This window comes from Balaenoptera ricei, chromosome 13 (assembly GCF_028023285.1).
Source record: "Balaenoptera ricei isolate mBalRic1 chromosome 13, mBalRic1.hap2, whole genome shotgun sequence".
In the NCBI taxonomy this organism is placed as follows: domain Eukaryota; kingdom Metazoa; phylum Chordata; class Mammalia; order Artiodactyla; family Balaenopteridae; genus Balaenoptera; species Balaenoptera ricei.
The window spans coordinates 29891341-30177574 of NC_082651.1; positions in this window are offsets into that span (position 1 = coordinate 29891341).

Below are 286234 nucleotides of genomic sequence, written 5' to 3' on the forward strand. Positions count from 1 at the left end.
TGGGAATGGAACGAGTGTTCTCTACATCAACAGGGTGCTTTCATAGCCTGGGTGGTAGCTCCTCCTGAGACGCTCTAGAGCTAAAAGGAAACTTGACGTGAGTCCTTACCTCAGGGTAAAGCCTTGAATAGCCTGCCGAAGCGGAAGCATGGAGCAGAGTCCTTGAAGCATTAGCTTTAGGTCTGTTTTCTTTTAAGGTTGGTAAGCTTTCAGAACACCGAGGACCTCGCGTGAGCACCCTATTCCCTGCAAGAACACCTAGTATCGGCAGGCTCCACTAGGCTGCTAGGAAACATCCATGCCCGGAAACCTTTCCCAGTCACTCTGTGTATGCTGAGTGTAGGGCAACACACTGCACTCTTCCTTGGGAGACCTAGGTTTCTTCAGCACTCCAAGAGCTCCAGGAAATCTTTTCTCTTACATCCTACATGTCATGCAAATCTGCCTCATTGCCCCAGGCTGAACGGCACTGAGAAACCAAAACTGCTTCGCATTCCTTCTACAGAGTCATACCTTAAGACCCCATACTTAGAGGAGGAAGTAGGCTTGCGTTCTTGCTGTAACCAAAGCACAGATTTTCCTCTTACACTGCAGGGTGTTAGAAGAAGCTAAGCCCCGATAGCGTACCTAGAGCGTTCCTTGGGAGAGGCAGTTGGCTACACGGAGAACTCCGTGCCAACGTAACGTTATTCAGGGAAGGGACCAGTGTGTAGCTAGAGTGTATATTTACTTCGTAGAAATCACAAGAGGTAGGCTGCGTGTTCGCTGGAAACAGGGACCTGATGGCACAGGCCTTGCCTTCCCATTTTGAATGCTCAATTCATGCTGCCTTGAAACTACCTAAATAACAGTTTTAGGACGGGTCTCTAGTCACTGTAGGCAGGGCTCTGGGAAGGGCACGAGTGTTCTCTACATCAACAGGGTGCTTTCATAGCCTGGGAAGGAGCTCCTCCTGAGATGCTCTAGGGCTAAAAGGAAACTTGACGTGAGTCCTTTCCTCAAGGTAAAGCCTTGAATAGCCTGCCGAAGTGGAAGCTTGGAGCAGAGTCCTTGAAGCATTAGCTTTAGGTCTGTGTTCCTTTTAAGGTTAGTAAGGTTTCAAGACACCGAGGACCTCGCGTGGGCACCCTATTCCCTGCAAGAACACCTAGTATCGGCAGGCTCCACTAGGCTGCTAGGAAACATCCAGGCCCGGAAACCTTTCCCAGTCACTCTGTGTATGCTGAGTGTAGGGCAACACACTGCACTCTTCCTTGGGAGACCTAGTTTCTTCAGCACTCCAAGAGCTCCAGGAAATCTGTTCTCTCACGTCCTACATGTCTTGCAAATCTGCCTCATAGCCCTAGGCTGAGCGGCACTGAGAAACCAAAACTGCTTTGCATTCCTCGTACAGAGTCATACCTTAAGACCCCATACTTACAGGAGAAAGCCGGCTTGCGTTCCTGCCTTAACCACAGCACAGTTCTTCCTCTTACACTGCAGGGTTTTAGAAGAAGCTAAGCCCCGATAGCGTACCTAGAGCGTTCCTTGGGAGAGGCAGTTGGCTACACGGAGAACTCCGTGCCAAGAAAACGTTATTCAGGGAAGGGACCAGTGTGTAGCTAGAGTGTATATTTACTTGGAGAAATCACAAGGAGGTAGGCTGCGTGTTCGCTGGAAACGGGGACCTGATGGCACAGGCCTTGCTTTCCCATTTTGAATGCTCCATTCATGCTGCCTTGAAACTACCTAAAAAACAGTTTTAGGAAGGGTCTCTAGTCACTGTAGGCAGGGCTCTGGGAATGGAACGAGTGTTCTCTACATCAACAGGGTGCTTTCATAGCCTGGGTGGTAGCTCCTCCTGAGACGCTCTAGAGCTAAAAGGAAACTTGACGTGAGTCCTTACCTCAGGGTAAAGCCTTGAATAGCCTGCCGAAGCGGAAGCATGGAGCAGAGTCCTTGAAGCATTAGCTTTAGGTCTGTTTTCTTTTAAGGTTGGTAAGCTTTCAGAACACCGAGGACCTCGCGTGAGCACCCTATTCCCTGCAAGAACACCTAGTATCGGCAGGCTCCACTAGGCTGCTAGGAAACATCCATGCCCGGAAACCTTTCCCAGTCACTCTGTGTATGCTGAGTGTAGGGCAACACACTGCACTCTTCCTTGGGAGACCTAGGTTTCTTCAGCACTCCAAGAGCTCCAGGAAATCTTTTCTCTTACATCCTACATGTCATGCAAATCTGCCTCATTGCCCCAGGCTGAACGGCACTGAGAAACCAAAACTGCTTCGCATTCCTTCTACAGAGTCATACCTTAAGACCCCATACTTAGAGGAGGAAGTAGGCTTGCGTTCTTGCTGTAACCAAAGCACAGATTTTCCTCTTACACTGCAGGGTGTTAGAAGAAGCTAAGCCCCGATAGCGTACCTAGAGCGTTCCTTGGGAGAGGCAGTTGGCTACACGGAGAACTCCGTGCCAACGTAACGTTATTCAGGGAAGGGACCAGTGTGTAGCTAGAGTGTATATTTACTTCGTAGAAATCACAAGAGGTAGGCTGCGTGTTCGCTGGAAACAGGGACCTGATGGCACAGGCCTTGCCTTCCCATTTTGAATGCTCAATTCATGCTGCCTTGAAACTACCTAAATAACAGTTTTAGGACGGGTCTCTAGTCACTGTAGGCAGGGCTCTGGGAAGGGCACGAGTGTTCTCTACATCAACAGGGTGCTTTCATAGCCTGGGAAGGAGCTCCTCCTGAGATGCTCTAGAGCTAAAAGGAAACTTGACGTGAGTCCTTTCCTCAAGGTAAAGCCTTGAATAGCCTGCCGAAGTGGAAGCTTGGAGCAGAGTCCTTGAAGCATTAGCTTTAGGTCTGTGTTCCTTTTAAGGTTAGTAAGGTTTCAAGACACCGAGGACCTCGCGTGGGCACCCTATTCCCTGCAAGAACACCTAGTATCGGCAGGCTCCACTAGGCTGCTAGGAAACATCCAGGCCCGGAAACCTTTCCCAGTCACTCTGTGTATGCTGAGTGTACGGCAACACACTGCACTCTTCCTTGGGAGACCTAGGTTTCTTCAGCACTCCAAGAGCTCCAGGAAATCTGTTCTCTCACGTCCTACATGTCTTGCAAATCTGCCTCATAGCCCTAGGCTGAGCGGCACTGAGAAACCACAACTGCTTCGCATTCCTTCTACAGAGTGATACCTTAAGGCCCCATACTTACAGGAGAAAGTCGGCTTGCATTCCTGCTGAAACCAAAGCACAGTTCTTCCTCTTACACTGCAGGGTTTTAGAAGAAGCTAAGCCCCGATAGCGTACCTAGAGCGTTCCTTGGGAGAGGCAGTTGGCTACACGGAGAACTCCGTGCCAAGAAAACGTTATTCAGGGAAGGGACCAGTGTGTAGCTAGAGTGTATATTTACTTGGAGAAATCACAAGGAGGTAGGCTGCGTGTTCGCTGGAAACGGGGACCTGATGGCACAGGCCTTGCTTTCCCATTTTGAATGCTCCATTCATGCTGCCTTGAAACTACCTAAAAAACAGTTTTAGGAAGGGTCTCTAGTCACTGTAGGCAGGGCTCTGGGAATGGAACGAGTGTTCTCTACATCAACAGGGTGCTTTCATAGCCTGGGTGGTAGCTCCTCCTGAGACGCTCTAGAGCTAAAAGGAAACTTGACGTGAGTCCTTACCTCAGGGTAAAGCCTTGAATAGCCTGCCGAAGCGGAAGCATGGAGCAGAGTCCTTGAAGCATTAGCTTTAGGTCTGTTTTCTTTTAAGGTTGGTAAGCTTTCAGAACACCGAGGACCTCGCGTGAGCACCCTATTCCCTGCAAGAACACCTAGTATCGGCAGGCTCCACTAGGCTGCTAGGAAACATCCATGCCCGGAAACCTTTCCCAGTCACTCTGTGTATGCTGAGTGTAGGGCAACACACTGCACTCTTCCTTGGGAGACCTAGGTTTCTTCAGCACTCCAAGAGCTCCAGGAAATCTTTTCTCTTACATCCTACATGTCATGCAAATCTGCCTCATTGCCCCAGGCTGAACGGCACTGAGAAACCAAAACTGCTTCGCATTCCTTCTACAGAGTCATACCTTAAGACCCCATACTTAGAGGAGGAAGTAGGCTTGCGTTCTTGCTGTAACCAAAGCACAGATTTTCCTCTTACACTGCAGGGTGTTAGAAGAAGCTAAGCCCCGATAGCGTACCTAGAGCGTTCCTTGGGAGAGGCAGTTGGCTACACGGAGAACTCCGTGCCAACGTAACGTTATTCAGGGAAGGGACCAGTGTGTAGCTAGAGTGTATATTTACTTCGTAGAAATCACAAGAGGTAGGCTGCGTGTTCGCTGGAAACAGGGACCTGATGGCACAGGCCTTGCCTTCCCATTTTGAATGCTCAATTCATGCTGCCTTGAAACTACCTAAATAACAGTTTTAGGACGGGTCTCTAGTCACTGTAGGCAGGGCTCTGGGAAGGGCACGAGTGTTCTCTACATCAACAGGGTGCTTTCATAGCCTGGGAAGGAGCTCCTCCTGAGATGCTCTAGGGCTAAAAGGAAAGTTGACGTGAGTCCTTTCCTCAAGGTAAAGCCTTGAATAGCCTGCCGAAGTGGAAGCTTGGAGCAGAGTCCTTGAAGCATTAGCTTTAGGTCTGTGTTCCTTTTAAGGTTAGTAAGGTTTCAAGACACCGAGGACCTCGCGTGGGCACCCTATTCCCTGCAAGAACACCTAGTATCGGCAGGCTCCACTAGGCTGCTAGGAAACATCCAGGCCCGGAAACCTTTCCCAGTCACTCTGTGTATGCTGAGTGTAGGGCAACACACTGCACTCTTCCTTGGGAGACCTAGTTTCTTCAGCACTCCAAGAGCTCCAGGAAATCTGTTCTCTCACGTCCTACATGTCTTGCAAATCTGCCTCATAGCCCTAGGCTGAGCGGCACTGAGAAACCAAAACTGCTTTGCATTCCTCGTACAGAGTCATACCTTAAGACCCCATACTTACAGGAGAAAGCCGGCTTGCGTTCCTGCCTTAACCACAGCACAGTTCTTCCTCTTACACTGCAGGGTTTTAGAAGAAGCTAAGCCCCGATAGCGTACCTAGAGCGTTCCTTGGGAGAGGCAGTTGGCTACACGGAGAACTCCGTGCCAAGAAAACGTTATTCAGGGAAGGGACCAGTGTGTAGCTAGAGTGTATATTTACTTGGAGAAATCACAAGGAGGTAGGCTGCGTGTTCGCTGGAAACGGGGACCTGATGGCACAGGCCTTGCTTTCCCATTTTGAATGCTCCATTCATGCTGCCTTGAAACTACCTAAAAAACAGTTTTAGGAAGGGTCTCTAGTCACTGTAGGCAGGGCTCTGGGAATGGAACGAGTGTTCTCTACATCAACAGGGTGCTTTCATAGCCTGGGTGGTAGCTCCTCCTGAGACGCTCTAGAGCTAAAAGGAAACTTGACGTGAGTCCTTACCTCAGGGTAAAGCCTTGAATAGCCTGCCGAAGCGGAAGCATGGAGCAGAGTCCTTGAAGCATTAGCTTTAGGTCTGTTTTCTTTTAAGGTTGGTAAGCTTTCAGAACACCGAGGACCTCGCGTGAGCACCCTATTCCCTGCAAGAACACCTAGTATCGGCAGGCTCCACTAGGCTGCTAGGAAACATCCATGCCCGGAAACCTTTCCCAGTCACTCTGTGTATGCTGAGTGTAGGGCAACACACTGCACTCTTCCTTGGGAGACCTAGGTTTCTTCAGCACTCCAAGAGCTCCAGGAAATCTTTTCTCTTACATCCTACATGTCATGCAAATCTGCCTCATTGCCCCAGGCTGAACGGCACTGAGAAACCAAAACTGCTTCGCATTCCTTCTACAGAGTCATACCTTAAGACCCCATACTTAGAGGAGGAAGTAGGCTTGCGTTCTTGCTGTAACCAAAGCACAGATTTTCCTCTTACACTGCAGGGTGTTAGAAGAAGCTAAGCCCCGATAGCGTACCTAGAGCGTTCCTTGGGAGAGGCAGTTGGCTACACGGAGAACTCCGTGCCAACGTAACGTTATTCAGGGAAGGGACCAGTGTGTAGCTAGAGTGTATATTTACTTCGTAGAAATCACAAGAGGTAGGCTGCGTGTTCGCTGGAAACAGGGACCTGATGGCACAGGCCTTGCCTTCCCATTTTGAATGCTCAATTCATGCTGCCTTGAAACTACCTAAATAACAGTTTTAGGACGGGTCTCTAGTCACTGTAGGCAGGGCTCTGGGAAGGGCACGACTGTTCTCTACATCAACAGGGAGCTTTCATAGCCTGGGAAGGAGGTACTCCTGAGATGCTCTAGAGCTAAAAGGAAACTTGACGTGAGTCCTTACCTCAGGGGAAAGCCTTGAATAGCCTGCCGAAGTGGAAGCTTGGAGCAGAGTCCTTGAAGCATTAGCTTTAGGTCTGTTTTCTTTTAAGGTTGGTAAGCTTTCAGAACACCGAGGACCTCGCGTGAGCACCCTATTCCCTGCAAAAACACCTAGTATCGGCAGGCTCCACTAGGCTGCTAAGAAACATCCATGCCCGGAAACCTTTCCCAGTCACTCTGTGTATGCTGAGTGTAGGGCAACACACTGTACTCTTCCTTGGGAGACCTAGGTTTCTTCAGCACTCCAAGAGTTCCAGGAAATCTTTTCTCTTAAATCCTACATATCATGCAAATCTGCCTCATTGCCCCAGGCTGAACGGCACTGAAAAACCAAAACTGCTTCGCATTCCTTCTACAGAGTCATACCTTAAGGCCCCATACTTAAAGGAGAAAGTCGGCTTGTGTTCCTGCTGTAACCAAAGCACAGATTTTCCTCTTACACTGCAGGGTGTTAGAAGAAGCTAAGCCCCGATAGCGTACCTAGAGCGTTCCTTGGGAGAGGCAGTTGGCTACACGGAGAACTCCGTGCCAACGTAACGTTATTCAGGGAAGGGACCAGTGTGTAGCTAGAGTGTATATTCACTTCGTAGAAATCACAAGAGGTAGGCTGCGTGTTCGCTGGAAACAGGGACCTGATGGCACAGGCCTTGCCTTCCCATTTTGAATGCTCAATTCATGCTGCCTTGAAACTACCTAAATAACAGTTTTAGGACGGGTCTCTAGTCACTGTAGGCAGGGCTCTGGGAAGGGCACGAGTGTTCTCTACATCAACAGGGTGCTTTCATAGCCTGGGAAGGAGCTCCTCCTGAGATGCTCTAGAGCTAAAAGGAAACTTGACGTGAGTCCTTTCCTCAAGGTAAAGCCTTGAATAGCCTGCCGAAGTGAAAGGCTGGAGCAGAGTCCTTGAAGCATTAGCTTTAGGTCTGTGTTCCTTTTAAGGTTAGTAAGGTTTCAAGACACCGAGGACCTCGCGTGGGCACCCTATTCCCTGCAAGAACACCTAGTATCGGCAGGCTCCACTAGGCTGCTAGGAAACATCCAGGCCCGGAAACCTTTCCCAGTCACTCTGTGTATGCTGAGTGTAGGGCAACACACTGCACTCTTCCTTGGGAGACCTAGGTTTCTTCAGCACTCCAAGAGCTCCAGGAAATCTGTTCTCTCACGTCCTACATGTCTTGCAAATGTGCCTCATAGCCCTAGGCTGAGCGGCACTGAGAAACCAAAACTGCTTTGCATTCCTCGTACAGAGTCATACCTTAAGACCCCATACTTACAGGAGAAAGTCGGCTTGCGTTCCTGCCTTAACCACAGCACAGTTCTTCCTCTTACACTGCAGGGTTTTAGAAGAAGCTAAGCCCCGATAGCGTACCTAGAGCGTTCCTTGGGAGAGGCAGTTGGCTACACGGAGAACTCCGTGCCAAGAAAACGTTATTCAGGGAAGGGACCAGTGTGTAGCTAGAGTGTATATTTACTTGGAGAAATCACAAGGAGGTAGGCTGCGTGTTCGCTGGAAACGGGGGCCTGATGGCACAGGCCTTGCTTTCCCATTTTGAATGCTCCATTCATGCTGCCTTGAAACTACCTAAAAAACAGTTTTAGGAAGGGTCTCTAGTCACTGTAGGCAGGGCTCTGGGAATGGAACGAGTGTTCTCTACATCAACAGGGTGCTTTCATAGCCTGGGTGGTAGCTCCTCCTGAGACGCTCTAGAGCTAAAAGGAAACTTGACGTGAGTCCTTACCTCAGGGTAAAGCCTTGAATAGCCTGCCGAAGCGGAAGCTTGGAGCAGAGTCCTTGAAGCATTAGCTTTAGGTCTGTGTTCCTTTTAAGGTTAGTAAGGTTTCAAGACACCGAGGACCTCGCGTGGGCACCCTATTCCCTGCAAGAACACCTAGTATCGGCAGGCTCCACTAGGCTGCTAAGAAACATCCATGCCCGGAAACCTTTCCCAGTCACTCTGTGTATGCTGAGTGTAGGGCAACACACTGTACTCTTCCTTGGGAGACCTAGGTTTCTTCAACAGGGACCTGATGGCAGAAGACTTGCCTTTCCATTTTGAACGCTCAATTCATGCTGCCTTGAAACTACCTAAATAACAGTTTTAGGACGGGTCTCTAGTCACTGTAGGCAGGGCTCTGGGAAGGGCACGAATGTTCTCTACATCAACAGGGTGCTTTCATAGCCTGGGAAGGAGCTCCTCCTGAGATGCTCTAGAGCTAAAAGGAAAGTTGACGTGAGTCCTTTCCTCAAGGTAAAGCCTTGAATAGCCTGCCGAAGTGGAAGCTTGGAGCAGAGTCCTTGAAGCATTAGCTTTAGGTCTGTGTTCCTTTTAAGGTTAGTAAGGTTTCAAGACACCGAGGACCTCGCGTGGGCACCCTATTCCCTGCAAGAACACCTAGTATCAGCAGGCTCCACTAGGCTGCTAGGAAACATCCAGGCCCGGAAACCTTTCCCAGGCACTCTGTGTATGCTGAGTGTAGGGCAACACACTGCACTCTTCCTTGGGAGACCTAGGTTTCTTCAGCACTCCAAGAGCTCCAGGAAATCTGTTCTCTCACGTCCTACATGTCTTGCAAATCTGCCTCATAGCCCTAGGCTGAGCGGCACTGAGAAACCAAAACTGCTTTGCATTCCTCGTACAGAGTCATACCTTAAGACCCCATACTTACAGGAGAAAGCCGGCTTTCGTTCCTGCCTTAACCACAGCACAGTTCTTCCTCTTACACTGCAGGGTTTTAGAAGAAGCTAAGCCCCGATAGCGTACCTAGAGCATTCCTTGGGAGAGGCAGTTGGCTACACGGAGAACTCCGTGCCAAGAAAACGTTATTCAGGGAAGGGACCAGTGTGTAGCTAGAGTGTATATTTACTTGGAGAAATCACAAGGAGGTAGGCTGCGTGTTCGCTGGAAACGGGGACCTGATGGCACAGGCCTTGCTTTCCCATTTTAAATGCTCCATTCATGCTGCCTTGAAACTACCTAAAAAACAGTTTTAGGAAGGGTCTCTAGTCACTGTAGGCAGGGCTCTCGGAATGGAACGAGTGTTCTCTACATCAACAGGGTGCTTTCATAGCCTGGGTGGTAGCTCCTCCTGAGACGCTCTAGAGCTAAAAGGAAACTTGACGTGAGTCCTTACCTCAGGGTAAAGCCTTGAATAGCCTGCCGAAGCGGAAGCATGGAGCAGAGTCCTTGAAGCATTAGCTTTAGGTCTGTTTTCTTTGAAGGTTGGTAAGCTTTCAGAACACCGAGGAACTCGCGTGAGCACCCTATTTCCTGCAAGAACACCTAGTATCGGCAGGCTCCACTAGGCTGCTAAGAAACATCCATGCCCGGAAACCTTTCCCAGTCACTCTGTGTATGCTGAGTGTAGGGCAACACACTGTACTCTTCCTTGGGAGACCTAGGTTTCTTCAGCACTCCAAGAGCTCCAGGAAATCTTTTCTCTTACATCCTACATGTCATGCAAATCTGCCTCATTGCCCCAGGCTGAACGGCACTGAGAAACCAAAACTGCTTCGCATTCCTTCTACAGAGTCATACCTTAAGGCCCCATACTTACAGGAGAAAGTCGGCTTGCGTTCCTGCTGTAACCAAAGCACAGATTTTCCTCTTACACTGCAGGGTGTTAGAAGAAGCTAAGCCCCGATAGCGTACCTAGAGCGTTCCTTGGGAGAGGCAGTTGGCTACACGGAGAACTCCGTGCCAACGTAACGTTATTCAGGGAAGGGACCAGTGTGTAGCTAGAGTGTATATTTACTTCGTAGAAATCACAAGAGGTAGGCTGCGTGTTCGCTGGAAACAGGGACCTGATGGCACAGGCCTTGCCTTCCCATTTTGAATGCTCAATTCATGCTGCCTTGAAACTACCTAAATAACAGTTTTAGGACGGGTCTCTAGTCACTGTAGGCAGGGCTCTGGGAAGGGCACGAGTGTTCTCTACATCAACAGGGAGCTTTCATAGCCTGGGAAGGAGCTCCTCCTGAGATGCTCTAGAGCTAAAAGGAAAGTTGACGTGAGTCCTTTCCTCAAGGTAAAGCCTTGAATAGCCTGCCGAAGTGGAAGCTTGGAGCAGAGTCCTTGAAGCATTAGCTTTAGGTCTGTGTTCCTTTTAAGGTTAGTAAGGTTTCAAGACACCGAGGACCTCGCGTGGGCACCCTATTCCCTGCAATAACACCTAGTATCGGCAGGCTCCAGTAGGCTGCTAGGAAACATCCAGGCCCAGAAACCTTTCTCAGTCACTCTGTGTATGCTGAGTGTAGGGCAACACACTGCACTCTTCCTTGGGAGACCTAGGTTTCTTCAGCACTCCAAGAGCTCCAGGAAATCTGTTCTCTCACGTCCTACATGTCTTGCAAATCTGCCTCATAGCCCTAGGCTGAGCGGCACTGAGAAACCAAAACTGCTTTGCATTCCTCGTACAGAGTCATACCTTAAGACCCCATACTTACAGAAGAAAGCCGGCTTGCGTTCCTGCCTTAACCACAGCACAGTTCTTCCTCTTACACTGCAGGGTTTTAGAAGAAGCTAAGCCCCGATAGCGTACCTAGAGCGTTCCTTGGGAGAGGCAGTTGGCTACACGGAGAACTCCGTGCCAAGAAAACGTTATTCAGGGAAGGGACCAGTGTGTAGCTAGAGTGTATATTTACTTCGTAGAAATCACAAGAGGTAGGCTGCGTGTTCGCTGGAAACAGGGACCTGATGGCACAGGCCTTGCCTTCCCATTTTGAATGCTCAATTCATGCTGCCTTGAAACTACCTAAATAACAGTTTTAGGACGGGTCTCTAGTCACTGTAGGCAGGGCTCTGGGAAGGGCACGAGTGTTCTCTACATCAACAGGGTGCTTTCATAGCCTGGGAAGTAGCTCCTCCTGAGATGCTCTAGAGCTAAAAGGAAACTTGACGTGAGTCCTTACCTCAGGGTAAAGCCTTGAATAGCCTGCCGAAGCGGAAGCTTGGAGCAGAGTCCTTGAAGCATTAGCTTTAGGTCTGTTTTCTTTTAAGGTTGGTAAGCTTTCAGAACACCGAGGACCTCGCGTGAGCACCCTATTCCCTGCAAAAACACCTAGTATCGGCAGGCTCCACTAGGCTGCTAGGAAACATCCAGGCCCGGAAACCTTTCCCAGTCACTCTGTGTATGCTGAGTGTACGGCAACACACTGCACTCTTCCTTGGGAGACCTAGGTTTCTTCAGCACTCCAAGAGCTCCAGGAAATCTGTTCTCTCACGTCCTACATGTCTTGCAAATCTGCCTCATAGCCCTAGGCTGAGCGGCACTGAGAAACCACAACTGCTTCGCATTCCTTCTACAGAGTGATACCTTAAGGCCCCATACTTACAGGAGAAAGTCGGCTTGCATTCCTGCTGAAACCAAAGCACAGTTCTTCCTCTTACACTGCAGGGTTTTAGAAGAAGCTAAGCCCCGATAGCGTACCTAGAGCGTTCCTTGGGAGAGGCAGTTGGCTACACGGAGAACTCCGTGCCAAGAAAACGTTATTCAGGGAAGGGACCAGTGTGTAGCTAGAGTGTATATTTACTTGGAGAAATCACAAGGAGGTAGGCTGCGTGTTCGCTGGAAACGGGGACCTGATGGCACAGGCCTTGCTTTCCCATTTTGAATGCTCCATTCATGCTGCCTTGAAACTACCTAAAAAACAGTTTTAGGAAGGGTCTCTAGTCACTGTAGGCAGGGCTCTGGGAATGGAACGAGTGTTCTCTACATCAACAGGGTGCTTTCATAGCCTGGGTGGTAGCTCCTCCTGAGACGCTCTAGAGCTAAAAGGAAACTTGACGTGAGTCCTTACCTCAGGGTAAAGCCTTGAATAGCCTGCCGAAGCGGAAGCATGGAGCAGAGTCCTTGAAGCATTAGCTTTAGGTCTGTTTTCTTTTAAGGTTGGTAAGCTTTCAGAACACCGAGGACCTCGCGTGAGCACCCTATTCCCTGCAAGAACACCTAGTATCGGCAGGCTCCACTAGGCTGCTAGGAAACATCCATGCCCGGAAACCTTTCCCAGTCACTCTGTGTATGCTGAGTGTAGGGCAACACACTGCACTCTTCCTTGGGAGACCTAGGTTTCTTCAGCACTCCAAGAGCTCCAGGAAATCTTTTCTCTTACATCCTACATGTCATGCAAATCTGCCTCATTGCCCCAGGCTGAACGGCACTGAGAAACCAAAACTGCTTCGCATTCCTTCTACAGAGTCATACCTTAAGACCCCATACTTAGAGGAGGAAGTAGGCTTGCGTTCTTGCTGTAACCAAAGCACAGATTTTCCTCTTACACTGCAGGGTGTTAGAAGAAGCTAAGCCCCGATAGCGTACCTAGAGCGTTCCTTGGGAGAGGCAGTTGGCTACACGGAGAACTCCGTGCCAACGTAACGTTATTCAGGGAAGGGACCAGTGTGTAGCTAGAGTGTATATTTACTTCGTAGAAATCACAAGAGGTAGGCTGCGTGTTCGCTGGAAACAGGGACCTGATGGCACAGGCCTTGCCTTCCCATTTTGAATGCTCAATTCATGCTGCCTTGAAACTACCTAAATAACAGTTTTAGGACGGGTCTCTAGTCACTGTAGGCAGGGCTCTGGGAAGGGCACGAGTGTTCTCTACATCAACAGGGTGCTTTCATAGCCTGGGAAGGAGCTCCTCCTGAGATGCTCTAGGGCTAAAAGGAAACTTGACGTGAGTCCTTTCCTCAAGGTAAAGCCTTGAATAGCCTGCCGAAGTGGAAGCTTGGAGTAGAGTCCTTGAAGCTTTAGCTTTAGGTCTGTGTTCCTTTTAAGGTTAGTAAGGTTTCAAGACACCGAGGACCTCGCGTGGGCACCCTATTCCCTGCAAGAACACCTAGTATCGGCAGGCTCCACTAGGCTGCTAGGAAACATCCAGGCCCGGAAACCTTTCCCAGTCACTCTGTGTATGCTGAGTGTAGGGCAACACACTGCACTCTTCCTTGGGAGACCTAGTTTCTTCAGCACTCCAAGAGCTCCAGGAAATCTGTTCTCTCACGTCCTACATGTCTTGCAAATCTGCCTCATAGCCCTAGGCTGAGCGGCACTGAGAAACCAAAACTGCTTTGCATTCCTCGTACAGAGTCATACCTTAAGACCCCATACTTACAGGAGAAAGCCGGCTTGCGTTCCTGCCTTAACCACAGCACAGTTCTTCCTCTTACACTGCAGGGTTTTAGAAGAAGCTAAGCCCCGATAGCGTACCTAGAGCGTTCCTTGGGAGAGGCAGTTGGCTACACGGAGAACTCCGTGCCAAGAAAACGTTATTCAGGGAAGGGACCAGTGTGTAGCTAGAGTGTATATTTACTTGGAGAAATCACAAGGAGGTAGGCTGCGTGTTCGCTGGAAACGGGGACCTGATGGCACAGGCCTTGCTTTCCCATTTTGAATGCTCCATTCATGCTGCCTTGAAACTACCTAAAAAACAGTTTTAGGAAGGGTCTCTAGTCACTGTAGGCAGGGCTCTGGGAATGGAACGAGTGTTCTCTACATCAACAGGGTGCTTTCATAGCCTGGGTGGTAGCTCCTCCTGAGACGCTCTAGAGCTAAAAGGAAACTTGACGTGAGTCCTTACCTCAGGGTAAAGCCTTGAATAGCCTGCCGAAGCGGAAGCATGGAGCAGAGTCCTTGAAGCATTAGCTTTAGGTCTGTTTTCTTTTAAGGTTGGTAAGCTTTCAGAACACCGAGGACCTCGCGTGAGCACCCTATTCCCTGCAAGAACACCTAGTATCGGCAGGCTCCACTAGGCTGCTAGGAAACATCCATGCCCGGAAACCTTTCCCAGTCACTCTGTGTATGCTGAGTGTAGGGCAACACACTGCACTCTTCCTTGGGAGACCTAGGTTTCTTCAGCACTCCAAGAGCTCCAGGAAATCTTTTCTCTTACATCCTACATGTCATGCAAATCTGCCTCATTGCCCCAGGCTGAACGGCACTGAGAAACCAAAACTGCTTCGCATTCCTTCTACAGAGTCATACCTTAAGACCCCATACTTAGAGGAGGAAGTAGGCTTGCGTTCTTGCTGTAACCAAAGCACAGATTTTCCTCTTACACTGCAGGGTGTTAGAAGAAGCTAAGCCCCGATAGCGTACCTAGAGCGTTCCTTGGGAGAGGCAGTTGGCTACACGGAGAACTCCGTGCCAACGTAACGTTATTCAGGGAAGGGACCAGTGTGTAGCTAGAGTGTATATTTACTTCGTAGAAATCACAAGAGGTAGGCTGCGTGTTCGCTGGAAACAGGGACCTGATGGCACAGGCCTTGCCTTCCCATTTTGAATGCTCAATTCATGCTGCCTTGAAACTACCTAAATAACAGTTTTAGGACGGGTCTCTAGTCACTGTAGGCAGGGCTCTGGGAAGGGCACGACTGTTCTCTACATCAACAGGGAGCTTTCATAGCCTGGGAAGGAGGTACTCCTGAGATGCTCTAGAGCTAAAAGGAAACTTGACGTGAGTCCTTACCTCAGGGGAAAGCCTTGAATAGCCTGCCGAAGTGGAAGCTTGGAGCAGAGTCCTTGAAGCATTAGCTTTAGGTCTGTTTTCTTTTAAGGTTGGTAAGCTTTCAGAACACCGAGGACCTCGCGTGAGCACCCTATTCCCTGCAAAAACACCTAGTATCGGCAGGCTCCACTAGGCTGCTAAGAAACATCCATGCCCGGAAACCTTTCCCAGTCACTCTGTGTATGCTGAGTGTAGGGCAACACACTGTACTCTTCCTTGGGAGACCTAGGTTTCTTCAGCACTCCAAGAGTTCCAGGAAATCTTTTCTCTTAAATCCTACATATCATGCAAATCTGCCTCATTGCCCCAGGCTGAACGGCACTGAAAAACCAAAACTGCTTCGCATTCCTTCTACAGAGTCATACCTTAAGGCCCCATACTTAAAGGAGAAAGTCGGCTTGTGTTCCTGCTGTAACCAAAGCACAGATTTTCCTCTTACACTGCAGGGTGTTAGAAGAAGCTAAGCCCCGATAGCGTACCTAGAGCGTTCCTTGGGAGAGGCAGTTGGCTACACGGAGAACTCCGTGCCAACGTAACGTTATTCAGGGAAGGGACCAGTGTGTAGCTAGAGTGTATATTCACTTCGTAGAAATCACAAGAGGTAGGCTGCGTGTTCGCTGGAAACAGGGACCTGATGGCACAGGCCTTGCCTTCCCATTTTGAATGCTCAATTCATGCTGCCTTGAAACTACCTAAATAACAGTTTTAGGACGGGTCTCTAGTCACTGTAGGCAGGGCTCTGGGAAGGGCACGAGTGTTCTCTACATCAACAGGGTGCTTTCATAGCCTGGGAAGGAGCTCCTCCTGAGATGCTCTAGAGCTAAAAGGAAACTTGACGTGAGTCCTTTCCTCAAGGTAAAGCCTTGAATAGCCTGCCGAAGTGAAAGGCTGGAGCAGAGTCCTTGAAGCATTAGCTTTAGGTCTGTGTTCCTTTTAAGGTTAGTAAGGTTTCAAGACACCGAGGACCTCGCGTGGGCACCCTATTCCCTGCAAGAACACCTAGTATCGGCAGGCTCCACTAGGCTGCTAGGAAACATCCAGGCCCGGAAACCTTTCCCAGTCACTCTGTGTATGCTGAGTGTAGGGCAACACACTGCACTCTTCCTTGGGAGACCTAGGTTTCTTCAGCACTCCAAGAGCTCCAGGAAATCTGTTCTCTCACGTCCTACATGTCTTGCAAATGTGCCTCATAGCCCTAGGCTGAGCGGCACTGAGAAACCAAAACTGCTTTGCATTCCTCGTACAGAGTCATACCTTAAGACCCCATACTTACAGGAGAAAGTCGGCTTGCGTTCCTGCCTTAACCACAGCACAGTTCTTCCTCTTACACTGCAGGGTTTTAGAAGAAGCTAAGCCCCGATAGCGTACCTAGAGCGTTCCTTGGGAGAGGCAGTTGGCTACACGGAGAACTCCGTGCCAAGAAAACGTTATTCAGGGAAGGGACCAGTGTGTAGCTAGAGTGTATATTTACTTGGAGAAATCACAAGGAGGTAGGCTGCGTGTTCGCTGGAAACGGGGGCCTGATGGCACAGGCCTTGCTTTCCCATTTTGAATGCTCCATTCATGCTGCCTTGAAACTACCTAAAAAACAGTTTTAGGAAGGGTCTCTAGTCACTGTAGGCAGGGCTCTGGGAATGGAACGAGTGTTCTCTACATCAACAGGGTGCTTTCATAGCCTGGGTGGTAGCTCCTCCTGAGACGCTCTAGAGCTAAAAGGAAACTTGACGTGAGTCCTTACCTCAGGGTAAAGCCTTGAATAGCCTGCCGAAGCGGAAGCTTGGAGCAGAGTCCTTGAAGCATTAGCTTTAGGTCTGTGTTCCTTTTAAGGTTAGTAAGGTTTCAAGACACCGAGGACCTCGCGTGGGCACCCTATTCCCTGCAAGAACACCTAGTATCGGCAGGCTCCACTAGGCTGCTAAGAAACATCCATGCCCGGAAACCTTTCCCAGTCACTCTGTGTATGCTGAGTGTAGGGCAACACACTGTACTCTTCCTTGGGAGACCTAGGTTTCTTCAACAGGGACCTGATGGCAGAAGACTTGCCTTTCCATTTTGAACGCTCAATTCATGCTGCCTTGAAACTACCTAAATAACAGTTTTAGGACGGGTCTCTAGTCACTGTAGGCAGGGCTCTGGGAAGGGCACGAATGTTCTCTACATCAACAGGGTGCTTTCATAGCCTGGGAAGGAGCTCCTCCTGAGATGCTCTAGAGCTAAAAGGAAAGTTGACGTGAGTCCTTTCCTCAAGGTAAAGCCTTGAATAGCCTGCCGAAGTGGAAGCTTGGAGCAGAGTCCTTGAAGCATTAGCTTTAGGTCTGTGTTCCTTTTAAGGTTAGTAAGGTTTCAAGACACCGAGGACCTCGCGTGGGCACCCTATTCCCTGCAAGAACACCTAGTATCAGCAGGCTCCACTAGGCTGCTAGGAAACATCCAGGCCCGGAAACCTTTCCCAGGCACTCTGTGTATGCTGAGTGTAGGGCAACACACTGCACTCTTCCTTGGGAGACCTAGGTTTCTTCAGCACTCCAAGAGCTCCAGGAAATCTGTTCTCTCACGTCCTACATGTCTTGCAAATCTGCCTCATTGCCCCAGGCTGAACGGCACTGAAAAACCAAAACTGCTTCGCATTCCTTCTACAGAGTCATACCTTAAGGCCCCATACTTAAAGGAGAAAGTCGGCTTGTGTTCCTGCTGTAACCAAAGCACAGATTTTCCTCTTACACTGCAGGGTGTTAGAAGAAGCTAAGCCCCGATAGCGTACCTAGAGCGTTCCTTGGGAGAGGCAGTTGGCTACACGGAGAACTCCGTGCCAACGTAACGTTATTCAGGGAAGGGACCAGTGTGTAGCTAGAGTGTATATTCACTTCGTAGAAATCACAAGAGGTAGGCTGCGTGTTCGCTGGAAACAGGGACCTGATGGCACAGGCCTTGCCTTCCCATTTTGAATGCTCAATTCATGCTGCCTTGAAACTACCTAAATAACAGTTTTAGGACGGGTCTCTAGTCACTGTAGGCAGGGCTCTGGGAAGGGCACGAGTGTTCTCTACATCAACAGGGTGCTTTCATAGCCTGGGAAGGAGCTCCTCCTGAGATGCTCTAGAGCTAAAAGGAAACTTGACGTGAGTCCTTTCCTCAAGGTAAAGCCTTGAATAGCCTGCCGAAGTGAAAGGCTGGAGCAGAGTCCTTGAAGCATTAGCTTTAGGTCTGTGTTCCTTTTAAGGTTAGTAAGGTTTCAAGACACCGAGGACCTCGCGTGGGCACCCTATTCCCTGCAAGAACACCTAGTATCGGCAGGCTCCACTAGGCTGCTAGGAAACATCCAGGCCCGGAAACCTTTCCCAGTCACTCTGTGTATGCTGAGTGTAGGGCAACACACTGCACTCTTCCTTGGGAGACCTAGGTTTCTTCAGCACTCCAAGAGCTCCAGGAAATCTGTTCTCTCACGTCCTACATGTCTTGCAAATGTGCCTCATAGCCCTAGGCTGAGCGGCACTGAGAAACCAAAACTGCTTTGCATTCCTCGTACAGAGTCATACCTTAAGACCCCATACTTACAGGAGAAAGTCGGCTTGCGTTCCTGCCTTAACCACAGCACAGTTCTTCCTCTTACACTGCAGGGTTTTAGAAGAAGCTAAGCCCCGATAGCGTACCTAGAGCGTTCCTTGGGAGAGGCAGTTGGCTACACGGAGAACTCCGTGCCAAGAAAACGTTATTCAGGGAAGGGACCAGTGTGTAGCTAGAGTGTATATTTACTTGGAGAAATCACAAGGAGGTAGGCTGCGTGTTCGCTGGAAACGGGGGCCTGATGGCACAGGCCTTGCTTTCCCATTTTGAATGCTCCATTCATGCTGCCTTGAAACTACCTAAAAAACAGTTTTAGGAAGGGTCTCTAGTCACTGTAGGCAGGGCTCTGGGAATGGAACGAGTGTTCTCTACATCAACAGGGTGCTTTCATAGCCTGGGTGGTAGCTCCTCCTGAGACGCTCTAGAGCTAAAAGGAAACTTGACGTGAGTCCTTACCTCAGGGTAAAGCCTTGAATAGCCTGCCGAAGCGGAAGCTTGGAGCAGAGTCCTTGAAGCATTAGCTTTAGGTCTGTGTTCCTTTTAAGGTTAGTAAGGTTTCAAGACACCGAGGACCTCGCGTGGGCACCCTATTCCCTGCAAGAACACCTAGTATCGGCAGGCTCCACTAGGCTGCTAAGAAACATCCATGCCCGGAAACCTTTCCCAGTCACTCTGTGTATGCTGAGTGTAGGGCAACACACTGTACTCTTCCTTGGGAGACCTAGGTTTCTTCAACAGGGACCTGATGGCAGAAGACTTGCCTTTCCATTTTGAACGCTCAATTCATGCTGCCTTGAAACTACCTAAATAACAGTTTTAGGACGGGTCTCTAGTCACTGTAGGCAGGGCTCTGGGAAGGGCACGAATGTTCTCTACATCAACAGGGTGCTTTCATAGCCTGGGAAGGAGCTCCTCCTGAGATGCTCTAGAGCTAAAAGGAAAGTTGACGTGAGTCCTTTCCTCAAGGTAAAGCCTTGAATAGCCTGCCGAAGTGGAAGCTTGGAGCAGAGTCCTTGAAGCATTAGCTTTAGGTCTGTGTTCCTTTTAAGGTTAGTAAGGTTTCAAGACACCGAGGACCTCGCGTGGGCACCCTATTCCCTGCAAGAACACCTAGTATCAGCAGGCTCCACTAGGCTGCTAGGAAACATCCAGGCCCGGAAACCTTTCCCAGGCACTCTGTGTATGCTGAGTGTAGGGCAACACACTGCACTCTTCCTTGGGAGACCTAGGTTTCTTCAGCACTCCAAGAGCTCCAGGAAATCTGTTCTCTCACGTCCTACATGTCTTGCAAATCTGCCTCATAGCCCTAGGCTGAGCGGCACTGAGAAACCAAAACTGCTTTGCATTCCTCGTACAGAGTCATACCTTAAGACCCCATACTTACAGGAGAAAGCCGGCTTTCGTTCCTGCCTTAACCACAGCACAGTTCTTCCTCTTACACTGCAGGGTTTTAGAAGAAGCTAAGCCCCGATAGCGTACCTAGAGCATTCCTTGGGAGAGGCAGTTGGCTACACGGAGAACTCCGTGCCAAGAAAACGTTATTCAGGGAAGGGACCAGTGTGTAGCTAGAGTGTATATTTACTTGGAGAAATCACAAGGAGGTAGGCTGCGTGTTCGCTGGAAACGGGGACCTGATGGCACAGGCCTTGCTTTCCCATTTTAAATGCTCCATTCATGCTGCCTTGAAACTACCTAAAAAACAGTTTTAGGAAGGGTCTCTAGTCACTGTAGGCAGGGCTCTCGGAATGGAACGAGTGTTCTCTACATCAACAGGGTGCTTTCATAGCCTGGGTGGTAGCTCCTCCTGAGACGCTCTAGAGCTAAAAGGAAACTTGACGTGAGTCCTTACCTCAGGGTAAAGCCTTGAATAGCCTGCCGAAGCGGAAGCATGGAGCAGAGTCCTTGAAGCATTAGCTTTAGGTCTGTTTTCTTTGAAGGTTGGTAAGCTTTCAGAACACCGAGGAACTCGCGTGAGCACCCTATTTCCTGCAAGAACACCTAGTATCGGCAGGCTCCACTAGGCTGCTAAGAAACATCCATGCCCGGAAACCTTTCCCAGTCACTCTGTGTATGCTGAGTGTAGGGCAACACACTGTACTCTTCCTTGGGAGACCTAGGTTTCTTCAGCACTCCAAGAGCTCCAGGAAATCTTTTCTCTTACATCCTACATGTCATGCAAATCTGCCTCATTGCCCCAGGCTGAACGGCACTGAGAAACCAAAACTGCTTCGCATTCCTTCTACAGAGTCATACCTTAAGACCCCATACTTAGAGGAGGAAGTAGGCTTGCGTTCTTGCTGTAACCAAAGCACAGATTTTCCTCTTACACTGCAGGGTGTTAGAAGAAGCTAAGCCCCGATAGCGTACCTAGAGCGTTCCTTGGGAGAGGCAGTTGGCTACACGGAGAACTCCGTGCCAACGTAACGTTATTCAGGGAAGGGACCAGTGTGTAGCTAGAGTGTATATTAACTTCGTAGAAATCACAAGAGGTAGGCTGCGTGTTCGCTGGAAACAGGGACCTGATGGCACAGGCCTTGCCTTCCCATTTTGAATGCTCAATTCATGCTGCCTTGAAACTACCTAAATAACAGTTTTAGGACGGGTCTCTAGTCACTGTAGGCAGGGCTCTGGGAAGGGCACGAGTGTTCTCTACATCAACAGGGAGCTTTCATAGCCTGGGAAGGAGCTCCTCCTGAGATGCTCTAGAGCTAAAAGGAAACTTGACGTGAGTCCTTACCTCAGGGGAAAGCCTTGAATAGCCTGCCGAAGTGGAAGCTTGGAGCAGAGTCCTTGAAGCATTAGCTTTAGGTCTGTTTTCTTTTAAGGTTGGTAAGCTTTCAGAACACCGAGGACCTCGCGTGAGCACCCTATTCCCTGCAAAAACACCTAGTATCGGCAGGCTCCACTAGGCTGCTAAGAAACATCCATGCCCGGAAACCTTTCCCAGTCACTCTGTGTATGCTGAGTGTAGGGCAACACACTGTACTCTTCCTTGGGAGACCTAGGTTTCTTCAGCACTCCAAGAGTTCCAGGAAATCTTTTCTCTTAAATCCTACATATCATGCAAATCTGCCTCATTGCCCCAGGCTGAACGGCACTGAAAAACCAAAACTGCTTCGCATTCCTTCTACAGAGTCATACCTTAAGGCCCCATACTTAAAGGAGAAAGTCGGCTTGTGTTCCTGCTGTAACCAAAGCACAGATTTTCCTCTTACACTGCAGGGTGTTAGAAGAAGCTAAGCCCCGATAGCGTACCTAGAGCGTTCCTTGGGAGAGGCAGTTGGCTACACGGAGAACTCCGTGCCAACGTAACGTTATTCAGGGAAGGGACCAGTGTGTAGCTAGAGTGTATATTCACTTCGTAGAAATCACAAGAGGTAGGCTGCGTGTTCGCTGGAAACAGGGACCTGATGGCACAGGCCTTGCCTTCCCATTTTGAATGCTCAATTCATGCTGCCTTGAAACTACCTAAATAACAGTTTTAGGACGGGTCTCTAGTCACTGTAGGCAGGGCTCTGGGAAGGGCACGAGTGTTCTCTACATCAACAGGGTGCTTTCATAGCCTGGGAAGGAGCTCCTCCTGAGATGCTCTAGAGCTAAAAGGAAACTTGACGTGAGTCCTTTCCTCAAGGTAAAGCCTTGAATAGCCTGCCGAAGTGAAAGGCTGGAGCAGAGTCCTTGAAGCATTAGCTTTAGGTCTGTGTTCCTTTTAAGGTTAGTAAGGTTTCAAGACACCGAGGACCTCGCGTGGGCACCCTATTCCCTGCAAGAACACCTAGTATCGGCAGGCTCCACTAGGCTGCTAGGAAACATCCAGGCCCGGAAACCTTTCCCAGTCACTCTGTGTATGCTGAGTGTAGGGCAACACACTGCACTCTTCCTTGGGAGACCTAGTTTCTTCAGCACTCCAAGAGCTCCAGGAAATCTGTTCTCTCACGTCCTACATGTCTTGCAAATCTGCCTCATAGCCCTAGGCTGAGCGGCACTGAGAAACCAAAACTGCTTTGCATTCCTCGTACAGAGTCATACCTTAAGACCCCATACTTACAGGAGAAAGCCGGCTTGCGTTCCTGCCTTAACCACAGCACAGTTCTTCCTCTTACACTGCAGGGTTTTAGAAGAAGCTAAGCCCCGATAGCGTACCTAGAGCGTTCCTTGGGAGAGGCAGTTGGCTACACGGAGAACTCCGTGCCAAGAAAACGTTATTCAGGGAAGGGACCAGTGTGTAGCTAGAGTGTATATTTACTTGGAGAAATCACAAGGAGGTAGGCTGCGTGTTCGCTGGAAACGGGGACCTGATGGCACAGGCCTTGCTTTCCCATTTTGAATGCTCCATTCATGCTGCCTTGAAACTACCTAAAAAACAGTTTTAGGAAGGGTCTCTAGTCACTGTAGGCAGGGCTCTGGGAATGGAACGAGTGTTCTCTACATCAACAGGGTGCTTTCATAGCCTGGGTGGTAGCTCCTCCTGAGACGCTCTAGAGCTAAAAGGAAACTTGACGTGAGTCCTTACCTCAGGGTAAAGCCTTGAATAGCCTGCCGAAGCGGAAGCATGGAGCAGAGTCCTTGAAGCATTAGCTTTAGGTCTGTTTTCTTTTAAGGTTGGTAAGCTTTCAGAACACCGAGGACCTCGCGTGAGCACCCTATTCCCTGCAAGAACACCTAGTATCGGCAGGCTCCACTAGGCTGCTAGGAAACATCCATGCCCGGAAACCTTTCCCAGTCACTCTGTGTATGCTGAGTGTAGGGCAACACACTGCACTCTTCCTTGGGAGACCTAGGTTTCTTCAGCACTCCAAGAGCTCCAGGAAATCTTTTCTCTTACATCCTACATGTCATGCAAATCTGCCTCATTGCCCCAGGCTGAACGGCACTGAGAAACCAAAACTGCTTCGCATTCCTTCTACAGAGTCATACCTTAAGACCCCATACTTAGAGGAGGAAGTAGGCTTGCGTTCTTGCTGTAACCAAAGCACAGATTTTCCTCTTACACTGCAGGGTGTTAGAAGAAGCTAAGCCCCGATAGCGTACCTAGAGCGTTCCTTGGGAGAGGCAGTTGGCTACACGGAGAACTCCGTGCCAACGTAACGTTATTCAGGGAAGGGACCAGTGTGTAGCTAGAGTGTATATTTACTTCGTAGAAATCACAAGAGGTAGGCTGCGTGTTCGCTGGAAACAGGGACCTGATGGCACAGGCCTTGCCTTCCCATTTTGAATGCTCAATTCATGCTGCCTTGAAACTACCTAAATAACAGTTTTAGGACGGGTCTCTAGTCACTGTAGGCAGGGCTCTGGGAAGGGCACGACTGTTCTCTACATCAACAGGGAGCTTTCATAGCCTGGGAAGGAGGTACTCCTGAGATGCTCTAGAGCTAAAAGGAAACTTGACGTGAGTCCTTACCTCAGGGGAAAGCCTTGAATAGCCTGCCGAAGTGGAAGCTTGGAGCAGAGTCCTTGAAGCATTAGCTTTAGGTCTGTTTTCTTTTAAGGTTGGTAAGCTTTCAGAACACCGAGGACCTCGCGTGAGCACCCTATTCCCTGCAAAAACACCTAGTATCGGCAGGCTCCACTAGGCTGCTAAGAAACATCCATGCCCGGAAACCTTTCCCAGTCACTCTGTGTATGCTGAGTGTAGGGCAACACACTGTACTCTTCCTTGGGAGACCTAGGTTTCTTCAGCACTCCAAGAGTTCCAGGAAATCTTTTCTCTTAAATCCTACATATCATGCAAATCTGCCTCATTGCCCCAGGCTGAACGGCACTGAAAAACCAAAACTGCTTCGCATTCCTTCTACAGAGTCATACCTTAAGGCCCCATACTTAAAGGAGAAAGTCGGCTTGTGTTCCTGCTGTAACCAAAGCACAGATTTTCCTCTTACACTGCAGGGTGTTAGAAGAAGCTAAGCCCCGATAGCGTACCTAGAGCGTTCCTTGGGAGAGGCAGTTGGCTACACGGAGAACTCCGTGCCAACGTAACGTTATTCAGGGAAGGGACCAGTGTGTAGCTAGAGTGTATATTCACTTCGTAGAAATCACAAGAGGTAGGCTGCGTGTTCGCTGGAAACAGGGACCTGATGGCACAGGCCTTGCCTTCCCATTTTGAATGCTCAATTCATGCTGCCTTGAAACTACCTAAATAACAGTTTTAGGACGGGTCTCTAGTCACTGTAGGCAGGGCTCTGGGAAGGGCACGAGTGTTCTCTACATCAACAGGGTGCTTTCATAGCCTGGGAAGGAGCTCCTCCTGAGATGCTCTAGAGCTAAAAGGAAACTTGACGTGAGTCCTTTCCTCAAGGTAAAGCCTTGAATAGCCTGCCGAAGTGAAAGGCTGGAGCAGAGTCCTTGAAGCATTAGCTTTAGGTCTGTGTTCCTTTTAAGGTTAGTAAGGTTTCAAGACACCGAGGACCTCGCGTGGGCACCCTATTCCCTGCAAGAACACCTAGTATCGGCAGGCTCCACTAGGCTGCTAGGAAACATCCAGGCCCGGAAACCTTTCCCAGTCACTCTGTGTATGCTGAGTGTAGGGCAACACACTGCACTCTTCCTTGGGAGACCTAGGTTTCTTCAGCACTCCAAGAGCTCCAGGAAATCTGTTCTCTCACGTCCTACATGTCTTGCAAATGTGCCTCATAGCCCTAGGCTGAGCGGCACTGAGAAACCAAAACTGCTTTGCATTCCTCGTACAGAGTCATACCTTAAGACCCCATACTTACAGGAGAAAGTCGGCTTGCGTTCCTGCCTTAACCACAGCACAGTTCTTCCTCTTACACTGCAGGGTTTTAGAAGAAGCTAAGCCCCGATAGCGTACCTAGAGCGTTCCTTGGGAGAGGCAGTTGGCTACACGGAGAACTCCGTGCCAAGAAAACGTTATTCAGGGAAGGGACCAGTGTGTAGCTAGAGTGTATATTTACTTGGAGAAATCACAAGGAGGTAGGCTGCGTGTTCGCTGGAAACGGGGGCCTGATGGCACAGGCCTTGCTTTCCCATTTTGAATGCTCCATTCATGCTGCCTTGAAACTACCTAAAAAACAGTTTTAGGAAGGGTCTCTAGTCACTGTAGGCAGGGCTCTGGGAATGGAACGAGTGTTCTCTACATCAACAGGGTGCTTTCATAGCCTGGGTGGTAGCTCCTCCTGAGACGCTCTAGAGCTAAAAGGAAACTTGACGTGAGTCCTTACCTCAGGGTAAAGCCTTGAATAGCCTGCCGAAGCGGAAGCATGGAGCAGAGTCCTTGAAGCATTAGCTTTAGGTCTGTTTTCTTTGAAGGTTGGTAAGCTTTCAGAACACCGAGGAACTCGCGTGAGCACCCTATTTCCTGCAAGAACACCTAGTATCGGCAGGCTCCACTAGGCTGCTAAGAAACATCCATGCCCGGAAACCTTTCCCAGTCACTCTGTGTATGCTGAGTGTAGGGCAACACACTGTACTCTTCCTTGGGAGACCTAGGTTTCTTCAGCACTCCAAGAGCTCCAGGAAATCTTTTCTCTTACATCCTACATGTCATGCAAATCTGCCTCATTGCCCCAGGCTGAACGGCACTGAGAAACCAAAACTGCTTCGCATTCCTTCTACAGAGTCATACCTTAAGACCCCATACTTAGAGGAGGAAGTAGGCTTGCGTTCTTGCTGTAACCAAAGCACAGATTTTCCTCTTACACTGCAGGGTGTTAGAAGAAGCTAAGCCCCGATAGCGTACCTAGAGCGTTCCTTGGGAGAGGCAGTTGGCTACACGGAGAACTCCGTGCCAACGTAACGTTATTCAGGGAAGGGACCAGTGTGTAGCTAGAGTGTATATTAACTTCGTAGAAATCACAAGAGGTAGGCTGCGTGTTCGCTGGAAACAGGGACCTGATGGCACAGGCCTTGCCTTCCCATTTTGAATGCTCAATTCATGCTGCCTTGAAACTACCTAAATAACAGTTTTAGGACGGGTCTCTAGTCACTGTAGGCAGGGCTCTGGGAAGGGCACGAGTGTTCTCTACATCAACAGGGAGCTTTCATAGCCTGGGAAGGAGCTCCTCCTGAGATGCTCTAGAGCTAAAAGGAAACTTGACGTGAGTCCTTACCTCAGGGGAAAGCCTTGAATAGCCTGCCGAAGTGGAAGCTTGGAGCAGAGTCCTTGAAGCATTAGCTTTAGGTCTGTTTTCTTTTAAGGTTGGTAAGCTTTCAGAACACCGAGGACCTCGCGTGAGCACCCTATTCCCTGCAAAAACACCTAGTATCGGCAGGCTCCACTAGGCTGCTAAGAAACATCCATGCCCGGAAACCTTTCCCAGTCACTCTGTGTATGCTGAGTGTAGGGCAACACACTGTACTCTTCCTTGGGAGACCTAGGTTTCTTCAGCACTCCAAGAGTTCCAGGAAATCTTTTCTCTTAAATCCTACATATCATGCAAATCTGCCTCATTGCCCCAGGCTGAACGGCACTGAAAAACCAAAACTGCTTCGCATTCCTTCTACAGAGTCATACCTTAAGGCCCCATACTTAAAGGAGAAAGTCGGCTTGTGTTCCTGCTGTAACCAAAGCACAGATTTTCCTCTTACACTGCAGGGTGTTAGAAGAAGCTAAGCCCCGATAGCGTACCTAGAGCGTTCCTTGGGAGAGGCAGTTGGCTACACGGAGAACTCCGTGCCAACGTAACGTTATTCAGGGAAGGGACCAGTGTGTAGCTAGAGTGTATATTCACTTCGTAGAAATCACAAGAGGTAGGCTGCGTGTTCGCTGGAAACAGGGACCTGATGGCACAGGCCTTGCCTTCCCATTTTGAATGCTCAATTCATGCTGCCTTGAAACTACCTAAATAACAGTTTTAGGACGGGTCTCTAGTCACTGTAGGCAGGGCTCTGGGAAGGGCACGAGTGTTCTCTACATCAACAGGGTGCTTTCATAGCCTGGGAAGGAGCTCCTCCTGAGATGCTCTAGAGCTAAAAGGAAACTTGACGTGAGTCCTTTCCTCAAGGTAAAGCCTTGAATAGCCTGCCGAAGTGAAAGGCTGGAGCAGAGTCCTTGAAGCATTAGCTTTAGGTCTGTGTTCCTTTTAAGGTTAGTAAGGTTTCAAGACACCGAGGACCTCGCGTGGGCACCCTATTCCCTGCAAGAACACCTAGTATCGGCAGGCTCCACTAGGCTGCTAGGAAACATCCAGGCCCGGAAACCTTTCCCAGTCACTCTGTGTATGCTGAGTGTAGGGCAACACACTGCACTCTTCCTTGGGAGACCTAGTTTCTTCAGCACTCCAAGAGCTCCAGGAAATCTGTTCTCTCACGTCCTACATGTCTTGCAAATCTGCCTCATAGCCCTAGGCTGAGCGGCACTGAGAAACCAAAACTGCTTTGCATTCCTCGTACAGAGTCATACCTTAAGACCCCATACTTACAGGAGAAAGCCGGCTTGCGTTCCTGCCTTAACCACAGCACAGTTCTTCCTCTTACACTGCAGGGTTTTAGAAGAAGCTAAGCCCCGATAGCGTACCTAGAGCGTTCCTTGGGAGAGGCAGTTGGCTACACGGAGAACTCCGTGCCAAGAAAACGTTATTCAGGGAAGGGACCAGTGTGTAGCTAGAGTGTATATTTACTTGGAGAAATCACAAGGAGGTAGGCTGCGTGTTCGCTGGAAACGGGGACCTGATGGCACAGGCCTTGCTTTCCCATTTTGAATGCTCCATTCATGCTGCCTTGAAACTACCTAAAAAACAGTTTTAGGAAGGGTCTCTAGTCACTGTAGGCAGGGCTCTGGGAATGGAACGAGTGTTCTCTACATCAACAGGGTGCTTTCATAGCCTGGGTGGTAGCTCCTCCTGAGACGCTCTAGAGCTAAAAGGAAACTTGACGTGAGTCCTTACCTCAGGGTAAAGCCTTGAATAGCCTGCCGAAGCGGAAGCATGGAGCAGAGTCCTTGAAGCATTAGCTTTAGGTCTGTTTTCTTTTAAGGTTGGTAAGCTTTCAGAACACCGAGGACCTCGCGTGAGCACCCTATTCCCTGCAAGAACACCTAGTATCGGCAGGCTCCACTAGGCTGCTAGGAAACATCCATGCCCGGAAACCTTTCCCAGTCACTCTGTGTATGCTGAGTGTAGGGCAACACACTGCACTCTTCCTTGGGAGACCTAGGTTTCTTCAGCACTCCAAGAGCTCCAGGAAATCTTTTCTCTTACATCCTACATGTCATGCAAATCTGCCTCATTGCCCCAGGCTGAACGGCACTGAGAAACCAAAACTGCTTCGCATTCCTTCTACAGAGTCATACCTTAAGACCCCATACTTAGAGGAGGAAGTAGGCTTGCGTTCTTGCTGTAACCAAAGCACAGATTTTCCTCTTACACTGCAGGGTGTTAGAAGAAGCTAAGCCCCGATAGCGTACCTAGAGCGTTCCTTGGGAGAGGCAGTTGGCTACACGGAGAACTCCGTGCCAACGTAACGTTATTCAGGGAAGGGACCAGTGTGTAGCTAGAGTGTATATTTACTTCGTAGAAATCACAAGAGGTAGGCTGCGTGTTCGCTGGAAACAGGGACCTGATGGCACAGGCCTTGCCTTCCCATTTTGAATGCTCAATTCATGCTGCCTTGAAACTACCTAAATAACAGTTTTAGGACGGGTCTCTAGTCACTGTAGGCAGGGCTCTGGGAAGGGCACGACTGTTCTCTACATCAACAGGGAGCTTTCATAGCCTGGGAAGGAGGTACTCCTGAGATGCTCTAGAGCTAAAAGGAAACTTGACGTGAGTCCTTACCTCAGGGGAAAGCCTTGAATAGCCTGCCGAAGTGGAAGCTTGGAGCAGAGTCCTTGAAGCATTAGCTTTAGGTCTGTTTTCTTTTAAGGTTGGTAAGCTTTCAGAACACCGAGGACCTCGCGTGAGCACCCTATTCCCTGCAAAAACACCTAGTATCGGCAGGCTCCACTAGGCTGCTAAGAAACATCCATGCCCGGAAACCTTTCCCAGTCACTCTGTGTATGCTGAGTGTAGGGCAACACACTGTACTCTTCCTTGGGAGACCTAGGTTTCTTCAGCACTCCAAGAGTTCCAGGAAATCTTTTCTCTTAAATCCTACATATCATGCAAATCTGCCTCATTGCCCCAGGCTGAACGGCACTGAAAAACCAAAACTGCTTCGCATTCCTTCTACAGAGTCATACCTTAAGGCCCCATACTTAAAGGAGAAAGTCGGCTTGTGTTCCTGCTGTAACCAAAGCACAGATTTTCCTCTTACACTGCAGGGTGTTAGAAGAAGCTAAGCCCCGATAGCGTACCTAGAGCGTTCCTTGGGAGAGGCAGTTGGCTACACGGAGAACTCCGTGCCAACGTAACGTTATTCAGGGAAGGGACCAGTGTGTAGCTAGAGTGTATATTCACTTCGTAGAAATCACAAGAGGTAGGCTGCGTGTTCGCTGGAAACAGGGACCTGATGGCACAGGCCTTGCCTTCCCATTTTGAATGCTCAATTCATGCTGCCTTGAAACTACCTAAATAACAGTTTTAGGACGGGTCTCTAGTCACTGTAGGCAGGGCTCTGGGAAGGGCACGAGTGTTCTCTACATCAACAGGGTGCTTTCATAGCCTGGGAAGGAGCTCCTCCTGAGATGCTCTAGAGCTAAAAGGAAACTTGACGTGAGTCCTTTCCTCAAGGTAAAGCCTTGAATAGCCTGCCGAAGTGAAAGGCTGGAGCAGAGTCCTTGAAGCATTAGCTTTAGGTCTGTGTTCCTTTTAAGGTTAGTAAGGTTTCAAGACACCGAGGACCTCGCGTGGGCACCCTATTCCCTGCAAGAACACCTAGTATCGGCAGGCTCCACTAGGCTGCTAGGAAACATCCAGGCCCGGAAACCTTTCCCAGTCACTCTGTGTATGCTGAGTGTAGGGCAACACACTGCACTCTTCCTTGGGAGACCTAGGTTTCTTCAGCACTCCAAGAGCTCCAGGAAATCTGTTCTCTCACGTCCTACATGTCTTGCAAATGTGCCTCATAGCCCTAGGCTGAGCGGCACTGAGAAACCAAAACTGCTTTGCATTCCTCGTACAGAGTCATACCTTAAGACCCCATACTTACAGGAGAAAGTCGGCTTGCGTTCCTGCCTTAACCACAGCACAGTTCTTCCTCTTACACTGCAGGGTTTTAGAAGAAGCTAAGCCCCGATAGCGTACCTAGAGCGTTCCTTGGGAGAGGCAGTTGGCTACACGGAGAACTCCGTGCCAAGAAAACGTTATTCAGGGAAGGGACCAGTGTGTAGCTAGAGTGTATATTTACTTGGAGAAATCACAAGGAGGTAGGCTGCGTGTTCGCTGGAAACGGGGGCCTGATGGCACAGGCCTTGCTTTCCCATTTTGAATGCTCCATTCATGCTGCCTTGAAACTACCTAAAAAACAGTTTTAGGAAGGGTCTCTAGTCACTGTAGGCAGGGCTCTGGGAATGGAACGAGTGTTCTCTACATCAACAGGGTGCTTTCATAGCCTGGGTGGTAGCTCCTCCTGAGACGCTCTAGAGCTAAAAGGAAACTTGACGTGAGTCCTTACCTCAGGGTAAAGCCTTGAATAGCCTGCCGAAGCGGAAGCATGGAGCAGAGTCCTTGAAGCATTAGCTTTAGGTCTGTTTTCTTTGAAGGTTGGTAAGCTTTCAGAACACCGAGGAACTCGCGTGAGCACCCTATTTCCTGCAAGAACACCTAGTATCGGCAGGCTCCACTAGGCTGCTAAGAAACATCCATGCCCGGAAACCTTTCCCAGTCACTCTGTGTATGCTGAGTGTAGGGCAACACACTGTACTCTTCCTTGGGAGACCTAGGTTTCTTCAGCACTCCAAGAGCTCCAGGAAATCTTTTCTCTTACATCCTACATGTCATGCAAATCTGCCTCATTGCCCCAGGCTGAACGGCACTGAGAAACCAAAACTGCTTCGCATTCCTTCTACAGAGTCATACCTTAAGACCCCATACTTAGAGGAGGAAGTAGGCTTGCGTTCTTGCTGTAACCAAAGCACAGATTTTCCTCTTACACTGCAGGGTGTTAGAAGAAGCTAAGCCCCGATAGCGTACCTAGAGCGTTCCTTGGGAGAGGCAGTTGGCTACACGGAGAACTCCGTGCCAACGTAACGTTATTCAGGGAAGGGACCAGTGTGTAGCTAGAGTGTATATTAACTTCGTAGAAATCACAGAGGTAGGCTGCGTGTTCGCTGGAAACAGGGACCTGATGGCACAGGCCTTGCCTTCCCATTTTGAATGCTCAATTCATGCTGCCTTGAAACTACCTAAATAACAGTTTTAGGACGGGTCTCTAGTCACTGTAGGCAGGGCTCTGGGAAGGGCACGAGTGTTCTCTACATCAACAGGGAGCTTTCATAGCCTGGGAAGGAGCTCCTCCTGAGATGCTCTAGAGCTAAAAGGAAACTTGACGTGAGTCCTTACCTCAGGGGAAAGCCTTGAATAGCCTGCCGAAGTGGAAGCTTGGAGCAGAGTCCTTGAAGCATTAGCTTTAGGTCTGTTTTCTTTTAAGGTTGGTAAGCTTTCAGAACACCGAGGACCTCGCGTGAGCACCCTATTCCCTGCAAAAACACCTAGTATCGGCAGGCTCCACTAGGCTGCTAAGAAACATCCATGCCCGGAAACCTTTCCCAGTCACTCTGTGTATGCTGAGTGTAGGGCAACACACTGTACTCTTCCTTGGGAGACCTAGGTTTCTTCAGCACTCCAAGAGTTCCAGGAAATCTTTTCTCTTAAATCCTACATATCATGCAAATCTGCCTCATTGCCCCAGGCTGAACGGCACTGAAAAACCAAAACTGCTTCGCATTCCTTCTACAGAGTCATACCTTAAGGCCCCATACTTAAAGGAGAAAGTCGGCTTGTGTTCCTGCTGTAACCAAAGCACAGATTTTCCTCTTACACTGCAGGGTGTTAGAAGAAGCTAAGCCCCGATAGCGTACCTAGAGCGTTCCTTGGGAGAGGCAGTTGGCTACACGGAGAACTCCGTGCCAACGTAACGTTATTCAGGGAAGGGACCAGTGTGTAGCTAGAGTGTATATTCACTTCGTAGAAATCACAAGAGGTAGGCTGCGTGTTCGCTGGAAACAGGGACCTGATGGCACAGGCCTTGCCTTCCCATTTTGAATGCTCAATTCATGCTGCCTTGAAACTACCTAAATAACAGTTTTAGGACGGGTCTCTAGTCACTGTAGGCAGGGCTCTGGGAAGGGCACGAGTGTTCTCTACATCAACAGGGTGCTTTCATAGCCTGGGAAGGAGCTCCTCCTGAGATGCTCTAGAGCTAAAAGGAAACTTGACGTGAGTCCTTTCCTCAAGGTAAAGCCTTGAATAGCCTGCCGAAGTGAAAGGCTGGAGCAGAGTCCTTGAAGCATTAGCTTTAGGTCTGTGTTCCTTTTAAGGTTAGTAAGGTTTCAAGACACCGAGGACCTCGCGTGGGCACCCTATTCCCTGCAAGAACACCTAGTATCGGCAGGCTCCACTAGGCTGCTAGGAAACATCCAGGCCCGGAAACCTTTCCCAGTCACTCTGTGTATGCTGAGTGTAGGGCAACACACTGCACTCTTCCTTGGGAGACCTAGTTTCTTCAGCACTCCAAGAGCTCCAGGAAATCTGTTCTCTCACGTCCTACATGTCTTGCAAATCTGCCTCATAGCCCTAGGCTGAGCGGCACTGAGAAACCAAAACTGCTTTGCATTCCTCGTACAGAGTCATACCTTAAGACCCCATACTTACAGGAGAAAGCCGGCTTGCGTTCCTGCCTTAACCACAGCACAGTTCTTCCTCTTACACTGCAGGGTTTTAGAAGAAGCTAAGCCCCGATAGCGTACCTAGAGCGTTCCTTGGGAGAGGCAGTTGGCTACACGGAGAACTCCGTGCCAAGAAAACGTTATTCAGGGAAGGGACCAGTGTGTAGCTAGAGTGTATATTTACTTGGAGAAATCACAAGGAGGTAGGCTGCGTGTTCGCTGGAAACGGGGACCTGATGGCACAGGCCTTGCTTTCCCATTTTGAATGCTCCATTCATGCTGCCTTGAAACTACCTAAAAAACAGTTTTAGGAAGGGTCTCTAGTCACTGTAGGCAGGGCTCTGGGAATGGAACGAGTGTTCTCTACATCAACAGGGTGCTTTCATAGCCTGGGTGGTAGCTCCTCCTGAGACGCTCTAGAGCTAAAAGGAAACTTGACGTGAGTCCTTACCTCAGGGTAAAGCCTTGAATAGCCTGCCGAAGCGGAAGCATGGAGCAGAGTCCTTGAAGCATTAGCTTTAGGTCTGTTTTCTTTTAAGGTTGGTAAGCTTTCAGAACACCGAGGACCTCGCGTGAGCACCCTATTCCCTGCAAGAACACCTAGTATCGGCAGGCTCCACTAGGCTGCTAGGAAACATCCATGCCCGGAAACCTTTCCCAGTCACTCTGTGTATGCTGAGTGTAGGGCAACACACTGCACTCTTCCTTGGGAGACCTAGGTTTCTTCAGCACTCCAAGAGCTCCAGGAAATCTTTTCTCTTACATCCTACATGTCATGCAAATCTGCCTCATTGCCCCAGGCTGAACGGCACTGAGAAACCAAAACTGCTTCGCATTCCTTCTACAGAGTCATACCTTAAGACCCCATACTTAGAGGAGGAAGTAGGCTTGCGTTCTTGCTGTAACCAAAGCACAGATTTTCCTCTTACACTGCAGGGTGTTAGAAGAAGCTAAGCCCCGATAGCGTACCTAGAGCGTTCCTTGGGAGAGGCAGTTGGCTACACGGAGAACTCCGTGCCAACGTAACGTTATTCAGGGAAGGGACCAGTGTGTAGCTAGAGTGTATATTTACTTCGTAGAAATCACAAGAGGTAGGCTGCGTGTTCGCTGGAAACAGGGACCTGATGGCACAGGCCTTGCCTTCCCATTTTGAATGCTCAATTCATGCTGCCTTGAAACTACCTAAATAACAGTTTTAGGACGGGTCTCTAGTCACTGTAGGCAGGGCTCTGGGAAGGGCACGACTGTTCTCTACATCAACAGGGAGCTTTCATAGCCTGGGAAGGAGGTACTCCTGAGATGCTCTAGAGCTAAAAGGAAACTTGACGTGAGTCCTTACCTCAGGGGAAAGCCTTGAATAGCCTGCCGAAGTGGAAGCTTGGAGCAGAGTCCTTGAAGCATTAGCTTTAGGTCTGTTTTCTTTTAAGGTTGGTAAGCTTTCAGAACACCGAGGACCTCGCGTGAGCACCCTATTCCCTGCAAAAACACCTAGTATCGGCAGGCTCCACTAGGCTGCTAAGAAACATCCATGCCCGGAAACCTTTCCCAGTCACTCTGTGTATGCTGAGTGTAGGGCAACACACTGTACTCTTCCTTGGGAGACCTAGGTTTCTTCAGCACTCCAAGAGTTCCAGGAAATCTTTTCTCTTAAATCCTACATATCATGCAAATCTGCCTCATTGCCCCAGGCTGAACGGCACTGAAAAACCAAAACTGCTTCGCATTCCTTCTACAGAGTCATACCTTAAGGCCCCATACTTAAAGGAGAAAGTCGGCTTGTGTTCCTGCTGTAACCAAAGCACAGATTTTCCTCTTACACTGCAGGGTGTTAGAAGAAGCTAAGCCCCGATAGCGTACCTAGAGCGTTCCTTGGGAGAGGCAGTTGGCTACACGGAGAACTCCGTGCCAACGTAACGTTATTCAGGGAAGGGACCAGTGTGTAGCTAGAGTGTATATTCACTTCGTAGAAATCACAAGAGGTAGGCTGCGTGTTCGCTGGAAACAGGGACCTGATGGCACAGGCCTTGCCTTCCCATTTTGAATGCTCAATTCATGCTGCCTTGAAACTACCTAAATAACAGTTTTAGGACGGGTCTCTAGTCACTGTAGGCAGGGCTCTGGGAAGGGCACGAGTGTTCTCTACATCAACAGGGTGCTTTCATAGCCTGGGAAGGAGCTCCTCCTGAGATGCTCTAGAGCTAAAAGGAAACTTGACGTGAGTCCTTTCCTCAAGGTAAAGCCTTGAATAGCCTGCCGAAGTGAAAGGCTGGAGCAGAGTCCTTGAAGCATTAGCTTTAGGTCTGTGTTCCTTTTAAGGTTAGTAAGGTTTCAAGACACCGAGGACCTCGCGTGGGCACCCTATTCCCTGCAAGAACACCTAGTATCGGCAGGCTCCACTAGGCTGCTAGGAAACATCCAGGCCCGGAAACCTTTCCCAGTCACTCTGTGTATGCTGAGTGTAGGGCAACACACTGCACTCTTCCTTGGGAGACCTAGGTTTCTTCAGCACTCCAAGAGCTCCAGGAAATCTGTTCTCTCACGTCCTACATGTCTTGCAAATGTGCCTCATAGCCCTAGGCTGAGCGGCACTGAGAAACCAAAACTGCTTTGCATTCCTCGTACAGAGTCATACCTTAAGACCCCATACTTACAGGAGAAAGTCGGCTTGCGTTCCTGCCTTAACCACAGCACAGTTCTTCCTCTTACACTGCAGGGTTTTAGAAGAAGCTAAGCCCCGATAGCGTACCTAGAGCGTTCCTTGGGAGAGGCAGTTGGCTACACGGAGAACTCCGTGCCAAGAAAACGTTATTCAGGGAAGGGACCAGTGTGTAGCTAGAGTGTATATTTACTTGGAGAAATCACAAGGAGGTAGGCTGCGTGTTCGCTGGAAACGGGGGCCTGATGGCACAGGCCTTGCTTTCCCATTTTGAATGCTCCATTCATGCTGCCTTGAAACTACCTAAAAAACAGTTTTAGGAAGGGTCTCTAGTCACTGTAGGCAGGGCTCTGGGAATGGAACGAGTGTTCTCTACATCAACAGGGTGCTTTCATAGCCTGGGTGGTAGCTCCTCCTGAGACGCTCTAGAGCTAAAAGGAAACTTGACGTGAGTCCTTACCTCAGGGTAAAGCCTTGAATAGCCTGCCGAAGCGGAAGCTTGGAGCAGAGTCCTTGAAGCATTAGCTTTAGGTCTGTGTTCCTTTTAAGGTTAGTAAGGTTTCAAGACACCGAGGACCTCGCGTGGGCACCCTATTCCCTGCAAGAACACCTAGTATCGGCAGGCTCCACTAGGCTGCTAAGAAACATCCATGCCCGGAAACCTTTCCCAGTCACTCTGTGTATGCTGAGTGTAGGGCAACACACTGTACTCTTCCTTGGGAGACCTAGGTTTCTTCAACAGGGACCTGATGGCAGAAGACTTGCCTTTCCATTTTGAACGCTCAATTCATGCTGCCTTGAAACTACCTAAATAACAGTTTTAGGACGGGTCTCTAGTCACTGTAGGCAGGGCTCTGGGAAGGGCACGAATGTTCTCTACATCAACAGGGTGCTTTCATAGCCTGGGAAGGAGCTCCTCCTGAGATGCTCTAGAGCTAAAAGGAAAGTTGACGTGAGTCCTTTCCTCAAGGTAAAGCCTTGAATAGCCTGCCGAAGTGGAAGCTTGGAGCAGAGTCCTTGAAGCATTAGCTTTAGGTCTGTGTTCCTTTTAAGGTTAGTAAGGTTTCAAGACACCGAGGACCTCGCGTGGGCACCCTATTCCCTGCAAGAACACCTAGTATCAGCAGGCTCCACTAGGCTGCTAGGAAACATCCAGGCCCGGAAACCTTTCCCAGGCACTCTGTGTATGCTGAGTGTAGGGCAACACACTGCACTCTTCCTTGGGAGACCTAGGTTTCTTCAGCACTCCAAGAGCTCCAGGAAATCTGTTCTCTCACGTCCTACATGTCTTGCAAATCTGCCTCATAGCCCTAGGCTGAGCGGCACTGAGAAACCAAAACTGCTTTGCATTCCTCGTACAGAGTCATACCTTAAGACCCCATACTTACAGGAGAAAGCCGGCTTTCGTTCCTGCCTTAACCACAGCACAGTTCTTCCTCTTACACTGCAGGGTTTTAGAAGAAGCTAAGCCCCGATAGCGTACCTAGAGCATTCCTTGGGAGAGGCAGTTGGCTACACGGAGAACTCCGTGCCAAGAAAACGTTATTCAGGGAAGGGACCAGTGTGTAGCTAGAGTGTATATTTACTTGGAGAAATCACAAGGAGGTAGGCTGCGTGTTCGCTGGAAACGGGGACCTGATGGCACAGGCCTTGCTTTCCCATTTTAAATGCTCCATTCATGCTGCCTTGAAACTACCTAAAAAACAGTTTTAGGAAGGGTCTCTAGTCACTGTAGGCAGGGCTCTCGGAATGGAACGAGTGTTCTCTACATCAACAGGGTGCTTTCATAGCCTGGGTGGTAGCTCCTCCTGAGACGCTCTAGAGCTAAAAGGAAACTTGACGTGAGTCCTTACCTCAGGGTAAAGCCTTGAATAGCCTGCCGAAGCGGAAGCATGGAGCAGAGTCCTTGAAGCATTAGCTTTAGGTCTGTTTTCTTTGAAGGTTGGTAAGCTTTCAGAACACCGAGGAACTCGCGTGAGCACCCTATTTCCTGCAAGAACACCTAGTATCGGCAGGCTCCACTAGGCTGCTAAGAAACATCCATGCCCGGAAACCTTTCCCAGTCACTCTGTGTATGCTGAGTGTAGGGCAACACACTGTACTCTTCCTTGGGAGACCTAGGTTTCTTCAGCACTCCAAGAGCTCCAGGAAATCTTTTCTCTTACATCCTACATGTCATGCAAATCTGCCTCATTGCCCCAGGCTGAACGGCACTGAGAAACCAAAACTGCTTCGCATTCCTTCTACAGAGTCATACCTTAAGGCCCCATACTTACAGGAGAAAGTCGGCTTGCGTTCCTGCTGTAACCAAAGCACAGATTTTCCTCTTACACTGCAGGGTGTTAGAAGAAGCTAAGCCCCGATAGCGTACCTAGAGCGTTCCTTGGGAGAGGCAGTTGGCTACACGGAGAACTCCGTGCCAACGTAACGTTATTCAGGGAAGGGACCAGTGTGTAGCTAGAGTGTATATTTACTTCGTAGAAATCACAAGAGGTAGGCTGCGTGTTCGCTGGAAACAGGGACCTGATGGCACAGGCCTTGCCTTCCCATTTTGAATGCTCAATTCATGCTGCCTTGAAACTACCTAAATAACAGTTTTAGGACGGGTCTCTAGTCACTGTAGGCAGGGCTCTGGGAAGGGCACGAGTGTTCTCTACATCAACAGGGAGCTTTCATAGCCTGGGAAGGAGCTCCTCCTGAGATGCTCTAGAGCTAAAAGGAAAGTTGACGTGAGTCCTTTCCTCAAGGTAAAGCCTTGAATAGCCTGCCGAAGTGGAAGCTTGGAGCAGAGTCCTTGAAGCATTAGCTTTAGGTCTGTGTTCCTTTTAAGGTTAGTAAGGTTTCAAGACACCGAGGACCTCGCGTGGGCACCCTATTCCCTGCAATAACACCTAGTATCGGCAGGCTCCAGTAGGCTGCTAGGAAACATCCAGGCCCAGAAACCTTTCTCAGTCACTCTGTGTATGCTGAGTGTAGGGCAACACACTGCACTCTTCCTTGGGAGACCTAGGTTTCTTCAGCACTCCAAGAGCTCCAGGAAATCTGTTCTCTCACGTCCTACATGTCTTGCAAATCTGCCTCATAGCCCTAGGCTGAGCGGCACTGAGAAACCAAAACTGCTTTGCATTCCTCGTACAGAGTCATACCTTAAGACCCCATACTTACAGAAGAAAGCCGGCTTGCGTTCCTGCCTTAACCACAGCACAGTTCTTCCTCTTACACTGCAGGGTTTTAGAAGAAGCTAAGCCCCGATAGCGTACCTAGAGCGTTCCTTGGGAGAGGCAGTTGGCTACACGGAGAACTCCGTGCCAAGAAAACGTTATTCAGGGAAGGGACCAGTGTGTAGCTAGAGTGTATATTTACTTCGTAGAAATCACAAGAGGTAGGCTGCGTGTTCGCTGGAAACAGGGACCTGATGGCACAGGCCTTGCCTTCCCATTTTGAATGCTCAATTCATGCTGCCTTGAAACTACCTAAATAACAGTTTTAGGACGGGTCTCTAGTCACTGTAGGCAGGGCTCTGGGAAGGGCACGAGTGTTCTCTACATCAACAGGGTGCTTTCATAGCCTGGGAAGTAGCTCCTCCTGAGATGCTCTAGAGCTAAAAGGAAACTTGACGTGAGTCCTTACCTCAGGGTAAAGCCTTGAATAGCCTGCCGAAGCGGAAGCTTGGAGCAGAGTCCTTGAAGCATTAGCTTTAGGTCTGTTTTCTTTTAAGGTTGGTAAGCTTTCAGAACACCGAGGACCTCGCGTGAGCACCCTATTCCCTGCAAAAACACCTAGTATCGGCAGGCTCCACTAGGCTGCTAAGAAACATCCATGCCCGGAAACCTTTCCCAGTCACTCTGTGTATGCTGAGTGTAGGGCAACACACTGTACTCTTCCTTGGGAGACCTAGGTTTCTTCAGCACTCCAAGAGCTCCAGGAAATCTTTTCTCTTACATCCTACATGTCATGCAAATCTGCCTCATTGCCCCAGGCTGAACGGCACTGAGAAACCAAAACTGCTTCGCATTCCTTCTACAGAGTCATACCTTAAGGCCCCATACTTAAAGGAGAAAGTCGGCTTGTGTTCCTGCTGTAACCAAAGCACAGATTTTCCTCTTACACTGCAGGGTGTTAGAAGAAGCTAAGCCCCGATAGCGTACCTAGAGCGTTCCTTGGGAGAGGCAGTTGGCTACACGGAGAACTCCGTGCCAACGTAACGTTATTCAGGGAAGGGACCAGTGTGTAGCTAGAGTGTATATTTACTTCGTAGAAATCACAAGAGGTAGGCTGCGTGTTCGCTGGAAACAGGGACCTGATGGCACAGGCCTTGCCTTCCCATTTTGAATGCTCAATTCATGCTGCCTTGAAACTACCTAAATAACAGTTTTAGGACGGGTCTCTAGTCACTGTAGGCAGGGCTCTGGGAAGGGCACGAGTGTTCTCTACATCAACAGGGTGCTTTCATAGCCTGGGAAGGAGCTCCTCCTGAGATGCTCTAGGGTTAAAAGGAAACTTGACGTGAGTCCTTTCCTCAAGGTAAAGCCTTGAATAGCCTGCCGAAGCGGAAGCTTGGAGCAGAGTCCTTGAAGCATTAGCTTTAGGTCTGTGTTCCTTTTAAGGTTAGTAAGGTTTCAAGACACCGAGGACCTCGCGTGGGCACCCTATTCCCTGCAAGAACACCTAGTATCGGCAGGCTCCACTAGGCTGCTAGGAAACATCCAGGCCCGGAAACCTTTCCCAGTCACTCTGTGTATGCTGAGTGTAGGGCAACACACTGCACTCTTCCTTGGGAGACCTAGGTTTCTTCAGCACTCCAAGAGCTCCAGGAAATCTTTTCTCTTACATCCTACATGTCATGCAAATCTGCCTCATTGCCCCAGGCTGAACGGCACTGAGAAACCAAAACTGCTTCGCATTCCTTCTACAGAGTCATACCTTAAGACCCCATACTTAGAGGAGGAAGTAGGCTTGCGTTCTTGCTGTAACCAAAGCACAGATTTTCCTCTTACACTGCAGGGTGTTAGAAGAAGCTAAGCCCCGATAGCGTACCTAGAGCGTTCCTTGGGAGAGGCAGTTGGCTACACGGAGAACTCCGTGCCAACGTAACGTTATTCAGGGAAGGGACCAGTGTGTAGCTAGAGTGTATATTTACTTCGTAGAAATCACAAGAGGTAGGCTGCGTGTTCGCTGGAAACAGGGACCTGATGGCACAGGCCTTGCCTTCCCATTTTGAATGCTCAATTCATGCTGCCTTGAAACTACCTAAATAACAGTTTTAGGACGGGTCTCTAGTCACTGTAGGCAGGGCTCTGGGAAGGGCACGAGTGTTCTCTACATCAACAGGGTGCTTTCATAGCCTGGGAAGGAGCTCCTCCTGAGATGCTCTAGAGCTAAAAGGAAAGTTGACGTGAGTCCTTTCCTCAAGGTAAAGCCTTGAATAGCCTGCCGAAGTGGAAGCTTGGAGCAGAGTCCTTGAAGCATTAGCTTTAGGTCTGTGTTCCTTTTAAGGTTAGTAAGGTTTCAAGACACCGAGGACCTCGCGTGGGCACCCTATTCCCTGCAAGAACACCTAGTATCGGCAGGCTCCACTAGGCTGCTAGGAAACATCCAGGCCCGGAAACCTTTCCCAGTCACTCTGTGTATGCTGAGTGTAGGGCAACACACTGCACTCTTCCTTGGGAGACCTAGGTTTCTTCAGCACTCCAAGAGCTCCAGGAAATCTGTTCTCTCACGTCCTACATGTCTTGCAAATCTGCCTCATAGCCCTAGGCTGAGCAGCACTGAGAAACCCAAACTGCTTTGCATTCCTCGTACAGTGTCAAACCTTAAGACCCCATACTTACAGGAGAAAGCCGGCTTGCGTTCCTGCCTTAACCACAGCACAGTTCTTCCTCTTACACTGCAGGGTTTTAGAAGAAGCTAAGCCCCGATAGCGTACCTAGAGCGTTCCTTGGGAGAGGCAGTTGGCTACACGGAGAACTCCGTGCCAAGAAAACGTTATTCAGGGAAGGGACCAGTGTGTAGCTAGAGTGTATATTTACTTGGGGAAATCACAAGGAGGTAGCCTGCGTGTTCGCTGGAAACGGGGATCTGATGGCACAGGCCTTGCTTTCCCATTTTGAATGCTCCATTCATGCTGCCTTGAAACTACCTAAAAAACAGTTTTAGGAAGGGTCTCTAATCACTGTAGGCAGGGCTCTGGGAATGGAATGAGTGTTTTCTACATCAACAGGGTGCTTTCATAGCCTGGGAGGGAGCTCCTCCTGAGATGCTCTAGCGCTAAAAGGAAACTTGACGTGAGTCCTTTCCTCAAGGTAAAGCCTTGAATAGCCTGCCGAAGCGGAAGCTTGGAGCAGAGTCCTTGAAGCATTAGCCTTAGGTCTGTGTTCCTTTTAAGGTTAGTAAGGTTTCAAGACACCGAGGACCTCGCGTGGGCACCCTATTCCCTGCAAGAACACCGAGTACGGGCAGGCTCCCCTGGGCTGCTAAGAAACATCCAGGCCCGGAAAACTTTCCCAGTCACTCTGTGTATGCTGAGTGTAGGGCAACACACTGCACTCTTCCTTGGGACAGCTGGGTGTCCTCAGCACTCCAAGAGCTCCAGGAAATCTTTTCTCTTACATCCTACATATCATGCCAATCTGCCTCATTGCCCTAGGCTGAGCGGCACTGAGGAACCAAAACTGCTTCGCATTCCTTCTACGGAATCAAACCTTAAGAGGTCATACTTACAGGAGAAAGTCGGCTTGCATTCCTGCTGTAACCAAAGCACAGTTCTTCCTCTTACACTGCAGGGTTTTAGAAGAGGCTAAGCCCCTGTAGCGTACCTAGAGCGCTCCTTGGGGGACGCGGTTGGCTATATGCATAACTCCGTTCCAAAGAAAAGAAGGAAAGTTGGAGATTGCAATTCTTTGGTACGTGCTCGTCCTTCAGTAATCTTCAGTGAATTGGCTAACCCGTTTGACCCCTAGCATCAAGTTAACGTTGTTTTGTATCATGCCACTGGTTGGCATGCAGCAGAATCCATGTAGCCTTATTCAGTGTGCTTCCTGAGTTCTAGGAAACATTCCAGGTCTCTTACTACTGGCGGATCTGCACTATGATGAGAAAAGTACAAGAAGGACGGCCTGTGTGTGTGGGGAGTTGTGAGCAATGTAGCTTTGGGAACAGCTAGAAGACGAGTCATGAGAGGGGAAGGGTATTTTTATTAAACCTGTATAATGTGCTAACTTGAAACAACTCAAATGTCTCCCTTCTAAAGCACCTTGGTGGTACAAAATAGAGAATGAAATAGCACGGTCAAGGCTCTGCGGCCCTTTTGTAAATAAGGCTTAAAGGGAAACTTTATTTTCTTCATTGGTCTTTAGAGAGTTGAGGGCTCAATTTTCCCTGACATATCCTGTATATGCACATGTTCTCTTCATAGCACAATTGCCTTTGTGATGACAAGTCAGTTCCTAGGAAAGAAACTTGGAAGTTGCCATTCTTTGGTAGGGGCTCGTCCTTCGGTACTCTTCAGTGAATTGGCGACACCTTTTGAACAGTAGCTTCAAGCTAACGTTCCTCTTATATCATGTCACAGGTTGGCATGCAGCAGAATCCTTGTAACATTATTGAGGTTAGTTCCTGAGCTCCAGGAAGCATTCCAGGACTCTTAATACTGGCGGGTCTGCTCTAGGATGAGAAACGTACAAGAAAGACTGCCTGTGTGTTTTGGATGTTATGAGCAGTGCAGTGTTGGGAACAGCTAGTTGCCGAGTCATGGGAGGTGAAGGGCTTCTTTTGTTAAACATCTAGAATGTGGTAACTTGAAACAACTCAAGGATCTCCCTTCTAAAGCACCTTGGAGGCACGAAATAGAGAAAGAAAAAGCAGGGTCAATGCTCTGTGGGCCCTTTTGTAAATAAGGCTTGAAGGGAAACTTTATTTTCTTCATTGGGATATAGAGAGTTGAGGGCTGGATCCTTCCTGAGAAACACTTTAGCAGCACATGTTCTGTTCTTAGCACAATTGCCTTTGTGATGACAAGTGAGTTTCTAGGAAAGAAACTTGGAGGTTGAAAATCTTTGGTAGGTGCTCACCCTTCAGTAAACTTCAGTGAATTGGCGACCCCATTTAACTCTAGCCTCAAGCTAACGTGCCTCTTGTATCATGCCACCGGTTGGCATGCAGCAGAATCCATGTAGCCTTATTCAGTGTGCTTCCTGAGCTCTAGGAAGCATTCCAGGTCTCTTAGTACTCTCGGATCTGCACTAGGATGAGAAATGTACAAGGAGGACGGCCTGTGTGTTTGGGGAGGTGTGAACAGTGCAGCTTTGGGAACAGCTAGATAGTGAGTCATGGGAGATGAAGGGCTTCTTTTGTTAAACCGCTAGAATGTGGTAAGTTGAAACAACTCAAGGATCTCCCTTCTAAATCACCTTGGAAATACAAAATAGCGAAAGAAACAGCAGGGTCAGTGCTCTGCAGGCACTGTTGAAAATAAGGCTTGAAGGGAAACTGTGTTTTCCTCATTGGGATGTAGAGAGATGCGGGCTCAATTCTCCCTGAGAAACACTGTAGTTGCACATGTTCTCTTCATAGCACAATTGCCTTTCCGATGTCATGTGTGTTACTAGCAAAGAAAGTTGGAGGTTGCAATTCTTTGGTACGTGCTCGTCCTTCAGTAATCTTCAGTGAATTGGCTAACCCGTTTGACCACTAGCATCAAGCTAATGTTGTTTTCAATCATGCCACAGGTTGGCAGGCAGCAGAATCCATGTAGGTTTATTCAAGTTGGTTCCTGAGCTCCAGGAACCATTCCAGGACTCTTAATACTGGCGGGTCTGCACTGGGATGAGACACATACAAGAAGGACTGCCTGTGTGTTTTGGATGTTATGAGACGTGCAGTGTTGAGAAAAGGTAGTTGCCGAGTCATGGGAGGTGAAGGGCTTCTTTTGTTAAACCTCTAGAATGTGGTAACTTGAAACAACTCAGGTATCTCCCTTCTAAAGCACCTTGGTAGTACGAAATAGAGAAAGAAACAGCAGGGTTAATTCTATGTGGGCTCTTTTGTAAATAAGGCTTGAAGGGAAACTTTATTTTCTTCATGGTTTTTAGAGAGTTGCGGGCTCAATTTCCCTGACATACCCTGTAGTTGCACATGTTCTCTTCATAGCACAATTGCCTTTGTGATGACAAGTGAGTTTCTAAGCAAGGAAATTGGAAGGTGTCATTGTTTGGTAGGTGCTCGTCCTTCAGTAATCTTCAGTGTATTGGTGAACGCATTTGACGACTAGCCTCAAGCTAACGTTGTTTTGTATCATACCACAGGTTGGCATGCAGCAGAATCCATGTAGCGTTATTCAGTGTGGATCTTGAGCTCTAGGAAGCATTCCAGGTCTCTTAGAAGTGCCGGGTCTGCACTAGGATGAGAAAATTGGAAGAAAGATGGCCTGGGTGTTTGGGTCTTTGTGAGCAATGCAGAGTTGGGAACAGCTAGATGCCGATTCAGGGGTAGTGAAGGGGTTCTTTGGGTAAACCTCTAGATTGTGGCAAGTTGAAACAACTGAAGTATCTCCCTTCTAAAGCACCCTTGAGTTACAAAGTACAGAAAGCAATAGCAGGGTCCAGTCTCTGCGGACTCTTTTGAAAATAAGGCGTGAAGGGAAACTTTATTTTCCTCATTGGGATTTAGAGAGTTGCATGCTCAATTCTCCCTCAGAAACACTGTAGCTGCACATGTTCTCTTCACGGCACAATGGCCTTTGTGATGACAAGTGAGTTTCTAGGGAAGAAACTTGGAGGTTGCCATTCTTTGCTGGTGCTCATCCTTCGGTAATCTTCAGTGAATAGGCGAACCCGTTTGACCACTAGCCTCAAGCTAATGTTCCTCTTGTATCATGCCACAGGTTGGCATGCAGCAGAATCCATGTAGGCTTATTGAGTGTGGTTATAAACTCTAGGAATCATTCCAGGTCTCTTAGTACTGGCGAATCTGCACTATGATGAGCAAAGTAAAAGAAGGACGGCCTGTGTGTCTTGGGAGTTGAGAGCAGTGTAGCGTTGGGAACAGCTAGATGCCGAGTCATGGGAAGTGAAGGGCTATTTGTATTAAACCACTAGAATGTGGTAACTTGAAACAACTCAAGGATCTCCCTTCTAAAGCACCTTGGAGGTACGAAAGAGAGAAAGAAAAAGCAGGGTCAATGCTCTGTGGGCCCTTTTGTAAATAAGGCTTGAAGGGAAACTTTATTTTCTTCATTGGGATATAGAGAGTTGAGGGCTGAATCCTCCCTGAGAAACACTTTAGCGGCACATGTTCTGTTCTTAGCACAATTGCCTTTGTGATGACAAGTGAGTTTCTAGGAAAGAAACTTGGAGGTTGAAAATCTTTGGTAGGTGCTCACCCTTCAGTAAACTTCAGTGAATTGGCGACCCCATTTAACTCTAGCCTCAAGCTAACGTGCCTCTTGTATCATGCCACCGGTTGGCATGCAGCAGAATCCATGTAGCCTTATTCAGTGTGCTTCCTGAGCTCTCGGAAGCATTCCAGGTCTCTTAGTACTGGCGGATCTGCACTAGGATGAGAAATGTACAAGGAGGACGGCCTGTGTGTTTGGGGAGGTGTGAACAGTGCAGCTTTGGGAACAGCTAGATAGTGAGTCATGGGAGATGAAGGGCTTCTTTTCTGAAACCTCTAGAATGTGGTAAGCTGAAACAACTCAAGGATCTCCCTTCTAAATCACCTTGGAAATACAAAATAGCGAAAGAAACAGCAGGGTCAGTGCTCTGCAGGCCCTGTTGAAAATAAGGCTTGAAGGGAAACTTTGTTTTCCTCATTGGGATGTAGAGAGATGCGGGCTCAATTCTCCCTGAGAAACACTGTAGTTGCACATGTTCTCTTCATAGCACAATTGCCTTTTCGATGTCATGTGTGTTACTAGCAAAGAAAGTTGGAGGGTGCAATTCTTTGGTACGTGCTCGTCCTTCAGTAATCTTCAGTGAATTGGCTAACCCGTTTGACCCATAGCATCAAGCTACCATTGTTTTGTATCATGCCACAGGTTGGCATGCAGAAGAATCCATGTAGCTTTATTCAAGTCGGTTCCTGAGCTCCAGGAACCATTCCAGGACTCTTAATACTGTCGGATCTGCACTAGGATGAGAAAAGTACAAGAAGGACGGCCTGTGTGTCTGGGGAGTTGTGAGCAATGTAGCGTTGGGAACAGCTAGATGCCGAGTCATAGGAGTTGAAGGGCTTCTTTTGTTAAACCTCTAGAATGTGGTAACTTGAAACAACTCAGGTATCTCCCTTCTAAAGCACCTTGCTGGTACGAAATAGAGAAAGAAACAGCAGGGTTAATTCTCTGCGGGCTCTTTTGTAAATAAGGCTTGAAGGGAAACTTTATTTTCTTCATGGTTTTTAGAGAGTTGCGGGCTCAATTTCCCTGACATACCCTGTAGTTGCACATGTTCTCTTCATAGCACAATTGCCTTTGTGATGACAAGTGAGTTTCTAAGCAAGGAAATTGGAAGGTGTCATTGTTTGGTAGGTGCTCGTCCTTCAGTAATCTTCAGTGAATTAGTGAACGCATTTGACGACTAGCCTCAAGCTAACGTTGTTTTGTATCATACCACAGGTTGGCATGCAGCAGAATCCATGTCGCACTATTCAGTGTGGTTCTTGAGCTCTAGGAAGCATTCAAGGTCTCTTAGAAGGGCCGGGACTGCACTAGGATGAGAAATTAAAAGAAAGATGGCCTGGGTGTTTGGGCCATTGTGAGCAATGCAGAGTTGGGAAAAGCTAGATGACGAATCAGGGGTAGTGAAGGGTTTCTTTGGGTAAACCTCTAGATTGTGGCAAGTTGAAACAACTGAAGTATCTCCCTTCTAAAGCACCCTTGAGTTACAAAGTACAGAAAGCAATAGCAGGGTCCAGTCTCTGCGGACCCTTTTGAAAATAAGGCGTGAAGGGAAACTTTATTTTCCTCATTGGGATTTAGAGATTTGCATGCTCAATTCTCCCTGAGAAACACTGTACCTGCACATGTTCCCTTCACGGCACAATTGCCTTTGTGATGACAAGTGAGTTTCTAGGAAAGAAACTTGGCGGTTGCCATTCTTTGCTGGTGCTCATCCTTCGGTAATCTTCAGTGAATAGGCGAACCCGTTTGACCACTAGCCTCAAGCTAATGTTCCTCTTGTATCATTCCACAGGTTGGCATGCAGCAGAATCCATGTAGGCTTATTCAGTGTGGTTATTAACTCTAGGAAGCATTCCAGGTCTCTGAGTACTGGCGGATCTGCACTATGACGAGCAAAGTAAAAGAAGGACGGCCTGTGTGTCTGGGGAGTTGAGAGCAGTGTAGCGTTGGGAACAGCTAGATGCCGAGTCATGGGAGGTGAAGGGCTATTTGTATTAAACCTGTAGAATGTGGTAACTTGAAACAACTCAAGTATCTCCCTTCTAAAGCACCTTGGTGGAACAAAATAGAGAATGAAACAGCAGGGTCAATGCTCTGCGGGCCCTTTTGTAAATAAGGCTTGAAGGGAAACTTTATTTTCTTCATTGGTCTTTAGAGAGTTGCGGGCTCAATTTTCCCTGACATACCCCGTAGTTGCACATGTTCTCTTCATAGCACAATTGCCTTTGTGATGACAAGTCAGTTCCTAGGAAAGAAACTTGGAAGTTGCCATTCTTTGGTAGGGGCCCGTCCTTCGGTACTCTTCAGTGAATTGGCGACCCCATTTGAACAGTAGCCTCAAGCTAACGTTCCTCTTGTATCATGCCACAGCTTGGCATGCAGAAGAATCCATGTAAACTTATTCAGGTTGGTTCCTGAGCTCCAGGAACCATTCCAGGACTCTTAATACTGGCGGAACTGCTCTAGGATGAGACACGTACAAGAAGGACTGCTTGTGTGTTTTGGATGTTATGAGCAGTGCAGTGCTGGGAACAGCTAGTTGCCGAGTCATGGGAGGTGAAGGGCTTCTTTTGTTAAACCTCTAGAATGTGGTAACTTGAAACAACTCAGGTATCTCCCTTCTAAAGCACCTTGGTAGTACGAAATAGAGAAAGAAACAGCAGGGTTAAATCTATGTGGGCTCTTTTGTAAATAAGGCTTGAAGGGAAACTTTATTTTCTTCATGGTTTTTAGAGAGTTGCGGGCTCAATTTCCCTGACATACCCTGTAGTTGCACATGTTCTCTTCATAGCACAATTGCCTTTGTGATGACAAGTGAGTTTCTAAGCAAGGAAATTGGAAGGTGTCATTGTTTGGTAGGTGCTCGTCCTTCAGTAATCTTCAGTGTATTGGTGAACGCATTTGACGACTAGCCTCAAGCTAACGTTGTTTTGTATCATACCACAGGTTGGCATGCAGCAGAATCCATGTAGCGTTATTCAGTGTGGATCTTGAGCTCTAGGAAGCATTCCAGGTCTCTTAGAAGTGCTGGGTCTGCACTAGGATGAGAAAATTGGAAGAAAGATGGCCTGGGTGTTTGGGTCTTTGTGAGCAATGCAGAGTTGGGAACAGCTAGATGCCGATTCAGGGGTAGTGAAGGGGTTCTTTGGGTAAACCTCTAGATTGTGGCAAGTTGAAACAACTGAAGTATCTCCCTTCTAAAGCACCCTTGATTTACAAAGTACAGAAAGCAATAGCAGGGTCCAGTCTCTGCGGACTCTTTTGAAAATAAGGCGTGAAGGGAAACTTTATTTTCCTCATTGGGATTTAGAGAGTTGCATGCTCAATTCTCCCTCAGAAACACTGTAGCTGAACATGTTCTCTTCACGGCACAATGGCCTTTGTGATGACAAGTGAGTTTCTAGGGAAGAAACTTGGAGGTTGCCATTCTTTGCTGGTGCTCATCCTTCGGTAATCTTCAGTGAATAGGCGAACCCGTTTGACCACTAGCCTCAAGCTAATGTTCCTCTTGTATCATGCCACAGGTTGGCATGCAGCAGAATCCATGTAGGCTTATTCAGTGTGGTTATAAACTCTAGGAATCATTCCAGGTCTCTTAGTACTGGCGAATCTGCACTATGATGAGCAAAGTAAAAGAAGGACGGCCTGTGTGTCTTGGGAGTTGAGAGCAGTGTAGCGTTGGGAACAGCTAGATGCCGAGTCATGGGAAGTGAAGGGCTATTTGTATTAAACCACTAGAATGTGGTAACTTGAAACAACTCAAGGATCTCCCTTCTAAAGCACCTTGGAGGTACGAAAGAGAGAAAGAAAAAGCAGGGTCAATGCTCTGTGGAACGTTTTGTAAATAAGGCTTGAAGGGAAACTTTATTTTCTTCATTGGGATATAGAGAGTTGAGGGCTGAATCCTCCCTGAGAAACACTTTAGCGGCACATGTTCTGTTCTTAGCACAATTGCCTTTGTGATGACAAGTGAGTTTCTAGGAAAGAAACTTGGAGGTTGAAAATCTTTGGTAGGTGCTCACCCTTCAGTAAACTTCAGTGAATTGGCGACCCCATTTAACTCTAGCCTCAAGCTAACGTGCCTCTTGTATCATGCCACCGGTTGGCATGCAGCAGAATCCATGTAGCCTTATTCAGTGTGCTTCCTGAGCTCTCGGAAGCATTCCAGGTCTCTTAGTACTGGCGGATCTGCACTAGGATGAGAAATGTACAAGGAGGACGGCCTGTGTGTTTGGGGAGGTGTGAACAGTGCAGCTTTGGGAACAGCTAGATAGTGAGTCATGGGAGATGAAGGGCTTCTTTTCTGAAACCTCTAGAATGTGGTAAGCTGAAACAACTCAAGGATCTCCCTTCTAAATCACCTTGGAAATACAAAATAGCGAAAGAAACAGCAGGGTCAGTGCTCTGCAGGCCCTGTTGAAAATAAGGCTTGAAGGGAAACTTTGTTTTCCTCATTGGGATGTAGAGAGATGCGGGCTCAATTCTCCCTGAGAAACACTGTAGTTGCACATGTTCTCTTCATAGCACAATTGCCTTTTCGATGTCATGTGTGTTACTAGCAAAGAAAGTTGGAGGGTGCAATTCTTTGGTACGTGCTCGTCCTTCAGTAATCTTCAGTGAATTGGCTAACCCGTTTGACCCATAGCATCAAGCTACCATTGTTTTGTATCATGCCACAGGTTGGCATGCAGAAGAATCCATGTAGCTTTATTCAAGTCGGTTCCTGAGCTCCAGGAACCATTCCAGGACTCTTAATACTGTCGGATCTGCACTAGGATGAGAAAAGTACAAGAAGGACGGCCTGTGTGTCTGGGGAGTTGTGAGCAATGTAGCGTTGGGAACAGCTAGATGCCGAGTCATAGGAGTTGAAGGGCTTCTTTTGTTAAACCTCTAGAATGTGGTAACTTGAAACAACTCAGGTATCTCCCTTCTAAAGCACCTTGCTGGTACGAAATAGAGAAAGAAACAGCAGGGTTAATTCTCTGCGGGCTCTTTTGTAAATAAGGCTTGAAGGGAAACTTTATTTTCTTCATGGTTTTTAGAGAGTTGCGGGCTCAATTTCCCTGACATACCCTGTAGTTGCACATGTTCTCTTCATAGCACAATTGCCTTTGGAATGACAAGTGAGTTTCTAAGCAAGGAAATTGGAAGGTGTCATTGTTTGGTAGGTGCTCGTCCTTCAGTAATCTTCAGTGAATTAGTGAACGCATTTGACGACTAGCCTCAAGCTAACGTTGTTTTGTATCATACCACAGGTTGGCATGCAGCAGAATCCATGTCGCACTATTCAGTGTGGTTCTTGAGCTCTAGGAAGCATTCAAGGTCTCTTAGAAGGGCCGGGACTGCACTAGGATGAGAAATTAAAAGAAAGATGGCCTGGGTGTTTGGGCCATTGTGAGCAATGCAGAGTTGGGAACAGCTAGATGACGAATCAGGGGTAGTGAAGGGTTTCTTTGGGTAAACCTCTAGATTGTGGCAAGTTGAAACAACTGAAGTATCTCCCTTCTAAAGCACCCTTGAGTTACAAAGTACAGAAAGCAATAGCAGGGTCCAGTCTCTGCGGACCCTTTTGAAAATAAGGCGTGAAGGGAAACTTTATTTTCCTCATTGGGATTTAGAGATTTGCATGCTCAATTCTCCCTGAGAAACACTGTACCTGCACATGTTCCCTTCACGGCACAATTGCCTTTGTGATGACAAGTGAGTTTCTAGGAAAGAAACTTGGCGGTTGCCATTCTTTGCTGGTGCTCATCCTTCGGTAATCTTCAGTGAATAGGCGAACCCGTTTGACCACTAGCCTCAAGCTAATGTTCCTCTTGTATCATTCCACAGGTTGGCATGCAGCAGAATCCATGTAGGCTTATTCAGTGTGGTTATTAACTCTAGGAAGCATTCCAGGTCTCTGAGTACTGGCGGATCTGCACTATGACGAGCAAAGTAAAAGAAGGACGGCCTGTGTGTCTGGGGAGTTGAGAGCAGTGTAGCGTTGGGAACAGCTAGATGCCGAGTCATGGGAGGTGAAGGGCTATTTGTATTAAACCTGTAGAATGTGGTAAGTTGAAACAACTCAAGTATCTCCCTTCTATAGCACCTTGGTGGAACAAAATAGAGAATGAAACAGCAGGGTCAATGCTCTGCGGGCCCTTTTGTAAATAAGGCTTGAAGGGAAACTTTATTTTCTTCATTGGTCTTTAGAGAGTTGCGGGCTCAATTTTCCCTGACATACCCCGTAGTTGCACATGTTCTCTTCATAGCACAATTGCCTTTGTGATGACAAGTCAGTTCCTAGGAAAGAAACTTGGAAGTTGCCATTCTTTGGTAGGGGCCCGTCCTTCGGTACTCTTCAGTGAATTGGCGACCCCATTTGAACAGTAGCCTCAAGCTAACGTTCCTCTTGTATCATGCCACAGCTTGGCATGCAGAAGAATCCATGTAAACTTATTCAGGTTGGTTCCTGAGCTCCAGGAACCATTCCAGGACTCTTAATACTGGCGGAACTGCTCTAGGATGAGACACGTACAAGAAGGACTGCTTGTGTGTTTTGGATGTTATGAGCAGTGCAGTGCTGGGAACAGCTAGTTGCCGAGTCATGGGAGGTGAAGGGCTTCTTTTGTTAAACCTCTAGAATGTGGTAACTTGAAACAACTCAGGTATCTCCCTTCTAAAGCACCTTGGTAGTACGAAATAGAGAAAGAAACAGCAGGGTTAATTCTATGTGGGCTCTTTTGTAAATAAGGCTTGAAGGGAAACTTTATTTTCTTCATGGTTTTTAGAGAGTTGCGGGCTCAATTTCCCTGACATACCCTGTAGTTGCACATGTTCTCTTCATAGCACAATTGCCTTTGTGATGACAAGTGAGTTTCTAAGCAAGGAAATTGGAAGGTGTCATTGTTTGGTAGGTGCTCGTCCTTCAGTAATCTTCAGTGTATTGGTGAACGCATTTGACGACTAGCCTCAAGCTAACGTTGTTTTGTATCATACCACAGGTTGGCATGCAGCAGAATCCATGTAGCGTTATTCAGTGTGGATCTTGAGCTCTAGGAAGCATTCCAGGTCTCTTAGAAGTGCCGGGTCTGCACTAGGATGAGAAAATTGGAAGAAAGATGGCCTGGGTGTTTGGGTCTTTGTGAGCAATGCAGAGTTGGGAACAGCTAGATGCCGATTCAGGGGTAGTGAAGGGGTTCTTTGGGTAAACCTCTAGATTGTGGCAAGTTGAAACAACTGAAGTATCTCCCTTCTAAAGCACCCTTGAGTTACAAAGTACAGAAAGCAATAGCAGGGTCCAGTCTCTGCGGACTCTTTTGAAAATAAGGCGTGAAGGGAAACTTTATTTTCCTCATTGGGATTTAGAGAGTTGCATGCTCAATTCTCCCTCAGAAACACTGTAGCTGCACATGTTCTCTTCACGGCACAATGGCCTTTGTGATGACAAGTGAGTTTCTAGGGAAGAAACTTGGAGGTTGCCATTCTTTGCTGGTGCTCATCCTTCGGTAATCTTCAGTGAATAGGCGAACCCGTTTGACCACTAGCCTCAAGCTAATGTTCCTCTTGTATCATGCCACAGGTTGGCATGCAGCAGAATCCATGTAGGCTTATTGAGTGTGGTTATAAACTCTAGGAATCATTCCAGGTCTCTTAGTACTGGCGAATCTGCACTATGATGAGCAAAGTAAAAGAAGGACGGCCTGTGTGTCTTGGGAGTTGAGAGCAGTGTAGCGTTGGGAACAGCTAGATGCCGAGTCATGGGAAGTGAAGGGCTATTTGTATTAAACCACTAGAATGTGGTAACTTGAAACAACTCAAGGATCTCCCTTCTAAAGCACCTTGGAGGTACGAAAGAGAGAAAGAAAAAGCAGGGTCAATGCTCTGTGGGCCCTTTTGTAAATAAGGCTTGAAGGGAAACTTTATTTTCTTCATTGGGATATAGAGAGTTGAGGGCTGAATCCTCCCTGAGAAACACTTTAGCGGCACATGTTCTGTTCTTAGCACAATTGCCTTTGTGATGACAAGTGAGTTTCTAGGAAAGAAACTTGGAGGTTGAAAATCTTTGGTAGGTGCTCACCCTTCAGTAAACTTCAGTGAATTGGCGACCCCATTTAACTCTAGCCTCAAGCTAACGTGCCTCTTGTATCATGCCACCGGTTGGCATGCAGCAGAATCCATGTAGCCTTATTCAGTGTGCTTCCTGAGCTCTCGGAAGCATTCCAGGTCTCTTAGTACTGGCGGATCTGCACTAGGATGAGAAATGTACAAGGAGGACGGCCTGTGTGTTTGGGGAGGTGTGAACAGTGCAGCTTTGGGAACAGCTAGATAGTGAGTCATGGGAGATGAAGGGCTTCTTTTCTGAAACCTCTAGAATGTGGTAAGCTGAAACAACTCAAGGATCTCCCTTCTAAATCACCTTGGAAATACAAAATAGCGAAAGAAACAGCAGGGTCAGTGCTCTGCAGGCCCTGTTGAAAATAAGGCTTGAAGGGAAACTTTGTTTTCCTCATTGGGATGTAGAGAGATGCGGGCTCAATTCTCCCTGAGAAACACTGTAGTTGCACATGTTCTCTTCATAGCACAATTGCCTTTTCGATGTCATGTGTGTTACTAGCAAAGAAAGTTGGAGGGTGCAATTCTTTGGTACGTGCTCGTCCTTCAGTAATCTTCAGTGAATTGGCTAACCCGTTTGACCCATAGCATCAAGCTACCATTGTTTTGTATCATGCCACAGGTTGGCATGCAGAAGAATCCATGTAGCTTTATTCAAGTCGGTTCCTGAGCTCCAGGAACCATTCCAGGACTCTTAATACTGTCGGATCTGCACTAGGATGAGAAAAGTACAAGAAGGACGGCCTGTGTGTCTGGGGAGTTGTGAGCAATGTAGCGTTGGGAACAGCTAGATGCCGAGTCATAGGAGTTGAAGGGCTTCTTTTGTTAAACCTCTAGAATGTGGTAACTTGAAACAACTCAGGTATCTCCCTTCTAAAGCACCTTGCTGGTACGAAATAGAGAAAGAAACAGCAGGGTTAATTCTCTGCGGGCTCTTTTGTAAATAAGGCTTGAAGGGAAACTTTATTTTCTTCATGGTTTTTAGAGAGTTGCGGGCTCAATTTCCCTGACATACCCTGTAGTTGCACATGTTCTCTTCATAGCACAATTGCCTTTGTGATGACAAGTGAGTTTCTAAGCAAGGAAATTGGAAGGTGTCATTGTTTGGTAGGTGCTCGTCCTTCAGTAATCTTCAGTGAATTAGTGAACGCATTTGACGACTAGCCTCAAGCTAACGTTGTTTTGTATCATACCACAGGTTGGCATGCAGCAGAATCCATGTCGCACTATTCAGTGTGGTTCTTGAGCTCTAGGAAGCATTCAAGGTCTCTTAGAAGGGCCGGGACTGCACTAGGATGAGAAATTAAAAGAAAGATGGCCTGGGTGTTTGGGCCATTGTGAGCAATGCAGAGTTGGGAAAAGCTAGATGACGAATCAGGGGTAGTGAAGGGTTTCTTTGGGTAAACCTCTAGATTGTGGCAAGTTGAAACAACTGAAGTATCTCCCTTCTAAAGCACCCTTGAGTTACAAAGTACAGAAAGCAATAGCAGGGTCCAGTCTCTGCGGACCCTTTTGAAAATAAGGCGTGAAGGGAAACTTTATTTTCCTCATTGGGATTTAGAGATTTGCATGCTCAATTCTCCCTGAGAAACACTGTACCTGCACATGTTCCCTTCACGGCACAATTGCCTTTGTGATGACAAGTGAGTTTCTAGGAAAGAAACTTGGCGGTTGCCATTCTTTGCTGGTGCTCATCCTTCGGTAATCTTCAGTGAATAGGCGAACCCGTTTGACCACTAGCCTCAAGCTAATGTTCCTCTTGTATCATTCCACAGGTTGGCATGCAGCAGAATCCATGTAGGCTTATTCAGTGTGGTTATTAACTCTAGGAAGCATTCCAGGTCTCTGAGTACTGGCGGATCTGCACTATGACGAGCAAAGTAAAAGAAGGACGGCCTGTGTGTCTGGGGAGTTGAGAGCAGTGTAGCGTTGGGAACAGCTAGATGCCGAGTCATGGGAGGTGAAGGGCTATTTGTATTAAACCTGTAGAATGTGGTAACTTGAAACAACTCAAGTATCTCCCTTCTAAAGCACCTTGGTGGAACAAAATAGAGAATGAAACAGCAGGGTCAATGCTCTGCGGGCCCTTTTGTAAATAAGGCTTGAAGGGAAACTTTATTTTCTTCATTGGTCTTTAGAGAGTTGCGGGCTCAATTTTCCCTGACATACCCCGTAGTTGCACATGTTCTCTTCATAGCACAATTGCCTTTGTGATGACAAGTCAGTTCCTAGGAAAGAAACTTGGAAGTTGCCATTCTTTGGTAGGGGCCCGTCCTTCGGTACTCTTCAGTGAATTGGCGACCCCATTTGAACAGTAGCCTCAAGCTAACGTTCCTCTTGTATCATGCCACAGCTTGGCATGCAGAAGAATCCATGTAAACTTATTCAGGTTGGTTCCTGAGCTCCAGGAACCATTCCAGGACTCTTAATACTGGCGGAACTGCTCTAGGATGAGACACGTACAAGAAGGACTGCTTGTGTGTTTTGGATGTTATGAGCAGTGCAGTGCTGGGAACAGCTAGTTGCCGAGTCATGGGAGGTGAAGGGCTTCTTTTGTTAAACCTCTAGAATGTGGTAACTTGAAACAACTCAGGTATCTCCCTTCTAAAGCACCTTGGTAGTACGAAATAGAGAAAGAAACAGCAGGGTTAATTCTATGTGGGCTCTTTTGTAAATAAGGCTTGAAGGGAAACTTTATTTTCTTCATGGTTTTTAGAGAGTTGCGGGCTCAATTTCCCTGACATACCCTGTAGTTGCACATGTTCTCTTCATAGCACAATTGCCTTTGTGATGACAAGTGAGTTTCTAAGCAAGGAAATTGGAAGGTGTCATTGTTTGGTAGGTGCTCGTCCTTCAGTAATCTTCAGTGTATTGGTGAACGCATTTGACGACTAGCCTCAAGCTAACGTTGTTTTGTATCATACCACAGGTTGGCATGCAGCAGAATCCATGTAGCGTTATTCAGTGTGGATCTTGAGCTCTAGGAAGCATTCCAGGTCTCTTAGAAGTGCCGGGTCTGCACTAGGATGAGAAAATTGGAAGAAAGATGGCCTGGGTGTTTGGGTCTTTGTGAGCAATGCAGAGTTGGGAACAGCTAGATGCCGATTCAGGGGTAGTGAAGGGGTTCTTTGGGTAAACCTGTAGATTGTGGCAAGTTGAAACAACTGAAGTATCTCCCTTCTAAAGCACCCTTGAGTTACAAAGTACAGAAAGCAATAGCAGGGTCCAGTCTCTGCGGACTCTTTTGAAAATAAGGCGTGAAGGGAAACTTTATTTTCCTCATTGGGATTTAGAGAGTTGCATGCTCAATTCTCCCTCAGAAACACTGTAGCTGCACATGTTCTCTTCACGGCACAATGGCCTTTGTGATGACAAGTGAGTTTCTAGGGAAGAAACTTGGAGGTTGCCATTCTTTGCTGGTGCTCATCCTTCGGTAATCTTCAGTGAATAGGCGAACCCGTTTGACCACTAGCCTCAAGCTAATGTTCCTCTTGTATCATGCCACAGGTTGGCATGCAGCAGAATCCATGTAGGCTTATTCAGTGTGGTTATAAACTCTAGGAATCATTCCAGGTCTCTTAGTACTGGCGAATCTGCACTATGATGAGCAAAGTAAAAGAAGGACGGCCTGTGTGTCTTGGGAGTTGAGAGCAGTGTAGCGTTGGGAACAGCTAGATGCCGAGTCATGGGAAGTGAAGGGCTATTTGTATTAAACCACTAGAATGTGGTAACTTGAAACAACTCAAGGATCTCCCTTCTAAAGCACCTTGGAGGTACGAAAGAGAGAAAGAAAAAGCAGGGTCAATGCTCTGTGGGCCCTTTTGTAAATAAGGCTTGAAGGGAAACTTTATTTTCTTCATTGGGATATAGAGAGTTGAGGGCTGAATCCTCCCTGAGAAACACTTTAGCGGCACATGTTCTGTTCTTAGCACAATTGCCTTTGTGATGACAAGTGAGTTTCTAGGAAAGAAACTTGGAGGTTGAAAATCTTTGGTAGGTGCTCACCCTTCAGTAAACTTCAGTGAATTGGCGACCCCATTTAACTCTAGCCTCAAGCTAACGTGCCTCTTGTATCATGCCACCGGTTGGCATGCAGCAGAATCCATGTAGCCTTATTCAGTGTGCTTCCTGAGCTCTCGGAAGCATTCCAGGTCTCTTAGTACTGGCGGATCTGCACTAGGATGAGAAATGTACAAGGAGGACGGCCTGTGTGTTTGGGGAGGTGTGAACAGTGCAGCTTTGGGAACAGCTAGATAGTGAGTCATGGGAGATGAAGGGCTTCTTTTCTGAAACCTCTAGAATGTGGTAAGCTGAAACAACTCAAGGATCTCCCTTCTAAATCACCTTGGAAATACAAAATAGCGAAAGAAACAGCAGGGTCAGTGCTCTGCAGGCCCTGTTGAAAATAAGGCTTGAAGGGAAACTTTGTTTTCCTCATTGGGATGTAGAGAGATGCGGGCTCAATTCTCCCTGAGAAACACTGTAGTTGCACATGTTCTCTTCATAGCACAATTGCCTTTTCGATGTCATGTGTGTTACTAGCAAAGAAAGTTGGAGGGTGCAATTCTTTGGTACGTGCTCGTCCTTCAGTAATCTTCAGTGAATTGGCTAACCCGTTTGACCCATAGCATCAAGCTACCATTGTTTTGTATCATGCCACAGGTTGGCATGCAGAAGAATCCATGTAGCTTTATTCAAGTCGGTTCCTGAGCTCCAGGAACCATTCCAGGACTCTTAATACTGTCGGATCTGCACTAGGATGAGAAAAGTACAAGAAGGACGGCCTGTGTGTCTGGGGAGTTGTGAGCAATGTAGCGTTGGGAACAGCTAGATGCCGAGTCATAGGAGTTGAAGGGCTTCTTTTGTTAAACCTCTAGAATGTGGTAACTTGAAACAACTCAGGTATCTCCCTTCTAAAGCACCTTGCTGGTACGAAATAGAGAAAGAAACAGCAGGGTTAATTCTCTGCGGGCTCTTTTGTAAATAAGGCTTGAAGGGAAACTTTATTTTCTTCATGGTTTTTAGAGAGTTGCGGGCTCAATTTCCCTAACATACCCTGTAGTTGCACATGTTCTCTTCATAGCACAATTGCCTTTGTGATGACAAGTGAGTTTCTAAGCAAGGAAATTGGAAGGTGTCATTGTTTGGTAGGTGCTCGTCCTTCAGTAATCTTCAGTGAATTAGTGAACGCATTTGACGACTAGCCTCAAGCTAACGTTGTTTTGTATCATACCACAGGTTGGCATGCAGCAGAATCCATGTCGCACTATTCAGTGTGGTTCTTGAGCTCTAGGAAGCATTCAAGGTCTCTTAGAAGGGCCGGGACTGCACTAGGATGAGAAATTAAAAGAAAGATGGCCTGGGTGTTTGGGCCATTGTGAGCAATGCAGAGTTGGGAACAGCTAGATGACGAATCAGGGGTAGTGAAGGGTTTCTTTGGGTAAACCTCTAGATTGTGGCAAGTTGAAACAACTGAAGTATCTCCCTTCTAAAGCACCCTTGAGTTACAAAGTACAGAAAGCAATAGCAGGGTCCAGTCTCTGCGGACCCTTTTGAAAATAAGGCGTGAAGGGAAACTTTATTTTCCTCATTGGGATTTAGAGATTTGCATGCTCAATTCTCCCTGAGAAACACTGTACCTGCACATGTTCCCTTTACGGCACAATTGCCTTTGTGATGACAAGTGAGTTTCTAGGAAAGAAACTTGGCGGTTGCCATTCTTTGCTGGTGCTCATCCTTCGGTAATCTTCAGTGAATAGGCGAACCCGTTTGACCACTAGCCTCAAGCTAATGTTCCTCTTGTATCATTCCACAGGTTGGCATGCAGCAGAATCCATGTAGGCTTATTCAGTGTGGTTATTAACTCTAGGAAGCATTCCAGGTCTCTGAGTACTGGCGGATCTGCACTATGACGAGCAAAGTAAAAGAAGGACGGCCTGTGTGTCTGGGGAGTTGAGAGCAGTGTAGCGTTGGGAACAGCTAGATGCCGAGTCATGGGAGGTGAAGGGCTATTTGTATTAAACCTGTAGAATGTGGTAACTTGAAACAACTCAAGTATCTCCCTTCTAAAGCACCTTGGTGGAACAAAATAGAGAATGAAACAGCAGGGTCAATGCTCTGCGGGCCCTTTTGTAAATAAGGCTTGAAGGGAAACTTTATTTTCTTCATTGGTCTTTAGAGAGTTGCGGGCTCAATTTTCCCTGACATACCCCGTAGTTGCACATGTTCTCTTCATAGCACAATTGCCTTTGTGATGACAAGTCAGTTCCTAGGAAAGAAACTTGGAAGTTGCCATTCTTTGGTAGGGGCCCGTCCTTCGGTACTCTTCAGTGAATTGGCGACCCCATTTGAACAGTAGCCTCAAGCTAACGTTCCTCTTGTATCATGCCACAGCTTGGCATGCAGAAGAATCCATGTAAACTTATTCAGGTTGGTTCCTGAGCTCCAGGAACCATTCCAGGACTCTTAATACTGGCGGAACTGCTCTAGGATGAGACACGTACAAGAAGGACTGCTTGTGTGTTTTGGATGTTATGAGCAGTGCAGTGCTGGGAACAGCTAGTTGCCGAGTCATGGGAGGTGAAGGGCTTCTTTTGTTAAACCTCTAGAATGTGGTAACTTGAAACAACTCAGGTATCTCCCTTCTAAAGCACCTTGGTAGTACGAAATAGAGAAAGAAACAGCAGGGTTAATTCTATGTGGGCTCTTTTGTAAATAAGGCTTGAAGGGAAACTTTATTTTCTTCATGGTTTTTAGAGAGTTGCGGGCTCAATTTCCCTGACATACCCTGTAGTTGCACATGTTCTCTTCATAGCACAATTGCCTTTGTGATGACAAGTGAGTTTCTAAGCAAGGAAATTGGAAGGTGTCATTGTTTGGTAGGTGCTCGTCCTTCAGTAATCTTCAGTGTATTGGTGAACGCATTTGACGACTAGCCTCAAGCTAACGTTGTTTTGTATCATACCACAGGTTGGCATGCAGCAGAATCCATGTAGCGTTATTCAGTGTGGATCTTGAGCTCTAGGAAGCATTCCAGGTCTCTTAGAAGTGCCGGGTCTGCACTAGGATGAGAAAATTGGAAGAAAGATGGCCTGGGTGTTTGGGTCTTTGTGAGCAATGCAGAGTTGGGAACAGCTAGATGCCGAGTCATGGGAAGTGAAGGGCTATTTGTATTAAACCACTAGAATGTGGTAACTTGAAACAACTCAAGGATCTCCCTTCTAAATCACCTTGGAGGTACGAAAGAGAGAAAGAAAAAGCAGGGTCAATGCTCTGTGGAACGTTTTGTAAATAAGGCTTGAAGGGAAACTTTATTTTCTTCATTGGGATATAGAGAGTTGAGGGCTGAATCCTCCCTGAGAAACACTTTAGCGGCACATGTTCTGTTCTTAGCACAATTGCCTTTGTGATGACAAGTGAGTTTCTAGGAAAGAAACTTGGAGGTTGAAAATCTTTGGTAGGTGCTCACCCTTCAGTAAACTTCAGTGAATTGGCGACCCCATTTAACTCTAGCCTCAAGCTAACGTGCCTCTTGTATCATGCCACCGGTTGGCATGCAGCAGAATCCATGTAGCCTTATTCAGTGTGCTTCCTGAGCTCTCGGAAGCATTCCAGGTCTCTTAGTACTGGCGGATCTGCACTAGGATGAGAAATGTACAAGGAGGACGGCCTGTGTGTTTGGGGAGGTGTGAACAGTGCAGCTTTGGGAACAGCTAGATAGTGAGTCATGGGAGATGAAGGGCTTCTTTTCTGAAACCTCTAGAATGTGGTAAGCTGAAACAACTCAAGGATCTCCCTTCTAAATCACCTTGGAAATACAAAATAGCGAAAGAAACAGCAGGGTCAGTGCTCTGCAGGCCCTGTTGAAAATAAGGCTTGAAGGGAAACTTTGTTTTCCTCATTGGGATGTAGAGAGATGCGGGCTCAATTCTCCCTGAGAAACACTGTAGTTGCACATGTTCTCTTCATAGCACAATTGCCTTTTCGATGTCATGTGTGTTACTAGCAAAGAAAGTTGGAGGGTGCAATTCTTTGGTACGTGCTCGTCCTTCAGTAATCTTCAGTGAATTGGCTAACCCGTTTGACCCATAGCATCAAGCTACCATTGTTTTGTATCATGCCACAGGTTGGCATGCAGAAGAATCCATGTAGCTTTATTCAAGTCGGTTCCTGAGCTCCAGGAACCATTCCAGGACTCTTAATACTGTCGGATCTGCACTAGGATGAGAAAAGTACAAGAAGGACGGCCTGTGTGTCTGGGGAGTTGTGAGCAATGTAGCGTTGGGAACAGCTAGATGCCGAGTCATAGGAGTTGAAGGGCTTCTTTTGTTAAACCTCTAGAATGTGGTAACTTGAAACAACTCAGGTATCTCCCTTCTAAAGCACCTTGCTGGTACGAAATAGAGAAAGAAACAGCAGGGTTAATTCTCTGCGGGCTCTTTTGTAAATAAGGCTTGAAGGGAAACTTTATTTTCTTCATGGTTTTTAGAGAGTTGCGGGCTCAATTTCCCTAACATACCCTGTAGTTGCACATGTTCTCTTCATAGCACAATTGCCTTTGTGATGACAAGTGAGTTTCTAAGCAAGGAAATTGGAAGGTGTCATTGTTTGGTAGGTGCTCGTCCTTCAGTAATCTTCAGTGAATTAGTGAACGCATTTGACGACTAGCCTCAAGCTAACGTTGTTTTGTATCATACCACAGGTTGGCATGCAGCAGAATCCATGTCGCACTATTCAGTGTGGTTCTTGAGCTCTAGGAAGCATTCCAGGTCTCTTAGAAGGGCCGGGACTGCACTAGGATGAGAAATTAAAAGAAAGATGGCCTGGGTGTTTGGGCCATTGTGAGCAATGCAGAGTTGGGAACAGCTAGATGCCGATTCAGGGGTAGTGAAGGGGTTCTTTGGGTAAACCTCTAGATTGTGGCAAGTTGAAACAACTGAAGTATCTCCCTTCTAAAGCACCCTTGAGTTACAAAGTACAGAAAGCAATAGCAGGGTCCAGTCTCTGCGGACCCTTTTGAAAATAAGGCGTGAAGGGAAACTTTATTTTCCTCATTGGGATTTAGAGATTTGCATGCTCAATTCTCCCTGAGAAACACTGTACCTGCACATGTTCCCTTTACGGCACAATTGCCTTTGTGATGACAAGTGAGTTTCTAGGAAAGAAACTTGGCGGTTGCCATTCTTTGCTGGTGCTCATCCTTCGGTAATCTTCAGTGAATAGGCGAACCCGTTTGACCACTAGCCTCAAGCTAATGTTCCTCTTGTATCATTCCACAGGTTGGCATGCAGCAGAATCCATGTAGGCTTATTCAGTGTGGTTATTAACTCTAGGAAGCATTCCAGGTCTCTGAGTACTGGCGGATCTGCACTATGACGAGCAAAGTAAAAGAAGGACGGCCTGTGTGTCTGGGGAGTTGAGAGCAGTGTAGCGTTGGGAACAGCTAGATGCCGAGTCATGGGAGGTGAAGGGCTATTTGTATTAAACCTGTAGAATGTGGTAACTTGAAACAACTCAAGTATCTCCCTTCTAAAGCACCTTGGTGGAACAAAATAGAGAATGAAACAGCAGGGTCAATGCTCTGCGGGCCCTTTTGTAAATAAGGCTTGAAGGGAAACTTTATTTTCTTCATTGGTCTTTAGAGAGTTGCGGGCTCAATTTTCCCTGACATACCCCGTAGTTGCACATGTTCTCTTCATAGCACAATTGCCTTTGTGATGACAAGTCAGTTCCTAGGAAAGAAACTTGGAAGTTGCCATTCTTTGGTAGGGGCCCGTCCTTCGGTACTCTTCAGTGAATTGGCGACCCCATTTGAACAGTAGCCTCAAGCTAACGTTCCTCTTGTATCATGCCACAGCTTGGCATGCAGAAGAATCCATGTAAACTTATTCAGGTTGGTTCCTGAGCTCCAGGAACCATTCCAGGACTCTTAATACTGGCGGAACTGCTCTAGGATGAGACACGTACAAGAAGGACTGCTTGTGTGTTTTGGATGTTATGAGCAGTGCAGTGCTGGGAACAGCTAGTTGCCGAGTCATGGGAGGTGAAGGGCTTCTTTTGTTAAACCTCTAGAATGTGGTAACTTGAAACAACTCAGGTATCTCCCTTCTAAAGCACCTTGGTAGTACGAAATAGAGAAAGAAACAGCAGGGTTAATTCTATGTGGGCTCTTTTGTAAATAAGGCTTGAAGGGAAACTTTATTTTCTTCATGGTTTTTAGAGAGTTGCGGGCTCAATTTCCCTGACATACCCTGTAGTTGCACATGTTCTCTTCATAGCACAATTGCCTTTGTGATGACAAGTGAGTTTCTAAGCAAGGAAATTGGAAGGTGTCATTGTTTGGTAGGTGCTCGTCCTTCAGTAATCTTCAGTGTATTGGTGAACGCATTTGACGACTAGCCTCAAGCTAACGTTGTTTTGTATCATACCACAGGTTGGCATGCAGCAGAATCCATGTAGCGTTATTCAGTGTGGATCTTGAGCTCTAGGAAGCATTCCAGGTCTCTTAGAAGTGCCGGGTCTGCACTAGGATGAGAAAATTGGAAGAAAGATGGCCTGGGTGTTTGGGTCTTTGTGAGCAATGCAGAGTTGGGAACAGCTAGATGCCGATTCAGGGGTAGTGAAGGGGTTCTTTGGGTAAACCTCTAGATTGTGGCAAGTTGAAACAACTGAAGTATCTCCCTTCTAAAGCACCCTTGAGTTACAAAGTACAGAAAGCAATAGCAGGGTCCAGTCTCTGCGGACTCTTTTGAAAATAAGGCGTGAAGGGAAACTTTATTTTCCTCATTGGGATTTAGAGAGTTGCATGCTCAATTCTCCCTCAGAAACACTGTAGCTGAACATGTTCTCTTCACGGCACAATGGCCTTTGTGATGACAAGTGAGTTTCTAGGGAAGAAACTTGGAGGTTGCCATTCTTTGCTGGTGCTCATCCTTCGGTAATCTTCAGTGAATAGGCGAACCCGTTTGACCACTAGCCTCAAGCTAATGTTCCTCTTGTATCATGCCACAGGTTGGCATGCAGCAGAATCCATGTAGGCTTATTCAGTGTGGTTATAAACTCTAGGAATCATTCCAGGTCTCTTAGTACTGGCGAATCTGCACTATGATGAGCAAAGTAAAAGAAGGACGGCCTGTGTGTCTTGGGAGTTGAGAGCAGTGTAGCGTTGGGAACAGCTAGATGCCGAGTCATGGGAAGTGAAGGGCTATTTGTATTAAACCACTAGAATGTGGTAACTTGAAACAACTCAAGGATCTCCCTTCTAAAGCACCTTGGAGGTACGAAAGAGAGAAAGAAAAAGCAGGGTCAATGCTCTGTGGAACGTTTTGTAAATAAGGCTTGAAGGGAAACTTTATTTTCTTCATTGGGATATAGAGAGTTGAGGGCTGAATCCTCCCTGAGAAACACTTTAGCGGCACATGTTCTGTTCTTAGCACAATTGCCTTTGTGATGACAAGTGAGTTTCTAGGAAAGAAACTTGGAGGTTGAAAATCTTTGGTAGGTGCTCACCCTTCAGTAAACTTCAGTGAATTGGCGACCCCATTTAACTCTAGCCTCAAGCTAACGTGCCTCTTGTATCATGCCACCGGTTGGCATGCAGCAGAATCCATGTAGCCTTATTCAGTGTGCTTCCTGAGCTCTCGGAAGCATTCCAGGTCTCTTAGTACTGGCGGATCTGCACTAGGATGAGAAATGTACAAGGAGGACGGCCTGTGTGTTTGGGGAGGTGTGAACAGTGCAGCTTTGGGAACAGCTAGATAGTGAGTCATGGGAGATGAAGGGCTTCTTTTCTGAAACCTCTAGAATGTGGTAAGCTGAAACAACTCAAGGATCTCCCTTCTAAATCACCTTGGAAATACAAAATAGCGAAAGAAACAGCAGGGTCAGTGCTCTGCAGGCCCTGTTGAAAATAAGGCTTGAAGGGAAACTTTGTTTTCCTCATTGGGATGTAGAGAGATGCGGGCTCAATTCTCCCTGAGAAACACTGTAGTTGCACATGTTCTCTTCATAGCACAATTGCCTTTTCGATGTCATGTGTGTTACTAGCAAAGAAAGTTGGAGGGTGCAATTCTTTGGTACGTGCTCGTCCTTCAGTAATCTTCAGTGAATTGGCTAACCCGTTTGACCCATAGCATCAAGCTACCATTGTTTTGTATCATGCCACAGGTTGGCATGCAGAAGAATCCATGTAGCTTTATTCAAGTCGGTTCCTGAGCTCCAGGAACCATTCCAGGACTCTTAATACTGTCGGATCTGCACTAGGATGAGAAAAGTACAAGAAGGACGGCCTGTGTGTCTGGGGAGTTGTGAGCAATGTAGCGTTGGGAACAGCTAGATGCCGAGTCATAGGAGGTGAAGGGCTTCTTTTGTTAAACCTCTAGAATGTGGTAACTTGAAACAACTCAGGTATCTCCCTTCTAAAGCACCTTGCTGGTACGAAATAGAGAAAGAAACAGCAGGGTTAATTCTCTGCGGGCTCTTTTGTAAATAAGGCTTGAAGGGAAACTTTATTTTCTTCATGGTTTTTAGAGAGTTGCGGGCTCAATTTCCCTGACATACCCTGTAGTTGCACATGTTCTCTTCATAGCACAATTGCCTTTGGAATGACAAGTGAGTTTCTAAGCAAGGAAATTGGAAGGTGCCATTCTTTGGTAGGTGCTCGTCCTTCAGTAATCTTCAGTGAATTAGTGAACGCATTTGACGACTAGCCTCAAGCTAACGTTGTTTTGTATCATACCACAGGTTGGCATGCAGCAGAATCCATGTAGCGTTTTTCAGTGTGGTTCTTGAGCTCTAGGAAGCATTCCAGGTCTCTTAGAAGTGCCGGGTCTGCACTAGGATGAGAAAATTAGAAGAAAGACGGCCTGGATGTGTGGGCCTTTGTGAGCAATGCCGAGTTGGGAACAGCTAGATGCCGAGTCAGGGGTAGTGAAGGGCTTCTTTGGGTAAACCTCTAGATTGTGGCAAGTTGAAACAACTGAAGTATCTCCCTTCTAAAGCACCCTTGAGTTACAAAGTACAGAAAGCAATAGCAGGGTCCAGTCTCTGCGGACCCTTTTGAAAATAAGGCGTGAAGGGAAACTTTATTTTCCTCATTGGGATTTAGAGATTTGCATGCTCAATTCTCCCTGAGAAACACTGTACCTGCACATGTTCCCTTCACGGCACAACTGCCTTTGTGATGACAAGTGAGTTTCTAGGAAAGAAACTTGGAGGTTGCCATTCTTTGCTGGTGCTCATCCTTCGGTAATCTTCAGTGAATAGGCGAACCCGTTTGACCACTAGCCTCAAGCTAATGTTCCTCTTGTATCATTCCACAGGTTGGAATGCAGCAGAATCCATGTAGGCTTATTCAGTGTGGTTATTAACTCTAGGAAGCATTCCAGGTCTCTGAGTACTGGCGGATCTGCACTATGACGAGCAAAGTAAAAGAAGGACGGCCTGTGTGTCTGGGGAGTTGAGAGCAGTGTAGCGTTGGGAACAGCTAGATGCTGAGTCATGGGAGGTGAAGGGCTATTTGTATTAAACCTGTAGAATGTGGTAACTTGAAACAACTCAAGTATCTCCCTTCTAAAGCACCTTGGTGGAATAAAATAGAGAATGAAACAGCAGGGTCAATGCTCTGCGGGCCCTTTTGTAAATAAGGCTTGAAGGGAAACTTTATTTTCTTCATTGGTCTTTAGAGAGTTGCGGGCTCAATTTTCCCTGACATACCCCGTAGTTGCACATGTTCTCTTCATAGCACAATTGCCTTTGTGATGACAAGTCAGTTCCTAGGAAAGAAACTTGGAAGTTGCCATTCTTTGGTAGGGGCCCGTCCTTCGGTACTCTTCAGTGAATTGGCGACCCCATTTGAACAGTAGCCTCAAGCTAACGTTCCTCTTGTATCATGCCACAGCTTGGCATGCAGAAGAATCCATGTAAACTTATTCAGGTTGGTTCCTGAGCTCCAGGAACCAGTCCAGGACTCTTAATACTGGCGGAACTGCTCTAGGATGAGACACGTACAAGAAGGACTGCTTGTGTGTTTTGGATGTTATGAGCAGTGCAGTGCTGGGAACAGCTAGTTGCCGAGTCATGGGAGGTGAAGGGCTTCTTTTGTTAAACCTCTAGAATGTGGTAACTTGAAACAACTCAGGTATCTCCCTTCTAAAGCACCTTGGTAGTACGAAATAGAGAAAGAAACAGCAGGGTTAATTCTATGTGGGCTCTTTTGTAAATAAGGCTTGAAGGGAAACTTTATTTTCTTCATGGTTTTTAGAGAGTTGTGGGCTCAATTTCCCTGACATACCCTGTAGTTGCACATGTTCTCTTCATAGCACAATTGCCTTTGTGATGACAAGTGAGTTTCTAAGCAAGGAAATTGGAAGGTGTCATTGTTTGGTAGGTGCTCGTCCTTCAGTAATCTTCAGTGTATTGGTGAACGCATTTGACGACTAGCCTCAAGCTAACGTTGTTTTGTATCATACCACAGGTTGGCATGCAGCAGAATCCATGTAGCGTTATTCAGTGTGGATCTTGAGCTCTAGGAAGCATTCCAGGTCTCTTAGAAGTGCCGGGTCTGCACTAGGATGAGAAAATTGGAAGAAAGATGGCCTGGGTGTTTGGGTCTTTGTGAGCAATGCAGAGTTGGGAACAGCTAGATGCCGATTCAGGGGTAGTGAAGGGGTTCTTTGGGTAAACCTCTAGATTGTGGCAAGTTGAAACAACTGAAGTATCTCCCTTCTAAAGCACCCTTGAGTTACAAAGTACAGAAAGCAATAGCAGGGTCCAGTCTCTGCGGACTCTTTTGAAAATAAGGCGTGAAGGGAAACTTTATTTTCCTCATTGGGATTTAGAGAGTTGCATGCTCAATTCTCCCTCAGAAACACTGTAGCTGAACATGTTCTCTTCACGGCACAATGGCCTTTGTGATGACAAGTGAGTTTCTAGGGAAGAAACTTGGAGGTTGCCATTCTTTGCTGGTGCTCATCCTTCGGTAATCTTCAGTGAATAGGCGAACCCGTTTGACCACTAGCCTCAAGCTAATGTTCCTCTTGTATCATGCCACAGGTTGGCATGCAGCAGAATCCATGTAGGCTTATTGAGTGTGGTTATAAACTCTAGGAATCATTCCAGGTCTCTTAGTACTGGCGAATCTGCACTATGATGAGCAAAGTAAAAGAAGGACGGCCTGTGTGTCTTGGGAGTTGAGAGCAGTGTAGCGTTGGGAACAGCTAGATGCCGAGTCATGGGAAGTGAAGGGCTATTTGTATTAAACCACTAGAATGTGGTAACTTGAAACAACTCAAGGATCTCCCTTCTAAAGCACCTTGGAGGTACGAAAGAGAGAAAGAAAAAGCAGGGTCAATGCTCTGTGGAACGTTTTGTAAATAAGGCTTGAAGGGAAACTTTATTTTCTTCATTGGGATATAGAGAGTTGAGGGCTGAATCCTCCCTGAGAAACACTTTAGCGGCACATGTTCTGTTCTTAGCACAATTGCCTTTGTGATGACAAGTGAGTTTCTAGGAAAGAAACTTGGAGGTTGAAAATCTTTGGTAGGTGCTCACCCTTCAGTAAACTTCAGTGAATTGGCGACCCCATTTAACTCTAGCCTCAAGCTAACGTGCCTCTTGTATCATGCCACCGGTTGGCATGCAGCAGAATCCATGTAGCCTTATTCAGTGTGCTTCCTGAGCTCTCGGAAGCATTCCAGGTCTCTTAGTACTGGCGGATCTGCACTAGGATGAGAAATGTACAAGGAGGACGGCCTGTGTGTTTGGGGAGGTGTGAACAGTGCAGCTTTGGGAACAGCTAGATAGTGAGTCATGGGAGATGAAGGGCTTCTTTTCTGAAACCTCTAGAATGTGGTAAGCTGAAACAACTCAAGGATCTCCCTTCTAAATCACCTTGGAAATACAAAATAGCGAAAGAAACAGCAGGGTCAGTGCTCTGCAGGCCCTGTTGAAAATAAGGCTTGAAGGGAAACTTTGTTTTCCTCATTGGGATGTAGAGAGATGCGGGCTCAATTCTCCCTGAGAAACACTGTAGTTGCACATGTTCTCTTCATAGCACAATTGCCTTTTCGATGTCATGTGTGTTACTAGCAAAGAAAGTTGGAGGGTGCAATTCTTTGGTACGTGCTCGTCCTTCAGTAATCTTCAGTGAATTGGCTAACCCGTTTGACCCATAGCATCAAGCTACCATTGTTTTGTATCATGCCACAGGTTGGCATGCAGAAGAATCCATGTAGCTTTATTCAAGTCGGTTCCTGAGCTCCAGGAACCATTCCAGGACTCTTAATACTGTCGGATCTGCACTAGGATGAGAAAAGTACAAGAAGGACGGCCTGTGTGTCTGGGGAGTTGTGAGCAATGTAGCGTTGGGAACAGCTAGATGCCGAGTCATAGGAGGTGAAGGGCTTCTTTTGTTAAACCTCTAGAATGTGGTAACTTGAAACAACTCAGGTATCTCCCTTCTAAAGCACCTTGCTGGTACGAAATAGAGAAAGAAACAGCAGGGTTAATTCTCTGTGGGCTCTTTTGTAAATAAGGCTTGAAGGGAAACTTTATTTTCTTCATGGTTTTTAGAGAGTTGCGGGCTCAATTTCCCTGACATACCCTGTAGTTGCACATGTTCTCTTCATAGCACAATTGCCTTTGGAATGACAAGTGAGTTTCTAAGCAAGGAAATTGGAAGGTGCCATTCTTTGGTAGGTGCTCGTCCTTCAGTAATCTTCAGTGAATTAGTGAACGCATTTGACGACTAGCCTCAAGCTAACGTTGTTTTGTATCATACCACAGGTTGGCATGCAGCAGAATCCATGTCGCATTATTCAGTGTGGTTCTTGAGCTCTAGGAAGCATTCCAGGTCTCTTAGAAGGGCCGGGACTGCACTAGGATGAGAAATTAAAAGAAAGATGGCCTGGGTGTTTGGGCCATTGTGAGCAATGCAGAGTTGGGAACAGCTAGATGACGAATCAGGGGTAGTGAAGGGTTTCTTTGGGTAAACCTCTAGATTGTGGCAAGTTGAAACAACTGAAGTATCTCCCTTCTAAAGCACCCTTGAGTTACAAAGTACAGAAAGCAATAGCAGGGTCCAGTCTCTGCGGACCCTTTTGAAAATAAGGCGTGAAGGGAAACTTTATTTTCCTCATTGGGATTTAGAGATTTGCATGCTCAATTCTCCCTGAGAAACACTGTACCTGCACATGTTCCCTTCACGGCACAACTGCCTTTGTGATGACAAGTGAGTTTCTAGGAAAGAAACTTGGAGGTTGCTATTCTTTGCTGGTGCTCATCCTTCGGTAATCTTCAGTGAATAGGCGAACCCGTTTGACCACTAGCCTCAAGCTAATGTTCCTCTTGTATCATTCCACAGGTTGGCATGCAGCAGAATCCATGTAGGCTTATTCAGTGTGGTTATTAACTCTAGGAAGCATTCCAGGTCTCTGAGTACTGGCGGATCTGCACTATGACGAGCAAAGTAAAAGAAGGACGGCCTGTGTGTCTGGGGAGTTGAGAGCAGTGTAGCGTTGGGAACAGCTAGATGCCGAGTCATGGGAGGTGAAGGGCTATTTGTATTAAACCTGTAGAATGTGGTAACTTGAAACAACTCAAGTATCTCCCTTCTAAAGCACCTTGGTGGAACAAAATAGAGAATGAAACAGCAGGGTCAATGCTCTGCGGGCCCTTTTGTAAATAAGGCTTGAAGGGAAACTTTATTTTCTTCATTGGTCTTTAGAGAGTTGCGGGCTCAATTTTCCCTGACATACCCCGTAGTTGCACATGTTCTCTTCATAGCACAATTGCCTTTGTGATGACAAGTCAGTTCCTAGGAAAGAAACTTGGAAGTTGCCATTCTTTGGTAGGGGCCCGTCCTTCGGTACTCTTCAGTGAATTGGCGACCCCATTTGAACAGTAGCCTCAAGCTAACGTTCCTCTTGTATCATGCCACAGCTTGGCATGCAGAAGAATCCATGTAAACTTATTCAGGTTGGTTCCTGAGCTCCAGGAACCATTCCAGGACTCTTAATACTGGCGGAACTGCTCTAGGATGAGACACGTACAAGAAGGACTGCTTGTGTGTTTTGGATGTTATGAGCAGTGCAGTGCTGGGAACAGCTAGTTGCCGAGTCATGGGAGGTGAAGGGCTTCTTTTGTTAAACCTCTAGAATGTGGTAACTTGAAACAACTCAGGTATCTCCCTTCTAAAGCACCTTGGTAGTACGAAATAGAGAAAGAAACAGCAGGGTTAATTCTATGTGGGCTCTTTTGTAAATAAGGCTTGAAGGGAAACTTTATTTTCTTCATGGTTTTTAGAGAGTTGCGGGCTCAATTTCCCTGACATACCCTGTAGTTGCACATGTTCTCTTCATAGCACAATTGCCTTTGTGATGACAAGTGAGTTTCTAAGCAAGGAAATTGGAAGGTGTCATTGTTTGGTAGGTGCTCGTCCTTCAGTAATCTTCAGTGTATTGGTGAACGCATTTGACGACTAGCCTCAAGCTAACGTTGTTTTGTATCATACCACAGGTTGGCATGCAGCAGAATCCATGTAGCGTTATTCAGTGTGGATCTTGAGCTCTAGGAAGCATTCCAGGTCTCTTAGAAGTGCCGGGTCTGCACTAGGATGAGAAAATTGGAAGAAAGATGGCCTGGGTGTTTGGGTCTTTGTGAGCAATGCAGAGTTGGGAACAGCTAGATGCCGATTCAGGGGTAGTGAAGGGGTTCTTTGGGTAAACCTCTAGATTGTGGCAAGTTGAAACAACTGAAGTATCTCCCTTCTAAAGCACCCTTGAGTTACAAAGTACAGAAAGCAATAGCAGGGTCCAGTCTCTGCGGACTCTTTTGAAAATAAGGCGTGAAGGGAAACTTTATTTTCCTCATTGGGATTTAGAGAGTTGCATGCTCAATTCTCCCTCAGAAACACTGTAGCTGAACATGTTCTCTTCACGGCACAATGGCCTTTGTGATGACAAGTGAGTTTCTAGGGAAGAAACTTGGAGGTTGCCATTCTTTGCTGGTGCTCATCCTTCGGTAATCTTCAGTGAATAGGCGAACCCGTTTGACCACTAGCCTCAAGCTAATGTTCCTCTTGTATCATGCCACAGGTTGGCATGCAGCAGAATCCATGTAGGCTTATTGAGTGTGGTTATAAACTCTAGGAATCATTCCAGGTCTCTTAGTACTGGCGAATCTGCACTATGATGAGCAAAGTAAAAGAAGGACGGCCTGTGTGTCTTGGGAGTTGAGAGCAGTGTAGCGTTGGGAACAGCTAGATGCCGAGTCATGGGAAGTGAAGGGCTATTTGTATTAAACCACTAGAATGTGGTAACTTGAAACAACTCAAGGATCTCCCTTCTAAAGCACCTTGGAGGTACGAAAGAGAGAAAGAAAAAGCAGGGTCAATGCTCTGTGGAACGTTTTGTAAATAAGGCTTGAAGGGAAACTTTATTTTCTTCATTGGGATATAGAGAGTTGAGGGCTGAATCCTCCCTGAGAAACACTTTAGCGGCACATGTTCTGTTCTTAGCACAATTGCCTTTGTGATGACAAGTGAGTTTCTAGGAAAGAAACTTGGAGGTTGAAAATCTTTGGTAGGTGCTCACCCTTCAGTAAACTTCAGTGAATTGGCGACCCCATTTAACTCTAGCCTCAAGCTAACGTGCCTCTTGTATCATGCCACCGGTTGGCATGCAGCAGAATCCATGTAGCCTTATTCAGTGTGCTTCCTGAGCTCTCGGAAGCATTCCAGGTCTCTTAGTACTGACGGATCTGCACTAGGATAAGAAATGTACAAGGAGGACGGCCTGTGTGTTTGGGGAGGTGTGAACAGTGCAGCTTTGGGAACAGCTAGATAGTGAGTCATGGGAGATGAAGGGCTTCTTTTCTGAAACCTCTAGAATGTGGTAAGCTGAAACAACTCAAGGATCTCCCTTCTAAATCACCTTGGAAATACAAAATAGCGAAAGAAACAGCAGGGTCAGTGCTCTGCAGGCCCTGTTGAAAATAAGGCTTGAAGGGAAACTTTGTTTTCCTCATTGGGATGTAGAGAGATGCGGGCTCAATTCTCCCTGAGAAACACTGTAGTTGCACATGTTCTCTTCATAGCACAATTGCCTTTTCGATGTCATGTGTGTTACTAGCAAAGAAAGTTGGAGGGTGCAATTCTTTGGTACGTGCTCGTCCTTCAGTAATCTTCAGTGAATTGGCTAACCCGTTTGACCCATAGCATCAAGCTACCATTGTTTTGTATCATGCCACAGGTTGGCATGCAGAAGAATCCATGTAGCTTTATTCAAGTCGGTTACTGAGCTCCAGGAACCATTCCAGGACTCTTAATACTGTCGGATCTGCACTAGGATGAGAAAAGTACAAGAAGGACGGCCTGTGTGTCTGGGGAGTTGTGAGCAATGTAGCGTTGGGAACAGCTAGATGCCGAGTCATAGGAGGTGAAGGGCTTCTTTTGTTAAACCTCTAGAATGTGGTAACTTGAAACAACTCAGGTATCTCCCTTCTAAAGCACCTTGCTGGTACGAAATAGAGAAAGAAACAGCAGGGTTAATTCTCTGCGGGCTCTTTTGTAAATAAGGCTTGAAGGGAAACTTTATTTTCTTCATGGTTTTTAGAGAGTTGCGGGCTCAATTTCCCTGACATACCCTGTAGTTGCACATGTTCTCTTCATAGCACAATTGCCTTTGGAATGACAAGTGAGTTTCTAAGCAAGGAAATTGGAAGGTGCCATTCTTTGGTAGGTGCTCGTCCTTCAGTAATCTTCAGTGAATTAGTGAACGCATTTGACGACTAGCCTCAAGCTAACGTTGTTTTGTATCATACCACAGGTTGGCATGCAGCAGAATCCATGTAGCGTTTTTCAGTGTGGTTCTTGAGCTCTAGGAAGCATTCCAGGTCTCTTAGAAGTGCCGGGTCTGCACTAGGATGAGAAAATTAGAAGAAAGACGGCCTGGATGTGTGGGCCTTTGTGAGCAATGCCGAGTTGGGAACAGCTAGATGCCGAGTCAGGGGTAGTGAAGGGCTTCTTTGGGTAAACCTCTAGATTGTGGCAAGTTGAAACAACTGAAGTATCTCCCTTCTAAAGCACCCTTGAGTTACAAAGTACAGAAAGCAATAGCAGGGTCCAGTCTCTGCGGACCCTTTTGAAAATAAGGCGTGAAGGGAAACTTTATTTTCCTCATTGGGATTTAGAGATTTGCATGCTCAATTCTCCCTGAGAAACACTGTACCTGCACATGTTCCCTTCACGGCACAACTGCCTTTGTGATGACAAGTGAGTTTCTAGGAAAGAAACTTGGAGGTTGCCATTCTTTGCTGGTGCTCATCCTTCGGTAATCTTCAGTGAATAGGCGAACCCGTTTGACCACTAGCCTCAAGCTAATGTTCCTCTTGTATCATTCCACAGGTTGGAATGCAGCAGAATCCATGTAGGCTTATTCAGTGTGGTTATTAACTCTAGGAAGCATTCCAGGTCTCTGAGTACTGGCGGATCTGCACTATGACGAGCAAAGTAAAAGAAGGACGGCCTGTGTGTCTGGGGAGTTGAGAGCAGTGTAGCGTTGGGAACAGCTAGATGCTGAGTCATGGGAGGTGAAGGGCTATTTGTATTAAACCTGTAGAATGTGGTAACTTGAAACAACTCAAGTATCTCCCTTCTAAAGCACCTTGGTGGAATAAAATAGAGAATGAAACAGCAGGGTCAATGCTCTGCGGGCCCTTTTGTAAATAAGGCTTGAAGGGAAACTTTATTTTCTTCATTGGTCTTTAGAGAGTTGCGGGCTCAATTTTCCCTGACATACCCCGTAGTTGCACATGTTCTCTTCATAGCACAATTGCCTTTGTGATGACAAGTCAGTTCCTAGGAAAGAAACTTGGAAGTTGCCAATCTTTGGTAGGGGCCCGTCCTTCGGTACTCTTCAGTGAATTGGCGACCCCATTTGAACAGTAGCCTCAAGCTAACGTTCCTCTTGTATCATGCCACAGCTTGGCATGCAGAAGAATCCATGTAAACTTATTCAGGTTGGTTCCTGAGCTCCAGGAACCAGTCCAGGACTCTTAATACTGGCGGAACTGCTCTAGGATGAGACACGTACAAGAAGGACTGCTTGTGTGTTTTGGATGTTATGAGCAGTGCAGTGCTGGGAACAGCTAGTTGCCGAGTCATGGGAGGTGAAGGGCTTCTTTTGTTAAACCTCTAGAATGTGGTAACTTGAAACAACTCAGGTATCTCCCTTCTAAAGCACCTTGGTAGTACGAAATAGAGAAAGAAACAGCAGGGTTAATTCTATGTGGGCTCTTTTGTAAATAAGGCTTGAAGGGAAACTTTATTTTCTTCATGGTTTTTAGAGAGTTGTGGGCTCAATTTCCCTGACATACCCTGTAGTTGCACATGTTCTCTTCATAGCACAATTGCCTTTGTGATGACAAGTGAGTTTCTAAGCAAGGAAATTGGAAGGTGTCATTGTTTGGTAGGTGCTCGTCCTTCAGTAATCTTCAGTGTATTGGTGAACGCATTTGACGACTAGCCTCAAGCTAACGTTGTTTTGTATCATACCACAGGTTGGCATGCAGCAGAATCCATGTAGCGTTATTCAGTGTGGATCTTGAGCTCTAGGAAGCATTCCAGGTCTCTTAGAAGTGCCGGGTCTGCACTAGGATGAGAAAATTGGAAGAAAGATGGCCTGGGTGTTTGGGTCTTTGTGAGCAATGCAGAGTTGGGAACAGCTAGATGCCGATTCAGGGGTAGTGAAGGGGTTCTTTGGGTAAACCTCTAGATTGTGGCAAGTTGAAACAACTGAAGTATCTCCCTTCTAAAGCACCCTTGAGTTACAAAGTACAGAAAGCAATAGCAGGGTCCAGTCTCTGCGGACTCTTTTGAAAATAAGGCGTGAAGGGAAACTTTATTTTCCTCATTGGGATTTAGAGAGTTGCATGCTCAATTCTCCCTCAGAAACACTGTAGCTGCACATGTTCTCTTCACGGCACAATGGCCTTTGTGATGACAAGTGAGTTTCTAGGGAAGAAACTTGGAGGTTGCCATTCTTTGCTGGTGCTCATCCTTCGGTAATCTTCAGTGAATAGGCGAACCCGTTTGACCACTAGCCTCAAGCTAATGTTCCTCTTGTATCATGCCACAGGTTGGCATGCAGCAGAATCCATGTAGGCTTATTGAGTGTGGTTATAAACTCTAGGAATCATTCCAGGTCTCTTAGTACTGGCGAATCTGCACTATGATGAGCAAAGTAAAAGAAGGACGGCCTGTGTGTCTTGGGAGTTGAGAGCAGTGTAGCGTTGGGAACAGCTAGATGCCGAGTCATGGGAAGTGAAGGGCTATTTGTATTAAACCACTAGAATGTGGTAACTTGAAACAACTCAAGGATCTCCCTTCTAAAGCACCTTGGAGGTACGAAAGAGAGAAAGAAAAAGCAGGGTCAATGCTCTGTGGAACGTTTTGTAAATAAGGCTTGAAGGGAAACTTTATTTTCTTCATTGGGATATAGAGAGTTGAGGGCTGAATCCTCCCTGAGAAACACTTTAGCGGCACATGTTCTGTTCTTAGCACAATTGCCTTTGTGATGACAAGTGAGTTTCTAGGAAAGAAACTTGGAGGTTGAAAATCTTTGGTAGGTGCTCACCCTTCAGTAAACTTCAGTGAATTGGCGACCCCATTTAACTCTAGCCTCAAGCTAACGTGCCTCTTGTATCATGCCACCGGTTGGCATGCAGCAGAATCCATGTAGCCTTATTCAGTGTGCTTCCTGAGCTCTCGGAAGCATTCCAGGTCTCTTAGTACTGGCGGATCTGCACTAGGATGAGAAATGTACAAGGAGGACGGCCTGTGTGTTTGGGGAGGTGTGAACAGTGCAGCTTTGGGAACAGCTAGATAGTGAGTCATGGGAGATGAAGGGCTTCTTTTCTGAAACCTCTAGAATGTGGTAAGCTGAAACAACTCAAGGATCTCCCTTCTAAATCACCTTGGAAATACAAAATAGCGAAAGAAACAGCAGGGTCAGTGCTCTGCAGGCCCTGTTGAAAATAAGGCTTGAAGGGAAACTTTGTTTTCCTCATTGGGATGTAGAGAGATGCGGGCTCAATTCTCCCTGAGAAACACTGTAGTTGCACATGTTCTCTTCATAGCACAATTGCCTTTTCGATGTCATGTGTGTTACTAGCAAAGAAAGTTGGAGGGTGCAATTCTTTGGTACGTGCTCGTCCTTCAGTAATCTTCAGTGAATTGGCTAACCCGTTTGACCCATAGCATCAAGCTACCATTGTTTTGTATCATGCCACAGGTTGGCATGCAGAAGAATCCATGTAGCTTTATTCAAGTCGGTTCCTGAGCTCCAGGAACCATTCCAGGACTCTTAATACTGTCGGATCTGCACTAGGATGAGAAAAGTACAAGAAGGACGGCCTGTGTGTCTGGGGAGTTGTGAGCAATGTAGCGTTGGGAACAGCTAGATGCCGAGTCATAGGAGGTGAAGGGCTTCTTTTGTTAAACCTCTAGAATGTGGTAACTTGAAACAACTCAGGTATCTCCCTTCTAAAGCACCTTGCTGGTACGAAATAGAGAAAGAAACAGCAGGGTTAATTCTCTGTGGGCTCTTTTGTAAATAAGGCTTGAAGGGAAACTTTATTTTCTTCATGGTTTTTAGAGAGTTGCGGGCTCAATTTCCCTGACATACCCTGTAGTTGCACATGTTCTCTTCATAGCACAATTGCCTTTGGAATGACAAGTGAGTTTCTAAGCAAGGAAATTGGAAGGTGCCATTCTTTGGTAGGTGCTCGTCCTTCAGTAATCTTCAGTGAATTAGTGAACGCATTTGACGACTAGCCTCAAGCTAACGTTGTTTTGTATCATACCACAGGTTGGCATGCAGCATAATCCATGTCGCATTATTCAGTGTGGTTCTTGAGCTCTAGGAAGCATTCCAGGTCTCTTAGAAGGGCCGGGACTGCACTAGGATGAGAAATTAAAAGAAAGATGGCCTGGGTGTTTGGGCCATTGTGAGCAATGCAGAGTTGGGAACAGCTAGATGACGAATCAGGGGTAGTGAAGGGTTTCTTTGGGTAAACCTCTAGATTGTGGCAAGTTGAAACAACTGAAGTATCTCCCTTCTAAAGCACCCTTGAGTTACAAAGTACAGAAAGCAATAGCAGGGTCCAGTCTCTGCGGACCCTTTTGAAAATAAGGCGTGAAGGGAAACTTTATTTTCCTCATTGGGATTTAGAGATTTGCATGCTCAATTCTCCCTGAGAAACACTGTACCTGCACATGTTCCCTTCACGGCACAACTGCCTTTGTGATGACAAGTGAGTTTCTAGGAAAGAAACTTGGAGGTTGCTATTCTTTGCTGGTGCTCATCCTTCGGTAATCTTCAGTGAATAGGCGAACCCGTTTGACCACTAGCCTCAAGCTAATGTTCCTCTTGTATCATTCCACAGGTTGGAATGCAGCAGAATCCATGTAGGCTTATTCAGTGTGGTTATTAACTCTAGGAAGCATTCCAGGTCTCTGAGTACTGGCGGATCTGCACTATGACGAGCAAAGTAAAAGAAGGACGGCCTGTGTGTCTGGGGAGTTGAGAGCAGTGTAGCGTTGGGAACAGCTAGATGCCGAGTCATGGGAGGTGAAGGGCTATTTGTATTAAACCTGTAGAATGTGGTAACTTGAAACAACTCAAGTATCTCCCTTCTAAAGAACCTTGGTGGAATAAAATAGAGAATGAAACAGCAGGGTCAATGCTCTGCGGGCCCTTTTGTAAATAAGGCTTGAAGGGAAACTTTATTTTCTTCATTGGTCTTTAGAGAGTTGCGGGCTCAATTTTCCCTGACATACCCCGTAGTTGCACATGTTCTCTTCATAGCACAATTGCCTTTGTGATGACAAGTCAGTTCCTAGGAAAGAAACTTGGAAGTTGCCATTCTTTGGTAGGGGCCCGTCCTTCGGTACTCTTCAGTGAATTGGCGACCCCATTTGAACAGTAGCCTCAAGCTAACGTTCCTCTTGTATCATGCCACAGCTTGGCATGCAGAAGAATCCATGTAAACTTATTCAGGTTGGTTCCTGAGCTCCAGGAACCAGTCCAGGACTCTTAATACTGGCGGAACTGCTCTAGGATGAGACACGTACAAGAAGGACTGCTTGTGTGTTTTGGATGTTATGAGCAGTGCAGTGCTGGGAACAGCTAGTTGCCGAGTCATGGGAGGTGAAGGGCTTCTTTTGTTAAACCTCTAGAATGTGGTAACTTGAAACAACTCAGGTATCTCCCTTCTAAAGCACCTTGGTAGTACGAAATAGAGAAAGAAACAGCAGGGTTAATTCTATGTGGGCTCTTTTGTAAATAAGGCTTGAAGGGAAACTTTATTTTCTTCATGGTTTTTAGAGAGTTGCGGGCTCAATTTCCCTGACATACCCTGTAGTTGCACATGTTCTCTTCATAGCACAATTGCCTTTGGAATGACAAGTGAGTTTCTAAGCAAGGAAATTGGAAGTTGCCATTCTTTGGTAGGTGCTCGTCCTTCAGTAATCTTCAGTGAATTAGTGAACGCATTTGACGACTAGCCTCAAGCTAACGTTGTTTTGTATCATACCACAGGTTGGCATGCAGCAGAATCCATGTCGCATTATTCAGTGTGGTTCTTGAGCTCTAGGAAGCATTCCAGGTCTCTTAGAAGGGCCGGGACTGCACTAGGATGAGAAATTAAAAGAAAGATGGCCTGGGTGTTTGGGCCATTGTGAGCAATGCAGAGTTGGGAACAGCTAGATGACGAATCAGGGGTAGTGAAGGGTTTCTTTGGGTAAACCTCTAGATTGTGGCAAGTTGAAACAACTGAAGTATCTCCCTTCTAAAGCACCCTTGAGTTACAAAGTACAGAAAGCAATAGCAGGGTCCAGTCTCTGCGGACCCTTTTGAAAATAAGGCGTGAAGGGAAACTTTATTTTCCTCATTGGGATTTAGAGATTTGCATGCTCAATTCTCCCTGAGAAACACTGTACCTGCACATGTTCCCTTCACGGCACAATTGCCTTTGTGATGACAAGTGAGTTTCTAGGAAAGAAACTTGGCGGTTGCCATTCTTTGCTGGTGCTCATCCTTCGGTAATCTTCAGTGAATATGCGAACCCGTTTGACCACTAGCCTCAAGCTAATGTTCCTCTTGTATCATTCCACAGGTTGGCATGCAGCAGAATCCATGTAGGCTTATTCAGTGTGGTTATTAACTCTAGGAAGCATTCCAGGTCTCTGAGTACTGGCGGATCTGCACTATGACGAGCAAAGTAAAAGAAGGACGGCCTGTGTGTCTGGGGAGTTGAGAGCAGTGTAGCGTTGGGAACAGCTAGATGCCGAGTCATGGGAGGTGAAGGGCTATTTGTATTAAACCTGTAGAATGTGGTAACTTGAAACAACTCAAGTATCTCCCTTCTAAAGCACCTTGGTGGAATAAAATAGAGAATGAAACAGCAGGGTCAATGCTCTGCGGGCCCTTTTGTAAATAAGGCTTGAAGGGAAACTTTATTTTCTTCATTGGTCTTTAGAGAGTTGCGGGCTCAATTTTCCCTGACATACCCCGTAGTTGCACATGTTCTCTTCATAGCACAATTGCCTTTGTGATGACAAGTCAGTTCCTAGGAAAGAAACTTGGAAGTTGCCATTCTTTGGTAGGGGCCCGTCCTTCGGTACTCTTCAGTGAATTGGCGACCCCATTTGAACAGTAGCCTCAAGCTAACGTTCCTCTTGTATCATGCCACAGCTTGGCATGCAGAAGAATCCATGTAAACTTATTCAGGTTGGTTCCTGAGCTCCAGGAACCATTCCAGGACTCTTAATACTGGCGGAACTGCTCTAGGATGAGACACGTACAAGAAGGACTGCTTGTGTGTTTTGGATGTTATGAGCAGTGCAGTGCTGGGAACAGCTAGTTGCCGAGTCATGGGAGGTGAAGGGCTTCTTTTGTTAAACCTCTAGAATGTGGTAACTTGAAACAACTCAGGTATCTCCCTTCTAAAGCACCTTGGTAGTACGAAATAGAGAAAGAAACAACAGGGTTAATTCTATGTGGGCTCTTTTGTAAATAAGGCTTGAAGGGAAACTTTATTTTCTTCATGGTTTTTAGAGAGTTGCGGGCTCAATTTCCCTGACATACCCTGTAGTTGCACATGTTCTCTTCATAGCACAATTGCCTTTGTGATGACAAGTGAGTTTCTAAGCAAGGAAATTGGAAGGTGTCATTGTTTGGTAGGTGCTCGTCCTTCAGTAATCTTCAGTGTATTGGTGAACGCATTTGACGACTAGCCTCAAGCTAACGTTGTTTTGTATCATACCACAGGTTGGCATGCAGCAGAATCCATGTAGCGTTATTCAGTGTGGATCTTGAGCTCTAGGAAGCATTCCAGGTCTCTTAGAAGTGCCGGGTCTGCACTAGGATGAGAAAATTGGAAGAAAGATGGCCTGGGTGTTTGGGTCTTTGTGAGCAATGCAGAGTTGGGAACAGCTAGATGCCGATTCAGGGGTAGTGAAGGGGTTCTTTGGGTAAACCTGTAGATTGTGTCAAGTTGAAACAACTGAAGTATCTCCCTTCTAAAGCACCCTTGAGTTACAAAGTACAGAAAGCAATAGCAGGGTCCAGTCTCTGCGGACTCTTTTGAAAATAAGGCGTGAAGGGAAACTTTATTTTCCTCATTGGGATTTAGAGAGTTGCATGCTCAATTCTCCCTCAGAAACACTGTAGCTGCACATGTTCTCTTCACGGCACAATGGCCTTTGTGATGACAAGTGAGTTTCTAGGGAAGAAACTTGGAGGTTGCCATTCTTTGCTGGTGCTCATCCTTCGGTAATCTTCAGTGAATAGGCGAACCCGTTTGACCACTAGCCTCAAGCTAATGTTCCTCTTGTATCATGCCACAGGTTGGCATGCAGCAGAATCCATGTAGGCTTATTCAGTGTGGTTATAAACTCTAGGAATCATTCCAGGTCTCTTAGTACTGGCGAATCTGCACTATGATGAGCAAAGTAAAAGAAGGACGGCCTGTGTGTCTTGGGAGTTGAGAGCAGTGTAGCGTTGGGAACAGCTAGATGCCGAGTCATGGGAAGTGAAGGGCTATTTGTATTAAACCACTAGAATGTGGTAACTTGAAACAACTCAAGGATCTCCCTTCTAAAGCACCTTGGAGGTACGAAAGAGAGAAAGAAAGAGCAGGGTCAATGCTCTGTGGGCCCTTTTGTAAATAAGGCTTGAAGGGAAACTTTATTTTCTTCATTGGGATATAGAGAGTTGAGGGCTGAATCCTCCCTGAGAAACACTTTAGCGGCACATGTTCTGTTCTTAGCACAATTGCCTTTGTGATGACAAGTGAGTTTCTAGGAAAGAAACTTGGAGGTTGAAAATCTTTGGTAGGTGCTCACCCTTCAGTAAACTTCAGTGAATTGGCGACCCCATTTAACTCTAGCCTCAAGCTAACGTGCCTCTTGTATCATGCCACCGGTTGGCATGCAGCAGAATCCATGTAGCCTTATTCAGTGTGCTTCCTGAGCTCTCGGAAGCATTCCAGGTCTCTTAGTACTGGCGGATCTGCACTAAGATGAGAAATGTACAAGGAGGACGGCCTGTGTGTTTGGGGAGGTGTGAACAGTGCAGCTTTGGGAACAGCTAGATAGTGAGTCATGGGAGATGAAGGGCTTCTTTTCTGAAACCTCTAGAATGTGGTAAGCTGAAACAACTCAAGGATCTCCCTTCTAAATCACCTTGGAAATACAAAATAGCGAAAGAAACAGCAGGGTCAGTGCTCTGCAGGCCCTGTTGAAAATAAGGCTTGAAGGGAAACTTTGTTTTCCTCATTGGGATGTAGAGAGATGCGGGCTCAATTCTCCCTGAGAAACACTGTAGTTGCACATGTTCTCTTCATAGCACAATTGCCTTTTCGATGTCATGTGTGTTACTAGCAAAGAAAGTTGGAGGGTGCAATTCTTTGGTACGTGCTCGTCCTTCAGTAATCTTCAGTGAATTGGCTAACCCGTTTGACCCATAGCATCAAGCTACCATTGTTTTGTATCATGCCACAGGTTGGCATGCAGAAGAATCCATGTAGCTTTATTCAAGTCGGTTCCTGAGCTCCAGGAACCATTCCAGGACTCTTAATACTGTCGGATCTGCACTAGGATGAGAAAAGTACAAGAAGGACGGCCTGTGTGTCTGGGGAGTTGTGAGCAATGTAGCGTTGGGAACAGCTAGATGCCGAGTCATAGGAGGTGAAGGGCTTCTTTTGTTAAACCTCTAGAATGTGGTAACTTGAAACAACTCAGGTATCTCCCTTCTAAAGCACCTTGCTGGTACGAAATAGAGAAAGAAACAGCAGGGTTAATTCTCTGCGGGCTCTTTTGTAAATAAGGCTTGAAGGGAAACTTTATTTTCTTCATGGTTTTTAGAGAGTTGCGGGCTCAATTTCCCTGACATACCCTGTAGTTGCACATGTTCTCTTCATAGCACAATTGCCTTTGGAATGACAAGTGAGTTTCTAAGCAAGGAAATTGGAAGGTGTCATTGTTTGGTAGGTGCTCGTCCTTCAGTAATCTTCAGTGTATTGGTGAACGCATTTGACGACTAGCCTCAAGCTAACGTTGTTTTGTATCATACCACAGGTTGGCATGCAGCAGAATCCATGTAGCGTTATTCAGTGTGGATCTTGAGCTCTAGGAAGCATTCCAGGTCTCTTAGAAGTGCCGGGTCTGCACTAGGATGAGAAAATTGGAAGAAAGATGGCCTGGGTGTTTGGGTCTTTGTGAGCAATGCAGAGTTGGGAACAGCTAGATGCCGATTCAGGGGTAGTGAAGGGGTTCTTTGGGTAAACCTGTAGATTGTGTCAAGTTGAAACAACTGAAGTATCTCCCTTCTAAAGCACCCTTGAGTTACAAAGTACAGAAAGCAATAGCAGGGTCCAGTCTCTGCGGACTCTTTTGAAAATAAGGCGTGAAGGGAAACTTTATTTTCCTCATTGGGATTTAGAGAGTTGCATGCTCAATTCTCCCTCAGAAACACTGTAGCTGCACATGTTCTCTTCACGGCACAATGGCCTTTGTGATGACAAGTGAGTTTCTAGGGAAGAAACTTGGAGGTTGCCATTCTTTGCTGGTGCTCATCCTTCGGTAATCTTCAGTGAATAGGCGAACCCGTTTGACCACTAGCCTCAAGCTAATGTTCCTCTTGTATCATGCCACAGGTTGGCATGCAGCAGAATCCATGTAGGCTTATTGAGTGTGGTTATAAACTCTAGGAATCATTCCAGGTCTCTTAGTACTGGCGAATCTGCACTATGATGAGCAAAGTAAAAGAAGGACGGCCTGTGTGTCTTGGGAGTTGAGAGCAGTGTAGCGTTGGGAACAGCTAGATGCCGAGTCATGGGAAGTGAAGGGCTATTTGTATTAAACCACTAGAATGTGGTAACTTGAAACAACTCAAGGATCTCCCTTCTAAAGCACCTTGGAGGTACGAAAGAGAGAAAGAAAGAGCAGGGTCAATGCTCTGTGGGCCCTTTTGTAAATAAGGCTTGAAGGGAAACTTTATTTTCTTCATTGGGATATAGAGAGTTGAGGGCTGAATCCTCCCTGAGAAACACTTTAGCGGCACATGTTCTGTTCTTAGCACAATTGCCTTTGTGATGACAAGTGAGTTTCTAGGAAAGAAACTTGGAGGTTGAAAATCTTTGGTAGGTGCTCACCCTTCAGTAAACTTCAGTGAATTGGCGACCCCATTTAACTCTAGCCTCAAGCTAACGTGCCTCTTGTATCATGCCACCGGTTGGCATGCAGCAGAATCCATGTAGCCTTATTCAGTGTGCTTCCTGAGCTCTCGGAAGCATTCCAGGTCTCTTAGTACTGGCGGATCTGCACTAAGATGAGAAATGTACAAGGAGGACGGCCTGTGTGTTTGGGGAGGTGTGAACAGTGCAGCTTTGGGAACAGCTAGATAGTGAGTCATGGGAGATGAAGGGCTTCTTTTCTGAAACCTCTAGAATGTGGTAAGCTGAAACAACTCAAGGATCTCCCTTCTAAATCACCTTGGAAATACAAAATAGCGAAAGAAACAGCAGGGTCAGTGCTCTGCAGGCCCTGTTGAAAATAAGGCTTGAAGGGAAACTTTGTTTTCCTCATTGGGATGTAGAGAGATGCGGGCTCAATTCTCCCTGAGAAACACTGTAGTTGCACATGTTCTCTTCATAGCACAATTGCCTTTTCGATGTCATGTGTGTTACTAGCAAAGAAAGTTGGAGGGTGCAATTCTTTGGTACGTGCTCGTCCTTCAGTAATCTTCAGTGAATTGGCTAACCCGTTTGACCCATAGCATCAAGCTACCATTGTTTTGTATCATGCCACAGGTTGGCATGCAGAAGAATCCATGTAGCTTTATTCAAGTCGGTTCCTGAGCTCCAGGAACCATTCCAGGACTCTTAATACTGTCGGATCTGCACTAGGATGAGAAAAGTACAAGAAGGACGGCCTGTGTGTCTGGGGAGTTGTGAGCAATGTAGCGTTGGGAACAGCTAGATGCCGAGTCATAGGAGGTGAAGGGCTTCTTTTGTTAAACCTCTAGAATGTGGTAACTTGAAACAACTCAGGTATCTCCCTTCTAAAGCACCTTGCTGGTACGAAATAGAGAAAGAAACAGCAGGGTTAATTCTCTGCGGGCTCTTTTGTAAATAAGGCTTGAAGGGAAACTTTATTTTCTTCATGGTTTTTAGAGAGTTGCGGGCTCAATTTCCCTGACATACCCTGTAGTTGCACATGTTCTCTTCATAGCACAATTGCCTTTGGAATGACAAGTGAGTTTCTAAGCAAGGAAATTGGAAGGTGCCATTCTTTGGTAGGTGCTCGTCCTTCAGTAATCTTCAGTGAATTAGTGAACGCATTTGACGACTAGCCTCAAGCTAACGTTGTTTTGTATCATACCACAGGTTGGCATGCAGCAGAATCCATGTAGCGTTTTTCAGTGTGGTTCTTGAGCTCTAGGAAGCATTCCAGGTCTCTTAGAAGGGCCGGGTCTGCACTAGGATGAGAAAATTAGAAGAAAGACGGCCTGGATGTTTGGGCCTTTGTGAGCAATGCTGAGTTGGGAACAGCTAGATGCCGAGTCAGGGGTAGTGAAGGGCTTCTTTGGGTAAACCTCTAGATTGTGGCAAGTTGAAACAACTGAAGTATCTCCCTTCTAAAGCACCCTTGAGTTACAAAGTACAGAAAGCAATAGCAGGGTCCAGTCTCTGCGGACCCTTTTGAAAATAAGGCGTGAAGGGAAACTTTATTTTCCTCATTGGGATTTAGAGATTTGCATGCTCAATTCTCCCTGAGAAACACTGTACCTGCACATGTTCCCTTCACGGCACAACTGCCTTTGTGATGACAAGTGAGTTTCTAGGAAAGAAACTTGGAGGTTGCCATTCTTTGCTGGTGCTCATCCTTCGGTAATCTTCAGTGAATAGGCGAACCCGTTTGACCACTAGCCTCAAGCTAATGTTCCTCTTGTATCATTCCACAGGTTGGAATGCAGCAGAATCCATGTAGGCTTATTCAGTGTGGTTATTAACTCTAGGAAGCATTCCAGGTCTCTGAGTACTGGCGGATCTGCACTATGACGAGCAAAGTAAAAGAAGGACGGCCTGTGTGTCTGGGGAGTTGAGAGCAGTGTAGCGTTGGGAACAGCTAGATGCCGAGTCATGGGAGGTGAAGGGCTATTTGTATTAAACCTGTAGAATGTGGTAACTTGAAACAACTCAAGTATCTCCCTTCTAAAGCACCTTGGTGGAACAAAATAGAGAATGAAACAGCAGGGTCAATGCTCTGCGGGCCCTTTTGTAAATAAGGCTTGAAGGGAAACTTTATTTTCTTCATTGGTCTTTAGAGAGTTGCGGGCTCAATTTTCCCTGACATACCCCGTAGTTGCACATGTTCTCTTCATAGCACAATTGCCTTTGTGATGACAAGTCAGTTCCTAGGAAAGAAACTTGGAAGTTGCCATTCTTTGGTAGGGGCCCGTCCTTCGGTACTCTTCAGTGAATTGGCGACCCCATTTGAACAGTAGCCTCAAGCTAACGTTCCTCTTGTATCATGCCACAGCTTGGCATGCAGAAGAATCCATGTAAACTTATTCAGGTTGGTTCCTGAGCTCCAGGAACCATTCCAGGACTCTTAATACTGGCGGAACTGCTCTAGGATGAGACACGTACAAGAAGGACTGCTTGTGTGTTTTGGATGTTATGAGCAGTGCAGTGCTGGGAACAGCTAGTTGCCGAGTCATGGGAGGTGAAGGGCTTCTTTTGTTAAACCTCTAGAATGTGGTAACTTGAAACAACTCAGGTATCTCCCTTCTAAAGCACCTTGGTAGTACGAAATAGAGAAAGAAACAGCAGGGTTCATTCTATGTGGGCTCTTTTGTAAATAAGGCTTGAAGGGAAACTTTATTTTCTTCATGGTTTTTAGAGAGTTGCGGGCTCAATTTCCCTGACATACCCTGTAGTTGCACATGTTCTCTTCATAGCACAATTGCCTTTGTGATGACAAGTGAGTTTCTAAGCAAGGAAATTGGAAGGTGTCATTGTTTGGTAGGTGCTCGTCCTTCAGTAATCTTCAGTGTATTGGTGAACGCATTTGACGACTAGCCTCAAGCTAACGTTGTTTTGTATCATACCACAGGTTGGCATGCAGCAGAATCCATGTAGCGTTATTCAGTGTGGATCTTGAGCTCTAGGAAGCATTCCAGGTCTCTTAGAAGTGCCGGGTCTGCACTAGGATGAGAAAATTGGAAGAAAGATGGCCTGGGTGTTTGGGTCTTTGTGAGCAATGCAGAGTTGGGAACAGCTAGATGCCGATTCAGGGGTAGTGAAGGGGTTCTTTGGGTAAACCTGTAGATTGTGTCAAGTTGAAACAACTGAAGTATCTCCCTTCTAAAGCACCCTTGAGTTACAAAGTACAGAAAGCAATAGCAGGGTCCAGTCTCTGCGGACTCTTTTGAAAATAAGGCGTGAAGGGAAACTTTATTTTCCTCATTGGGATTTAGAGAGTTGCATGCTCAATTCTCCCTCAGAAACACTGTAGCTGCACATGTTCTCTTCACGGCACAATGGCCTTTGTGATGACAAGTGAGTTTCTAGGGAAGAAACTTGGAGGTTGCCATTCTTTGCTGGTGCTCATCCTTCGGTAATCTTCAGTGAATAGGCGAACCCGTTTGACCACTAGCCTCAAGCTAATGTTCCTCTTGTATCATGCCACAGGTTGGCATGCAGCAGAATCCATGTAGGCTTATTGAGTGTGGTTATAAACTCTAGGAATCATTCCAGGTCTCTTAGTACTGGCGAATCTGCACTATGATGAGCAAAGTAAAAGAAGGACGGCCTGTGTGTCTTGGGAGTTGAGAGCAGTGTAGCGTTGGGAACAGCTAGATGCCGAGTCATGGGAAGTGAAGGGCTATTTGTATTAAACCACTAGAATGTGGTAACTTGAAACAACTCAAGGATCTCCCTTCTAAAGCACCTTGGAGGTACGAAAGAGAGAAAGAAAGAGCAGGGTCAATGCTCTGTGGGCCCTTTTGTAAATAAGGCTTGAAGGGAAACTTTATTTTCTTCATTGGGATATAGAGAGTTGAGGGCTGAATCCTCCCTGAGAAACACTTTAGCGGCACATGTTCTGTTCTTAGCACAATTGCCTTTGTGATGACAAGTGAGTTTCTAGGAAAGAAACTTGGAGGTTGAAAATCTTTGGTAGGTGCTCACCCTTCAGTAAACTTCAGTGAATTGGCGACCCCATTTAACTCTAGCCTCAAGCTAACGTGCCTCTTGTATCATGCCACCGGTTGGCATGCAGCAGAATCCATGTAGCCTTATTCAGTGTGCTTCCTGAGCTCTCGGAAGCATTCCAGGTCTCTTAGTACTGGCGGATCTGCACTAGGATGAGAAATGTACAAGGAGGACGGCCTGTGTGTTTGGGGAGGTGTGAACAGTGCAGCTTTGGGAACAGCTAGATAGTGAGTCATGGGAGATGAAGGGCTTCTTTTCTGAAACCTCTAGAATGTGGTAAGCTGAAACAACTCAAGGATCTCCCTTCTAAATCACCTTGGAAATACAAAATAGCGAAAGAAACAGCAGGGTCAGTGCTCTGCAGGCCCTGTTGAAAATAAGGCTTGAAGGGAAACTTTGTTTTCCTCATTGGGATGTAGAGAGATGCGGGCTCAATTCTCCCTGAGAAACACTGTAGTTGCACATGTTCTCTTCATAGCACAATTGCCTTTTCGATGTCATGTGTGTTACTAGCAAAGAAAGTTGGAGGGTGCAATTCTTTGGTACGTGCTCGTCCTTCAGTAATCTTCAGTGAATTGGCTAACCCGTTTGACCCATAGCATCAAGCTACCATTGTTTTGTATCATGCCACAGGTTGGCATGCAGAAGAATCCATGTAGCTTTATTCAAGTCGGTTCCTGAGCTCCAGGAACCATTCCAGGACTCTTAATACTGTCGGATCTGCACTAGGATGAGAAAAGTACAAGAAGGACGGCCTGTGTGTCTGGGGAGTTGTGAGCAATGTAGCGTTGGGAACAGCTAGATGCCGAGTCATAGGAGGTGAAGGGCTTCTTTTGTTAAACCTCTAGAATGTGGTAACTTGAAACAACTCAGGTATCTCCCTTCTAAAGCACCTTGCTGGTACGAAATAGAGAAAGAAACAGCAGGGTTAATTCTCTGCGGGCTCTTTTGTAAATAAGGCTTGAAGGGAAACTTTATTTTCTTCATGGTTTTTAGAGAGTTGCGGGCTCAATTTCCCTGACATACCCTGTAGTTGCACATGTTCTCTTCATAGCACAATTGCCTTTGGAATGACAAGTGAGTTTCTAAGCAAGGAAATTGGAAGGTGCCATTCTTTGGTAGGTGCTCGTCCTTCAGTAATCTTCAGTGAATTAGTGAACGCATTTGACGACTAGCCTCAAGCTAACGTTGTTTTGTATCATACCACAGGTTGGCATGCAGCAGAATCCATGTAGCGTTTTTCAGTGTGGTTCTTGAGCTCTAGGAAGCATTCCAGGTCTCTTAGAAGTGCCGGGTCTGCACTAGGATGAGAAAATTAGAAGAAAGACGGCCTGGATGTTTGGGCCTTTGTGAGCAATGCCGAGTTGGGAACAGCTAGATGCCGAGTCAGGGGTAGTGAAGGGCTTCTTTGGGTAAACCTCTAGATTGTGGCAAGTTGAAACAACTGAAGTATCTCCCTTCTAAAGCACCCTTGAGTTACAAAGTACAGAAAGCAATAGCAGGGTCCAGTCTCTGCGGACCCTTTTGAAAATAAGGCGTGAAGGGAAACTTTATTTTCCTCATTGGGATTTAGAGATTTGCATGCTCAATTCTCCCTGAGAAACACTGTACCTGCACATGTTCCCTTCACGGCACAACTGCCTTTGTGATGACAAGTGAGTTTCTAGGAAAGAAACTTGGAGGTTGCCATTCTTTGCTGGTGCTCATCCTTCGGTAATCTTCAGTGAATAGGCGAACCCGTTTGACCACTAGCCTCAAGCTAATGTTCCTCTTGTATCATTCCACAGGTTGGAATGCAGCAGAATCCATGTAGGCTTATTCAGTGTGGTTATTAACTCTAGGAAGCATTCCAGGTCTCTGAGTACTGGCGGATCTGCACTATGACGAGCAAAGTAAAAGAAGGACGGCCTGTGTGTCTGGGGAGTTGAGAGCAGTGTAGCGTTGGGAACAGCTAGATGCCGAGTCATGGGAGGTGAAGGGCTATTTGTATTAAACCTGTAGAATGTGGTAACTTGAAACAACTCAAGTATCTCCCTTCTAAAGCACCTTGGTGGAACAAAATAGAGAATGAAACAGCAGGGTCAATGCTCTGCGGGCCCTTTTGTAAATAAGGCTTGAAGGGAAACTTTATTTTCTTCATTGGTCTTTAGAGAGTTGCGGGCTCAATTTTCCCTGACATACCCCGTAGTTGCACATGTTCTCTTCATAGCACAATTGCCTTTGTGATGACAAGTCAGTTCCTAGGAAAGAAACTTGGAAGTTGCCATTCTTTGGTAGGGGCCCGTCCTTCGGTACTCTTCAGTGAATTGGCGACCCCATTTGAACAGTAGCCTCAAGCTAACGTTCCTCTTGTATCATGCCACAGCTTGGCATGCAGAAGAATCCATGTAAACTTATTCAGGTTGGTTCCTGAGCTCCAGGAACCAGTCCAGGACTCTTAATACTGGCGGAACTGCTCTAGGATGAGACACGTACAAGAAGGACTGCTTGTGTGTTTTGGATGTTATGAGCAGTGCAGTGCTGGGAACAGCTAGTTGCCGAGTCATGGGAGGTGAAGGGCTTCTTTTGTTAAACCTCTAGAATGTGGTAACTTGAAACAACTCAGGTATCTCCCTTCTAAAGCACCTTGGTAGTACGAAATAGAGAAAGAAACAGCAGGGTTAATTCTATGTGGGCTCTTTTGTAAATAAGGCTTGAAGGGAAACTTTATTTTCTTCATGGTTTTTAGAGAGTTGCGGGCTCAATTTCCCTGACATACCCTGTAGTTGCACATGTTCTCTTCATAGCACAATTGCCTTTGGAATGACAAGTGAGTTTCTAAGCAAGGAAATTGGAAGTTGCCATTCTTTGGTAGGTGCTCGTCCTTCAGTAATCTTCAGTGAATTAGTGAACGCATTTGACGACTAGCCTCAAGCTAACGTTGTTTTGTATCATACCACAGGTTGGCATGCAGCAGAATCCATGTCGCATTATTCAGTGTGGTTCTTGAGCTCTAGGAAGCATTCCAGGTCTCTTAGAAGGGCCGGGACTGCACTAGGATGAGAAATTAAAAGAAAGATGGCCTGGGTGTTTGGGCCATTGTGAGCAATGCAGAGTTGGGAACAGCTAGATGACGAATCAGGGGTAGTGAAGGGTTTCTTTGGGTAAACCTCTAGATTGTGGCAAGTTGAAACAACTGAAGTATCTCCCTTCTAAAGCACCCTTGAGTTACAAAGTACAGAAAGCAATAGCAGGGTCCAGTCTCTGCGGACCCTTTTGAAAATAAGGCGTGAAGGGAAACTTTATTTTCCTCATTGGGATTTAGAGATTTGCATGCTCAATTCTCCCTGAGAAACACTGTACCTGCACATGTTCCCTTCACGGCACAATTGCCTTTGTGATGACAAGTGAGTTTCTAGGAAAGAAACTTGGCGGTTGCCATTCTTTGCTGGTGCTCATCCTTCGGTAATCTTCAGTGAATAGGCGAACCCGTTTGACCACTAGCCTCAAGCTAATGTTCCTCTTGTATCATTCCACAGGTTGGAATGCAGCAGAATCCATGTAGGCTTATTCAGTGTGGTTATTAACTCTAGGAAGCATTCCAGGTCTCTGAGTACTGGCGGATCTGCACTATGACGAGCAAAGTAAAAGAAGGACGGCCTGTGTGTCTGGGGAGTTGAGAGCAGTGTAGCGTTGGGAACAGCTAGATGCCGAGTCATGGGAGGTGAAGGGCTATTTGTATTAAACCTGTAGAATGTGGTAACTTGAAACAACTCAAGTATCTCCCTTCTAAAGCACCTTGGTGGAACAAAATAGAGAATGAAACAGCAGGGTCAATGCTCTGCGGGCCCTTTTGTAAATAAGGCTTGAAGGGAAACTTTATTTTCTTCATTGGTCTTTAGAGAGTTGCGGGCTCAATTTTCCCTGACATACCCCGTAGTTGCACATGTTCTCTTCATAGCACAATTGCCTTTGTGATGACAAGTCAGTTCCTAGGAAAGAAACTTGGAAGTTGCCATTCTTTGGTAGGGGCCCGTCCTTCGGTACTCTTCAGTGAATTGGCGACCCCATTTGAACAGTAGCCTCAAGCTAACGTTCCTCTTGTATCATGCCACAGCTTGGCATGCAGAAGAATCCATGTAAACTTATTCAGGTTGGTTCCTGAGCTCCAGGAACCATTCCAGGACTCTTAATACTGGCGGAACTGCTCTAGGATGAGACACGTACAAGAAGGACTGCTTGTGTGTTTTGGATGTTATGAGCAGTGCAGTGCTGGGAACAGCTAGTTGCCGAGTCATGGGAGGTGAAGGGCTTCTTTTGTTAAACCTCTAGAATGTGGTAACTTGAAACAACTCAGGTATCTCCCTTCTAAAGCACCTTGGTAGTACGAAATAGAGAAAGAAACAGCAGGGTTCATTCTATGTGGGCTCTTTTGTAAATAAGGCTTGAAGGGAAACTTTATTTTCTTCATGGTTTTTAGAGAGTTGTGGGCTCAATTTCCCTGACATACCCTGTAGTTGCACATGTTCTCTTCATAGCACAATTGCCTTTGTGATGACAAGTGAGTTTCTAAGCAAGGAAATTGGAAGGTGTCATTGTTTGGTAGGTGCTCGTCCTTCAGTAATCTTCAGTGTATTGGTGAACGCATTTGACGACTAGCCTCAAGCTAACGTTGTTTTGTATCATACCACAGGTTGGCATGCAGCAGAATCCATGTAGCGTTATTCAGTGTGGATCTTGAGCTCTAGGAAGCATTCCAGGTCTCTTAGAAGTGCCGGGTCTGCACTAGGATGAGAAAATTGGAAGAAAGATGGCCTGGGTGTTTGGGTCTTTGTGAGCAATGCAGAGTTGGGAACAGCTAGATGCCGATTCAGGGGTAGTGAAGGGGTTCTTTGGGTAAACCTGTAGATTGTGGCAAGTTGAAACAACTGAAGTATCTCCCTTCTAAAGCACCCTTGAGTTACAAAGTACAGAAAGCAATAGCAGGGTCCAGTCTCTGCGGACTCTTTTGAAAATAAGGCGTGAAGGGAAACTTTATTTTCCTCATTGGGATTTAGAGAGTTGCATGCTCAATTCTCCCTCAGAAACACTGTAGCTGCACATGTTCTCTTCACGGCACAATGGCCTTTGTGATGACAAGTGAGTTTCTAGGGAAGAAACTTGGAGGTTGCCATTCTTTGCTGGTGCTCATCCTTCGGTAATCTTCAGTGAATAGGCGAACCCGTTTGACCACTAGCCTCAAGCTAATGTTCCTCTTGTATCATGCCACAGGTTGGCATGCAGCAGAATCCATGTAGGCTTATTGAGTGTGGTTATAAACTCTAGGAATCATTCCAGGTCTCTTAGTACTGGCGAATCTGCACTATGATGAGCAAAGTAAAAGAAGGACGGCCTGTGTGTCTTGGGAGTTGAGAGCAGTGTAGCGTTGGGAACAGCTAGATGCCGAGTCATGGGAAGTGAAGGGCTATTTGTATTAAACCACTAGAATGTGGTAACTTGAAACAACTCAAGGATCTCCCTTCTAAAGCACCTTGGAGGTACGAAAGAGAGAAAGAAAGAGCAGGGTCAATGCTCTGTGGGCCCTTTTGTAAATAAGGCTTGAAGGGAAACTTTATTTTCTTCATTGGGATATAGAGAGTTGAGGGCTGAATCCTCCCTGAGAAACACTTTAGCGGCACATGTTCTGTTCTTAGCACAATTGCCTTTGTGATGACAAGTGAGTTTCTAGGAAAGAAACTTGGAGGTTGAAAATCTTTGGTAGGTGCTCACCCTTCAGTAAACTTCAGTGAATTGGCGACCCCATTTAACTCTAGCCTCAAGCTAACGTGCCTCTTGTATCATGCCACCGGTTGGCATGCAGCAGAATCCATGTAGCCTTATTCAGTGTGCTTCCTGAGCTCTCGGAAGCATTCCAGGTCTCTTAGTACTGGCGGATCTGCACTAGGATGAGAAATGTACAAGGAGGACGGCCTGTGTGTTTGGGGAGGTGTGAACAGTGCAGCTTTGGGAACAGCTAGATAGTGAGTCATGGGAGATGAAGGGCTTCTTTTCTGAAACCTCTAGAATGTGGTAAGCTGAAACAACTCAAGGATCTCCCTTCTAAATCACCTTGGAAATACAAAATAGCGAAAGAAACAGCAGGGTCAGTGCTCTGCAGGCCCTGTTGAAAATAAGGCTTGAAGGGAAACTTTGTTTTCCTCATTGGGATGTAGAGAGATGCGGGCTCAATTCTCCCTGAGAAACACTGTAGTTGCACATGTTCTCTTCATAGCACAATTGCCTTTTCGATGTCATGTGTGTTACTAGCAAAGAAAGTTGGAGGGTGCAATTCTTTGGTACGTGCTCGTCCTTCAGTAATCTTCAGTGAATTGGCTAACCCGTTTGACCCATAGCATCAAGCTACCATTGTTTTGTATCATGCCACAGGTTGGCATGCAGAAGAATCCATGTAGCTTTATTCAAGTCGGTTCCTGAGCTCCAGGAACCATTCCAGGACTCTTAATACTGTCGGATCTGCACTAGGATGAGAAAAGTACAAGAAGGACGGCCTGTGTGTCTGGGGAGTTGTGAGCAATGTAGCGTTGGGAACAGCTAGATGCCGAGTCATAGGAGGTGAAGGGCTTCTTTTGTTAAACCTCTAGAATGTGGTAACTTGAAACAACTCAGGTATCTCCCTTCTAAAGCACCTTGCTGGTACGAAATAGAGAAAGAAACAGCAGGGTTAATTCTCTGCGGGCTCTTTTGTAAATAAGGCTTGAAGGGAAACTTTATTTTCTTCATGGTTTTTAGAGAGTTGCGGGCTCAATTTCCCTGACATACCCTGTAGTTGCACATGTTCTCTTCATAGCACAATTGCCTTTGGAATGACAAGTGAGTTTCTAAGCAAGGAAATTGGAAGGTGCCATTCTTTGGTAGGTGCTCGTCCTTCAGTAATCTTCAGTGAATTAGTGAACGCATTTGACGACTAGCCTCAAGCTAACGTTGTTTTGTATCATACCACAGGTTGGCATGCAGCAGAATCCATGTAGCGTTTTTCAGTGTGGTTCTTGAGCTCTAGGAAGCATTCCAGGTCTCTTAGAAGTGCCGGGTCTGCACTAGGATGAGAAAATTAGAAGAAAGACGGCCTGGATGTTTGGGCCTTTGTGAGCAATGCCGAGTTGGGAACAGCTAGATGCCGAGTCAGGGGTAGTGAAGGGCTTCTTTGGGTAAACCTCTAGATTGTGGCAAGTTGAAACAACTGAAGTATCTCCCTTCTAAAGCACCCTTGAGTTACAAAGTACAGAAAGCAATAGCAGGGTCCAGTCTCTGCGGACCCTTTTGAAAATAAGGCGTGAAGGGAAACTTTATTTTCCTCATTGGGATTTAGAGATTTGCATGCTCAATTCTCCCTGAGAAACACTGTACCTGCACATGTTCCCTTCACGGCACAACTGCCTTTGTGATGACAAGTGAGTTTCTAGGAAAGAAACTTGGAGGTTGCCATTCTTTGCTGGTGCTCATCCTTCGGTAATCTTCAGTGAATAGGCGAACCCGTTTGACCACTAGCCTCAAGCTAATGTTCCTCTTGTATCATTCCACAGGTTGGAATGCAGCAGAATCCATGTAGGCTTATTCAGTGTGGTTATTAACTCTAGGAAGCATTCCAGGTCTCTGAGTACTGGCGGATCTGCACTATGACGAGCAAAGTAAAAGAAGGACGGCCTGTGTGTCTGGGGAGTTGAGAGCAGTGTAGCGTTGGGAACAGCTAGATGCCGAGTCATGGGAGGTGAAGGGCTATTTGTATTAAACCTGTAGAATGTGGTAACTTGAAACAACTCAAGTATCTCCCTTCTAAAGCACCTTGGTGGAACAAAATAGAGAATGAAACAGCAGGGTCAATGCTCTGCGGGCCCTTTTGTAAATAAGGCTTGAAGGGAAACTTTATTTTCTTCATTGGTCTTTAGAGAGTTGCGGGCTCAATTTTCCCTGACATACCCCGTAGTTGCACATGTTCTCTTCATAGCACAATTGCCTTTGTGATGACAAGTCAGTTCCTAGGAAAGAAACTTGGAAGTTGCCATTCTTTGGTAGGGGCCCGTCCTTCGGTACTCTTCAGTGAATTGGCGACCCCATTTGAACAGTAGCCTCAAGCTAACGTTCCTCTTGTATCATGCCACAGCTTGGCATGCAGAAGAATCCATGTAAACTTATTCAGGTTGGTTCCTGAGCTCCAGGAACCAGTCCAGGACTCTTAATACTGGCGGAACTGCTCTAGGATGAGACACGTACAAGAAGGACTGCTTGTGTGTTTTGGATGTTATGAGCAGTGCAGTGCTGGGAACAGCTAGTTGCCGAGTCATGGGAGGTGAAGGGCTTCTTTTGTTAAACCTCTAGAATGTGGTAACTTGAAACAACTCAGGTATCTCCCTTCTAAAGCACCTTGGTAGTACGAAATAGAGAAAGAAACAGCAGGGTTAATTCTATGTGGGCTCTTTTGTAAATAAGGCTTGAAGGGAAACTTTATTTTCTTCATGGTTTTTAGAGAGTTGCGGGCTCAATTTCCCTGACATACCCTGTAGTTGCACATGTTCTCTTCATAGCACAATTGCCTTTGGAATGACAAGTGAGTTTCTAAGCAAGGAAATTGGAAGTTGCCATTCTTTGGTAGGTGCTCGTCCTTCAGTAATCTTCAGTGAATTAGTGAACGCATTTGACGACTAGCCTCAAGCTAACGTTGTTTTGTATCATACCACAGGTTGGCATGCAGCAAAATCCATGTCGCATTATTCAGTGTGGTTCTTGAGCTCTAGGAAGCATTCCAGGTCTCTTAGAAGGGCCGGGACTGCACTAGGATGAGAAATTAAAAGAAAGATGGCCTGGGTGTTTGGGCCATTGTGAGCAATGCAGAGTTGGGAACAGCTAGATGACGAATCAGGGGTAGTGAAGGGTTTCTTTGGGTAAACCTCTAGATTGTGGCAAGTTGAAACAACTGAAGTATCTCCCTTCTAAAGCACCCTTGAGTTACAAAGTACAGAAAGCAATAGCAGGGTCCAGTCTCTGCGGACCCTTTTGAAAATAAGGCGTGAAGGGAAACTTTATTTTCCTCATTGGGATTTAGAGATTTGCATGCTCAATTCTCCCTGAGAAACACTGTACCTGCACATGTTCCCTTCACGGCACAATTGCCTTTGTGATGACAAGTGAGTTTCTAGGAAAGAAACTTGGCGGTTGCCATTCTTTGCTGGTGCTCATCCTTCGGTAATCTTCAGTGAATAGGCGAACCCGTTTGACCACTAGCCTCAAGCTAATGTTCCTCTTGTATCATTCCACAGGTTGGAATGCAGCAGAATCCATGTAGGCTTATTCAGTGTGGTTATTAACTCTAGGAAGCATTCCAGGTCTCTGAGTACTGGCGGATCTGCACTATGACGAGCAAAGTAAAAGAAGGACGGCCTGTGTGTCTGGGGAGTTGAGAGCAGTGTAGCGTTGGGAACAGCTAGATGCCGAGTCATGGGAGGTGAAGGGCTATTTGTATTAAACCTGTAGAATGTGGTAACTTGAAACAACTCAAGTATCTCCCTTCTAAAGCACCTTGGTGGAACAAAATAGAGAATGAAACAGCAGGGTCAATGCTCTGCGGGCCCTTTTGTAAATAAGGCTTGAAGGGAAACTTTATTTTCTTCATTGGTCTTTAGAGAGTTGCGGGCTCAATTTTCCCTGACATACCCCGTAGTTGCACATGTTCTCTTCATAGCACAATTGCCTTTGTGATGACAAGTCAGTTCCTAGGAAAGAAACTTGGAAGTTGCCATTCTTTGGTAGGGGCCCGTCCTTCGGTACTCTTCAGTGAATTGGCGACCCCATTTGAACAGTAGCCTCAAGCTAACGTTCCTCTTGTATCATGCCACAGCTTGGCATGCAGAAGAATCCATGTAAACTTATTCAGGTTGGTTCCTGAGCTCCAGGAACCATTCCAGGACTCTTAATACTGGCGGAACTGCTCTAGGATGAGACACGTACAAGAAGGACTGCTTGTGTGTTTTGGATGTTATGAGCAGTGCAGTGCTGGGAACAGCTAGTTGCCGAGTCATGGGAGGTGAAGGGCTTCTTTTGTTAAACCTCTAGAATGTGGTAACTTGAAACAACTCAGGTATCTCCCTTCTAAAGCACCTTGGTAGTACGAAATAGAGAAAGAAACAGCAGGGTTCATTCTATGTGGGCTCTTTTGTAAATAAGGCTTGAAGGGAAACTTTATTTTCTTCATGGTTTTTAGAGAGTTGCGGGCTCAATTTCCCTGACATACCCTGTAGTTGCACATGTTCTCTTCATAGCACAATTGCCTTTGTGATGACAAGTGAGTTTCTAAGCAAGGAAATTGGAAGGTGTCATTGTTTGGTAGGTGCTCGTCCTTCAGTAATCTTCAGTGTATTGGTGAACGCATTTGACGACTAGCCTCAAGCTAACGTTGTTTTGTATCATACCACAGGTTGGCATGCAGCAGAATCCATGTAGCGTTATTCAGTGTGGATCTTGAGCTCTAGGAAGCATTCCAGGTCTCTTAGAAGTGCCGGGTCTGCACTAGGATGAGAAAATTGGAAGAAAGATGGCCTGGGTGTTTGGGTCTTTGTGAGCAATGCAGAGTTGGGAACAGCTAGATGCCGATTCAGGGGTAGTGAAGGGGTTCTTTGGGTAAACCTGTAGATTGTGTCAAGTTGAAACAACTGAAGTATCTCCCTTCTAAAGCACCCTTGAGTTACAAAGTACAGAAAGCAATAGCAGGGTCCAGTCTCTGCGGACTCTTTTGAAAATAAGGCGTGAAGGGAAACTTTATTTTCCTCATTGGGATTTAGAGAGTTGCATGCTCAATTCTCCCTCAGAAACACTGTAGCTGCACATGTTCTCTTCACGGCACAATGGCCTTTGTGATGACAAGTGAGTTTCTAGGGAAGAAACTTGGAGGTTGCCATTCTTTGCTGGTGCTCATCCTTCGGTAATCTTCAGTGAATAGGCGAACCCGTTTGACCACTAGCCTCAAGCTAATGTTCCTCTTGTATCATGCCACAGGTTGGCATGCAGCAGAATCCATGTAGGCTTATTGAGTGTGGTTATAAACTCTAGGAATCATTCCAGGTCTCTTAGTACTGGCGAATCTGCACTATGATGAGCAAAGTAAAAGAAGGACGGCCTGTGTGTCTTGGGAGTTGAGAGCAGTGTAGCGTTGGGAACAGCTAGATGCCGAGTCATGGGAAGTGAAGGGCTATTTGTATTAAACCACTAGAATGTGGTAACTTGAAACAACTCAAGGATCTCCCTTCTAAAGCACCTTGGAGGTACGAAAGAGAGAAAGAAAAAGCAGGGTCAATGCTCTGTGGAACGTTTTGTAAATAAGGCTTGAAGGGAAACTTTATTTTCTTCATTGGGATATAGAGAGTTGAGGGCTGAATCCTCCCTGAGAAACACTTTAGCGGCACATGTTCTGTTCTTAGCACAATTGCCTTTGTGATGACAAGTGAGTTTCTAGGAAAGAAACTTGGAGGTTGAAAATCTTTGGTAGGTGCTCACCCTTCAGTAAACTTCAGTGAATTGGCGACCCCATTTAACTCTAGCCTCAAGCTAACGTGCCTCTTGTATCATGCCACCGGTTGGCATGCAGCAGAATCCATGTAGCCTTATTCAGTGTGCTTCCTGAGCTCTCGGAAGCATTCCAGGTCTCTTAGTACTGGCGGATCTGCACTAGGATGAGAAATGTACAAGGAGGACGGCCTGTGTGTTTGGGGAGGTGTGAACAGTGCAGCTTTGGGAACAGCTAGATAGTGAGTCATGGGAGATGAAGGGCTTCTTTTCTGAAACCTCTAGAATGTGGTAAGCTGAAACAACTCAAGGATCTCCCTTCTAAATCACCTTGGAAATACAAAATAGCGAAAGAAACAGCAGGGTCAGTGCTCTGCAGGCCCTGTTGAAAATAAGGCTTGAAGGGAAACTTTGTTTTCCTCATTGGGATGTAGAGAGATGCGGGCTCAATTCTCCCTGAGAAACACTGTAGTTGCACATGTTCTCTTCATAGCACAATTGCCTTTTCGATGTCATGTGTGTTACTAGCAAAGAAAGTTGGAGGGTGCAATTCTTTGGTACGTGCTCGTCCTTCAGTAATCTTCAGTGAATTGGCTAACCCGTTTGACCCATAGCATCAAGCTACCATTGTTTTGTATCATGCCACAGGTTGGCATGCAGAAGAATCCATGTAGCTTTATTCAAGTCGGTTCCTGAGCTCCAGGAACCATTCCAGGACTCTTAATACTGTCGGATCTGCACTAGGATGAGAAAAGTACAAGAAGGACGGCCTGTGTGTCTGGGGAGTTGTGAGCAATGTAGCGTTGGGAACAGCTAGATGCCGAGTCATAGGAGGTGAAGGGCTTCTTTTGTTAAACCTCTAGAATGTGGTAACTTGAAACAACTCAGGTATCTCCCTTCTAAAGCACCTTGCTGGTACGAAATAGAGAAAGAAACAGCAGGGTTAATTCTCTGCGGGCTCTTTTGTAAATAAGGCTTGAAGGGAAACTTTATTTTCTTCATGGTTTTTAGAGAGTTGCGGGCTCAATTTCCCTGACATACCCTGTAGTTGCACATGTTCTCTTCATAGCACAATTGCCTTTGGAATGACAAGTGAGTTTCTAAGCAAGGAAATTGGAAGGTGCCATTCTTTGGTAGGTGCTCGTCCTTCAGTAATCTTCAGTGAATTAGTGAACGCATTTGACGACTAGCCTCAAGCTAACGTTGTTTTGTATCATACCACAGGTTGGCATGCAGCAGAATCCATGTAGCGTTTTTCAGTGTGGTTCTTGAGCTCTAGGAAGCATTCCAGGTCTCTTAGAAGGGCCGGGTCTGCACTAGGATGAGAAAATTAGAAGAAAGACGGCCTGGATGTTTGGGCCTTTGTGAGCAATGCCGAGTTGGGAACAGCTAGATGCCGAGTCAGGGGTAGTGAAGGGCTTCTTTGGGTAAACCTCTAGATTGTGGCAAGTTGAAACAACTGAAGTATCTCCCTTCTAAAGCACCCTTGAGTTACAAAGTACAGAAAGCAATAGCAGGGTCCAGTCTCTGCGGACTCTTTTGAAAATAAGGCGTGAAGGGAAACTTTATTTTCCTCATTGGGATTTAGAGAGTTGCATGCTCAATTCTCCCTCAGAAACACTGTAGCTGCACATGTTCTCTTCACGGCACAATGGCCTTTGTGATGACAAGTGAGTTTCTAGGGAAGAAACTTGGAGGTTGCCATTCTTTGCTGGTGCTCATCCTTCGGTAATCTTCAGTGAATAGGCGAACCCGTTTGACCACTAGCCTCAAGCTAATGTTCCTCTTGTATCATGCCACAGGTTGGCATGCAGCAGAATCCATGTAGGCTTATTGAGTGTGGTTATAAACTCTAGGAATCATTCCAGGTCTCTTAGTACTGGCGAATCTGCACTATGATGAGCAAAGTAAAAGAAGGACGGCCTGTGTGTCTTGGGAGTTGAGAGCAGTGTAGCGTTGGGAACAGCTAGATGCCGAGTCATGGGAAGTGAAGGGCTATTTGTATTAAACCACTAGAATGTGGTAACTTGAAACAACTCAAGGATCTCCCTTCTAAAGCACCTTGGAGGTACGAAAGAGAGAAAGAAAGAGCAGGGTCAATGCTCTGTGGGCCCTTTTGTAAATAAGGCTTGAAGGGAAACTTTATTTTCTTCATTGGGATATAGAGAGTTGAGGGCTGAATCCTCCCTGAGAAACACTTTAGCGGCACATGTTCTGTTCTTAGCACAATTGCCTTTGTGATGACAAGTGAGTTTCTAGGAAAGAAACTTGGAGGTTGAAAATCTTTGGTAGGTGCTCACCCTTCAGTAAACTTCAGTGAATTGGCGACCCCATTTAACTCTAGCCTCAAGCTAACGTGCCTCTTGTATCATGCCACCGGTTGGCATGCAGCAGAATCCATGTAGCCTTATTCAGTGTGCTTCCTGAGCTCTCGGAAGCATTCCAGGTCTCTTAGTACTGGCGGATCTGCACTAGGATGAGAAATGTACAAGGAGGACGGCCTGTGTGTTTGGGGAGGTGTGAACAGTGCAGCTTTGGGAACAGCTAGATAGTGAGTCATGGGAGATGAAGGGCTTCTTTTCTGAAACCTCTAGAATGTGGTAAGCTGAAACAACTCAAGGATCTCCCTTCTAAATCACCTTGGAAATACAAAATAGCGAAAGAAACAGCAGGGTCAGTGCTCTGCAGGCCCTGTTGAAAATAAGGCTTGAAGGGAAACTTTGTTTTCCTCATTGGGATGTAGAGAGATGCGGGCTCAATTCTCCCTGAGAAACACTGTAGTTGCACATGTTCTCTTCATAGCACAATTGCCTTTTCGATGTCATGTGTGTTACTAGCAAAGAAAGTTGGAGGGTGCAATTCTTTGGTACGTGCTCGTCCTTCAGTAATCTTCAGTGAATTGGCTAACCCGTTTGACCCATAGCATCAAGCTACCATTGTTTTGTATCATGCCACAGGTTGGCATGCAGAAGAATCCATGTAGCTTTATTCAAGTCGGTTCCTGAGCTCCAGGAACCATTCCAGGACTCTTAATACTGTCGGATCTGCACTAGGATGAGAAAAGTACAAGAAGGACGGCCTGTGTGTCTGGGGAGTTGTGAGCAATGTAGCGTTGGGAACAGCTAGATGCCGAGTCATAGGAGGTGAAGGGCTTCTTTTGTTAAACCTCTAGAATGTGGTAACTTGAAACAACTCAGGTATCTCCCTTCTAAAGCACCTTGCTGGTACGAAATAGAGAAAGAAACAGCAGGGTTAATTCTCTGCGGGCTCTTTTGTAAATAAGGCTTGAAGGGAAACTTTATTTTCTTCATGGTTTTTAGAGAGTTGCGGGCTCAATTTCCCTGACATACCCTGTAGTTGCACATGTTCTCTTCATAGCACAATTGCCTTTGGAATGACAAGTGAGTTTCTAAGCAAGGAAATTGGAAGGTGCCATTCTTTGGTAGGTGCTCGTCCTTCAGTAATCTTCAGTGAATTAGTGAACGCATTTGACGACTAGCCTCAAGCTAACGTTGTTTTGTATCATACCACAGGTTGGCATGCAGCAGAATCCATGTAGCGTTTTTCAGTGTGGTTCTTGAGCTCTAGGAAGCATTCCAGGTCTCTTAGAAGGGCCGGGTCTGCACTAGGATGAGAAAATTAGAAGAAAGACGGCCTGGATGTTTGGGCCTTTGTGAGCAATGCCGAGTTGGGAACAGCTAGATGCCGAGTCAGGGGTAGTGAAGGGCTTCTTTGGGTAAACCTCTAGATTGTGGCAAGTTGAAACAACTGAAGTATCTCCCTTCTAAAGCACCCTTGAGTTACAAAGTACAGAAAGCAATAGCAGGGTCCAGTCTCTGCGGACCCTTTTGAAAATAAGGCGTGAAGGGAAACTTTATTTTCCTCATTGGGATTTAGAGATTTGCATGCTCAATTCTCCCTGAGAAACACTGTACCTGCACATGTTCCCTTCACGGCACAACTGCCTTTGTGATGACAAGTGAGTTTCTAGGAAAGAAACTTGGAGGTTGCCATTCTTTGCTGGTGCTCATCCTTCGGTAATCTTCAGTGAATAGGCGAACCCGTTTGACCACTAGCCTCAAGCTAATGTTCCTCTTGTATCATTCCACAGGTTGGCATGCAGCAGAATCCATGTAGGCTTATTCAGTGTGGTTATTAACTCTAGGAAGCATTCCAGGTCTCTGAGTACTGGCGGATCTGCACTATGACGAGCAAAGTAAAAGAAGGACGGCCTGTGTGTCTGGGGAGTTGAGAGCAGTGTAGCGTTGGGAACAGCTAGATGCCGAGTCATGGGAGGTGAAGGGCTATTTGTATTAAACCTGTAGAATGTGGTAACTTGAAACAACTCAAGTATCTCCCTTCTAAAGCACCTTGGTGGAATAAAATAGAGAATGAAACAGCAGGGTCAATGCTCTGCGGGCCCTTTTGTAAATAAGGCTTGAAGGGAAACTTTATTTTCTTCATTGGTCTTTAGAGAGTTGCGGGCTCAATTTTCCCTGACATACCCCGTAGTTGCACATGTTCTCTTCATAGCACAATTGCCTTTGTGATGACAAGTCAGTTCCTAGGAAAGAAACTTGGAAGTTGCCATTCTTTGGTAGGGGCCCGTCCTTCGGTACTCTTCAGTGAATTGGCGACCCCATTTGAACAGTAGCCTCAAGCTAACGTTCCTCTTGTATCATGCCACAGCTTGGCATGCAGAAGAATCCATGTAAACTTATTCAGGTTGGTTCCTGAGCTCCAGGAACCATTCCAGGACTCTTAATACTGGCGGAACTCCTCTAGGATGAGACACGTACAAGAAGGACTGCTTGTGTGTTTTGGATGTTATGAGCAGTGCAGTGCTGGGAACAGCTAGTTGCCGAGTCATGGGAGGTGAAGGGCTTCTTTTGTTAAACCTCTAGAATGTGGTAACTTGAAACAACTCAGGTATCTCCCTTCTAAAGCACCTTGGTAGTACGAAATAGAGAAAGAAACAGCAGGGTTAATTCTATGTGGGCTCTTTTGTAAATAAGGCTTGAAGGGAAACTTTATTTTCTTCATGGTTTTTAGAGAGTTGCGGGCTCAATTTCCCTGACATACCCTGTAGTTGCACATGTTCTCTTCATAGCACAATTGCCTTTGGAATGACAAGTGAGTTTCTAAGCAAGGAAATTGGAAGGTGTCATTGTTTGGTAGGTGCTCGTCCTTCAGTAATCTTCAGTGTATTGGTGAACGCATTTGACGACTAGCCTCAAGCTAACGTTGTTTTGTATCATACCACAGGTTGGCATGCAGCAGAATCCATGTAGCGTCATTCAGTGTGGATCTTGAGCTCTAGGAAGCATTCCAGGTCTCTTAGAAGTGCCGGGTCTGCACTAGGATGAGAAAATTGGAAGAAAGATGGCCTGGGTGTTTGGGTCTTTGTGAGCAATGCAGAGTTGGGAACAGCTAGATGCCGATTCAGGGGTAGTGAAGGGGTTCTTTGGGTAAACCTCTAGATTGTGGCAAGTTGAAACAACTGAAGTATCTCCCTTCTAAAGCACCCTTGAGTTACAAAGTACAGAAAGCAATAGCAGGGTCCAGTCTCTGCGGACTCTTTTGAAAATAAGGCGTGAAGGGAAACTTTATTTTCCTCATTGGGATTTAGAGAGTTGCATGCTCAATTCTCCCTCAGAAACACTGTAGCTGCACATGTTCTCTTCACGGCACAATGGCCTTTGTGATGACAAGTGAGTTTCTAGGGAAGAAACTTGGAGGTTGCCATTCTTTGCTGGTGCTCATCCTTCGGTAATCTTCAGTGAATAGGCGAACCCGTTTGACCACTAGCCTCAAGCTAATGTTCCTCTTGTATCATGCCACAGGTTGGCATGCAGCAGAATCCATGTAGGCTTATTGAGTGTGGTTATAAACTCTAGGAATCATTCCAGGTCTCTTAGTACTGGCGAATCTGCACTATGATGAGCAAAGTAAAAGAAGGACGGCCTGTGTGTCTTGGGAGTTGAGAGCAGTGTAGCGTTGGGAACAGCTAGATGCCGAGTCATGGGAAGTGAAGGGCTATTTGTATTAAACCACTAGAATGTGGTAACTTGAAACAACTCAAGGATCTCCCTTCTAAAGCACCTTGGAGGTACGAAAGAGAGAAAGAAAAAGCAGGGTCAATGCTCTGTGGGCCCTTTTGTAAATAAGGCTTGAAGGGAAACTTTATTTTCTTCATTGGGATATAGAGAGTTGAGGGCTGAATCCTCCCTGAGAAACACTTTAGCGGCACATGTTCTGTTCTTAACACAATTGCCTTTGTGATGACAAGTGAGTTTCTAGGAAAGAAACTTGGAGGTTGAAAATCTTTGGTAGGTGCTCACCCTTCAGTAAACTTCAGTGAATTGGCGACCCCATTTAACTCTAGCCTCAAGCTAACGTGCCTCTTGTATCATGCCACCGGTTGGCATGCAGCAGAATCCATGTAGCCTTATTCAGTGTGCTTCCTGAGCTCTCGGAAGCATTCCAGGTCTCTTAGTACTGGCGGATCTGCACTAGGATGAGAAATGTACAAGGAGGACGGCCTGTGTGTTTGGGGAGGTGTGAACAGTGCAGCTTTGGGAACAGCTAGATAGTGAGTCATGGGAGATGAAGGGCTTCTTTTCTGAAACCTCTAGAATGTGGTAAGCTGAAACAACTCAAGGATCTCCCTTCTAAATCACCTTGGAAATACAAAATAGCGAAAGAAACAGCAGGGTCAGTGCTCTGCAGGCCCTGTTGAAAATAAGGCTTGAAGGGAAACTTTGTTTTCCTCATTGGGATGTAGAGAGATGCGGGCTCAATTCTCCCTGAGAAACACTGTAGTTACACATGTTCTCTTCATAGCACAATTGCCTTTTCGATGTCATGTGTGTTACTAGCAAAGAAAGTTGGAGGGTGCAATTCTTTGGTACGTGCTCGTCCTTCAGTAATCTTCAGTGAATTGGCTAACCCGTTTGACCCATAGCATCAAGCTACCATTGTTTTGTATCATGCCACAGGTTGGCATGCAGAAGAATCCATGTAGCTTTATTCAAGTCGGTTCCTGAGCTCCAGGAACCATTCCAGGACTCTTAATACTGTCGGATCTGCACTAGGATGAGAAAAGTACAAGAAGGACGGCCTGTGTGTCTGGGGAGTTGTGAGCAATGTAGCGTTGGGAACAGCTAGATGCCGAGTCATAGGAGGTGAAGGGCTTCTTTTGTTAAACCTCTAGAATGTGGTAACTTGAAACAACTCAGGTATCTCCCTTCTAAAGCACCTTGCTGGTACGAAATAGAGAAAGAAACAGCAGGGTTAATTCTCTGCGGGCTCTTTTGTAAATAAGGCTTGAAGGGAAACTTTATTTTCTTTATGGTTTTTAGAGAGTTGCGGGCTCAATTTCCCTGACATACCCTGTAGTTGCACATGTTCTCTTCATAGCACAATTGCCTTTGGAATGACAAGTGAGTTTCTAAGCAAGGAAATTGGAAGGTGCCATTCTTTGGTAGGTGCTCGTCCTTCAGTAATCTTCAGTGAATTAGTGAACGCATTTGACGACTAGCCTCAAGCTAACGTTGTTTTGTATCATACCACAGGTTGGCATGCAGCAGAATCCATGTAGCGTTATTCAGTGTGGTTCTTGAGCTCTAGGAAGCATTCCAGGTCTCTTAGAAGTGCCGGGTCTGCACTAGGATGAGAAAATTAGAAGAAAGACGGCCTGGATGTTTGGGCCTTTGTGAGCAATGCCGAGTTGGGAACAGCTAGATGCCGAGTCAGGGGTAGTGAAGGGCTTCTTTGGGTAAACCTCTAGATTGTGGCAAGTTGAAACAACTGAAGTATCTCCCTTCTAAAGCACCCTTGAGTTACAAAGTACAGAAAGCAATAGCAGGGTCCAGTCTCTGCGGACCCTTTTGAAAATAAGGCGTGAAGGGAAACTTTATTTTCCTCATTGGGATTTAGAGATTTGCATGCTCAATTCTCCCTGAGAAACACTGTACCTGCACATGTTCCCTTCACGGCACAACTGCCTTTGTGATGACAAGTGAGTTTCTAGGAAAGAAACTTGGAGGTTGCCATTCTTTGCTGGTGCTCATCCTTCGGTAATCTTCAGTGAATAGGCGAACCCGTTTGACCACTAGCCTCAAGCTAATGTTCCTCTTGTATCATTCCACAGGTTGGAATGCAGCAGAATCCATGTAGGCTTATTCAGTGTGGTTATTAACTCTAGGAAGCATTCCAGGTCTCTGAGTACTGGCGGATCTGCACTATGACGAGCAAAGTAAAAGAAGGACGGCCTGTGTGTCTGGGGAGTTGAGAGCAGTGTAGCGTTGGGAACAGCTAGATGCCGAGTCATGGGAGGTGAAGGGCTATTTGTATTAAACCTGTAGAATGTGGTAACTTGAAACAACTCAAGTATCTCCCTTCTAAAGCACCTTGGTGGAACAAAATAGAGAATGAAACAGCAGGGTCAATGCTCTGCGGGCCCTTTTGTAAATAAGGCTTGAAGGGAAACTTTATTTTCTTCATTGGTCTTTAGAGAGTTGCGGGCTCAATTTTCCCTGACATACCCCGTAGTTGCACATGTTCTCTTCATAGCACAATTGCCTTTGTGATGACAAGTCAGTTCCTAGGAAAGAAACTTGGAAGTTGCCATTCTTTGGTAGGGGCCCGTCCTTCGGTACTCTTCAGTGAGTTGGCGACCCCATTTGAACAGTAGCCTCAAGCTAACGTTCCTCTTGTATCATGCCACAGCTTGGCATGCAGAAGAATCCATGTAAACTTATTCAGGTTGGTTCCTGAGCTCCAGGAACCATTCCAGGACTCTTAATACTGGCGGAACTGCTCTAGGATGAGACACGTACAAGAAGGACTGCTTGTGTGTTTTGGATGTTATGAGCAGTGCAGTGCTGGGAACAGCTAGTTGCCGAGTCATGGGAGGTGAAGGGCTTCTTTTGTTAAACCTCTAGAATGTGGTAACTTGAAACAACTCAGGTATCTCCCTTCTAAAGCACCTTGGTAGTACGAAATAGAGAAAGAAACAGCAGGGTTAATTCTATGTGGGCTCTTTTGTAAATAAGGCTTGAAGGGAAACTTTATTTTCTTCATGGTTTTTAGAGAGTTGCGGGCTCAATTTCCCTGACATACCCTGTAGTTGCACATGTTCTCTTCATAGCACAATTGCCTTTGTGATGACAAGTGAGTTTCTAAGCAAGGAAATTGGAAGGTGTCATTGTTTGGTAGGTGCTCGTCCTTCAGTAATCTTCAGTGTATTGGTGAACGCATTTGACGACTAGCCTCAAGCTAACGTTGTTTTGTATCATACCACAGGTTGGCATGCAGCAGAATCCATGTAGCGTTATTCAGTGTGGATCTTGAGCTCTAGGAAGCATTCCAGGTCTCTTAGAAGTGCCGGGTCTGCACTAGGATGAGAAAATTGGAAGAAAGATGGCCTGGGTGTTTGGGTCTTTGTGAGCAATGCAGAGTTGGGAACAGCTAGATGCCGATTCAGGGGTAGTGAAGGGGTTCTTTGGGTAAACCTGTAGATTGTGGCAAGTTGAAACAACTGAAGTATCTCCCTTCTAAAGCACCCTTGAGTTACAAAGTACAGAAAGCAATAGCAGGGTCCAGTCTCTGCGGACTCTTTTGAAAATAAGGCGTGAAGGGAAACTTTATTTTCCTCATTGGGATTTAGAGAGTTGTATGCTCAATTCTCCCTCAGAAACACTGTAGCTGCACATGTTCTCTTCACGGCACAATGGCCTTTGTGATGACAAGTGAGTTTCTAGGGAAGAAACTTGGAGGTTGCCATTCTTTGCTGGTGCTCATCCTTCGGTAATCTTCAGTGAATAGGCGAACCCGTTTGACCACTAGCCTCAAGCTAATGTTCCTCTTGTATCATGCCACAGGTTGGCATGCAGCAGAATCCATGTAGGCTTATTCAGTGTGGTTATAAACTCTAGGAATCATTCCAGGTCTCTTAGTACTGGCGAATCTGCACTATGATGAGCAAAGTAAAAGAAGGACGGCCTGTGTGTCTTGGGAGTTGAGAGCAGTGTAGCGTTGGGAACAGCTAGATGCCGAGTCATGGGAAGTGAAGGGCTATTTGTATTAAACCACTAGAATGTGGTAACTTGAAACAACTCAAGGATCTCCCTTCTAAAGCACCTTGGAGGTACGAAAGAGAGAAAGAAAAAGCAGGGTCAATGCTCTGTGGGCCCTTTTGTAAATAAGGCTTGAAGGGAAACTTTATTTTCTTCATTGGGATATAGAGAGTTGAGGGCTGAATCCTCCCTGAGAAACACTTTAGCGGCACATGTTCTGTTCTTAGCACAATTGCCTTTGTGATGACAAGTGAGTTTCTAGGAAAGAAACTTGGAGGTTGAAAATCTTTGGTAGGTGCTCACCCTTCAGTAAACTTCAGTGAATTGGCGACCCCATTTAACTCTAGCCTCAAGCTAACGTGCCTCTTGTATCATGCCACCGGTTGGCATGCAGCAGAATCCATGTAGCCTTATTCAGTGTGCTTCCTGAGCTCTCGGAAGCATTCCAGGTCTCTTAGTACTGGCGGATCTGCACTAGGATGAGAAATGTACAAGGAGGACGGCCTGTGTGTTTGGGGAGGTGTGAACAGTGCAGCTTTGGGAACAGCTAGATAGTGAGTCATGGGAGATGAAGGGCTTCTTTTCTGAAACCTCTAGAATGTGGTAAGCTGAAACAACTCAAGGATCTCCCTTCTAAATCACCTTGGAAATACAAAATAGCGAAAGAAACAGCAGGGTCAGTGCTCTGCAGGCCCTGTTGAAAATAAGGCTTGAAGGGAAACTTTGTTTTCCTCATTGGGATGTAGAGAGATGCGGGCTCAATTCTCCCTGAGAAACACTGTAGTTGCACATGTTCTCTTCATAGCACAATTGCCTTTTCGATGTCATGTGTGTTACTAGCAAAGAAAGTTGGAGGGTGCAATTCTTTGGTACGTGCTCGTCCTTCAGTAATCTTCAGTGAATTGGCTAACCCGTTTGACCCATAGCATCAAGCTACCATTGTTTTGTATCATGCCACAGGTTGGCATGCAGAAGAATCCATGTAGCTTTATTCAAGTCGGTTCCTGAGCTCCAGGAACCATTCCAGGACTCTTAATACTGTCGGATCTGCACTAGGATGAGAAAAGTACAAGAAGGACGGCCTGTGTGTCTGGGGAGTTGTGAGCAATGTAGCGTTGGGAACAGCTAGATGCCGAGTCATAGGAGGTGAAGGGCTTCTTTTGTTAAACCTCTAGAATGTGGTAACTTGAAACAACTCAGGTATCTCCCTTCTAAAGCACCTTGCTGGTACGAAATAGAGAAAGAAACAGCAGGGTTAATTCTCTGCGGGCTCTTTTGTAAATAAGGCTTGAAGGGAAACTTTATTTTCTTCATGGTTTTTAGAGAGTTGCGGGCTCAATTTCCCTGACATACCCTGTAGTTGCACATGTTCTCTTCATAGCACAATTGCCTTTGGAATGACAAGTGAGTTTCTAAGCAAGGAAATTGGAAGGTGCCATTCTTTGGTAGGTGCTCGTCCTTCAGTAATCTTCAGTGAATTAGTGAACGCATTTGACGACTAGCCTCAAGCTAACGTTGTTTTGTATCATACCACAGGTTGGCATGCAGCAGAATCCATGTAGCGTTTTTCAGTGTGGTTCTTGAGCTCTAGGAAGCATTCCAGGTCTCTTAGAAGGGCCGGGTCTGCACTAGGATGAGAAAATTAGAAGAAAGACGGCCTGGATGTTTGGGCCTTTGTGAGCAATGCCGAGTTGGGAACAGCTAGATGCCGAGTCAGGGGTAGTGAAGGGCTTCTTTGGGTAAACCTCTAGATTGTGGCAAGTTGAAACAACTGAAGTATCTCCCTTCTAAAGCACCCTTGAGTTACAAAGTACAGAAAGCAATAGCAGGGTCCAGTCTCTGCGGACCCTTTTGAAAATAAGGCGTGAAGGGAAACTTTATTTTCCTCATTGGGATTTAGAGATTTGCATGCTCAATTCTCCCTGAGAAACACTGTACCTGCACATGTTCCCTTCACGGCACAACTGCCTTTGTGATGACAAGTGAGTTTCTAGGAAAGAAACTTGGAGGTTGCCATTCTTTGCTGGTGCTCATCCTTCGGTAATCTTCAGTGAATAGGCGAACCCGTTTGACCACTAGCCTCAAGCTAATGTTCCTCTTGTATCATTCCACAGGTTGGAATGCAGCAGAATCCATGTAGGCTTATTCAGTGTGGTTATTAACTCTAGGAAGCATTCCAGGTCTCTGAGTACTGGCGGATCTGCACTATGACGAGCAAAGTAAAAGAAGGACGGCCTGTGTGTCTGGGGAGTTGAGAGCAGTGTAGCGTTGGGAACAGCTAGATGCCGAGTCATGGGAGGTGAAGGGCTATTTGTATTAAACCTGTAGAATGTGGTAACTTGAAACAACTCAAGTATCTCCCTTCTAAAGCACCTTGGTGGAATAAAATAGAGAATGAAACAGCAGGGTCAATGCTCTGCGGGCCCTTTTGTAAATAAGGCTTGAAGGGAAACTTTATTTTCTTCATTGGTCTTTAGAGAGTTGCGGGCTCAATTTTCCCTGACATACCCCGTAGTTGCACATGTTCTCTTCATAGCACAATTGCCTTTGTGATGACAAGTCAGTTCCTAGGAAAGAAACTTGGAAGTTGCCATTCTTTGGTAGGGGCCCGTCCTTCGGTACTCTTCAGTGAATTGGCGACCCCATTTGAACAGTAGCCTCAAGCTAACGTTCCTCTTGTATCATGCCACAGCTTGGCATGCAGAAGAATCCATGTAAACTTATTCAGGTTGGTTCCTGAGCTCCAGGAACCATTCCAGGACTCTTAATACTGGCGGAACTCCTCTAGGATGAGACACGTACAAGAAGGACTGCTTGTGTGTTTTGGATGTTATGAGCAGTGCAGTGCTGGGAACAGCTAGTTGCCGAGTCATGGGAGGTGAAGGGCTTCTTTTGTTAAACCTCTAGAATGTGGTAACTTGAAACAACTCAGGTATCTCCCTTCTAAAGCACCTTGGTAGTACGAAATAGAGAAAGAAACAGCAGGGTTAATTCTATGTGGGCTCTTTTGTAAATAAGGCTTGAAGGGAAACTTTATTTTCTTCATGGTTTTTAGAGAGTTGCGGGCTCAATTTCCCTGACATACCCTGTAGTTGCACATGTTCTCTTCATAGCACAATTGCCTTTGGAATGACAAGTGAGTTTCTAAGCAAGGAAATTGGAAGGTGTCATTGTTTGGTAGGTGCTCGTCCTTCAGTAATCTTCAGTGTATTGGTGAACGCATTTGACGACTAGCCTCAAGCTAACGTTGTTTTGTATCATACCACAGGTTGGCATGCAGCAGAATCCATGTAGCGTCATTCAGTGTGGATCTTGAGCTCTAGGAAGCATTCCAGGTCTCTTAGAAGTGCCGGGTCTGCACTAGGATGAGAAAATTGGAAGAAAGATGGCCTGGGTGTTTGGGTCTTTGTGAGCAATGCAGAGTTGGGAACAGCTAGATGCCGATTCAGGGGTAGTGAAGGGGTTCTTTGGGTAAACCTCTAGATTGTGGCAAGTTGAAACAACTGAAGTATCTCCCTTCTAAAGCACCCTTGAGTTACAAAGTACAGAAAGCAATAGCAGGGTCCAGTCTCTGCGGACTCTTTTGAAAATAAGGCGTGAAGGGAAACTTTATTTTCCTCATTGGGATTTAGAGAGTTGCATGCTCAATTCTCCCTCAGAAACACTGTAGCTGCACATGTTCTCTTCACGGCACAATGGCCTTTGTGATGACAAGTGAGTTTCTAGGGAAGAAACTTGGAGGTTGCCATTCTTTGCTGGTGCTCATCCTTCGGTAATCTTCAGTGAATAGGCGAACCCGTTTGACCACTAGCCTCAAGCTAATGTTCCTCTTGTATCATGCCACAGGTTGGCATGCAGCAGAATCCATGTAGGCTTATTGAGTGTGGTTATAAACTCTAGGAATCATTCCAGGTCTCTTAGTACTGGCGAATCTGCACTATGATGAGCAAAGTAAAAGAAGGACGGCCTGTGTGTCTTGGGAGTTGAGAGCAGTGTAGCGTTGGGAACAGCTAGATGCCGAGTCATGGGAAGTGAAGGGCTATTTGTATTAAACCACTAGAATGTGGTAACTTGAAACAACTCAAGGATCTCCCTTCTAAAGCACCTTGGAGGTACGAAAGAGAGAAAGAAAAAGCAGGGTCAATGCTCTGTGGGCCCTTTTGTAAATAAGGCTTGAAGGGAAACTTTATTTTCTTCATTGGGATATAGAGAGTTGAGGGCTGAATCCTCCCTGAGAAACACTTTAGCGGCACATGTTCTGTTCTTAGCACAATTGCCTTTGTGATGACAAGTGAGTTTCTAGGAAAGAAACTTGGAGGTTGAAAATCTTTGGTAGGTGCTCACCCTTCAGTAAACTTCAGTGAATTGGCGACCCCATTTAACTCTAGCCTCAAGCTAACGTGCCTCTTGTATCATGCCACCGGTTGGCATGCAGCAGAATCCATGTAGCCTTATTCAGTGTGCTTCCTGAGCTCTCGGAAGCATTCCAGGTCTCTTAGTACTGGCGGATCTGCACTAGGATGAGAAATGTACAAGGAGGACGGCCTGTGTGTTTGGGGAGGTGTGAACAGTGCAGCTTTGGGAACAGCTAGATAGTGAGTCATGGGAGATGAAGGGCTTCTTTTCTGAAACCTCTAGAATGTGGTAAGCTGAAACAACTCAAGGATCTCCCTTCTAAATCACCTTGGAAATACAAAATAGCGAAAGAAACAGCAGGGTCAGTGCTCTGCAGGCCCTGTTGAAAATAAGGCTTGAAGGGAAACTTTGTTTTCCTCATTGGGATGTAGAGAGATGCGGGCTCAATTCTCCCTGAGAAACACTGTAGTTACACATGTTCTCTTCATAGCACAATTGCCTTTTCGATGTCATGTGTGTTACTAGCAAAGAAAGTTGGAGGGTGCAATTCTTTGGTACGTGCTCGTCCTTCAGTAATCTTCAGTGAATTGGCTAACCCGTTTGACCCATAGCATCAAGCTACCATTGTTTTGTATCATGCCACAGGTTGGCATGCAGAAGAATCCATGTAGCTTTATTCAAGTCGGTTCCTGAGCTCCAGGAACCATTCCAGGACTCTTAATACTGTCGGATCTGCACTAGGATGAGAAAAGTACAAGAAGGACGGCCTGTGTGTCTGGGGAGTTGTGAGCAATGTAGCGTTGGGAACAGCTAGATGCCGAGTCATAGGAGGTGAAGGGCTTCTTTTGTTAAACCTCTAGAATGTGGTAACTTGAAACAACTCAGGTATCTCCCTTCTAAAGCACCTTGCTGGTACGAAATAGAGAAAGAAACAGCAGGGTTAATTCTCTGCGGGCTCTTTTGTAAATAAGGCTTGAAGGGAAACTTTATTTTCTTTATGGTTTTTAGAGAGTTGCGGGCTCAATTTCCCTGACATACCCTGTAGTTGCACATGTTCTCTTCATAGCACAATTGCCTTTGGAATGACAAGTGAGTTTCTAAGCAAGGAAATTGGAAGGTGCCATTCTTTGGTAGGTGCTCGTCCTTCAGTAATCTTCAGTGAATTAGTGAACGCATTTGACGACTAGCCTCAAGCTAACGTTGTTTTGTATCATACCACAGGTTGGCATGCAGCAGAATCCATGTAGCGTTATTCAGTGTGGTTCTTGAGCTCTAGGAAGCATTCCAGGTCTCTTAGAAGTGCCGGGTCTGCACTAGGATGAGAAAATTAGAAGAAAGACGGCCTGGATGTTTGGGCCTTTGTGAGCAATGCCGAGTTGGGAACAGCTAGATGCCGAGTCAGGGGTAGTGAAGGGCTTCTTTGGGTAAACCTCTAGATTGTGGCAAGTTGAAACAACTGAAGTATCTCCCTTCTAAAGCACCCTTGAGTTACAAAGTACAGAAAGCAATAGCAGGGTCCAGTCTCTGCGGACCCTTTTGAAAATAAGGCGTGAAGGGAAACTTTATTTTCCTCATTGGGATTTAGAGATTTGCATGCTCAATTCTCCCTGAGAAACACTGTACCTGCACATGTTCCCTTCACGGCACAACTGCCTTTGTGATGACAAGTGAGTTTCTAGGAAAGAAACTTGGAGGTTGCCATTCTTTGCTGGTGCTCATCCTTCGGTAATCTTCAGTGAATAGGCGAACCCGTTTGACCACTAGCCTCAAGCTAATGTTCCTCTTGTATCATTCCACAGGTTGGAATGCAGCAGAATCCATGTAGGCTTATTCAGTGTGGTTATTAACTCTAGGAAGCATTCCAGGTCTCTGAGTACTGGCGGATCTGCACTATGACGAGCAAAGTAAAAGAAGGACGGCCTGTGTGTCTGGGGAGTTGAGAGCAGTGTAGCGTTGGGAACAGCTAGATGCCGAGTCATGGGAGGTGAAGGGCTATTTGTATTAAACCTGTAGAATGTGGTAACTTGAAACAACTCAAGTATCTCCCTTCTAAAGCACCTTGGTGGAACAAAATAGAGAATGAAACAGCAGGGTCAATGCTCTGCGGGCCCTTTTGTAAATAAGGCTTGAAGGGAAACTTTATTTTCTTCATTGGTCTTTAGAGAGTTGCGGGCTCAATTTTCCCTGACATACCCCGTAGTTGCACATGTTCTCTTCATAGCACAATTGCCTTTGTGATGACAAGTCAGTTCCTAGGAAAGAAACTTGGAAGTTGCCATTCTTTGGTAGGGGCCCGTCCTTCGGTACTCTTCAGTGAGTTGGCGACCCCATTTGAACAGTAGCCTCAAGCTAACGTTCCTCTTGTATCATGCCACAGCTTGGCATGCAGAAGAATCCATGTAAACTTATTCAGGTTGGTTCCTGAGCTCCAGGAACCATTCCAGGACTCTTAATACTGGCGGAACTGCTCTAGGATGAGACACGTACAAGAAGGACTGCTTGTGTGTTTTGGATGTTATGAGCAGTGCAGTGCTGGGAACAGCTAGTTGCCGAGTCATGGGAGGTGAAGGGCTTCTTTTGTTAAACCTCTAGAATGTGGTAACTTGAAACAACTCAGGTATCTCCCTTCTAAAGCACCTTGGTAGTACGAAATAGAGAAAGAAACAGCAGGGTTAATTCTATGTGGGCTCTTTTGTAAATAAGGCTTGAAGGGAAACTTTATTTTCTTCATGGTTTTTAGAGAGTTGCGGGCTCAATTTCCCTGACATACCCTGTAGTTGCACATGTTCTCTTCATAGCACAATTGCCTTTGTGATGACAAGTGAGTTTCTAAGCAAGGAAATTGGAAGGTGTCATTGTTTGGTAGGTGCTCGTCCTTCAGTAATCTTCAGTGTATTGGTGAACGCATTTGACGACTAGCCTCAAGCTAACGTTGTTTTGTATCATACCACAGGTTGGCATGCAGCAGAATCCATGTAGCGTTATTCAGTGTGGATCTTGAGCTCTAGGAAGCATTCCAGGTCTCTTAGAAGTGCCGGGTCTGCACTAGGATGAGAAAATTGGAAGAAAGATGGCCTGGGTGTTTGGGTCTTTGTGAGCAATGCAGAGTTGGGAACAGCTAGATGCCGATTCAGGGGTAGTGAAGGGGTTCTTTGGGTAAACCTGTAGATTGTGGCAAGTTGAAACAACTGAAGTATCTCCCTTCTAAAGCACCCTTGAGTTACAAAGTACAGAAAGCAATAGCAGGGTCCAGTCTCTGCGGACTCTTTTGAAAATAAGGCGTGAAGGGAAACTTTATTTTCCTCATTGGGATTTAGAGAGTTGCATGCTCAATTCTCCCTCAGAAACACTGTAGCTGCACATGTTCTCTTCACGGCACAATGGCCTTTGTGATGACAAGTGAGTTTCTAGGGAAGAAACTTGGAGGTTGCCATTCTTTGCTGGTGCTCATCCTTCGGTAATCTTCAGTGAATAGGCGAACCCGTTTGACCACTAGCCTCAAGCTAATGTTCCTCTTGTATCATGCCACAGGTTGGCATGCAGCAGAATCCATGTAGGCTTATTGAGTGTGGTTATAAACTCTAGGAATCATTCCAGGTCTCTTAGTACTGGCGAATCTGCACTATGATGAGCAAAGTAAAAGAAGGACGGCCTGTGTGTCTTGGGAGTTGAGAGCAGTGTAGCGTTGGGAACAGCTAGATGCCGAGTCATGGGAAGTGAAGGGCTATTTGTATTAAACCACTAGAATGTGGTAACTTGAAACAACTCAAGGATCTCCCTTCTAAAGCACCTTGGAGGTACGAAAGAGAGAAAGAAAAAGCAGGGTCAATGCTCTGTGGGCCCTTTTGTAAATAAGGCTTGAAGGGAAACTTTATTTTCTTCATTGGGATATAGAGAGTTGAGGGCTGAATCCTCCCTGAGAAACACTTTAGCGGCACATGTTCTGTTCTTAGCACAATTGCCTTTGTGATGACAAGTGAGTTTCTAGGAAAGAAACTTGGAGGTTGAAAATCTTTGGTAGGTGCTCACCCTTCAGTAAACTTCAGTGAATTGGCGACCCCATTTAACTCTAGCCTCAAGCTAACGTGCCTCTTGTATCATGCCACCGGTTGGCATGCAGCAGAATCCATGTAGCCTTATTCAGTGTGCTTCCTGAGCTCTCGGAAGCATTCCAGGTCTCTTAGTACTGGCGGATCTGCACTAGGATGAGAAATGTACAAGGAGGACGGCCTGTGTGTTTGGGGAGGTGTGAACAGTGCAGCTTTGGGAACAGCTAGATAGTGAGTCATGGGAGATGAAGGGCTTCTTTTCTGAAACCTCTAGAATGTGGTAAGCTGAAACAACTCAAGGATCTCCCTTCTAAATCACCTTGGAAATACAAAATAGCGAAAGAAACAGCAGGGTCAGTGCTCTGCAGGCCCTGTTGAAAATAAGGCTTGAAGGGAAACTTTGTTTTCCTCATTGGGATGTAGAGAGATGCGGGCTCAATTCTCCCTGAGAAACACTGTAGTTGCACATGTTCTCTTCATAGCACAATTGCCTTTTCGATGTCATGTGTGTTACTAGCAAAGAAAGTTGGAGGGTGCAATTCTTTGGTACGTGCTCGTCCTTCAGTAATCTTCAGTGAATTGGCTAACCCGTTTGACCCATAGCATCAAGCTACCATTGTTTTGTATCATGCCACAGGTTGGCATGCAGAAGAATCCATGTAGCTTTATTCAAGTCGGTTCCTGAGCTCCAGGAACCATTCCAGGACTCTTAATACTGTCGGATCTGCACTAGGATGAGAAAAGTACAAGAAGGACGGCCTGTGTGTCTGGGGAGTTGTGAGCAATGTAGCGTTGGGAACAGCTAGATGCCGAGTCATAGGAGGTGAAGGGCTTCTTTTGTTAAACCTCTAGAATGTGGTAACTTGAAACAACTCAGGTATCTCCCTTCTAAAGCACCTTGCTGGTACGAAATAGAGAAAGAAACAGCAGGGTTAATTCTCTGCGGGCTCTTTTGTAAATAAGGCTTGAAGGGAAACTTTATTTTCTTCATGGTTTTTAGAGAGTTGCGGGCTCAATTTCCCTGACATACCCTGTAGTTGCACATGTTCTCTTCATAGCACAATTGCCTTTGGAATGACAAGTGAGTTTCTAAGCAAGGAAATTGGAAGGTGCCATTCTTTGGTAGGTGCTCGTCCTTCAGTAATCTTCAGTGAATTAGTGAACGCATTTGACGACTAGCCTCAAGCTAACGTTGTTTTGTATCATACCACAGGTTGGCATGCAGCAGAATCCATGTAGCGTTTTTCAGTGTGGTTCTTGAGCTCTAGGAAGCATTCCAGGTCTCTTAGAAGGGCCGGGTCTGCACTAGGATGAGAAAATTAGAAGAAAGACGGCCTGGATGTTTGGGCCTTTGTGAGCAATGCCGAGTTGGGAACAGCTAGATGCCGAGTCAGGGGTAGTGAAGGGCTTCTTTGGGTAAACCTCTAGATTGTGGCAAGTTGAAACAACTGAAGTATCTCCCTTCTAAAGCACCCTTGAGTTACAAAGTACAGAAAGCAATAGCAGGGTCCAGTCTCTGCGGACCCTTTTGAAAATAAGGCGTGAAGGGAAACTTTATTTTCCTCATTGGGATTTAGAGATTTGCATGCTCAATTCTCCCTGAGAAACACTGTACCTGCACATGTTCCCTTCACGGCACAACTGCCTTTGTGATGACAAGTGAGTTTCTAGGAAAGAAACTTGGAGGTTGCCATTCTTTGCTGGTGCTCATCCTTCGGTAATCTTCAGTGAATAGGCGAACCCGTTTGACCACTAGCCTCAAGCTAATGTTCCTCTTGTATCATTCCACAGGTTGGAATGCAGCAGAATCCATGTAGGCTTATTCAGTGTGGTTATTAACTCTAGGAAGCATTCCAGGTCTCTGAGTACTGGCGGATCTGCACTATGACGAGCAAAGTAAAAGAAGGACGGCCTGTGTGTCTGGGGAGTTGAGAGCAGTGTAGCGTTGGGAACAGCTAGATGCCGAGTCATGGGAGGTGAAGGGCTATTTGTATTAAACCTGTAGAATGTGGTAACTTGAAACAACTCAAGTATCTCCCTTCTAAAGCACCTTGGTGGAACAAAATAGAGAATGAAACAGCAGGGTCAATGCTCTGCGGGCCCTTTTGTAAATAAGGCTTGAAGGGAAACTTTATTTTCTTCATTGGTCTTTAGAGAGTTGCGGGCTCAATTTTCCCTGACATACCCCGTAGTTGCACATGTTCTCTTCATAGCACAATTGCCTTTGTGATGACAAGTCAGTTCCTAGGAAAGAAACTTGGAAGTTGCCATTCTTTGGTAGGGGCCCGTCCTTCGGTACTCTTCAGTGAATTGGCGACCCCATTTGAACAGTAGCCTCAAGCTAACGTTCCTCTTGTATCATGCCACAGCTTGGCATGCAGAAGAATCCATGTAAACTTATTCAGGTTGGTTCCTGAGCTCCAGGAACCATTCCAGGACTCTTAATACTGGCGGAACTGCTCTAGGATGAGACACGTACAAGAAGGACTGCTTGTGTGTTTTGGATGTTATGAGCAGTGCAGTGTTGGCAACAGCTAGTTGCCGAGTCATGGGAGGTGAAGGGCTTCTTTTGTTAAACCTCTAGAATGTGGTAACTTGAAACAACTCAAGGATCTTCCTTCTAAAGCACCTTGGAGGTACGAAATAGAGAAAGAAAAAGCAGGGTCAATGCTCTGTGGGCCCTTTTGTAAATAAGGCTTGAAGGGAAACTTTAGTTTCTTCATTGGGATATAGAGAGTTGAGGGCTGAATCCTCCCTGAGAAACACTTTAGCGGCACATGTTCTGTTCTTAGCACAATTGCCTTTGTGATGACAAGTGAGTTTCTAGGAAAGAAACTTGGAGGTTGAAAATCTTTGGTAGGTGCTCACCCTTCAGTAAACTTCAGTGAATTGGCGACCCCATTTAACTCTAGCCTCAAGCTAACGTGCTTCTTGTATCATGCCACCGGTTGGCTTGCAGCAGAATCCATGTAGCCTTATTCAGTGTGCTTCCTGAGCTCTCGGAAGCATTCCAGGTCTCTTAGTACTGGCGGATCTGCACTAGGATGAGAAATGTACAAGGAGGACGGCCTGTGTGTTTGGGGAGGTGTGAACAGTGCAGCTTTGGGAACAGCTAGATAGTGAGTCATGGGAGATGAAGGGCTTCTTTTCTGAAACCTCTAGAATGTGGTAAGCTGAAACAACTCAAGGATCTCCCTTCTAAATCACCTTGGAAATACAAAATAGCGAAAGAAACAGCAGGGTCAGTGCTCTGCAGGCACTGTTGAAAATAAGGCTTGAAGGGAAACTTTGTTTTCCTCATTGGGATGTAGAGAGATGCGGGCTCAATTCTCCCTGAGAAACACTGTAGTTGCACATGTTCTCTTCATAGCACAATTGCCTTTTCGATGTCATGTGTGTTACTAGCAAAGAAAGTTGGAGGGTGCAATTCTTTGGTACGTGCTCGTCCTTCAGTAATCTTCAGTGAATTGGCTAACCCGTTTGACCCATAGCATCAAGCTACCATTGTTTTGTATCATGCCACAGGTTGGCATGCAGAAGAATCCATGTAGCTTTATTCAAGTCGGTTCCTGAGCTCCAGGAACCATTCCAGGACTCTTAATACTGTCGGATCTGCACTAGGATGAGAAAAGTACAAGAAGGACGGCCTGTGTGTCTGGGGAGTTGTGAGCAATGTAGCGTTGGGAAGAGCTAGATGCCGAGTCATAGGAGGTGAAGGGCTTCTTTTGTTAAACCTCTAGAATGTGGTAACTTGAAACAACTCAGGTATCTCCCTTCTAAAGCACCTTGCTGGTACGAAATAGAGAAAGAAACAGCAGGGTTAATTCTCTGTGGGCTCTTTTGTAAATAAGGCTTGAAGGGAAACTTTATTTTCTTCATGGTTTTTAGAGAGTTGCGGGCTCAATTTCCCTGACATACCCTGTAGTTGCACATGTTCTCTTCATAGCACAATTGCCTTTGGAATGACAAGTGAGTTTCTAAGCAAGGAAATTGGAAGGTGCCATTCTTTGGTAGGTGCTCGTCCTTCAGTAATCTTCAGTGAATTAGTGAACGCATTTGACGACTAGCCTCAAGCTAACGTTGTTTTGTATCATACCACAGGTTGGCATGCAGCAGAATCCATGTCGCATTATTCAGTGTGGTTCTTGAGCTCTAGGAAGCATTCCAGGTCTCTTAGAAGGGCCGGGACTGCACTAGGATGAGAAATTAAAAGAAAGATGGCCTGGGTGTTTGGGCCATTGTGAGCAATGCAGAGTTGGGAACAGCTAGATGACGAATCAGGGGTAGTGAAGGGTTTCTTTGGGTAAACCTCTAGATTGTGGCAAGTTGAAACAACTGAAGTATCTCCCTTCTAAAGCACCCTTGAGTTACAAAGTACAGAAAGCAATAGGAGGGTCCAGTCTCTGCGGACCCTTTTGAAAATAAGGCGTGAAGGGAAACTTTATTTTCCTCATTGGGATTTAGAGATTTGCATGCTCAATTCTCCCTGAGAAACACTGTACCTGCACATGTTCCCTTCACGGCACAACTGCCTTTGTGATGACAAGTGAGTTTCTAGGAAAGAAACTTGGAGGTTGCCATTCTTTGCTGGTGCTCATCCTTCGGTAATCTTCAGTGAATAGGCGAACCCGTTTGACCACTAGCCTCAAGCTAATGTTCCTCTTGTATCATTCCACAGGTTGGAATGCAGCAGAATCCATGTAGGCTTATTCAGTGTGGTTATTAACTCTAGGAAGCATTCCAGGTCTCTGAGTACTGGCGGATCTGCACTATGACGAGCAAAGTAAAAGAAGGACGGCCTGTGTGTCTGGGGAGTTGAGAGCAGTGTAGCGTTGGGAACAGCTAGATGCCGAGTCATGGTAGGTGAAGGGCTATTTGTATTAAACCTGTAGAATGTGGTAACTTGAAACAACTCAAGTATCTCCCTTCTAAAGCACCTTGGTGGAATAAAATAGAGAATGAAACAGCAGGGTCGATGCTCTGCGGGCCCTTTTGTAAATAAGGCTTGAAGGGAAACTTTATTTTCTTCATTGGTCTTTAGAGAGTTGCGGGCTCAATTTTCCCTGACATACCCCGTAGTTGCACATGTTCTCTTCATAGCACAATTGCCTTTGTGATGACAAGTCAGTTCCTAGGAAAGAAACTTGGAAGTTGCCATTCTTTGGTAGGGGCCCGTCCTTCGGTACTCTTCAGTGAATTGGCGACCCCATTTGAACAGTAGCCTCAAGCTAACGTTCCTCTTGTATCATGCCACAGCTTGGCATGCAGAAGAATCCATGTAAACTTATTCAGGTTGGTTCCTGAGCTCCAGGAACCATTCCAGGACTCTTAATACTGGCGGAACTGCTCTGGGATGAGACACGTACAAGAAGGACTGCTTGTGTGTTTTGGATGTTATGAGCAGTGCAGTGCTGGGAACAGCTAGTTGCCGAGTCATGGGAGGTGAAGGGCTTCTTTTGTTAAACCTCTAGAATGTGGTAACTTGAAACAACTCAGGTATCTCCCTTCTAAAGCACCTTGGTAGTACGAAATAGAGAAAGAAACAGCAGGGTTAATTCTATGTGGGCTCTTTTGTAAATAAGGCTTGAAGGGAAACTTTATTTTCTTCATGGTTTTTAGAGAGTTGCGGGCTCAATTTCCCTGACATACCCTGTAGTTGCACATGTTCTCTTCATAGCACAATTGCCTTTGTGATGACAAGTGAGTTTCTAAGCAAGGAAATTGGAAGGTGTCATTGTTTGGTAGGTGCTCGTCCTTCAGTAATCTTCAGTGTATTGGTGAACGCATTTGACGACTAGCCTCAAGCTAACGTTGTTTTGTATCATACCACAGGTTGGCATGCAGCAGAATCCATGTAGCGTTATTCAGTGTGGATCTTGAGCTCTAGGAAGCATTCCAGGTCTCTTAGAAGTGCCGGGTCTGCACTAGGATGAGAAAATTGGAAGAAAGATGGCCTGGGTGTTTGGGTCTTTGTGAGCAATGCAGAGTTGGGAACAGCTAGATGCCGATTCAGGGGTAGTGAAGGGGTTCTTTGGGTAAACCTCTAGATTGTGTCAAGTTGAAACAACTGAAGTATCTCCCTTCTAAAGCACCCTTGAGTTACAAAGTACAGAAAGCAATAGCAGGGTCCAGTCTCTGCGGACTCTTTTGAAAATAAGGCGTGAAGGGAAACTTTATTTTCCTCATTGGGATTTAGAGAGTTGCATGCTCAATTCTCCCTCAGAAACACTGTAGCTGCACATGTTCTCTTCACGGCACAATGGCCTTTGTGATGACAAGTGAGTTTCTAGGGAAGAAACTTGGAGGTTGCCATTCTTTGCTGGTGCTCATCCTTCGGTAATCTTCAGTGAATAGGCGAACCCGTTTGACCACTAGCCTCAAGCTAATGTTCCTCTTGTATCATGCCACAGGTTGGCATGCAGCAGAATCCATGTAGGCTTATTGAGTGTGGTTATAAACTCTAGGAATCATTCCAGGTCTCTTAGTACTGGCGGATCTGCACTATGATGAGCAAAGTAAAAGAAGGACGGCCTGTGTGTCTGGGGAGTTGAGAGCAGTGTAGCGTTGGGAACAGCTAGATGCCGAGTCATGGGAAGTGAAGGGCTATTTGTATTAAACCACTAGAATGTGGTAACTTGAAACAACTCAAGGATCTCCCTTCTAAAGCACCTTGGAGGTACGAAAGAGAGAAAGAAAAAGCAGGGTCAATGCTCTGTGGAACGTTTTGTAAATAAGGCTTGAAGGGAAACTTTATTTTCTTCATTGGGATATAGAGAGTTGAGGGCTGAATCCTCCCTGAGAAATACTTTAGCGGCACATGTTCTGTTCTTAGCACAATTGCCTTTGTGATGACAAGTGAGTTTCTAGGAAAGAAACTTGGAGGTTGCCATTCTTTGCTGGTGCTCATCCTTCGGTAATCTTCAGTGAATAGGCGAACCCGTTTGACCACTAGCCTCAAGCTAAAGTTCCTCTTGTATCATTCCACAGGTTGGCATGCAGCAGAATCCATGTAGGCTTATTCAGTGTGGTTATAAACTCTAGGAATCATTCCAGGTCTCTTAGTACTGGCGAATCTGCACTATGATGAGCAAAGTAAAAGAAGGACGGCCTGTGTGTCTGGGGAGTTGAGAGCAGTGTAGCGTTGGGAACAGCTAGATGCCGAGTCATGGGAGTTGAAGGGCTATTTGTATTAAACCTGTAGAATGTGGTAACTTGAAACAACTCAAGTATCTCCCTTCTAAAGCACCTTGGTGGAACAAAATAGAGAATGAAACAGCAGGGTCAATGCTCTGCGGGCCCTTTTGTAAATAAGGCTTGAAGGGAAACTTTATTTTCTTCATTGGTCTTTAGAGAGTTGCGGGCTCAATTTTCCCTGACATACCCCGTAGTTGCACATGTTCTCTTCATAGCACAATTGCCTTTGTGATGACAAGTCAGTTCCTAGGAAAGAAACTTGGAAGTTGCCATTCTTTGGTAGGGGCCCGTCCTTCGGTTCTCTTCAGTGAATTGGCGACCCCATTTGAACAGTAGCCTCAAGCTAATGTTCCTCTTCTATCATGCCACAGGTTGGCGTGCAGCAGAATCCATGTAACATTATTTAGGTTGGTTCCTGAGCTCCAAGAAGCAGTCCAGGACTCTTAATACTGGCGGAACTGCTCTAGGATGAGACACGTCCAAGAAGGACTGCCTGTGTGTTTTGGATGTTATGAGCAGTGCAGTGTTGGGAACAGCTGGTTGCCGAGTCATGGGAGGTGAAGGGCTTCTTTTGTTAAACCTCTAGAATGTGGTAACTTGAAACAACTCAAGGATCTTCCTTCTAAAGCACCTTGGAGGTACGAAATAGAGAAAGAAAAAGCAGGGTCAATGCTCTGTGGGCCCTTTTGTAAATAAGGCTTGAAGGGAAACTTTAGTTTCTTCATTGGGATATAGAGAGTTGAGGGCTGAATCCTCCCTGAGAAACACTTTAGCGGCACATGTTCTGTTCTTAGCACAATTGCCTTTGTGATGACAAGTGAGTTTCTAGGAAAGAAACTTGGAGGTTGAAAATCTTTGGTAGGTGCTCACCCTTCAGTAAACTTCAGTGAATTGGCGACCCCATTTAACTCTAGCCTCAAGCTAACGTGCTTCTTGTATCATGCCACCGGTTGGCATGCAGCAGAATCCATGTAGCCTTATTCAGTGTGCTTCTTGAGCTCTCGGAAGCATTCCAGGTCTCTTAGTACTGGCGGATCTGCACTAGGATGAGAAATGTACAAGGAGGACGGCCTGTGTGTTTGGGGAGGTGTGAACAGTGCAGCTTTGGGAACAGCTAGATAGTGAGTCATGGGAGATGAAGGGCTTCTTTTCTGAAACCTCTAGAATGTGGTAAGCTGAAACAACTCAAGGATCTCCCTTCTAAATCACCTTGGAAATACAAAATAGCGAAAGAAACAGCAGGGTCAGTGCTCTGCAGGCACTGTTGAAAATAAGGCTTGAAGGGAAACTTTGTTTTCCTCATTGGGATGTAGAGAGATGCGGGCTCAATTCTCCCTGAGAAACACTGTAGTTGCACATGTTCTCTTCATAGCACAATTGCCTTTTCGATGTCATGTGTGTTACTAGCAAAGAAAGTTGGAGGGTGCAATTCTTTGGTACGTGCTCGTCCTTCAGTAATCTTCAGTGAATTGGCTAACCCGTTTGACCCATAGCATCAAGCTACCATTGTTTTGTATCATGCCACAGGTTGGCATGCAGAAGAATCCATGTAGCTTTATTCAAGTCGGTTCCTGAGCTCCAGGAACCATTCCAGGACTCTTAATACTGTCGGATCTGCACTAGGATGAGAAAAGTACAAGAAGGACGGCCTGTGTGTCTGGGGAGTTGTGAGCAATGTAGCGTTGGGAAGAGCTAGATGCCGAGTCATAGGAGGTGAAGGGCTTCTTTTGTTAAACCTCTAGAATGTGGTAACTTGAAACAACTCAGGTATCTCCCTTCTAAAGCACCTTGCTGGTACGAAATAGAGAAAGAAACAGCAGGGTTAATTCTCTGTGGGCTCTTTTGTAAATAAGGCTTGAAGGGAAACTTTATTTTCTTCATGGTTTTTAGAGAGTTGCGGGCTCAATTTCCCTGACATACCCTGTAGTTGCACATGTTCTCTTCATAGCACAATTGCCTTTGTGATGACAAGTGAGTTTCTAAGCAAGGAAATTGGAAGGTGTCATTGTTTGGTAGGTGCTCGTCCTTCAGTAATCTTCAGTGTATTGGTGAACGCATTTGACGACTAGCCTCAAGCTAACGTTGTTTTGTATCATACCACAGGTTGGCATGCAGCAGAATCCATGTAGCGTTATTCAGTGTGGATCTTGAGCTCTAGGAAGCATTCCAGGTCTCTTAGAAGTGCCGGGTCTGCACTAGGATGAGAAAATTGGAAGAAAGATGGCCTGGGTGTTTGGGTCTTTGTGAGCAATGCAGAGTTGGGAACAGCTAGATGCCGATTCAGGGGTAGTGAAGGGGTTCTTTGGGTAAACCTCTAGATTGTGGCAAGTTGAAACAACTGAAGTATCTCCCTTCTAAAGCACCCTTGAGTTACAAAGTACAGAAAGCAATAGCAGGGTCCAGTCTCTGCGGACTCTTTTGAAAATAAGGCGTGAAGGGAAACTTTATTTTCCTCATTGGGATTTAGAGAGTTGCATGCTCAATTCTCCCTCAGAAACACTGTAGCTGCACATGTTCTCTTCACGGCACAATGGCCTTTGTGATGACAAGTGAGTTTCTAGGGAAGAAACTTGGAGGTTGCCATTCTTTGCTGGTGCTCATCCTTCGGTAATCTTCAGTGAATAGGCGAACCCGTTTGACCACTAGCCTCAAGCTAATGTTCCTCTTGTATCATGCCACAGGTTGGCATGCAGCAGAATCCATGTAGGCTTATTGAGTGTGGTTATAAACTCTAGGAATCATTCCAGGTCTCTTAGTACTGGCGGATCTGCACTATGATGAGCAAAGTAAAAGAAGGACGGCCTGTGTGTCTGGGGAGTTGAGAGCAGTGTAGCGTTGGGAACAGCTAGATGCCGAGTCATGGGAAGTGAAGGGCTATTTGTATTAAACCACTAGAATGTGGTAACTTGAAACAACTCAAGGATCTCCCTTCTAAAGCACCTTGGAGGTACGAAAGAGAGAAAGAAAAAGCAGGGTCAATGCTCTGTGGAACGTTTTGTAAATAAGGCTTGAAGGGAAACTTTATTTTCTTCATTGGGATATAGAGAGTTGAGGGCTGAATCCTCCCTGAGAAACACTTTAGCGGCACATGTTCTGTTCTTAGCACAATTGCCTTTGTGATGACAAGTGAGTTTCTAGGAAAGAAACTTGGAGGTTGCCATTCTTTGCTGGTGCTCATCCTTCGGTAATCTTCAGTGAATAGGCGAACCCGTTTGACCACTAGCCTCAAGCTAAAGTTCCTCTTGTATCATTCCACAGGTTGGCATGCAGCAGAATCCATGTAGGCTTATTCAGTGTGGTTATAAACTCTAGGAATCATTCCAGGTCTCTTAGTACTGGCGAATCTGCACTATGATGAGCAAAGTAAAAGAAGGACGGCCTGTGTGTCTGGGGAGTTGAGAGCAGTGTAGCGTTGGGAACAGCTAGATGCCGAGTCATGGGAGTTGAAGGGCTATTTGTATTAAACCTGTAGAATGTGGTAAGTTGAAACAACTCAAGTATCTCCCTTCTAAAGCACCTTGGTGGAACAAAATAGAGAATGAAACAGCAGGGTCAATGCTCTGCGGGCCCTTTTGTAAATAAGGCTTGAAGGGAAACTTTATTTTCTTCATTGGTCTTTAGAGAGTTGCGGGCTCAATTTTCCCTGACATACCCCGTAGTTGCACATGTTCTCTTCATAGCACAATTGCCTTTGTGATGACAAGTCAGTTCCTAGGAAAGAAACTTGGAAGTTGCCATTCTTTGGTAGGGGCCCGTCCTTCGGTTCTCTTCAGTGAATTGGCGACCCCATTTGAACAGTAGCCTCAAGCTAATGTTCCTCTTCTATCATGCCACAGGTTGGCGTGCAGCAGAATCCATGTAACATTATTTAGGTTGGTTCCTGAGCTCCAAGAAGCAGTCCAGGACTCTTAATACTGGCGGAACTGCTCTAGGATGAGACACGTCCAAGAAGGACTGCCTGTGTGTTTTGGATGTTATGAGCAGTGCAGTGTTGGGAACAGCTGGTTGCCGAGTCATGGGAGGTGAAGGGCTTCTTTTGTTAAACCTCTAGAATGTGGTAACTTGAAACAACTCAAGGATCTTCCTTCTAAAGCACCTTGGAGGTACGAAATAGAGAAAGAAAAAGCAGGGTCAATGCTCTGTGGGCCCTTTTGTAAATAAGGCTTGAAGGGAAACTTTAGTTTCTTCATTGGGATATAGAGAGTTGAGGGCTGAATCCTCCCTGAGAAACACTTTAGCGGCACATGTTCTGTTCTTAGCACAATTGCCTTTGTGATGACAAGTGAGTTTCTAGGAAAGAAACTTGGAGGTTGAAAATCTTTGGTAGGTGCTCACCCTTCAGTAAACTTCAGTGAATTGGCGACCCCATTTAACTCTAGCCTCAAGCTAACGTGCTTCTTGTATCATGCCACCGGTTGGCATGCAGCAGAATCCATGTAGCCTTATTCAGTGTGCTTCCTGAGCTCTCGGAAGCATTCCAGGTCTCTTAGTACTGGCGGATCTGCACTAGGATGAGAAATGTACAAGGAGGACGGCCTGTGTGTTTGGGGAGGTGTGAACAGTGCAGCTTTGGGAACAGCTAGATAGTGAGTCATGGGAGATGAAGGGCTTCTTTTCTGAAACCTCTAGAATGTGGTAAGCTGAAACAACTCAAGGATCTCCCTTCTAAATCACCTTGGAAATACAAAATAGCGAAAGAAACAGCAGGGTCAGTGCTCTGCAGGCACTGTTGAAAATAAGGCTTGAAGGGAAACTTTGTTTTCCTCATTGGGATGTAGAGAGATGCGGGCTCAATTCTCCCTGAGAAACACTGTAGTTGCACATGTTCTCTTCATAGCACAATTGCCTTTTCGATGTCATGTGTGTTACTAGCAAAGAAAGTTGGAGGGTGCAATTCTTTGGTACGTGCTCGTCCTTCAGTAATCTTCAGTGAATTGGCTAACCCGTTTGACCCATAGCATCAAGCTACCATTGTTTTGTATCATGCCACAGGTTGGCATGCAGAAGAATCCATGTAGCTTTATTCAAGTCGGTTCCTGAGCTCCAGGAACCATTCCAGGACTCTTAATACTGTCGGATCTGCACTAGGATGAGAAAAGTACAAGAAGGACGGCCTGTGTGTCTGGGGAGTTGTGAGCAATGTAGCGTTGGGAAGAGCTAGATGCCGAGTCATAGGAGGTGAAGGGCTTCTTTTGTTAAACCTCTAGAATGTGGTAACTTGAAACAACTCAGGTATCTCCCTTCTAAAGCACCTTGCTGGTACGAAATAGAGAAAGAAACAGCAGGGTTAATTCTCTGTGGGCTCTTTTGTAAATAAGGCTTGAAGGGAAACTTTATTTTCTTCATGGTTTTTAGAGAGTTGCGGGCTCAATTTCCCTGACATACCCTGTAGTTGCACATGTTCTCTTCATAGCACAATTGCCTTTGTGATGACAAGTGAGTTTCTAAGCAAGGAAATTGGAAGGTGTCATTGTTTGGTAGGTGCTCGTCCTTCAGTAATCTTCAGTGTATTGGTGAACGCATTTGACGACTAGCCTCAAGCTAACGTTGTTTTGTATCATACCACAGGTTGGCATGCAGCAGAATCCATGTAGCGTTATTCAGTGTGGATCTTGAGCTCTAGGAAGCATTCCAGGTCTCTTAGAAGTGCCGGGTCTGCACTAGGATGAGAAAATTGGAAGAAAGATGGCCTGGGTGTTTGGGTCTTTGTGAGCAATGCAGAGTTGGGAACAGCTAGATGCCGATTCAGGGGTAGTGAAGGGGTTCTTTGGGTAAACCTCTAGATTGTGGCAAGTTGAAACAACTGAAGTATCTCCCTTCTAAAGCACCCTTGAGTTACAAAGTACAGAAAGCAATAGCAGGGTCCAGTCTCTGCGGACTCTTTTGAAAATAAGGCGTGAAGGGAAACTTTATTTTCCTCATTGGGATTTAGAGAGTTGCATGCTCAATTCTCCCTCAGAAACACTGTAGCTGCACATGTTCTCTTCACGGCACAATGGCCTTTGTGATGACAAGTGAGTTTCTAGGGAAGAAACTTGGAGGTTGCCATTCTTTGCTGGTGCTCATCCTTCGGTAATCTTCAGTGAATAGGCGAACCCGTTTGACCACTAGCCTCAAGCTAATGTTCCTCTTGTATCATGCCACAGGTTGGCATGCAGCAGAATCCATGTAGGCTTATTGAGTGTGGTTATAAACTCTAGGAATCATTCCAGGTCTCTTAGTACTGGCGGATCTGCACTATGATGAGCAAAGTAAAAGAAGGACGGCCTGTGTGTCTGGGGAGTTGAGAGCAGTGTAGCGTTGGGAACAGCTAGATGCCGAGTCATGGGAAGTGAAGGGCTATTTGTATTAAACCACTAGAATGTGGTAACTTGAAACAACTCAAGGATCTCCCTTCTAAAGCACCTTGGAGGTACGAAAGAGAGAAAGAAAAAGCAGGGTCAATGCTCTGTGGAACGTTTTGTAAATAAGGCTTGAAGGGAAACTTTATTTTCTTCATTGGGATATAGAGAGTTGAGGGCTGAATCCTCCCTGAGAAACACTTTAGCGGCACATGTTCTGTTCTTAGCACAATTGCCTTTGTGATGACAAGTGAGTTTCTAGGAAAGAAACTTGGAGGTTGCCATTCTTTGCTGGTGCTCATCCTTCGGTAATCTTCAGTGAATAGGCGAACCCGTTTGACCACTAGCCTCAAGCTAAAGTTCCTCTTGTATCATTCCACAGGTTGGCATGCAGCAGAATCCATGTAGGCTTATTGAGTGTGGTTATAAACTCTAGGAATCATTCCAGGTCTCTTAGTACTGGCGAATCTGCACTATGATGAGCAAAGTAAAAGAAGGACGGCCTGTGTGTCTGGGGAGTTGAGAGCAGTGTAGCGTTGGGAACAGCTAGATGCCGAGTCATGGGAGTTGAAGGGCTATTTGTATTAAACCTGTAGAATGTGGTAAGTTGAAACAACTCAAGTATCTCCCTTCTAAAGCACCTTGGTGGAACAAAATAGAGAATGAAACAGCAGGGTCAATGCTCTGCGGGCCCTTTTGTAAATAAGGCTTGAAGGGAAACTTTATTTTCTTCATTGGTCTTTAGAGAGTTGCGGGCTCAATTTTCCCTGACATACCCCGTAGTTGCACATGTTCTCTTCATAGCACAATTGCCTTTGTGATGACAAGTCAGTTCCTAGGAAAGAAACTTGGAAGTTGCCATTCTTTGGTAGGGGCCCGTCCTTCGGTACTCTTCAGTGAATTGGCGACCCCATTTGAACAGTAGCCTCAAGCTAATGTTCCTCTTCTATCATGCCACAGGTTGGCGTGCAGCAGAATCCATGTAACATTATTTAGGTTGGTTCCTGAGCTCCAAGAAGCAGTCCAGGACTCTTAATACTGGCGGAACTGCTCTAGGATGAGACACGTCCAAGAAGGACTGCCTGTGTGTTTTGGATGTTATGAGCAGTGCAGTGTTGGGAACAGCTAGTTGCCGAGTCATGGGAGGTGAAGGGCTTCTTTTGTTAAACCTCTAGAATGTGGTAACTTGAAACAACTCAAGGATCTTCCTTCTAAAGCACCTTGGAGGTACGAAATAGAGAAAGAAAAAGCAGGGTCAATGCTCTGTGGGCCCTTTTGTAAATAAGGCTTGAAGGGAAACTTTAGTTTCTTCATTGGGATATAGAGAGTTGAGGGCTGAATCCTCCCTGAGAAACACTTTAGCGGCACATGTTCTGTTCTTAGCACAATTGCCTTTGTGATGACAAGTGAGTTTCTAGGAAAGAAACTTGGAGGTTGAAAATCTTTGGTAGGTGCTCACCCTTCAGTAAACTTCAGTGAATTGGCGACCCCATTTAACTCTAGCCTCAAGCTAACGTGCTTCTTGTATCATGCCACCGGTTGGCATGCAGCAGAATCCATGTAGCCTTATTCAGTGTGCTTCCTGAGCTCTCGGAAGCATTCCAGGTCTCTTAGTACTGGCGGATCTGCACTAGGATGAGAAATGTACAAGGAGGACGGCCTGTGTGTTTGGGGAGGTGTGAACAGTGCAGCTTTGGGAACAGCTAGATAGTGAGTCATGGGAGATGAAGGGCTTCTTTTCTGAAACCTCTAGAATGTGGTAAGCTGAAACAACTCAAGGATCTCCCTTCTAAATCACCTTGGAAATACAAAATAGCGAAAGAAACAGCAGGGTCAGTGCTCTGCAGGCACTGTTGAAAATAAGGCTTGAAGGGAAACTTTGTTTTCCTCATTGGGATGTAGAGAGATGCGGGCTCAATTCTCCCTGAGAAACACTGTAGTTGCACATGTTCTCTTCATAGCACAATTGCCTTTTCGATGTCATGTGTGTTACTAGCAAAGAAAGTTGGAGGGTGCAATTCTTTGGTACGTGCTCGTCCTTCAGTAATCTTCAGTGAATTGGCTAACCCGTTTGACCCATAGCATCAAGCTACCATTGTTTTGTATCATGCCACAGGTTGGCATGCAGAAGAATCCATGTAGCTTTATTCAAGTCGGTTCCTGAGCTCCAGGAACCATTCCAGGACTCTTAATACTGTCGGATCTGCACTAGGATGAGAAAAGTACAAGAAGGACGGCCTGTGTGTCTGGGGAGTTGTGAGCAATGTAGCGTTGGGAAGAGCTAGATGCCGAGTCATAGGAGGTGAAGGGCTTCTTTTGTTAAACCTCTAGAATGTGGTAACTTGAAACAACTCAGGTATCTCCCTTCTAAAGCACCTTGCTGGTACGAAATAGAGAAAGAAACAGCAGGGTTAATTCTCTGTGGGCTCTTTTGTAAATAAGGCTTGAAGGGAAACTTTATTTTCTTCATGGTTTTTAGAGAGTTGCGGGCTCAATTTCCCTGACATACCCTGTAGTTGCACATGTTCTCTTCATAGCACAATTGCCTTTGGAATGACAAGTGAGTTTCTAAGCAAGGAAATTGGAAGGTGCCATTCTTTGGTAGGTGCTCGTCCTTCAGTAATCTTCAGTGAATTAGTGAACGCATTTGACGACTAGCCTCAAACTAACGTTGTTTTGTATCATACCACAGGTTGGCATGCAGCAGAATCCATGTCGCATTATTCAGTGTGGTTCTTGAGCTCTAGGAAGCATTCCAGGTCTCTTAGAAGGGCCGGGACTGCACTAGGATGAGAAATTAAAAGAAAGATGGCCTGGGTGTTTGGGCCATTGTGAGCAATGCAGAGTTGGGAACAGCTAGATGACGAATCAGGGGTAGTGAAGGGTTTCTTTGGGTAAACCTCTAGATTGTGGCAAGTTGAAACAACTGAAGTATCTCCCTTCTAAAGCACCCTTGAGTTACAAAGTACAGAAAGCAATAGGGGGGTCCAGTCTCTGCGGACCCTTTTGAAAATAAGGCGTGAAGGGAAACTTTATTTTCCTCATTGGGATTTAGAGATTTGCATGCTCAATTCTCCCTGAGAAACACTGTACCTGCACATGTTCCCTTCACGGCACAACTGCCTTTGTGATGACAAGTGAGTTTCTAGGAAAGAAACTTGGAGGTTGCCATTCTTTGCTGGTGCTCATCCTTCGGTAATCTTCAGTGAATAGGCGAACCCGTTTGACCACTAGCCTCAAGCTAATGTTCCTCTTGTATCATTCCACAGGTTGGAATGCAGCAGAATCCATGTAGGCTTATTCAGTGTGGTTATTAACTCTAGGAAGCATTCCAGGTCTCTGAGTACTGGCGGATCTGCACTATGACGAGCAAAGTAAAAGAAGGACGGCCTGTGTGTCTGGGGAGTTGAGAGCAGTGTAGCGTTGGGAACAGCTAGATGCCGAGTCATGGTAGGTGAAGGGCTATTTGTATTAAACCTGTAGAATGTGGTAACTTGAAACAACTCAAGTATCTCCCTTCTAAAGCACCTTGGTGGAATAAAATAGAGAATGAAACAGCAGGGTCGATGCTCTGCGGGCCCTTTTGTAAATAAGGCTTGAAGGGAAACTTTATTTTCTTCATTGGTCTTTAGAGAGTTGCGGGCTCAATTTTCCCTGACATACCCCGTAGTTGCACATGTTCTCTTCATAGCACAATTGCCTTTGTGATGACAAGTCAGTTCCTAGGAAAGAAACTTGGAAGTTGCCATTCTTTGGTAGGGGCCCGTCCTTCGGTACTCTTCAGTGAATTGGCGACCCCATTTGAACAGTAGCCTCAAGCTAACGTTCCTCTTGTATCATGCCACAGCTTGGCATGCAGAAGAATCCATGTAAACTTATTCAGGTTGGTTCCTGAGCTCCAGGAACCATTCCAGGACTCTTAATACTGGCGGAACTGCTCTGGGATGAGACACGTACAAGAAGGACTGCTTGTGTGTTTTGGATGTTATGAGCAGTGCAGTGCTGGGAACAGCTAGTTGCCGAGTCATGGGAGGTGAAGGGCTTCTTTTGTTAAACCTCTAGAATGTGGTAACTTGAAACAACTCAGGTATCTCCCTTCTAAAGCACCTTGGTAGTACGAAATAGAGAAAGAAACAGCAGGGTTAATTCTATGTGGGCTCTTTTGTAAATAAGGCTTGAAGGGAAACTTTATTTTCTTCATGGTTTTTAGAGAGTTGCGGGCTCAATTTCCCTGACATACCCTGTAGTTGCACATGTTCTCTTCATAGCACAATTGCCTTTGTGATGACAAGTGAGTTTCTAAGCAAGGAAATTGGAAGGTGTCATTGTTTGGTAGGTGCTCGTCCTTCAGTAATCTTCAGTGTATTGGTGAACGCATTTGACGACTAGCCTCAAGCTAACGTTGTTTTGTATCATACCACAGGTTGGCATGCAGCAGAATCCATGTAGCGTTATTCAGTGTGGATCTTGAGCTCTAGGAAGCATTCCAGGTCTCTTAGAAGTGCCGGGTCTGCACTAGGATGAGAAAATTGGAAGAAAGATGGCCTGGGTGTTTGGGTCTTTGTGAGCAATGCAGAGTTGGGAACAGCTAGATGCCGATTCAGGGGTAGTGAAGGGGTTCTTTGGGTAAACCTCTAGATTGTGTCAAGTTGAAACAACTGAAGTATCTCCCTTCTAAAGCACCCTTGAGTTACAAAGTACAGAAAGCAATAGCAGGGTCCAGTCTCTGCGGACTCTTTTGAAAATAAGGCGTGAAGGGAAACTTTATTTTCCTCATTGGGATTTAGAGAGTTGCATGCTCAATTCTCCCTCAGAAACACTGTAGCTGCACATGTTCTCTTCACGGCACAATGGCCTTTGTGATGACAAGTGAGTTTCTAGGGAAGAAACTTGGAGGTTGCCATTCTTTGCTGGTGCTCATCCTTCGGTAATCTTCAGTGAATAGGCGAACCCGTTTGACCACTAGCCTCAAGCTAATGTTCCTCTTGTATCATGCCACAGGTTGGCATGCAGCAGAATCCATGTAGGCTTATTGAGTGTGGTTATAAACTCTAGGAATCATTCCAGGTCTCTTAGTACTGGCGGATCTGCACTATGATGAGCAAAGTAAAAGAAGGACGGCCTGTGTGTCTGGGGAGTTGAGAGCAGTGTAGCGTTGGGAACAGCTAGATGCCGAGTCATGGGAAGTGAAGGGCTATTTGTATTAAACCACTAGAATGTGGTAACTTGAAACAACTCAAGGATCTCCCTTCTAAAGCACCTTGGAGGTACGAAAGAGAGAAAGAAAAAGCAGGGTCAATGCTCTGTGGAACGTTTTGTAAATAAGGCTTGAAGGGAAACTTTATTTTCTTCATTGGGATATAGAGAGTTGAGGGCTGAATCCTCCCTGAGAAATACTTTAGCGGCACATGTTCTGTTCTTAGCACAATTGCCTTTGTGATGACAAGTGAGTTTCTAGGAAAGAAACTTGGAGGTTGCCATTCTTTGCTGGTGCTCATCCTTCGGTAATCTTCAGTGAATAGGCGAACCCGTTTGACCACTAGCCTCAAGCTAAAGTTCCTCTTGTATCATTCCACAGGTTGGCATGCAGCAGAATCCATGTAGGCTTATTCAGTGTGGTTATAAACTCTAGGAATCATTCCAGGTCTCTTAGTACTGGCGAATCTGCACTATGATGAGCAAAGTAAAAGAAGGACGGCCTGTGTGTCTGGGGAGTTGAGAGCAGTGTAGCGTTGGGAACAGCTAGATGCCGAGTCATGGGAGTTGAAGGGCTATTTGTATTAAACCTGTAGAATGTGGTAAGTTGAAACAACTCAAGTATCTCCCTTCTAAAGCACCTTGGTGGAACAAAATAGAGAATGAAACAGCAGGGTCAATGCTCTGCGGGCCCTTTTGTAAATAAGGCTTGAAGGGAAACTTTATTTTCTTCATTGGTCTTTAGAGAGTTGCGGGCTCAATTTTCCCTGACATACCCCGTAGTTGCACATGTTCTCTTCATAGCACAATTGCCTTTGTGATGACAAGTCAGTTCCTAGGAAAGAAACTTGGAAGTTGCCATTCTTTGGTAGGGGCCCGTCCTTCGGTTCTCTTCAGTGAATTGGCGACCCCATTTGAACAGTAGCCTCAAGCTAATGTTCCTCTTCTATCATGCCACAGGTTGGCGTGCAGCAGAATCCATGTAACATTATTTAGGTTGGTTCCTGAGCTCCAAGAAGCAGTCCAGGACTCTTAATACTGGCGGAACTGCTCTAGGATGAGACACGTCCAAGAAGGACTGCCTGTGTGTTTTGGATGTTATGAGCAGTGCAGTGTTGGGAACAGCTGGTTGCCGAGTCATGGGAGGTGAAGGGCTTCTTTTGTTAAACCTCTAGAATGTGGTAACTTGAAACAACTCAAGGATCTTCCTTCTAAAGCACCTTGGAGGTACGAAATAGAGAAAGAAAAAGCAGGGTCAATGCTCTGTGGGCCCTTTTGTAAATAAGGCTTGAAGGGAAACTTTAGTTTCTTCATTGGGATATAGAGAGTTGAGGGCTGAATCCTCCCTGAGAAACACTTTAGCGGCACATGTTCTGTTCTTAGCACAATTGCCTTTGTGATGACAAGTGAGTTTCTAGGAAAGAAACTTGGAGGTTGAAAATCTTTGGTAGGTGCTCACCCTTCAGTAAACTTCAGTGAATTGGCGACCCCATTTAACTCTAGCCTCAAGCTAACGTGCTTCTTGTATCATGCCACCGGTTGGCATGCAGCAGAATCCATGTAGCCTTATTCAGTGTGCTTCCTGAGCTCTCGGAAGCATTCCAGGTCTCTTAGTACTGGCGGATCTGCACTAGGATGAGAAATGTACAAGGAGGACGGCCTGTGTGTTTGGGGAGGTGTGAACAGTGCAGCTTTGGGAACAGCTAGATAGTGAGTCATGGGAGATGAAGGGCTTCTTTTCTGAAACCTCTAGAATGTGGTAAGCTGAAACAACTCAAGGATCTCCCTTCTAAATCACCTTGGAAATACAAAATAGCGAAAGAAACAGCAGGGTCAGTGCTCTGCAGGCACTGTTGAAAATAAGGCTTGAAGGGAAACTTTGTTTTCCTCATTGGGATGTAGAGAGATGCGGGCTCAATTCTCCCTGAGAAACACTGTAGTTGCACATGTTCTCTTCATAGCACAATTGCCTTTTCGATGTCATGTGTGTTACTAGCAAAGAAAGTTGGAGGGTGCAATTCTTTGGTACGTGCTCGTCCTTCAGTAATCTTCAGTGAATTGGCTAACCCGTTTGACCCATAGCATCAAGCTACCATTGTTTTGTATCATGCCACAGGTTGGCATGCAGAAGAATCCATGTAGCTTTATTCAAGTCGGTTCCTGAGCTCCAGGAACCATTCCAGGACTCTTAATACTGTCGGATCTGCACTAGGATGAGAAAAGTACAAGAAGGACGGCCTGTGTGTCTGGGGAGTTGTGAGCAATGTAGCGTTGGGAAGAGCTAGATGCCGAGTCATAGGAGGTGAAGGGCTTCTTTTGTTAAACCTCTAGAATGTGGTAACTTGAAACAACTCAGGTATCTCCCTTCTAAAGCACCTTGCTGGTACGAAATAGAGAAAGAAACAGCAGGGTTAATTCTCTGTGGGCTCTTTTGTAAATAAGGCTTGAAGGGAAACTTTATTTTCTTCATGGTTTTTAGAGAGTTGCGGGCTCAATTTCCCTGACATACCCTGTAGTTGCACATGTTCTCTTCATAGCACAATTGCCTTTGTGATGACAAGTGAGTTTCTAAGCAAGGAAATTGGAAGGTGTCATTGTTTGGTAGGTGCTCGTCCTTCAGTAATCTTCAGTGTATTGGTGAACGCATTTGACGACTAGCCTCAAGCTAACGTTGTTTTGTATCATACCACAGGTTGGCATGCAGCAGAATCCATGTAGCGTTATTCAGTGTGGATCTTGAGCTCTAGGAAGCATTCCAGGTCTCTTAGAAGTGCCGGGTCTGCACTAGGATGAGAAAATTGGAAGAAAGATGGCCTGGGTGTTTGGGTCTTTGTGAGCAATGCAGAGTTGGGAACAGCTAGATGCCGATTCAGGGGTAGTGAAGGGGTTCTTTGGGTAAACCTCTAGATTGTGTCAAGTTGAAACAACTGAAGTATCTCCCTTCTAAAGCACCCTTGAGTTACAAAGTACAGAAAGCAATAGCAGGGTCCAGTCTCTGCGGACTCTTTTGAAAATAAGGCGTGAAGGGAAACTTTATTTTCCTCATTGGGATTTAGAGAGTTGCATGCTCAATTCTCCCTCAGAAACACTGTAGCTGCACATGTTCTCTTCACGGCACAATGGCCTTTGTGATGACAAGTGAGTTTCTAGGGAAGAAACTTGGAGGTTGCCATTCTTTGCTGGTGCTCATCCTTCGGTAATCTTCAGTGAATAGGCGAACCCGTTTGACCACTAGCCTCAAGCTAATGTTCCTCTTGTATCATGCCACAGGTTGGCATGCAGCAGAATCCATGTAGGCTTATTGAGTGTGGTTATAAACTCTAGGAATCATTCCAGGTCTCTTAGTACTGGCGGATCTGCACTATGATGAGCAAAGTAAAAGAAGGACGGCCTGTGTGTCTGGGGAGTTGAGAGCAGTGTAGCGTTGGGAACAGCTAGATGCCGAGTCATGGGAAGTGAAGGGCTATTTGTATTAAACCACTAGAATGTGGTAACTTGAAACAACTCAAGGATCTCCCTTCTAAAGCACCTTGGAGGTACGAAAGAGAGAAAGAAAAAGCAGGGTCAATGCTCTGTGGAACGTTTTGTAAATAAGGCTTGAAGGGAAACTTTATTTTCTTCATTGGGATATAGAGAGTTGAGGGCTGAATCCTCCCTGAGAAACACTTTAGCGGCACATGTTCTGTTCTTAGCACAATTGCCTTTGTGATGACAAGTGAGTTTCTAGGAAAGAAACTTGGAGGTTGCCATTCTTTGCTGGTGCTCATCCTTCGGTAATCTTCAGTGAATAGGCGAACCCGTTTGAGCACTAGCCTCAAGCTAAAGTTCCTCTTGTATCATTCCACAGGTTGGCATGCAGCAGAATCCATGTAGGCTTATTCAGTGTGGTTATTAACTCTAGGAAGCATTCCAGGTCTCTTAGTACTGGCGAATCTGCACTATGATGAGCAAAGTAAAAGAAGGACGGCCTGTGTGTCTGGGGAGTTGAGAGCAGTGTAGCGTTGGGAACAGCTAGATGCCGAGTCATGGGAGTTGAAGGGCTATTTGTATTAAACCTGTAGAATGTGGTAAGTTGAAACAACTCAAGTATCTCCCTTCTAAAGCACCTTGGTGGAACAAAATAGAGAATGAAACAGCAGGGTCTATGCTCTGCGGGCCCTTTTGTAAATAAGGCTTGAAGGGAAACTTTATTTTCTTCATTGGTCTTTAGAGAGTTGCGGGCTCAATTTTCCCTGACATACCCCGTAGTTGCACATGTTCTCTTCATAGCACAATTGCCTTTGTGATGACAAGTCAGTTCCTAGGAAAGAAACTTGGAAGTTGCCATTCTTTGGTAGGGGCCCGTCCTTCGGTACTCTTCAGTGAATTGGCGACCCCATTTGAACAGTAGCCTCAAGCTAATGTTCCTCTTCTATCATGCCACAGGTTGGCGTGCAGCAGAATCCATGTAACATTATTTAGGTTGGTTCCTGAGCTCCAAGAAGCAGTCCAGGACCCTTAATACTGGCGGAACTGCTCTAGGATGAGACACGTCCAAGAAGGACTGCCTGTGTGTTTTGGATGTTATGAGCAGTGCAGTGTTGGCAACAGCTAGTTGCCGAGTCATGGGAGGTGAAGGGCTTCTTTTGTTAAACCTCTAGAATGTGGTAACTTGAAACAACTCAAGGATCTTCCTTCTAAAGCACCTTGGAGGTACGAAATAGAGAAAGAAAAAGCAGGGTCAATGCTCTGTGGGCCCTTTTGTAAATAAGGCTTGAAGGGAAACTTTAGTTTCTTCATTGGGATATAGAGAGTTGAGGGCTGAATCCTCCCTGAGAAACACTTTAGCGGCACATGTTCTGTTCTTAGCACAATTGCCTTTGTGATGACAAGTGAGTTTCTAGGAAAGAAATTTGGAGGTTGAAAATCTTTGGTAGGTGCTCACCCTTCAGTAAACTTCAGTGAATTGGCGACCCCATTTAACTCTAGCCTCAAGCTAACGTTCTTCTTGTATCATGCCACCGGTTGGCATGCAGCAGAATCCATGTAGCCTTATTCAGTGTGCTTCCTGAGCTCTCGGAAGCATTCCAGGTCTCTTAGTACTGGCGGATCTGCACTAGGATGAGAAATGTACAAGGAGGACGGCCTGTGTGTTTGGGGAGGTGTGAACAGTGCAGCTTTGGGAACAGCTAGATAGTGAGTCATGGGAGATGAAGGGCTTCTTTTCTGAAACCTCTAGAATGTGGTAAGCTGAAACAACTCAAGGATCTCCCTTCTAAATCACCTTGGAAATACAAAATAGCGAAAGAAACAGCAGGGTCAGTGCTCTGCAGGCACTGTTGAAAATAAGGCTTGAAGGGAAACTTTGTTTTCCTCATTGGGATGTAGAGAGATGCGGGCTCAATTCTCCCTGAGAAACACTGTAGTTGCACATGTTCTCTTCATAGCACAATTGCCTTTTCGATGTCATGTGTGTTACTAGCAAAGAAAGTTGGAGGGTGCAATTCTTTGGTACGTGCTCGTCCTTCAGTAATCTTCAGTGAATTGGCTAACCCGTTTGACCCATAGCATCAAGCTACCATTGTTTTGTATCATGCCACAGGTTGGCATGCAGAAGAATCCATGTAGCTTTATTCAAGTCGGTTCCTGAGCTCCAGGAACCATTCCAGGACTCTTAATACTGTCGGATCTGCACTAGGATGAGAAAAGTACAAGAAGGACGGCCTGTGTGTCTGGGGAGTTGTGAGCAATGTAGCGTTGGGAAGAGCTAGATGCCGAGTCATAGGAGGTGAAGGGCTTCTTTTGTTAAACCTCTAGAATGTGGTAACTTGAAACAACTCAGGTATCTCCCTTCTAAAGCACCTTGCTGGTACGAAATAGAGAAAGAAACAGCAGGGTTAATTCTCTGTGGGCTCTTTTGTAAATAAGGCTTGAAGGGAAACTTTATTTTCTTCATGGTTTTTAGAGAGTTGCGGGCTCAATTTCCCTGACATACCCTGTAGTTGCACATGTTCTCTTCATAGCACAATTGCCTTTGGAATGACAAGTGAGTTTCTAAGCCAGGAAATTGGAAGGTGCCATTCTTTGGTAGGTGCTCGTCCTTCAGTAATCTTCAGTGAATTAGTGAACGCATTTGACGACTAGCCTCAAGCTAACGTTGTTTTGTATCATACCACAGGTTGGCATGCAGCAGAATCCATGTCGCATTATTCAGTGTGGTTCTTGAGCTCTAGGAAGCATTCCAGGTCTCTTAGAAGGGCCGGGACTGCACTAGGATGAGAAATTAAAAGAAAGATGGCCTGGGTGTTTGGGCCATTGTGAGCAATGCAGAGTTGGGAACAGCTAGATGACGAATCAGGGGTAGTGAAGGGTTTCTTTGGGTAAACCTCTAGATTGTGGCAAGTTGAAACAACTGAAGTATCTCCCTTCTAAAGCACCCTTGAGTTACAAAGTACAGAAAGCAATAGGAGGGTCCAGTCTCTGCGGACCCTTTTGAAAATAAGGCGTGAAGGGAAACTTTATTTTCCTCATTGGGATTTAGAGATTTGCATGCTCAATTCTCCCTGAGAAACACTGTACCTGCACATATTCCCTTCACGGCACAACTGCCTTTGTGATGACAAGTGAGTTTCTAGGAAAGAAACTTGGAGGTTGCCATTCTTTGCTGGTGCTCATCCTTCGGTAATCTTCAGTGAATAGGCGAACCCGTTTGACCACTAGCCTCAAGCTAATTTTCCTCTTGTATCATTCCACAGGTTGGAATGCAGCAGAATCCATGTAGGCTTATTCAGTGTGGTTATTAACTCTAGGAAGCATTCCAGGTCTCTGAGTACTGGCGGATCTGCACTATGACGAGCAAAGTAAAAGAAGGACGGCCTGTGTGTCTGGGGAGTTGAGAGCAGTGTAGCGTTGGGAACAGCTAGATGCCGAGTCATGGGAGGTGAAGGGCTATTTGTATTAAACCTGTAGAATGTGGTAACTTGAAACAACTCAAGTATCTCCCTTCTAAAGCACCTTGGTGGAATAAAATAGAGAATGAAACAGCAGGGTCAATGCTCTGCGGGCCCTTTTGTAAATAAGGCTTGAAGGGAAACTTTATTTTCTTCATTGGTCTTTAGAGAGTTGCGGGCTCAATTTTCCCTGACATACCCCGTAGTTGCACATGTTCTCTTCATAGCACAATTGCCTTTGTGATGACAAGTCAGTTCCTAGGAAAGAAACTTGGAAGTTGCCATTCTTTGGTAGGGGCCCGTCCTTCGGTACTCTTCAGTGAATTGGTGACCCCATTTGAACAGTAGCCTCAAGCTAACGTTCCTCTTGTATCATGCCACAGCTTGGCATGCAGAAGAATCCATGTAAACTTATTCAGGTTGGTTCCTGAGCTCCAGGAACCATTCCAGGACTCTTAATACTGGCGGAACTGCTCTGGGATGAGACACGTACAAGAAGGACTGCTTGTGTGTTTTGGATGTTATGAGCAGTGCAGTGCTGGGAACAGCTAGTTGCCGAGTCATGGGAGGTGAAGGGCTTCTTTTGTTAAACGTCTAGAATGTGGTAACTTGAAACAACTCAGGTATCTCCCTTCTAAAGCACCTTGGTAGTACGAAATAGAGAAAGAAACAGCAGGGTTAATTCTATGTGGGCTCTTTTGTAAATAAGGCTTGAAGGGAAACTTTATTTTCTTCATGGTTTTTAGAGAGTTGCGGGCTCAATTTCCCTGACATACCCTGTAGTTGCACATGTTCTCTTCATAGCACAATTGCCTTTGTGATGACAAGTGAGTTTCTAAGCAAGGAAATTGGAAGGTGTCATTGTTTGGTAGGTGCTCGTCCTTCAGTAATCTTCAGTGTATTGGTGAACGCATTTGACGACTAGCCTCAAGCTAACGTTGTTTTGTATCATACCACAGGTTGGCATGCAGCAGAATCCATGTAGCGTTATTCAGTGTGGATCTTGAGCTCTAGGAAGCATTCCAGGTCTCTTAGAAGTGCCGGGTCTGCACTAGGATGAGAAAATTGGAAGAAAGATGGCCTGGGTGTTTGGGTCTTTGTGAGCAATGCAGAGTTGGGAACAGCTAGATGCCGATTCAGGGGTAGTGAAGGGGTTCTTTGGGTAAACCTCTAGATTGTGTCAAGTTGAAACAACTGAAGTATCTCCCTTCTAAAGCACCCTTGAGTTACAAAGTACAGAAAGCAATAGCAGGGTCCAGTCTCTGCGGACTCTTTTGAAAATAAGGCGTGAAGGGAAACTTTATTTTCCTCATTGGGATTTAGAGAGTTGCATGCTCAATTCTCCCTCAGAAACACTGTAGCTGCACATGTTCTCTTCACGGCACAATGGCCTTTGTGATGACAAGTGAGTTTCTAGGGAAGAAACTTGGAGGTTGCCATTCTTTGCTGGTGCTCATCCTTCGGTAATCTTCAGTGAATAGGCGAACCCGTTTGACCACTAGCCTCAAGCTAATGTTCCTCTTGTATCATGCCACAGGTTGGCATGCAGCAGAATCCATGTAGGCTTATTGAGTGTGGTTATAAACTCTAGGAATCATTCCAGGTCTCTTAGTACTGGCGGATCTGCACTATGATGAGCAAAGTAAAAGAAGGACGGCCTGTGTGTCTGGGGAGTTGAGAGCAGTGTAGCGTTGGGAACAGCTAGATGCCGAGTCATGGGAAGTGAAGGGCTATTTGTATTAAACCACTAGAATGTGGTAACTTGAAACAACTCAAGGATCTCCCTTCTAAAGCACCTTGGAGGTACGAAAGAGAGAAAGAAAAAGCAGGGTCAATGCTCTGTGGAACGTTTTGTAAATAAGGCTTGAAGGGAAACTTTATTTTCTTCATTGGGATATAGAGAGTTGAGGGCTGAATCCTCCCTGAGAAACACTTTAGCGGCACATGTTCTGTTCTTAGCACAATTGCCTTTGTGATGACAAGTGAGTTTCTAGGAAAGAAACTTGGAGGTTGCCATTCTTTGCTGGTGCTCATCCTTCGGTAATCTTCAGTGAATAGGCGAACCCGTTTGACCACTAGCCTCAAGCTAAAGTTCCTCTTGTATCATTCCACAGGTTGGCATGCAGCAGAATCCATGTAGGCTTATTGAGTGTGGTTATAAACTCTAGGAATCATTCCAGGTCTCTTAGTACTGGCGAATCTGCACTATGATGAGCAAAGTAAAAGAAGGACGGCCTGTGTGTCTGGGGAGTTGAGAGCAGTGTAGCGTTGGGAACAGCTAGATGCCGAGTCATGGGAGTTGAAGGGCTATTTGTATTAAACCTGTAGAATGTGGTAAGTTGAAACAACTCAAGTATCTCCCTTCTAAAGCACCTTGGTGGAACAAAATAGAGAATGAAACAGCAGGGTCAATGCTCTGCGGGCCCTTTTGTAAATAAGGCTTGAAGGGAAACTTTATTTTCTTCATTGGTCTTTAGAGAGTTGCGGGCTCAATTTTCCCTGACATACCCCGTAGTTGCACATGTTCTCTTCATAGCACAATTGCCTTTGTGATGACAAGTCAGTTCCTAGGAAAGAAACTTGGAAGTTGCCATTCTTTGGTAGGGGCCCGTCCTTCGGTTCTCTTCAGTGAATTGGCGACCCCATTTGAACAGTAGCCTCAAGCTAATGTTCCTCTTCTATCATGCCACAGGTTGGCGTGCAGCAGAATCCATGTAACATTATTTAGGTTGGTTCCTGAGCTCCAAGAAGCAGTCCAGGACTCTTAATACTGGCGGAACTGCTCTAGGATGAGACACGTCCAAGAAGGACTGCCTGTGTGTTTTGGATGTTATGAGCAGTGCAGTGTTGGCAACAGCTGGTTGCCGAGTCATGGGAGGTGAAGGGCTTCTTTTGTTAAACCTCTAGAATGTGGTAACTTGAAACAACTCAAGGATCTTCCTTCTAAAGCACCTTGGAGGTACGAAATAGAGAAAGAAAAAGCAGGGTCAATGCTCTGTGGGCCCTTTTGTAAATAAGGCTTGAAGGGAAACTTTAGTTTCTTCATTGGGATATAGAGAGTTGAGGGCTGAATCCTCCCTGAGAAACACTTTAGCGGCACATGTTCTGTTCTTAGCACAATTGCCTTTGTGATGACAAGTGAGTTTCTAGGAAAGAAACTTGGAGGTTGAAAATCTTTGGTAGGTGCTCACCCTTCAGTAAACTTCAGTGAATTGGCGACCCCATTTAACTCTAGCCTCAAGCTAACGTGCTTCTTGTATCATGCCACCGGTTGGCATGCAGCAGAATCCATGTAGCCTTATTCAGTGTGCTTCCTGAGCTCTCGGAAGCATTCCAGGTCTCTTAGTACTGGCGGATCTGCACTAGGATGAGAAATGTACAAGGAGGACGGCCTGTGTGTTTGGGGAGGTGTGAACAGTGCAGCTTTGGGAACAGCTAGATAGTGAGTCATGGGAGATGAAGGGCTTCTTTTCTGAAACCTCTAGAATGTGGTAAGCTGAAACAACTCAAGGATCTCCCTTCTAAATCACCTTGGAAATACAAAATAGCGAAAGAAACAGCAGGGTCAGTGCTCTGCAGGCACTGTTGAAAATAAGGCTTGAAGGGAAACTTTGTTTTCCTCATTGGGATGTAGAGAGATGCGGGCTCAATTCTCCCTGAGAAACACTGTAGTTGCACATGTTCTCTTCATAGCACAATTGCCTTTTCGATGTCATGTGTGTTACTAGCAAAGAAAGTTGGAGGGTGCAATTCTTTGGTACGTGCTCGTCCTTCAGTAATCTTCAGTGAATTGGCTAACCCGTTTGACCCATAGCATCAAGCTACCATTGTTTTGTATCATGCCACAGGTTGGCATGCAGAAGAATCCATGTAGCTTTATTCAAGTCGGTTCCTGAGCTCCAGGAACCATTCCAGGACTCTTAATACTGTCGGATCTGCACTAGGATGAGAAAAGTACAAGAAGGACGGCCTGTGTGTCTGGGGAGTTGTGAGCAATGTAGCGTTGGGAAGAGCTAGATGCCGAGTCATAGGAGGTGAAGGGCTTCTTTTGTTAAACCTCTAGAATGTGGTAACTTGAAACAACTCAGGTATCTCCCTTCTAAAGCACCTTGCTGGTACGAAATAGAGAAAGAAACAGCAGGGTTAATTCTCTGTGGGCTCTTTTGTAAATAAGGCTTGAAGGGAAACTTTATTTTCTTCATGGTTTTTAGAGAGTTGCGGGCTCAATTTCCCTGACATACCCTGTAGTTGCACATGTTCTCTTCATAGCACAATTGCCTTTGGAATGACAAGTGAGTTTCTAAGCCAGGAAATTGGAAGGTGCCATTCTTTGGTAGGTGCTCGTCCTTCAGTAATCTTCAGTGAATTAGTGAACGCATTTGACGACTAGCCTCAAGCTAACGTTGTTTTGTATCATACCACAGGTTGGCATGCAGCAGAATCCATGTCGCATTATTCAGTGTGGTTCTTGAGCTCTAGGAAGCATTCCAGGTCTCTTAGAAGGGCCGGGACTGCACTAGGATGAGAAATTAAAAGAAAGATGGCCTGGGTGTTTGGGCCTTTGTGAGCAATGCAGAGTTGGGAACAGCTAGATGACGAATCAGGGGTAGTTAAGGGTTTCTTTGGGTAAACCTCTAGATTGTGGCAAGTTGAAACAACTGAAGTATCTCCCTTCTAAAGCGCCCTTGAGTTACAAAGTACAGAAAGCAATAGCAGGGTCCAGTCTCTGCGGACCCTTTTGAAAATAAGGCGTGAAGGGAAACTTCATTTTCCTCATTGGGATTTAGAGATTTGCATGCTCAATTCTCCCTGAGAAACACTGTACCTGCACATGTTCCCTTCACGGCACAATTGCCTTTGTGATGACAAGTGAGTTTCTAGGAAAGAAACTTGGCGGTTGCCATTCTTTGCTGGTGCTCATCCTTCGGTAATCTTCAGTGAATAGGCGAACCCGTTTGACCACTAGTCTCAAGCTAATGTTCCTCTTGTATCATTCCACAGGTTGGAATGCAGCAGAATCCATGTAGGCTTATTCAGTGTGGTTATTAACTCTAGGAAGCATTCCAGGTCTCTGAGTACTGGCGGATCTGCACTATGACGAGCAAAGTAAAAGAAGGACGGCCTGTGTGTCTGGGGAGTTGAGAGCAGTGTAGCTTTGGGAACAGCTAGATGCCGAGTCATGGGAGGTGAAGGGCTATTTGTATTAAACCTGTAGAATGTGGTAACTTGAAAGAACTCAAGTATCTCCCTTCTAAAGCACCTTGGTGGAACAAAATAGAGAATGAAACAGCAGGGTCAATGCTCTGCGGGCCCTTTTGTAAATAAGGCTTGAAGGGAAACTTTATTTTCTTCATTGGTCTTTAGAGAGTTGCGGGCTCAATTTTCCCTGACATACCCCGTAGTTGCACATGTTCTCTTCATAGCACAATTGCCTTTGTGATGACAAGTCAGTTCCTAGGAAAGAAACTTGGAAGTTGCCATTCTTTGGTAGGGGCCCGTCCTTCGGTTCTCTTCAGTGAATTGGCGACCCCATTTGAACAGTAGCCTCAAGCTAATGTTCCTCTTCTATCATGCCACAGGTTGGCGTGCAGCAGAATCCATGTAACATTATTTAGGTTGGTTCCTGAGCTCCAAGAAGCAGTCCAGGACTCTTAATACTGGCGGAACTGCTCTAGGATGAGACACGTCCAAGAAGGACTGCCTGTGTGTTTTGGATGTTATGAGCAGTGCAGTGTTGGCAACAGCTGGTTGCCGAGTCATGGGAGGTGAAGGGCTTCTTTTGTTAAACCTCTAGAATGTGGTAACTTGAAACAACTCAAGGATCTTCCTTCTAAAGCACCTTGGAGGTACGAAATAGAGAAAGAAAAAGCAGGGTCAATGCTCTGTGGGCCCTTTTGTAAATAAGGCTTGAAGGGAAACTTTAGTTTCTTCATTGGGATATAGAGAGTTGAGGGCTGAATCCTCCCTGAGAAACACTTTAGCGGCACATGTTCTGTTCTTAGCACAATTGCCTTTGTGATGACAAGTGAGTTTCTAGGAAAGAAACTTGGAGGTTGAAAATCTTTGGTAGGTGCTCACCCTTCAGTAAACTTCAGTGAATTGGCGACCCCATTTAACTCTAGCCTCAAGCTAACGTGCTTCTTGTATCATGCCACCGGTTGGCATGCAGCAGAATCCATGTAGCCTTATTCAGTGTGCTTCCTGAGCTCTCGGAAGCATTCCAGGTCTCTTAGTACTGGCGGATCTGCACTAGGATGAGAAATGTACAAGGAGGACGGCCTGTGTGTTTGGGGAGGTGTGAACAGTGCAGCTTTGGGAACAGCTAGATAGTGAGTCATGGGAGATGAAGGGCTTCTTTTCTGAAACCTCTAGAATGTGGTAAGCTGAAACAACTCAAGGATCTCCCTTCTAAATCACCTTGGAAATACAAAATAGCGAAAGAAACAGCAGGGTCAGTGCTCTGCAGGCACTGTTGAAAATAAGGCTTGAAGGGAAACTTTGTTTTCCTCATTGGGATGTAGAGAGATGCGGGCTCAATTCTCCCTGAGAAACACTGTAGTTGCACATGTTCTCTTCATAGCACAATTGCCTTTTCGATGTCATGTGTGTTACTAGCAAAGAAAGTTGGAGGGTGCAATTCTTTGGTACGTGCTCGTCCTTCAGTAATCTTCAGTGAATTGGCTAACCCGTTTGACCCATAGCATCAAGCTACCATTGTTTTGTATCATGCCACAGGTTGGCATGCAGAAGAATCCATGTAGCTTTATTCAAGTCGGTTCCTGAGCTCCAGGAACCATTCCAGGACTCTTAATACTGTCGGATCTGCACTAGGATGAGAAAAGTACAAGAAGGACGGCCTGTGTGTCTGGGGAGTTGTGAGCAATGTAGCGTTGGGAAGAGCTAGATGCCGAGTCATAGGAGGTGAAGGGCTTCTTTTGTTAAACCTCTAGAATGTGGTAACTTGAAACAACTCAGGTATCTCCCTTCTAAAGCACCTTGCTGGTACGAAATAGAGAAAGAAACAGCAGGGTTAATTCTCTGTGGGCTCTTTTGTAAATAAGGCTTGAAGGGAAACTTTATTTTCTTCATGGTTTTTAGAGAGTTGCGGGCTCAATTTCCCTGACATACCCTGTAGTTGCACATGTTCTCTTCATAGCACAATTGCCTTTGGAATGACAAGTGAGTTTCTAAGCCAGGAAATTGGAAGGTGCCATTCTTTGGTAGGTGCTCGTCCTTCAGTAATCTTCAGTGAATTAGTGAACGCATTTGACGACTAGCCTCAAGCTAACGTTGTTTTGTATCATACCACAGGTTGGCATGCAGCAGAATCCATGTCGCATTATTCAGTGTGGTTCTTGAGCTCTAGGAAGCATTCCAGGTCTCTTAGAAGGGCCGGGACTGCACTAGGATGAGAAATTAAAAGAAAGATGGCCTGGGTGTTTGGGCCTTTGTGAGCAATGCAGAGTTGGGAACAGCTAGATGACGAATCAGGGGTAGTTAAGGGTTTCTTTGGGTAAACCTCTAGATTGTGGCAAGTTGAAACAACTGAAGTATCTCCCTTCTAAAGCGCCCTTGAGTTACAAAGTACAGAAAGCAATAGCAGGGTCCAGTCTCTGCGGACCCTTTTGAAAATAAGGCGTGAAGGGAAACTTCATTTTCCTCATTGGGATTTAGAGATTTGCATGCTCAATTCTCCCTGAGAAACACTGTACCTGCACATGTTCCCTTCACGGCACAATTGCCTTTGTGATGACAAGTGAGTTTCTAGGAAAGAAACTTGGCGGTTGCCATTCTTTGCTGGTGCTCATCCTTCGGTAATCTTCAGTGAATAGGCGAACCCGTTTGACCACTAGTCTCAAGCTAATGTTCCTCTTGTATCATTCCACAGGTTGGAATGCAGCAGAATCCATGTAGGCTTATTCAGTGTGGTTATTAACTCTAGGAAGCATTCCAGGTCTCTGAGTACTGGCGGATCTGCACTATGACGAGCAAAGTAAAAGAAGGACGGCCTGTGTGTCTGGGGAGTTGAGAGCAGTGTAGCTTTGGGAACAGCTAGATGCCGAGTCATGGGAGGTGAAGGGCTATTTGTATTAAACCTGTAGAATGTGGTAACTTGAAAGAACTCAAGTATCTCCCTTCTAAAGCACCTTGGTGGAACAAAATAGAGAATGAAACAGCAGGGTCAATGCTCTGCGGGCCCTTTTGTAAATAAGGCTTGAAGGGAAACTTTATTTTCTTCATTGGTCTTTAGAGAGTTGCGGGCTCAATTTTCCCTGACATACCCCGTAGTTGCACATGTTCTCTTCATAGCACAATTGCCTTTGTGATGACAAGAGAGCTCCTAGGAAAGAAACTTGGAAGTTGCCATTCTTTGGTAGGGGCCCGTCCTTCGGTACTCTTCAGTGAATTGGCGACCCCATTTGAACAGTAGCCTCAAGCTAACGTTCCTCTTGTATCATGCCACAGCTTGGCATGCAGAAGAATCCATGTAAACTTATTCAGGTTGGTTCCTGAGCTCCAGGAACCATTCCAGGACTCTTAATACTGGCGGAACTGCTCTAGGATGAGACACGTACAAGAAGGACTGCTTGTGTGTTTTGGATGTTATGAGCAGTGCAGTGCTGGGAACAGCTAGTTGCCGAGTCATGGGAGGTGAAGGGCTTCTTTTGTTAAACCTCTAGAATGTGGTAACTTGAAACAACTCAGGTATCTCCCTTCTAAAGCACCTTGGTAGTACGAAATAGAGAAAGAAACAGCAGGGTTAATTCTATGTGGGCTCTTTTGTAAATAAGGCTTGAAGGGAAACTTTATTTTCTTCATGGTTTTTAGAGAGTTGCGGGCTCAATTTCCCTGACATACCCTGTAGTTGCACATGTTCTCTTCATAGCACAATTGCCTTTTTGATGACAAGTGAGTTTCTAAGCAAGGAAATTGGAAGGTGTCATTGTTTGGTAGGTGCTCGTCCTTCAGTAATCTTCAGTGTATTGGTGAACGCATTTGACGACTAGCCTCAAGCTAACGTTGTTTTGTATCATACCACAGGTTGGCATGCAGCAGAATCCATGTAGCGTTATTCAGTGTGGATCTTGAGCTCTAGGAAGCATTCCAGGTCTCTTAGAAGTGCCGGGTCTGCACTAGGATGAGAAAATTGGAAGAAAGATGGCCTGGGTGTTTGGGTCTTTGTGAGCAATGCAGAGTTGGGAACAGCTAGATGCCAATTCAGGGGTAGTGAAGGGGTTCTTTGGGTAAACCTCTAGATTGTGTCAAGTTGAAACAACTGAAGTATGTCCCTTCTAAAGCACCCTTGAGTTACAAAGTACAGAAAGCAATAGCAGGGTCCAGTCTCTGCGGACTCTTTTGAAAATAAGGCGTGAAGGGAAACTTTATTTTCCTCATTGGGATTTAGAGAGTTGCATGCTCAATTCTCCCTCAGAAACACTGTAGCTGCACATGTTCTCTTCACGGCACAATGGCCTTTGTGATGACAAGTGAGTTTCTAGGAAAGAAACTTGGAGGTTGCCATTCTTTGCTGGTGCTCATCCTTCGGTAATCTTCAGTGAATAGGCGAACCCGTTTGACCACTAGCCTCAAGCTAATGTTCCTCTTGTATCATGCCACAGGTTGGCATGCAGCAGAATCCATGTAGGCTTATTGAGTGTGGTTATAAACTCTAGGAATCATTCCAGGTCTCTTAGTACTGGCGGATCTGCACTATGATGAGCAAAGTAAAAGAAGGACGGCCTGTGTGTCTGGGGAGTTGAGAGCAGTGTAGCGTTGGGAACAGCTAGATGCCGAGTCATGGGAAGTGAAGGGCTATTTGTATTAAACCACTAGAATGTGGTAACTTGAAACAACTCAAGGATCTCCCTTCTAAAGCACCTTGGAGGTACGAAAGAGAGAAAGAAAAAGCAGGGTCAATGCTCTGTGGAACGTTTTGTAAATAAGGCTTGAAGGGAAACTTTATTTTCTTCATTGGGATATAGAGAGTTGAGGGCTGAATCCTCCCTGAGAAACACTTTAGCGGCACATGTTCTGTTCTTAGCACAATTGCCTTTGTGATGACAAGTGAGTTTCTAGGAAAGAAACTTGGAGGTTGCCATTCTTTGCTGGTGCTCATCCTTCGGTAATCTTCAGTGAATAGGCGAACCCGTTTGACCACTAGCCTCAAGCTAAAGTTCCTCTTGTATCATTCCACAGGTTGGCATGCAGCAGAATCCATGTAGGCTTATTCAGTGTGGTTATAAACTCTAGGAATCATTCCAGGTCTCTTAGTACTGGCGAATCTGCACTATGATGAGCAAAGTAAAAGAAGGACGGCCTGTGTGTCTGGGGAGTTGAGAGCAGTGTAGCGTTGGGAACAGCTAGATGCCGAGTCATGGGAGGTGAAGGGCTATTTGTATTAAACCTGTAGAATGTGGTAAGTTGAAACAACTCAAGTATCTCCCTTCTAAAGCACCTTGGTGGAACAAAATAGAGAATGAAACAGCAGGGTCAATGCTCTGCGGGCCCTTTTGTAAATAAGGCTTGAAGGGAAACTTTATTTTCTTCATTGGTCTTTAGAGAGTTGCGGGCTCAATTTTCCCTGACATACCCCGTAGTTGCACATGTTCTCTTCATAGCACAATTGCCTTTGTGATGACAAGTCAGTTCCTAGGAAAGAAACTTGGAAGTTGCCATTCTTTGGTAGGGGCCCGTCCTTCGGTACTCTTCAGTGAATTGGCGACCCCATTTGAACAGTAGCCTCAAGCTAATGTTCCTCTTCTATCATGCCACAGGTTGGCGTGCAGCAGAATCCATGTAACATTATTTAGGTTGGTTCCTGAGCTCCAAGAAGCAGTCCAGGACTCTTAATACTGGCGGAACTGCTCTAGGATGAGACACGTCCAAGAAGGACTGCCTGTGTGTTTTGGATGTTATGAGCAGTGCAGTGTTGGCAACAGCTAGTTGCCGAGTCATGGGAGGTGAAGGGCTTCTTTTGTTAAACCTCTAGAATGTGGTAACTTGAAACAACTCAAGGATCTTCCTTCTAAAGCACCTTGGAGGTACGAAATAGAGAAAGAAAAAGCAGGGTCAATGCTCTGTGGGCCCTTTTGTAAATAAGGCTTGAAGGGAAACTTTAGTTTCTTCATTGGGATATAGAGAGTTGAGGGCTGAATCCTCCCTGAGAAACACTTTAGCGGCACATGTTCTGTTCTTAGCACAATTGCCTTTGTGATGACAAGTGAGTTTCTAGGAAAGAAACTTGGAGGTTGAAAATCTTTGGTAGGTGCTCACCCTTCAGTAAACTTCAGTGAATTGGCGACCCCATTTAACTCTAGCCTCAAGCTAACGTGCTTCTTGTATCATGCCACCGGTTGGCATGCAGCAGAATCCATGTAGCCTTATTCAGTGTGCTTCCTGAGCTCTCGGAAGCATTCCAGGTCTCTTAGTACTGGCGGATCTGCACTAGGATGAGAAATGTACAAGGAGGACGGCCTGTGTGTTTGGGGAGGTGTGAACAGTGCAGCTTTGGGAACAGCTAGATAGTGAGTCATGGGAGATGAAGGGCTTCTTTTCTGAAACCTCTAGAATGTGGTAAGCTGAAACAACTCAAGGATCTCCCTTCTAAATCACCTTGGAAATACAAAATAGCGAAAGAAACAGCAGGGTCAGTGCTCTGCAGGCACTGTTGAAAATAAGGCTTGAAGGGAAACTTTGTTTTCCTCATTGGGATGTAGAGAGATGCGGGCTCAATTCTCCCTGAGAAACACTGTAGTTGCACATGTTCTCTTCATAGCACAATTGCCTTTTCGATGTCATGTGTGTTACTAGCAAAGAAAGTTGGAGGGTGCAATTCTTTGGTACGTGCTCGTCCTTCAGTAATCTTCAGTGAATTGGCTAACCCGTTTGACCCATAGCATCAAGCTACCATTGTTTTGTATCATGCCACAGGTTGGCATGCAGAAGAATCCATGTAGCTTTATTCAAGTCGGTTCCTGAGCTCCAGGAACCATTCCAGGACTCTTAATACTGTCGGATCTGCACTACGATGAGAAAAGTACAAGAAGGACGGCCTGTGTGTCTGGGGAGTTGTGAGCAATGTAGCGTTGGGAAGAGCTAGATGCCGAGTCATAGGAGGTGAAGGGCTTCTTTTGTTAAACCTCTAGAATGTGGTAACTTGAAACAACTCAGGTATCTCCCTTCTAAAGCACCTTGCTGGTACGAAATAGAGAAAGAAACAGCAGGGTTAATTCTCTGTGGGCTCTTTTGTAAATAAGGCTTGAAGGGAAACTTTATTTTCTTCATGGTTTTTAGAGAGTTGCGGGCTCAATTTCCCTGACATACCCTGTAGTTGCACATGTTCTCTTCATAGCACAATTGCCTTTGGAATGACAAGTGAGTTTCTAAGCAAGGAAATTGGAAGGTGCCATTCTTTGGTAGGTGCTCGTCCTTCAGTAATCTTCAGTGAATTAGTGAACGCATTTGACGACTAGCCTCAAGCTAACGTTGTTTTGTATCATACCACAGGTTGGCATGCAGCAGAATCCATGTCGCATTATTCAGTGTGGTTCTTGAGCTCTAGGAAGCATTCCAGGTCTCTTAGAAGGGCCGGGACTGCACTAGGATGAGAAATTAAAAGAAAGATGGCCTGGGTGTTTGGGCCATTGTGAGCAATGCAGAGTTGGGAACAGCTAGATGACGAATCAGGGGTAGTGAAGGGTTTCTTTGGGTAAACCTCTAGATTGTGGCAAGTTGAAACAACTGAAGTATCTCCCTTCTAAAGCACCCTTGAGTTACAAAGTACAGAAAGCAATAGCAGGGTCCAGTCTCTGCGGACCCTTTTGAAAATAAGGCGTGAAGGGAAACTTTATTTTCCTCATTGGGATTTAGAGATTTGCATGCTCAATTCTCCCTGAGAAACACTGTACCTGCACATGTTCCCTTCACGGCACAATTGCCTTTGTGATGACAAGTGAGTTTCTAGGAAAGAAACTTGGCGGTTGCCATTCTTTGCTGGTGCTCATCCTTCGGTAATCTTCAGTGAATAGGCGAACCCGTTTGACCACTAGCCTCAAGCTAATGTTCCTCTTGTATCATTCCACAGGTTGGCATGCAGCAGAATCCATGTAGGCTTATTCAGTGTGGTTATTAACTCTAGGAAGCATTCCAGGTCTCTGAGTACTGGCGGATCTGCACTATGACGAGCAAAGTAAAAGAAGGACGGCCTGTGTGTCTGGGGAGTTGAGAGCAGTGTAGCGTTGGGAACAGCTAGATGCCGAGTCATGGGAGTTGAAGGGCTATTTGTATTAAACCTGTAGAATGTGGTAAGTTGAAACAACTCAAGTATCTCCCTTCTAAAGCACCTTGGTGGAACAAAATAGAGAATGAAACAGCAGGGTCAATGCTCTGCGGGCCCTTTTGTAAATAAGGCTTGAAGGGAAACTTTATTTTCTTCATTGGTCTTTAGAGAGTTGCGGGCTCAATTTTCCCTGACATACCCCGTAGTTGCACATGTTCTCTTCATAGCACAATTGCCTTTGTGATGACAAGTCAGTTCCTAGGAAAGAAACTTGGAAGTTGCCATTCTTTGGTAGGGGCCCGTCCTTCGGTACTCTTCAGTGAATTGGCGACCCCATTTGAACAGTAGCCTCAAGCTAACGTTCCTCTTGTATCATGCCACAGCTTGGCATGCAGAAGAATCCATGTAAACTTATTCAGGTTGGTTCCTGAGCTCCAGGAACCATTCCAGGACTCTTAATACTGGCGGAACTGCTCTAGGATGAGACACGTACAAGAAGGACTGCTTGTGTGTTTTGGATGTTATGAGCAGTGCAGTGCTGGGAACAGCTAGTTGCCGAGTCATGGGAGGTGAAGGGCTTCTTTTGTTAAACCTCTAGAATGTGGTAACTTGAAACAACTCAGGTATCTCCCTTCTAAAGCACCTTGCTGGTACGAAATAGAGAAAGAAACAGCAGGGTTAATTCTCTGTGGGCTCTTTTGTAAATAAGGCTTGAAGGGAAACTTTATTTTCTTCATGGTTTTTAGAGAGTTGCGGGCTCAATTTCCCTGACATACCCTGTAGTTGCACATGTTCTCTTCATAGCACAATTGCCTTTGGAATGACAAGTGAGTTTCTAAGCAAGGAAATTGGAAGGTGCCATTCTTTGGTAGGTGCTCGTCCTTCAGTAATCTTCAGTGAATTAGTGAACGCATTTGACGACTAGCCTCAAGCTAACGTTGTTTTGTATCATACCACAGGTTGGCATGCAGCAGAATCCATGTCGCATCATTCAGTGTGGTTCTTGAGCTCTAGGAAGCATTCCAGGTCTCTTAGAAGGGCCGGGACTGCACTAGGATGAGAAATTAAAAGAAAGATGGCCTGGGTGTTTGGGCCATTGTGAGCAATGCAGAGTTGGGAACAGCTAGATGACGAATCAGGGGTAGTGAAGGGTTTCTTTGGGTAAACCTCTAGATTGTGGCAAGTTGAAACAACTGAAGTATCTCCCTTCTAAAGCACCCTTGAGTTACAAAGTACAGAAAGCAATAGCAGGGTCCAGTCTCTGCGGACTCTTTTGAAAATAAGGCGTGAAGGGAAACTTTATTTTCCTCATTGGGATTTAGAGAGTTGCATGCTCAATTCTCCCTCAGAAACACTGTAGCTGCACATGTTCTCTTCACGGCACAATGGCCTTTGTGATGACAAGTGAGTTTCTAGGGAAGAAACTTGGAGGTTGCCATTCTTTGCTGGTGCTCATCCTTCGGTAATCTTCAGTGAATAGGCGAACCCGTTTGACCACTAGCCTCAAGCTAAAGTTCCTCTTGTATCATTCCACAGGTTGGCATGCAGCAGAATCCATGTAGGCTTATTCAGTGTGGTTATAAACTCTAGGAATCATTCCAGGTCTCTTAGTACTGGCGAATCTGCACTATGATGAGCAAAGTAAAAGAAGGACGGCCTGTGTGTCTGGGGAGTTGAGAGCAGTGTAGCGTTGGGAACAGCTAGATGCCGAGTCATGGGAGTTGAAGGGCTATTTGTATTAAACCTGTAGAATGTGGTAAGTTGAAACAACTCAAGTATCTCCCTTCTAAAGCACCTTGGTGGAACAAAATAGAGAATGAAACAGCAGGGTCAATGCTCTGCGGGCCCTTTTGTAAATAAGGCTTGAAGGGAAACTTTATTTTCTTCATTGGTCTTTAGAGAGTTGCGGGCTTATTTTTCCCTGACATACCCCGTAGTTGCACATGTTCTCTTCATAGCACAATTGCTTTTGTGATGACAAGTCAGTTCCTAGGAAAGAAACTTGGAAGTTGCCATTCTTTGGTAGGGGCCCGTCCTTCGGTACTCTTCAGTGAATTGGCGACCCCATTTGAACAGTAGCCTCAAGCTAACGTTCCTCTTGTATCATGCCACAGCTTGGCATGCAGAAGAATCCATGTAAACTTATTCAGGTTGGTTCCTGAGCTCCAGGAACCATTCCAGGACTCTTAATACTGGCGGAACTGCTCTAGGATGAGACACGTACAAGAAGGACTGCTTGTGTGTTTTGGATGTTATGAGCAGTGCAGTGCTGGGAACAGCTAGTTGCCGAGTCATGGGAGGTGAAGGGCTTCTTTTGTTAAACCTCTAGAATGTGGTAACTTGAAACAACTCAGGTATCTCCCTTCTAAAGCACCTTGGTAGTACGAAATAGAGAAAGAAACAGCAGGGTTAATTCTATGTGGGCTCTTTTGTAAATAAGGCTTGAAGGGAAACTTTATTTTCTTCATGGTTTTTAGAGAGTTGCGGGCTCAATTTCCCTGACATACCCTGTAGTTGCACATGTTCTCTTCATAGCACAATTGCCTTTGTGATGACAAGTGAGTTTCTAAGCAAGGAAATTGGAAGGTGTCATTGTTTGGTAGGTGCTCGTCCTTCAGTAATCTTCAGTGTATTGGTGAACGCATTTGACGACTAGCCTCAAGCTAACGTTGTTTTGTATCATACCACAGGTTGGCATGCAGCAGAATCCATGTAGCGTTATTCAGTGTGGATCTTGAGCTCTAGGAAGCATTCCATGTCTCTTAGAAGTGCCGGGTCTGCACAAGGATGAGAAAATTGGAAGAAAGATGGCCTGGGTGTTTGGGTCTTTGTGAGCAATGCAGAGTTGGGAACAGCTAGATGCCGATTCAGGGGTAGTGAAGGGGTTCTTTGGGTAAACCTCTAGATTGTGTCAAGTTGAAACAACTGAAGTATCTCCCTTCTAAAGCACCCTTGAGTTACAAAGTACAGAAAGCAATAGCAGGGTCCAGTCTCTGCGGACTCTTTTGAAAATAAGGCGTGAAGGGAAACTTTATTTTCCTCATTGGGATTTAGAGAGTTGCATGCTCAATTCTCCCTCAGAAACACTGTAGCTGCACATGTTCTCTTCACGGCACAATGGCCTTTGTGATGACAAGTGAGTTTCTAGGGAAGAAACTTGGAGGTTGCCATTCTTTGCTGGTGCTCATCCTTCGGTAATCTTCAGTGAATAGGCGAACCCGTTTGACCACTAGCCTCAAGCTAATGTTCCTCTTGTATCATGCCACAGGTTGGCATGCAGCAGAATCCATGTAGGCTTATTGAGTGTGGTTATAAACTCTAGGAATCATTCCAGATCTCTTAGTACTGGCGAATCTGCACTATGATGAGCAAAGTAAAAGAAGGACGGCCTGTGTGTCTTGGGAGTTGAGAGCAGTGTAGCGTTGGGAACAGCTAGATGCCGAGTCATGGGAAGTGAAGGGCTATTTGTATTAAACCACTAGAATGTGGTAACTTGAAACAACTCAAGGATCTCCCTTCTAAAGCACCTTGGAGGTACGAAAGAGAGAAAGAAAAAGCAGGGTCAATGCTCTGTGGAACGTTTTGTAAATAAGGCTTGAAGGGAAACTTTATTTTCTTCATTGGGATATAGAGAGTTGAGGGCTGAATCCTCCCTGAGAAACACTTTAGCGGCACATGTTCTGTTCTTAGCACAATTGCCTTTGTGATGACAAGTGAGTTTCTAGGAAAGAAACTTGGAGGTTGAAAATCTTTGGTAGGTGCTCACCCTTCAGTAAACTTCAGTGAATTGGCGACCCCATTAAACTCTAGCCTCAAGCTAACGTGCCTCTTGTATCATGCCACCGGTTGGCATGCAGCAGAATCCATGTAGCCTTATTCAGTGTGCTTCCTGAGCTCTCGGAAGCATTCCAGGTCTCTTAGTACTGGCGGATCTGCACTAGGATGAGAAATGTACAAGGAGGACGGCCTGTGTGTTTGGGGAGGTGTGAACAGTGCAGCTTTGGGAACAGCTAGATAGTGAGTCATGGGAGATGAAGGGCTTCTTTTCTGAAACCTCTAGAATGTGGTAAGCTGAAACAACTCAAGGATCTCCCTTCTAAATCACCTTGGAAATACAAAATAGCGAAAGAAACAGCAGGGTCAGTGCTCTGCAGGCACTGTTGAAAATAAGGCTTGAAGGGAAACTTTGTTTTCCTCATTGGGATGTAGAGAGATGCGGGCTCAATTCTCCCTGAGAAACACTGTAGTTACACATGTCCTCTTCATAGCACAATTGCCTTTTCGATGTCATGTGTGTTACTAGCAAAGAAAGTTGGAGGGTGCAATTCTTTGGTACGTGCTCGTCCTTCAGTAATCTTCAGTGAATTGGCTAACCCGTTTGACCCATAGCATCAAGCTACCATTGTTTTGTATCATGCCACAGGTTGGCATGCAGAAGAATCCATGTAGCTTTATTCAAGTCGGTTCCTGAGCTCCAGGAACCATTCCAGGACTCTTAATACTGTCGGATCTGCACTAGGATGAGAAAAGTACAAGAAGGACGGCCTGTGTGTCTGGGGAGTTGTGAGCAATGTAGCGTTGGGAACAGCTAGATGCCGAGTCATAGGAGGTGAAGGGCTTCTTTTGTTAAACCTCTAGAATGTGGTAACTTGAAACAACTCAGGTATCTCCCTTCTAAAGCACCTTGCTGGTACGAAATAGAGAAAGAAACAGCAGGGTTAATTCTCTGTGGGCTCTTTTGTAAATAAGGCTTGAAGGGAAACTTTATTTTCTTCATGGTTTTTAGAGAGTTGCGGGCTCAATATCCCTGACATACCCTGTAGTTGCACATGTTCTCTTCATAGCACAATTGCCTTTGGAATGACAAGTGAGTTTCTAAGCAAGGAAATTGGAAGGTGCCATTCTTTGGTAGGTGCTCGTCCTTCAGTAATCTTCAGTGAATTAGTGAACGCATTTGACGACTAGCCTCAAGCTAACGTTGTTTTGTATCATACCACAGGTTGGCATGCAGCAGAATCCATGTCGCATTATTCAGTGTGGTTCTTGAGCTCTAGGAAGCATTCCAGGTCTCTTAGAAGGGCCGGGACTGCACTAGGATGAGAAATTAAAAGAAAGATGGCCTGGGTGTTTGGGCCTTTGTGAGCAATGCAGAGTTGGGAACAGCTAGATGACGAATCAGGGGTAGTTAAGGGTTTCTTTGGGTAAACCTCTAGATTGTGGCAAGTTGAAACAACTGAAGTATCTCCCTTCTAAAGCGCCCTTGAGTTACAAAGTACAGAAAGCAATAGCAGGGTCCAGTCTCTGCGGACCCTTTTGAAAATAAGGCGTGAAGGGAAACTTCATTTTCCTCATTGGGATTTAGAGATTTGCATGCTCAATTCTCCCTGAGAAACACTGTACCTGCACATGTTCCCTTCACGGCACAATTGCCTTTGTGATGACAAGTGAGTTTCTAGGAAAGAAACTTGGCGGTTGCCATTCTTTGCTGGTGCTCATCCTTCGGTAATCTTCAGTGAATAGGCGAACCCGTTTGACCACTAGTCTCAAGCTAATGTTCCTCTTGTATCATTCCACAGGTTGGAATGCAGCAGAATCCATGTAGGCTTATTCAGTGTGGTTATTAACTCTAGGAAGCATTCCAGGTCTCTGAGTACTGGCGGATCTGCACTATGACGAGCAAAGTAAAAGAAGGACGGCCTGTGTGTCTGGGGAGTTGAGAGCAGTGTAGCTTTGGGAACAGCTAGATGCCGAGTCATGGGAGGTGAAGGGCTATTTGTATTAAACCTGTAGAATGTGGTAACTTGAAACAACTCAAGTATCTCCCTTCTAAAGCACCTTGGTGGAACAAAATAGAGAATGAAACAGCAGGGTCAATGCTCTGCGGGCCCTTTTGTAAATAAGGCTTGAAGGGAAACTTTATTTTCTTCATTGGTCTTTAGAGAGTTGCGGGCTCAATTTTCCCTGACATACCCCGTAGTTGCACATGTTCTCTTCATAGCACAATTGCCTTTGTGATGACAAGAGAGTTCCTAGGAAAGAAACTTGGAAGTTGCCATTCTTTGGTAGGGGCCCGTCCTTCGGTACTCTTCAGTGAATTGGCGACCCCATTTGAACAGTAGCCTCAAGCTAACGTTCCTCTTGTATCATGCCACAGCTTGGCATGCAGAAGAATCCATGTAAACTTATTCAGGTTGGTTCCTGAGCTCCAGGAACCATTCCAGGACTCTTAATAGTGGCGGAACTGCTCTAGGATGAGACACGTACAAGAAGGACTGCTTGTGTGTTTTGGATGTTATGAGCAGTGCAGTGCTGGGAACAGCTAGTTGCCGAGTCATGGGAGGTGAAGGGCTTCTTTTGTTAAACCTCTAGAATGTGGTAACTTGAAACAACTCAGGTATCTCCCTTCTAAAGCACCTTGGTAGTACGAAATAGAGAAAGAAACAGCAGGGTTAATTCTATGTGGGCTCTTTTGTAAATAAGGCTTGAAGGGAAACTTTATTTTCTTCATGGTTTTTAGAGAGTTGCGGGCTCAATTTCCCTGACATACCCTGTAGTTGCACATGTTCTCTTCATAGCACAATTGCCTTTGTGATGACAAGTGAGTTTCTAAGCAAGGAAATTGGAAGGTGTCATTGTTTGGTAGGTGCTCGTCCTTCAGTAATCTTCAGTGTATTGGTGAACGCATTTGACGACTAGCCTCAAGCTAACGTTGTTTTGTATCATACCACAGGTTGGCATGCAGCAGAATCCATGTAGCGTTATTCAGTGTGGATCTTGAGCTCTAGGAAGCATTCCAGGTCTCTTAGAAGTGCCGGGTCTGCACTAGGATGAGAAAATTGGAAGAAAGATGGCCTGGGTGTTTGGGTCTTTGTGAGCAATGCAGAGTTGGGAACAGCTAGATGCCGATTCAGGGGTAGTGAAGGGGTTCTTTGGGTAAACCTCTAGATTGTGTCAAGTTGAAACAACTGAAGTATGTCCCTTCTAAAGCACCCTTGAGTTACAAAGTACAGAAAGCAATAGCAGGGTCCAGTCTCTGCGGACTCTTTTGAAAATAAGGCGTGAAGGGAAACTTTATTTTCCTCATTGGGATTTAGAGAGTTGCATGCTCAATTCTCCCTCAGAAACACTGTAGCTGCACATGTTCTCTTCACGGCACAATGGCCTTTGTGATGACAAGTGAGTTTCTAGGAAAGAAACTTGGAGGTTGCCATTCTTTGCTGGTGCTCATCCTTCGGTAATCTTCAGTGAATAGGCGAACCCGTTTGACCACTAGCCTCAAGCTAATGTTCCTCTTGTATCATGCCACAGGTTGGCATGCAGCAGAATCCATGTAGGCTTATTGAGTGTGGTTATAAACTCTAGGAATCATTCCAGGTCTCTTAGTACTGGCGGATCTGCACTATGATGAGCAAAGTAAAAGAAGGACGGCCTGTGTGTCTGGGGAGTTGAGAGCAGTGTAGCGTTGGGAACAGCTAGATGCCGAGTCATGGGAAGTGAAGGGCTATTTGTATTAAACCACTAGAATGTGGTAACTTGAAACAACTCAAGGATCTCCCTTCTAAAGCACCTTGGAGGTACGAAAGAGAGAAAGAAAAAGCAGGGTCAATGCTCTGTGGAACGTTTTGTAAATAAGGCTTGAAGGGAAACTTTATTTTCTTCATTGGGATATAGAGAGTTGAGGGCTGAATCCTCCCTGAGAAACACTTTAGCGGCACATGTTCTGTTCTTAGCACAATTGCCTTTGTGATGACAAGTGAGTTTCTAGGAAAGAAACTTGGAGGTTGCCATTCTTTGCTGGTGCTCATCCTTCGGTAATCTTCAGTGAATAGGCGAACCCGTTTGACCACTAGCCTCAAGCTAAAGTTCCTCTTGTATCATTCCACAGGTTGGCATGCAGCAGAATCCATGTAGGCTTATTGAGTGTGGTTATAAACTCTAGGAATCATTCCAGGTCTCTTAGTACTGGCGAATCTGCACTATGATGAGCAAAGTAAAAGAAGGACGGCCTGTGTGTCTGGGGAGTTGAGAGCAGTGTAGCGTTGGGAACAGCTAGATGCCGAGTCATGGGAGTTGAAGGGCTATTTGTATTAAACCTGTAGAATGTGGTAAGTTGAAACAACTCAAGTATCTCCCTTCTAAAGCACCTTGGTGGAACAAAATAGAGAATGAAACAGCAGGGTCAATGCTCTGCGGGCCCTTTTGTAAATAAGGCTTGAAGGGAAACTTTATTTTCTTCATTGGTCTTTAGAGAGTTGCGGGCTCAATTTTCCCTGACATACCCCGTAGTTGCACATGTTCTCTTCATAGCACAATTGCCTTTGTGATGACAAGTCAGTTCCTAGGAAAGAAACTTGGAAGTTGCCATTCTTTGGTAGGGGCCCGTCCTTCGGTACTCTTCAGTGAATTGGCGACCCCATTTGAACAGTAGCCTCAAGCTAATGTTCCTCTTCTATCATGCCACAGGTTGGCGTGCAGCAGAATCCATGTAACATTATTTAGGTTGGTTCCTGAGCTCCAAGAAGCAGTCCAGGACTCTTAATACTGGCGGAACTGCTCTAGGATGAGACACGTCCAAGAAGGACTGCCTGTGTGTTTTGGATGTTATGAGCAGTGCAGTGTTGGCAACAGCTAGTTGCCGAGTCATGGGAGGTGAAGGGCTTCTTTTGTTAAACCTCTAGAATGTGGTAACTTGAAACAACTCAAGGATCTTCCTTCTAAAGCACCTTGGAGGTACGAAATAGAGAAAGAAAAAGCAGGGTCAATGCTCTGTGGGCCCTTTTGTAAATAAGGCTTGAAGGGAAACTTTAGTTTCTTCATTGGGATATAGAGAGTTGAGGGCTGAATCCTCCCTGAGAAACACTTTAGCGGCACATGTTCTGTTCTTAGCACAATTGCCTTTGTGATGACAAGTGAGTTTCTAGGAAAGAAACTTGGAGGTTGAAAATCTTTGGTAGGTGCTCACCCTTCAGTAAACTTCAGTGAATTGGCGACCCCATTTAACTCTAGCCTCAAGCTAACGTGCTTCTTGTATCATGCCACCGGTTGGCATGCAGCAGAATCCATGTAGCCTTATTCAGTGTGCTTCCTGAGCTCTCGGAAGCATTCCAGGTCTCTTAGTACTGGCGGATCTGCACTAGGATGAGAAATGTACAAGGAGGACGGCCTGTGTGTTTGGGGAGGTGTGAACAGTGCAGCTTTGGGAACAGCTAGATAGTGAGTCATGGGAGATGAAGGGCTTCTTTTCTGAAACCTCTAGAATGTGGTAAGCTGAAACAACTCAAGGATCTCCCTTCTAAATCACCTTGGAAATACAAAATAGCGAAAGAAACAGCAGGGTCAGTGCTCTGCAGGCACTGTTGAAAATAAGGCTTGAAGGGAAACTTTGTTTTCCTCATTGGGATGTAGAGAGATGCGGGCTCAATTCTCCCTGAGAAACACTGTAGTTGCACATGTTCTCTTCATAGCACAATTGCCTTTTCGATGTCATGTGTGTTACTAGCAAAGAAAGTTGGAGGGTGCAATTCTTTGGTACGTGCTCGTCCTTCAGTAATCTTCAGTGAATTGGCTAACCCGTTTGACCCATAGCATCAAGCTACCATTGTTTTGTATCATGCCACAGGTTGGCATGCAGAAGAATCCATGTAGCTTTATTCAAGTCGGTTGCTGAGCTCCAGGAACCATTCCAGGACTCTTAATACTGTCGGATCTGCACTACGATGAGAAAAGTACAAGAAGGACGGCCTGTGTGTCTGGGGAGTTGTGAGCAATGTAGCGTTGGGAAGAGCTAGATGCCGAGTCATAGGAGGTGAAGGGCTTCTTTTGTTAAACCTCTAGAATGTGGTAACTTGAAACAACTCAGGTATCTCCCTTCTAAAGCACCTTGCTGGTACGAAATAGAGAAAGAAACAGCAGGGTTAATTCTCTGTGGGCTCTTTTGTAAATAAGGCTTGAAGGGAAACTTTATTTTCTTCATGGTTTTTAGAGAGTTGCGGGCTCAATTTCCCTGACATACCCTGTAGTTGCACATGTTCTCTTCATAGCACAATTGCCTTTGGAATGACAAGTGAGTTTCTAAGCAAGGAAATTGGAAGGTGCCATTCTTTGGTAGGTGCTCGTCCTTCAGTAATCTTCAGTGAATTAGTGAACGCATTTGACGACTAGCCTCAAGCTAACGTTGTTTTGTATCATACCACAGGTTGGCATGCAGCAGAATCCATGTCGCATCATTCAGTGTGGTTCTTGAGCTCTAGGAAGCATTCCAGGTCTCTTAGAAGGGCCGGGACTGCACTAGGATGAGAAATTAAAAGAAAGATGGCCTGGGTGTTTGGGCCATTGTGAGCAATGCAGAGTTGGGAACAGCTAGATGACGAATCAGGGGTAGTGAAGGGTTTCTTTGGGTAAACCTCTAGATTGTGGCAAGTTGAAACAACTGAAGTATCTCCCTTCTAAAGCACCCTTGAGTTACAAAGTACAGAAAGCAATAGCAGGGTCCAGTCTCTGCGGACCCTTTTGAAAATAAGGCGTGAAGGGAAACTTCATTTTCCTCATTGGGATTTAGAGATTTGCATGCTCAATTCTCCCTGAGAAACACTGTACCTGCACATGTTCCCTTCACGGCACAACTGCCTTTGTGATGACAAGTGAGTTTCTAGGAAAGAAACTTGGAGGTTGCCATTCTTTGCTGGTGCTCATCCTTCGGTAATCTTCAGTGAATAGGCGAACCCGTTTGACCACTAGCCTCAAGCTAATGTTCCTCTTGTATCATTCCACAGGTTGGAATGCAGCAGAATCCATGTAGGCTTATTCAGTGTGGTTATTAACTCTAGGAAGCATTCCAGGTCTCTGAGTACTGGCGGATCTGCACTATGACGAGCAAAGTAAAAGAAGGACGGCCTGTGTGTCTGGGGAGTTGAGAGCAGTGTAGCGTTGGGAACAGCTAGATGCCGAGTCATGGGAGGTGAAGGGCTATTTGTATTAAACCTGTAGAATGTGGTAACTTGAAACAACTCAAGTATCTCCCTTCTAAAGCACCTTGGTGGAATAAAATAGAGAATGAAACAGCAGGGTCAATGCTCTGCGGGCCCTTTTGTAAATAAGGCTTGAAGGGAAACTTTATTTTCTTCATTGGTCTTTAGAGAGTTGCGGGCTCAATTTTCCCTGACATACCCCGTAGTTGCACATGTTCTCTTCATAGCACAATTGCCTTTGTGATGACAAGAGAGTTCCTAGGAAAGAAACTTGGAAGTTGCCATTCTTTGGTAGGGGCCCGTCCTTCGGTACTCTTCAGTGAATTGGCGACCCCATTTGAACAGTAGCCTCAAGCTAACGTTCCTCTTGTATCATGCCACAGCTTGGCATGCAGAAGAATCCATGTAAACTTATTCAGGTTGGTTCCTGAGCTCCAGGAACCATTCCAGGACTCTTAATACTGGCGGAACTGCTCTGGGATGAGACACGTACAAGAAGGACTGCTTGTGTGTTTTGGATGTTATGAGCAGTGCAGTGCTGGGAACAGCTAGTTGCCGAGTCATGGGAGGTGAAGGGCTTCTTTTGTTAAACCTCTAGAATGTGGTAACTTGAAACAACTCAGGTATCTCCCTTCTAAAGCACCTTGGTAGTACGAAATAGAGAAAGAAACAGCAGGGTTAATTCTATGTGGGCTCTTTTGTAAATAAGGCTTGAAGGGAAACTTTATTTTCTTCATGGTTTTTAGAGAGTTGCGGGCTCAATTTCCCTGACATACCCTGTAGTTGCACATGTTCTCTTCATAGCACAATTGCCTTTGTGATGACAAGTGAGTTTCTAAGCAAGGAAATTGGAAGGTGTCATTGTTTGGTAGGTGCTCGTCCTTCAGTAATCTTCAGTGTATTGGTGAACGCATTTGACGACTAGCCTCAAGCTAACGTTGTTTTGTATCATACCACAGGTTGGCATGCAGCAGAATCCATGTAGCGTTATTCAGTGTGGATCTTGAGCTCTAGGAAGCATTCCAGGTCTCTTAGAAGTGCCGGGTCTGCACTAGGATGAGAAAATTGGAAGAAAGATGGCCTGGGTGTTTGGGTCTTTGTGAGCAATGCAGAGTTGGGAACAGCTAGATGCCGATTCAGGGGTAGTGAAGGGGTTCTTTGGGTAAACCTCTAGATTGTGTCAAGTTGAAACAACTGAAGTATCTCCCTTCTAAAGCACCCTTGAGTTACAAAGTACAGAAAGCAATAGCAGGGTCCAGTCTCTGCGGACTCTTTTGAAAATAAGGCGTGAAGGGAAACTTTATTTTCCTCATTGGGATTTAGAGAGTTGCATGCTCAATTCTCCCTCAGAAACACTGTAGCTGCACATGTTCTCTTCACGGCACAATGGCCTTTGTGATGACAAGTGAGTTTCTAGGGAAGAAACTTGGAGGTTGCCATTCTTTGCTGGTGCTCATCCTTCGGTAATCTTCAGTGAATAGGCGAACCCGTTTGACCACTAGCCTCAAGCTAATGTTCCTCTTGTATCATGCCACAGGTTGGCATGCAGCAGAATCCATGTAGGCTTATTGAGTGTGGTTATAAACTCTAGGAATCATTCCAGGTCTCTTAGTACTGGCGGATCTGCACTATGATGAGCAAAGTAAAAGAAGGACGGCCTGTGTGTCTGGGGAGTTGAGAGCAGTGTAGCGTTGGGAACAGCTAGATGCCGAGTCATGGGAAGTGAAGGGCTATTTGTATTAAACCACTAGAATGTGGTAACTTGAAACAACTCAAGGATCTCCCTTCTAAAGCACCTTGGAGGTACGAAAGAGAGAAAGAAAAAGCAGGGTCAATGCTCTGTGGAACGTTTTGTAAATAAGGCTTGAAGGGAAACTTTATTTTCTTCATTGGGATATAGAGAGTTGAGGGCTGAATCCTCCCTGAGAAACACTTTAGCGGCACATGTTCTGTTCTTAGCACAATTGCCTTTGTGATGACAAGTGAGTTTCTAGGAAAGAAACTTGGAGGTTGCCATTCTTTGCTGGTGCTCATCCTTCGGTAATCTTCAGTGAATAGGCGAACCCGTTTGACCACTAGCCTCAAGCTAAAGTTCCTCTTGTATCATTCCACAGGTTGGCATGCAGCAGAATCCATGTAGGCTTATTGAGTGTGGTTATAAACTCTAGGAATCATTCCAGGTCTCTTAGTACTGGCGAATCTGCACTATGATGAGCAAAGTAAAAGAAGGACGGCCTGTGTGTCTGGGGAGTTGAGAGCAGTGTAGCGTTGGGAACAGCTAGATGCCGAGTCATGGGAGTTGAAGGGCTATTTGTATTAAACCTGTAGAATGTGGTAAGTTGAAACAACTCAAGTATCTCCCTTCTAAAGCACCTTGGTGGAACAAAATAGAGAATGAAACAGCAGGGTCAATGCTCTGCGGGCCCTTTTGTAAATAAGGCTTGAAGGGAAACTTTATTTTCTTCATTGGTCTTTAGAGAGTTGCGGGCTCAATTTTCCCTGACATACCCCGTAGTTGCACATGTTCTCTTCATAGCACAATTGCCTTTGTGATGACAAGTCAGTTCCTAGGAAAGAAACTTGGAAGTTGCCATTCTTTGGTAGGGGCCCGTCCTTCGGTACTCTTCAGTGAATTGGCGACCCCATTTGAACAGTAGCCTCAAGCTAATGTTCCTCTTCTATCATGCCACAGGTTGGCGTGCAGCAGAATCCATGTAACATTATTTAGGTTGGTTCCTGAGCTCCAAGAAGCAGTCCAGGACTCTTAATACTGGCGGAACTGCTCTAGGATGAGACACGTCCAAGAAGGACTGCCTGTGTGTTTTGGATGTTATGAGCAGTGCAGTGTTGGCAACAGCTAGTTGCCGAGTCATGGGAGGTGAAGGGCTTCTTTTGTTAAACCTCTAGAATGTGGTAACTTGAAACAACTCAAGGATCTTCCTTCTAAAGCACCTTGGAGGTACGAAATAGAGAAAGAAAAAGCAGGGTCAATGCTCTGTGGGCCCTTTTGTAAATAAGGCTTGAAGGGAAACTTTAGTTTCTTCATTGGGATATAGAGAGTTGAGGGCTGAATCCTCCCTGAGAAACACTTTAGCGGCACATGTTCTGTTCTTAGCACAATTGCCTTTGTGATGACAAGTGAGTTTCTAGGAAAGAAACTTGGAGGTTGAAAATCTTTGGTAGGTGCTCACCCTTCAGTAAACTTCAGTGAATTGGCGACCCCATTTAACTCTAGCCTCAAGCTAACGTGCTTCTTGTATCATGCCACCGGTTGGCATGCAGCAGAATCCATGTAGCCTTATTCAGTGTGCTTCCTGAGCTCTCGGAAGCATTCCAGGTCTCTTAGTACTGGCGGATCTGCACTAGGATGAGAAATGTACAAGGAGGACGGCCTGTGTGTTTGGGGAGGTGTGAACAGTGCAGCTTTGGGAACAGCTAGATAGTGAGTCATGGGAGATGAAGGGCTTCTTTTCTGAAACCTCTAGAATGTGGTAAGCTGAAACAACTCAAGGATCTCCCTTCTAAATCACCTTGGAAATACAAAATAGCGAAAGAAACAGCAGGGTCAGTGCTCTGCAGGCACTGTTGAAAATAAGGCTTGAAGGGAAACTTTGTTTTCCTCATTGGGATGTAGAGAGATGCGGGCTCAATTCTCCCTGAGAAACACTGTAGTTGCACATGTTCTCTTCATAGCACAATTGCCTTTTCGATGTCATGTGTGTTACTAGCAAAGAAAGTTGGAGGGTGCAATTCTTTGGTACGTGCTCGTCCTTCAGTAATCTTCAGTGAATTGGCTAACCCGTTTGACCCATAGCATCAAGCTACCATTGTTTTGTATCATGCCACAGGTTGGCATGCAGAAGAATACATGTAGCTTTATTCAAGTCGGTTCCTGAGCTCCAGGAACCATTCCAGGACTCTTAATACTGTCGGATCTGCACTAGGATGAGAAAAGTACAAGAAGGACGGCCTGTGTGTCTGGGGAGTTGTGAGCAATGTAGCGTTGGGAAGAGCTAGATGCCGAGTCATAGGAGGTGAAGGGCTTCTTTTGTTAAACCTCTAGAATGTGGTAACTTGAAACAACTCAGGTATCTCCCTTCTAAAGCACCTTGCTGGTACGAAATAGAGAAAGAAACAGCAGGGTTAATTCTCTGCGGGCTCTTTTGTAAATAAGGCTTGAAGGGAAACTTTATTTTCTTCATGGTTTTTAGAGAGTTGCGGGCTCAATTTCCCTGACATACCCTGTAGTTGCACATGTTCTCTTCATAGCACAATTGCCTTTGGAATGACAAGTGAGTTTCTAAGCAAGGAAATTGGAAGGTGCCATTCTTTGGTAGGTGCTCGTCCTTCAGTAATCTTCAGTGAATTAGTGAACGCATTTGACGACTAGCCTCAAGCTAACGTTGTTTTGTATCATACCACAGGTTGGCATGCAGCAGAATCCATGTCGCATCATTCAGTGTGGTTCTTGAGCTCTAGGAAGCATTCCAGGTCTCTTAGAAGGGCCGGGACTGCACTAGGATGAGAAATTAAAAGAAAGATGGCCTGGGTGTTTGGGCCATTGTGAGCAATGCAGAGTTGGGAACAGCTAGATGACGAATCAGGGGTAGTGAAGGGTTTCTTTGGGTAAACCTCTAGATTGTGGCAAGTTGAAACAACTGAAGTATCTCCCTTCTAAAGCACCCTTGAGTTACAAAGTACAGAAAGCAATAGCAGGGTCCAGTCTCTGCGGACCCTTTTGAAAATAAGGCGTGAAGGGAAACTTCATTTTCCTCATTGGGATTTAGAGATTTGCATGCTCAATTCTCCCTGAGAAACACTGTACCTGCACATGTTCCCTTCACGGCACAACTGCCTTTGTGATGACAAGTGAGTTTCTAGGAAAGAAACTTGGAGGTTGCCATTCTTTGCTGGTGCTCATCCTTCGGTAATCTTCAGTGAATAGGCGAACCCGTTTGACCACTAGCCTCAAGCTAATGTTCCTCTTGTATCATTCCACAGGTTGGAATGCAGCAGAATCCATGTAGGCTTATTCAGTGTGGTTATTAACTCTAGGAAGCATTCCAGGTCTCTGAGTACTGGCGGATCTGCACTATGACGAGCAAAGTAAAAGAAGGACGGCCTGTGTGTCTGGGGAGTTGAGAGCAGTGTAGCGTTGGGAACAGCTAGATGCCGAGTCATGGGAGGTGAAGGGCTATTTGTATTAAACCTGTAGAATGTGGTAACTTGAAACAACTCAAGTATCTCCCTTCTAAAGCACCTTGGTGGAATAAAATAGAGAATGAAACAGCAGGGTCAATGCTCTGCGGGCCCTTTTGTAAATAAGGCTTGAAGGGAAACTTTATTTTCTTCATTGGTCTTTAGAGAGTTGCGGGCTCAATTTTCCCTGACATACCCCGTAGTTGCACATGTTCTCTTCATAGCACAATTGCCTTTTTGATGACAAGTCAGTTCCTAGGAAAGAAACTTGGAAGTTGCCATTCTTTGGTAGGGGCCCGTCCTTCGGTACTCTTCAGTGAATTGGCGACCCCATTTGAACAGTAGCCTCAAGCTAACGTTCCTCTTGTATCATGCCACAGCTTGGCATGCAGAAGAATCCATGTAAACTTATTCAGGTTGGTTCCTGAGCTCCAGGAACCATTCCAGGACTCTTAATACTGGCGGAACTGCTCTGGGATGAGACACGTACAAGAAGGACTGCTTGTGTGTTTTGGATGTTATGAGCAGTGCAGTGCTGGGAACAGCTAGTTGCCGAGTCATGGGAGGTGAAGGGCTTCTTTTGTTAAACCTCTAGAATGTGGTAACTTGAAACAACTCAGGTATCTCCCTTCTAAAGCACCTTGGTAGTACGAAATAGAGAAAGAAACAGCAGGGTTAATTCTATGTGGGCTCTTTTGTAAATAAGGCTTGAAGGGAAACTTTATTTTCTTCATGGTTTTTAGAGAGTTGCGGGCTCAATTTCCCTGACATACCCTGTAGTTGCACATGTTCTCTTCATAGCACAATTGCCTTTGTGATGACAAGTGAGTTTCTAAGCAAGGAAATTGGAAGGTGTCATTGTTTGGTAGGTGCTCGTCCTTCAGTAATCTTCAGTGTATTGGTGAACGCATTTGACGACTAGCCTCAAGCTAACGTTGTTTTGTATCATACCACAGGTTGGCATGCAGCAGAATCCATGTAGCGTTATTCAGTGTGGATCTTGAGCTCTAGGAAGCATTCCATGTCTCTTAGAAGTGCCGGGTCTGCACAAGGATGAGAAAATTGGAAGAAAGATGGCCTGGGTGTTTGGGTCTTTGTGAGCAATGCAGAGTTGGGAACAGCTAGATGCCGATTCAGGGGTAGTGAAGGGGTTCTTTGGGTAAACCTCTAGATTGTGTCAAGTTGAAACAACTGAAGTATGTCCCTTCTAAAGCACCCTTGAGTTACAAAGTACAGAAAGCAATAGCAGGGTCCAGTCTCTGCGGACTCTTTTGAAAATAAGGCGTGAAGGGAAACTTTATTTTCCTCATTGGGATTTAGAGAGTTGCATGCTCAATTCTCCCTCAGAAACACTGTAGCTGCACATGTTCTCTTCACGGCACAATGGCCTTTGTGATGACAAGTGAGTTTCTAGGGAAGAAACTTGGAGGTTGCCATTCTTTGCTGGTGCTCATCCTTCGGTAATCTTCAGTGAATAGGCGAACCCGTTTGACCACTAGCCTCAAGCTAAAGTTCCTCTTGTATCATTCCACAGGTTGGCATGCAGCAGAATCCATGTAGGCTTATTCAGTGTGGTTATAAACTCTAGGAATCATTCCAGGTCTCTTAGTACTGGCGAATCTGCACTATGATGAGCAAAGTAAAAGAAGGACGGCCTGTGTGTCTGGGGAGTTGAGAGCAGTGTAGCGTTGGGAACAGCTAGATGCCGAGTCATGGGAGTTGAAGGGCTATTTGTATTAAACCTGTAGAATGTGGTAAGTTGAAACAACTCAAGTATCTCCCTTCTAAAGCACCTTGGTGGAACAAAATAGAGAATGAAACAGCAGGGTCAATGCTCTGCGGGCCCTTTTGTAAATAAGGCTTGAAGGGAAACTTTATTTTCTTCATTGGTCTTTAGAGAGTTGCGGGCTCAATTTTCCCTGACATACCCCGTAGTTGCACATGTTCTCTTCATAGCACAATTGCCTTTGTGATGACAAGTCAGTTCCTAGGAAAGAAACTTGGAAGTTGCCATTCTTTGGTAGGGGCCCGTCCTTCGGTACTCTTCAGTGAATTGGCGACCCCATTTGAACAGTAGCCTCAAGCTAACGTTCCTCTTGTATCATGCCACAGCTTGGCATGCAGAAGAATCCATGTAAACTTATTCAGGTTGGTTCCTGAGCTCCAGGAACCATTCCAGGACTCTTAATACTGGCGGAACTGCTCTGGGATGAGACACGTACAAGAAGGACTGCTTGTGTGTTTTGGATGTTATGAGCAGTGCAGTGCTGGGAACAGCTAGTTGCCGAGTCATGGGAGGTGAAGGGCTTCTTTTGTTAAACCTCTAGAATGTGGTAACTTGAAACAACTCAGGTATCTCCCTTCTAAAGCACCTTGGTAGTACGAAATAGAGAAAGAAACAGCAGGGTTAATTCTATGTGGGCTCTTTTGTAAATAAGGCTTGAAGGGAAACTTTATTTTCTTCATGGTTTTTAGAGAGTTGCGGGCTCAATTTCCCTGACATACCCTGTAGTTGCACATGTTCTCTTCATAGCACAATTGCCTTTGTGATGACAAGTGAGTTTCTAAGCAAGGAAATTGGAAGGTGTCATTGTTTGGTAGGTGCTCGTCCTTCAGTAATCTTCAGTGTATTGGTGAACGCATTTGACGACTAGCCTCAAGCTAACGTTGTTTTGTATCATACCACAGGTTGGCATGCAGCAGAATCCATGTAGCGTTATTCAGTGTGGATCTTGAGCTCTAGGAAGCATTCCAGGTCTCTTAGAAGTGCCGGGTCTGCACAAGGATGAGAAAATTGGAAGAAAGATGGCCTGGGTGTTTGGGTCTTTGTGAGCAATGCAGAGTTGGGAACAGCTAGATGCCGATTCAGGGGTAGTGAAGGGGTTCTTTGGGTAAACCTCTAGATTGTGTCAAGTTGAAACAACTGAAGTATCTCCCTTCTAAAGCACCCTTGAGTTACAAAGTACAGAAAGCAATAGCAGGGTCCAGTCTCTGCGGACTCTTTTGAAAATAAGGCGTGAAGGGAAACTTTATTTTCCTCATTGGGATTTAGAGAGTTGCATGCTCAATTCTCCCTCAGAAACACTGTAGCTGCACATGTTCTCTTCACGGCACAATGGCCTTTGTGATGACAAGTGAGTTTCTAGGGAAGAAACTTGGAGGTTGCCATTCTTTGCTGGTGCTCATCCTTCGGTAATCTTCAGTGAATAGGCGAACCCGTTTGACCACTAGCCTCAAGCTAATGTTCCTCTTGTATCATGCCACAGGTTGGCATGCAGCAGAATCCATGTAGGCTTATTGAGTGTGGTTATAAACTCTAGGAATCATTCCAGGTCTCTTAGTACTGGCGGATCTGCACTATGATGAGCAAAGTAAAAGAAGGACGGCCTGTGTGTCTGGGGAGTTGAGAGCAGTGTAGCGTTGGGAACAGCTAGATGCCGAGTCATGGGAAGTGAAGGGCTATTTGTATTAAACCACTAGAATGTGGTAACTTGAAACAACTCAAGGATCTCCCTTCTAAAGCACCTTGGAGGTACGAAAGAGAGAAAGAAAAAGCAGGGTCAATGCTCTGTGGAACGTTTTGTAAATAAGGCTTGAAGGGAAACTTTATTTTCTTCATTGGGATATAGAGAGTTGAGGGCTGAATCCTCCCTGAGAAACACTTTAGCGGCACATGTTCTGTTCTTAGCACAATTGCCTTTGTGATGACAAGTGAGTTTCTAGGAAAGAAACTTGGAGGTTGCCATTCTTTGCTGGTGCTCATCCTTCGGTAATCTTCAGTGAATAGGCGAACCCGTTTGACCACTAGCCTCAAGCTAAAGTTCCTCTTGTATCATGCCACAGCTTGGCATGCAGAAGAATCCATGTAAACTTATTCAGGTTGGTTATAAACTCTAGGAATCATTCCAGGTCTCTTAGTACTGGCGAATCTGCACTATGATGAGCAAAGTAAAAGAAGGACGGCCTGTGTGTCTGGGGAGTTGAGAGCAGTGTAGCGTTGGGAACAGCTAGATGCCGAGTCATGGGAGTTGAAGGGCTATTTGTATTAAACCTGTAGAATGTGGTAAGTTGAAACAACTCAAGTATCTCCCTTCTAAAGCACCTTGGTGGAACAAAATAGAGAATGAAACAGCAGGGTCAATGCTCTGCGGGCCCTTTTGTAAATAAGGCTTGAAGGGAAACTTTATTTTCTTCATTGGTCTTTAGAGAGTTGCGGGCTCAATTTTCCCTGACATACCCCGTAGTTGCACATGTTCTCTTCATAGCACAATTGCCTTTGTGATGACAAGTCAGTTCCTAGGAAAGAAACTTGGAAGTTGCCATTCTTTGGTAGGGGCCCGTCCTTCGGTACTCTTCAGTGAATTGGCGACCCCATTTGAACAGTAGCCTCAAGCTAATGTTCCTCTTCTATCATGCCACAGGTTGGCGTGCAGCAGAATCCATGTAACATTATTTAGGTTGGTTCCTGAGCTCCAAGAAGCAGTCCAGGACTCTTAATACTGGCGGAACTGCTCTAGGATGAGACACGTCCAAGAAGGACTGCCTGTGTGTTTTGGATGTTATGAGCAGTGCAGTGTTGGCAACAGCTAGTTGCCGAGTCATGGGAGGTGAAGGGCTTCTTTTGTTAAACCTCTAGAATGTGGTAACTTGAAACAACTCAAGGATCTTCCTTCTAAAGCACCTTGGAGGTACGAAATAGAGAAAGAAAAAGCAGGGTCAATGCTCTGTGGGCCCTTTTGTAAATAAGGCTTGAAGGGAAACTTTAGTTTCTTCATTGGGATATAGAGAGTTGAGGGCTGAATCCTCCCTGAGAAACACTTTAGCGGCACATGTTCTGTTCTTAGCACAATTGCCTTTGTGATGACAAGTGAGTTTCTAGGAAAGAAACTTGGAGGTTGAAAATCTTTGGTAGGTGCTCACCCTTCAGTAAACTTCAGTGAATTGGCGACCCCATTTAACTCTAGCCTCAAGCTAACGTGCTTCTTGTATCATGCCACCGGTTGGCATGCAGCAGAATCCATGTAGCCTTATTCAGTGTGCTTCCTGAGCTCTCGGAAGCATTCCAGGTCTCTTAGTACTGGCGGATCTGCACTAGGATGAGAAATGTACAAGGAGGACGGCCTGTGTGTTTGGGGAGGTGTGAACAGTGCAGCTTTGGGAACAGCTAGATAGTGAGTCATGGGAGATGAAGGGCTTCTTTTCTGAAACCTCTAGAATGTGGTAAGCTGAAACAACTCAAGGATCTCCCTTCTAAATCACCTTGGAAATACAAAATAGTGAAAGAAACAGCAGGGTCAGTGCTCTGCAGGCACTGTTGAAAATAAGGCTTGAAGGGAAACTTTGTTTTCCTCATTGGGATGTAGAGAGATGCGGGCTCAATTCTCCCTGAGAAACACTGTAGTTGCACATGTTCTCTTCATAGCACAATTGCCTTTTCGATGTCATGTGTGTTACTAGCAAAGAAAGTTGGAGGGTGCAATTCTTTGGTACGTGCTCGTCCTTCAGTAATCTTCAGTGAATTGGCTAACCCGTTTGACCCATAGCATCAAGCTACCATTGTTTTGTATCATGCCACAGGTTGGCATGCAGAAGAATCCATGTAGCTTTATTCAAGTCGGTTCCTGAGCTCCAGGAACCATTCCAGGACTCTTAATACTGTCGGATCTGCACTAGGATGAGAAAAGTACAAGAAGGACGGCCTGTGTGTCTGGGGAGTTGTGAGCAATGTAGCGTTGGGAAGAGCTAGATGCCGAGTCATAGGAGGTGAAGGGCTTCTTTTGTTAAACCTCTAGAATGTGGTAACTTGAAACAACTCAGGTATCTCCCTTCTAAAGCACCTTGCTGGTACGAAATAGAGAAAGAAACAGCAGGGTTAATTCTCTGTGGGCTCTTTTGTAAATAAGGCTTGAAGGGAAACTTTATTTTCTTCATGGTTTTTAGAGAGTTGCGGGCTCAATTTCCCTGACATACCCTGTAGTTGCACATGTTCTCTTCATAGCACAATTGCCTTTGGAATGACAAGTGAGTTTCTAAGCAAGGAAATTGGAAGGTGCCATTCTTTGGTAGGTGCTCGTCCTTCAGTAATCTTCAGTGAATTAGTGAACGCATTTGATGACTAGCCTCAAGCTAACGTTGTTTTGTATCATACCACAGGTTGGCATGCAGCAGAATCCATGTCGCATCATTCAGTGTGGTTCTTGAGCTCTAGGAAGCATTCCAGGTCTCTTAGAAGGGCCGGGACTGCACTAGGATGAGAAATTAAAAGAAAGATGGCCTGGGTGTTTGGGCCATTGTGAGCAATGCAGAGTTGGGAACAGCTAGATGACGAATCAGGGGTAGTGAAGGGTTTCTTTGGGTAAACCTCTAGATTGTGGCAAGTTGAAACAACTGAAGTATCTCCCTTCTAAAGCACCCTTGAGTTACAAAGTACAGAAAGCAATAGCAGGGTCCAGTCTCTGCGGACCCTTTTGTAAATAAGGCGTGAAGGGAAACTTCATTTTCCTCATTGGGATTTAGAGATTTGCATGCTCAATTCTCCCTGAGAAACACTGTACCTGCACATGTTCCCTTCACGGCACAACTGCTTTTGTGATGACAAGTGAGTTTCTAGGAAAGAAACTTGGAGGTTGCCATTCTTTGCTGGTGCTCATCCTTCGGTAATCTTCAGTGAATAGGCGAACCCGTTTGACCACTAGCCTCAAGCTAATGTTCCTCTTGTATCATTCCACAGGTTGGAATGCAGCAGAATCCATGTAGGCTTATTCAGTGTGGTTATTAACTCTAGGAAGCATTCCAGGTCTCTGAGTACTGGCGGATCTGCACTATGATGAGCAAAGTAAAAGAAGGACGGCCTGTGTGTCTGGGGAGTTGAGAGCAGTGTAGCGTTGGGAACAGCTAGATGCCGAGTCATGGGAGTTGAAGGGCTATTTGTATTAAACCTGTAGAATGTGGTAAGTTGAAACAACTCAAGTATCTCCCTTCTAAAGCACCTTGGTGGAACAAAATAGAGAATGAAACAGCAGGGTCAATGCTCTGCGGGCCCTTTTGTAAATAAGGCTTGAAGGGAAACTTTATTTTCTTCATTGGTCTTTAGAGAGTTGCGGGCTCAATTTTCCCTGACATACCCCGTAGTTGCACATGTTCTCTTCATAGCACAATTGCCTTTGTGATGACAAGTCAGTTCCTAGGAAAGAAACTTGGAAGTTGCCATTCTTTGGTAGGGGCCCGTCCTTCGGTACTCTTCAGTGAATTGGCGACCCCATTTGAACAGTAGCCTCAAGCTAATGTTCCTCTTCTATCATGCCACAGGTTGGCGTGCAGCAGAATCCATGTAACATTATTTAGGTTGGTTCCTGAGCTCCAAGAAGCAGTCCAGGACTCTTAATACTGGCGGAACTGCTCTAGGATGAGACACGTCCAAGAAGGACTGCCTGTGTGTTTTGGATGTTATGAGCAGTGCAGTGTTGGGAACAGCTAGTTGCCGAGTCATGGGAGGTGAAGGGCTTCTTTTGTTAAACCTCTAGAATGTGGTAACTTGAAACAACTCAAGGATCTTCCTTCTAAAGCACCTTGGAGGTACGAAATAGAGAAAGAAAAAGCAGGGTCAATGCTCTGTGGGCCCTTTTGTAAATAAGGCTTGAAGGGAAACTTTAGTTTCTTCATTGGGATATAGAGAGTTGAGGGCTGAATCCTCCCTGAGAAACACTTTAGCGGCACATGTTCTGTTCTTAGCACAATTGCCTTTGTGATGACAAGTGAGTTTCTAGGAAAGAAACTTGGAGGTTGAAAATCTTTGGTAGGTGCTCACCCTTCAGTAAACTTCAGTGAATTGGCGACCCCATTTAACTCTAGCCTCAAGCTAACGTGCTTCTTGTATCATGCCACCGGTTGGCATGCAGCAGAATCCATGTAGCCTTATTCAGTGTGCTTCCTGAGCTCTCGGAAGCATTCCAGGTCTCTTAGTACTGGCGGATCTGCACTAGGATGAGAAATGTACAAGGAGGACGGCCTGTGTGTTTGGGGAGGTGTGAACAGTGCAGCTTTGGGAACAGCTAGATAGTGAGTCATGGGAGATGAAGGGCTTCTTTTCTGAAACCTCTAGAATGTGGTAAGCTGAAACAACTCAAGGATCTCCCTTCTAAATCACCTTGGAAATACAAAATAGCGAAAGAAACAGCAGGGTCAGTGCTCTGCAGGCACTGTTGAAAATAAGGCTTGAAGGGAAACTTTGTTTTCCTCATTGGGATGTAGAGAGATGCGGGCTCAATTCTCCCTGAGAAACACTGTAGTTGCACATGTTCTCTTCATAGCACAATTGCCTTTTCGATGTCATGTGTGTTACTAGCAAAGAAAGTTGGAGGGTGCAATTCTTTGGTACGTGCTCGTCCTTCAGTAATCTTCAGTGAATTGGCTAACCCGTTTGACCCATAGCATCAAGCTACCATTGTTTTGTATCATGCCACAGGTTGGCATGCAGAAGAATCCATGTAGCTTTATTCAAGTCGGTTCCTGAGCTCCAGGAACCATTCCAGGACTCTTAATACTGTCGGATCTGCACTAGGATGAGAAAAGTACAAGAAGGACGGCCTGTGTGTCTGGGGAGTTGTGAGCAATGTAGCGTTGGGAAGAGCTAGATGCCGAGTCATAGGAGGTGAAGGGCTTCTTTTGTTAAACCTCTAGAATGTGGTAACTTGAAACAACTCAGGTATCTCCCTTCTAAAGCACCTTGCTGGTACGAAATAGAGAAAGAAACAGCAGGGTTAATTCTCTGTGGGCTCTTTTGTAAATAAGGCTTGAAGGGAAACTTTATTTTCTTCATGGTTTTTAGAGAGTTGCGGGCTCAATTTCCCTGACATACCCTGTAGTTGCACATGTTCTCTTCATAGCACAATTGCCTTTGGAATGACAAGTGAGTTTCTAAGCAAGGAAATTGGAAGGTGCCATTCTTTGGTAGGTGCTCGTCCTTCAGTAATCTTCAGTGAATTAGTGAACGCATTTGACGACTAGCCTCAAGCTAACGTTGTTTTGTATCATACCACAGGTTGGCATGCAGCAGAATCCATGTCGCATCATTCAGTGTGGTTCTTGAGCTCTAGGAAGCATTCCAGGTCTCTTAGAAGGGCCGGGACTGCACTAGGATGAGAAATTAAAAGAAAGATGGCCTGGGTGTTTGGGCCATTGTGAGCAATGCAGAGTTGGGAACAGCTAGATGACGAATCAGGGGTAGTGAAGGGTTTCTTTGGGTAAACCTCTAGATTGTGGCAAGTTGAAACAACTGAAGTATCTCCCTTCTAAAGCACCCTTGAGTTACAAAGTACAGAAAGCAATAGCAGGGTCCAGTCTCTGCGGACCCTTTTGAAAATAAGGCGTGAAGGGAAACTTTATTTTCCTCATTGGGATTTAGAGATTTGCATGCTCAATTCTCCCTGAGAAACACTGTACCTGCACATGTTCCCTTCACGGCACAACTGCCTTTGTGATGACAAGTGAGTTTCTAGGAAAGAAACTTGGAGGTTGCCATTCTTTGCTGGTGCTCATCCTTCGGTAATCTTCAGTGAATAGGCGAACCCGTTTGACCACTGGCCTCAAGCTAATGTTCCTCTTGTATCATTCCACAGGTTGGAATGCAGCAGAATCCATGTAGGCTTATTCAGTGTGGTTATTAACTCTAGGAAGCATTCCAGGTCTCTGAGTACCGGCGGATCTGCACTATGACGAGCAAAGTAAAAGAAGGACGGCCTGTGTGTCTGGGGAGTTGAGAGCAGTGTAGCGTTGGGAACAGCTAGATGCCGAGTCATGGGAGGTGAAGGGCTATTTGTATTAAACCTGTAGAATGTGGTAACTTGAAACAACTCAAGTATCTCCCTTCTAAAGCACCTTGGTGGAATAAAATAGAGAATGAAACAGCAGGGTCAATGCTCTGCGGGCCCTTTTGTAAATAAGGCTTGAAGGGAAACTTTATTTTCTTCATTGGTCTTTAGAGAGTTGCGGGCTCAATTTTCCCTGACATACCCCGTAGTTGCACATGTTCTCTTCATAGCACAATTGCCTTTGTGATGACAAGTCAGTTCCTAGGAAAGAAACTTGGAAGTTGCCATTCTTTGGTAGGGGCCCGTCCTTCGGTACTCTTCAGTGAATTGGCGACCCCATTTGAACAGTAGCCTCAAGCTAACGTTCCTCTTGTATCATGCCACAGCTTGGCATGCAGAAGAATCCATGTAAACTTATTCAGGTTGGTTCCTGAGCTCCAGGAACCATTCCAGGACTCTTAATACTGGCGGAACTGCTCTGGGATGAGACACGTACAAGAAGGACTGCTTGTGTGTTTTGGATGTTATGAGCAGTGCAGTGCTGGGAACAGCTAGTTGCCGAGTCATGGGAGGTGAAGGGCTTCTTTTGTTAAACCTCTAGAATGTGGTAACTTGAAACAACTCAGGTATCTCCCTTCTAAAGCACCTTGGTAGTACGAAATAGAGAAAGAAACAGCAGGGTTAATTCTATGTGGGCTCTTTTGTAAATAAGGCTTGAAGGGAAACTTTATTTTCTTCATGGTTTTTAGAGAGTTGCGGGCTCAATTTCCCTGACATACCCTGTAGTTGCACATGTTCTCTTCATAGCACAATTGCCTTTGTGATGACAAGTGAGTTTCTAAGCAAGGAAATTGGAAGGTGTCATTGTTTGGTAGGTGCTCGTCCTTCAGTAATCTTCAGTGTATTGGTGAACGCATTTGACGACTAGCCTCAAGCTAACGTTGTTTTGTATCATACCACAGGTTGGCATGCAGCAGAATCCATGTAGCGTTATTCAGTGTGGATCTTGAGCTCTAGGAAGCATTCCAGGTCTCTTAGAAGTGCCGGGTCTGCACTAGGATGAGAAAATTGGAAGAAAGATGGCCTGGGTGTTTGGGTCTTTGTGAGCAATGCAGAGTTGGGAACAGCCAGATGCCGATTCAGGGGTAGTGAAGGGGTTCTTTGGGTAAACCTCTAGATTGTGTCAAGTTGAAACAACTGAAGTATCTCCCTTCTAAAGCACCCTTGATTTACAAAGTACAGAAAGCAATAGCAGGGTCCAGTCTCTGCGGACTCTTTTGAAAATAAGGCGTGAAGGGAAACTTTATTTTCCTCATTGGGATTTAGAGAGTTGCATGCTCAATTCTCCCTCAGAAACACTGTAGCTGCACATGTTCTCTTCACGGCACAATGGCCTTTGTGATGACAAGTGAGTTTCTAGGGAAGAAACTTGGAGGTTGCCATTCTTTGCTGGTGCTCATCCTTCGGTAATCTTCAGTGAATAGGCGAACCCGTTTGACCACTAGCCTCAAGTTAAAGTTCCTCTTGTATCATTCCACAGGTTGGCATGCAGCAGAATCCATGTAGGCTTATTCAGTGTGGTTATAAACTCTAGGAATCATTCCAGGTCTCTTAGTACTGGCGAATCTGCACTATGATGAGCAAAGTAAAAGAAGGACGGCCTGTGTGTCTGGGGAGTTGAGAGCAGTGTAGCGTTGGGAACAGCTAGATGCCGAGTCATGGGAGTTGAAGGGCTATTTGTATTAAACCTGTAGAATGTGGTAAGTTGAAACAACTCAAGTATCTCCCTTCTAAAGCACCTTGGTGGAACAAAATAGAGAATGAAACAGCAGGGTCAATGCTCTGCGGGCCCTTTTGTAAATAAGGCTTGAAGGGAAACTTTATTTTCTTCATTGGTCTTTAGAGAGTTGCGGGCTCAATTTTCCCTGACATACCTCGTAGTTGCACATGTTCTCTTCATAGCACAATTGCCTTTGTGATGACAAGAGAGTTCCTAGGAAAGAAACTTGGAAGTTGCCATTCTTTGGTAGGGGCCCGTCCTTCGGTACTCTTCAGTGAATTGGCGACCCCATTTGAACAGTAGCCTCAAGCTAACGTTCCTCTTGTATCATGCCACAGGTTGGCATGCAGCAGAATCCATGTAACCTTATTCAGGTTGGTTCCTGAGCTCCAGGAAGCAGTCCAGGACTCTTAATACTGGCGGAACTGCTCTAGGATGAGACACGTCCAAGAAGGACTGCCTGTGTGTTTTGGATGTTATGAGCAGTGCAGTGTTGGCAACAGCTAGTTGCCGAGTCATGGGAGGTGAAGGGCTTCTTTTGTTAAACCTCTAGAATGTGGTAACTTGAAACAACTCAAGGATCTTCCTTCTAAAGCACCTTGGAGGTACGAAATAGAGAAAGAAAAAGCAGGGTCAATGCTCTGTGGGCCCTTTTGTAAATAAGGCTTGAAGGGAAACTTTAGTTTCTTCATTGGGATATAGAGAGTTGAGGGCTGAATCCTCCCTGAGACACACTTTAGCGGCACATGTTCTGTTCTTAGCACAATTGCCTTTGTGATGACAAGTGAGTTTCTAGGAAAGAAACTTGGAGGTTGAAAATCTTTGGTAGGTGCTCACCCTTCAGTAAACTTCAGTGAATTGGCGACCCCATTTAACTCTAGCCTCAAGCTAACGTGCTTCTTGTATCATGCCACCGGTTGGCATGCAGCAGAATCCATGTAGCCTTATTCAGTGTGCTTCCTGAGCTCTCGGAAGCATTCCAGGTCTCTTAGTACTGGCGGATCTGCACTAGGATGAGAAATGTACAAGGAGGACGGCCTGTGTGTTTGGGGAGGTGTGAACAGTGCAGCTTTGGGAACAGCTAGATAGTGAGTCATGGGAGATGAAGGGCTTCTTTTCTGAAACCTCTAGAATGTGGTAAGCTGAAACAACTCAAGGATCTCCCTTCTAAATCACCTTGGAAATACAAAATAGCGAAAGAAACAGCAGGGTCAGTGCTCTGCAGGCACTGTTGAAAATAAGGCTTGAAGGGAAACTTTGTTTTCCTCATTGGGATGTAGAGAGATGCGGGCTCAATTCTCCCTGAGAAACACTGTAGTTGCACATGTTCTCTTCATAGCACAATTGCCTTTTCGATGTCATGTGTGTTACTAGCAAAGAAAGTTGGAGGGTGCAATTCTTTGGTACGTGCTCGTCCTTCAGTAATCTTCAGTGAATTGGCTAACCCGTTTGACCCATAGCATCAAGCTACCATTGTTTTGTATCATGCCACAGGTTGGCATGCAGAAGAATCCATGTAGCTTTATTCAAGTCGGTTCCTGAGCTCCAGGAACCATTCCAGGACTCTTAATACTGTCGGATCTGCACTAGGATGAGAAAAGTACAAGAAGGACGGCCTGTGTGTCTGGGGAGTTGTGAGCAATGTAGCGTTGGGAAGAGCTAGATGCCGAGTCATAGGAGGTGAAGGGCTTCTTTTGTTAAACCTCTAGAATGTGGTAACTTGAAACAACTCAGGTATCTCCCTTCTAAAGCACCTTGCTGGTACGAAATAGAGAAAGAAACAGCAGGGTTAATTCTCTGTGGGCTCTTTTGTAAATAAGGCTTGAAGGGAAACTTTATTTTCTTCATGGTTTTTAGAGAGTTGCGGGCTCAATTTCCCTGACATACCCTGTAGTTGCACATGTTCTCTTCATAGCACAATTGCCTTTGGAATGACAAGTGAGTTTCTAAGCAAGGAAATTGGAAGGTGCCATTCTTTGGTGGGTGCTCGTCCTTCAGTAATCTTCAGTGAATTAGTGAACGCATTTGACGACTAGCCTCAAGCTAACGTTGTTTTGTATCATACCACAGGTTGGCATGCAGCAGAATCCATGTCGCATCATTCATTGTGGTTCTTGAGCTCTAGGAAGCATTCCAGGTCTCTTAGAAGGGCCGGGACTGCACTAGGATGAGAAATTAAAAGAAAGATGGCCTGGGTGTTTGGGCCATTGTGAGCAATGCAGAGTTGGGAACAGCTAGATGACGAATCAGGGGTAGTGAAGGGTTTCTTTGGGTAAACCTCTAGATTGTGGCAAGTTGAAACAACTGAAGTATCTCCCTTCTAAAGCACCCTTGAGTTACAAAGTACAGAAAGCAATAGCAGGGTCCAGTCTCTGCGGACCCTTTTGAAAATAAGGCGTGAAGGGAAACTTTATTTTCCTCATTGGGATTTAGAGATTTGCATGCTCAATTCTCCCTGAGAAACACTGTACCTGCACATGTTCCCTTCACGGCACAATTGCCTTTGTGATGACAAGTGAGTTTCTAGGAAAGAAACTTGGAGGTTGCCATTCTTTGCTGGTGCTCATCCTTCGGTAATCTTCAGTGAATAGGCGAACCCGTTTGACCACTAGCCTCAAGCTAATGTTCCTCTTGTATCATTCCACAGGTTGGAATGCAGCAGAATCCATGTAGGCTTATTCAGTGTGGTTATTAACTCTAGGAAGCATTCCAGGTCTCTGAGTACTGGCGGATCTGCACTATGACGAGCAAAGTAAAAGAAGGACGGCCTGTGTGTCTGGGGAGTTGAGAGCAGTGTAGCGTTGGGAACAGCTAGATGCCGAGTCATGGGAGGTGAAGGGCTATTTGTATTAAACCTGTAGAATGTGGTAACTTGAAACAACTCAAGTATCTCCCTTCTAAAGCACCTTGGTGGAATAAAATAGAGAATGAAACAGCAGGGTCAATGCTCTGCGGGCCCTTTTGTAAATAAGGCTTGAAGGGAAACTTTATTTTCTTCATTGGTCTTTAGAGAGTTGCGGGCTCAATTTTCCCTGACATACCCCGTAGTTGCACATGTTCTCTTCATAGCACAATTGCCTTTGTGATGACAAGTCAGTTCCTAGGAAAGAAACTTGGAAGTTGCCATTCTTTGGTAGGGGCCCGTCCTTCGGTACTCTTCAGTGAATTGGCGACCCCATTTGAACAGTAGCCTCAAGCTAACGTTCCTCTTGTATCATGCCACAGCTTGGCATGCAGAAGAATCCATGTAAACTTATTCAGGTTGGTTCCTGAGCTCCAGGAACCATTCCAGGACTCTTAATACTGGCGGAACTGCTCTGGGATGAGACACGTACAAGAAGGACTGCTTGTGTGTTTTGGATGTTATGAGCAGTGCAGTGCTGGGAACAGCTAGTTGCCGAGTCATGGGAGGTGAAGGGCTTCTTTTGTTAAACCTCTAGAATGTGGTAACTTGAAACAACTCAGGTATCTCCCTTCTAAAGCACCTTGGTAGTACGAAATAGAGAAAGAAACAGCAGGGTTAATTCTATGTGGGCTCTTTTGTAAATAAGGCTTGAAGGGAAACTTTATTTTCTTCATGGTTTTTAGAGAGTTGCGGGCTCAATTTCCCTGACATACCCTGTAGTTGCACATGTTCTCTTCATAGCACAATTGCCTTTGTGATGACAAGTGAGTTTCTAAGCAAGGAAATTGGAAGGTGTCATTGTTTGGTAGGTGCTCGTCCTTCAGTAATCTTCAGTGTATTGGTGAACGCATTTGACGACTAGCCTCAAGCTAACGTTGTTTTGTATCATACCACAGGTTGGCATGCAGCAGAATCCATGTAGCGTTATTCAGTGTGGATCTTGAGCTCTAGGAAGCATTCCAGGTCTCTTAGAAGTGCCGGGTCTGCACTAGGATGAGAAAATTGGAAGAAAGATGGCCTGGGTGTTTGGGTCTTTGTGAGCAATGCAGAGTTGGGAACAGCCAGATGCCGATTCAGGGGTAGTGAAGGGGTTCTTTGGGTAAACCTCTAGATTGTGTCAAGTTGAAACAACTGAAGTATCTCCCTTCTAAAGCACCCTTGAGTTACAAAGTACAGAAAGCAATAGCAGGGTCCAGTCTCTGCGGACTCTTTTGAAAATAAGGTGTGAAGGGAAACTTTATTTTCCTCATTGGGATTTAGAGAGTTGCATGCTCAATTCTCCCTCAGAAACACTGTAGCTGCACATGTTCTCTTCACGGCACAATGGCCTTTGTGATGACAAGTGAGTTTCTAGGGAAGAAACTTGGAGGTTGCCATTCTTTGCTGGTGCTCATCCTTCGGTAATCTTCAGTGAATAGGCGAACCCGTTTGACCACTAGCCTCAAGCTAATGTTCCTCTTGTATCATGCCACAGGTTGGCATGCAGCAGAATCCATGTAGGCTTATTGAGTGTGGTTATAAACTCTAGGAATCATTCCAGGTCTCTTAGTACTGGCGGATCTGCACTATGATGAGCAAAGTAAAAGAAGGACGGCCTGTGTGTCTGGGGAGTTGAGAGCAGTGTAGCGTTGGGAACAGCTAGATGCCGAGTCATGGGAAGTGAAGGGCTATTTGTATTAAACCACTAGAATGTGGTAACTTGAAACAACTCAAGGATCTCCCTTCTAAAGCATCTTGGAGGTACGAAAGAGAGAAAGAAAAAGCAGGGTCAATGCTCTGTGGAACGTTTTGTAAATAAGGCTTGAAGGGAAACTTTATTTTCTTCATTGGGATATAGAGAGTTGAGGGCTGAATCCTCCCTGAGAAACACTTTAGCGGCACATGTTCTGTTCTTAGCACAATTGCCTTTGTGATGACAAGTGAGTTTCTAGGAAAGAAACTTGGAGGTTGCCATTCTTTGCTGGTGCTCATCCTTCGGTAATCTTCAGTGAATAGGCGAACCCGTTTGACCACTAGCCTCAAGCTAAAGTTCCTCTTGTATCATTCCACAGGTTGGCATGCAGCAGAATCCATGTAGGCTTATTGAGTGTGGTTATATACTCTAGGAATCATTCCAGGTCTCTTAGTACTGGCGAATCTGCACTATGATGAGCAAAGTAAAAGAAGGACGGCCTGTGTGTCTGGGGAGTTGAGAGCAGTGTAGCGTTGGGAACAGCTAGATGCCGAGTCATGGGAGTTGAAGGGCTATTTGTATTAAACCTGTAGAATGTGGTAAGTTGAAACAACTCAAGTATCTCCCTTCTAAAGCACCTTGGTGGAACAAAATAGAGAATGAAACAGCAGGGTCAATGCTCTGCGGGCCCTTTTGTAAATAAGGCTTGAAGGGAAACTTTATTTTCTTCATTGGTCTTTAGAGAGTTGCGGGCTCAATTTTCCCTGACATACCCCGTAGTTGCACATGTTCTCTTCATAGCACAATTGCCTTTGTGATGACAAGTCAGTTCCTAGGAAAGAAACTTGGAAGTTGCCATTCTTTGGTAGGGGCCCGTCCTTCGGTACTCTTCAGTGAATTGGCGACCCCATTTGAACAGTAGCCTCAAGCTAATGTTCCTCTTCTATCATGCCACAGGTTGGCGTGCAGCAGAATCCATGTAACATTATTTAGGTTGGTTCCTGAGCTCCAAGAAGCAGTCCAGGACTCTTAATACTGGCGGAACTGCTCTAGGATGAGACACGTCCAAGAAGGACTGCCTGTGTGTTTTGGATGTTATGAGCAGTGCAGTGTTGGGAACAGCTAGTTGCCGAGTCATGGGAGGTGAAGGGCTTCTTTTGTTAAACCTCTAGAATGTGGTAACTTGAAACAACTCAAGGATCTTCCTTCTAAAGCACCTTGGAGGTACGAAATAGAGAAAGAAAAAGCAGGGTCAATGCTCTGTGGGCCCTTTTGTAAATAAGGCTTGAAGGGAAACTTTAGTTTCTTCATTGGGATATAGAGAGTTGAGGGCTGAATCCTCCCTGAGACACACTTTAGCGGCACATGTTCTGTTCTTAGCACAATTGCCTTTGTGATGACAAGTGAGTTTCTAGGAAAGAAACTTGGAGGTTGAAAATCTTTGGTAGGTGCTCACCCTTCAGTAAACTTCAGTGAATTGGCGACCCCATTTAACTCTAGCCTCAAGCTAACGTGCTTCTTGTATCATGCCACCGGTTGGCATGCAGCAGAATCCATGTAGCCTTATTCAGTGTGCTTCCTGAGCTCTCGGAAGCATTCCAGGTCTCTTAGTACTGGCGGATCTGCACTAGGATGAGAAATGTACAAGGAGGACGGCCTGTGTGTTTGGGGAGGTGTGAACAGTGCAGCTTTGGGAACAGCTAGATAGTGAGTCATGGGAGATGAAGGGCTTCTTTTCTGAAACCTCTAGAATGTGGTAAGCTGAAACAACTCAAGGATCTCCCTTCTAAATCACCTTGGAAATACAAAATAGCGAAAGAAACAGCAGGGTCAGTGCTCTGCAGGCACTGTTGAAAATAAGGCTTGAAGGGAAACTTTGTTTTCCTCATTGGGATGTAGAGAGATGCGGGCTCAATTCTCCCTGAGAAACACTGTAGTTGCACATGTTCTCTTCATAGCACAATTGCCTTTTCGATGTCATGTGTGTTACTAGCAAAGAAAGTTGGAGGGTGCAATTCTTTGGTACGTGCTCGTCCTTCAGTAATCTTCAGTGAATTGGCTAACCCGTTTGACCCATAGCATCAAGCTACCATTGTTTTGTATCATGCCACAGGTTGGCATGCAGAAGAATCCATGTAGCTTTATTCAAGTCGGTTCCTGAGCTCCAGGAACCATTCCAGGACTCTTAATACTGTCGGATCTGCACTAGGATGAGAAAAGTACAAGAAGGACGGCCTGTGTGTCTGGGGAGTTGTGAGCAATGTAGCGTTGGGAAGAGCTAGATGCCGAGTCATAGGAGGTGAAGGGCTTCTTTTGTTAAACCTCTAGAATGTGGTAACTTGAAACAACTCAGGTATCTCCCTTCTAAAGCACCTTGCTGGTACGAAATAGAGAAAGAAACAGCAGGGTTAATTCTCTGTGGGCTCTTTTGTAAATAAGGCTTGAAGGGAAACTTTATTTTCTTCATGGTTTTTAGAGAGTTGCGGGCTCAATTTCCCTGACATACCCTGTAGTTGCACATGTTCTCTTCATAGCACAATTGCCTTTGGAATGACAAGTGAGTTTCTAAGCAAGGAAATTGGAAGGTGCCATTCTTTGGTGGGTGCTCGTCCTTCAGTAATCTTCAGTGAATTAGTGAACGCATTTGACGACTAGCCTCAAGCTAACGTTGTTTTGTATCATACCACAGGTTGGCATGCAGCAGAATCCATGTCGCATCATTCAGTGTGGTTCTTGAGCTCTAGGAAGCATTCCAGGTCTCTTAGAAGGGCCGGGACTGCACTAGGATGAGAAATTAAAAGAAAGATGGCCTGGGTGTTTGGGCCATTGTGAGCAATGCAGAGTTGGGAACAGCTAGATGACGAATCAGGGGTAGTGAAGGGTTTCTTTGGGTAAACCTCTAGATTGTGGCAAGTTGAAACAACTGAAGTATCTCCCTTCTAAAGCACCCTTGAGTTACAAAGTACAGAAAGCAATAGCAGGGTCCAGTCTCTGCGGACCCTTTTGAAAATAAGGCGTGAAGGGAAACTTTATTTTCCTCATTGGGATTTAGAGATTTGCATGCTCAATTCTCCCTGAGAAACACTGTACCTGCACATGTTCCCTTCACGGCACAATTGCCTTTGTGATGACAAGTGAGTTTCTAGGAAAGAAACTTGGAGGTTGCCATTCTTTGCTGGTGCTCATCCTTCGGTAATCTTCAGTGAATAGGCGAACCCGTTTGACCACTAGCCTCAAGCTAATGTTCCTCTTGTATCATTCCACAGGTTGGAATGCAGCAGAATCCATGTAGGCTTATTCAGTGTGGTTATTAACTCTAGGAAGCATTCCAGGTCTCTGAGTACTGGCGGATCTGCACTATGACGAGCAAAGTAAAAGAAGGACGGCCTGTGTGTCTGGGGAGTTGAGAGCAGTGTAGCGTTGGGAACAGCTAGATGCCGAGTCATGGGAGGTGAAGGGCTATTTGTATTAAACCTGTAGAATGTGGTAACTTGAAACAACTCAAGTATCTCCCTTCTAAAGCACCTTGGTGGAATAAAATAGAGAATGAAACAGCAGGGTCAATGCTCTGCGGGCCCTTTTGTAAATAAGGCTTGAAGGGAAACTTTATTTTCTTCATTGGTCTTTAGAGAGTTGCGGGCTCAATTTTCCCTGACATACCCCGTAGTTGCACATGTTCTCTTCATAGCACAATTGCCTTTGTGATGACAAGTCAGTTCCTAGGAAAGAAACTTGGAAGTTGCCATTCTTTGGTAGGGGCCCGTCCTTCGGTACTCTTCAGTGAATTGGCGACCCCATTTGAACAGTAGCCTCAAGCTAACGTTCCTCTTGTATCATGCCACAGCTTGGCATGCAGAAGAATCCATGTAAACTTATTCAGGTTGGTTCCTGAGCTCCAGGAACCATTCCAGGACTCTTAATACTGGCGGAACTGCTCTGGGATGAGACACGTACAAGAAGGACTGCTTGTGTGTTTTGGATGTTATGAGCAGTGCAGTGCTGGGAACAGCTAGTTGCCGAGTCATGGGAGGTGAAGGGCTTCTTTTGTTAAACCTCTAGAATGTGGTAACTTGAAACAACTCAGGTATCTCCCTTCTAAAGCACCTTGGTAGTACGAAATAGAGAAAGAAACAGCAGGGTTAATTCTATGTGGGCTCTTTTGTAAATAAGGCTTGAAGGGAAACTTTATTTTCTTCATGGTTTTTAGAGAGTTGCGGGCTCAATTTCCCTGACATACCCTGTAGTTGCACATGTTCTCTTCATAGCACAATTGCCTTTGTGATGACAAGTGAGTTTCTAAGCAAGGAAATTGGAAGGTGTCATTGTTTGGTAGGTGCTCGTCCTTCAGTAATCTTCAGTGTATTGGTGAACGCATTTGACGACTAGCCTCAAGCTAACGTTGTTTTGTATCATACCACAGGTTGGCATGCAGCAGAATCCATGTAGCGTTATTCAGTGTGGATCTTGAGCTCTAGGAAGCATTCCAGGTCTCTTAGAAGTGCCGGGTCTGCACTAGGATGAGAAAATTGGAAGAAAGATGGCCTGGGTGTTTGGGTCTTTGTGAGCAATGCAGAGTTGGGAACAGCCAGATGCCGATTCAGGGGTAGTGAAGGGGTTCTTTGGGTAAACCTCTAGATTGTGTCAAGTTGAAACAACTGAAGTATCTCCCTTCTAAAGCACCCTTGAGTTACAAAGTACAGAAAGCAATAGCAGGGTCCAGTCTCTGCGGACTCTTTTGAAAATAAGGTGTGAAGGGAAACTTTATTTTCCTCATTGGGATTTAGAGAGTTGCATGCTCAATTCTCCCTCAGAAACACTGTAGCTGCACATGTTCTCTTCACGGCACAATGGCCTTTGTGATGACAAGTGAGTTTCTAGGGAAGAAACTTGGAGGTTGCCATTCTTTGCTGGTGCTCATCCTTCGGTAATCTTCAGTGAATAGGCGAACCCGTTTGACCACTAGCCTCAAGCTAATGTTCCTCTTGTATCATGCCACAGGTTGGCATGCAGCAGAATCCATGTAGGCTTATTGAGTGTGGTTATAAACTCTAGGAATCATTCCAGGTCTCTTAGTACTGGCGGATCTGCACTATGATGAGCAAAGTAAAAGAAGGACGGCCTGTGTGTCTGGGGAGTTGAGAGCAGTGTAGCGTTGGGAACAGCTAGATGCCGAGTCATGGGAAGTGAAGGGCTATTTGTATTAAACCACTAGAATGTGGTAACTTGAAACAACTCAAGGATCTCCCTTCTAAAGCATCTTGGAGGTACGAAAGAGAGAAAGAAAAAGCAGGGTCAATGCTCTGTGGAACGTTTTGTAAATAAGGCTTGAAGGGAAACTTTATTTTCTTCATTGGGATATAGAGAGTTGAGGGCTGAATCCTCCCTGAGAAACACTTTAGCGGCACATGTTCTGTTCTTAGCACAATTGCCTTTGTGATGACAAGTGAGTTTCTAGGAAAGAAACTTGGAGGTTGCCATTCTTTGCTGGTGCTCATCCTTCGGTAATCTTCAGTGAATAGGCGAACCCGTTTGACCACTAGCCTCAAGCTAAAGTTCCTCTTGTATCATTCCACAGGTTGGCATGCAGCAGAATCCATGTATGCTTATTCAGTGTGGTTATAAACTCTAGGAATCATTCCAGGTCTCTTAGTACTGGCGAATCTGCACTATGATGAGCAAAGTAAAAGAAGGACGGCCTGTGTGTCTGGGGAGTTGAGAGCAGTGTAGCGTTGGGAACAGCTAGATGCCGAGTCATGGGAGTTGAAGGGCTATTTGTATTAAACCTGTAGAATGTGGTAAGTTGAAACAACTCAAGTATCTCCCTTCTAAAGCACCTTGGTGGAACAAAATAGAGAATGAAACAGCAGGGTCAATGCTCTGCGGGCCCTTTTGTAAATAAGGCTTGAAGGGAAACTTTATTTTCTTCATTGGTCTTTAGAGAGTTGCGGGCTCAATTTTCCCTGACATACCCCGTAGTTGCACATGTTCTCTTCATAGCACAATTGCCTTTGTGATGACAAGTCAGTTCCTAGGAAAGAAACTTGGAAGTTGCCATTCTTTGGTAGGGGCCCGTCCTTCGGTACTCTTCAGTGAATTGGCGACCCCATTTGAACAGTAGCCTCAAGCTAATGTTCCTCTTCTATCATGCCACAGGTTGGCGTGCAGCAGAATCCATGTAACATTATTTAGGTTGGTTCCTGAGCTCCAAGAAGCAGTCCAGGACTCTTAATACTGGCGGAACTGCTCTAGGATGAGACACGTCCAAGAAGGACTGCCTGTGTGTTTTGGATGTTATGAGCAGTGCAGTGTTGGGAACAGCTAGTTGCCGAGTCATGGGAGGTGAAGGGCTTCTTTTGTTAAACCTCTAGAATGTGGTAACTTGAAACAACTCAAGGATCTTCCTTCTAAAGCACCTTGGAGGTACGAAATAGAGAAAGAAAAAGCAGGGTCAATGCTCTGTGGGCCCTTTTGTAAATAAGGCTTGAAGGGAAACTTTAGTTTCTTCATTGGGATATAGAGAGTTGAGGGCTGAATCCTCCCTGAGACACACTTTAGCGGCACATGTTCTGTTCTTAGCACAATTGCCTTTGTGATGACAAGTGAGTTTCTAGGAAAGAAACTTGGAGGTTGAAAATCTTTGGTAGGTGCTCACCCTTCAGTAAACTTCAGTGAATTGGCGACCCCATTTAACTCTAGCCTCAAGCTAACGTGCTTCTTGTATCATGCCACCGGTTGGCATGCAGCAGAATCCATGTAGCCTTATTCAGTGTGCTTCCTGAGCTCTCGGAAGCATTCCAGGTCTCTTAGTACTGGCGGATCTGCACTAGGATGAGAAATGTACAAGGAGGACGGCCTGTGTGTTTGGGGAGGTGTGAACAGTGCAGCTTTGGGAACAGCTAGATAGTGAGTCATGGGAGATGAAGGGCTTCTTTTCTGAAACCTCTAGAATGTGGTAAGCTGAAACAACTCAAGGATCTCCCTTCTAAATCACCTTGGAAATACAAAATAGCGAAAGAAACAGCAGGGTCAGTGCTCTGCAGGCACTGTTGAAAATAAGGCTTGAAGGGAAACTTTGTTTTCCTCATTGGGATGTAGAGAGATGCGGGCTCAATTCTCCCTGAGAAACACTGTAGTTGCACATGTTCTCTTCATAGCACAATTGCCTTTTCGATGTCATGTGTGTTACTAGCAAAGAAAGTTGGAGGGTGCAATTCTTTGGTACGTGCTCGTCCTTCAGTAATCTTCAGTGAATTGGCTAACCCGTTTGACCCATAGCATCAAGCTACCATTGTTTTGTATCATGCCACAGGTTGGCATGCAGAAGAATCCATGTAGCTTTATTCAAGTCGGTTCCTGAGCTCCAGGAACCATTCCAGGACTCTTAATACTGTCGGATCTGCACTAGGATGAGAAAAGTACAAGAAGGACGGCCTGTGTGTCTGGGGAGTTGTGAGCAATGTAGCGTTGGGAAGAGCTAGATGCCGAGTCATAGGAGGTGAAGGGCTTCTTTTGTTAAACCTCTAGAATGTGGTAACTTGAAACAACTCAGGTATCTCCCTTCTAAAGCACCTTGCTGGTACGAAATAGAGAAAGAAACAGCAGGGTTAATTCTCTGTGGGCTCTTTTGTAAATAAGGCTTGAAGGGAAACTTTATTTTCTTCATGGTTTTTAGAGAGTTGCGGGCTCAATTTCCCTGACATACCCTGTAGTTGCACATGTTCTCTTCATAGCACAATTGCCTTTGGAATGACAAGTGAGTTTCTAAGCAAGGAAATTGGAAGGTGCCATTCTTTGGTAGGTGCTCGTCCTTCAGTAATCTTCAGTGAATTAGTGAACGCATTTGACGACTAGCCTCAAGCTAACGTTGTTTTGTATCATACCACAGGTTGGCATGCAGCAGAATCCATGTCGCATCATTCAGTGTGGTTCTTGAGCTCTAGGAAGCATTCCAGGTCTCTTAGAAGGGCCGGGACTGCACTAGGATGAGAAATTAAAAGAAAGATGGCCTGGGCGTTTGGGCCATTGTGAGCAATGCAGAGTTGGGAACAGCTAGATGACGAATCAGGGGTAGTGAAGGGTTTCTTTGGGTAAACCTCTAGATTGTGGCAAGTTGAAACAACTGAAGTATCTCCCTTCTAAAGCACCCTTGAGTTACAAAGTACAGAAAGCAATAGCATGGTCCAGTCTCTGCGGACCCTTTTGAAAATAAGGCGTGAAGGGAAACTTCATTTTCCTCATTGGGATTTAGAGATTTGCATGCTCAATTCTCCCTGAGAAACACTGTACCTGCACATGTTCCCTTCACGGCACAATTGCCTTTGTGATGACAAGTGAGTTTCTAGGAAAGAAACTTGGAGGTTGCCATTCTTTGCTGGTGCTCATCCTTCGGTAATCTTCAGTGAATAGGCGAACCCGTTTGACCACTAGCCTCAAGCTAATGTTCCTCTTGTATCATTCCACAGGTTGGCATGCAGCAGAATCCATGTAGGCTTATTCAGTGTGGTTATTAACTCTAGGAAGCATTCCAGGTCTCTGAGTACTGGCGGATCTGCACTATGACGAGCAAAGTAAAAGAAGGACGGCCTGTGTGTCTGGGGAGTTGAGAGCAGTGTAGCGTTGGGAACAGCTAGATGCCGAGTCATGGGAGGTGAAGGGCTATTTGTATTAAACCTGTAGAATGTGGTAAGTTGAAACAACTCAAGTATCTCCCTTCTAAAGCACCTTGGTGGAACAAAATAGAGAATGAAACAGCAGGGTCAATGCTCTGCGGGCCCTTTTGTAAATAAGGCTTGAAGGGAAACTTTATTTTCTTCATTGGTCTTTAGAGAGTTGCGGGCTCAATTTTCCCTGACATACCCCGTAGTTGCACATGTTCTCTTCATAGCACAATTGCCTTTGTGATGACAAGTCAGTTCCTAGGAAAGAAACTTGGAAGTTGCCATTCTTTGGTAGGGGCCCGTCCTTCGGTACTCTTCAGTGAATTGGCGACCCCATTTGAACAGTAGCCTCAAGCTAACGTTCCTCTTGTATCATGCCACAGCTTGGCATGCAGAAGAATCCATGTAAACTTATTCAGGTTGGTTCCTGAGCTCCAGGAACCATTCCAGGACTCTTAATACTGGCGGAACTGCTCTGGGATGAGACACGTACAAGAAGGACTGCTTGTGTGTTTTGGATGTTATGAGCAGTGCAGTGCTGGGAACAGCTAGTTGCCGAGTCATGGGAGGTGAAGGGCTTCTTTTGTTAAACCTCTAGAATGTGGTAACTTGAAACAACTCAGGTATCTCCCTTCTAAAGCACCTTGGTAGTACGAAATAGAGAAAGAAACAGCAGGGTTAATTCTATGTGGGCTCTTTTGTAAATAAGGCTTGAAGGGAAACTTTATTTTCTTCATGGTTTTTAGAGAGTTGCGGGCTCAATTTCCCTGACATACCCTGTAGTTGCACATGTTCTCTTCATAGCACAATTGCCTTTGTGATGACAAGTGAGTTTCTAAGCAAGGAAATTGGAAGGTGTCATTGTTTGGTAGGTGCTCGTCCTTCAGTAATCTTCAGTGTATTGGTGAACGCATTTGACGACTAGCCTCAAGCTAACGTTGTTTTGTATCATACCACAGGTTGGCATGCAGCAGAATCCATGTAGCGTTATTCAGTGTGGATCTTGAGCTCTAGGAAGCATTCCAGGTCTCTTAGAAGTGCCGGGTCTGCACAAGGATGAGAAAATTGGAAGAAAGATGGCCTGGGTGTTTGGGTCTTTGTGAGCAATGCAGAGTTGGGAACAGCTAGATGCCGATTCAGGGGTAGTGAAGGGGTTCTTTGGGTAAACCTCTAGATTGTGTCAAGTTGAAACAACTGAAGTATCTCCCTTCTAAAGCACCCTTGAGTTACAAAGTACAGAAAGCAATAGCAGGGTCCAGTCTCTGCGGACTCTTTTGAAAATAAGGCGTGAAGGGAAACTTTATTTTCCTCATTGGGATTTAGAGAGTTGCATGCTCAATTCTCCCTCAGAAACACTGTAGCTGCACATGTTCTCTTCACGGCACAATGGCCTTTGTGATGACAAGTGAGTTTCTAGGGAAGAAACTTGGAGGTTGCCATTCTTTGCTGGTGCTCATCCTTCGGTAATCTTCAGTGAATAGGCGAACCCGTTTGACCACTAGCCTCAAGCTAATGTTCCTCTTGTATCATGCCACAGGTTGGCATGCAGCAGAATCCATGTAGGCTTATTGAGTGTGGTTATAAACTCTAGGAATCATTCCAGGTCTCTTAGTACTGGCGGATCTGCACTATGATGAGCAAAGTAAAAGAAGGACGGCCTGTGTGTCTGGGGAGTTGAGAGCAGTGTAGCGTTGGGAACAGCTAGATGCCGAGTCATGGGAAGTGAAGGGCTATTTGTATTAAACCACTAGAATGTGGTAACTTGAAACAACTCAAGGATCTCCCTTCTAAAGCACCTTGGAGGTACGAAAGAGAGAAAGAAAAAGCAGGGTCAATGCTCTGTGGAACGTTTTGTAAATAAGGCTTGAAGGGAAACTTTATTTTCTTCATTGGGATATAGAGAGTTGAGGGCTGAATCCTCCCTGAGAAACACTTTAGCGGCACATGTTCTGTTCTTAGCACAATTGCCTTTGTGATGACAAGTGAGTTTCTAGGAAAGAAACTTGGAGGTTGCCATTCTTTGCTGGTGCTCATCCTTCGGTAATCTTCAGTGAATAGGCGAACCCGTTTGACCACTAGCCTCAAGCTAAAGTTCCTCTTGTATCATTCCACAGGTTGGCATGCAGCAGAATCCATGTAGGCTTATTCAGTGTGGTTATAAACTCTAGGAATCATTCCAGGTCTCTTAGTACTGGCGAATCTGCACTATGATGAGCAAAGTAAAAGAAGGACGGCCTGTGTGTCTGGGGAGTTGAGAGCAGTGTAGCGTTGGGAACAGCTAGATGCCGAGTCATGGGAGTTGAAGGGCTATTTGTATTAAACCTGTAGAATGTGGTAAGTTGAAACAACTCAAGTATCTCCCTTCTAAAGCACCTTGGTGGAACAAAATAGAGAATGAAACAGCAGGGTCAATGCTCTGCGGGCCCTTTTGTAAATAAGGCTTGAAGGGAAACTTTATTTTCTTCATTGGTCTTTAGAGAGTTGCGGGCTCAATTTTCCCTGACATACCCCGTAGTTGCACATGTTCTCTTCATAGCACAATTGCCTTTGTGATGACAAGTCAGTTCCTAGGAAAGAAACTTGGAAGTTGCCATTCTTTGGTAGGGGCCCGTCCTTCGGTACTCTTCAGTGAATTGGCGACCCCATTTGAACAGTAGCCTCAAGCTAATGTTCCTCTTCTATCATGCCACAGGTTGGCGTGCAGCAGAATCCATGTAACATTATTTAGGTTGGTTCCTGAGCTCCAAGAAGCAGTCCAGGACTCTTAATACTGGCGGAACTGCTCTAGGATGAGACACGTCCAAGAAGGACTGCCTGTGTGTTTTGGATGTTATGAGCAGTGCAGTGTTGGGAACAGCTAGTTGCCGAGTCATGGGAGGTGAAGGGCTTCTTTTGTTAAACCTCTAGAATGTGGTAACTTGAAACAACTCAAGGATCTTCCTTCTAAAGCACCTTGGAGGTACGAAATAGAGAAAGAAAAAGCAGGGTCAATGCTCTGTGGGCCCTTTTGTAAATAAGGCTTGAAGGGAAACTTTAGTTTCTTCATTGGGATATAGAGAGTTGAGGGCTGAATCCTCCCTGAGACACACTTTAGCGGCACATGTTCTGTTCTTAGCACAATTGCCTTTGTGATGACAAGTGAGTTTCTAGGAAAGAAACTTGGAGGTTGAAAATCTTTGGTAGGTGCTCACCCTTCAGTAAACTTCAGTGAATTGGCGACCCCATTTAACTCTAGCCTCAAGCTAACGTGCTTCTTGTATCATGCCACCGGTTGGCATGCAGCAGAATCCATGTAGCCTTATTCAGTGTGCTTCCTGAGCTCTCGGAAGCATTCCAGGTCTCTTAGTACTGGCGGATCTGCACTAGGATGAGAAATGTACAAGGAGGACGGCCTGTGTGTTTGGGGAGGTGTGAACAGTGCAGCTTTGGGAACAGCTAGATAGTGAGTCATGGGAGATGAAGGGCTTCTTTTCTGAAACCTCTAGAATGTGGTAAGCTGAAACAACTCAAGGATCTCCCTTCTAAATCACCTTGGAAATACAAAATAGCGAAAGAAACAGCAGGGTCAGTGCTCTGCAGGCACTGTTGAAAATAAGGCTTGAAGGGAAACTTTGTTTTCCTCATTGGGATGTAGAGAGATGCGGGCTCAATTCTCCCTGAGAAACACTGTAGTTGCACATGTTCTCTTCATAGCACAATTGCCTTTTCGATGTCATGTGTGTTACTAGCAAAGAAAGTTGGAGGGTGCAATTCTTTGGTACGTGCTCGTCCTTCAGTAATCTTCAGTGAATTGGCTAACCCGTTTGACCCATAGCATCAAGCTACCATTGTTTTGTATCATGCCACAGGTTGGCATGCAGAAGAATCCATGTAGCTTTATTCAAGTCGGTTCCTGAGCTCCAGGAACCATTCCAGGACTCTTAATACTGTCGGATCTGCACTAGGATGAGAAAAGTACAAGAAGGACGGCCTGTGTGTCTGGGGAGTTGTGAGCAATGTAGCGTTGGGAAGAGCTAGATGCCGAGTCATAGGAGGTGAAGGGCTTCTTTTGTTAAACCTCTAGAATGTGGTAACTTGAAACAACTCAGGTATCTCCCTTCTAAAGCACCTTGCTGGTACGAAATAGAGAAAGAAACAGCAGGGTTAATTCTCTGTGGGCTCTTTTGTAAATAAGGCTTGAAGGGAAACTTTATTTTCTTCATGGTTTTTAGAGAGTTGCGGGCTCAATTTCCCTGACATACCCTGTAGTTGCACATGTTCTCTTCATAGCACAATTGCCTTTGGAATGACAAGTGAGTTTCTAAGCAAGGAAATTGGAAGGTGCCATTCTTTGGTAGGTGCTCGTCCTTCAGTAATCTTCAGTGAATTAGTGAACGCATTTGACGACTAGCCTCAAGCTAACGTTGTTTTGTATCATACCACAGGTTGGCATGCAGCAGAATCCATGTCGCATCATTCAGTGTGGTTCTTGAGCTCTAGGAAGCATTCCAGGTCTCTTAGAAGGGCCGGGACTGCACTAGGATGAGAAATTAAAAGAAAGATGGCCTGGGTGTTTGGGCCATTGTGAGCAATGCAGAGTTGGGAACAGCTAGATGACGAATCAGGGGTAGTGAAGGGTTTCTTTGGGTAAACCTCTAGATTGTGGCAAGTTGAAACAACTGAAGTATCTCCCTTCTAAAGCACCCTTGAGTTACAAAGTACAGAAAGCAATAGCAGGGTCCAGTCTCTGCGGACCCTTTTGAAAATAAGGCGTGAAGGGAAACTTCATTTTCCTCATTGGGATTTAGAGATTTGCATGCTCAATTCTCCCTGAGAAACACTGTACCTGCACATGTTCCCTTCACGGCACAATTGCCTTTGTGATGACAAGTGAGTTTCTAGGAAAGAAACTTGGAGGTTGCCATTCTTTGCTGGTGCTCATCCTTCGGTAATCTTCAGTGAATAGGCGAACCCGTTTGACCACTAGCCTCAAACTAATGTTCCTCTTGTATCATTCCACAGGTTGGCATGCAGCAGAATCCATGTAGGCTTATTCAGTGTGGTTATTAACTCTAGGAAGCATTCCAGGTCTCTGAGTACTGGCGGATCTGCACTATGACGAGCAAAGTAAAAGAAGGACGGCCTGTGTGTCTGGGGAGTTGAGAGCAGTGTAGCGTTGGGAACAGCTAGATGCCGAGTCATGGGAGGTGAAGGGCTATTTGTATTAAACCTGTAGAATGTGGTAAGTTGAAACAACTCAAGTATCTCCCTTCTAAAGCACCTTGGTGGAACAAAATAGAGAATGAAACAGCAGGGTCAATGCTCTGCGGGCCCTTTTGTAAATAAGGCTTGAAGGGAAACTTTATTTTCTTCATTGGTCTTTAGAGAGTTGCGGGCTCAATTTTCCCTGACATACCCCGTAGTTGCACATGTTCTCTTCATAGCACAATTGCCTTTGTGATGACAAGTCAGTTCCTAGGAAAGAAACTTGGAAGTTGCCATTCTTTGGTAGGGGCCCGTCCTTCGGTACTCTTCAGTGAATTGGCGACCCCATTTGAACAGTAGCCTCAAGCTAACGTTCCTCTTGTATCATGCCACAGCTTGGCATGCAGAAGAATCCATGTAAACTTATTCAGGTTGGTTCCTGAGCTCCAGGAACCATTCCAGGACTCTTAATACTGGCGGAACTGCTCTGGGATGAGACACGTACAAGAAGGACTGCTTGTGTGTTTTGGATGTTATGAGCAGTGCAGTGCTGGGAACAGCTAGTTGCCGAGTCATGGGAGGTGAAGGGCTTCTTTTGTTAAACCTCTAGAATGTGGTAACTTGAAACAACTCAGGTATCTCCCTTCTAAAGCACCTTGGTAGTACGAAATAGAGAAAGAAACAGCAGGGTTAATTCTATGTGGGCTCTTTTGTAAATAAGGCTTGAAGGGAAACTTTATTTTCTTCATGGTTTTTAGAGAGTTGCGGGCTCAATTTCCCTGACATACCCTGTAGTTGCACATGTTCTCTTCATAGCACAATTGCCTTTGTGATGACAAGTGAGTTTCTAAGCAAGGAAATTGGAAGGTGTCATTGTTTGGTAGGTGCTCGTCCTTCAGTAATCTTCAGTGTATTGGTGAACACATTTGACGACTAGCCTCAAGCTAACGTTGTTTTGTATCATACCACAGGTTGGCATGCAGCAGAATCCATGTAGCGTTATTCAGTGTGGATCTTGAGCTCTAGGAAGCATTCCAGGTCTCTTAGAAGTGCCGGGTCTGCACTAGGATGAGAAAATTGGAAGAAAGATGGCCTGGGTGTTTGGGTCTTTGTGAGCAATGCAGAGTTGGGAACAGCTAGATGCCGATTCAGGGGTAGTGAAGGGGTTCTTTGGGTAAACCTCTAGATTGTGTCAAGTTGAAACAACTGAAGTATCTCCCTTCTAAAGCACCCTTGAGTTACAAAGTACAGAAAGCAATAGCAGGGTCCAGTCTCTGCGGACTCTTTTGAAAATAAGGCGTGAAGGGAAACTTTATTTTCCTCATTGGGATTTAGAGATTTGCATGCTCAATTCTCCCTGAGAAACACTGTACCTGCACATGTTCTCTTCACGGCACAATGGCCTTTGTGATGACAAGTGAGTTTCTAGGGAAGAAACTTGGAGGTTGCCATTCTTTGCTGGTGCTCATCCTTCGGTAATCTTCAGTGAATAGGCGAACCCGTTTGACCACTAGCCTCAAGCTAATGTTCCTCTTGTATCATGCCACAGGTTGGCATGCAGCAGAATCCATGTAGGCTTATTGAGTGTGGTTATAAACTCTAGGAATCATTCCAGGTCTCTTAGTACTGGCGGATCTGCACTATGATGAGCAAAGTAAAAGAAGGACGGCCTGTGTGTCTGGGGAGTTGAGAGCAGTGTAGCGTTGGGAACAGCTAGATGCCGAGTCATGGGAAGTGAAGGGCTATTTGTATTAAACCACTAGAATGTGGTAACTTGAAACAACTCAAGGATCTCCCTTCTAAAGCACCTTGGAGGTACGAAAGAGAGAAAGAAAAAGCAGGGTCAATGCTCTGTGGAACGTTTTGTAAATAAGGCTTGAAGGGAAACTTTATTTTCTTCATTGGGATATAGAGAGTTGAGGGCTGAATCCTCCCTGAGAAACACTTTAGCGGCACATGTTCTGTTCTTAGCACAATTGCCTTTGTGATGACAAGTGAGTTTCTAGGAAAGAAACTTGGAGGTTGCCATTCTTTGCTGGTGCTCATCCTTCGGTAATCTTCAGTGAATAGGCGAACCCGTTTGACCACTAGCCTCAAGCTAAAGTTCCTCTTGTATCATTCCACAGGTTGGCATGCAGCAGAATCCATGTAGGCTTATTCAGTGTGGTTATAAACTCTAGGAATCATTCCAGGTCTCTTAGTACTGGCGAATCTGCACTATGATGAGCAAAGTAAAAGAAGGACGGCCTGTGTGTCTGGGGAGTTGAGAGCAGTGTAGCGTTGGGAACAGCTAGATGCCGAGTCATGGGAGTTGAAGGGCTATTTGTATTAAACCTGTAGAATGTGGTAAGTTGAAACAACTCAAGTATCTCCCTTCTAAAGCACCTTGGTGGAACAAAATAGAGAATGAAACAGCAGGGTCAATGCTCTGCGGGCCCTTTTGTAAATAAGGCTTGAAGGGAAACTTTATTTTCTTCATTGGTCTTTAGAGAGTTGCGGGCTCAATTTTCCCTGACATACCCCGTAGTTGCACATGTTCTCTTCATAGCACAATTGCCTTTGTGATGACAAGTCAGTTCCTAGGAAAGAAACTTGGAAGTTGCCATTCTTTGGTAGGGGCCCGTCCTTCGGTACTCTTCAGTGAATTGGCGACCCCATTTGAACAGTAGCCTCAAGCTAATGTTCCTCTTCTATCATGCCACAGGTTGGCGTGCAGCAGAATCCATGTAACATTATTTAGGTTGGTTCCTGAGCTCCAAGAAGCAGTCCAGGACTCTTAATACTGGCGGAACTGCTCTAGGATGAGACACGTCCAAGAAGGACTGCCTGTGTGTTTTGGATGTTATGAGCAGTGCAGTGTTGGGAACAGCTAGTTGCCGAGTCATGGGAGGTGAAGGGCTTCTTTTGTTAAACCTCTAGAATGTGGTAACTTGAAACAACTCAAGGATCTTCCTTCTAAAGCACCTTGGAGGTACGAAATAGAGAAAGAAAAAGCAGGGTCAATGCTCTGTGGGCCCTTTTGTAAATAAGGCTTGAAGGGAAACTTTAGTTTCTTCATTGGGATATAGAGAGTTGAGGGCTGAATCCTCCCTGAGACACACTTTAGCGGCACATGTTCTGTTCTTAGCACAATTGCCTTTGTGATGACAAGTGAGTTTCTAGGAAAGAAACTTGGAGGTTGAAAATCTTTGGTAGGTGCTCACCCTTCAGTAAACTTCAGTGAATTGGCGACCCCATTTAACTCTAGCCTCAAGCTAACGTGCTTCTTGTATCATGCCACCGGTTGGCATGCAGCAGAATCCATGTAGCCTTATTCAGTGTGCTTCCTGAGCTCTCGGAAGCATTCCAGGTCTCTTAGTACTGGCGGATCTGCACTAGGATGAGAAATGTACAAGGAGGACGGCCTGTGTGTTTGGGGAGGTGTGAACAGTGCAGCTTTGGGAACAGCTAGATAGTGAGTCATGGGAGATGAAGGGCTTCTTTTCTGAAACCTCTAGAATGTGGTAAGCTGAAACAACTCAAGGATCTCCCTTCTAAATCACCTTGGAAATACAAAATAGCGAAAGAAACAGCAGGGTCAGTGCTCTGCAGGCACTGTTGAAAATAAGGCTTGAAGGGAAACTTTGTTTTCCTCATTGGGATGTAGAGAGATGCGGGCTCAATTCTCCCTGAGAAACACTGTAGTTGCACATGTTCTCTTCATAGCACAATTGCCTTTTCGATGTCATGTGTGTTACTAGCAAAGAAAGTTGGAGGGTGCAATTCTTTGGTACGTGCTCGTCCTTCAGTAATCTTCAGTGAATTGGCTAACCCGTTTGACCCATAGCATCAAGCTACCATTGTTTTGTATCATGCCACAGGTTGGCATGCAGAAGAATCCATGTAGCTTTATTCAAGTCGGTTCCTGAGCTCCAGGAACCATTCCAGGACTCTTAAAACTGTCGGATCTGCACTACGATGAGAAAAGTACAAGAAGGACGGCCTGTGTGTCTGGGGAGTTGTGAGCAATGTAGCGTTGGGAAGAGCTAGATGCCGAGTCATAGGAGGTGAAGGGCTTCTTTTGTTAAACCTCTAGAATGTGGTAACTTGAAACAACTCAGGTATCTCCCTTCTAAAGCACCTTGCTGGTACGAAATAGAGAAAGAAACAGCAGGGTTAATTCTCTGTGGGCTCTTTTGTAAATAAGGCTTGAAGGGAAACTTTATTTTCTTCATGGTTTTTAGAGAGTTGCGGGCTCAATTTCCCTGACATACCCTGTAGTTGCACATGTTCTCTTCATAGCACAATTGCCTTTGGAATGACAAGTGAGTTTCTAAGCAAGGAAATTGGAAGGTGCCATTCTTTGGTAGGTGCTCGTCCTTCAGTAATCTTCAGTGAATTAGTGAACGCATTTGACGACTAGCCTCAAGCTAACGTTGTTTTGTATCATACCACAGGTTGGCATGCAGCAGAATCCATGTCGCATTATTCAGTGTGGTTCTTGAGCTCTAGGAAGCATTCCAGGTCTCTTAGAAGGGCCGGGACTGCACTAGGATGAGAAATTAAAAGAAAGATGGCCTGGGTGTTTGGGCCATTGTGAGCAATGCAGAGTTGGGAACAGCTAGATGACGAATCAGGGGTAGTGAAGGGTTTCTTTGGGTAAACCTCTAGATTGTGGCAAGTTGAAACAACTGAAGTATCTCCCTTCTAAAGCACCCTTGAGTTACAAAGTACAGAAAGCAATAGCAGGGTCCAGTCTCTGCGGACCCATTTGAAAATAAGGCGTGAAGGGAAACTTTATTTTCCTCATTGGGATTTAGAGATTTGCATGCTCAATTCTCCCTGAGAAACACTGTACCTGCACATGTTCCCTTCACGGCACAACTGCCTTTGTGATGACAAGTGAGTTTCTAGGAAAGAAACTTGGAGGTTGCCATTCTTTGCTGGTGCTCATCCTTCGGTAATCTTCAGTGAATAGGCGAACCCGTTTGACCACTAGCCTCAAGCTAATGTTCCTCTTGTATCATTCCACAGGTTGGAATGCAGCAGAATCCATGTAGGCTTATTCAGTGTGGTTATTAACTCTAGGAAGCATTCCAGGTCTCTGAGTACTGGCGGATCTGCACTATGACGAGCAAAGTAAAAGAAGGACGGCCTGTGTGTCTGGGGAGTTGAGAGCAGTGTAGCGTTGGGAACAGCTAGATGCCGAGTCATGGGAGTTGAAGGGCTATTTGTATTAAACCTGTAGAATGTGGTAAGTTGAAACAACTCAAGTATCTCCCTTCTAAAGCACCTTGGTGGAACAAAATAGAGAATGAAACAGCAGGGTCAATGCTCTGCGGGCCCTTTTGTAAATAAGGCTTGAAGGGAAACTTTATTTTCTTCATTGGTCTTTAGAGAGTTGCGGGCTCAATTTTCCCTGACATACCCCGTAGTTGCACATGTTCTCTTCATAGCACAATTGCCTTTGTGATGACAAGTCAGTTCCTAGGAAAGAAACTTGGAAGTTGCCATTCTTTGGTAGGGGCCCGTCCTTCGGTACTCTTCAGTGAATTGGCGACCCCATTTGAACAGTAGCCTCAAGCTAATGTTCCTCTTCTATCATGCCACAGGTTGGCGTGCAGCAGAATCCATGTAACATTATTTAGGTTGGTTCCTGAGCTCCAAGAAGCAGTCCAGGACTCTTAATACTGGCGGAACTGCTCTAGGATGAGACACGTCCAAGAAGGACTGCCTGTGTGTTTTGGATGTTATGAGCAGTGCAGTGTTGGGAACAGCTAGTTGCCGAGTCATGGGAGGTGAAGGGCTTCTTTTGTTAAACCTCTAGAATGTGGTAACTTGAAACAACTCAAGGATCTTCCTTCTAAAGCACCTTGGAGGTACGAAATAGAGAAAGAAAAAGCAGGGTCAATGCTCTGTGGGCCCTTTTGTAAATAAGGCTTGAAGGGAAACTTTAGTTTCTTCATTGGGATATAGAGAGTTGAGGGCTGAATCCTCCCTGAGACACACTTTAGCGGCACATGTTCTGTTCTTAGCACAATTGCCTTTGTGATGACAAGTGAGTTTCTAGGAAAGAAACTTGGAGGTTGAAAATCTTTGGTAGGTGCTCACCCTTCAGTAAACTTCAGTGAATTGGCGACCCCATTTAACTCTAGCCTCAAGCTAACGTGCTTCTTGTATCATGCCACCGGTTGGCATGCAGCAGAATCCATGTAGCCTTATTCAGTGTGCTTCCTGAGCTCTCGGAAGCATTCCAGGTCTCTTAGTACTGGCGGATCTGCACTAGGATGAGAAATGTACAAGGAGGACGGCCTGTGTGTTTGGGGAGGTGTGAACAGTGCAGCTTTGGGAACAGCTAGATAGTGAGTCATGGGAGATGAAGGGCTTCTTTTCTGAAACCTCTAGAATGTGGTAAGCTGAAACAACTCAAGGATCTCCCTTCTAAATCACCTTGGAAATACAAAATAGCGAAAGAAACAGCAGGGTCAGTGCTCTGCAGGCACTGTTGAAAATAAGGCTTGAAGGGAAACTTTGTTTTCCTCATTGGGATGTAGAGAGATGCGGGCTCAATTCTCCCTGAGAAACACTGTAGTTGCACATGTTCTCTTCATAGCACAATTGCCTTTTCGATGTCATGTGTGTTACTAGCAAAGAAAGTTGGAGGGTGCAATTCTTTGGTACGTGCTCGTCCTTCAGTAATCTTCAGTGAATTGGCTAACCCGTTTGACCCATAGCATCAAGCTACCATTGTTTTGTATCATGCCACAGGTTGGCATGCAGAAGAATCCATGTAGCTTTATTCAAGTCGGTTCCTGAGCTCCAGGAACCATTCCAGGACTCTTAAAACTGTCGGATCTGCACTACGATGAGAAAAGTACAAGAAGGACGGCCTGTGTGTCTGGGGAGTTGTGAGCAATGTAGCGTTGGGAAGAGCTAGATGCCGAGTCATAGGAGGTGAAGGGCTTCTTTTGTTAAACCTCTAGAATGTGGTAACTTGAAACAACTCAGGTATCTCCCTTCTAAAGCACCTTGCTGGTACGAAATAGAGAAAGAAACAGCAGGGTTAATTCTCTGTGGGCTCTTTTGTAAATAAGGCTTGAAGGGAAACTTTATTTTCTTCATGGTTTTTAGAGAGTTGCGGGCTCAATTTCCCTGACATACCCTGTAGTTGCACATGTTCTCTTCATAGCACAATTGCCTTTGGAATGACAAGTGAGTTTCTAAGCAAGGAAATTGGAAGGTGCCATTCTTTGGTAGGTGCTCGTCCTTCAGTAATCTTCAGTGAATTAGTGAACGCATTTGACGACTAGCCTCAAGCTAACGTTGTTTTGTATCATACCACAGGTTGGCATGCAGCAGAATCCATGTCGCATTATTCAGTGTGGTTCTTGAGCTCTAGGAAGCATTCCAGGTCTCTTAGAAGGGCCGGGACTGCACTAGGATGAGAAATTAAAAGAAAGATGGCCTGGGTGTTTGGGCCATTGTGAGCAATGCAGAGTTGGGAACAGCTAGATGACGAATCAGGGGTAGTGAAGGGTTTCTTTGGGTAAACCTCTAGATTGTGGCAAGTTGAAACAACTGAAGTATCTCCCTTCTAAAGCACCCTTGAGTTACAAAGTACAGAAAGCAATAGCAGGGTCCAGTCTCTGCGGACCCTTTTGAAAATAAGGCGTGAAGGGAAACTTTATTTTCCTCATTGGGATTTAGAGATTTGCATGCTCAATTCTCCCTGAGAAACACTGTACCTGCACATGTTCCCTTCACGGCACAACTGCCTTTGTGATGACAAGTGAGTTTCTAGGAAAGAAACTTGGAGGTTGCCATTCTTTGCTGGTGCTCATCCTTCGGTAATCTTCAGTGAATAGGCGAACCCGTTTGACCACTAGCCTCAAGCTAATGTTCCTCTTGTATCATTCCACAGGTTGGAATGCAGCAGAATCCATGTAGGCTTATTCAGTGTGGTTATTAACTCTAGGAAGCATTCCAGGTCTCTGAGTACTGGCGGATCTGCACTATGACGAGCAAAGTAAAAGAAGGACGGCCTGTGTGTCTGGGGAGTTGAGAGCAGTGTAGCGTTGGGAACAGCTAGATGCCGAGTCATGGGAGTTGAAGGGCTATTTGTATTAAACCTGTAGAATGTGGTAAGTTGAAACAACTCAAGTATCTCCCTTCTAAAGCACCTTGGTGGAACAAAATAGAGAATGAAACAGCAGGGTCAATGCTCTGCGGGCCCTTTTGTAAATAAGGCTTGAAGGGAAACTTTATTTTCTTCATTGGTCTTTAGAGAGTTGCGGGCTCAATTTTCCCTGACATACCCCGTAGTTGCACATGTTCTCTTCATAGCACAATTGCCTTTGTGATGACAAGTCAGTTCCTAGGAAAGAAACTTGGAAGTTGCCATTCTTTGGTAGGGGCCCGTCCTTCGGTACTCTTCAGTGAATTGGCGACCCCATTTGAACAGTAGCCTCAAGCTAATGTTCCTCTTCTATCATGCCACAGGTTGGCGTGCAGCAGAATCCATGTAACATTATTTAGGTTGGTTCCTGAGCTCCAAGAAGCAGTCCAGGACTCTTAATACTGGCGGAACTGCTCTAGGATGAGACACGTCCAAGAAGGACTGCCTGTGTGTTTTGGATGTTATGAGCAGTGCAGTGTTGGGAACAGCTAGTTGCCGAGTCATGGGAGGTGAAGGGCTTCTTTTGTTAAACCTCTAGAATGTGGTAACTTGAAACAACTCAAGGATCTTCCTTCTAAAGCACCTTGGAGGTACGAAATAGAGAAAGAAAAAGCAGGGTCAATGCTCTGTGGGCCCTTTTGTAAATAAGGCTTGAAGGGAAACTTTAGTTTCTTCATTGGGATATAGAGAGTTGAGGGCTGAATCCTCCCTGAGACACACTTTAGCGGCACATGTTCTGTTCTTAGCACAATTGCCTTTGTGATGACAAGTGAGTTTCTAGGAAAGAAACTTGGAGGTTGAAAATCTTTGGTAGGTGCTCACCCTTCAGTAAACTTCAGTGAATTGGCGACCCCATTTAACTCTAGCCTCAAGCTAACGTGCTTCTTGTATCATGCCACCGGTTGGCATGCAGCAGAATCCATGTAGCCTTATTCAGTGTGCTTCCTGAGCTCTCGGAAGCATTCCAGGTCTCTTAGTACTGGCGGATCTGCACTAGGATGAGAAATGTACAAGGAGGACGGCCTGTGTGTTTGGGGAGGTGTGAACAGTGCAGCTTTGGGAACAGCTAGATAGTGAGTCATGGGAGATGAAGGGCTTCTTTTCTGAAACCTCTAGAATGTGGTAAGCTGAAACAACTCAAGGATCTCCCTTCTAAATCACCTTGGAAATACAAAATAGCGAAAGAAACAGCAGGGTCAGTGCTCTGCAGGCACTGTTGAAAATAAGGCTTGAAGGGAAACTTTGTTTTCCTCATTGGGATGTAGAGAGATGCGGGCTCAATTCTCCCTGAGAAACACTGTAGTTGCACATGTTCTCTTCATAGCACAATTGCCTTTTCGATGTCATGTGTGTTACTAGCAAAGAAAGTTGGAGGGTGCAATTCTTTGGTACGTGCTCGTCCTTCAGTAATCTTCAGTGAATTGGCTAACCCGTTTGACCCATAGCATCAAGCTACCATTGTTTTGTATCATGCCACAGGTTGGCATGCAGAAGAATCCATGTAGCTTTATTCAAGTCGGTTCCTGAGCTCCAGGAACCATTCCAGGACTCTTAATACTGTCGGATCTGCACTACGATGAGAAAAGTACAAGAAGGACGGCCTGTGTGTCTGGGGAGTTGTGAGCAATGTAGCGTTGGGAAGAGCTAGATGCCGAGTCATAGGAGGTGAAGGGCTTCTTTTGTTAAACCTCTAGAATGTGGTAACTTGAAACAACTCAGGTATCTCCCTTCTAAAGCACCTTGCTGGTACGAAATAGAGAAAGAAACAGCAGGGTTAATTCTCTGTGGGCTCTTTTGTAAATAAGGCTTGAAGGGAAACTTTATTTTCTTCATGGTTTTTAGAGAGTTGCGGGCTCAATTTCCCTGACATACCCTGTAGTTGCACATGTTCTCTTCATAGCACAATTGCCTTTGGAATGACAAGTGAGTTTCTAAGCAAGGAAATTGGAAGGTGCCATTCTTTGGTGGGTGCTCGTCCTTCAGTAATCTTCAGTGAATTAGTGAACGCATTTGACGACTAGCCTCAAGCTAACGTTGTTTTGTATCATACCACAGGTTGGCATGCAGCAGAATCCATGTCGCATCATTCAGTGTGGTTCTTGAGCTCTAGGAAGCATTCCAGGTCTCTTAGAAGGGCCGGGACTGCACTAGGATGAGAAATTAAAAGAAAGATGGCCTGGGTGTTTGGGCCATTGTGAGCAATGCAGAGTTGGGAACAGCTAGATGACGAATCAGGGGTAGTGAAGGGTTTCTTTGGGTAAACCTCTAGATTGTGGCAAGTTGAAACAACTGAAGTATCTCCCTTCTAAAGCACCCTTGAGTTACAAAGTACAGAAAGCAATAGCAGGGTCCAGTCTCTGCGGACCCTTTTGAAAATAAGGCGTGAAGGGAAACTTTATTTTCCTCATTGGGATTTAGAGATTTGCATGCTCAATTCTCCCTGAGAAACACTGTACCTGCACATGTTCCCTTCACGGCACAATTGCCTTTGTGATGACAAGTGAGTTTCTAGGAAAGAAACTTGGAGGTTGCCATTCTTTGCTGGTGCTCATCCTTCGGTAATCTTCAGTGAATAGGCGAACCCGTTTGACCACTAGCCTCAAGCTAATGTTGCTCTTGTATCATTCCACAGGTTGGCATGCAGCAGAATCCATGTAGGCTTATTCAGTGTGGTTATTAACTCTAGGAAGCATTCCAGGTCTCTGAGTACTGGCGGATCTGCACTATGACGAGCAAAGTAAAAGAAGGACGGCCTGTGTGTCTGGGGAGTTGAGAGCAGTGTAGCGTTGGGAACAGCTAGATGCCGAGTCATGGGAGGTGAAGGGCTATTTGTATTAAACCTGTAGAATGTGGTAAGTTGAAACAACTCAAGTATCTCCCTTCTAAAGCACCTTGGTGGAACAAAATAGAGAATGAAACAGCAGGGTCAATGCTCTGCGGGCCCTTTTGTAAATAAGGCTTGAAGGGAAACTTTATTTTCTTCATTGGTCTTTAGAGAGTTGCGGGCTCAATTTTCCCTGACATACCCCGTAGTTGCACATGTTCTCTTCATAGCACAATTGCCTTTGTGATGACAAGTCAGTTCCTAGGAAAGAAACTTGGAAGTTGCCATTCTTTGGTAGGGGCCCGTCCTTCGGTACTCTTCAGTGAATTGGCGACCCCATTTGAACAGTAGCCTCAAGCTAACGTTCCTCTTGTATCATGCCACAGCTTGGCATGCAGAAGAATCCATGTAAACTTATTCAGGTTGGTTCCTGAGCTCCAGGAACCATTCCAGGACTCTTAATACTGGCGGAACTGCTCTAGGATGAGACACGTACAAGAAGGACTGCTTGTGTGTTTTGGATGTTATGAGCAGTGCAGTGCTGGGAACAGCTAGTTGCCGAGTCATGGGAGGTGAAGGGCTTCTTTTGTTAAACCTCTAGAATGTGGTAACTTGAAACAACTCAGGTATCTCCCTTCTAAAGCACCTTGGTAGTACGAAATAGAGAAAGAAACAGCAGGGTTAATTCTATGTGGGCTCTTTTGTAAATAAGACTTGAAGGGAAACTTTATTTTCTTCATGGTTTTTAGAGAGTTGCGGGCTCAATTTCCCTGACATACCCTGTAGTTGCACATGTTCTCTTCATAGCACAATTGCCTTTGTGATGACAAGTGAGTTTCTAAGCAAGGAAATTGGAAGGTGTCATTGTTTGGTAGGTGCTCGTCCTTCAGTAATCTTCAGTGTATTGGTGAACACATTTGACGACTAGCCTCAAGCTAACGTTGTTTTGTATCATACCACAGGTTGGCATGCAGCAGAATCCATGTAGCGTTATTCAGTGTGGATCTTGAGCTCTAGGAAGCATTCCAGGTCTCTTAGAAGTGCCGGGTATGCACTAGGATGAGAAAATTGGAAGAAAGATGGCCTGGGTGTTTGGGTCTTTGTGAGCAATGCAGAGTTGGGAACAGCTAGATGCCGATTCAGGGGTAGTGAAGGGGTTCTTTGGGTAAACCTCTAGATTGTGTCAAGTTGAAACAACTGAAGTATCTCCCTTCTAAAGCACCCTTGAGTTACAAAGTACAGAAAGCAATAGCAGGGTCCAGTCTCTGCGGACTCTTTTGAAAATAAGGCGTGAAGGGAAACTTTATTTTCCTCATTGGGATTTAGAGAGTTGCATGCTCAATTCTCCCTCAGAAACACTGTAGCTGCACATGTTCTCTTCACGGCACAATGGCCTTTGTGATGACAAGTGAGTTTCTAGGGAAGAAACTTGGAGGTTGCCATTCTTTGCTGGTGCTCATCCTTCGGTAATCTTCAGTGAATAGGCGAACCCGTTTGACCACTAGCCTCAAGCTAATGTTCCTCTTGTATCATGCCACAGGTTGGCATGCAGCAGAATCCATGTAGGCTTATTGAGTGTGGTTATAAACTCTAGGAATCATTCCAGGTCTCTTAGTACTGGCGGATCTGCACTATGATGAGCAAAGTAAAAGAAGGACGGCCTGTGTGTCTGGGGAGTTGAGAGCAGTGTAGCGTTGGGAACAGCTAGATGCCGAGTCATGGGAAGTGAAGGGCTATTTGTATTAAACCACTAGAATGTGGTAACTTGAAACAACTCAAGGATCTCCCTTCTAAAGCACCTTGGAGGTACGAAAGAGAGAAAGAAAAAGCAGGGTCAATGCTCTGTGGAACGTTTTGTAAATAAGGCTTGAAGGGAAACTTTATTTTCTTCATTGGGATATAGAGAGTTGAGGGCTGAATCCTCCCTGAGAAACACTTTAGCGGCACATGTTCTGTTCTTAGCACAATTGCCTTTGTGATGACAAGTGAGTTTCTAGGAAAGAAACTTGGAGGTTGCCATTCTTTGCTGGTGCTCATCCTTCGGTAATCTTCAGTGAATAGGCGAACCCGTTTGACCACTAGCCTCAAGCTAAAGTTCCTCTTGTATCATTCCACAGGTTGGCATGCAGCAGAATCCATGTAGGCTTATTCAGTGTGGTTATAAACTCTAGGAATCATTCCAGGTCTCTTAGTACTGGCGAATCTGCACTATGATGAGCAAAGTAAAAGAAGGACGGCCTGTGTGTCTGGGGAGTTGAGAGCAGTGTAGCGTTGGGAACAGCTAGATGCCGAGTCATGGGAGTTGAAGGGCTATTTGTATTAAACCTGTAGAATGTGGTAAGTTGAAACAACTCAAGTATCTCCCTTCTAAAGCACCTTGGTGGAACAAAATAGAGAATGAAACAGCAGGGTCAATGCTCTGCGGGCCCTTTTGTAAATAAGGCTTGAAGGGAAACTTTATTTTCTTCATTGGTCTTTAGAGAGTTGCGGGCTCAATTTTCCCTGACATACCCCGTAGTTGCACATGTTCTCTTCATAGCACAATTGCCTTTGTGATGACAAGTCAGTTCCTAGGAAAGAAACTTGGAAGTTGCCATTCTTTGGTAGGGGCCCGTCCTTCGGTACTCTTCAGTGAATTGGCGACCCCATTTGAACAGTAGCCTCAAGCTAATGTTCCTCTTCTATCATGCCACAGGTTGGCGTGCAGCAGAATCCATGTAACATTATTTAGGTTGGTTCCTGAGCTCCAAGAAGCAGTCCAGGACTCTTAATACTGGCGGAACTGCTCTAGGATGAGACACGTCCAAGAAGGACTGCCTGTGTGTTTTGGATGTTATGAGCAGTGCAGTGTTGGGAACAGCTAGTTGCCGAGTCATGGGAGGTGAAGGGCTTCTTTTGTTAAACCTCTAGAATGTGGTAACTTGAAACAACTCAAGGATCTTCCTTCTAAAGCACCTTGGAGGTACGAAATAGAGAAAGAAAAAGCAGGGTCAATGCTCTGTGGGCCCTTTTGTAAATAAGGCTTGAAGGGAAACTTTAGTTTCTTCATTGGGATATAGAGAGTTGAGGGCTGAATCCTCCCTGAGACACACTTTAGCGGCACATGTTCTGTTCTTAGCACAATTGCCTTTGTGATGACAAGTGAGTTTCTAGGAAAGAAACTTGGAGGTTGAAAATCTTTGGTAGGTGCTCACCCTTCAGTAAACTTCAGTGAATTGGCGACCCCATTTAACTCTAGCCTCAAGCTAACGTGCTTCTTGTATCATGCCACCGGTTGGCATGCAGCAGAATCCATGTAGCCTTATTCAGTGTGCTTCCTGAGCTCTCGGAAGCATTCCAGGTCTCTTAGTACTGGCGGATCTGCACTAGGATGAGAAATGTACAAGGAGGACGGCCTGTGTGTTTGGGGAGGTGTGAACAGTGCAGCTTTGGGAACAGCTAGATAGTGAGTCATGGGAGATGAAGGGCTTCTTTTCTGAAACCTCTAGAATGTGGTAAGCTGAAACAACTCAAGGATCTCCCTTCTAAATCACCTTGGAAATACAAAATAGCGAAAGAAACAGCAGGGTCAGTGCTCTGCAGGCACTGTTGAAAATAAGGCTTGAAGGGAAACTTTGTTTTCCTCATTGGGATGTAGAGAGATGCGGGCTCAATTCTCCCTGAGAAACACTGTAGTTGCACATGTTCTCTTCATAGCACAATTGCCTTTTCGATGTCATGTGTGTTACTAGCAAAGAAAGTTGGAGGGTGCAATTCTTTGGTACGTGCTCGTCCTTCAGTAATCTTCAGTGAATTGGCTAACCCGTTTGACCCATAGCATCAAGCTACCATTGTTTTGTATCATGCCACAGGTTGGCATGCAGAAGAATCCATGTAGCTTTATTCAAGTCGGTTCCTGAGCTCCAGGAACCATTCCAGGACTCTTAAAACTGTCGGATCTGCACTACGATGAGAAAAGTACAAGAAGGACGGCCTGTGTGTCTGGGGAGTTGTGAGCAATGTAGCGTTGGGAAGAGCTAGATGCCGAGTCATAGGAGGTGAAGGGCTTCTTTTGTTAAACCTCTAGAATGTGGTAACTTGAAACAACTCAGGTATCTCCCTTCTAAAGCACCTTGCTGGTACGAAATAGAGAAAGAAACAGCAGGGTTAATTCTCTGTGGGCTCTTTTGTAAATAAGGCTTGAAGGGAAACTTTATTTTCTTCATGGTTTTTAGAGAGTTGCGGGCTCAATTTCCCTGACATACCCTGTAGTTGCACATGTTCTCTTCATAGCACAATTGCCTTTGGAATGACAAGTGAGTTTCTAAGCAAGGAAATTGGAAGGTGCCATTCTTTGGTAGGTGCTCGTCCTTCAGTAATCTTCAGTGAATTAGTGAACGCATTTGACGACTAGCCTCAAGCTAACGTTGTTTTGTATCATACCACAGGTTGGCATGCAGCAGAATCCATGTCGCATTATTCAGTGTGGTTCTTGAGCTCTAGGAAGCATTCCAGGTCTCTTAGAAGGGCCGGGACTGCACTAGGATGAGAAATTAAAAGAAAGATGGCCTGGGTGTTTGGGCCATTGTGAGCAATGCAGAGTTGGGAACAGCTAGATGACGAATCAGGGGTAGTGAAGGGTTTCTTTGGGTAAACCTCTAGATTGTGGCAAGTTGAAACAACTGAAGTATCTCCCTTCTAAAGCACCCTTGAGTTACAAAGTACAGAAAGCAATAGCAGGGTCCAGTCTCTGCGGACCCTTTTGAAAATAAGGCGTGAAGGGAAACTTTATTTTCCTCATTGGGATTTAGAGATTTGCATGCTCAATTCTCCCTGAGAAACACTGTACCTGCACATGTTCCCTTCACGGCACAACTGCCTTTGTGATGACAAGTGAGTTTCTAGGAAAGAAACTTGGAGGTTGCCATTCTTTGCTGGTGCTCATCCTTCGGTAATCTTCAGTGAATAGGCGAACCCGTTTGACCACTAGCCTCAAGCTAATGTTCCTCTTGTATCATTCCACAGGTTGGAATGCAGCAGAATCCATGTAGGCTTATTCAGTGTGGTTATTAACTCTAGGAAGCATTCCAGGTCTCTGAGTACTGGCGGATCTGCACTATGACGAGCAAAGTAAAAGAAGGACGGCCTGTGTGTCTGGGGAGTTGAGAGCAGTGTAGCGTTGGGAACAGCTAGATGCCGAGTCATGGGAGGTGAAGGGCTATTTGTATTAAACCTGTAGAATGTGGTAACTTGAAACAACTCAAGTATCTCCCTTCTAAAGCACCTTGGTGGAATAAAATAGAGAATGAAACAGCAGGGTCAATGCTCTGCGGGCCCTTTTGTAAATAAGGCTTGAAGGGAAACTTTATTTTCTTCATTGGTCTTTAGAGAGTTGCGGGCTCAATTTTCCCTGACATACCCCGTAGTTGCACATGTTCTCTTCATAGCACAATTGCCTTTGTGATGACAAGTCAGTTCCTAGGAAAGAAACTTGGAAGTTGCCATTCTTTGGTAGGGGCCCGTCCTTCGGTACTCTTCAGTGAATTGGCGACCCCATTTGAACAGTAGCCTCAAGCTAACGTTCCTCTTGTATCATGCCACAGCTTGGCATGCAGAAGAATCCATGTAAACTTATTCAGGTTGGTTCCTGAGCTCCAGGAACCATTCCAGGACTCTTAATACTGGCGGAACTGCTCTGGGATGAGACACGTACAAGAAGGACTGCTTGTGTGTTTTGGATGTTATGAGCAGTGCAGTGCTGGGAACAGCTAGTTGCCGAGTCATGGGAGGTGAAGGGCTTCTTTTGTTAAACCTCTAGAATGTGGTAACTTGAAACAACTCAGGTATCTCCCTTCTAAAGCACCTTGGTAGTACGAAATAGAGAAAGAAACAGCAGGGTTAATTCTATGTGCGCTCTTTTGTAAATAAGGCTTGAAGGGAAACTTTATTTTCTTCATGGTTTTTAGAGAGTTGCGGGCTCAATTTCCCTGACATACCCTGTAGTTGCACATGTTCTCTTCATAGCACAATTGCCTTTGTGATGACAAGTGAGTTTCTAAGCAAGGAAATTGGAAGGTGTCATTGTTTGGTAGGTGCTCGTCCTTCAGTAATCTTCAGTGTATTGGTGAACGCATTTGACGACTAGCCTCAAGCTAACGTTGTTTTGTATCATACCACAGGTTGGCATGCAGCAGAATCCATGTAGCGTTATTCAGTGTGGATCTTGAGCTCTAGGAAGCATTCCAGGTCTCTTAGAAGTGCCGGGTCTGCACTAGGATGAGAAAATTGGAAGAAAGATGGCCTGGGTGTTTGGGTCTTTGTGAGCAATGCAGAGTTGGGAACAGCCAGATGCCGATTCAGGGGTAGTGAAGGGGTTCTTTGGGTAAACCTCTAGATTGTGTCAAGTTGAAACAACTGAAGTATCTCCCTTCTAAAGCACCCTTGAGTTACAAAGTACAGAAAGCAATAGCAGGGTCCAGTCTCTGCGGACTCTTTTGAAAATAAGGCGTGAAGGGAAACTTTATTTTCCTCATTGGGATTTAGAGAGTTGCATGCTCAATTCTCCCTCAGAAACACTGTAGCTGCACATGTTCTCTTCACGGCACAATGGCCTTTGTGATGACAAGTGAGTTTCTAGGGAAGAAACTTGGAGGTTGCCATTCTTTGCTGGTGCTCATCCTTCGGTAATCTTCAGTGAATAGGCGAACCCGTTTGACCACTAGCCTCAAGCTAATGTTCCTCTTGTATCATGCCACAGGTTGGCATGCAGCAGAATCCATGTAGGCTTATTGAGTGTGGTTATAAACTCTAGGAATCATTCCAGGTCTCTTAGTACTGGCGGATCTGCACTATGATGAGCAAAGTAAAAGAAGGACGGCCTGTGTGTCTGGGGAGTTGAGAGCAGTGTAGCGTTGGGAACAGCTAGATGCCGAGTCATGGGAAGTGAAGGGCTATTTGTATTAAACCACTAGAATGTGGTAACTTGAAACAATTCAAGGATCTCCCTTCTAAAGCACCTTGGAGGTACGAAAGAGAGAAAGAAAAAGCAGGGTCAATGCTCTGTGGAACGTTTTGTAAATAAGGCTTGAAGGGAAACTTTATTTTCTTCATTGGGATATAGAGAGTTGAGGGCTGAATCCTCCCTGAGAAACACTTTAGCGGCACATGTTCTGTTCTTAGCACAATTGCCTTTGTGATGACAAGTGAGTTTCTAGGAAAGAAACTTGGAGGTTGCCATTCTTTGCTGGTGCTCATCCTTCGGTAATCTTCAGTGAATAGGCGAACCCGTTTGACCACTAGCCTCAAGCTAAAGTTCCTCTTGTATCATTCCACAGGTTGGCATGCAGCAGAATCCATGTAGGCTTATTCAGTGTGGTTATAAACTCTAGGAATCATTCCAGGTCTCTTAGTACTGGCGAATCTGCACTATGATGAGCAAAGTAAAAGAAGGACGGCCTGTGTGTCTGGGGAGTTGAGAGCAGTGTAGCGTTGGGAACAGCTAGATGCCGAGTCATGGGAGTTGAAGGGCTATTTGTATTAAACCTGTAGAATGTGGTAAGTTGAAACAACTCAAGTATCTCCCTTCTAAAGCACCTTGGTGGAACAAAATAGAGAATGAAACAGCAGGGTCAATGCTCTGCGGGCCCTTTTGTAAATAAGGCTTGAAGGGAAACTTTATTTTCTTCATTGGTCTTTAGAGAGTTGCGGGCTCAATTTTCCCTGACATACCCCGTAGTTGCACATGTTCTCTTCATAGCACAATTGCCTTTGTGATGACAAGTCAGTTCCTAGGAAAGAAACTTGGAAGTTGCCATTCTTTGGTAGGGGCCCGTCCTTCGGTACTCTTCAGTGAATTGGCGACCCCATTTGAACAGTAGCCTCAAGCTAATGTTCCTCTTCTATCATGCCACAGGTTGGCGTGCAGCAGAATCCATGTAACATTATTTAGGTTGGTTCCTGAGCTCCAAGAAGCAGTCCAGGACTCTTAATACTGGCGGAACTGCTCTAGGATGAGACACGTCCAAGAAGGACTGCCTGTGTGTTTTGGATGTTATGAGCAGTGCAGTGTTGGGAACAGCTAGTTGCCGAGTCATGGGAGGTGAAGGGCTTCTTTTGTTAAACCTCTAGAATGTGGTAACTTGAAACAACTCAAGGATCTTCCTTCTAAAGCACCTTGGAGGTACGAAATAGAGAAAGAAAAAGCAGGGTCAATGCTCTGTGGGCCCTTTTGTAAATAAGGCTTGAAGGGAAACTTTAGTTTCTTCATTGGGATATAGAGAGTTGAGGGCTGAATCCTCCCTGAGACACACTTTAGCGGCACATGTTCTGTTCTTAGCACAATTGCCTTTGTGATGACAAGTGAGTTTCTAGGAAAGAAACTTGGAGGTTGAAAATCTTTGGTAGGTGCTCACCCTTCAGTAAACTTCAGTGAATTGGCGACCCCATTTAACTCTAGCCTCAAGCTAACGTGCTTCTTGTATCATGCCACCGGTTGGCATGCAGCAGAATCCATGTAGCCTTATTCAGTGTGCTTCCTGAGCTCTCGGAAGCATTCCAGGTCTCTTAGTACTGGCGGATCTGCACTAGGATGAGAAATGTACAAGGAGGACGGCCTGTGTGTTTGGGGAGGTGTGAACAGTGCAGCTTTGGGAACAGCTAGATAGTGAGTCATGGGAGATGAAGGGCTTCTTTTCTGAAACCTCTAGAATGTGGTAAGCTGAAACAACTCAAGGATCTCCCTTCTAAATCACCTTGGAAATACAAAATAGCGAAAGAAACAGCAGGGTCAGTGCTCTGCAGGCACTGTTGAAAATAAGGCTTGAAGGGAAACTTTGTTTTCCTCATTGGGATGTAGAGAGATGCGGGCTCAATTCTCCCTGAGAAACACTGTAGTTGCACATGTTCTCTTCATAGCACAATTGCCTTTTCGATGTCATGTGTGTTACTAGCAAAGAAAGTTGGAGGGTGCAATTCTTTGGTACGTGCTCGTCCTTCAGTAATCTTCAGTGAATTGGCTAACCCGTTTGACCCATAGCATCAAGCTACCATTGTTTTGTATCATGCCACAGGTTGGCATGCAGAAGAATCCATGTAGCTTTATTCAAGTCGGTTCCTGAGCTCCAGGAACCATTCCAGGACTCTTAATACTGTCGGATCTGCACTAGGATGAGAAAAGTACAAGAAGGACGGCCTGTGTGTCTGGGGAGTTGTGAGCAATGTAGCGTTGGGAAGAGCTAGATGCCGAGTCATAGGAGGTGAAGGGCTTCTTTTGTTAAACCTCTAGAATGTGGTAACTTGAAACAACTCAGGTATCTCCCTTCTAAAGCACCTTGCTGGTACGAAATAGAGAAAGAAACAGCAGGGTTAATTCTCTGTGGGCTCTTTTGTAAATAAGGCTTGAAGGGAAACTTTATTTTCTTCATGGTTTTTAGAGAGTTGCGGGCTCAATTTCCCTGACATACCCTGTAGTTGCACATGTTCTCTTCATAGCACAATTGCCTTTGGAATGACAAGTGAGTTTCTAAGCAAGGAAATTGGAAGGTGCCATTCTTTGGTAGGTGCTCGTCCTTCAGTAATCTTCAGTGAATTAGTGAACGCATTTGACGACTAGCCTCAAGCTAACGTTGTTTTGTATCATACCACAGGTTGGCATGCAGCAGAATCCATGTCGCATCATTCAGTGTGGTTCTTGAGCTCTAGGAAGCATTCCAGGTCTCTTAGAAGGGCCGGGACTGCACTAGGATGAGAAATTAAAAGAAAGATGGCCTGGGTGTTTGGGCCATTGTGAGCAATGCAGAGTTGGGAACAGCTAGATGACGAATCAGGGGTAGTGAAGGGTTTCTTTGGGTAAACCTCTAGATTGTGGCAAGTTGAAACAACTGAAGTATCTCCCTTCTAAAGCACCCTTGAGTTACAAAGTACAGAAAGCAATAGCAGGGTCCAGTCTCTGCGGACCCTTTTGAAAATAAGGCGTGAAGGGAAACTTTATTTTCCTCATTGGAATTTAGAGATTTGCATGCTCAATTCTCCCTGAGAAACACTGTACCTGCACATGTTCCCTTCACGGCACAACTGCCTTTGTGATGACAAGTGAGTTTCTAGGAAAGAAACTTGGCGGTTGCCATTCTTTGCTGGTGCTCATCCTTCGGTAATCTTCAGTGAATAGGCGAACCCGTTTGACCACTAGCCTCAAGCTAATGTTCCTCTTGTATCATTCCACAGGTTGGAATGCAGCAGAATCCATGTAGGCTTATTCAGTGTGGTTATTAACTCTAGGAAGCATTCCAGGTCTCTGAGTACTGGCGGATCTGCACTATGACGAGCAAAGTAAAAGAAGGACGGCCTGTGTGTCTGGGGAGTTGAGAGCAGTGTAGCGTTGGGAACAGCTAGATGCCGAGTCATGGGAGGTGAAGGGCTATTTGTATTAAACCTGTAGAATGTGGTAACTTGAAACAACTCAAGTATCTCCCTTCTAAAGCACCTTGGTGGAACAAAATAGAGAATGAAACAGCAGGGTCAATGCTCTGCGGGCCCTTTTGTAAATAAGGCTTGAAGGGAAACTTTATTTTCTTCATTGGTCTTTAGAGAGTTGCGGGCTCAATTTTCCCTGACATACCCCGTAGTTGCACATGTTCTCTTCATAGCACAATTGCCTTTGTGATGACAAGTCAGTTCCTAGGAAAGAAACTTGGAAGTTGCCATTCTTTGGTAGGGGCCCGTCCTTCGGTACTCTTCAGTGAATTGGCGACCCCATTTGAACAGTAGCCTCAAGCTAACGTTCCTCTTGTATCATGCCACAGCTTGGCATGCAGAAGAATCCATGTAAACTTATTCAGGTTGGTTCCTGAGCTCCAGGAACCATTCCAGGACTCTTAATACTGGCGGAACTGCTCTGGGATGAGACACGTACAAGAAGGACTGCTTGTGTGTTTTGGATGTTATGAGCAGTGCAGTGCTGGGAACAGCTAGTTGCCGAGTCATGGGAGGTGAAGGGCTTCTTTTGTTAAACCTCTAGAATGTGGTAACTTGAAACAACTCAGGTATCTCCCTTCTAAAGCACCTTGGTAGTACGAAATAGAGAAAGAAACAGCAGGGTTAATTCTATGTGGGCTCTTTTGTAAATAAGGCTTGAAGGGAAACTTTATTTTCTTCATGGTTTTTAGAGAGTTGCGGGCTCAATTTCCCTGACATACCCTGTAGTTGCACATGTTCTCTTCATAGCACAATTGCCTTTGTGATGACAAGTGAGTTTCTAAGCAAGGAAATTGGAAGGTGTCATTGTTTGGTAGGTGCTCGTCCTTCAGTAATCTTCAGTGTATTGGTGAACGCATTTGACGACTAGCCTCAAGCTAAAGTTGTTTTGTATCATACCACAGGTTGGCATGCAGCAGAATCCATGTAGCGTTATTCAGTGTGGATCTTGAGCTCTAGGAAGCATTCCAGGTCTCTTAGAAGTGCCGGGTCTGCACTAGGATGAGAAAATTGGAAGAAAGATGGCCTGGGTGTTTGGGTCTTTGTGAGCAATGCAGAGTTGGGAACAGCTAGATGCCGATTCAGGGGTAGTGAAGGGGTTCTTTGGGTAAACCTCTAGATTGTGTCAAGTTGAAACAACTGAAGTATCTCCCTTCTAAAGCACCCTTGAGTTACAAAGTACAGAAAGCAATAGCAGGGTCCAGTCTCTGCGGACTCTTTTGAAAATAAGGCGTGAAGGGAAACTTTATTTTCCTCATTGGGATTTAGAGAGTTGCATGCTCAATTCTCCCTGAGAAACACTGTAGCTGCACATGTTCTCTTCACGGCACAATGGCCTTTGTGATGACAAGTGAGTTTCTAGGGAAGAAACTTGGAGGTTGCCATTCTTTGCTGGTGCTCATCCTTCGGTAATCTTCAGTGAATAGGCGAACCCGTTTGACCACTAGCCTCAAGCTAATGTTCCTCTTGTATCATGCCACAGGTTGGCATGCAGCAGAATCCATGTAGGCTTATTGAGTGTGGTTATAAACTCTAGGAATCATTCCAGGTCTCTTAGTACTGGCGGATCTGCACTATGATGAGCAAAGTAAAAGAAGGACGGCCTGTGTGTCTGGGGAGTTGAGAGCAGTGTAGCGTTGGGAACAGCTAGATGCCGAGTCATGGGAAGTGAAGGGCTATTTGTATTAAACCACTAGAATGTGGTAACTTGAAACAACTCAAGGATCTCCCTTCTAAAGCACCTTGGAGGTACGAAAGAGAGAAAGAAAAAGCAGGGTCAATGCTCTGTGGAACGTTTTGTAAATAAGGCTTGAAGGGAAACTTTATTTTCTTCATTGGGATATAGAGAGTTGAGGGCTGAATCCTCCCTGAGAAACACTTTAGCGGCACATGTTCTGTTCTTAGCACAATTGCCTTTGTGATGACAAGTGAGTTTCTAGGAAAGAAACTTGGAGGTTGCCATTCTTTGCTGGTGCTCATCCTTCGGTAATCTTCAGTGAATAGGCGAACCCGTTTGACCACTAGCCTCAGGCTAAAGTTCCTCTTGTATCATTCCACAGGTTGGCATGCAGCAGAATCCATGTAGGCTTATTCAGTGTGGTTATAAACTCTAGGAATCATTCCAGGTCTCTTAGTACTGGCGAATCTGCACTATGATGAGCAAAGTAAAAGAAGGACGGCCTGTGTGTCTGGGGAGTTGAGAGCAGTGTAGCGTTGGGAACAGCTAGATGCCGAGTCATGGGAGGTGAAGGGCTATTTGTATTAAACCTGTAGAATGTGGTAAGTTGAAACAACTCAAGTATCTCCCTTCTAAAGCACCTTGGTGGAACAAAATAGAGAATGAAACAGCAGGGTCAATGCTCTGCGGGCCCTTTTGTAAATAAGGCTTGAAGGGAAACTTTATTTTCTTCATTGGTCTTTAGAGAGTTGCGGGCTCAATTTTCCCTGACATACCCCGTAGTTGCACATGTTCTCTTCATAGCACAATTGCCTTTGTGATGACAAGTCAGTTCCTAGGAAAGAAACTTGGAAGTTGCCATTCTTTGGTAGGGGCCCGTCCTTCGGTACTCTTCAGTGAATTGGCGACCCCATTTGAACAGTAGCCTCAAGCTAATGTTCCTCTTCTATCATGCCACAGGTTGGCGTGCAGCAGAATCCATGTAACATTATTTAGGTTGGTTCCTGAGCTCCAAGAAGCAGTCCAGGACTCTTAATACTGGCGGAACTGCTCTAGGATGAGACACGTCCAAGAAGGACTGCCTGTGTGTTTTGGATGTTATGAGCAGTGCAGTGTTGGGAACAGCTAGTTGCCGAGTCATGGGAGGTGAAGGGCTTCTTTTGTTAAACCTCTAGAATGTGGTAACTTGAAACAACTCAAGGATCTTCCTTCTAAAGCACCTTGGAGGTACGAAATAGAGAAAGAAAAAGCAGGGTCAATGCTCTGTGGGCCCTTTTGTAAATAAGGCTTGAAGGGAAACTTTAGTTTCTTCATTGGGATATAGAGAGTTGAGGGCTGAATCCTCCCTGAGACACACTTTAGCGGCACATGTTCTGTTCTTAGCACAATTGCCTTTGTGATGACAAGTGAGTTTCTAGGAAAGAAACTTGGAGGTTGAAAATCTTTGGTAGGTGCTCACCCTTCAGTAAACTTCAGTGAATTGGCGACCCCATTTAACTCTAGCCTCAAGCTAACGTGCTTCTTGTATCATGCCACCGGTTGGCATGCAGCAGAATCCATGTAGCCTTATTCAGTGTGCTTCCTGAGCTCTCGGAAGCATTCCAGGTCTCTTAGTACTGGCGGATCTGCACTAGGATGAGAAATGTACAAGGAGGACGGCCTGTGTGTTTGGGGAGGTGTGAACAGTGCAGCTTTGGGAACAGCTAGATAGTGAGTCATGGGAGATGAAGGGCTTCTTTTCTGAAACCTCTAGAATGTGGTAAGCTGAAACAACTCAAGGATCTCCCTTCTAAATCACCTTGGAAATACAAAATAGCGAAAGAAACAGCAGGGTCAGTGCTCTGCAGGCACTGTTGAAAATAAGGCTTGAAGGGAAACTTTGTTTTCCTCATTGGGATGTAGAGAGATGCGGGCTCAATTCTCCCTGAGAAACACTGTAGTTGCACATGTTCTCTTCATAGCACAATTGCCTTGTCGATGTCATGTGTGTTACTAGCAAAGAAAGTTGGAGGGTGCAATTCTTTGGTACGTGCTCGTCCTTCAGTAATCTTCAGTGAATTGGCTAACCCGTTTGACCACTAGCATCAAGCTAACGTTGTTTTGTATCATGCCACAGGTTGGCATGCAGCAGGATCCATGTAGCTTTATTCAATTTGGTTCCTGAGTTCCAGGAACCATTCCAGGACTCTTAATACTGTCGGATCTGCACTAGGATGAGAAAAGTACAAGAAGGACGGCCTGTGTGTCTGGGGAGTTGTGAGCAATGTAGCGTTGGGAAGAGCTAGATGCCGAGTCATGGGAGGTGAAGGGCTATTTGTTTTAAACCTGTAGAATGTGGTAACTTGAAACAACTCAAGTATCTCCCTTCTAAAGCACCTTGTAGGTTCAAAATAGAGAAAGAAAGAGCAGGGTCAATGCTCTGTGGGCCCTTTTGTAAATAAGGCTTGAAGGGAAACTTTATTTTCTTCATTGGTTTTTAGAGAGTTGCGGGCTCAATTTTCCCTGACATACCCTGTAGTTGCACATGTTCTCTTCATAGCATAATTGCCTTTGTGATGACAAGTGATTTTCTAGGAAAGAAAGTTGGAAGTTGCCATTCTTTGGTAGGTGCTCGTCCTTCAGTAATCTTCAGTGAATTGGTGAATGCATTTGACGACTAGCCTCAAGCTAATGTTTTTTTGTATCATGCCACAGGTTGGCATGCAGCAGAATCCATGTAGCGTTTTTCAGTGTGGTTCTTGAGCTCTAGGAAGCATTCCAGGTCTCTTAGAAGTGCCGGGTCTGCACTAGGATGAGAAAATTAGAAGAAAGACGGCCTGGATGTTTGGGCCTTTGTGAGCAATGCCGAGTTGGGAACAGCTAGATGCCGAGTCAGGGGTAGTGAAGGGCTTCTTTGGGTAAACCTCTAGATTGTGGCAAGTTGAAACAACTGAAGTATCTCCCTTCTAAAGCACCCTTGAGTTACAAAGTACAGAAAGAATTAGCAGGGTCCAGTCTCTGCGGACTCTTTTGAAAATAAGGCGTGAAGGGAAACTTTATTTTCCTCATTGGGATTTAGAGAGTTGCATGCTCAATTCTCCCTGAGAAACACTGTAGCTGCACATGTTCTCTTCACGGCACAATGGCCTTTGTGATGACAAGTGAGTTTCTAGGGAAGAAACTTGGAGGTTGCCATTCTTTGCTGGTGCTCATCCTTCGGTAATCTTCAGTGAATAGGCGAACCCGTTTGACCACTAGCCTCAAGCTAAAGTTCCTCTTGTATCATTCCACAGGTTGGCATGCAGCAGAATCCATGTAGGCTTATTCAGTGTGGTTATAAACTCTAGGAATCATTCCAGGTCTCTTAGTACTGGCGAATCTGCACTATGATGAGCAAAGTAAAAGAAGGACGGCCTGTGTGTCTGGGGAGTTGAGAGCAGTGTAGCGTTGGGAACAGCTAGATGCCGAGTCATGGGAGTTGAAGGGCTATTTGTATTAAACCTGTAGAATGTGGTAAGTTGAAACAACTCAAGTATCTCCCTTCTAAAGCACCTTGGTGGAACAAAATAGAGAATGAAACAGCAGGGTCAATGCTCTGCGGGCCCTTTTGTAAATAAGGCTTGAAGGGAAACTTTATTTTCTTCATTGGTCTTTAGAGAGTTGCGGGCTCAATTTTCCCTGACATACCCCGTAGTTGCACATGTTCTCTTCATAGCACAATTGCCTTTGTGATGACAAGTCAGTTCCTAGGAAAGAAACTTGGAAGTTGCCATTCTTTGGTAGGGGCCCGTCCTTCGGTACTCTTCAGTGAATTGGCGACCCCATTTGAACAGTAGCCTCAAGCTAATGTTCCTCTTCTATCATGCCACAGGTTGGCGTGCAGCAGAATCCATGTAACATTATTTAGGTTGGTTCCTGAGCTCCAAGAAGCAGTCCAGGACTCTTAATACTGGCGGAACTGCTCTAGGATGAGACACGTCCAAGAAGGACTGCCTGTGTGTTTTGGATGTTATGAGCAGTGCAGTGTTGGGAACAGCTAGTTGCCGAGTCATGGGAGGTGAAGGGCTTCTTTTGTTAAACCTCTAGAATGTGGTAACTTGAAACAACTCAAGGATCTTCCTTCTAAAGCACCTTGGAGGTACGAAATAGAGAAAGAAAAAGCAGGGTCAATGCTCTGTGGGCCCTTTTGTAAATAAGGCTTGAAGGGAAACTTTAGTTTCTTCATTGGGATATAGAGAGTTGAGGGCTGAATCCTCCCTGAGACACACTTTAGCGGCACATGTTCTGTTCTTAGCACAATTGCCTTTGTGATGACAAGTGAGTTTCTAGGAAAGAAACTTGGAGGTTGAAAATCTTTGGTAGGTGCTCACCCTTCAGTAAACTTCAGTGAATTGGCGACCCCATTTAACTCTAGCCTCAAGCTAACGTGCTTCTTGTATCATGCCACCGGTTGGCATGCAGCAGAATCCATGTAGCCTTATTCAGTGTGCTTCCTGAGCTCTCGGAAGCATTCCAGGTCTCTTAGTACTGGCGGATCTGCACTAGGATGAGAAATGTACAAGGAGGACGGCCTGTGTGTTTGGGGAGGTGTGAACAGTGCAGCTTTGGGAACAGCTAGATAGTGAGTCATGGGAGATGAAGGGCTTCTTTTCTGAAACCTCTAGAATGTGGTAAGCTGAAACAACTCAAGGATCTCCCTTCTAAATCACCTTGGAAATACAAAATAGCGAAAGAAACAGCAGGGTCAGTGCTCTGCAGGCACTGTTGAAAATAAGGCTTGAAGGGAAACTTTGTTTTCCTCATTGGGATGTAGAGAGATGCGGGCTCAATTCTCCCTGAGAAACACTGTAGTTGCACATGTTCTCTTCATAGCACAATTGCCTTTTCGATGTCATGTGTGTTACTAGCAAAGAAAGTTGGAGGGTGCAATTCTTTGGTACGTGCTCGTCCTTCAGTAATCTTCAGTGAATTGGCTAACCCGTTTGACCCATAGCATCAAGCTACCATTGTTTTGTATCATGCCACAGGTTGGCATGCAGAAGAATCCATGTAGCTTTATTCAAGTCGGTTCCTGAGCTCCAGGAACCATTCCAGGACTCTTAATACTGTCGGATCTGCACTAGGATGAGAAAAGTACAAGAAGGACGGCCTGTGTGTCTGGGGAGTTGTGAGCAATGTAGCGTTGGGAAGAGCTAGATGCCGAGTCATAGGAGGTGAAGGGCTTCTTTTGTTAAACCTCTAGAATGTGGTAACTTGAAACAACTCAGGTATCTCCCTTCTAAAGCACCTTGCTGGTACGAAATAGAGAAAGAAACAGCAGGGTTAATTCTCTGTGGGCTCTTTTGTAAATAAGGCTTGAAGGGAAACTTTATTTTCTTCATGGTTTTTAGAGAGTTGCGGGCTCAATTTCCCTGACATACCCTGTAGTTGCACATGTTCTCTTCATAGCACAATTGCCTTTGGAATGACAAGTGAGTTTCTAAGCAAGGAAATTGGAAGGTGCCATTCTTTGGTAGGTGCTCGTCCTTCAGTAATCTTCAGTGAATTAGTGAACGCATTTGACGACTAGCCTCAAGCTAACGTTGTTTTGTATCATACCACAGGTTGGCATGCAGCAGAATCCATGTCGCATCATTCAGTGTGGTTCTTGAGCTCTAGGAAGCATTCCAGGTCTCTTAGAAGGGCCGGGACTGCACTAGGATGAGAAATTAAAAGAAAGATGGCCTGGGTGTTTGGGCCATTGTGAGCAATGCAGAGTTGGGAACAGCTAGATGACGAATCAGGGGTAGTGAAGGGTTTCTTTGGGTAAACCTCTAGATTGTGGCAAGTTGAAACAACTGAAGTATCTCCCTTCTAAAGCACCCTTGAGTTACAAAGTACAGAAAGCAATAGCAGGGTCCAGTCTCTGCGGACCCTTTTGAAAATAAGGCGTGAAGGGAAACTTTATTTTCCTCATTGGAATTTAGAGATTTGCATGCTCAATTCTCCCTGAGAAACACTGTACCTGCACATGTTCCCTTCACGGCACAACTGCCTTTGTGATGACAAGTGAGTTTCTAGGAAAGAAACTTGGCGGTTGCCATTCTTTGCTGGTGCTCATCCTTCGGTAATCTTCAGTGAATAGGCGAACCCGTTTGACCACTAGCCTCAAGCTAATGTTCCTCTTGTATCATTCCACAGGTTGGAATGCAGCAGAATCCATGTAGGCTTATTCAGTGTGGTTATTAACTCTAGGAAGCATTCCAGGTCTCTGAGTACTGGCGGATCTGCACTATGACGAGCAAAGTAAAAGAAGGACGGCCTGTGTGTCTGGGGAGTTGAGAGCAGTGTAGCGTTGGGAACAGCTAGATGCCGAGTCATGGGAGGTGAAGGGCTATTTGTATTAAACCTGTAGAATGTGGTAACTTGAAACAACTCAAGTATCTCCCTTCTAAAGCACCTTGGTGGAACAAAATAGAGAATGAAACAGCAGGGTCAATGCTCTGCGGGCCCTTTTGTAAATAAGGCTTGAAGGGAAACTTTATTTTCTTCATTGGTCTTTAGAGAGTTGCGGGCTCAATTTTCCCTGACATACCCCGTAGTTGCACATGTTCTCTTCATAGCACAATTGCCTTTGTGATGACAAGTCAGTTCCTAGGAAAGAAACTTGGAAGTTGCCATTCTTTGGTAGGGGCCCGTCCTTCGGTACTCTTCAGTGAATTGGCGACCCCATTTGAACAGTAGCCTCAAGCTAACGTTCCTCTTGTATCATGCCACAGCTTGGCATGCAGAAGAATCCATGTAAACTTATTCAGGTTGGTTCCTGAGCTCCAGGAACCATTCCAGGACTCTTAATACTGGCGGAACTGCTCTGGGATGAGACACGTACAAGAAGGACTGCTTGTGTGTTTTGGATGTTATGAGCAGTGCAGTGCTGGGAACAGCTAGTTGCCGAGTCATGGGAGGTGAAGGGCTTCTTTTGTTAAACCTCTAGAATGTGGTAACTTGAAACAACTCAGGTATCTCCCTTCTAAAGCACCTTGGTAGTACGAAATAGAGAAAGAAACAGCAGGGTTAATTCTATGTGGGCTCTTTTGTAAATAAGGCTTGAAGGGAAACTTTATTTTCTTCATGGTTTTTAGAGAGTTGCGGGCTCAATTTCCCTGACATACCCTGTAGTTGCACATGTTCTCTTCATAGCACAATTGCCTTTGTGATGACAAGTGAGTTTCTAAGCAAGGAAATTGGAAGGTGTCATTGTTTGGTAGGTGCTCGTCCTTCAGTAATCTTCAGTGTATTGGTGAACGCATTTGACGACTAGCCTCAAGCTAAAGTTGTTTTGTATCATACCACAGGTTGGCATGCAGCAGAATCCATGTAGCGTTATTCAGTGTGGATCTTGAGCTCTAGGAAGCATTCCAGGTCTCTTAGAAGTGCCGGGTCTGCACTAGGATGAGAAAATTGGAAGAAAGATGGCCTGGGTGTTTGGGTCTTTGTGAGCAATGCAGAGTTGGGAACAGCTAGATGCCGATTCAGGGGTAGTGAAGGGGTTCTTTGGGTAAACCTCTAGATTGTGTCAAGTTGAAACAACTGAAGTATCTCCCTTCTAAAGCACCCTTGAGTTACAAAGTACAGAAAGCAATAGCAGGGTCCAGTCTCTGCGGACTCTTTTGAAAATAAGGCGTGAAGGGAAACTTTATTTTCCTCATTGGGATTTAGAGAGTTGCATGCTCAATTCTCCCTGAGAAACACTGTAGCTGCACATGTTCTCTTCACGGCACAATGGCCTTTGTGATGACAAGTGAGTTTCTAGGGAAGAAACTTGGAGGTTGCCATTCTTTGCTGGTGCTCATCCTTCGGTAATCTTCAGTGAATAGGCGAACCCGTTTGACCACTAGCCTCAAGCTAATGTTCCTCTTGTATCATGCCACAGGTTGGCATGCAGCAGAATCCATGTAGGCTTATTGAGTGTGGTTATAAACTCTAGGAATCATTCCAGGTCTCTTAGTACTGGCGGATCTGCACTATGATGAGCAAAGTAAAAGAAGGACGGCCTGTGTGTCTGGGGAGTTGAGAGCAGTGTAGCGTTGGGAACAGCTAGATGCCGAGTCATGGGAAGTGAAGGGCTATTTGTATTAAACCACTAGAATGTGGTAACTTGAAACAACTCAAGGATCTCCCTTCTAAAGCACCTTGGAGGTACGAAAGAGAGAAAGAAAAAGCAGGGTCAATGCTCTGTGGAACGTTTTGTAAATAAGGCTTGAAGGGAAACTTTATTTTCTTCATTGGGATATAGAGAGTTGAGGGCTGAATCCTCCCTGAGAAACACTTTAGCGGCACATGTTCTGTTCTTAGCACAATTGCCTTTGTGATGACAAGTGAGTTTCTAGGAAAGAAACTTGGAGGTTGCCATTCTTTGCTGGTGCTCATCCTTCGGTAATCTTCAGTGAATAGGCGAACCCGTTTGACCACTAGCCTCAGGCTAAAGTTCCTCTTGTATCATTCCACAGGTTGGCATGCAGCAGAATCCATGTAGGCTTATTCAGTGTGGTTATAAACTCTAGGAATCATTCCAGGTCTCTTAGTACTGGCGAATCTGCACTATGATGAGCAAAGTAAAAGAAGGACGGCCTGTGTGTCTGGGGAGTTGAGAGCAGTGTAGCGTTGGGAACAGCTAGATGCCGAGTCATGGGAGGTGAAGGGCTATTTGTATTAAACCTGTAGAATGTGGTAAGTTGAAACAACTCAAGTATCTCCCTTCTAAAGCACCTTGGTGGAACAAAATAGAGAATGAAACAGCAGGGTCAATGCTCTGCGGGCCCTTTTGTAAATAAGGCTTGAAGGGAAACTTTATTTTCTTCATTGGTCTTTAGAGAGTTGCGGGCTCAATTTTCCCTGACATACCCCGTAGTTGCACATGTTCTCTTCATAGCACAATTGCCTTTGTGATGACAAGTCAGTTCCTAGGAAAGAAACTTGGAAGTTGCCATTCTTTGGTAGGGGCCCGTCCTTCGGTACTCTTCAGTGAATTGGCGACCCCATTTGAACAGTAGCCTCAAGCTAATGTTCCTCTTCTATCATGCCACAGGTTGGCGTGCAGCAGAATCCATGTAACATTATTTAGGTTGGTTCCTGAGCTCCAAGAAGCAGTCCAGGACTCTTAATACTGGCGGAACTGCTCTAGGATGAGACACGTCCAAGAAGGACTGCCTGTGTGTTTTGGATGTTATGAGCAGTGCAGTGTTGGGAACAGCTAGTTGCCGAGTCATGGGAGGTGAAGGGCTTCTTTTGTTAAACCTCTAGAATGTGGTAACTTGAAACAACTCAAGGATCTTCCTTCTAAAGCACCTTGGAGGTACGAAATAGAGAAAGAAAAAGCAGGGTCAATGCTCTGTGGGCCCTTTTGTAAATAAGGCTTGAAGGGAAACTTTAGTTTCTTCATTGGGATATAGAGAGTTGAGGGCTGAATCCTCCCTGAGACACACTTTAGCGGCACATGTTCTGTTCTTAGCACAATTGCCTTTGTGATGACAAGTGAGTTTCTAGGAAAGAAACTTGGAGGTTGAAAATCTTTGGTAGGTGCTCACCCTTCAGTAAACTTCAGTGAATTGGCGACCCCATTTAACTCTAGCCTCAAGCTAACGTGCTTCTTGTATCATGCCACCGGTTGGCATGCAGCAGAATCCATGTAGCCTTATTCAGTGTGCTTCCTGAGCTCTCGGAAGCATTCCAGGTCTCTTAGTACTGGCGGATCTGCACTAGGATGAGAAATGTACAAGGAGGACGGCCTGTGTGTTTGGGGAGGTGTGAACAGTGCAGCTTTGGGAACAGCTAGATAGTGAGTCATGGGAGATGAAGGGCTTCTTTTCTGAAACCTCTAGAATGTGGTAAGCTGAAACAACTCAAGGATCTCCCTTCTAAATCACCTTGGAAATACAAAATAGCGAAAGAAACAGCAGGGTCAGTGCTCTGCAGGCACTGTTGAAAATAAGGCTTGAAGGGAAACTTTGTTTTCCTCATTGGGATGTAGAGAGATGCGGGCTCAATTCTCCCTGAGAAACACTGTAGTTGCACATGTTCTCTTCATAGCACAATTGCCTTGTCGATGTCATGTGTGTTACTAGCAAAGAAAGTTGGAGGGTGCAATTCTTTGGTACGTGCTCGTCCTTCAGTAATCTTCAGTGAATTGGCTAACCCGTTTGACCACTAGCATCAAGCTAACGTTGTTTTGTATCATGCCACAGGTTGGCATGCAGCAGGATCCATGTAGCTTTATTCAATTTGGTTCCTGAGTTCCAGGAACCATTCCAGGACTCTTAATACTGTCGGATCTGCACTAGGATGAGAAAAGTACAAGAAGGACGGCCTGTGTGTCTGGGGAGTTGTGAGCAATGTAGCGTTGGGAAGAGCTAGATGCCGAGTCATGGGAGGTGAAGGGCTATTTGTTTTAAACCTGTAGAATGTGGTAACTTGAAACAACTCAAGTATCTCCCTTCTAAAGCACCTTGTAGGTTCAAAATAGAGAAAGAAAGAGCAGGGTCAATGCTCTGTGGGCCCTTTTGTAAATAAGGCTTGAAGGGAAACTTTATTTTCTTCATTGGTTTTTAGAGAGTTGCGGGCTCAATTTTCCCTGACATACCCTGTAGTTGCACATGTTCTCTTCATAGCATAATTGCCTTTGTGATGACAAGTGATTTTCTAGGAAAGAAAGTTGGAAGTTGCCATTCTTTGGTAGGTGCTCGTCCTTCAGTAATCTTCAGTGAATTGGTGAATGCATTTGACGACTAGCCTCAAGCTAATGTTTTTTTGTATCATGCCACAGGTTGGCATGCAGCAGAATCCATGTAGCGTTTTTCAGTGTGGTTCTTGAGCTCTAGGAAGCATTCCAGGTCTCTTAGAAGTGCCGGGTCTGCACTAGGATGAGAAAATTAGAAGAAAGACGGCCTGGATGTTTGGGCCTTTGTGAGCAATGCCGAGTTGGGAACAGCTAGATGCCGAGTCAGGGGTAGTGAAGGGCTTCTTTGGGTAAACATCTAGATTGTGGCAAGTTGAAACAACTGAAGTATCTCCCTTCTAAAGCACCCTTGAGTTACAAAGTACAGAAAGAATTAGCAGGGTCCAGTCTCTGCGGACTCTTTTGAAAATAAGGCGTGAAGGGAAACTTTATTTTCCTCATTGGGATTTAGAGAGTTGCATGCTCAATTCTCCCTGAGAAACACTGTAGCTGCACATGTTCTCTTCACGGCACAATGGCCTTTGTGATGACAAGTGAGTTTCTAGGGAAGAAACTTGGAGGTTGCCATTCTTTGCTGGTGCTCATCCTTCGGTAATCTTCAGTGAATAGGCGAACCCGTTTGACCACTAGCCTCAAGCTAAAGTTCCTCTTGTATCATTCCACAGGTTGGCATGCAGCAGAATCCATGTAGGCTTATTCAGTGTGGTTATAAACTCTAGGAATCATTCCAGGTCTCTTAGTACTGGCGAATCTGCACTATGATGAGCAAAGTAAAAGAAGGACGGCCTGTGTGTCTGGGGAGTTGAGAGCAGTGTAGCGTTGGGAACAGCTAGATGCCGAGTCATGGGAGGTGAAGGGCTATTTGTATTAAACCTGTAGAATGTGGTAAGTTGAAACAACTCAAGTACCTCCCTTCTAAAGCACCTTGGTGGAACAAAATAGAGAATGAAACAGCAGGGTCAATGCTCTGCGGGCCCTTTTGTAAATAAGGCTTGAAGGGAAACTTTATTTTCTTCATTGGTCTTTAGAGAGTTGCGGGCTCAATTTTCCCTGACATACCCCGTAGTTGCACATGTTCTCTTCATAGCACAATTGCCTTTGTGATGACAAGAGAGTTCCTAGGAAAGAAACTTGGAAGTTGCCATTCTTTGGTAGGGGCCCGTCCTTCGGTACTCTTCAGTGAATTGGCGACCCCATTTGAACAGTAGCCTCAAGCTAACGTTCCTCTTGTATCATGCCACAGGTTGGCATGCAGCAGAATCCATGTAACCTTATTCAGGTTGGTTCCTGAGCTCCAGGAAGCAGTCCAGGACTCTTAATACTGGCGGAACTGCTCTAGGAGGAGACACGTCCAAGAAGGACTGCCTGTGTGTTTTGGATGTTATGAGCAGTGCAGTGTTGGGAACAGCTAGTTGCCGAGTCATGGGAGGTGAAGGGCTTCTTTTGTTAAACCTCTAGAATGTGGTAACTTGAAACAACTCAAGGATCTTCCTTCTAAAGCACCTTGGAGGTACGAAATAGAGAAAGAAAAAGCAGGGTCAATGCTCTGTGGGCCCTTTTGTAAATAAGGCTTGAAGGGAAACTTTATTTTCTTCATTGGGATATAGAGAGTTGAGGGCTGAATCCTCCCTGAGACACACTTTAGCGGCACATGTTCTGTTCTTAGCACAATTGCCTTTGTGATGACAAGTGAGTTTCTAGGAAAGAAACTTGGAGGTTGAAAATCTTTGGTAGGTGCTCACCCTTCAGTAAACTTCAGTGAATTGGCGACCCCATTTAACTCTAGCCTCAAGCTAACGTGCTTCTTGTATCATGCCACCGGTTGGCATGCAGCAGAATCCATGTAGCCTTATTCAGTGTGCTTCCTGAGCTCTCGGAAGCATTCCAGGTCTCTTAGTACTGGCGGATCTGCACTAGGATGAGAAATGTACAAGGAGGACGGCCTGTGTGTTTGGGGAGGTGTGAACAGTGCAGCTTTGGGAACAGCTAGATAGTGAGTCATGGGAGATGAAGGGCTTCTTTTCTGAAACCTCTAGAATGTGGTAAGCTGAAACAACTCAAGGATCTCCCTTCTAAATCACCTTGGAAATACAAAATAGCGAAAGAAACAGCAGGGTCAGTGCTCTGCAGGCACTGTTGAAAATAAGGCTTGAAGGGAAACTTTGTTTTCCTCATTGGGATGTAGAGAGATGCGGGCTCAATTCTCCCTGAGAAACACTGTAGTTGCACATGTTCTCTTCATAGCACAATTGCCTTTTCGATGTCATGTGTGTTACTAGCAAAGAAAGTTGGAGGGTGCAATTCTTTGGTACGTGCTCGTCCTTCAGTAATCTTCAGTGAATTGGCTAACCCGTTTGACCCATAGCATCAAGCTACCATTGTTTTGTATCATGCCACAGGTTGGCATGCAGAATAATCCATGTAGCTTTATTCAAGTCGGTTCCTGAGCTCCAGGAACCATTCCAGGACTCTTAATACTGTCGGATCTGCACTACGATGAGAAAAGTACAAGAAGGACGGCCTGTGTGTCTGGGGAGTTGTGAGCAATGTAGCGTTGGGAAGAGCTAGATGCCGAGTCATAGGAGGTGAAGGGCTTCTTTTGTTAAACCTCTAGAATGTGGTAACTTGAAACAACTCAGGTATCTCCCTTCTAAAGCACCTTGCTGGTACGAAATAGAGAAAGAAACAGCAGGGTTAATTCTCTGTGGGCTCTTTTGTAAATAAGGCTTGAAGGGAAACTTTATTTTCTTCATGGTTTTTAGAGAGTTGCGGGCTCAATTTCCCTGACATACCCTGTAGTTGCACATGTTCTCTTCATAGCACAATTGCCTTTGGAATGACAAGTGAGTTTCTAAGCAAGGAAATTGGAAGGTGCCATTCTTTGGTAGGTGCTCGTCCTTCAGTAATCTTCAGTGAATTAGTGAACGCATTTGACGACTAGCCTCAAGCTAACGTTGTTTTGTATCATACCACAGGTTGGCATGCAGCAGAATCCATGTCGCATCATTCAGTGTGGTTCTTGAGCTCTAGGAAGCATTCCAGGTCTCTTAGAAGGGCCGGGACTGCACTAGGATGAGAAATTAAAAGAAAGATGGCCTGGGTGTTTGGGCCATTGTGAGCAATGCAGAGTTGGGAACAGCTAGATGACGAATCAGGGGTAGTGAAGGGTTTCTTTGGGTAAACCTCTAGATTGTGGCAAGTTGAAACAACTGAAGTATCTCCCTTCTAAAGCACCCTTGAGTTACAAAGTACAGAAAGCAATAGGAGGGTCCAGTCTCTGCGGACCCTTTTGAAAATAAGGCGTGAAGGGAAACTTTATTTTCCTCATTGGAATTTAGAGATTTGCATGCTCAATTCTCCCTGAGAAACACTGTACCTGCACATGTTCCCTTCACGGCACAACTGCCTTTGTGATGACAAGTGAGTTTCTAGGAAAGAAACTTGGCGGTTGCCATTCTTTGCTGGTGCTCATCCTTCGGTAATCTTCAGTGAATAGGCGAACCCGTTTGACCACTAGCCTCAAGCTAATGTTCCTCTTGTATCATTCCACAGGTTGGAATGCAGCAGAATCCATGTAGGCTTATTCAGTGTGGTTATTAACTCTAGGAAGCATTCCAGGTCTCTGAGTACTGGCGGATCTGCACTATGACGAGCAAAGTAAAAGAAGGACGGCCTGTGTGTCTGGGGAGTTGAGAGCAGTGTAGCGTTGGGAACAGCTAGATGCCGAGTCATGGGAGGTGAAGGGCTATTTGTATTAAACCTGTAGAATGTGGTAACTTGAAACAACTCAAGTATCTCCCTTCTAAAGCACCTTGGTGGAACAAAATAGAGAATGAAACAGCAGGGTCAATGCTCTGCGGGCCCTTTTGTAAATAAGGCTTGAAGGGAAACTTTATTTTCTTCATTGGTCTTTAGAGAGTTGCGGGCTCAATTTTCCCTGACATACCCCGTAGTTGCACATGTTCTCTTCATAGCACAATTGCCTTTGTGATGACAAGTCAGTTCCTAGGAAAGAAACTTGGAAGTTGCCATTCTTTGGTAGGGGCCCGTCCTTCGGTACTCTTCAGTGAATTGGCGACCCCATTTGAACAGTAGCCTCAAGCTAACGTTCCTCTTGTATCATGCCACAGCTTGGCATGCAGAAGAATCCATGTAAACTTATTCAGGTTGGTTCCTGAGCTCCAGGAACCATTCCAGGACTCTTAATACTGGCGGAACTGCTCTGGGATGAGACACGTACAAGAAGGACTGCTTGTGTGTTTTGGATGTTATGAGCAGTGCAGTGCTGGGAACAGCTAGTTGCCGAGTCATGGGAGGTGAAGGGCTTCTTTTGTTAAACCTCTAGAATGTGGTAACTTGAAACAACTCAGGTATCTCCCTTCTAAAGCACCTTGGTAGTACGAAATAGAGAAAGAAACAGCAGGGTTAATTCTATGTGGGCTCTTTTGTAAATAAGGCTTGAAGGGAAACTTTATTTTCTTCATGGTTTTTAGAGAGTTGCGGGCTCAATTTCCCTGACATACCCTGTAGTTGCACATGTTCTCTTCATAGCACAATTGCCTTTGTGATGACAAGTGAGTTTCTAAGCAAGGAAATTGGAAGGTGTCATTGTTTGGTAGGTGCTCGTCCTTCAGTAATCTTCAGTGTATTGGTGAACGCATTTGACGACTAGCCTCAAGCTAAAGTTGTTTTGTATCATACCACAGGTTGGCATGCAGCAGAATCCATGTAGCGTTATTCAGTGTGGATCTTGAGCTCTAGGAAGCATTCCAGGTCTCTTAGAAGTGCCGGGTCTGCACTAGGATGAGAAAATTGGAAGAAAGATGGCCTGGGTGTTTGGGTCTTTGTGAGCAATGCAGAGTTGGGAACAGCTAGATGCCGATTCAGGGGTAGTGAAGGGGTTCTTTGGGTAAACCTCTAGATTGTGTCAAGTTGAAACAACTGAAATATCTCCCTTCTAAAGCACCCTTGAGTTACAAAGTACAGAAAGCAATAGCAGGGTCCAGTCTCTGCGGACTCTTTTGAAAATAAGGCGTGAAGGGAAACTTTATTTTCCTCATTGGGATTTAGAGAGTTGCATGCTCAATTCTCCCTGAGAAACACTGTAGCTGCACATGTTCTCTTCACGGCACAATGGCCTTTGTGATGACAAGTGAGTTTCTAGGGAAGAAACTTGGAGGTTGCCATTCTTTGCTGGTGCTCATCCTTCGGTAATCTTCAGTGAATAGGCGAACCCGTTTGACCACTAGCCTCAAGCTAATGTTCCTCTTGTATCATGCCACAGGTTGGCATGCAGCAGAATCCATGTAGGCTTATTCAGTGTGGTTATAAACTCTAGGAATCATTCCAGGTCTCTTAGTACTGGCGGATCTGCACTATGATGAGCAAAGTAAAAGAAGGACGGCCTGTGTGTCTGGGGAGTTGAGAGCAGTGTAGCGTTGGGAACAGCTAGATGCCGAGTCATGGGAAGTGAAGGGCTATTTGTATTAAACCACTAGAATGTGGTAACTTGAAACAACTCAAGGATCTCCCTTCTAAAGCACCTTGGAGGTACGAAAGAGAGAAAGAAAAAGCAGGGTCAATGCTCTGTGGAACGTTTTGTAAATAAGGCTTGAAGGGAAACTTTATTTTCTTCATTGGGATATAGAGAGTTGAGGGCTGAATCCTCCCTGAGAAACACTTTAGCGGCACATGTTCTGTTCTTAGCACAATTGCCTTTGTGATGACAAGTGAGTTTCTAGGAAAGAAACTTGGAGGTTGCCATTCTTTGCTGGTGCTCATCCTTCGGTAATCTTCAGTGAATAGGCGAACCCGTTTGACCACTAGCCTCAGGCTAAAGTTCCTCTTGTATCATTCCACAGGTTGGCATGCAGCAGAATCCATGTAGGCTTATTCAGTGTGGTTATAAACTCTAGGAATCATTCCAGGTCTCTTAGTACTGGCGAATCTGCACTATGATGAGCAAAGTAAAAGAAGGACGGCCTGTGTGTCTGGGGAGTTGAGAGCAGTGTAGCGTTGGGAACAGCTAGATGCCGAGTCATGGGAGGTGAAGGGCTATTTGTATTAAACCTGTAGAATGTGGTAAGTTGAAACAACTCAAGTATCTCCCTTCTAAAGCACCTTGGTGGAACAAAATAGAGAATGAAACAGCAGGGTCAATGCTCTGCGGGCCCTTTTGTAAATAAGGCTTGAAGGGAAACTTTATTTTCTTCATTGGTCTTTAGAGAGTTGCGGGCTCAATTTTCCCTGACATACCCCGTAGTTGCACATGTTCTCTTCATAGCACAATTGCCTTTGTGATGACAAGAAAGTTCCTAGGAAAGAAACTTGGAAGTTGCCATTCTTTGGTAGGGGCCCGTCCTTCGGTACTCTTCAGTGAATTGGCGACCCCATTTGAACAGTAGCCTCAAGCTAACGTTCCTCTTGTATCATGCCACAGGTTGGCATGCAGCAGAATCCATGTAACCTTATTCAGGTTGGTTCCTGAGCTCCAGGAAGCAGTCCAGGACTCTTAATACTGGCGGAACTGCTCTAGGAGGAGACACGTCCAAGAAGGACTGCCTGTGTGTTTTGGATGTTATGAGCAGTGCAGTGTTGGGAACAGCTAGTTGCCGAGTCATGGGAGGTGAAGGGCTTCTTTTGTTAAACCTCTAGAATGTGGTAACTTGAAACAACTCAAGGATCTTCCTTCTAAAGCACCTTGGAGGTACGAAATAGAGAAAGAAAAAGCAGGGTCAATGCTCTGTGGGCCCTTTTGTAAATAAGGCTTGAAGGGAAACTTTAGTTTCTTCATTGGGATATAGAGAGTTGAGGGCTGAATCCTCCCTGAGAAACACTTTAGCGGCACATGTTCTGTTCTTAGCACATTTGCCTTTGTGATGACAAGTGAGTTTCTAGGAAAGAAACTTGGAGGTTGAAAATCTTTGGTAGGTGCTCACCCTTCAGTAAACTTCAGTGAATTGGCGACCCCATTTAACTCTAGCCTCAAGCTAACGTGCCTCTTGTATCATGCCACCGGTTGGCATGCAGCAGAATCCATGTAGCCTTATTCAGTGTGCTTCCTGAGCTCTCGGAAGCATTCCAGGTCTCTTAGTACTGGCGGATCTGCACTAGGATGAGAAATGTACAAGGAGGACGGCCTGTGTGTTTGGGGAGGTGTGAACAGTGCAGCTTTGGGAACAGCTCGATAGTGAGTCATGGGAGATGATGGGCTTCTTTTCTTAAACCTCTAGAATGTGGTAAGTTGAAACAACTCAACGATCTCCCTTCTAAATCACCTTGGAAATACAAATTAGAGAAAGAAACAGCAGGGTCAGTGCTCTGCAGGCCCTGCTGAAAATAAGGCTTGAAGGGAAACTTTGTTTTCCTCATTGGGATGTAGAGAGATGCGGGCTCAATTCTCCCTGAGAAACACTGTAGTTGCACATGTTCTCTTCATAGCACAATTGCCTTGTCGATGTCATGTGTGTTACTAGCAAAGAAAGTTGGAGGGTGCAATTCTTTGGTACGTGCTCGTCCTTCAGTAATCTTCAGTGAATTGGCTAACCCGTTTGACCACTAGCATCAAGCTAACGTTGTTTTGTATCATGCCACAGGTTGGCATGCAGCAGGATCCATGTAGCTTTATTCAATTTGGTTCCTGAGTTCCAGGAACCATTCCAGGACTCTTAATACTGTCGGATCTGCACTAGGATGAGAAAAGTACAAGAAGGACGGCCTGTGTGTCTGGGGAGTTGTGAGCAATGTAGCGTTGGGAAGAGCTAGATGCCGAGTCATGGGAGGTGAAGGGCTATTTGTTTTAAACCTGTAGAATGTGGTAACTTGAAACAACTCAAGTATCTCCCTTCTAAAGCACCTTGTAGGTTCAAAATAGAGAAAGAAAGAGCAGGGTCAATGCTCTGTGGGCCCTTTTGTAAATAAGGCTTGAAGGGAAACTTTATTTTCTTCATTGGTTTTTAGAGAGTTGCGGGCTCAATTTTCCCTGACATACCCTGTAGTTGCACATGTTCTCTTCATAGCATAATTGCCTTTGTGATGACAAGTGATTTTCTAGGAAAGAAAGTTGGAAGTTGCCATTCTTTGGTAGGTGCTCGTCCTTCAGTAATCTTCAGTGAATTGGTGAATGCATTTGACGACTAGCCTCAAGCTAATGTTTTTTTGTATCATGCCACAGGTTGGCATGCAGCAGAATCCATGTAGCGTTTTTCAGTGTGGTTCTTGAGCTCTAGGAAGCATTCCAGGTCTCTTAGAAGTGCCGGGTCTGCACTAGGATGAGAAAATTAGAAGAAAGACGGCCTGGATGTTTGGGCCTTTGTGAGCAATGCCGAGTTGGGAACAGCTAGATGCCGAGTCAGGGGTAGTGAAGGGCTTCTTTGGGTAAACCTCTAGATTGTGGCAAGTTGAAACAACTGAAGTATCTCCCTTCTAAAGCACCCTTGAGTTACAAAGTACAGAAAGAATTAGCAGGGTCCAGTCTCTGCGGACTCTTTTGAAAATAAGGCGTGAAGGGAAACTTTATTTTCCTCATTGGGATTTAGAGAGTTGCATGCTCAATTCTCCCTGAGAAACACTGTAGCTGCACATGTTCTCTTCACGGCACAATGGCCTTTGTGATGACAAGTGAGTTTCTAGGGAAGAAACTTGGAGGTTGCCATTCTTTGCTGGTGCTCATCCTTCGGTAATCTTCAGTGAATAGGCGAACCCGTTTGACCACTAGCCTCAAGCTAATGTTCCTCTTGTATCATGCCACAGGTTGGCATGCAGCAGAATCCATGTAGGCTTATTGAGTGTGGTTATAAACTCTAGGAATCATTCCGGGTCTCTTAGTACTGGCGGATCTGCACTATGATGAGCAAAGTAAAAGAAGGACGGCCTGTGTGTCTGGGGAGTTGAGAGCAGTGTAGCGTTGGGAACAGCTAGATGCCGAGTCATGGGAAGTGAAGGGCTATTTGTATTAAACCACTAGAATGTGGTAACTTGAAACAACTCAAGGATCTCCCTTCTAAAGCACCTTGGAGGTACGAAAGAGAGAAAGAAAAAGCAGGGTCAATGCTCTGTGGAACGTTTTGTAAATAAGGCTTGAAGGGAAACTTTATTTTCTTCATTGGGATATAGAGAGTTGAGGGCTGAATCCTCCCTGAGAAACACTTTAGCGGCACATGTTCTGTTCTTAGCACAATTGCCTTTGTGATGACAAGTGAGTTTCTAGGAAAGAAACTTGGAGGTTGCCATTCTTTGCTGGTGCTCATCCTTCGGTAATCTTCAGTGAATAGGCGAACCCGTTTGACCACTAGCCTCAGGCTAAAGTTCCTCTTGTATCATTCCACAGGTTGGAATGCAGCAGAATCCATGTAGGCTTATTCAGTGTGGTTATAAACTCTAGGAATCATTCCAGGTCTCTTAGTACTGGCGAATCTGCACTATGATGAGCAAAGTAAAAGAAGGACGGCCTGTGTGTCTGGGGAGTTGAGAGCAGTGTAGCGTTGGGAACAGCTAGATGCCGAGTCATGGGAGGTGAAGGGCTATTTGTATTAAACCTGTAGAATGTGGTAAGTTGAAACAACTCAAGTATCTCCCTTCTAAAGCACCTTGGTGGAACAAAATAGAGAATGAAACAGCAGGGTCAATGCTCTGCGGGCCCTTTTGTAAATAAGGCTTGAAGGGAAACTTTATTTTCTTCATTGGTCTTTAGAGAGTTGCGGGCTCAATTTTCCCTGACATACCCCGTAGTTGCACATGTTCTCTTCATAGCACAATTGCCTTTGTGATGACAAGAGAGTTCCTAGGAAAGAAACTTGGAAGTTGCCATTCTTTGGTAGGGGCCCGTCCTTCGGTACTCTTCAGTGAATTGGCGACCCCATTTGAACAGTAGCCTCAAGCTAACGTTCCTCTTGTATCATGCCACAGGTTGGCATGCAGCAGAATCCATGTAACCTTATTCAGGTTGGTTCCTGAGCTCCAGGAAGCAGTCCAGGACTCTTAATACTGGCGGAACTGCTCTAGGAGGAGACACGTCCAAGAAGGACTGCCTGTGTGTTTTGGATGTTATGAGCAGTGCAGTGTTGGGAACAGCTAGTTGCCGAGTCATGGGAGGTGAAGGGCTTCTTTTGTTAAACCTCTAGAATGTGGTAACTTGAAACAACTCAAGGATCTTCCTTCTAAAGCACCTTGGAGGTACGAAATAGAGAAAGAAAAAGCAGGGTCAATGCTCTGTGGGCCCTTTTGTAAATAAGGCTTGAAGGGAAACTTTAGTTTCTTCATTGGGATATAGAGAGTTGAGGGCTGAATCCTCCCTGAGACACACTTTAGCGGCACATGTTCTGTTCTTAGCACAATTGCCTTTGTGATGACAAGTGAGTTTCTAGGAAAGAAACTTGGAGGTTGAAAATCTTTGGTAGGTGCTCACCCTTCAGTAAACTTCAGTGAATTGGCGACCCCATTTAACTCTAGCCTCAAGCTAACGTGCTTCTTGTATCATGCCACCGGTTGGCATGCAGCAGAATCCATGTAGCCTTATTCAGTGTGCTTCCTGAGCTCTCGGAAGCATTCCAGGTCTCTTAGTACTGGCGGATCTGCACTAGGATGAGAAATGTACAAGGAGGACGGCCTGTGTGTTTGGGGAGGTGTGAACAGTGCAGCTTTGGGAACAGCTAGATAGTGAGTCATGGGAGATGAAGGGCTTCTTTTCTGAAACCTCTAGAATGTGGTAAGCTGAAACAACTCAAGGATCTCCCTTCTAAATCACCTTGGAAATACAAAATAGCGAAAGAAACAGCAGGGTCAGTGCTCTGCAGGCACTGTTGAAAATAAGGCTTGAAGGGAAACTTTGTTTTCCTCATTGGGATGTAGAGAGATGCGGGCTCAATTCTCCCTGAGAAACACTGTAGTTGCACATGTTCTCTTCATAGCACAATTGCCTTTTCGATGTCATGTGTGTTACTAGCAAAGAAAGTTGGAGGGTGCAATTCTTTGGTACGTGCTCGTCCTTCAGTAATCTTCAGTGAATTGGCTAACCCGTTTGACCCATAGCATCAAGCTACCATTGTTTTGTATCATGCCACAGGTTGGCATGCAGAAGAATCCATGTAGCTTTATTCAAGTCGGTTCCTGAGCTCCAGGAACCATTCCAGGACTCTTAATACTGTCGGATCTGCACTACGATGAGAAAAGTACAAGAAGGACGGCCTGTGTGTCTGGGGAGTTGTGAGCAATGTAGCGTTGGGAAGAGCTAGATGCCGAGTCATAGGAGGTGAAGGGCTTCTTTTGTTAAACCTCTAGAATGTGGTAACTTGAAACAACTCAGGTATCTCCCTTCTAAAGCACCTTGCTGGTACGAAATAGAGAAAGAAACAGCAGGGTTAATTCTCTGTGGGCTCTTTTGTAAATAAGGCTTGAAGGGAAACTTTATTTTCTTCATGGTTTTTAGAGAGTTGCGGGCTCAATTTCCCTGACATACCCTGTAGTTGCACATGTTCTCTTCATAGCACAATTGCCTTTGGAATGACAAGTGAGTTTCTAAGCAAGGAAATTGGAAGGTGCCATTCTTTGGTAGGTGCTCGTCCTTCAGTAATCTTCAGTGAATTAGTGAACGCATTTGACGACTAGCCTCAAGCTACGTTGTTTTGTATCATACCACAGGTTGGCATGCAGCAGAATCCATGTCGCATCATTCAGTGTGGTTCTTGAGCTCTAGGAAGCATTCCAGGTCTCTTAGAAGGGCCGGGACTGCACTAGGATGAGAAATTAAAAGAAAGATGGCCTGGGTGTTTGGGCCATTGTGAGCAATGCAGAGTTGGGAACAGCTAGATGACGAATCAGGGGTAGTGAAGGGTTTCTTTGGGTAAACCTCTAGATTGTGGCAAGTTGAAACAACTGAAGTATCTCCCTTCTAAAGCACCCTTGAGTTACAAAGTACAGAAAGCAATAGCAGGGTCCAGTCTCTGCGGACCCTTTTGAAAATAAGGCGTGAAGGGAAACTTTATTTTCCTCATTGGAATTTAGAGATTTGCATGCTCAATTCTCCCTGAGAAACACTGTACCTGCACATGTTCCCTTCACGGCACAACTGCCTTTGTGATGACAAGTGAGTTTCTAGGAAAGAAACTTGGCGGTTGCCATTCTTTGCTGGTGCTCATCCTTCGGTAATCTTCAGTGAATAGGCGAACCCGTTTGACCACTAGCCTCAAGCTAATGTTCCTCTTGTATCATTCCACAGGTTGGAATGCAGCAGAATCCATGTAGGCTTATTCAGTGTGGTTATTAACTCTAGGAAGCATTCCAGGTCTCTGAGTACTGGCGGATCTGCACTATGACGAGCAAAGTAAAAGAAGGACGGCCTGTGTGTCTGGGGAGTTGAGAGCAGTGTAGCGTTGGGAACAGCTAGATGCCGAGTCATGGGAGTTGAAGGGCTATTTGTATTAAACCTGTAGAATGTGGTAACTTGAAACAACTCAAGTATCTCCCTTCTAAAGCACCTTGGTGGAACAAAATAGAGAATGAAACAGCAGGGTCAATGCTCTGCGGGCCCTTTTGTAAATAAGGCTTGAAGGGAAACTTTATTTTCTTCATTGGTCTTTAGAGAGTTGCGGGCTCAATTTTCCCTGACATACCCCGTAGTTGCACATGTTCTCTTCATAGCACAATTGCCTTTGTGATGACAAGTCAGTTCCTAGGAAAGAAACTTGGAAGTTGCCATTCTTTGGTAGGGGCCCGTCCTTCGGTACTCTTCAGTGAATTGGCGACCCCATTTGAACAGTAGCCTCAAGCTAACGTTCCTCTTGTATCATGCCACAGCTTGGCATGCAGAAGAATCCATGTAAACTTATTCAGGTTGGTTCCTGAGCTCCAGGAACCATTCCAGGACTCTTAATACTGGCGGAACTGCTCTGGGATGAGACACGTACAAGAAGGACTGCTTGTGTTTTTTGGATGTTATGAGCAGTGCAGTGCTGGGAACAGCTAGTTGCCGAGTCATGGGAGGTGAAGGGCTTCTTTTGTTAAACCTCTAGAATGTGGTAACTTGAAACAACTCAGGTATCTCCCTTCTAAAGCACCTTGGTAGTACGAAATAGAGAAAGAAACAGCAGGGTTAATTCTATGTGGGCTCTTTTGTAAATAAGGCTTGAAGGGAAACTTTATTTTCTTCATGGTTTTTAGAGAGTTGCGGGCTCAATTTCCCTGACATACCCTGTAGTTGCACATGTTCTCTTCATAGCACAATTGCCTTTGTGATGACAAGTGAGTTTCTAAGCAAGGAAATTGGAAGGTGTCATTGTTTGGTAGGTGCTCGTCCTTCAGTAATCTTCAGTGTATTGGTGAACGCATTTGACGACTAGCCTCAAGCTAAAGTTGTTTTGTATCATACCACAGGTTGGCATGCAGCAGAATCCATGTAGCGTTATTCAGTGTGGATCTTGAGCTCTAGGAAGCATTCCAGGTCTCTTAGAAGTGCCGGGTCTGCACTAGGATGAGAAAATTGGAAGAAAGATGGCCTGGGTGTTTGGGTCTTTGTGAGCAATGCAGAGTTGGGAACAGCTAGATGCCGATTCAGGGGTAGTGAAGGGGTTCTTTGGGTAAACCTCTAGATTGTGTCAAGTTGAAACAACTGAAATATCTCCCTTCTAAAGCACCCTTGAGTTACAAAGTACAGAAAGCAATAGCAGGGTCCAGTCTCTGCGGACTCTTTTGAAAATAAGGCGTGAAGGGAAACTTTATTTTCCTCATTGGGATTTAGAGAGTTGCATGCTCAATTCTCCCTGAGAAACACTGTAGCTGCACATGTTCTCTTCACGGCACAATGGCCTTTGTGATGACAAGTGAGTTTCTAGGGAAGAAACTTGGAGGTTGCCATTCTTTGCTGGTGCTCATCCTTCGGTAATCTTCAGTGAATAGGCGAACCCGTTTGACCACTAGCCTCAAGCTAATGTTCCTCTTGTATCATGCCACAGGTTGGCATGCAGCAGAATCCATGTAGGCTTATTCAGTGTGGTTATAAACTCTAGGAATCATTCCAGGTCTCTTAGTACTGGCGGATCTGCACTATGATGAGCAAAGTAAAAGAAGGACGGCCTGTGTGTCTGGGGAGTTGAGAGCAGTGTAGCGTTGGGAACAGCTAGATGCCGAGTCATGGGAAGTGAAGGGCTATTTGTATTAAACCACTAGAATGTGGTAACTTGAAACAACTCAAGGATCTCCCTTCTAAAGCACCTTGGAGGTACGAAAGAGAGAAAGAAAAAGCAGGGTCAATGCTCTGTGGAACGTTTTGTAAATAAGGCTTGAAGGGAAACTTTATTTTCTTCATTGGGATATAGAGAGTTGAGGGCTGAATCCTCCCTGAGAAACACTTTAGCGGCACATGTTCTGTTCTTAGCACAATTGCCTTTGTGATGACAAGTGAGTTTCTAGGAAAGAAACTTGGAGGTTGCCATTCTTTGCTGGTGCTCATCCTTCGGTAATCTTCAGTGAATAGGCGAACCCGTTTGACCACTAGCCTCAGGCTAAAGTTCCTCTTGTATCATTCCACAGGTTGGCATGCAGCAGAATCCATGTAGGCTTATTCAGTGTGGTTATAAACTCTAGGAATCATTCCAGGTCTCTTAGTACTGGCGAATCTGCACTATGATGAGCAAAGTAAAAGAAGGACGGCCTGTGTGTCTGGGGAGTTGAGAGCAGTGTAGCGTTGGGAACAGCTAGATGCCGAGTCATGGGAGGTGAAGGGCTATTTGTATTAAACCTGTAGAATGTGGTAAGTTGAAACAACTCAAGTATCTCCCTTCTAAAGCACCTTGGTGGAACAAAATAGAGAATGAAACAGCAGGGTCAATGCTCTGCGGGCCCTTTTGTAAATAAGGCTTGAAGGGAAACTTTATTTTCTTCATTGGTCTTTAGAGAGTTGCGGGCTCAATTTTCCCTGACATACCCCGTAGTTGCACATGTTCTCTTCATAGCACAATTGCCTTTGTGATGACAAGAAAGTTCCTAGGAAAGAAACTTGGAAGTTGCCATTCTTTGGTAGGGGCCCGTCCTTCGGTACTCTTCAGTGAATTGGCGACCCCATTTGAACAGTAGCCTCAAGCTAACGTTCCTCTTGTATCATGCCACAGGTTGGCATGCAGCAGAATCCATGTAACCTTATTCAGGTTGGTTCCTGAGCTCCAGGAAGCAGTCCAGGACTCTTAATACTGGCGGAACTGCTCTAGGAGGAGACACGTCCAAGAAGGACTGCCTGTGTGTTTTGGATGTTATGAGCAGTGCAGTGTTGGGAACAGCTAGTTGCCGAGTCATGGGAGGTGAAGGGCTTCTTTTGTTAAACCTCTAGAATGTGGTAACTTGAAACAACTCAAGGATCTTCCTTCTAAAGCACCTTGGAGGTACGAAATAGAGAAAGAAAAAGCAGGGTCAATGCTCTGTGGGCCCTTTTGTAAATAAGGCTTGAAGGGAAACTTTAGTTTCTTCATTGGGATATAGAGAGTTGAGGGCTGAATCCTCCCTGAGAAACACTTTAGCGGCACATGTTCTGTTCTTAGCACATTTGCCTTTGTGATGACAAGTGAGTTTCTAGGAAAGAAACTTGGAGGTTGAAAATCTTTGGTAGGTGCTCACCCTTCAGTAAACTTCAGTGAATTGGCGACCCCATTTAACTCTAGCCTCAAGCTAACGTGCCTCTTGTATCATGCCACCGGTTGGCATGCAGCAGAATCCATGTAGCCTTATTCAGTGTGCTTCCTGAGCTCTCGGAAGCATTCCAGGTCTCTTAGTACTGGCGGATCTGCACTAGGATGAGAAATGTACAAGGAGGACGGCCTGTGTGTTTGGGGAGGTGTGAACAGTACAGCTTTGGGAACAGCTCGATAGTGAGTCATGGGAGATGATGGGCTTCTTTTCTTAAACCTCTAGAATGTGGTAAGTTGAAACAACTCAACGATCTCCCTTCTAAATCACCTTGGAAATACAAATTAGAGAAAGAAACAGCAGGGTCAGTGCTCTGCAGGCCCTGCTGAAAATAAGGCTTGAAGGGAAACTTTGTTTTCCTCATTGGGATGTAGAGAGATGCGGGCTCAATTCTCCCTGAGAAACACTGTAGTTGCACATGTTCTCTTCATAGCACAATTGCCTTGTCGATGTCATGTGTGTTACTAGCAAAGAAAGTTGGAGGGTGCAATTCTTTGGTACGTGCTCGTCCTTCAGTAATCTTCAGTGAATTGGCTAACCCGTTTGACCACTAGCATCAAGCTAACGTTGTTTTGTATCATGCCACAGGTTGGCATGCAGCAGGATCCATGTAGCTTTATTCAATTTGGTTCCTGAGTTCCAGGAACCATTCCAGGACTCTTAATACTGTCGGATCTGCACTAGGATGAGAAAAGTACAAGAAGGACGGCCTGTGTGTCTGGGGAGTTGTGAGCAATGTAGCGTTGGGAAGAGCTAGATGCCGAGTCATGGGAGGTGAAGGGCTATTTGTTTTAAACCTGTAGAATGTGGTAACTTGAAACAACTCAAGTATCTCCCTTCTAAAGCACCTTGTAGGTTCAAAATAGAGAAAGAAAGAGCAGGGTCAATGCTCTGTGGGCCCTTTTGTAAATAAGGCTTGAAGGGAAACTTTATTTTCTTCATTGGTTTTTAGAGAGTTGCGGGCTCAATTTTCCCTGACATACCCTGTAGTTGCACATGTTCTCTTCATAGCATAATTGCCTTTGTGATGACAAGTGATTTTCTAGGAAAGAAAGTTGGAAGTTGCCATTCTTTGGTAGGTGCTCGTCCTTCAGTAATCTTCAGTGAATTGGTGAATGCATTTGACGACTAGCCTCAAGCTAATGTTTTTTTGTATCATGCCACAGGTTGGCATGCAGCAGAATCCATGTAGCGTTTTTCAGTGTGGTTCTTGAGCTCTAGGAAGCATTCCAGGTCTCTTAGAAGTGCCGGGTCTGCACTAGGATGAGAAAATTAGAAGAAAGACGGCCTGGATGTTTGGGCCTTTGTGAGCAATGCCGAGTTGGGAACAGCTAGATGCCGAGTCAGGGGTAGTGAAGGGCTTCTTTGGGTAAACCTCTAGATTGTGGCAAGTTGAAACAACTGAAGTATCTCCCTTCTAAAGCACCCTTGAGTTACAAAGTACAGAAAGAATTAGCAGGGTCCAGTCTCTGCGGACTCTTTTGAAAATAAGGCGTGAAGGGAAACTTTATTTTCCTCATTGGGATTTAGAGAGTTGCATGCTCAATTCTCCCTGAGAAACACTGTAGCTGCACATGTTCTCTTCACGGCACAATGGCCTTTGTGATGACAAGTGAGTTTCTAGGGAAGAAACTTGGAGGTTGCCATTCTTTGCTGGTGCTCATCCTTCGGTAATCTTCAGTGAATAGGCGAACCCGTTTGACCACTAGCCTCAAGCTAATGTTCCTCTTGTATCATGCCACAGGTTGGCATGCAGCAGAATCCATGTAGGCTTATTGAGTGTGGTTATAAACTCTAGGAATCATTCCAGGTCTCTTAGTACTGGCGGATCTGCACTATGATGAGCAAAGTAAAAGAAGGACGGCCTGTGTGTCTGGGGAGTTGAGAGCAGTGTAGCGTTGGGAACAGCTAGATGCCGAGTCATGGGAAGTGAAGGGCTATTTGTATTAAACCACTAGAATGTGGTAACTTGAAACAACTCAAGGATCTCCCTTCTAAAGCACCTTGGAGGTACGAAAGAGAGAAAGAAAAAGCAGGGTCAATGCTCTGTGGAACGTTTTGTAAATAAGGCTTGAAGGGAAACTTTATTTTCTTCATTGGGATATAGAGAGTTGAGGGCTGAATCCTCCCTGAGAAACACTTTAGCGGCACATGTTCTGTTCTTAGCACAATTGCCTTTGTGATGACAAGTGAGTTTCTAGGAAAGAAACTTGGAGGTTGCCATTCTTTGCTGGTGCTCATCCTTCGGTAATCTTCAGTGAATAGGCGAACCCGTTTGACCACTAGCCTCAGGCTAAAGTTCCTCTTGTATCATTCCACAGGTTGGAATGCAGCAGAATCCATGTAGGCTTATTCAGTGTGGTTATAAACTCTAGGAATCATTCCAGGTCTCTTAGTACTGGCGAATCTGCACTATGATGAGCAAAGTAAAAGAAGGACGGCCTGTGTGTCTGGGGAGTTGAGAGCAGTGTAGCGTTGGGAACAGCTAGATGCCGAGTCATGGGAGGTGAAGGGCTATTTGTATTAAACCTGTAGAATGTGGTAAGTTGAAACAACTCAAGTATCTCCCTTCTAAAGCACCTTGGTGGAACAAAATAGAGAATGAAACAGCAGGGTCAATGCTCTGCGGGCCCTTTTGTAAATAAGGCTTGAAGGGAAACTTTATTTTCTTCATTGGTCTTTAGAGAGTTGCGGGCTCAATTTTCCCTGACATACCCCGTAGTTGCACATGTTCTCTTCATAGCACAATTGCCTTTGTGATGACAAGAGAGTTCCTAGGAAAGAAACTTGGAAGTTGCCATTCTTTGGTAGGGGCCCGTCCTTCGGTACTCTTCAGTGAATTGGCGACCCCATTTGAACAGTAGCCTCAAGCTAACGTTCCTCTTGTATCATGCCACAGGTTGGCATGCAGCAGAATCCATGTAACCTTATTCAGGTTGGTTCCTGAGCTCCAGGAAGCAGTCCAGGACTCTTAATACTGGCGGAACTGCTCTAGGAGGAGACACGTCCAAGAAGGACTGCCTGTGTGTTTTGGATGTTATGAGCAGTGCAGTGTTGGGAACAGCTAGTTGCCGAGTCATGGGAGGTGAAGGGCTTCTTTTGTTAAACCTCTAGAATGTGGTAACTTGAAACAACTCAAGGATCTTCCTTCTAAAGCACCTTGGAGGTACGAAATAGAGAAAGAAAAAGCAGGGTCAATGCTCTGTGGGCCCTTTTGTAAATAAGGCTTGAAGGGAAACTTTAGTTTCTTCATTGGGATATAGAGAGTTGAGGGCTGAATCCTCCCTGAGACACACTTTAGCGGCACATGTTCTGTTCTTAGCACAATTGCCTTTGTGATGACAAGTGAGTTTCTAGGAAAGAAACTTGGAGGTTGAAAATCTTTGGTAGGTGCTCACCCTTCAGTAAACTTCAGTGAATTGGCGACCCCATTTAACTCTAGCCTCAAGCTAACGTGCTTCTTGTATCATGCCACCGGTTGGCATGCAGCAGAATCCATGTAGCCTTATTCAGTGTGCTTCCTGAGCTCTCGGAAGCATTCCAGGTCTCTTAGTACTGGCGGATCTGCACTAGGATGAGAAATGTACAAGGAGGACGGCCTGTGTGTTTGGGGAGGTGTGAACAGTGCAGCTTTGGGAACAGCTAGATAGTGAGTCATGGGAGATGAAGGGCTTCTTTTCTGAAACCTCTAGAATGTGGTAAGCTGAAACAACTCAAGGATCTCCCTTCTAAATCACCTTGGAAATACAAAATAGCGAAAGAAACAGCAGGGTCAGTGCTCTGCAGGCACTGTTGAAAATAAGGCTTGAAGGGAAACTTTGTTTTCCTCATTGGGATGTAGAGAGATGCGGGCTCAATTCTCCCTGAGAAACACTGTAGTTGCACATGTTCTCTTCATAGCACAATTGCCTTGTCGATGTCATGTGTGTTACTAGCAAAGAAAGTTGGAGGGTGCAATTCTTTGGTACGTGCTCGTCCTTCAGTAATCTTCAGTGAATTGGCTAACCCGTTTGACCCATAGCATCAAGCTACCATTGTTTTGTATCATGCCACAGGTTGGCATGCAGAAGAATCCATGTAGCTTTATTCAAGTCGGTTCCTGAGCTCCAGGAACCATTCCAGGACTCTTAATACTGTCGGATCTGCACTAGGATGAGAAAAGTACAAGAAGGACGGCCTGTGTGTCTGGGGAGTTGTGAGCAATGTAGCGTTGGGAAGAGCTAGATGCCGAGTCATAGGAGGTGAAGGGCTTCTTTTGTTAAACCTCTAGAATGTGGTAACTTGAAACAACTCAGGTATCTCCCTTCTAAAGCACCTTGCTGGTACGAAATAGAGAAAGAAACAGCAGGGTTAATTCTCTGTGGGCTCTTTTGTAAATAAGGCTTGAAGGGAAACTTTATTTTCTTCATGGTTTTTAGAGAGTTGCGGGCTCAATTTCCCTGACATACCCTGTAGTTGCACATGTTCTCTTCATAGCACAATTGCCTTTGGAATGACAAGTGAGTTTCTAAGCAAGGAAATTGGAAGGTGCCATTCTTTGGTAGGTGCTCGTCCTTCAGTAATCTTCAGTGAATTAGTGAACGCATTTGACGACTAGCCTCAAGCTAACGTTGTTTTGTATCATACCACAGGTTGGCATGCAGCAGAATCCATGTCGCATCATTCAGTGTGGTTCTTGAGCTCTAGGAAGCATTCCAGGTCTCTTAGAAGGGCCGGGACTGCACTAGGATGAGAAATTAAAAGAAAGATGGCCTGGATGTTTGGGCCATTGTGAGCAATGCAGAGTTGGGAACAGCTAGATGACGAATCAGGGGTAGTGAAGGGTTTCTTTGGGTAAACCTCTAGATTGTGGCAAGTTGAAACAACTGAAGTATCTCCCTTCTAAAGCACCCTTGAGTTACAAAGTACAGAAAGCAATAGGAGGGTCCAGTCTCTGCGGACCCTTTTGAAAATAAGGCGTGAAGGGAAACTTTATTTTCCTCATTGGAATTTAGAGATTTGCATGCTCAATTCTCCCTGAGAAACACTGTACCTGCACATGTTCCCTTCACGGCACAACTGCCTTTGTGATGACAAGTGAGTTTCTAGGAAAGAAACTTGGCGGTTGCCATTCTTTGCTGGTGCTCATCCTTCGGTAATCTTCAGTGAATAGGCGAACCCGTTTGACCACTAGCCTCAAGCTAATGTTCCTCTTGTATCATTCCACAGGTTGGAATGCAGCAGAATCCATGTAGGCTTATTCAGTGTGGTTATTAACTCTAGGAAGCATTCCAGGTCTCTGAGTACTGGCGGATCTGCACTATGACGAGCAAAGTAAAAGAAGGACGGCCTGTGTGTCTGGGGAGTTGAGAGCAGTGTAGCGTTGGGAACAGCTAGATGCCGAGTCATGGGAGGTGAAGGGCTATTTGTATTAAACCTGTAGAATGTGGTAACTTGAAACAACTCAAGTATCTCCCTTCTAAAGCACCTTGGTGGAACAAAATAGAGAATGAAACAGCAGGGTCAATGCTCTGCGGGCCCTTTTGTAAATAAGGCTTGAAGGGAAACTTTATTTTCTTCATTGGTCTTTAGAGAGTTGCGGGCTCAATTTTCCCTGACATACCCCGTAGTTGCACATGTTCTCTTCATAGCACAATTGCCTTTGTGATGACAAGTCAGTTCCTAGGAAAGAAACTTGGAAGTTGCCATTCTTTGGTAGGGGCCCGTCCTTCGGTACTCTTCAGTGAATTGGCGACCCCATTTGAACAGTAGCCTCAAGCTAACGTTCCTCTTGTATCATGCCACAGCTTGGCATGCAGAAGAATCCATGTAAACTTATTCAGGTTGGTTCCTGAGCTCCAGGAACCATTCCAGGACTCTTAATACTGGCGGAACTGCTCTGGGATGAGACACGTACAAGAAGGACTGCTTGTGTGTTTTGGATGTTATGAGCAGTGCAGTGCTGGGAACAGCTAGTTGCCGAGTCATGGGAGGTGAAGGGCTTCTTTTGTTAAACCTCTAGAATGTGGTAACTTGAAACAACTCAGGTATCTCCCTTCTAAAGCACCTTGGTAGTACGAAATAGAGAAAGAAACAGCAGGGTTAATTCTATGTGGGCTCTTTTGTAAATAAGGCTTGAAGGGAAACTTTATTTTCTTCATGGTTTTTAGAGAGTTGCGGGCTCAATTTCCCTGACATACCCTGTAGTTGCACATGTTCTCTTCATAGCACAATTGCCTTTGTGATGACAAGTGAGTTTCTAAGCAAGGAAATTGGAAGGTGTCATTGTTTGGTAGGTGCTCGTCCTTCAGTAATCTTCAGTGTATTGGTGAACGCATTTGACGACTAGCCTCAAGCTAAAGTTGTTTTGTATCATACCACAGGTTGGCATGCAGCAGAATCCATGTAGCGTTATTCAGTGTGGATCTTGAGCTCTAGGAAGCATTCCAGGTCTCTTAGAAGTGCCGGGTCTGCACTAGGATGAGAAAATTGGAAGAAAGATGGCCTGGGTGTTTGGGTCTTTGTGAGCAATGCAGAGTTGGGAACAGCTAGATGCCGATTCAGGGGTAGTGAAGGGGTTCTTTGGGTAAACCTCTAGATTGTGTCAAGTTGAAACAACTGAAATATCTCCCTTCTAAAGCACCCTTGAGTTACAAAGTACAGAAAGCAATAGCAGGGTCCAGTCTCTGCGGACTCTTTTGAAAATAAGGCGTGAAGGGAAACTTTATTTTCCTCATTGGGATTTAGAGAGTTGCATGCTCAATTCTCCCTGAGAAACACTGTAGCTGCACATGTTCTCTTCACGGCACAATGGCCTTTGTGATGACAAGTGAGTTTCTAGGGAAGAAACTTGGAGGTTGCCATTCTTTGCTGGTGCTCATCCTTCGGTAATCTTCAGTGAATAGGCGAACCCGTTTGACCACTAGCCTCAAGCTAATGTTCCTCTTGTATCATGCCACAGGTTGGCATGCAGCAGAATCCATGTAGGCTTATTCAGTGTGGTTATAAACTCTAGGAATCATTCCAGGTCTCTTAGTACTGGCGGATCTGCACTATGATGAGCAAAGTAAAAGAAGGACGGCCTGTGTGTCTGGGGAGTTGAGAGCAGTGTAGCGTTGGGAACAGCTAGATGCCGAGTCATGGGAAGTGAAGGGCTATTTGTATTAAACCACTAGAATGTGGTAACTTGAAACAACTCAAGGATCTCCCTTCTAAAGCACCTTGGAGGTACGAAAGAGAGAAAGAAAAAGCAGGGTCAATGCTCTGTGGAACGTTTTGTAAATAAGGCTTGAAGGGAAACTTTATTTTCTTCATTGGGATATAGAGAGTTGAGGGCTGAATCCTCCCTGAGAAACACTTTAGCGGCACATGTTCTGTTCTTAGCACAATTGCCTTTGTGATGACAAGTGAGTTTCTAGGAAAGAAACTTGGAGGTTGCCATTCTTTGCTGGTGCTCATCCTTCGGTAATCTTCAGTGAATAGGCGAACCCGTTTGACCACTAGCCTCAGGCTAAAGTTCCTCTTGTATCATTCCACAGGTTGGCATGCAGCAGAATCCATGTAGGCTTATTCAGTGTGGTTATAAACTCTAGGAATCATTCCAGGTCTCTTAGTACTGGCGAATCTGCACTATGATGAGCAAAGTAAAAGAAGGACGGCCTGTGTGTCTGGGGAGTTGAGAGCAGTGTAGCGTTGGGAACAGCTAGATGCCGAGTCATGGGAGGTGAAGGGCTATTTGTATTAAACCTGTAGAATGTGGTAAGTTGAAACAACTCAAGTATCTCCCTTCTAAAGCACCTTGGTGGAACAAAATAGAGAATGAAACAGCAGGGTCAATGCTCTGCGGGCCCTTTTGTAAATAAGGCTTGAAGGGAAACTTTATTTTCTTCATTGGTCTTTAGAGAGTTGCGGGCTCAATTTTCCCTGACATACCCCGTAGTTGCACATGTTCTCTTCATAGCACAATTGCCTTTGTGATGACAAGAAAGTTCCTAGGAAAGAAACTTGGAAGTTGCCATTCTTTGGTAGGGGCCCGTCCTTCGGTACTCTTCAGTGAATTGGCGACCCCATTTGAACAGTAGCCTCAAGCTAACGTTCCTCTTGTATCATGCCACAGGTTGGCATGCAGCAGAATCCATGTAACCTTATTCAGGTTGGTTCCTGAGCTCCAGGAAGCAGTCCAGGACTCTTAATACTGGCGGAACTGCTCTAGGAGGAGACACGTCCAAGAAGGACTGCCTGTGTGTTTTGGATGTTATGAGCAGTGCAGTGTTGGGAACAGCTAGTTGCCGAGTCATGGGAGGTGAAGGGCTTCTTTTGTTAAACCTCTAGAATGTGGTAACTTGAAACAACTCAAGGATCTTCCTTCTAAAGCACCTTGGAGGTACGAAATAGAGAAAGAAAAAGCAGGGTCAATGCTCTGTGGGCCCTTTTGTAAATAAGGCTTGAAGGGAAACTTTAGTTTCTTCATTGGGATATAGAGAGTTGAGGGCTGAATCCTCCCTGAGAAACACTTTAGCGGCACATGTTCTGTTCTTAGCACATTTGCCTTTGTGATGACAAGTGAGTTTCTAGGAAAGAAACTTGGAGGTTGAAAATCTTTGGTAGGTGCTCACCCTTCAGTAAACTTCAGTGAATTGGCGACCCCATTTAACTCTAGCCTCAAGCTAACGTGCCTCTTGTATCATGCCACCGGTTGGCATGCAGCAGAATCCATGTAGCCTTATTCAGTGTGCTTCCTGAGCTCTCGGAAGCATTCCAGGTCTCTTAGTACTGGCGGATCTGCACTAGGATGAGAAATGTACAAGGAGGACGGCCTGTGTGTTTGGGGAGGTGTGAACAGTGCAGCTTTGGGAACAGCTCGATAGTGAGTCATGGGAGATGATGGGCTTCTTTTCTTAAACCTCTAGAATGTGGTAAGTTGAAACAACTCAACGATCTCCCTTCTAAATCACCTTGGAAATACAAATTAGAGAAAGAAACAGCAGGGTCAGTGCTCTGCAGGCCCTGCTGAAAATAAGGCTTGAAGGGAAACTTTGTTTTCCTCATTGGGATGTAGAGAGATGCGGGCTCAATTCTCCCTGAGAAACACTGTAGTTGCACATGTTCTCTTCATAGCACAATTGCCTTGTCGATGTCATGTGTGTTACTAGCAAAGAAAGTTGGAGGGTGCAATTCTTTGGTACGTGCTCGTCCTTCAGTAATCTTCAGTGAATTGGCTAACCCGTTTGACCACTAGCATCAAGCTAACGTTGTTTTGTATCATGCCACAGGTTGGCATGCAGCAGGATCCATGTAGCTTTATTCAATTTGGTTCCTGAGTTCCAGGAACCATTCCAGGACTCTTAATACTGTCGGATCTGCACTAGGATGAGAAAAGTACAAGAAGGACGGCCTGTGTGTCTGGGGAGTTGTGAGCAATGTAGCGTTGGGAAGAGCTAGATGCCGAGTCATGGGAGGTGAAGGGCTATTTGTTTTAAACCTGTAGAATGTGGTAACTTGAAACAACTCAAGTATCTCCCTTCTAAAGCACCTTGTAGGTTCAAAATAGAGAAAGAAAGAGCAGGGTCAATGCTCTGTGGGCCCTTTTGTAAATAAGGCTTGAAGGGAAACTTTATTTTCTTCATTGGTTTTTAGAGAGTTGCGGGCTCAATTTTCCCTGACATACCCTGTAGTTGCACATGTTCTCTTCATAGCATAATTGCCTTTGTGATGACAAGTGATTTTCTAGGAAAGAAAGTTGGAAGTTGCCATTCTTTGGTAGGTGCTCGTCCTTCAGTAATCTTCAGTGAATTGGTGAATGCATTTGACGACTAGCCTCAAGCTAATGTTTTTTTGTATCATGCCACAGGTTGGCATGCAGCAGAATCCATGTAGCGTTTTTCAGTGTGGTTCTTGAGCTCTAGGAAGCATTCCAGGTCTCTTAGAAGTGCCGGGTCTGCACTAGGATGAGAAAATTAGAAGAAAGACGGCCTGGATGTTTGGGCCTTTGTGAGCAATGCCGAGTTGGGAACAGCTAGATGCCGAGTCAGGGGTAGTGAAGGGCTTCTTTGGGTAAACCTCTAGATTGTGGCAAGTTGAAACAACTGAAGTATCTCCCTTCTAAAGCACCCTTGAGTTACAAAGTACAGAAAGAATTAGCAGGGTCCAGTCTCTGCGGACTCTTTTGAAAATAAGGCGTGAAGGGAAACTTTATTTTCCTCATTGGGATTTAGAGAGTTGCATGCTCAATTCTCCCTGAGAAACACTGTAGCTGCACATGTTCTCTTCACGGCACAATGGCCTTTGTGATGACAAGTGAGTTTCTAGGGAAGAAACTTGGAGGTTGCCATTCTTTGCTGGTGCTCATCCTTCGGTAATCTTCAGTGAATAGGCGAACCCGTTTGACCACTAGCCTCAAGCTAAAGTTCCTCTTGTATCATTCCACAGGTTGGCATGCAGCAGAATCCATGTAGGCTTATTCAGTGTGGTTATAAACTCTAGGAATCATTCCAGGTCTCTTAGTACTGGCGAATCTGCACTATGATGAGCAAAGTAAAAGAAGGACGGCCTGTGTGTCTGGGGAGTTGAGAGCAGTGTAGCGTTGGGAACAGCTAGATGCCGAGTCATGGGAGGTGAAGGGCTATTTGTATTAAACCTGTAGAATGTGGTAAGTTGAAACAACTCAAGTATCTCCCTTCTAAAGCACCTTGGTGGAACAAAATAGAGAATGAAACAGCAGGGTCAATGCTCTGCGGGCCCTTTTGTAAATAAGGCTTGAAGGGAAACTTTATTTTCTTCATTGGTCTTTAGAGAGTTGCGGGCTCAATTTTCCCTGACATACCCCGTAGTTGCACATGTTCTCTTCATAGCACAATTGCCTTTGTGATGACAAGAGAGTTCCTAGGAAAGAAACTTGGAAGTTGCCATTCTTTGGTAGGGGCCCGTCCTTCGGTACTCTTCAGTGAATTGGCGACCCCATTTGAACAGTAGCCTCAAGCTAACGTTCCTCTTGTATCATGCCACAGGTTGGCATGCAGCAGAATCCATGTAACCTTATTCAGGTTGGTTCCTGAGCTCCAGGAAGCAGTCCAGGACTCTTAATACTGGCGGAACTGCTCTAGGAGGAGACACGTCCAAGAAGGACTGCCTGTGTGTTTTGGATGTTATGAGCAGTGCAGTGTTGGGAACAGCTAGTTGCCGAGTCATGGGAGGTGAAGGGCTTCTTTTGTTAAACCTCTAGAATGTGGTAACTTGAAACAACTCAAGGATCTTCCTTCTAAAGCACCTTGGAGGTACGAAATAGAGAAAGAAAAAGCAGGGTCAATGCTCTGTGGGCCCTTTTGTAAATAAGGCTTGAAGGGAAACTTTATTTTCTTCATTGGGATATAGAGAGTTGAGGGCTGAATCCTCCCTGAGACACACTTTAGCGGCACATGTTCTGTTCTTAGCACAATTGCCTTTGTGATGACAAGTGAGTTTCTAGGAAAGAAACTTGGAGGTTGAAAATCTTTGGTAGGTGCTCACCCTTCAGTAAACTTCAGTGAATTGGCGACCCCATTTAACTCTAGCCTCAAGCTAACGTGCTTCTTGTATCATGCCACCGGTTGGCATGCAGCAGAATCCATGTAGCCTTATTCAGTGTGCTTCCTGAGCTCTCGGAAGCATTCCAGGTCTCTTAGTACTGGCGGATCTGCACTAGGATGAGAAATGTACAAGGAGGACGGCCTGTGTGTTTGGGGAGGTGTGAACAGTGCAGCTTTGGGAACAGCTAGATAGTGAGTCATGGGAGATGAAGGGCTTCTTTTCTGAAACCTCTAGAATGTGGTAAGCTGAAACAACTCAAGGATCTCCCTTCTAAATCACCTTGGAAATACAAAATAGCGAAAGAAACAGCAGGGTCAGTGCTCTGCAGGCACTGTTGAAAATAAGGCTTGAAGGGAAACTTTGTTTTCCTCATTGGGATGTAGAGAGATGCGGGCTCAATTCTCCCTGAGAAACACTGTAGTTGCACATGTTCTCTTCATAGCACAATTGCCTTTTCGATGTCATGTGTGTTACTAGCAAAGAAAGTTGGAGGGTGCAATTCTTTGGTACGTGCTCGTCCTTCAGTAATCTTCAGTGAATTGGCTAACCCGTTTGACCCATAGCATCAAGCTACCATTGTTTTGTATCATGCCACAGGTTGGCATGCAGAAGAATCCATGTAGCTTTATTCAAGTCGGTTCCTGAGCTCCAGGAACCATTCCAGGACTCTTAATACTGTCGGATCTGCACTAGGATGAGAAAAGTACAAGAAGGACGGCCTGTGTGTCTGGGGAGTTGTGAGCAATGTAGCGTTGGGAAGAGCTAGATGCCGAGTCATAGGAGGTGAAGGGCTTCTTTTGTTAAACCTCTAGAATGTGGTAACTTGAAACAACTCAGGTATCTCCCTTCTAAAGCACCTTGCTGGTACGAAATAGAGAAAGAAACAGCAGGGTTAATTCTCTGTGGGCTCTTTTGTAAATAAGGCTTGAAGGGAAACTTTATTTTCTTCATGGTTTTTAGAGAGTTGCGGGCTCAATTTCCCTGACATACCCTGTAGTTGCACATGTTCTCTTCATAGCACAATTGCCTTTGGAATGACAAGTGAGTTTCTAAGCAAGGAAATTGGAAGGTGCCATTCTTTGGTAGGTGCTCGTCCTTCAGTAATCTTCAGTGAATTAGTGAACGCATTTGACGACTAGCCTCAAGCTAACGTTGTTTTGTATCATACCACAGGTTGGCATGCAGCAGAATCCATGTCGCATCATTCAGTGTGGTTCTTGAGCTCTAGGAAGCATTCCAGGTCTCTTAGAAGGGCCGGGACTGCACTAGGATGAGAAATTAAAAGAAAGATGGCCTGGGTGTTTGGGCCATTGTGAGCAATGCAGAGTTGGGAACAGCTAGATGACGAATCAGGGGTAGTGAAGGGTTTCTTTGGGTAAACCTCTAGATTGTGGCAAGTTGAAACAACTGAAGTATCTCCCTTCTAAAGCACCCTTGAGTTACAAAGTACAGAAAGCAATAGGAGGGTCCAGTCTCTGCGGACCCTTTTGAAAATAAGGCGTGAAGGGAAACTTTATTTTCCTCATTGGAATTTAGAGATTTGCATGCTCAATTCTCCCTGAGAAACACTGTACCTGCACATGTTCCCTTCACGGCACAACTGCCTTTGTGATGACAAGTGAGTTTCTAGGAAAGAAACTTGGCGGTTGCCATTCTTTGCTGGTGCTCATCCTTCGGTAATCTTCAGTGAATAGGCGAACCCGTTTGACCACTAGCCTCAAGCTAATGTTCCTCTTGTATCATTCCACAGGTTGGAATGCAGCAGAATCCATGTAGGCTTATTCAGTGTGGTTATTAACTCTAGGAAGCATTCCAGGTCTCTGAGTACTGGCGGATCTGCACTATGACGAGCAAAGTAAAAGAAGGACGGCCTGTGTGTCTGGGGAGTTGAGAGCAGTGTAGCGTTGGGAACAGCTAGATGCCGAGTCATGGGAGGTGAAGGGCTATTTGTATTAAACCTGTAGAATGTGGTAACTTGAAACAACTCAAGTATCTCCCTTCTAAAGCACCTTGGTGGAACAAAATAGAGAATGAAACAGCAGGGTCAATGCTCTGCGGGCCCTTTTGTAAATAAGGCTTGAAGGGAAACTTTATTTTCTTCATTGGTCTTTAGAGAGTTGCGGGCTCAATTTTCCCTGACATACCCCGTAGTTGCACATGTTCTCTTCATAGCACAATTGCCTTTGTGATGACAAGTCAGTTCCTAGGAAAGAAACTTGGAAGTTGCCATTCTTTGGTAGGGGCCCGTCCTTCGGTACTCTTCAGTGAATTGGCGACCCCATTTGAACAGTAGCCTCAAGCTAACGTTCCTCTTGTATCATGCCACAGCTTGGCATGCAGAAGAATCCATGTAAACTTATTCAGGTTGGTTCCTGAGCTCCAGGAACCATTCCAGGACTCTTAATACTGGCGGAACTGCTCTGGGATGAGACACGTACAAGAAGGACTGCTTGTGTGTTTTGGATGTTATGAGCAGTGCAGTGCTGGGAACAGCTAGTTGCCGAGTCATGGGAGGTGAAGGGCTTCTTTTGTTAAACCTCTAGAATGTGGTAACTTGAAACAACTCAGGTATCTCCCTTCTAAAGCACCTTGGTAGTACGAAATAGAGAAAGAAACAGCAGGGTTAATTCTATGTGGGCTCTTTTGTAAATAAGGCTTGAAGGGAAACTTTATTTTCTTCATGGTTTTTAGAGAGTTGCGGGCTCAATTTCCCTGACATACCCTGTAGTTGCACATGTTCTCTTCATAGCACAATTGCCTTTGTGATGACAAGTGAGTTTCTAAGCAAGGAAATTGGAAGGTGTCATTGTTTGGTAGGTGCTCGTCCTTCAGTAATCTTCAGTGTATTGGTGAACGCATTTGACGACTAGCCTCAAGCTAAAGTTGTTTTGTATCATACCACAGGTTGGCATGCAGCAGAATCCATGTAGCGTTATTCAGTGTGGATCTTGAGCTCTAGGAAGCATTCCAGGTCTCTTAGAAGTGCCGGGTCTGCACTAGGATGAGAAAATTGGAAGAAAGATGGCCTGGGTGTTTGGGTCTTTGTGAGCAATGCAGAGTTGGGAACAGCTAGATGCCGATTCAGGGGTAGTGAAGGGGTTCTTTGGGTAAACCTCTAGATTGTGTCAAGTTGAAACAACTGAAATATCTCCCTTCTAAAGCACCCTTGAGTTACAAAGTACAGAAAGCAATAGCAGGGTCCAGTCTCTGCGGACTCTTTTGAAAATAAGGCGTGAAGGGAAACTTTATTTTCCTCATTGGGATTTAGAGAGTTGCATGCTCAATTCTCCCTGAGAAACACTGTAGCTGCACATGTTCTCTTCACGGCACAATGGCCTTTGTGATGACAAGTGAGTTTCTAGGGAAGAAACTTGGAGGTTGCCATTCTTTGCTGGTGCTCATCCTTCGGTAATCTTCAGTGAATAGGCGAACCCGTTTGACCACTAGCCTCAAGCTAATGTTCCTCTTGTATCATGCCACAGGTTGGCATGCAGCAGAATCCATGTAGGCTTATTCAGTGTGGTTATAAACTCTAGGAATCATTCCAGGTCTCTTAGTACTGGCGGATCTGCACTATGATGAGCAAAGTAAAAGAAGGACGGCCTGTGTGTCTGGGGAGTTGAGAGCAGTGTAGCGTTGGGAACAGCTAGATGCCGAGTCATGGGAAGTGAAGGGCTATTTGTATTAAACCACTAGAATGTGGTAACTTGAAACAACTCAAGGATCTCCCTTCTAAAGCACCTTGGAGGTACGAAAGAGAGAAAGAAAAAGCAGGGTCAATGCTCTGTGGAACGTTTTGTAAATAAGGCTTGAAGGGAAACTTTATTTTCTTCATTGGGATATAGAGAGTTGAGGGCTGAATCCTCCCTGAGAAACACTTTAGCGGCACATGTTCTGTTCTTAGCACAATTGCCTTTGTGATGACAAGTGAGTTTCTAGGAAAGAAACTTGGAGGTTGCCATTCTTTGCTGGTGCTCATCCTTCGGTAATCTTCAGTGAATAGGCGAACCCGTTTGACCACTAGCCTCAGGCTAAAGTTCCTCTTGTATCATTCCACAGGTTGGCATGCAGCAGAATCCATGTAGGCTTATTCAGTGTGGTTATAAACTCTAGGAATCATTCCAGGTCTCTTAGTACTGGCGAATCTGCACTATGATGAGCAAAGTAAAAGAAGGACGGCCTGTGTGTCTGGGGAGTTGAGAGCAGTGTAGCGTTGGGAACAGCTAGATGCCGAGTCATGGGAGGTGAAGGGCTATTTGTATTAAACCTGTAGAATGTGGTAAGTTGAAACAACTCAAGTATCTCCCTTCTAAAGCACCTTGGTGGAACAAAATAGAGAATGAAACAGCAGGGTCAATGCTCTGCGGGCCCTTTTGTAAATAAGGCTTGAAGGGAAACTTTATTTTCTTCATTGGTCTTTAGAGAGTTGCGGGCTCAATTTTCCCTGACATACCCCGTAGTTGCACATGTTCTCTTCATAGCACAATTGCCTTTGTGATGACAAGAAAGTTCCTAGGAAAGAAACTTGGAAGTTGCCATTCTTTGGTAGGGGCCCGTCCTTCGGTACTCTTCAGTGAATTGGCGACCCCATTTGAACAGTAGCCTCAAGCTAACGTTCCTCTTGTATCATGCCACAGGTTGGCATGCAGCAGAATCCATGTAACCTTATTCAGGTTGGTTCCTGAGCTCCAGGAAGCAGTCCAGGACTCTTAATACTGGCGGAACTGCTCTAGGAGGAGACACGTCCAAGAAGGACTGCCTGTGTGTTTTGGATGTTATGAGCAGTGCAGTGTTGGGAACAGCTAGTTGCCGAGTCATGGGAGGTGAAGGGCTTCTTTTGTTAAACCTCTAGAATGTGGTAACTTGAAACAACTCAAGGATCTTCCTTCTAAAGCACCTTGGAGGTACGAAATAGAGAAAGAAAAAGCAGGGTCAATGCTCTGTGGGCCCTTTTGTAAATAAGGCTTGAAGGGAAACTTTAGTTTCTTCATTGGGATATAGAGAGTTGAGGGCTGAATCCTCCCTGAGAAACACTTTAGCGGCACATGTTCTGTTCTTAGCACATTTGCCTTTGTGATGACAAGTGAGTTTCTAGGAAAGAAACTTGGAGGTTGAAAATCTTTGGTAGGTGCTCACCCTTCAGTAAACTTCAGTGAATTGGCGACCCCATTTAACTCTAGCCTCAAGCTAACGTGCCTCTTGTATCATGCCACCGGTTGGCATGCAGCAGAATCCATGTAGCCTTATTCAGTGTGCTTCCTGAGCTCTCGGAAGCATTCCAGGTCTCTTAGTACTGGCGGATCTGCACTAGGATGAGAAATGTACAAGGAGGACGGCCTGTGTGTTTGGGGAGGTGTGAACAGTGCAGCTTTGGGAACAGCTCGATAGTGAGTCATGGGAGATGATGGGCTTCTTTTCTTAAACCTCTAGAATGTGGTAAGTTGAAACAACTCAACGATCTCCCTTCTAAATCACCTTGGAAATACAAATTAGAGAAAGAAACAGCAGGGTCAGTGCTCTGCAGGCCCTGCTGAAAATAAGGCTTGAAGGGAAACTTTGTTTTCCTCATTGGGATGTAGAGAGATGCGGGCTCAATTCTCCCTGAGAAACACTGTAGTTGCACATGTTCTCTTCATAGCACAATTGCCTTGTCGATGTCATGTGTGTTACTAGCAAAGAAAGTTGGAGGGTGCAATTCTTTGGTACGTGCTCGTCCTTCAGTAATCTTCAGTGAATTGGCTAACCCGTTTGACCACTAGCATCAAGCTAACGTTGTTTTGTATCATGCCACAGGTTGGCATGCAGCAGGATCCATGTAGCTTTATTCAATTTGGTTCCTGAGTTCCAGGAACCATTCCAGGACTCTTAATACTGTCGGATCTGCACTAGGATGAGAAAAGTACAAGAAGGACGGCCTGTGTGTCTGGGGAGTTGTGAGCAATGTAGCGTTGGGAAGAGCTAGATGCCGAGTCATGGGAGGTGAAGGGCTATTTGTTTTAAACCTGTAGAATGTGGTAACTTGAAACAACTCAAGTATCTCCCTTCTAAAGCACCTTGTAGGTTCAAAATAGAGAAAGAAAGAGCAGGGTCAATGCTCTGTGGGCCCTTTTGTAAATAAGGCTTGAAGGGAAACTTTATTTTCTTCATTGGTTTTTAGAGAGTTGCGGGCTCAATTTTCCCTGACATACCCTGTAGTTGCACATGTTCTCTTCATAGCATAATTGCCTTTGTGATGACAAGTGATTTTCTAGGAAAGAAAGTTGGAAGTTGCCATTCTTTGGTAGGTGCTCGTCCTTCAGTAATCTTCAGTGAATTGGTGAATGCATTTGACGACTAGCCTCAAGCTAATGTTTTTTTGTATCATGCCACAGGTTGGCATGCAGCAGAATCCATGTAGCGTTTTTCAGTGTGGTTCTTGAGCTCTAGGAAGCATTCCAGGTCTCTTAGAAGTGCCGGGTCTGCACTAGGATGAGAAAATTAGAAGAAAGACGGCCTGGATGTTTGGGCCTTTGTGAGCAATGCCGAGTTGGGAACAGCTAGATGCCGAGTCAGGGGTAGTGAAGGGCTTCTTTGGGTAAACCTCTAGATTGTGGCAAGTTGAAACAACTGAAGTATCTCCCTTCTAAAGCACCCTTGAGTTACAAAGTACAGAAAGAATTAGCAGGGTCCAGTCTCTGCGGACTCTTTTGAAAATAAGGCGTGAAGGGAAACTTTATTTTCCTCATTGGGATTTAGAGAGTTGCATGCTCAATTCTCCCTGAGAAACACTGTAGCTGCACATGTTCTCTTCACGGCACAATGGCCTTTGTGATGACAAGTGAGTTTCTAGGGAAGAAACTTGGAGGTTGCCATTCTTTGCTGGTGCTCATCCTTCGGTAATCTTCAGTGAATAGGCGAACCCGTTTGACCACTAGCCTCAAGCTAAAGTTCCTCTTGTATCATTCCACAGGTTGGCATGCAGCAGAATCCATGTAGGCTTATTCAGTGTGGTTATAAACTCTAGGAATCATTCCAGGTCTCTTAGTACTGGCGAATCTGCACTATGATGAGCAAAGTAAAAGAAGGACGGCCTGTGTGTCTGGGGAGTTGAGAGCAGTGTAGCGTTGGGAACAGCTAGATGCCGAGTCATGGGAGGTGAAGGGCTATTTGTATTAAACCTGTAGAATGTGGTAAGTTGAAACAACTCAAGTATCTCCCTTCTAAAGCACCTTGGTGGAACAAAATAGAGAATGAAACAGCAGGGTCAATGCTCTGCGGGCCCTTTTGTAAATAAGGCTTGAAGGGAAACTTTATTTTCTTCATTGGTCTTTAGAGAGTTGCGGGCTCAATTTTCCCTGACATACCCCGTAGTTGCACATGTTCTCTTCATAGCACAATTGCCTTTGTGATGACAAGAGAGTTCCTAGGAAAGAAACTTGGAAGTTGCCATTCTTTGGTAGGGGCCCGTCCTTCGGTACTCTTCAGTGAATTGGCGACCCCATTTGAACAGTAGCCTCAAGCTAACGTTCCTCTTGTATCATGCCACAGGTTGGCATGCAGCAGAATCCATGTAACCTTATTCAGGTTGGTTCCTGAGCTCCAGGAAGCAGTCCAGGACTCTTAATACTGGCGGAACTGCTCTAGGAGGAGACACGTCCAAGAAGGACTGCCTGTGTGTTTTGGATGTTATGAGCAGTGCAGTGTTGGGAACAGCTAGTTGCCGAGTCATGGGAGGTGAAGGGCTTCTTTTGTTAAACCTCTAGAATGTGGTAACTTGAAACAACTCAAGGATCTTCCTTCTAAAGCACCTTGGAGGTACGAAATAGAGAAAGAAAAAGCAGGGTCAATGCTCTGTGGGCCCTTTTGTAAATAAGGCTTGAAGGGAAACTTTATTTTCTTCATTGGGATATAGAGAGTTGAGGGCTGAATCCTCCCTGAGACACACTTTAGCGGCACATGTTCTGTTCTTAGCACAATTGCCTTTGTGATGACAAGTGAGTTTCTAGGAAAGAAACTTGGAGGTTGAAAATCTTTGGTAGGTGCTCACCCTTCAGTAAACTTCAGTGAATTGGCGACCCCATTTAACTCTAGCCTCAAGCTAACGTGCTTCTTGTATCATGCCACCGGTTGGCATGCAGCAGAATCCATGTAGCCTTATTCAGTGTGCTTCCTGAGCTCTCGGAAGCATTCCAGGTCTCTTAGTACTGGCGGATCTGCACTAGGATGAGAAATGTACAAGGAGGACGGCCTGTGTGTTTGGGGAGGTGTGAACAGTGCAGCTTTGGGAACAGCTAGATAGTGAGTCATGGGAGATGAAGGGCTTCTTTTCTGAAACCTCTAGAATGTGGTAAGCTGAAACAACTCAAGGATCTCCCTTCTAAATCACCTTGGAAATACAAAATAGCGAAAGAAACAGCAGGGTCAGTGCTCTGCAGGCACTGTTGAAAATAAGGCTTGAAGGGAAACTTTGTTTTCCTCATTGGGATGTAGAGAGATGCGGGCTCAATTCTCCCTGAGAAACACTGTAGTTGCACATGTTCTCTTCATAGCACAATTGCCTTTTCGATGTCATGTGTGTTACTAGCAAAGAAAGTTGGAGGGTGCAATTCTTTGGTACGTGCTCGTCCTTCAGTAATCTTCAGTGAATTGGCTAACCCGTTTGACCCATAGCATCAAGCTACCATTGTTTTGTATCATGCCACAGGTTGGCATGCAGAATAATCCATGTAGCTTTATTCAAGTCGGTTCCTGAGCTCCAGGAACCATTCCAGGACTCTTAATACTGTCGGATCTGCACTACGATGAGAAAAGTACAAGAAGGACGGCCTGTGTGTCTGGGGAGTTGTGAGCAATGTAGCGTTGGGAAGAGCTAGATGCCGAGTCATAGGAGGTGAAGGGCTTCTTTTGTTAAACCTCTAGAATGTGGTAACTTGAAACAACTCAGGTATCTCCCTTCTAAAGCACGTTGCTGGTACGAAATAGAGAAAGAAACAGCAGGGTTAATTCTCTGTGGGCTCTTTTGTAAATAAGGCTTGAAGGGAAACTTTATTTTCTTCATGGTTTTTAGAGAGTTGCGGGCTCAATTTCCCTGACATACCCTGTAGTTGCACATGTTCTCTTCATAGCACAATTGCCTTTGGAATGACAAGTGAGTTTCTAAGCAAGGAAATTGGAAGGTGCCATTCTTTGGTAGGTGCTCGTCCTTCAGTAATCTTCAGTGAATTAGTGAACGCATTTGACGACTAGCCTCAAGCTAACGTTGTTTTGTATCATACCACAGGTTGGCATGCAGCAGAATCCATGTCGCATCATTCAGTGTGGTTCTTGAGCTCTAGGAAGCATTCCAGGTCTCTTAGAAGGGCCGGGACTGCACTAGGATGAGAAATTAAAAGAAAGATGGCCTGGGTGTTTGGGCCATTGTGAGCAATGCAGAGTTGGGAACAGCTAGATGACGAATCAGGGGTAGTGAAGGGTTTCTTTGGGTAAACCTCTAGATTGTGGCAAGTTGAAACAACTGAAGTATCTCCCTTCTAAAGCACCCTTGAGTTACAAAGTACAGAAAGCAATAGGAGGGTCCAGTCTCTGCGGACCCTTTTGAAAATAAGGCGTGAAGGGAAACTTTATTTTCCTCATTGGAATTTAGAGATTTGCATGCTCAATTCTCCCTGAGAAACACTGTACCTGCACATGTTCCCTTCACGGCACAACTGCCTTTGTGATGACAAGTGAGTTTCTAGGAAAGAAACTTGGCGGTTGCCATTCTTTGCTGGTGCTCATCCTTCGGTAATCTTCAGTGAATAGGCGAACCCGTTTGACCACTAGCCTCAAGCTAATGTTCCTCTTGTATCATTCCACAGGTTGGAATGCAGCAGAATCCATGTAGGCTTATTCAGTGTGGTTATTAACTCTAGGAAGCATTCCAGGTCTCTGAGTACTGGCGGATCTGCACTATGACGAGCAAAGTAAAAGAAGGACGGCCTGTGTGTCTGGGGAGTTGAGAGCAGTGTAGCGTTGGGAACAGCTAGATGCCGAGTCATGGGAGGTGAAGGGCTATTTGTATTAAACCTGTAGAATGTGGTAACTTGAAACAACTCAAGTATCTCCCTTCTAAAGCACCTTGGTGGAACAAAATAGAGAATGAAACAGCAGGGTCAATGCTCTGCGGGCCCTTTTGTAAATAAGGCTTGAAGGGAAACTTTATTTTCTTCATTGGTCTTTAGAGAGTTGCGGGCTCAATTTTCCCTGACATACCCCGTAGTTGCACATGTTCTCTTCATAGCACAATTGCCTTTGTGATGACAAGTCAGTTCCTAGGAAAGAAACTTGGAAGTTGCCATTCTTTGGTAGGGGCCCGTCCTTCGGTACTCTTCAGTGAATTGGCGACCCCATTTGAACAGTAGCCTCAAGCTAACGTTCCTCTTGTATCATGCCACAGCTTGGCATGCAGAAGAATCCATGTAAACTTATTCAGGTTGGTTCCTGAGCTCCAGGAACCATTCCAGGACTCTTAATACTGGCGGAACTGCTCTGGGATGAGACACGTACAAGAAGGACTGCTTGTGTGTTTTGGATGTTATGAGCAGTGCAGTGCTGGGAACAGCTAGTTGCCGAGTCATGGGAGGTGAAGGGCTTCTTTTGTTAAACCTCTAGAATGTGGTAACTTGAAACAACTCAGGTATCTCCCTTCTAAAGCACCTTGGTAGTACGAAATAGAGAAAGAAACAGCAGGGTTAATTCTATGTGGGCTCTTTTGTAAATAAGGCTTGAAGGGAAACTTTATTTTCTTCATGGTTTTTAGAGAGTTGCGGGCTCAATTTCCCTGACATACCCTGTAGTTGCACATGTTCTCTTCATAGCACAATTGCCTTTGTGATGACAAGTGAGTTTCTAAGCAAGGAAATTGGAAGGTGTCATTGTTTGGTAGGTGCTCGTCCTTCAGTAATCTTCAGTGTATTGGTGAACGCATTTGACGACTAGCCTCAAGCTAAAGTTGTTTTGTATCATACCACAGGTTGGCATGCAGCAGAATCCATGTAGCGTTATTCAGTGTGGATCTTGAGCTCTAGGAAGCATTCCAGGTCTCTTAGAAGTGCCGGGTCTGCACTAGGATGAGAAAATTGGAAGAAAGATGGCCTGGGTGTTTGGGTCTTTGTGAGCAATGCAGAGTTGGGAACAGCTAGATGCCGATTCAGGGGTAGTGAAGGGGTTCTTTGGGTAAACCTCTAGATTGTGTCAAGTTGAAACAACTGAAATATCTCCCTTCTAAAGCACCCTTGAGTTACAAAGTACAGAAAGCAATAGCAGGGTCCAGTCTCTGCGGACTCTTTTGAAAATAAGGCGTGAAGGGAAACTTTATTTTCCTCATTGGGATTTAGAGAGTTGCATGCTCAATTCTCCCTGAGAAACACTGTAGCTGCACATGTTCTCTTCACGGCACAATGGCCTTTGTGATGACAAGTGAGTTTCTAGGGAAGAAACTTGGAGGTTGCCATTCTTTGCTGGTGCTCATCCTTCGGTAATCTTCAGTGAATAGGCGAACCCGTTTGACCACTAGCCTCAAGCTAATGTTCCTCTTGTATCATGCCACAGGTTGGCATGCAGCAGAATCCATGTAGGCTTATTCAGTGTGGTTATAAACTCTAGGAATCATTCCAGGTCTCTTAGTACTGGCGGATCTGCACTATGATGAGCAAAGTAAAAGAAGGACGGCCTGTGTGTCTGGGGAGTTGAGAGCAGTGTAGCGTTGGGAACAGCTAGATGCCGAGTCATGGGAAGTGAAGGGCTATTTGTATTAAACCACTAGAATGTGGTAACTTGAAACAACTCAAGGATCTCCCTTCTAAAGCACCTTGGAGGTACGAAAGAGAGAAAGAAAAAGCAGGGTCAATGCTCTGTGGAACGTTTTGTAAATAAGGCTTGAAGGGAAACTTTATTTTCTTCATTGGGATATAGAGAGTTGAGGGCTGAATCCTCCCTGAGAAACACTTTAGCGGCACATGTTCTGTTCTTAGCACAATTGCCTTTGTGATGACAAGTGAGTTTCTAGGAAAGAAACTTGGAGGTTGCCATTCTTTGCTGGTGCTCATCCTTCGGTAATCTTCAGTGAATAGGCGAACCCGTTTGACCACTAGCCTCAGGCTAAAGTTCCTCTTGTATCATTCCACAGGTTGGCATGCAGCAGAATCCATGTAGGCTTATTCAGTGTGGTTATAAACTCTAGGAATCATTCCAGGTCTCTTAGTACTGGCGAATCTGCACTATGATGAGCAAAGTAAAAGAAGGACGGCCTGTGTGTCTGGGGAGTTGAGAGCAGTGTAGCGTTGGGAACAGCTAGATGCCGAGTCATGGGAGGTGAAGGGCTATTTGTATTAAACCTGTAGAATGTGGTAAGTTGAAACAACTCAAGTATCTCCCTTCTAAAGCACCTTGGTGGAACAAAATAGAGAATGAAACAGCAGGGTCAATGCTCTGCGGGCCCTTTTGTAAATAAGGCTTGAAGGGAAACTTTATTTTCTTCATTGGTCTTTAGAGAGTTGCGGGCTCAATTTTCCCTGACATACCCCGTAGTTGCACATGTTCTCTTCATAGCACAATTGCCTTTGTGATGACAAGAAAGTTCCTAGGAAAGAAACTTGGAAGTTGCCATTCTTTGGTAGGGGCCCGTCCTTCGGTACTCTTCAGTGAATTGGCGACCCCATTTGAACAGTAGCCTCAAGCTAACGTTCCTCTTGTATCATGCCACAGGTTGGCATGCAGCAGAATCCATGTAACCTTATTCAGGTTGGTTCCTGAGCTCCAGGAAGCAGTCCAGGACTCTTAATACTGGCGGAACTGCTCTAGGAGGAGACACGTCCAAGAAGGACTGCCTGTGTGTTTTGGATGTTATGAGCAGTGCAGTGTTGGGAACAGCTAGTTGCCGAGTCATGGGAGGTGAAGGGCTTCTTTTGTTAAACCTCTAGAATGTGGTAACTTGAAACAACTCAAGGATCTTCCTTCTAAAGCACCTTGGAGGTACGAAATAGAGAAAGAAAAAGCAGGGTCAATGCTCTGTGGGCCCTTTTGTAAATAAGGCTTGAAGGGAAACTTTAGTTTCTTCATTGGGATATAGAGAGTTGAGGGCTGAATCCTCCCTGAGAAACACTTTAGCGGCACATGTTCTGTTCTTAGCACATTTGCCTTTGTGATGACAAGTGAGTTTCTAGGAAAGAAACTTGGAGGTTGAAAATCTTTGGTAGGTGCTCACCCTTCAGTAAACTTCAGTGAATTGGCGACCCCATTTAACTCTAGCCTCAAGCTAACGTGCCTCTTGTATCATGCCACCGGTTGGCATGCAGCAGAATCCATGTAGCCTTATTCAGTGTGCTTCCTGAGCTCTCGGAAGCATTCCAGGTCTCTTAGTACTGGCGGATCTGCACTAGGATGAGAAATGTACAAGGAGGACGGCCTGTGTGTTTGGGGAGGTGTGAACAGTGCAGCTTTGGGAACAGCTCGATAGTGAGTCATGGGAGATGATGGGCTTCTTTTCTTAAACCTCTAGAATGTGGTAAGTTGAAACAACTCAACGATCTCCCTTCTAAATCACCTTGGAAATACAAATTAGAGAAAGAAACAGCAGGGTCAGTGCTCTGCAGGCCCTGCTGAAAATAAGGCTTGAAGGGAAACTTTGTTTTCCTCATTGGGATGTAGAGAGATGCGGGCTCAATTCTCCCTGAGAAACACTGTAGTTGCACATGTTCTCTTCATAGCACAATTGCCTTGTCGATGTCATGTGTGTTACTAGCAAAGAAAGTTGGAGGGTGCAATTCTTTGGTACGTGCTCGTCCTTCAGTAATCTTCAGTGAATTGGCTAACCCGTTTGACCACTAGCATCAAGCTAACGTTGTTTTGTATCATGCCACAGGTTGGCATGCAGCAGGATCCATGTAGCTTTATTCAATTTGGTTCCTGAGTTCCAGGAACCATTCCAGGACTCTTAATACTGTCGGATCTGCACTAGGATGAGAAAAGTACAAGAAGGACGGCCTGTGTGTCTGGGGAGTTGTGAGCAATGTAGCGTTGGGAAGAGCTAGATGCCGAGTCATGGGAGGTGAAGGGCTATTTGTTTTAAACCTGTAGAATGTGGTAACTTGAAACAACTCAAGTATCTCCCTTCTAAAGCACCTTGTAGGTTCAAAATAGAGAAAGAAAGAGCAGGGTCAATGCTCTGTGGGCCCTTTTGTAAATAAGGCTTGAAGGGAAACTTTATTTTCTTCATTGGTTTTTAGAGAGTTGCGGGCTCAATTTTCCCTGACATACCCTGTAGTTGCACATGTTCTCTTCATAGCATAATTGCCTTTGTGATGACAAGTGATTTTCTAGGAAAGAAAGTTGGAAGTTGCCATTCTTTGGTAGGTGCTCGTCCTTCAGTAATCTTCAGTGAATTGGTGAATGCATTTGACGACTAGCCTCAAGCTAATGTTTTTTTGTATCATGCCACAGGTTGGCATGCAGCAGAATCCATGTAGCGTTTTTCAGTGTGGTTCTTGAGCTCTAGGAAGCATTCCAGGTCTCTTAGAAGTGCCGGGTCTGCACTAGGATGAGAAAATTAGAAGAAAGACGGCCTGGATGTTTGGGCCTTTGTGAGCAATGCCGAGTTGGGAACAGCTAGATGCCGAGTCAGGGGTAGTGAAGGGCTTCTTTGGGTAAACCTCTAGATTGTGGCAAGTTGAAACAACTGAAGTATCTCCCTTCTAAAGCACCCTTGAGTTACAAAGTACAGAAAGAATTAGCAGGGTCCAGTCTCTGCGGACTCTTTTGAAAATAAGGCGTGAAGGGAAACTTTATTTTCCTCATTGGGATTTAGAGAGTTGCATGCTCAATTCTCCCTGAGAAACACTGTAGCTGCACATGTTCTCTTCACGGCACAATGGCCTTTGTGATGACAAGTGAGTTTCTAGGGAAGAAACTTGGAGGTTGCCATTCTTTGCTGGTGCTCATCCTTCGGTAATCTTCAGTGAATAGGCGAACCCGTTTGACCACTAGCCTCAAGCTAAAGTTCCTCTTGTATCATTCCACAGGTTGGCATGCAGCAGAATCCATGTAGGCTTATTCAGTGTGGTTATAAACTCTAGGAATCATTCCAGGTCTCTTAGTACTGGCGAATCTGCACTATGATGAGCAAAGTAAAAGAAGGACGGCCTGTGTGTCTGGGGAGTTGAGAGCAGTGTAGCGTTGGGAACAGCTAGATGCCGAGTCATGGGAGGTGAAGGGCTATTTGTATTAAACCTGTAGAATGTGGTAAGTTGAAACAACTCAAGTATCTCCCTTCTAAAGCACCTTGGTGGAACAAAATAGAGAATGAAACAGCAGGGTCAATGCTCTGCGGGCCCTTTTGTAAATAAGGCTTGAAGGGAAACTTTATTTTCTTCATTGGTCTTTAGAGAGTTGCGGGCTCAATTTTCCCTGACATACCCCGTAGTTGCACATGTTCTCTTCATAGCACAATTGCCTTTGTGATGACAAGAGAGTTCCTAGGAAAGAAACTTGGAAGTTGCCATTCTTTGGTAGGGGCCCGTCCTTCGGTACTCTTCAGTGAATTGGCGACCCCATTTGAACAGTAGCCTCAAGCTAACGTTCCTCTTGTATCATGCCACAGGTTGGCATGCAGCAGAATCCATGTAACCTTATTCAGGTTGGTTCCTGAGCTCCAGGAAGCAGTCCAGGACTCTTAATACTGGCGGAACTGCTCTAGGAGGAGACACGTCCAAGAAGGACTGCCTGTGTGTTTTGGATGTTATGAGCAGTGCAGTGTTGGGAACAGCTAGTTGCCGAGTCATGGGAGGTGAAGGGCTTCTTTTGTTAAACCTCTAGAATGTGGTAACTTGAAACAACTCAAGGATCTTCCTTCTAAAGCACCTTGGAGGTACGAAATAGAGAAAGAAAAAGCAGGGTCAATGCTCTGTGGGCCCTTTTGTAAATAAGGCTTGAAGGGAAACTTTAGTTTCTTCATTGGGATATAGAGAGTTGAGGGCTGAATCCTCCCTGAGACACACTTTAGCGGCACATGTTCTGTTCTTAGCACAATTGCCTTTGTGATGACAAGTGAGTTTCTAGGAAAGAAACTTGGAGGTTGAAAATCTTTGGTAGGTGCTCACCCTTCAGTAAACTTCAGTGAATTGGCGACCCCATTTAACTCTAGCCTCAAGCTAACGTGCTTCTTGTATCATGCCACCGGTTGGCATGCAGCAGAATCCATGTAGCCTTATTCAGTGTGCTTCCTGAGCTCTCGGAAGCATTCCAGGTCTCTTAGTACTGGCGGATCTGCACTAGGATGAGAAATGTACAAGGAGGACGGCCTGTGTGTTTGGGGAGGTGTGAACAGTGCAGCTTTGGGAACAGCTAGATAGTGAGTCATGGGAGATGAAGGGCTTCTTTTCTGAAACCTCTAGAATGTGGTAAGCTGAAACAACTCAAGGATCTCCCTTCTAAATCACCTTGGAAATACAAAATAGCGAAAGAAACAGCAGGGTCAGTGCTCTGCAGGCACTGTTGAAAATAAGGCTTGAAGGGAAACTTTGTTTTCCTCATTGGGATGTAGAGAGATGCGGGCTCAATTCTCCCTGAGAAACACTGTAGTTGCACATGTTCTCTTCATAGCACAATTGCCTTGTCGATGTCATGTGTGTTACTAGCAAAGAAAGTTGGAGGGTGCAATTCTTTGGTACGTGCTCGTCCTTCAGTAATCTTCAGTGAATTGGCTAACCCGTTTGACCCATAGCATCAAGCTACCATTGTTTTGTATCATGCCACAGGTTGGCATGCAGAAGAATCCATGTAGCTTTATTCAAGTCGGTTCCTGAGCTCCAGGAACCATTCCAGGACTCTTAATACTGTCGGATCTGCACTACGATGAGAAAAGTACAAGAAGGACGGCCTGTGTGTCTGGGGAGTTGTGAGCAATGTAGCGTTGGGAAGAGCTAGATGCCGAGTCATAGGAGGTGAAGGGCTTCTTTTGTTAAACCTCTAGAATGTGGTAACTTGAAACAACTCAGGTATCTCCCTTCTAAAGCACCTTGCTGGTACGAAATAGAGAAAGAAACAGCAGGGTTAATTCTCTGTGGGCTCTTTTGTAAATAAGGCTTGAAGGGAAACTTTATTTTCTTCATGGTTTTTAGAGAGTTGCGGGCTCAATTTCCCTGACATACCCTGTAGTTGCACATGTTCTCTTCATAGCACAATTGCCTTTGGAATGACAAGTGAGTTTCTAAGCAAGGAAATTGGAAGGTGCCATTCTTTGGTAGGTGCTCGTCCTTCAGTAATCTTCAGTGAATTAGTGAACGCATTTGACGACTAGCCTCAAGCTAACGTTGTTTTGTATCATACCACAGGTTGGCATGCAGCAGAATCCATGTCGCATCATTCAGTGTGGTTCTTGAGCTCTAGGAAGCATTCCAGGTCTCTTAGAAGGGCCGGGACTGCACTAGGATGAGAAATTAAAAGAAAGATGGCCTGGGTGTTTGGGCCATTGTGAGCAATGCAGAGTTGGGAACAGCTAGATGACGAATCAGGGGTAGTGAAGGGTTTCTTTGGGTAAACCTCTAGATTGTGGCAAGTTGAAACAACTGAAGTATCTCCCTTCTAAAGCACCCTTGAGTTACAAAGTACAGAAAGCAATAGCAGGGTCCAGTCTCTGCGGACCCTTTTGAAAATAAGGCGTGAAGGGAAACTTTATTTTCCTCATTGGAATTTAGAGATTTGCATGCTCAATTCTCCCTGAGAAACACTGTACCTGCACATGTTCCCTTCACGGCACAACTGCCTTTGTGATGACAAGTGAGTTTCTAGGAAAGAAACTTGGCGGTTGCCATTCTTTGCTGGTGCTCATCCTTCGGTAATCTTCAGTGAATAGGCGAACCCGTTTGACCACTAGCCTCAAGCTAATGTTCCTCTTGTATCATTCCACAGGTTGGAATGCAGCAGAATCCATGTAGGCTTATTCAGTGTGGTTATTAACTCTAGGAAGCATTCCAGGTCTCTGAGTACTGGCGGATCTGCACTATGACGAGCAAAGTAAAAGAAGGACGGCCTGTGTGTCTGGGGAGTTGAGAGCAGTGTAGCGTTGGGAACAGCTAGATGCCGAGTCATGGGAGTTGAAGGGCTATTTGTATTAAACCTGTAGAATGTGGTAACTTGAAACAACTCAAGTATCTCCCTTCTAAAGCACCTTGGTGGAACAAAATAGAGAATGAAACAGCAGGGTCAATGCTCTGCGGGCCCTTTTGTAAATAAGGCTTGAAGGGAAACTTTATTTTCTTCATTGGTCTTTAGAGAGTTGCGGGCTCAATTTTCCCTGACATACCCCGTAGTTGCACATGTTCTCTTCATAGCACAATTGCCTTTGTGATGACAAGTCAGTTCCTAGGAAAGAAACTTGGAAGTTGCCATTCTTTGGTAGGGGCCCGTCCTTCGGTACTCTTCAGTGAATTGGCGACCCCATTTGAACAGTAGCCTCAAGCTAACGTTCCTCTTGTATCATGCCACAGCTTGGCATGCAGAAGAATCCATGTAAACTTATTCAGGTTGGTTCCTGAGCTCCAGGAACCATTCCAGGACTCTTAATACTGGCGGAACTGCTCTGGGATGAGACACGTACAAGAAGGACTGCTTGTGTGTTTTGGATGTTATGAGCAGTGCAGTGCTGGGAACAGCTAGTTGCCGAGTCATGGGAGGTGAAGGGCTTCTTTTGTTAAACCTCTAGAATGTGGTAACTTGAAACAACTCAGGTATCTCCCTTCTAAAGCACCTTGGTAGTACGAAATAGAGAAAGAAACAGCAGGGTTAATTCTATGTGGGCTCTTTTGTAAATAAGGCTTGAAGGGAAACTTTATTTTCTTCATGGTTTTTAGAGAGTTGCGGGCTCAATTTCCCTGACATACCCTGTAGTTGCACATGTTCTCTTCATAGCACAATTGCCTTTGTGATGACAAGTGAGTTTCTAAGCAAGGAAATTGGAAGGTGTCATTGTTTGGTAGGTGCTCGTCCTTCAGTAATCTTCAGTGTATTGGTGAACGCATTTGACGACTAGCCTCAAGCTAAAGTTGTTTTGTATCATACCACAGGTTGGCATGCAGCAGAATCCATGTAGCGTTATTCAGTGTGGATCTTGAGCTCTAGGAAGCATTCCAGGTCTCTTAGAAGTGCCGGGTCTGCACTAGGATGAGAAAATTGGAAGAAAGATGGCCTGGGTGTTTGGGTCTTTGTGAGCAATGCAGAGTTGGGAACAGCTAGATGCCGATTCAGGGGTAGTGAAGGGGTTCTTTGGGTAAACCTCTAGATTGTGTCAAGTTGAAACAACTGAAATATCTCCCTTCTAAAGCACCCTTGAGTTACAAAGTACAGAAAGCAATAGCAGGGTCCAGTCTCTGCGGACTCTTTTGAAAATAAGGCGTGAAGGGAAACTTTATTTTCCTCATTGGGATTTAGAGAGTTGCATGCTCAATTCTCCCTGAGAAACACTGTAGCTGCACATGTTCTCTTCACGGCACAATGGCCTTTGTGATGACAAGTGAGTTTCTAGGGAAGAAACTTGGAGGTTGCCATTCTTTGCTGGTGCTCATCCTTCGGTAATCTTCAGTGAATAGGCGAACCCGTTTGACCACTAGCCTCAAGCTAATGTTCCTCTTGTATCATGCCACAGGTTGGCATGCAGCAGAATCCATGTAGGCTTATTGAGTGTGGTTATAAACTCTAGGAATCATTCCAGGTCTCTTAGTACTGGCGGATCTGCACTATGATGAGCAAAGTAAAAGAAGGACGGCCTGTGTGTCTGGGGAGTTGAGAGCAGTGTAGCGTTGGGAACAGCTAGATGCCGAGTCATGGGAAGTGAAGGGCTATTTGTATTAAACCACTAGAATGTGGTAACTTGAAACAACTCAAGGATCTCCCTTCTAAAGCACCTTGGAGGTACGAAAGAGAGAAAGAAAAAGCAGGGTCAATGCTCTGTGGAACGTTTTGTAAATAAGGCTTGAAGGGAAACTTTATTTTCTTCATTGGGATATAGAGAGTTGAG